Here is a 288,358-nt window from a genome sequence, read left to right on the forward strand (position 1 = left end):
AAACCTGGAGAAGTGCTATTCAACATTCTTTTATATTTGTAAATGTGAATATAAAGAAAAGGTTCTCAGGAGGAGTGTGGGCTGTGGAGCAAGAGAGTCAAGATCCAAATACAGAGTCTACCACTTCTTAACTATAAGAGGAACTCTCTATCCTTCACATTCCCCAACTGGAAATGCAGATGCTAATTGTACCCATTTTCTGTAGTACAGTTCTGTGAGTGTTAAATGAATCAATAAATTTGAAGGGCTTAGGTTAATGCTTTCTCATATTTGTCTCTCTAACTCTCATATTTACTCTCGAATATTTGGCTACTATCATTTTTTTCTCTTTTGGGTATTCTCCCAAACTTCTTCTTTTTTTCTTTTTTTCTTTATTTTTCTCCCAAAGTCTTCTTATAGTGGCCTTTGCTTCTTGATCCTCTCACATTACAGGGCGGGGGGAATAGTGAGGGGTATTAAGACAAAGTTTTTCTCAAATATCTGAGTTGAAAATATATCCTCTATGTGATCAATGAATTAAAATAGATTCATTTCAGTTTGGTCAGAAGCACTGAGATGGAAAATGGATCCAGTCGCTTAACTAAGGGTGAATTTCATTCATGAAGTCAGTGGATTGGAGTTAAGTTTCAATTACTAGCAATTTATGTATCAGGGCTTATGGTTTTCAAGAATAGAGATTGTTGGGCTGGGGATGAAGACATCCGAGTTCAATTTATGGTTTGACAATTAAAGGATATGAATTCTCACTTTATTCCCTGGGCCTTGGTTTCCATATTTGACAAACGAAGGCGTTCCCCTGACCGGGCAGACAGCATGGAAAAGAGTGTGGATCCTGGTGACAGAGAGAGCTGGATCTATATTAGCCCTGCCACTTCGCAATCTGTAATCACCAGCAAGATATTCTACCGCTCCAAGAATCCTTCCCTTAGGTGCAAGCAGAGGATGCTAATAGTACTTGCCTCTAAGGTTGTTGTGAGGATTAGAAAATTCATCTAAGTGCTGATCTCAGAACATGGCACATAATAAGCATCCCAGAATGTTATTGTTAATGATAAATAGCAACTCTCATTTCTTGTTTTATGATGAAGTTCATGGACATCACTGAAGACTGAAATTTGTAGTTGTGCTCACTACCTTTCCTGAGTTCAGCTCTGTTATTTGGCTTCTAACTCCTTCCACTGCTTACCTGATACGTTAATTAACTACAATGATCTCCTTTTGGTAGCTGTATTTGGGTCTCAAATTTTAAGTACATATTCCTGTGAGAAAGTAACACATTGAAAGTACGTGTATGTCTTTCCATGTGCAATTTGCTAGTAAGTAGTCTACCTTCCATTTCCTTTATACTTACACTTTATACTGGTTTCTTTTGGTCCTGAAGATAAGTGGACCATGCTTTATTTTCACAGCGGATGAAGAAATCCGTGTGTTTAGCACTGATTTCAATACATATTTATCAAAATGTATTACGTTTGCTACATGCTTGCCCTGTTAGGTCCTTGGAACATAATGTAAAAAGACATGATCACTGCCTTCAGGAGGCGTACAGTGATATTACCTAGAAATATGAGAAATCTTGGGTCCCCTTGGAAGTTTCAGTATTTGTGTATTTAAATTGATCTTAAAACCTGGCAAAAGCTATGTAATTTCCATTAAGTGGCAAAATCTCAGGAATCCTTAGAAGTACCATTTTATTTTTCTCAATATCTTTTCTGTGGGGTGGTGGGGTTCTGTTGAAGAAAATGGCCTGAACAGCAGTCTAGTACCACTTCAAACTTCTCCAACCTTAGGTGGCTTCTCCATGCTTCCAGGCCATCCTTTAACATTTCCCTCCCTATCTCCCTCTGTGGCCTTAGCAGGACCAAAAGACCTTTCAAACCTTCTCAACTTATCCAAAACCTCTTACCCCCTGCCCTGCCTTTCCTTTTTAGAAGGTAACTTAGTTACATACATCACAGGGAAACTTGGAGTCTAAAAGTGGAATTCCCTCAATTTCCTGCCTCCGCACTGATGTATTTATCGAATTATGACCCAACCTTTTATCAGCTGGTTATCTCTTCCTTCCCTAGACCAAACCATCCACCACTTCCCAGGGTCCCATCCTTGCTCCCCTTTCTCCTCTCAATCCTAACTACCTGCTTTCTACTGGCTTCATCCCACCGGGTTTTAAATAGACTCAGGACACTCTTTAAAAAGTTTAGAAGACACAAGCCCTTTTTCTACCACATATCTCTCAGAGACCGTTCTCTCTTCATAATGAAGTGACTTGAAAGCACATCTGAGCTCACTGTCTGCACCTCCTCAGCCTCTGTTCCACTTTCATCTACTCCAGTTTCATACCAATGGCTCCAGCAAGGTCATCAATGATTTCCTTTTCGTGAAAGCAAATAGATATTTATCACTCCTCATTTTATTTGACCCCCCCTCCTGGTTGACTACTCCTATTCTTCTGGAAATACTTTGGCTCATATTTCAATATTCTGTCCCGATTCTTTAAGACACTGTCTTAAAATGAACTATCCTAAAGCTTGTTTCCAATCCCAGTTGTAATAAACAAATCCCCCAGAAGTGGACATGTCTCTATTCTTGTTCCTATATTCAAAAAAGGGACATGGGAGCAGGCTTGGGGCGTGGGGGAGAGAGAAAGAAAGAGAGCATAAATGTCCCTAATATGCATCAAGAGATGATTCTGGGGCCAAGTTTTAAGAAAAGTGGCTGGTGGAGATCTGTGGTTACATGGAACTTAGGGATGACTCTGGAAGAAGTCTCAGTATTGTATTAAGTCAAAATAGGTACACAATGAGAGATAGAGGATTTAAATAAGTTCACATGTGGGGCTTTGTAATAATAATTGCAGAATCATACCTACCAGTCCTCACTGATTGGCCATAGATGTGGTTTCCATGGTGATTTCACACATAGCTCAGGCTCCCCACCCTGCTCCTCCTACCTTCATTGTAGCTTACATTAAATGAGACAAAGAGCTAATAAGAGTTATTAATAAATATTTCAATGCTATAAATTCTTTTTTTTAAAAGATTTTATTTATTTATTTGAGAGAGAGAGAATGAGAGACAGAGAGCATGAGAGGGAAGAGGGTCAGAGGGAGAAGCAGACTCTCTGCTGAGCAGGGAGCCCGATGCGGGACTCGATCCCGGGACTCCAGGATCATGACCTGAGCCGAAGGCAGTCGCTTAACCAACTGAGCCACCCAGGCGCCCTCAATGTTATAAATTCTGATACAGATCCTAGAAAACCATTATCAAAAATAGATAATTAGGGGCACCTGGGTGGCTCGGTCAGTTGTGTCCAACTCTTGATTTCAGCTCAGGTCATGATCTCAGGGTCATGAGATTGAGCCCTGCCTCAGGCGTGGCACTAGGCATGATTAAGATTCTCTCTCCGTCTCCTAAGGCCCCTCCCCGACTCTCATTCATGCTCTCTCTCCGTCTTTAAAAAAAAGAAAAAAGATAATTAGCCTACCATTTCTTATTTTATATTTATTCAAGGAAATGAGTATCCAGATATTTTCAAAGTTCCAAGTCCATATGGCACAGCTCAGTGTGCTTATTAGAATCTTTGTTTCCTTCTAGCAGAATGGAGAAAGGATGATGTTAAGAGATGATAATATATTATTTGCATTTCAGCAGTGTTTCTAATTTGGATACCACAACCTTTGTGTATTCTCAGCATAATCTCATAGGGAAGAGAAACTTATGATAGCACTTATGTGTATTTCTCTAAAACCATGTGAGTGAAGAAAGATTGTGTTAGGCTTTCCTTAATTCCTGAGACTTTGCTCAATTAGCTATTTCAGGCTGAAAATCATTTTATCTTTTGAATAGTTTTGGTCAAGCAGATTATGTGATAGATTTATAGATAATAGATTATGCTCATAGTTTCAAGAAAGTGTGTAGTATTAATTCAACAAAACTACATTTTGTTTTTACTATGCTATGTGAGAGGGACCATTGCTTTTCCTGAAAACAGATTGAAATTTTCTTTTAGAATTTCTCTTACAGTCATTAGCAAAATATTTGAAGACCCTCAGTGGAGGCCTTGAGGTATTTTAAGTTTTGAATATATTCACTACTCAGTTGGAAGTAAGTATGCATATTGGGCAATGGGTTAAAAAATATGTGGTAATAAAATAGGTAAATAGGTAATAAAATAGGTAATAAACTAAAATGAAGAGAAATTCATTTGGTTACTTACATGGCTCATAATTGGGCTCTGAAATGTACACTTTTCCAACCATTTTTCTTGCACTTTTAAATAAAATTAGGAAAAGCGAACAACTGGAAAACTGTATAGAATTATACTTGTTTCATAAGGTGTTTTTCTTACTTTAGTTTTCTGTAAAAAGTACACTCCTTGACATGAAATATATTTTGTTCTCAGTTTGCTTGTGTGCATGTATGAAGTCACGAAGACAATTGTGTTTCTGTTAAGAGTTCATTTCAGTTTTTATCACCTTAATACTTAAGGAATTATTTCTATATTTGTGTAAAAAGATAGAACTGAAGAAGTCAGTGTGCATAAATTTTGTTTCTATAGAACATCTCAAAATAAACCGTGCAATGCACACTTTTCTCTCAACCCTGTATATGGAATCTGGTTGACCTCATGTAATTCATCTGAGCTTCACTGACCTCCTTTGGATGCCAGAATATTTATTTCAGCTTTTGACTCCCATCCTATCTGTTTCATTAAGGAATAAAGAGTTATCTTCAAGTTCCTGTATTATATCCCAAAGTGCAACATCCATTTTTGCTATCTTCCTGCCATAACAAAGAGCCAATATTCATACTGACCTTCTTCAACCCCACCACTTCTTCTTGTTCTCTGGTGTATCTTAGGTATTTTACACTTTATCTCAAATTATAAAATTACAGACAAATAAAACTTTAGGCTTGTAAATGGTTACAAAGTTTTCCAGTTCAGTCTTTGCAGTTCATAGGTAAGAAAACACATGGAGACCTCAAGACTAAGATATTTGACATATTTGTTCTTTGATGTGACAATGTCTTGAGCATCACTCTAAGCAGTCTGTAGTTTTAGAAAATAAATGATTATGTTTTTTAAAAAATGTGGTAATATATATTGAAATGAAAAAGTCTGCATGAATTTTTGCTTGGTGTCATATTCTCCTGAGTGCAGACATTTACTTGACTCTTTGCAGACACCACTAGTCTTATATTTAAACCATTCAATCATCATCATGTTAGTCTGATGGGTTTCCAGGCACCTCCCCAGCTAGAACATTGCTGTATTATTAGCTCCTCCCATTGCTTCCAGAGTTTTGTAATTCGAGCTGGACCTTAGAGAGAGCACTCCTTTCTTCTTTAGCCCTTGGAGTGATGCCATCCTTCCTTCCAACTGGATTGCTAAAGGCTCCTTGCCTTATTTTCACCTCATATTGGTGGTATTGCATTTTATTTGGCAGTCAGTCATATCATGGGGGTCAGCTTCAAGACTGTCTCCTGTGTTTTCTGATCTACCATTTGTTATTTCCTGGCAAAAAATTCTACTGGTTAAATGCCACACTGTCTATTTCAACTGAACACCTTCTTAAAAGAAAATTACTTCTGATTTTCCTAAATACAGTATATCTTTGCCTTAGCATAGAATTTAAAAAAAAGTGGTAATAATTCTTTTGACCTTTTATCCCCAGTAGATTTCTAGAATTTTGTCTCATTAACAAAATGAAATGCCAAATATATTCCTTATTAAATACTTGTCTAGAAGGAAACATCTTGTTAATATTGATTTTAGACCATAAACTATCAAGAACTTGTTTTCAAGAGTATTTGACCAAAAGACCGAATTTCAGAATCAAGGCACATCAGTTTATTCCATTATAAAGACCTTTTAAGCAGATAAAAATTGTCAGTGTTTAGAAAAACATTTCCTTTTAAAGCAGTTGACTCTTCCAATTGTATTTCATTTTCATGAAATACTAACATCTGAATAGAAAGTCAATTGATGTATTCAGTGAGAATCCAGTGTCAAAAAATACTTTTATCAAGAAATCCTATAATATATTTTTTTAAAGATTTTAATTATTTATTTGACAGAGAGAGAGAGAGACACAGCGAGAGAGGGAACACAAGCAGGGGGAGTGGGAGAGGGAGAAGCAGGCTCCCCGCCGAGCAGGGAGCCCAATGCGGGGCTCGATCCCAGGACCCTGGGATCATGACCTGAGCTGAAGGGAGACGCTTAAAGACTGAGCCACCCAGACGCCCTAAGAAATCTATAATATTTGTATTGTATTGTATTGTATAAATCCTATAATATCGTAGTAAGGTTACGGACCTTAACATGCAGTATAATATAAAAGGTGAAGAAGTTATAAATAAGATGTAAAATGATGATTAAATTCATAAGAATTCTACATTCTCCTGAGAAAACTTAGCATTACATAGTTTAAAAGAAAACGAATGAATTATTCATGAATCCCTTAAAATCGAGAAAAATTTATTAAATTTTCCTTTCCTTTCCTTCCTTCCTTCGTTCCTTCGTTCCTTCCTTCCTTCCTTCCTTCGTTCTTTCCTTCCTTCCTTCTTTCCTTCCTTCCTTTTCTAACTTATGAGTGAAATACCATGTAGTTAGCAATGTGTTTTAATTAAATACAAATATGTTCTTTGGAGAAAAATATATACCTCTTTCTTTCCTTTTTAATTTTCATTTTTATCATTTTTTGAAGATTTACTTATTTACTTGAGAGAGAGAGTGCTGACTGCCAGTGGGGGGCAGGGCACAGAGAGAGGGAGAGAATCTCAAGCTGACAGCGCCCCCACAAGCATGGAGCCCAACATGGGGCTTGACCTCGCCACCCTGAGATCATGACCTGGGCCGAAATCAAGAGTCAGTCACTTATTTGACTGAATCACCCAGGCGCCCCTTTCCTTTTTTATTTTTAAAAGAAAAATTCAATATGTGGTTAAGTGACAGAAAATAGCCATGGAAGATATTTATTGTTGTCAAAATTTTCCTGATATTTTTGGCTCATGAGATTCTAATTATAGGCTCTGGTTATTGGATTAACGTGGGTCTGGGAGGAATTAAATATTTAATTACCTAAGGGGCGCCTGTGTGGCTCAGTAACTTAGGCCTCTGCCTTCGACTCAGGTCATGATCCTGGGGTCCTGGAATCGAGTCTTGTGATGGGCTCCTTGCTCAGCAGGGAGTCTGCTTCTCCCTCTGCCTGCTGCTCCCCCTGCTTGTGCTCTCTCTCTCTCTCTGTCAAATAAATAAATAAATAAATAAATAAATAAATAAATAAATAAAATCTTTAAAAAATTAAAAAAAAATTTAATCACCTGAAATTCTTTTAAAGTTTTTCTACATAGGGGGATGCCTGGGTATCTCAGTCAGTTAAGCGTCTGCTTTCAGCTCAGGTCATGATCTCGGGGTTCTGGGATGTAGCCCCCCATTGGGCTCCTTGCTCAGGGGGGAGTCAGCTTCTCTTTCTGCCCTGCCGCTCTCCCTGCTTGTGCTCTCTCTCTCTCCCTCTCTCTCTGACAAATAATCATTTAAAAAAAGTTTTTCTACATAGGTTTTTCTCTATAGTAAAATATTTCAGTTAAAAATGTTTAATATAGTATTGTACATACACATATACCAGAAAAATGATATGTGGCATTATGATATGAAAATATACATCATAAGAGTCAGATATATGAACTTTCACAAACCAAATCTATCTGTGCAACTAGAACCCAGATCAAAAAAGAGAATTTTACTGGCATCTTAGAAGTCCATTCATCTTTATTCCAATCTCTATTCTCTCTACCCCTAGGGTTAGGCACTATGTTGACTTCTAATGGCATTGAATAGTTTTGCCTGCTCTTGTATATTGCATAGAGATTGAATCATGCAGTATGTATTATTTTGCGGGGTGCCGTAGGGGATCTGGATCTTTCTATAAACAATATTTTTATGAGATCCATTTGTGTTGTTGCATGTCATTGTAAGATTGTATATTCTCATTCTGGTTAGAATTCCATAGTGTACATATAGCACAATTCATTGCTGTATTGTACTATTGATTGGCTTTTGGGTTGTTTCTAGATTTTGACTATTGCAGAAATCGTGCTTCTGTGAACATTCTTGTACATCTCTTTCTCCATATTTATGGATGCATTTCTTGTGGGGATATGCTCAGGAGTTATACAGTATTTATATATGCAGCAGTTTCCAAAGTGATTGTAGTGATTGGTACTCCCACCAGCAGTGTCTGAGAGCTCCAGTTACACCAAGTCCTTGCCACCATTTGGTGTTTTCTTTTCATTTTTTTCTATCTTTAAATTTATTCATTTTACCAGTGTGTGGTAGCATCTCACTGTGTTTTTTATTTGCATTTTCTTCTTGACTAATCATGTTGAGCGCATTTTCCTATGTTGGCTATTTTGATATTTTCCTTTATCAAATATGTTTTTAAGTCTTTTGACTATTTTTCTGTTTGGTCATCTGTCTTTTTCTGATTTGATGGAGGTTTTTCTAATGTGTTCTGGATACAATTTTTTTTTCAGATAAATGTATTACAAATAATTTTCCTCACACTTTCTACTCTCTTAATTGTGTCTTAAAAAGTTCTTAACGTTACCATAATTCTAAGCTGATTCTTACCTACATATATTTAGAAACTAGGCCTTTGTCATACATATGACTTGCAAATAATTTCTTCTACATATTTTATTCTTCTAATAAATAATAAATAATAATAATATCTTTTGATGAACAGAAGTTCCTAATCTTACTACAATCCAGTTTATCGTTTTTGGTTGCCATGTATTCTTCTAAAGAAAGTTTTGTCTACTCCAAGGTCATAAATATGCTATCCTGTTTTCTTTAAAAGTTCAGTTGCTTTATCTTTCACATTTAGATTTGCAATCTATCTGGAATTGATTTTTAGGTATGTTGTAAGGTAGGAAATCACATTTTAATTATTATTACTTAAGGCGTATGTGCTCATTGTAGAAAAACATGGAAAATAGACATTGGCTGTGATCTACCATCCAAGAATAAAATCACTGTTACTGTGGTGCATCTTTTCACACACAGCTTTTGTCATTATTTATTAATTTCATTACTTTATGGTACTATTGTAAAACTTACTATTCATGTTTTTATTCCTCTCAGTTATGTAAACTGAGAATAAGAAGTCTAGTTCTTTTTATTGGAAATTCACTCATCACCCATGACAAAAAAACAAAACAAATCACAGAAGTTTGTCCCTAGGATAGCATGAGTACCTTTTTTATTTTCAGCTTCACATATTATAAGCTAACTTCTCAAGTGGACTTTGAATCTTCCTTCTCCTATGACAAATTTTCCCGCCAAAGTCAGTTAAACACATTATTTTTAGTATAACTAGAAGGCCAATAGGTTTTTTCTAACTCTTTCATTTCTGCCAGTATCTTCATCAGTTCCTTTATTCTGCTTTTTTTAAATCTTTTACCAGTATTTGAATTATTTGCTGAATTAATATTTCATTCCTTTTTTAAAGTGATCTAAAATTTGTTGTATCTCTATCCCGTATGTTCAGATATATAGCTTTTTATTATTGCTGATTTTCTAAACCAATTTTTCAACATATGTTTGCGTTTTCTACTTGACCAAAGACTTTTAAAACTTCCTCTATAACAAACTTTGATTTTTCTGCTTTTGTTATTCTTTAGTTTTATTAAACTGTGATCAGAGAATGTTGTCTGAACTACTTTTATTTTTTGGAATTTATGAATGTTACACACTTATACAAAAAGTATATTTTAAGACAGAACTATTTTATTAATTATATTATATAGGTCTTCCATATTCGCACTTACATTCTTGCCCTTTTACTCTGTTCTGAACTGATAGGTGTGAATTAAAAACTCTTACTACTAAACTGTTCTTTCCTGTCTTCTTATAATACTCAGTTTGTGCTACATGAGGTGGTTACTAAGATACATAGTTATATATTTATAACTGCCATTTATTTTTATCTTTCTTTTTCATTTTACTCTAAATATTTGCATTCCATTATGTTATTCAACATTTATATCAGTCTTAGTTCTAAGTTAAAATTATTCAAAGCTCATTTTCCATCATTTTGCCATAATTCACCCATTCTTTGATTGGCTGCATTTTGGCCACCAGAAAAATATTCTCTGAGTTCTTGCATATTCAAAACTGTTTGTCTATAGTATGTATTTAAAGGACAGCTTGGCTGGATACGCTCCTTTGTCTCACATTTTCTTTCCTTGAGTATGTCTATCAAGAATTTCCTTCCTTTATCTTCTGATGTTGAATGTTGCAGTGGAGAAATATGAATATAACCTATTTATTTTATGCCCATAAATAACATTTATTTTGCCTCACTGGGAAAAAACCAAAAACCAAACCAAAACAAAAACTTCATTTTAAAGCACCATAGCTTTACTATTGATAGATTTACTATATCTTGATGTTGACCATTCTTGGTCAATTCTTTGTACCCATTGTGTCTTTCCAATACACAGATTCAGGTCTTTTATTTCAACAAAGACACTTTTGAATTGTAACTTTAAAACATGTTCTGTTTATTTGTTTGATTTTTTTTTTCTTCAGAGGCTACTCCAAATATGTGTATGTGGATCCCTAATGCATATCTTTTCTACTTTTTTTCTCCCAAATTCCCCCTCTGTCCTTTCCTTCCTTCCTTCCTTCTGTCCTTCCTCCATCCTTCCTTCCTTCTTTCCCTCTTTCCTCTCTTTATTTCCATTTCAATGTCACTTTTCCCATTTTTTTCCCCATATTTTCTCCCCCTACACACACACTTTCTATTCTCTCTAATGCTGTTTTCAATTTGGTTAAGATGCTTTTCCTTCTCTACTTCTTTTTTGAATTCTGCTAAATCATATTTTATTTCTTCCTGTTGTCTTCCTATATCTTCCCTGGGTTCCTATACTTCTGATTTAGGTCTGACTTCAAAAGTAATCTCTTAATTTTTTTAATAATCCATAACAAAATGTTTGGTCACACTTTTTATACGCTCCATAGCAAGATTTTTCTGGTGTGTTTTCTTCACCTGCAAATAAGTTTTGGTGCTCTTTCCCAATTTCTTTCTTATAATACACTGCTTTGATTGTGTGTAATCCTTTTCAGAAAAAAAAACAAAAAAATACACCTCATCCTTGAATTAACTTTATTTTCCTGGACCAGCTATTTGTTGGGCTGAGATGTACAGAGTAGCGTTCTAGCTACTCTCCTTCTCTGCTGTCACAGAGACAGGATGCTTTCTATAGGTCTGGCTCCTCTTTGCTATTATTTGCATAGCCTACTTCCTCTGCTTCTCTGGACCAAACACGGTCCAGGAGGACTTCTGCTAATGGACCTGCTCGTGTACACAATCTTCGATGTTCCACACAAGGACTACAGCTTTCACAAAACAGGGTGACCACTCACCATCAGAAAGTTAGTTTTTTTCTTTTCCTGTGTTACTTGATATGTGTCCCTGCTGAGCTGTCTTGCTCCTTTCTGAATATTTTCTTTACTTCCTTCACGTGGCTTCTACCTTACTTGGTTATCATAATTGGCATATGACCTGGGAGTTATCATTCTCTTTTCTTAAAAAAAATTTCTAGGAGGAGATGGTGAACCATCCTGATGTGTGCAGCAATATTCACCTTTTAAGTTGATTTTCTCACTATACTCAAACGATATCAAATAGTTCAGTCTTGAAATTAGTGCACATACATGGGAAAAAATTCCAGAAGAATAGGGAAAGATCACCCAACAGAATTAGAAGTAATCCTGCCCCTGGCTCTTGCAGGGATGGGAGTAGTGCGCATTCCCACTAACCAGACTGGAAAATCTCTCCAATAATGAGCATTGGGTAAGGTACATAGAATGGCCTTGCTTTGGTAGTGGGGAATGATTATGCTTAGGCTGACCATTGCTTCATTCTTGCTCAATAAGTTTTAAAAGAAAGACCAGGAAAAGATCTATTTCCAGGAAACCTAACTGCATCTCAGCACAAAACTCAAGATTTGTAGGAACACAAATCTATCCAGCACCCACAAAGGTAAAATTAATCCAATCTAAAACTATCGGGGTTTAAAGAAGCAGGAAAGTATGACCAATACTGAGGGGGGAGAATCAATTAATCAAAACTGACCAAGAACTGACCTATATTTTAGAATAGACATCAAAAGAATGATTATAACTGCATTCCATATGTTCAAAAAGTTCAGTAGAGGCATGTAAGATACAAAAAAGGCCCAAACTAAAGTTTTAGAAATAAAAATGACAGTATGTGATATGAAAGATACAGTGAGTACAATTAATTACAAATTAGACATTGTAGTTGAAAAGAACAGTGAATTGGAAGACAGCAATAAAAATTATCCATTTGAGACCAAGAAAGGAGAATTTAAAGCAGTAACAGAGTTTCAGAGAGTTGTGGGACAACTGTGTGCTCTCTCATGTATGGATAACTGGAGCCTTGAAGAAGAGAGGGAACAAAAACTTATATTTGAAAAATAAAAAACATACATATTGGTTACAAAAAATAATGCACTATATGTTAACTAACATATTTAAATAAAATCTGAAAAAAAAGAAAAAATAATGACCCCAAATTTTACAAATTTGATGAGAATAATAAACTCATAGTCTCCCAAAACTCAATGGACTCCAAGCATAAGAAACATTAAAAAAAAATCACATTAATGTATACCATAAATAAATTGAACAAAACTAGTGATAGAAAATCTTAAAAACAGCTACAACAAAAAGATACCTTATGTACAGGAGATGAGGACTGATTTCTTGTTATAAAAAATGCAAAAGACAGTAGATCAACAGCTTTCAAATTATAAAAGTAAAATAATCCTTTCAACCTAGAATTCTATACCTGGAAAAAAATAGTTTTAAAAAATAAACTTGATATATGGAGGTGGGGGGATGGGGTAACTGGGTGATGGACATTAAGGAGGGCATGTGATATAATGAGCACTTGGTATTATATAAAACTGAACTCTACCTCTGAAACTAATACTATATGTTAATTACTTGAATTTAAATTCAAAAAATACAAGACGAAATTAAAAAGAAGCGTGGTCAAAAAAAGAAAAAAGAAAGAAAGAAAGAACCCATCTCCAGTAGAACCTGCACTACAAGAAATGTTTAAGAAAGCCTTTTGGGCAGAACAAAAATGATACCAGATGGAAATAGCTGTTTAAATAACAATAATATCAATGCAAAGTGGGATTTGTAACATATGCAAAAGTTGAATGTATGATGACAACAACAGCACCAAAGTTGGGAGGGATAGAATTGAATTTGCATACTAGAAGGTAGACAGAGATAAGTTAAAGATGAATGTTATAAATCCTAGGGTAACCACCTAAATAATGAAAGAGTTATAGCTAACACAGATTAAGTGGGATGACAGAACACATTTAGTTAATCCAAAAGAAGGCAGAAAAAAGAATAGGACAATAAGAAAACAAATAGTAAGATGATAGACTTGAATTTAAATATGTTAATTATTATATTAAATTTAAATGGTATAAATACCTAATTAAAAGCAGATGGTAAGATTGCCTGGTAATTTGCCTATTCTTTTAGGTTATATAAATTTTAATATTAGCACTTATTTATACAATGAATAATTACTTTTTTTCTATTCCAGGAGGACACAGTGCTGGGGATACTGCCTCAAACAGCCTGTTTGTAATCTCTCCTCACATGACCCTTACAATCTGGTGTAGAATGCAGACAAGTAAATAAAAAATTAGAACAGAGTGTAATAATTGCTTGGGCAAAGGAGCTTGATTCATTTTTGCATACCTGGAAACAACAATGCTTTAAAAATTGACATAATGACCATAGCTTGTACTGTTTTAATTATAATGATGGATAACTTCCCATACCTGCTACAATATATAATGTTTCTACTTAGCAATTGGCCGTTTGTAATTAAGAATGGAGCGGCATCTGTGCGATTTCCTGCCAAACCCACTTCTGTGCATTTATCATTTCCCAATTCTATCCCCCTATTAGGTCAGTGGTTCTCAAGTGGGGCCAGTTTTGCTCCCAGGGGACATCTGACAATGTCTGGAAATATTTGGGGTTGTCACAACAGGGGTGAGAGGCTATTGGCATTGAGTGAGTAGAGGCTAGGGATGCCGCTAAACATTCTCTATTGAATAGGGCAGCTCCCCTCCTCCCATAACAAAGACACACGGGGCCCCAAAACTCAATACTGCCTCAGTTGAAAAACCCTAAACTTGTGTGAACAATTCGTCCCAGTTTGCCCAGGACTTCCCAAGTTTTAGCACTGAAAGACTTGCATCTCAGGAAACTCCCCAGTCTCAGGTACACAGTGAAGATTGATTACCCTACTTCCAACCTACGAATATTAGAAAAGCAGTCTCTCTTCAAAGAGCTGTTCCTTTTGGTATGAACATCAGTCCCATACTATAATGTAATAAAAATCATAATCAGCATGAACATGAGTTGAATACATTTTGTCCAATATTATGCCAAGTGTGTTACCTGTATTATCTCTTTTAATCACCTTAACAATTGCATGAGATTACTATTATTACCTCCATTTTACAATTGGTTTACAGAGTTTAGGTAAATTGTTGAACTTTACACAGCTGGTTGTGGTAGAATTAGTTAAAAAACAAGATTATCTTGCGTATAGTGATCATATTCCTGCTTTGCAAGATTGAAAATATTTTCTCTACACTGTACAAACCTCACAGCATAGCTTGAATTTATAATGATGATTGTCACAATTACAAATCAAACAAAATTACATTTAATATAACTATGGCTTTCATTTTCTGAGTTGTTGCTGGTTACAGCTGCACTACATCAGATTTGAGCTGGTATGAAGAGTATAATTTTCTTATAAAAAGTATGGAATTTGAAACCAAAGACATTTGAGTCTAACTTGATATATGATCTGGGTAAATTACTTAATTTCTGAGTTCTGTGGGGGGAATGTGTAAGTGAAATGAGGCAATCTTTCTAAAGTCCCTTGTATAGGACCTATATGTCAAAGAAATTCCGTAAGCGGTAACTATAATTATCAATGTGAGGAAATTGCTTGATTCAAACGGCATAGATTAGTTTACTCAGGGCATTTTCATTGGGAGAAAGGAAGAGAGACAGACAATATGAATATCATAACAGTTAAGCCTAATATAATGAAAAGACATTGAAGGCAGAAGGGATTTCTGGAAACCCAGCTTATTTACTTAGATACTGTGTGAAAATGTAACATTTATCTTCTATAAAATGAAGGAAATAATGCTCTTGACTGCACATGGTAAAGATTATAATACCATAGAATTCGCATCTCATACAGCTTCCCATTTCTTTAATAAAAGGTAAAAGAGTCCTATTTTTTTAAAGATTTTATTTATTTATTTGACAGAGAGAGACATAGCGAGAGAGGGAACATAAGCAGGGGGAGTGGGAGGGGGAGAGACAGGCTCCTGCTGAGCAGGGAGCCCGATGCAGGGCTCAATCCCAGGACTCTGGGATCATGACCTGAGCCGAAGGCAGATGCTCAACGACTAAGCCACCCAGGCGCCCCTAAAACAGTCCCATTTTTAAAACAGAATTTCCAAAAAACTAGAACAGGCTGAAAATCAAATATTCCATTGCAAAAACTACTTTGATTGACAAATATTCAGTAACAGAAATGAAGTATTTATTTTGCCTTCATTAAGTAGATAGTTCTATTTTCTGTTATTTGTATGAAGGAAAAGTCATGGCTCCTGATGTAAAGATACATTTAGAGCTGCAATGTAATTAAAATGACTCTAAATTACAATGTACTGAAGGTAACCACTAAATAGATAGGTGTGGGTAAAGTCTGTTTTTGTTTTGTTTAGAGTAACAGTATGGTTAACTTAGGGGAAGAAAAATTAGATGTCTGTAATTCTGTGATGGATGAAATGACACTTGTGAGGAAGGGCTACAAAAAAAGAGGACTGATTGTGGAAGAATGACCATCACTGAGCTGGGTAATTTCCTTGATAAAAGTAAAATTAAACACTCCTTCCTCAACAAGATTTGTTCACATCCGTGGTGAACAACAGATGGACCAAGTGTATGATATAAGAGCTGGAGGCATGCCATGAGAGGTCAATTCAAAGCAAACAGAATATTTATTGTTGAGAGTTCAGGGGAGAAAAGGCAGCCAGGAACTAAATTGAGAGTATATTCCTCTGTGTTTGTGAAGATTTATCCATATATTCCTTTACTTTTTTTTTTTTTTCACATTCTTTCTCCCCCTTGGTTGGATTTCAAGACCATCGGACTCCTTCCTCCTCTTTTTTTTTTTCCCCACACAGGCGACAGAGAGAAGCAATATGGAACCTGCAAATCAAACAGGTGGATTTGAGAAATAAGAAAGTCGTTCTGAAATGACACTGCTTTCTGCTGCTACTGAGGTTTATTTAATTTAACAGACACCAGGTGACACAACGGGATCCAGCACTACAATAATTGTTAAGAATGATGAAGATAATTGTGGATATGTGCGGTCATTTGGATATCATAAAGAGTGGACATATTAATACTGTGAAACTACCAGCAGAGAGTCTTGTAAAATGACATGCAGATACAATGGCAGGGGCAGATACAAATTTTGTGGGGCTTGACGTTTCTATAATTTTGGGGGACTCTTTATACAAAATTAAGTACGAAGATGAATATTAAGGGGAAAAAAATCACAAATACTGGAACTGTGGAGACTGAGATCCTTTTCATCTCGAATTTCTTTAGACAACTGCCAGAAATTCACCCCCACAGTGCTTGCTCACTGCAACCTCACATTCCCCTCTGCCCCTATGATGCTCTTAAACTCCCAACAACTCCTAGAATACACAGGGGCCCTCGCTAATGAGACCTGGTCATTAAGCTTCATTGGAGTTATCCCTTGCCTACAGAACCTTCCCGCTGTAGCTTATTTTATCTTGCTCGAGAAGTCTAAAATTACCGTGAAACATAAATAACAGAAACTTTCCCACCGATGCTTTTCATTTCATTGTAAGAACTAAAAACCTCACACACCTATCACCTTTTTGAACCTCGACCTCACACAGCTGGATGATGTCCAGCTGGCCCTCGGACTAGACACACCACGTTGCTCTCCCAGCGCTGGAGCCCGCGGGGACCGCACTCCTCGTGCGGCTGGGAGCTGGGGGCGGGCTGCACGCGGGAGGGCGAGCCCGGGCCGCGCCTCCTGCTGATTGGCCGGGCCCGGCCCCTAGAGGCGGGCTCTCCCCCCGCGATCGCCCGGCCTGGGGTGGCTATATTGGCACCGTTCCTGCTAGGTCGAGTTGCTTCCTCGCGTTGATCTGGACTTAGGGAGAAGGCGTTTGAGGGCAGTGCGGGCGCAGGAAGCGGACCGAGGCTGCCGAGAGCGAGCCAGGAGCTGTGGGGCTGCAGTGCGATGAAGCAGCGGCTCAGGGAGCGGAGGCTGGTGGTGTGGCGAGACGGTCCGGCCCGGGGCCGGGACTGCTGCTCCGGAGGCTGCTGAGACGCCTCGGCGGTCGGCGCAGAGCACGGCGGGCGAGAGGGAGGAGAGGCTGCGGAGCGCGGGGAAGCCGGGCAGGGCGGCCGGCGGCTCGGGTTGGCCTCCCGGGTTGGGATCCCCCGGGTGGAACCATGCGGGTGGCCAAGTGGCTGACGGGGCTGCTCTACCAGCTCTCGCTCTTCATCACCAGGTCTTGGGAAATTCACTTCCACCCCAGGCAAGGTAAGGTCACTGCGGGACGCCTCCACCAGCGAGGTGGGGGCGAGGGGCCCGAGTGGGACAGGCGGACGGTGTGGGGAGGGTGACTCAGCCCCGTTGTGGGGATCCTGGTCCTGCAGGGGCTCGCGGGACTCCGGGATCAGCCAGCCCCAAGCATCCCGAGAGGTTGCGGCTGCGCCGGGTTTCGAGGAATCGCGCGCGCTGGGACCGGTCTCGCTCCTGGGACCACGCGGTGGGGGCGCGTGGGGAGAGAGAGGCGCGTGCGCCAGGACGGCACCAGTTGGCGGCTGGGAAGCAAAGAGGGATGGGTTGTTCGGGGCCATGAGTGTCAGGGTCTTTGCTTGGAGAGGTTGGAGCAAGTCGGGGGTGTGGGAAAGCAGAGCACGTGTGTGTGTGTGCGTGCGCGCGCTCTCGCCAGCTTGTGTGCATTTGTCGTGCCCCCGGGTGTATTGGGACCTGGGGCGTTTGGTTGAAGTTTGGGGTCGTGGAGTTGGAAACGCGTGTGTGTGTGTGTGGGGGGGGCGCTCAGTGGCCATATTTCTGTGGTTGTAGAAGCCCTGGTAAGGACGCTGGTCTCCTACGAAGTGGTGACCCCCGCGCGGGTCAATGAGTTTGGCGAAGTGTTCCCCCAGAGCCACCACTTCAGCCGGAGGAAGCGCAGCTCGGAGGCGCTGGAGCCCACGCCATTCAGGACCCACTACCGAATCAGCGCCTACGGGCAGCTCTTCCAGCTGAACCTGAGCGCGGACGCGGCCTTTTTGGCCGCGGGCTACACCGAGGTGCACCTGGGAGCCGCGGCGCGCAGGGCGGAGGAGCGCAGCGTGGTGCCTCCAGATCTCCGCCACTGCTTCTATCGAGGCCAGGTCAATGCTCGCGAGGATCACACAGCGGTCTTCAGCCTCTGTGGAGGACTGGTAAGTGCCCTCGGGCCCCTCCGGCGTTTTTCTTGGGATCCAGTTAAGGGCTGTGTTAATGGAGTTGGTCAGTTGGGTTTTTCCAAGTTGATGGTTGGTGACCCTAGAGGTCAGAGGAGGTTATCAGAGGGATTAGCACCTAGATGAACTCAGGCCGGAGGCCACTCTTTCTTGCAATGGCGGGGGGTGGGTGAGGGTGGGTTGGATGATGGGTAGTCTCTACCTGCTGCAAAACTGACCCCTCTGTGCAAAGCTGGGGAGACTCCTGAAAATGTCAGATCTTGAGGGAGTGAGTCAGGGAGTGGCCCTGTGGGGCCTGTGCCACACGTGAAATGTCTTTTCATTCGGGAGGGCAGTTGACTTCACTGACACACCAACTCCTGACCACTTAAGCACTCCCCTGAATTAAATCTCCTTGAATTTAGAAGGAAATGAATATATATAAAATGAAAATCTCAAAAGGAAAAGTTGGCTTTCTTGATAGTATGGGGATGTCCATAGAGGCTGAATCTGCCGGTGTTCAAAATGCAGTACATTTGGCAGTATCGATAAAGCCCTAGTGCTAGCAAGTAAGAAATGATCATTAGAGTGACAGGAGTAAAAAATGGAGATTTTGTGTAGAGGAAGAAAAAAACTTTATTGTGGAGAGAGGAAATGAAATAAAATAGTGGGTTCTTTGTGTTTTGTTCTTCTCCCTTGAAGGCAGAGGTTCTAACCTTTTTTTCTCTCCTTAGCCATAAACTTCTTTAGTCCCGGGAAACTTAGGACGTTTTCTCAACGTACTTTAAATGTGTAAAATGTTAATTGGCCTCCATTTTAGTACTAACAGTAATCAAAATGTTACAAATACTACAACTTATGGTTTCATAATACTCTTCATTAATGCATTAAGTGATCTATTGGGGAGGGGTCTATTTACTGTGGTAGTGATAATGAGTATAAACTCTCCAGATAGCTACATCAACTCTGATACAAAGGTATCTTATTGATAACAAAGTTACAATGTCTGTGGCTTTACCTACAATAATAATTAAAGGAAATGTTAAGTATCAGAAGTTAGTGAAAATAGGTCTAACACTTTCCCATCTAAATTTATGAAACCCCAGGTCTTAATAGTTTTGTTAAAATAGATACTTCATTAACTCCCGATTAAAGACCTGTTCAAGAAGAAACAACTAGGAATTTGGTTACTGGATTCTAGCATTCAAATGCAATGCTTCCTCTCAGGTTAATTGATGTAGGATGTCTTCCTGGGCGTGAGTTTTGGTCATTACTAAGTAAATTTCGAGGGTCTCCTTGCTCTTTTTTTCATGCTACTTTGAGCTACAGTTACATGGAATGCCTTGAACAATTTCCTTCTTTTCTGCTGTGTTAAATGTAGAAAGCTTGCAACACCAAAATGGCAGAAACACTATTTACACAGCCGCCTATATATCAAAGGAAAGAAAAATATTCTTTTCTAGAACCTTTCAGAATGGTTAGCTCGTCTGGAAAATTCTAGATTTACTACCACAATTTGTCATGGTTAATGTTTTCTTGATTTAGTATTTCGCGGCATGGAAAAACATTCCAGATGGGAAGCATTATTAGTGATGTTTCTGCTCATGTTGATTCATAATGCTGGTGTAGTTCAAATTATTATTCAGTATCCCCTTTTTGAAATCAAGAAACAGTTGGAAATGTTTTTAGGTCTTGACTGGAGTTCATCCTCACCCATTACTGTGCCAGTTTGGATATAGTTGTCTAAGTTATACATTATTAATCTGACGCATGTATGCACTTTGCTTTTGAAAGATTTATTGCCCTTATCACACTTAACATTTTAAAAACTTATTTTATACCTATGTGTTTTAATTTCTTTGTAAGGCTACATTGAGGACATCAGTCATAGTAGAGATAGAATTAGCTATAGATACATAATAGATATTAGCTATGTATTTATGACTGTGTACCTTCTTTCTACCGAATAAATCATTAACTTCCTTTAGAATAATGGTGTCCTCAAATAGCTGAACCCTTGGTAGGTCCTACAGTCCATTTGTCATTATATGCAATTCTTCTTAGTCTTTAGATTTGGATAAAATTGTTGTACCGACAACCTGGACCAGCTGGATTGTTTGCAGATCAACCTTGATACAATGCCTATGAAGTTACTACTGTTAATCTTCTGGCCCTTCTCCTTCTTGCTTCCAGACTGATATTTGACTTTGTGTATGTGACTGTGATCTAGCTTTGACCTCTGTCAGTGCATTAAACATTAAGATTGAAGTTTACTGAAGGATTGTTAGAGCCAGACTTAAAATTTAGAGTTCTTTTCTAGTTTCTTTTTTTGCTCTAAGTTTGCTTTTAATTATAAATGAATATTGTATTTTCCTGAATATATTGAAATGAGCATGTGATTTCCTTTTTTTTTTTTTTTCCTGTTGTGTATTATCCCCTACATTGCTAGATTCAAGCATACATTGACTACTGATGAACACTGACCCCATAGCAGGCCATATTGTTTGTCCTGAGGTCATTGTTTGGGAGGAAGGTCGAGAGCTGATCCTTCAGTTCCTCTAGCTGAATTCTAGGCCTGAGAACTTGTGGCCTCCTTCACTCAGTGAGGCTCCTGGACGTCCCTTCTGGGCTCTCACTGGTGCTGCCTCTCCCTGCGAGGTCTGGCTGCAGCACTTACCTGATCTGTCTGGCGGCTGCACTGTGCAGCCCTTATCAGTCACTTTGCTTCTGCTGCTGTGCCTTCACCACACAAGGTGGCTTAGTGATGCTGTTGGTAAACTTCCAGAGCCCTCTACGGGTCTGAAACCCTCCATGGCATTTGAAAGTCAAGGGGGACTTAGTTCTTCCCTTTACCAAATTCTGCCACAGCTCTAACTTTGTGGGGGTGTATATGGGGGGGAATCCCTTTCAGAGGGTCCCTTCCCTGAATCCCAGTTAGCATGCTGAAGCATTTCTCTTGGCAGTTTCCTTAAACTAACATGTCTTCTCTCTCTAGGATCTTAATCCTCGGTGGAGAAGTTGGCCCATGTACATCTTGTCATGTTTCTTATGTCTCCCGTCCCCCTTTTCTTCCGGGAATCCATGAAGTTCCCCTTTCGAATCTTGTTTAGCTGGTCAGTTCCCCTCCCATCTTCCTACTTCAGGTAGCATCTACCCTCTCTTTGGTGGCTACTGAGGAATGTATTTTAGAGGAAGGGAATGAAAACCAAAATGCTTTCAAAATATCTATGTGCAACCATTAAAAAAAAATTGACACATGAATTCCATTTAGTGGAATGCTAGTGTTGCTTTAACCCTCAACATGCAGACTTTAATTTCTATATAGTTATTTCTTTTTTCCATTCTTAGAAGTCTTGGTATTTTCATATTTCACTAAATCACCGAACCATGACTAGTACTTTTAAGTATTTTGGGCCAAGAACCAGAAGGGTCTGCCAGAAGTTTTGTTTCATGTGTGTATAACTTCTGCTTTTCTGTTTAATTTCTCGTAAGTATAACATAATTCAAACAAGTCTAAACAGATTTATTCATTTGTAAAATCTATAGTAGATATGAAAATGGAACTGAATCCCAAAGTTACCTGTAAGTCATAATGGCTAATCAAACTCTTTTTAGTCCACTGATAAACTGTCACAGAACATATAGTTATCAGGTCTTAATACCTCTCTATTCAACTTTAAGCTTCGTTTTCATGGTCCTATTCTCGATCTTCTCATAATGTTAGCACTATTGCCAAAGTAGAGGTCAGTATTTTAATGAGCTGAATTTTGGGTGCATATTGTCAGGATGGCATGTATAAATTATACAGAGGCTTTTCCCAACAACCTCTGTGCCTACTAAGCCTCTTCTCATGTTACCCATTGGGTTCCCTTCTTCCAAAGGCCCTCAGGGACTAACCCGACTGCCTAGACTGTTAACTTCACTATTTCTTGGTGGGATTTGAAGCAATGCAGTTTTTTTGGTTGAAAGAAACCATTTCCAGATGTCATAAAACCAGACATTGCATCTGGCTTCTACAGTGTTCTCTCTTCTGCAGTAACTTGCAGTGGCGCTGTGTACTTTTTTGAAGTTTCTCCTAACCATTCTGCAGCATGTCAGGCACTAATGCTCTGATTATTGAGTTGCTTTAGTGACTTCTTGTTCAGTTTCCATAAGGTTATTTCCTATCTGTGTCTTTACTGGTTTTTGTCTATTCTGGGAAAATTTTCTGAACTTCCGATTTGCCCACAACTAACACAGCCCCAGATTATTACATATGCCATTCTGTATTCATAATTTTTTGTGGAAAAAATTCATAAGGACCTCTTAGTTATTCACATACTCCATCAAGTACTCCCATACAAGGGAGAATTTCTTATGCCTCTTAAAATTCTAGTCTTTGTCTAGGTCTCCAAGAAGCAGATGACAAGATGGGATTGTGTGTGCAAGCATTTTATTTAGGAGAAGTGCCCACGTCAGAGAAAATAGAGTGGTGAAATTTGAAACAGGGAGGATGAGACTGTTGGGGAGAGGCATCCACGGCTGCTGGGGAGTCTAAGCAAGGTTCAGCAAAGCTTGCCCTGAGCCAAATTGGGCTGGGAGAAGAATCTCCTGCCTAAGAATGAGTGTACCTTTAGTATTGTCACACTCCATTACTAAATGGGAGTAGCACTTGAGAGAGAGATGGCTGGGCTGCAAACAATGATGGATTTTAAACCCCAATAGCTGGGGCTCCTAGCCAATTATGCTTAGCATTCTCAGGGCCACCATATACTGACACCAGGCACACAAACATTTGTAGTCTGTTTGATGCTGTTGAGAGGAATGTGGAAAGTGCTCTGTGAACTTTGAGGAAGGAGTAAAGGGCATTGAGACCTGTGCTGGAAATAGGACTCTCAACTGGACTTTCGGGGATGACTCCATTTGGATATGGAAAGTCAAGGGTTGCTTATGGCCCTGTGCAGCTGGAAAAGCAGGTGGATTGGGAGGGAAGGGTAAGGCAGACCTCACCTTAAGGCTTGGACTCACTGTGAAAGAGTGAGGCTGGAGCTGGGATTGTGGGTTGGTTTCATGTGGTAGGAGGGGCCTCCCCTAATGCAGTACTGTGAAGGGTATGGGGGAGGCAGAGTCACTGAAAGGACCACTCTTTTAGTGTACCATGGGTAGGGAAGAGGAGCCCCTTGAAATAAAGTGGTTGTAGCAGCGAAGGGGAAGAGTGGTTGCCTATAGAAGGTATGCTACTGTAGACCAGAGGTTCTCAACTGGGGGCAGTTTTGTCCCTTGGGATTCTTGGTGATGATTTGGAGACCATTTGGGCAGTTACAATTGGGGGTGTGTATAGTGGATGCTCCTAGCCTCTACTGGCTAGAGGACAGGGATGTTGCTAAACTTACCCCAATGCATAGAACAGTCTCCTACACAAATAACTCTAAATGTCAGTGCTGGAGTTGAACAGCCTTGCAGAAGACACATTAGAATTTTGGACCCTAAAAGGAGATCAAAATGATTTTTGGCTTGCTTAAATGACTGCATGATCCTGTGACCATTAACCACAAAAGATAATGACAGAACAGGTGGCAAGTAAGAGCTAATTCTAGAAACACGTGTTTGGTTCCAGAATAGGTTTATATATTATTCACGATACTTTGAGTTTATATTTACTTTGTCTAGAATATCCTTTCTCTTAAACTCTTAATCCTTCAGATCAGTTTTAAGCCTTTCCTTTTCCCTGATCTTCTCTAGACAGAACTGACCAGACCTGCCTTTGTTCCACTATTGGACGACTCCTTATACATCATATATTGAACCACAATTCACACTTCTACTTTATTTATAGATTTTAAGTGCGGAGATGATTGTAACACCCAATACAGAACATAAAAATGCTCGATACATACATGGATGGATGAGCTAAAGCAGCTTTTAATGTGCTAAGTAATTAGGCTAGTTCTTTACATCAGTCATGCAATGCAAGAAAATTATTTTAGCAATTTTAGTTGAAATACTTGAAATACTTTAGTTGAAATACATTAAAAAATTGTGCATAGGTTAAGTCTTAGGTATCTAAGTGGTGTCATTCCTATGGGGTTATATCGTACCTTGTTACCTGAGGCTTTATTGTTTTGCTCATACTTCCTGTTTTCTATAAAATATACTTAAGCTGTTCAATTCATACTACTATTCAGGGGAAGAAAGGTTCTTTTTTCAACAAATACTTAGAAAGCATTCATTATATACTAACCACTGTTAGATACTGGTGGTACAATAATGTCATTATAAGAACATTCAAATATTCATGAGCTACATGAATGCTTTATTACCACAGTAATAGCATGAAACCATTTTGGCTCTTGTCTACCTTAGTCCAAAAGTGACACACTACTTCTATTTACATTCTACTGATGCCTGGCTCTACTCAGATGCAAAGGGCTAAAAAATGAGGGGCAAGTAATAGGACCAGGAGCAAGAGAGAGTAGATACTGTTGATCACCACCAGTCTTTACCACAGGCTGTCCTTTTATTCACCCAATGTCCTTTTGTTCTCTTCCTACACATCACAGTCATCTTGTCTACAAGGAGACAACCTCACAGAGGCACTGTCTTTATGCCCAGCCCTATATACAGCATGACTGCAACCCTAATCTTCAACTTCCTCTGGAAAGAAGAGGCACCTATTAGTAACTGATTTATAGCCATCTTGGACTTCTTCTGCAGAGGGGCTGTGGAGATCTATGGCAAGAGAGTTCCTTGATTCCCTTCCTTGATTCCTCTTTCTGGGAAGTCCAGTCACCAAGGCCTCCGTTCTGCTCTCTGCGAGGGTCTCCATGGCTACATCTAAGCTTCTGGGAGGAGGCTGTCAGGCGGTGGGAGTGGGGACAGTTTTCAGGAATGCTGAGGTAATTGAGGGTCTATGGATTATGTTACAACTAAAGCAGTCAAGGCTTCTTTAGTCTAGGCCCATGGTTTCTTTGACAACTTAATACCTCAAAAACTTAGTTGACTTCTGATGGCAGATCAAGTTTTGGTAATTGCTTCAAGTTAGTTTTCTGTGACAGTTGCCAAAGTCTAAAAGGCATTTATGTTAAATCTGAATGTTAACAATATCTCCTACTGAAAAGCAAAGTATCGTATTCTCACCTCACCAATAAGCTCAGTAGAAGTCCAGCTGTGCTCAAGTAGAACAAAACCACTTCATGGTTTTGGTAACTTTAGGGAAACTTTGGTATATGGTAAACTTTAGGGAAAAATACAGTGGGAGATAAGAAAATAAAGAATATTTGCCTAAATAATTGAAAAGTACATATGTTAATTGTAAATCGTAAGAAACTAGAAAAAAGGCTATAAATATGGCATGGTCTGGCAGGTGTATGGCATGTGTCCTTCTAGATTTTACATATTTTCAAGTAAACTTGACAATATTTCAACAATTGATCATGAAGATATTTCCATTATACACCTACAAAACAGTTCTGAATGATTTCTTACAAGTTCTTAATTGTTATAATTTTGGGTTTTATGTATCCAGATATTTCAGTAAGAAGTCAGGAGAGACTGTCCTGAGAACCACTCCCTAGATCCCTAAGAATGTTGACCATTCTTTTCACTTTTAGTGAGTTCCTGTAACTTCAAAAACACCTCTGTGCCTACAAGAAAGAGAAATATTACAGAATTTATTCCTTGTTATTGATGTTGCTGGGACATTACTTGCATCAGACTCCCTTGGCTACCTAAGGCTTAGGTGGATGAGTTCAGAGTCCTTTTCTTGATGCTTATGAGCAAGGATTGGCGAGAGTGTTCTCTTTTTTGGGGGAAGTATATGTAGCGCATTTTTTCTTTATTGCCCCTTCTCACTTTTATGCTGGAGATCTGGAGTTCTCCCATGGAAAGGGGAGTACAGAATGCCGCTAGAGGAAAGAAAGACTCCTCTTCTTGAAAACCTTAGAATTTTCTACTTCAGGCTTGTGGAACCAACTAGATTTTCTTCATGTTGTTGATTCATTCAATGTGTGCTTTTGTATAATACCCTATTTCCTAGGCTTCATCAGTGGTGTTATAATGACCTGTTTGGGAGAAAAAACCTTATGCATCGAACGGAGGATCCCAACGCAAAAATGAATCTGAGTTCATCTTCACGATCTTTCATTACATAAGAGTTGCAGTCTGCCTAGGGGAAAAAGGGTGGCTGTAACATTTGTGTTTTTAGTGGAGAATTTTTCATCCCATTTCAAAATCATTGACGTTTTAACACCTTGCCTTTCTCAGGAAATTAGGTAGATTTATTTCTATTTTGTTCTACAAGTCATGGAATTGAGAGTCCGATATGAAGTGACTTGCCCAAGTTTCTGTAAGTGCAAACACAGGACTCCTATTCAGGCTCCTATTATAAATAGCATTAAACTGATTCTCATTATATGACTTATTAATAACTACCACCACGAAGACTGAAAAACTTAATTGCTGGTGATCCACCCCTGAAATTAAAATCTAATTTTATTAATTGTTGAGAGCAATTTGTTACTAAAATTCTCAGTGGAGGCTCTAATTGCCTTACTCAATCAGACATTATTTTTGAATGTTCTGTAGTTGCCAGTACTAATGTGATAACTGTAAACAATTTGGGAAAAGCGTCCAAATGATTTATATATTCTACTTGTTTTTACTCTTTAATGAAATCTGAGTACATTATTGGTTGTGGCTATAGTACATGTGTTATGAAGTAACATTTTGGAAAAACAATTACATATATGAAAATACTCTAAAAATAAAAATTTTGACCTATGAGAATAAATTGGAACCAGTTGTATATATAATCACTTACTGCCTTTCAGTACAGCTTGGCAAATAGATCATTGCTCCAATAACTGGGAAACCATTGCCCAAGTGAAAACTAGTTTTGCTGCTTTTAATAGTCCTTAAAAGAAAGTGGAATTTGATTGGCATTTCTCATGAATCAAATTGCAGTGGCCCTCTGCAGATAGGCAGGTTGCTAAAAATACGGCATGATCTAAATATAATTCTATGAACCACCTGTTTTAAGTCCTCCAATTTCTTACCAGGTTCCTTTCCAAGTTGAAAAAAAATGCATCCTTAAGAGCCTTTAGGCAAAGCTCTAATACTTTTACTTGAACAGAAAGTCCTCTGCAACAGGGTGGATTATAGAAAAAATGATAGAAGTAACATAAGTTCTTCATGGATAAACACAGAGGAGCCACTTTGAAGACAGATTATTCTTGAAGTATTCTAAAACATAAGGTTCTTGTTGAAGAAAAGCCTTTGGCTTATAAAGGCCATCTTCTAGCACAACGTAAAAGGAGGTTCTGATAGACTCTGGATAGAGCTGTTCTCATGTCCATGTGGGAATTCAAGTTTGACCCCTGTGCAGTCTTATTGGAATGTTAGGATAGAAATATAGAAATTAGATCTTAATCCAAAAAGAGTATAAAAATTTCCAAGGTAGATCTTCAGTATAGCTTGGGAAAAGTAGTTTTGCATTCAAAGTAGTTTTGTAGATGCATTTAGGTATGTAATAAGCCACCTCATGTCTATTGGTATCTTTTACCAAGATACAATCACATTTCCCTTCTTCAGCATGCTTTTTTAAAAAGGCAGAAAGCAATTTTTCCATGGGTTCAAAAATAGTGTCTTTGTTACTTATAAGCATACTTGAAATTATTTTTTTCTGGGAAACTATAGGGAGGTGGAATTTTGTTATATATTGAAAATAAGTGATTTGTAGTTATAGTTGGAAAACAGGAACTGGTAGAATTAGATATGCTAGAGCATAGGCCTCTAGAAGAGTATCCAAGAAATAATGGGAGGTCTTCTTGTACCCTAGATGGAATGTTTATTCTTTGTAACCACAGGATATTCCACTGTATGGCTATACCATTCTTTATGTAAATAGACATGGTCAGTGGTCTTTGAATTGGGTCTGTTTGCAGTTTTAACATTTCTGGAGTCATTTTGATAAATCCTATTTTACCAGAAAATGATCATAAATTCTCCCTCACTGTCTATTTTTTTGCTTTCCTCAGGCATTGGCATCTTGTAATCTTTCTCTTCCAATTGTCATACCATTGCTATCACTATAAATCCAGTTTTGTTACCTCTATTCAAGGTTCCAGCCTTTATCTTAGAACTGCTAGCATTTTTTTTTTTTTTGCCACCATCTATAACATACAATATGTATAGGCAAAAGCTCTACTCTTATGGAACTTGATTTTAGTAGTATCAGACAAAAATGAGGTAGTGATAAGTGCTTTGAAGAATAATGAAACTGGGTAAAAAGGATAGATCTAGGAGGTGGGGTGATGAATGTCGAACAGAAACCAGTGGGGGGAAGTGCTTGAGGCAGAAGTTTAAGCGCAAAGGTCCTGAGGTAAGCATTTTCTTGTCGTATGTGAGGAATATCAGAGGCACCAGGAGCTCTAGAATGAGCTAAGGTGGAAATGGGAGAAGTCACAATTGTTGGTCACCTGTGTGTTTGGAGAGACACTGGGGGAAGGGTGGGCACATCAGGACATTGTAGACTATGATAAGGACTTTGGATTTTACTGAATGACTTACTCATGTTTGTTTGAGTGACATGATCTAGACTTGAGAAATTACTGTGACTCCTCCATAGAGACTAGACTAGGGGTTGTTGGTTTATAGAGGAAACAATGTGAGGTTAGATCATGGATGTGGTAGTAAAAATTGGCAGAAGTGGTTGGATTTCAGTTATGCCTCAAAGGTTGAACCATCAGGATTTGCAGATGAATTGAACATGGGATGTTAGCGTGGGCACAAGAGCCCATCCTTGATTTCTCTAAGAACTTCTGGCCTGAACCATTGGAATAATACTGTTGCCATTTACTGACATAGGGACCATTGAAGAAAGGGCAGGTTTGGGCTGAAAATCAAGAGTTTGGCTTTGGACATGTTCAGGTTGAGAATGCTACTAGTTATGTAAGTGGAGATGTTGAAAGACAAGTTAGATAGTGGATTCTGGAATTCAGAAGGTAGATCTTCGTGAAAACTCTTCAGTGGCTCCGCATTGCTTACAAATTCTAAATTGCTAGCATCACCTTTAAGATCTCTTATCTGACCCCAGACAACCTTAAGTCTTGTCTCTCGCTCACTGCCTTATATAGACCAAGCCAAACAGGCTTTCTTATTATTAGAATGTTTGGTGTTACCTATGCCATTGTTTACACCTGGAATGCCGGTCATCTCAACTCTGCCTTTTAGAACACTGCTCAGTCTTCATGACTCCATACATAAGAGCATGAAGGGAACCACAGAAAGGAAATGTTCTAGTCAGTGGATGACACTTAGTGAACAGACTTCTGGAGGTCCTGCTTCTGTGTGTGCTCACTTTAACCTGTGGCACTGCATGCTTTCCCTTAGCAACCAAGTTAATTATTTTCTTTGTTTTCAGATGGGAACATTTAAAGCGCATGATGGTGAATATTTCTTAGAACCTATAATGAAGGCAGATGGGAGTGAACATGAAGATGATCATAACAAGCCACATCTTATATACAGACAGGAGTTAAAGAGCAACTATTTTCTGCAATCTCACAAGCCTTGTGAAGTTTCAGGTAAACTATGAAGTAAAACTTTTTTGGTAAAATTATACTATTTAAGTATTTCTCTAGGTTATAATTGATATATCTTCCTTAAATATGGAAGTATATTTTAAACAAATTTTCTTGGCCCATAAGGACCCATTAGAAATTAGTGGCTGTGGGCAATTTTGTAAATTAAATTCAGATCCAAAAAAGTATTCGGTATGGGATTTGTAGCAAATAATCATAAACTTCTTACTTCAATCAGTTAGTCACACTAGTATGCTTTTTCTTAGCAAAATTTTAGATAATTGAGCAAGCTAAGTAACAATAACCCGTTGCTCAATTTTGTACCGTTTCAACTTTATATGTAAAAGAAACCCTTTTATAGTTGTCTCACTCTTGCTCAGCATGGTTTTTGAGGTTTATGTTGGTGTGTGTGGAAGTTCATTCTTCATTGCTGTGCAGTATTGAGTACATTACAGTTCATCTATCCATTTTCCTATTGATCAACTTTTGGGTTATTTGCAGTTTGTCATTATTATAGACAATGCTTCTGTGAATTTTCTCGTCCTCATCTGCTGTGTTTGAGATTCTCCCAAGTATACACATAGATAGTAGAGAATTCCACATTGTTATGTAAAATGGTTTTTGAGTTTATACTTCCACGAGCATGACGTATATTTTTGATTTTTTTCCTACAAAATTCAGACTAAAGATTTATAATGGATTAGAAGGTAGGAATCCTAGGTATCTATAAAGTATAAATCTGTTGGTAGTAAAATATTTGTGCATTGAAGTCCTAGTAAGAGTTGTGTCCATATATGTACATGAATCTTCATATCCTTGTCATTCTCTGAAGAATGGAGAAAGGCACCTGCAGTTATCATCAAAGTACAAAATCTAGACAAAGGAGTGGGATTAGAAAGGATTTATTTGAGATTGTAGGTGTCCATAAACTATAGTTCCAAACACTGCAATGCCATCTGTTTTGGGATATAATGATATGTAGGCCTTTGAAGGTTTTCTCTGGGAATGCACTTCTTAACCTTTGCTATTATAAGAGTGCCATTTTGGAGTGGTTCTCACTGTGTGTAAGGCCGTGTTTTAAATCTATTGACATAATAGATGCCTTTCTTATGCTTTTAATATGAGCATAAGGGTTTCATTTTTATGGCTTCAAAGAAAACACAAATGGGTACAGCTTCACAATAGAATTCTACAGAAGGCAGCTTATGCTTGTTCTGATCGACCATTCAGGAGCAGCTTGTTTAATGAATTGTTTAGCTTCTTAAGAAAACCACCAAGTAGACACTCTGAATGCATAAATGTTTCACATAATGATATGCAGGGTTTTGCATTCACACTCAGTGTTCATTATCAGAAAGAGAATGGTACAAGAAAAGCCAGAGTCTTTTGTTTAAAACATTTTTTATACTAAAGATTTATTATAAAAAACACACAAAAATAGAAAGCTATGGAATTGTTTTTTTTAACCACAATGTACTTTTCCACAACATTTAATTACTAAAACATTGAAGGCAGTATCCATTCTTTTCAATTCTTAAAGTACCTCCATTTTAAAGTATAATTAACATACATATCTTTAATCACAAAGCAATCAATTAATGGCCTAAGTAATTAGCTGCTAATCATCATTTTGTTCGTAAAAATGGAGAGTTGTGAATGTAATTAGTAAAATGTTGTCAAAGGCTTTTTCTTCCCCAATTCACACACTATTCAGAAATACTTGCAGGATCTTATATTCTATAGGTGAACATTCATGAGAACCTCTTCAGATAGGTTGGCTTAAAGATTTAGCATATGAACCAAAAAGGTTAAGTGGAAAAGGAAAAGTCATTTTTTCCATATGTCTGTTGATTGTCTTAATTCATTATTGCCCTAAAATGGTGCAATTCATAGCAGTTTCAGCCTTGGTGAATTAGGTTGTTTTCAGCATTAGATTTCACCGTGTGCCTTGAGGCCATACCAATTATATTTGGTAGCCAAACCTAGCTATTGTGGATACCAGGCTCCCAGGTAGACCTCAGACATTGTCTAAGTAAAATTGAGTAGAAATGGCAGAACACACAGAAAATCCACAAGGTGAGCAAACAACCCCTGCACCCCCCACAACACTATCACCATCTACCCTAACAAAACTAAGACCTCAGAATGCGGAAGCTCTGAAAAGGTTGACAGGAATGAAAAATCTTCTGGATTTTAAGTGTAGTTCTATTGCTTGTCCTCCAAGGCGGAGCAGAAAGAAACACAGAGAAACTGTGTTTCTCAGACCCAGTAAGCCCTGCTCCCTTTCTTCCACTGCCACTCTGTCCCTCTCATCTCCGTGTCATGGGGTTAGGAGCTTAAAACATTTGTTCTATTAAATAGGACTTGACATGAGTGAAAATGAAATGTCCTTCAATGGGTTTTAGATGATGTTGGCCAGCTTTAAAGTTTCTGTGCTTTTCCTAGTTTTTTTCTAAATTTATTCTTTCTTAGTCTTTGAGTCCCTAATATGTGCAAAGGATTGTACTGGGTAAGACTTGAGTGATTCTCTTCATTCAGGTTCTCAAAGCCCAGTGGGCGTAAAAGAACACAAGAACAGAAATCACAAAACAACCAAGGCAGCCCTGTGTTAGGAGCAATATTGTATGCAGCTCAAGGGGCTGAGAACAACTGCTCTGGGTTTTTACCAAGGAGGTGATATTTAAACCACTTAATCTCCATCGAGAAGGCTTTCAAAGCATTTTCTAAGCAAAATAAAAAGGGTGGTTTTGGAGGGGGACTTGCATTAAAAGTACCCAGGATTTGTTTTGATCAAGTATGGTAAAGTGACAGACATGGAGATAACTGCCTTTGAAAGCATTTACTTAAAATTTGCAAGCGAAGGGGACATGCCCCATGACAAGCCACGTGAGGAAGCATCTGGGTTGGTCAGGAGGCAGAAAGGAGTGTGGGGAAAGCATTAGGCAAAAGGGTTTTTTACTACAGTGGTGGGAAGTTGTTCAGTGGGGAGGGCCTCCGTTCGGCAGAAAGTAAAACCGATATTGGGGTTTGTAGTTGGAGGATTTTTTAATGATTTTAGTGTGCCTGTGAAGACAAGTGTGCTGGTAGACATAAGCATTGCATGGTCTGGTCCCGTGGTTGAAGGTCAAATCAGAAATTATTTAATCCATAAACATTAGAACAGGTCTATAGAGTAGCGGGGAATAGTATCGGTATGCTCAGAGTCCTGACCTGTGTGGAGAAGAGCACGGGAAGTAGGGGACATGGGGCTCTGAGGGCCCACAGATGCACATCTGGAAGGACTGTAGGATTTTGTAGGCTATCCCATAAGCATCGAGGAGACAGTTTTAAAGCCAAGACATCCTATGATCTTTTAAGGTATCACTCAAATGGCAGCTTTACTTTTTAAAGATAATTTTGGATTTGAACGAGAAGAGACCGAAGGCCAAGGGACTGAATCAAAGCAGCTATGTTGTTGACAAAGGATTCAAATGTCAAGTACAATGCACATAAAAGGGTAAATTGAAGATAATTTCCTTAAAGCTTTTTTCCTCAGCTTTGAGATGGTAAAAGCTTGATTCTGTGTGTAATCTGTATGGATAATATTCCTGTGAACATGTGAGAATTCTTGTAAATTTCATTTACATGCCGATTAAATCTTTAAATGGGAAATAATCTGTATCAGTTTGGGGGAATATGGATGTCTGTAGTGTCAGCAGAGGCCATAGTTGATGTAGGAAGCTGGGAGTCAGGGAAAGAGTTCTTCTGGCTTTGAGACCTTACCTTTATGGGTCTTAACCTAGAGTAGGTAGTAAATGGCTAATTTAATGTTTCAGTAAAGGTCAAGTTTCCAGGTTTCTAACTTCAGTATCTCACAGCTATAGGGACCAAGACCAGGCAGTTATAAGACAAGAATAAAACAAGGTGGCATCAGGACACTGAGGTATCCACCAGGACATAGGGACATGCTTCCAGCAAAAGGTGCACAGGGAATGTGAGACCAGTATTACCAGATCTTTTGTATTTTATAATTTGAAAATCTAAGATCTTTGTGTGGGGGGTGGGGAAGAAACACAAGAGCTGCATTTGGCTGGTTAGCCACCTGTTTACAAAATCTTAACTTTCCAAGGTCTCTGACCATGGCCAATATTTTGAGCTAATACATTTGTTAATGGTGTTTTTAACAGTCAGCTTAAGCTTTTAAATACATAAATAACTACAGAGAACTCTTCTGCCCACCCTTTACTAAAACTACTCTCAAAGATCACTTAATGACCTACTTGCCAAAAGTAATAATCTCACCATTTTTAGGGAATATTTCTCACTATTGATTGACTTTTTTTTTTTTTTTTTAAAGATTTGAGAGAGAACCTGAGTGGGGGGAGGGGCAGAGGGAGAGACTCTCAAAGCAGATTTCCCGCTGATCATGGAGCCTGATGCGGGACTCAGTCTCACAGCCCTGAGATCATGACCTGTGCCGAAATCAAGAGTCGGATGCTCAACTGACTCAGCCATCCAGGCACCCCTGTTGATCGACTCTTAATGTAATTATCCTGCACCTTTGGCTTCTCTGACCTAATTTGCTTCCACCTTGGCTTCTTTCTTAGCATTCTTCCCATTTCTGTCCCTGTTGGTTACTGCTCTCCCATCTTCTAAGTATTTTTTTTAATTTAATTTTATTATGTTATGTTAGTCACCATACATTACATCATTAGTTTTTGATGTAGTGTTCCTGAGTCATTGTTTGCGGATAACACCCAGTGCTCCATTCAACATGTGCCCTCTTTATTTACTTATTTATTTTTAAGGTTTTATTTATTTGACAGGCACAGCGAGAGAGGGAACACAAGCAGGGGGAGTAGGAGAGGGAGAAGCAGGCCTCCCGCGGAGCAGGGAGCCCGATGCGGGGCTCGATCCCAGGACCCTGGGATCATGACCTGAGCCGAAGGCAGACGCTTAACGACTGAGCCAGCCAGGTGCCCCAGCATGTGTCCTCTTTAATAAGTGCTTTTTGTGGCCACTGTTTTAGACCATTTATAATAGTCTGCATGATTTTTTTTTCTATTTCCCTAATTAAAGGATACACCCTTTAAATGTTAACTCCACCTTGTTAAGATTAAATCTCAGGCCTACAGTTGTCTGCTGCTCATGTTTTGTTGGGTGTCTCAGTGGCACTTGGATCCAGTACATCTAAATCTTGAAGCCACCACTCTCCTCCACCTCCTTCTCCATCTGTACCCATCCCCACCAAAGAAGCCTTTTTTTTTTTTTTTTTGGTGGTGGGGAGGTCCAAATTTATCTAAATCCAAACACCTGCCAAAATGGAAACTTAGCAAGTGTTACTTTTTGAAAAAATCCTATTATCTAGAGAAGTGTATTTGGATAACAAATTATCTGCCTCAGGCATTCACATCTCCCTTTTGCTTTGTTAACTTTTGTACACTTCAGAATATTTTCTTAAGTAGTTATTCTTCAGTCTTATTAGTAAGGTTCTCAAGTTAAATTTTGTCCCCAAAGAAAAATCCTAAATTGTGAAATCTGACACATTGAGCTTTTGAGATTGTGAATCCCCTGCAGTACAGCTGCCTAATGTGGATTAGAAAAGTGCTCTTCATGGTCCCCTTACTGATCCTCAAAGTAACTCTGAGCTACGATCGTTGTTACAGATGTGCTCTCTGAGGGGGAAAGCCTAGTAGTGGTGTGACTGTTGTTTCACCCACACAGGGTTCTTACTAGTGGGCTTATTTTGCCAGTTGCCTGCTTTGCCTGTATAATGAAATTTACATGTAGTAGTGTATTCCAAAGAGAAGAATTGATCTGCCATATGTGATACTTATTTTGTGTTAAATCTGTGACAGTGTCCCAGAGATTTAAAGTTCTATTTTGCCCGAAATCTTATATTATCTAGTATTTCTAATGAGGCGGTATTTCCCACATCGGGTGAATTATGTGAAATGGGTAAATGAGGAAGGGAATCAATATGCTTAGGAACCAGAGTCAGGTTCATTTTGAAAACCGAACATGGAAAGTAACTTGAATCCCTTACATTTTAGGTGCAGTAACAACAGTTCTTTCTAGGAAGAACTACCTGTCTGCTCTTAAGAATAAAGTTTTTCTAAATCTTTTCTTTATATAAGGATTATTTATACTATATCGTCAAACTGGAAAAATTGGGTAGAAATTCATTGTCAGTTTTGAAAGCAAGGTTTTTTCTCCTTGGTGATTTCTCTGTGCTAGCTTGAAAATGAATAGGAGAGGATTCTGAATCTTAAGGTATAAGAGAAGCTATCCTAATCATAACCCTTAATTGGAGAGTAAGATCTGCCAGTGTCTTGAATATAATTGTGTCCTAGTACTTTAAATCAATTACAATTTTATTTCCTTCCATGGTTTGTAAAATAAGAGCTTCTCATTTGCTGCTAGTTGTAGGTTTTTGTTTTTTGTTTTTTTTACTCCTGTCACCTTATTCTGGTTCATGTAATTATCAAATCTGCTGAGGAGGGACTGAGACTATGAACCCTTTGAAATATACTGTGCATTTATTCTGTTCTACCTCCATTAAGAATTTTTCCATCTTTGCTTTAAGTTGGTGCGCTTCCTGTTTTTGAAATTCCTAGGTAAGATTTCTAGTCCCTTTGCAATTTGGTAAAGTTCCTGTGAGTTTTCACTTGACAGCAATGTAAGCCTCCACTGCTGGGATTGGATACATTTCCATTTACCCTCCTAGCACTGCTTGTTCTTCAGTGATCTACCACCTTGTATGTCCTTTGGCTTGTTTCATATTTCGTCAGTTAGTCTTTATGCAATATTCCTTAATCTTTTCCTTCCATACCATCTCAAATTTATTAAAAACCAAAACCTTGCTTTACTCTAAATAGGAGTTGATTTAAATACTTAAGATGTTCATTTATACAAATAAAAATATGATTAAAAATGTGATTAGAGTCATTCATTTTTAGGTCTTTCACTAATTGTACATTCTTAGACTCTTGCTTTGTTGAAAATTGCTATTAAATTGTTTTATAATTAGCATCTTAATTATTTTTTTGTGGCTAATGTACCTGCTTACAATTTTGTAAGATTAAGAATGTGGTCTCTGGAATCCCGAGCTATGGAGTAGCTCAATTTAGGGGCTATATTGTTCTGCATGTAATTAACACTGTCTTGCATTGTTCTTAAATTTGTTATATACCTCTGCTGTCCCACCTATTTGAAGATTGTTCCTGAAGGTAAAAGGTGGAATTTTATTCCATTTTTTTTTTACATTCTTCACAGCAACTAATACTGCATTATGTATATAATAACTGCTGCACAAACAGATGATAACTTGTTAGTATCAAAATAACCTTTCTGCTCAGTCAGGTGTGTAAGACAAGGTTCATTCAGAAGATGATTTGGGGCCTCATACGAAGATGTAGATCAGATGGGGAAGTCAGAGAAGGCTAACCTGAAAAAATTACTCCTTACCTGAGGCCCAAAAGCTGAGCAGGAATTGGTCAGAAGAAAGGGAGAGGGCAAAAAGTATTCTAGATGGAAGCAATAGCATTGCAAATGCCTGGAGAGGAGACGGTGCTTGAACCACTTAGAGAACTAAAAGTAGTAAAGTGTGGGATACCAGGGGATGGCAAGATGATGTGATGCTGGAGAGGTAAGGAGGGGCAAGCCAGTGAAGGTATCTGTAAGCCTTGTTAAGGGATTTGGGCTTTAACCAACACTAATCCAGTGAGTATTGGGAGTCCTTTCCCCCAGTAGTTCAAACTAAGGTCCTGGTATAGGGTCTGATTGTTTTGTTTTTTTTTTTTTTTTTCTCCCCTGACCTGACTTGGCCTGGACCATTTGCTGTTATTGGTAGCAGAGCTGTAATCAGCCAGACCCACCCTGCTTGTGGGGTCAAGACAGTGCAACTGGAATCATAGGCTGAGTGGCGGTGCAGGTATCCAAATTGAAACTGGGGACTGTTAGAGGAATAGATGCTGGGTAGAGAAAACGAGAATGTACACCAACAGGTGAAGAATTGTGATTAGTATTGGGAAAATTGAGGTACTTTGAGCACTACAAAAGGAGATGCCCAAAACATGCAAGTACAGAATGAAGGATATTCTTGACATCAATAGATTAATAGCTAAACTTGTGCTGAGAGGTGGAATGGATATAGGACTGAGATATTAGTAACTAACAAACAGGACCAGTAACATTCTTAGTGTGAAACTGTTTCTCGGGTTTTAGGTTGATTCACTTTTCTACTGTATGCAGTAATTCCATATATATTTTAGCAAATTGGGATTATCCACTTGGCTTTTTGGGACACACATTCCTCAATTGGAAGGCCAAGGGTAATATTCAGGTTATGATTTTCAAAATCTTATCTTGCAACAGCAAATAGAAATTTCTGAATTCTCCTTAGTATATCCTCTGCTAGTCCTGGAAGCCTCAATTCATAGCATTCAGCTGGGAAGAAAATTGATGGTGTAGGGTCAATAGTCTGCCCTTTATCTCCCACCTCCTGGTGGGCTGGGAGAAGGAGAAGGAAAGCAGGAGCAGTGCAGTGGTAAGACATGTTCAGGTTTTCCCTGTTCCACGTGTATAAGTGAAGAAAAAGGCTGCTAAGGGGAGATACTTGTTGTTCTGCATTAATAACTCTGGAGGCTGAGGCCTCAACCTTGCCCCAACATGGATTTGTTTATTCATTTGTTCCTTCATTTGTAAAATATTTATTGAGTACCTCCTCCACTGAAGCTACAAAGGTGCTGGGGCTTGTTTAATATGTCCCATAACCAGCCTGTACAAGTATGGGGAGGGAGGGAGGGAGGGTGTAGGAGATGAAGTCACAGTGGTAGTGGGAGGCTAGACTGAGTAGTTAATGGGTGGATCCAGGTTGTGGGACCTGAAGACTAAACAGATGGGGGGGGACTTTAAGAAAAATTATGAATGTAAAATCTCGAGGATTCTTTTCAAGGCCTTGGAAAGGGATTTTGTAAGTGAAAGGCCAGAAGTTTAAACTTGCTTTTGGTTCATGGTGAATCCACCCCAACACATAGGACATTGTAAATCACAGTAAGGATTTTGGCTTTAATATTGGAAGGATTTTGAACAGAAGAGGGACATTGATCAGCCTACATTTCAAAGGGATCACACAAATTGTTAAATGGAGAAAAAGACCAGCAGAACAAGGGAAGAGCAAGGAGGGTTAGGAGGATACTGCAGTAATCATGCCGAGCAAAGATGAGGTCTTGGATTTAGATGTAGCCACATGCAGTATATGTTTTGATGGTCAAGCTGACAACCGAGGTGGGGGGAGAAGGTGAGTGTTGAGACTTAAGAGTGGTCAGATTATTCTAAGTAGTTTTTTAATTTTTGCCTGAGCAAATGGAAGGATAGAGTTTTACTGCGAATGGGGAAGGCTGTGGGAACTACAGGTTCAGAAGGAATATCCGGAGTTTTTTTGTTTTTGTTTTTGTTTTATATTTTGGGTTTGAGCTGCTAGTTAGATGTCCAGAGGGAGACAAGTCAAGTAGGCAACAGAAGATAAGTTGGAAGGTTAGTAAGGGGGTCTGGACTTGAAATAACAGGAATTAGAGTATCCTCCTATATTCTAAGGCTGTATGAATTCGCATAGGGAATAGACTAGAACACAGAAGAGAAAGTCTAAGAACTGAACTGTGGGGCATGCCAATGTTTAGCACTTGGGGAGGTGAGGATTAAACTAGGAAAATTTAAGAGAAGAGGCCAGGAAGATAAGTAAGAAGACAGGAATGTGTGCCCCAAAGCCATGTGAAGACTTCTCAAAAAAGGTAGGACAGATTAATTGGCTAAATGGTAGGAATTCAAAGAATATGAAAATCTGGAACCAATTATTGAATTTTGCAAAGTAGGATGATTGGTGACCTCAAATGTGCTAATTGAAGTGGGTTCAGTATTCTTGGCATGAATTAAACTTAAGTATTGTGAAGAGACTTAGATGAATTATTTTTAGGCTGCCTTTGTTGGGAACTAATCCTGTTGTGAAAACCTTCTTTAAAAAAGTCCTGTGTTTAAACTTTGGGATATAGCAATAGATAAAAAAAACCTATCTGAAAATAAGAGCTCAATCTGTCAATTTTAAATTATTTTTGTCAAAAATCCCGAAATAGTGCACTTTAAAAAGAAAAAAACTATGAAAAGCAATAGTAAATAAAACTTTATTTTGTTAAAGTTAGCAGATACTTCATAGGAACTTTAAAAATGTATCACTTTTATTCAGAAATGTGTCCCTATATGTAGATTTATTTTGGACTTCTGTTGGTCAATGCATTGTGCTACTACCATACTATATTTAAAACAAACTCTAAGGTCTGAAATGTGGTAGAAGAAGCCCTTGACTTGGTCAAGGTTGTCTTGGTTATTTACCCTTTGCATTTACATATAAATTTTAGAATCAGGTTGTTGGTTTCTGCAAAAGGAAAAAATTTTTAGATTTTATTGATCAAGAGATCAGTTTGGTGAAGTGATATCTTTATAGTGTGTCTTGTAACCCATCAATATGGTATATCTTCTATTTCCCACATAATAGTTTATATATCTTTATAAAGGTGTTGTGTATCTTTTTGTTACTGAGTATTGGGTGAGATTTTTTAAGTGGTGTGATTTTTAAAATTTCATTTTTTTCTATATAAAAATGCAGGCAATTTTTGTTTTTAATATTCAAACTTGATCATATATTCTGATAGCTTATCTGTTGATCCTTTTGGATTTGTACATAAACAATCATGTAGGCAGCTGTTTCTTTCCAATCTGTCTACCTTTTATTTCTTTTATTGCACTGGCAAGGATTTCTAGAATGAAGTTGACTAGACATGGCAATAGTGAAAATCCTTGCCTCACCACCAACTTTAGAAGGAAAGCTTTTGACATTTTCTAACCTGTGCAATGTCTGTGGAAGTTCCCCTACATTTCTAGCTTAAAAATTTTTATTATGAATGGGTGTTGAATTTTATCAAAACTATTTTCCTCTGCATATACCTCGATGATCATGTATTTTTCTCCTTTGTTCAGATAATTGATTTTTTAAAAAAGGTTTTTATTTTTTAGATTGTGCATGAGCCAGGGGGAGGGACAGAGGCAGTTGGAGCGGGAGAGAAACTCAAGCAGACTCCATGCTGAGCATGGAGCCCCACATAGGCTCAATCCCATGACCCTGAGATCATGACCTGATCTGAAACTAAGAGTCAGACACTTAACCGACTCAGCCACCCAGGTGCGCCCAGATAATTGATTTTCAAATGGCAAGTCCACTTTGTTTTTACCAGACTAGGTTTGGTAATTTCTTTAGAATTTTTGTATGTGTGGGGCGCCTGGGTGGCTCAGATGGTTAAGCGTCTGCCTTCGGCTCAGGTCATGATCCCAGGGTCCTGGGATCGAGTCCCGCATCGGGCTCCCTGCTCCTTAGGAGCCTGCTTCTCCTCTGCTTCTCTCTCTCTCTCCCTCTCTCATGAATAAATAAATAAAATCTTAAAAAAAAAATTTTTGTGTGTGTGTTCATGAGTCAATTTGGTTTGCAATTTTTCCCTTGCGTTGAAAGCAAGAAGATGGCCTGTTGAAGGGAATGAATAAAATGATGGGTATGTGAGCCGTATAAGGATGTCATCATTTTTGTTTTGCTCGCTTAATATTATAGATCTACTGACTAAACAAGCGAAGATAACTCAATAGACTTGTGGAGAGCAAGAACTGTAAATTTTTCTATCTATAGTTTTAGATTACTAATCAACCATATAGCTCATTTTACAGTTTTCCTTTGGTCTACCAAACACAGTTTAATTGCAAATGCTTAGTAAAGTACATTTTAATCTTTGGCTCTCTACTGCTTACCCATGTGATAATTCCTCATGAAAAGGAAGTAAAGACTTTAATTATTTGCAATCAGAATCTGATTCAGTATTGCTGCCCTATTTAAAGACCTGGAGACGGGAGATTGGGCTGCTCTCGCAATGAGTACAAATCCAGGGGAAACTGCACAACCATGGTCCATGCTCTTGGCTGGTACCGGCCTGTGTTCTACTGTTTGTGAAGATCATTACTGCTGCAGTAAGAGTTGGGCCCATTGCCAGGTCAGGCGACAGATACACTTTCATGTAGAGAATATCCAGACCTTTGGACCTACCCCCAAGAAGGCTGCTTTCTTGGGCTTTTCTTTCTTGGAAGAGAGCCAGAAAACTGAAGGACTAAAACTCCCTCATTGTGACCTGTTAGTCTGCAGTCTACAACTTTCTTTGCATATACATAAATGTACCTAGATGTTAGATTAACATCCTGATGTCAAGATTGACAAAAATATTCTTTTTAAAACGCAGTGATTGATTAAATTCTGAGATGTACCATAAAATACCTATTTGAAAATAAGAATTTAGTATTCTTATACAGTATTCAGTATCAATGACTTCAAAGTTTTTTTTTCCCATGTATCTCAAACCAAAATTAGTGGACTTAATAAAAGCTGAGAAAAGCAATATGAATAAGTCAATTCCATAATACAGATATTAAGTACTATTATGATTTCAGAGTTTTAATTTTTAACATTAGTCAGTGACTGGCTTTCATTAGACCTAAGTTTTTTAATGTTAAAATTACTTTGAAAAATACCATTAGTGTTTTCTTCTTAAAAACTCTTAAGCAAATATCAAAGATTAGAAGAATATTTCACATGAGAATTCTACTTTCAGTCAAAAGTTATTTCAGGAATGACAGGTCTAGGTGGAATAAATTATAATGGCCAGAGTAGCATTTGACAAGAATGAGTTGAGGTAGAAGGTTAGATTATCTTTTTGATTTTTGGGAGTTATAACTTTATTATCCAAAAAAACATTCAAGACAAACTAATAGGAAATACTCATGCTGATATTTTTAACAAGTTAGTGCTAGTGTGGAAAAATAGTATTACACCAACACTTGAATGGTGATAGAGCAAATAGAGGTTTTAATACTTACAAATGCCCACTTTAATCTAACTGCATTTTGGGAGGTATTAGAATAGTTAGTACTTAAAATGACCTCAGTGCATTTTTGGAATGATTCTACAGGCACGAGGCAGACTGTCCAATAATGTGGGAAATCTTGTAGTTCTGGAGCAACTCCTCTAAAGTTTGGACAACAGTTAAAAGGTTATGTGTTAAATCATGAGAAGTGGTGGATTGGCTGGGCAGCTCAGTCCGTTAAGGGTCTGACTCTTAGATTTCAGCTCAGGTCATGATCTCATGGTCATGAGGTTGAGCCCTGCATTGAGCTCCATGTTGAGTGTGGAGCCTGCTTGGGATTCTCTCTCCGCCTCTTCCTCTGCCCCAACCTGTGCACCCTCTCTCCCTTAAAAAAAAAAAAAAAATCATGATAAGTTGATATGGGTTAGAATTGGATTGCCATGAAGGCTCATCTGAAGGTAAGAAGATAAGATTAATAAGGTAGAATTCTGTACTATTGTCAGTTTTATTATGCTATATTCTAACTTTAGCCACACTTGCAAAAAAAAAAAAAACGCACTAGAGATTGGTGTTCAATATGAATTCTGAATAAGTGATTTTTCTTCAAAGAATGAAATGTTACATTTATTTGCATTTTCAGATGCTATTTTCAGATAAATTTAACTCCTGAGACTTTCAAACATCCTTCAAGAAGCCATAGAATAGGAGTTTGGAATATCATAATTGGCATGTATATAGTTGTCCCTTTAAATTCTTACACTTGTGTCAGTTGGCTAATTTATCTTAGTCTCACTTTGCTTAGAATTTCTGATAAGGGACAGGATTTGAAGTTGTGGAAAAAGCACTTCATAAAATACAAAGGATTACACAGTTTTTCTATACCCTTCGAGTGTAAAGGTTGGGATGCCAAAAGCTCAAAAGAGACCACCAGTGTATGTTCCTTTCCAAGAAAGATAATCCTAAAGGTTTTGAATTTATGAATGAATGTGTACCTGTATTCAACTCCTGATCTGTGTAAGGATTCTTGATTCAGCTTGTTAGGAAAACCTGTCTTCTACATCTTTGGAGTGAACTGATGGGGTGGCTTCTTGAGAATGTAGGTGAAGAAAGGGTATTTACTCTAATGCTTGACTTGTGTGCTCTTTGTCATGTCAGCTCACATAGTAGATGGAACTAGAATTTCTTGCTGGGTGTAGGATTAATGGGTGTAATTTGGGGGTTTCCAGTGTTCTTTTTCTCTTTCAGGGCCTCTAGAGTGAAAGGACAGTATTGGATCTGTCCCAAGTCTATGCACAGTAGAGCTGAATGACTTCATATTCAAATCTTGGCTCAGCTCTGATTCTGTAATTCAAGAGGCACTAGACCCCATATATTTATGAATATGACTAGCTAGTTCCTCTTTTAGTTCTGTAGGAGACATCAATTTCCGTTATGACCCTGGTTACTAAATTCTTAACATTCTACACATATTACCACATATGACCTTTAGAAGAGTCATGTGATCTGGAATTCTCATGTAATATTGAGGAAATCTGAATTCATTTCTTTGTTATGCCATTTATTTGGTGGCTACTGAAATTGCGTGTAACCTGTGTCACATGTCTGTTTTAAAATGTGCACTATAATAGAAACTGATTCAGGGATGCAATGAGGACTAGTGATGTAATGATTCTTTTATGTTTCAAGTTCTGACTGGTCATGGGCAAGTCCATATTCTGCACATTTATTGCTAGTGTGTGGGGTTCTAATTAACTGGAGAACCTCTTTGAAATAAAGCTTTATAAAATACTTTATAAGCTATGTGCTATAATTCTATAAGGGTGGTGATTTCTAAAATTGACAAATCATGGAGACTATAGATTTTCATAAGTCTTTGTATTGAATACTAATATTTTAAAAAATGTTCCAGAGTTATTTTATTACCTGTTACCTGGATAGTTGACTTTAACTTTCCTGTTTCCCACTTTCTTCACATATAAAATGAGGACTCTAACAGTACCTACCTTACAAAATTAATAATAAAGGAGATAACTTATATGAAGTATACCAGTATCTGGTACATGGTAAATTACTCCTTAAGTGCTTATTAGGTTTATTATTGTTCATAGTAGTATTAATAATACAACTCCATAGCATGGCATAATAGGACATATAATCCAGAAAAGTTTAAATCCTGAGGAAATAAGTTAGATTTCATAATATCTGATATCACTATTTCAGGGCACACACAGTTCTTTGAACTGAGAGCCCTATTGGCCATTTAACCAGTGGTTTAAATGCTGATGATCCAGAATAAGCTTCATTTGATTTTATGCTCATGTTCAAAATAGTTACATGCTTTTGGAGAAGTATAAAATTTGTTCCTGTGGTCCAATACAGAGCATTAAGTATCAGTTCTAACCTATGTAGAGACCAGAGTATTTTACTTGCTATCAGGAAAATCAAAAGCAATCTCTCCATCTTTGAATTGCTGCTATTGTACATCACAGAAGTATTCATACCCTGAATTTCTGGTCTTACAAACCTTTTGTCCCTCAGTGTGTTCCTTTCTTCCCTTTCTCTCCCAATTTTCTATCCATCCTTTTTCCTAATTTTTTTTTTCTCTCCATGAACATTTGTTGAGCACTTACAAAAGGCATAACCCATTGCCCAACAGTGTTCTTAGTGTTTAAAGAGTTTATAGCTTGTTGGTAGTGCTGGTATGACAACATTATTTAGTGGTGGGCTGTGGGGAAGGACTTGGACTTATCATCAGTGTGGATCAGTGGTAATTTCTCGAGATAAAAGGGATGCTCCTGAAAATGAATTTTGTGGATGTGAATGAAGAATGAAGAGGGGTGGGACGGGGATTGAAGTTGGTGAGGCCATTTTGGAGACTTTGTTTAATTTTGCATTAATTATTCTAATATTCTAAGGTGAGAAGGACCTAAAAGAGCTTAGAGACCTGGACACTGTTGACAATAGGAACAAAATAAGGAAAAAATTTAAAAGCGAAATGGCAAAACATTGTGACCACATACAGAGGGTAAAAGGACAGGAAGAACTCAATGGTAGTGCATGGTTTAGCGTGAGTTATGCTTATTAGGAAGTTACTACTCATAATAATAGAGCAAATCTGGGAATAAGAAAAGAAAATTCAATATTGTATAATTTGAATATGAAGTGCCGGTAGGGCGTTTATGTAGAACTATGGGTTTTTAATTACATTGTTTAACAGCAAATTTTTTAGTAGTTTATATTAGGGATTATTTTCAACAATCTCCTTGCATTCTGTGATACACTGTTCTATTAAAAGTGTTATATTTATAGATGTAATTAAATATTTTATGTTCTGGTGGGCAGATTATCCATTGTATGATCTTGATTTGGTGGGTATGGTTTGCTCTAGATTATTTTTGGGTCCTAACACACTTGCTATTAATAAAAGATGGCATATCATTTAGCATTTGACTTGGAATGTAAATAAAGACAAGTATTTCATAAAGATGACGTAATTGACAAGTGAGCTTTGAATAATGCCCAGTTGGATATTTGGAAAGGTCATTTTATCATTTGTTAACACTGCTTAATTATGAATATCAAAACATAATGAGATTAAATGTTTAGCCTATAAAAGTTATAGATGCTGTTTTTAAAAACATGGGTAACTAAAAAATTACAATAATAAAACAAATTTATTGTAATGGCTTAATGGACACGGAGATGTTAAAGAATTAAATAGTTCTACCCACCTTCTAGTCCCCCTCCAATACCGCAACGTTAAAAGTTTGAGGTGTAGGTTGCCTGGGTGGCTCAGTTGGTTAAGCGACTGCCTTCAGCTCAGGTCATGATCCCGGAGTCCCCGGATCAAGTCCCGCATCGGGCTCCCTGCTCAGCGTGGAGTCTGCTTCTCCTCTGACCCTCTCCTCTCATGCTCTCACTCTCTCTCTCAAATAAACAAAATCTTTAAAAAAAAAAAAAGTTTGAGGTGTATACTTACATACATTTTTGGCTCATTATATAAATTTTTATGGCTAAAAACTTGTGTATTCTTCAGAAGTTTCTACAAAAATAAGATCATACTATACATATTACTGACACTTAAATTTTTACTTAAAAACACATGGACATCCATATTAGACCCACAGACCTAATTCATTTTTTAATAGCTGAATAACATTTCATTATTCAGTTTTTCCTGTGTTGAGGTTGTTTGAAAAGTCATAAATTGAGTCTCTTGGGACTTTAGTTATAAAAGCCATTTATATGCAAAAGAAAAACAATGAAAACTTTCTTCCTAATATTCATACTGTATATTTCATTTTATTGTCTTACTGCTTTAGGTAGCATTACCAGAATAATACTACCTGGTAGTAGTGAGAGATGTCATATTTTAATACCTGTTAGTTTGGTATGTTACTATTTAAGAATTTAATAACAAATATCATGAATATATGAATCAGTATGAAATGCAGGACTTGGAGAGCAACCCATATGCAGCCTCTTGAACAGTCATGCTGTTTAAAAAAAAAAAAAAAAGACTTGGATTTTGATTTTTCTTAGGGCAATCTATGAAAATGAATATTACTAGTAATAGTGATCCTCGTGATACTGCTGCATAATAACACTGTTTAACTTCTTTTTATCCTTGTATTTCACATTGGAAGCAGATGTGTATGAAATTTTTGGCTATTTTATGCAATATTTTTAGTCCCATCTGACTTAATGGCTCTGCATTATATTCTTTTTTTCCCCCCAGAAAGTCAAATAAAGCAGACCACTTTACCCCTTCACAACCATAGCAACATGAATGATCTTAATGTAAAGAAGGAAATGGTTTTAGGATATCCTTCAAAAAATAAATCCTTGGAAGATGAAAGAAGTCAGTTACATTCCAGGAAAAAACGTTTCTTATCCTATCCAAGATACGTGGAAGTCATGGTTACAGCTGACGCTAAAATGGTTCATCATCATGGACAGAATCTGCAGCATTATGTACTAACTCTAATGTCAATTGTAAGTAAACTTGTCCTTTAAACTTTCTAAGATGTTTAATATTTTCTTCACAGTTAACTTAAGAATTACTTGAGCAACTTTTTAACACTTGAAAATCTCTGAAAACACTTATTAAAAATACTTGAGTTAGGGGGCTGGGGGGATGGGTTAGCCTGGTGATGGGTATTAAAGAGGGCACATTCTGCGTGGAGCACTGGGTGTTATACACAAACAATGAATCATGGGACACTACATCAAAAACTAATGATGTGATGTATGGTGATTAACATAATAAAAAATTAAAAAAAATACTTGAATTATTCTTTATCATGTGAATGCTTTCTACCCCTTAGTGAAGGGTAGCACTGATCTTTTGCCCCTTGAATCTGATTTTTAAACCCTCTTATTTCTGAACAGAAGGAAGGGGATACTATTTTGCTGTTGCTACACTTGCCAGATCAGAAATTAGAGCAAATGATACTTTGTTTTTTAAGTTTTTAATTCCAGCATAGTTAACATAGTGTTATATTAGCTTCAGGTGAATAAGTATAGTGATTCAACCATTCTATACATTATTTAGTGCTCATTGTGATAAATGTACTCTTTAATCCCCATCACCTATTTCATCCACCTCCCTCTCTGGTAACTATCAGTTCTCTATTGTTAAGGGCCTATTTCTTGGTTTCTCTCTTTTTTTTTTTTTTCCTTTGCTTGTTTGTTAAATTCCACATGGAAGTGAGACCGTTTGATATTTGTCTTTCTCTGACTTAATTTGCTTAGCATTATACTCTCTAGCTCCATCCATGTTGTTGCAAATGGCAAGGTTTCATTTCTTATGGCTGAGTAATATTCCATTTGTGTGTATGTGTGTACACACACCACCTCTTCTTTATCCATTTATGTATTAGTGGACACGGGCTATTTCCATAATTTGGCTGTTGTAAATAATGCTGCCTTAAACATAGGGGTGTGTGTATCTCTTTGAATTAGTGTTTTTGTATTTTTGGGTAAATACTCAGTGTGATTACTGGATTGTAGGGTATTTCTATTAACTTTTTGAGGAACCTCCACACTGTTTTCTATAGTGGCTACTCCAGTTTGTCTTCCCAGGAATGGTGAAAGAGGGTTCCTTTTTCTCCACATCCTCACCAACATTTGTTGTTTTTTGTGCTTTTGATTTTAGCCATTCTGGCGGGTGTGAGGTGGTATCTCATTGTAGTTTTGATTTGCATTTCCCTGATGATAGTAATGTTGAGCATCTTTTCATGTGTTGACCATTTGGATGTCTTTGGAGAAATGTCTGTTCATGTCTTCTGCCCATTTTTTAATTGGATTATTTGTTTTTAAGGTATTGAGTTGTATCAGATCTTTATATATTTTGGATACTACTCTTTATTGAATATGCCATTTGCAAATGTCTTCTCCCATTCCATAGGTTGCTTTTTAGTTTTGTTGATTGTCCTTTGCTGTGCAGAAGCTTTGTAATTTTTTTTTAGAAGCTTTGGTATTTTGATGTAGTCCCAATAGTTTTATTTCCCTTGCTTTAGGAGACATCTCTAAAAAAAACTGTTAGTATGGCTGATGCCAGAGAAATGCTGCCTGTGTTCTCTTCTAGGATTTTTATGGTTTCAGGTCTCACATTTAGGTCTTTAATCCATTTTGAGTTTATTTTTGTGCATGGTGTGATAAAGAGATCCGGTTTCATTCTTTTGCCTGTAGTTGTCTAGTTTTCCCAGCACCATTTGTTGAAGAGATTGTCTTTTTCCCATTGGATATTCTTTCCTGCTTTGCTGAAGATTAATTGACCATATGGTTGGGGATGTACTTCTGGGTTTTCTGTTCTATTGATCTACATGTCTATTTTTATGCCAGTACTGTATTATTTTAATTACTACAGCTTTGTAATATAACCTGAAGTCTGGAATTGTGATGTCTTCAGTTTTGCTTTTCTTTTTAAGATGCTTTGGTTATTCAGGGTCTTTTGTGGTTCCATACAAACTTTAGGATTGTTTGTTCTAGCTCTGTGAAAAATGCCATTGGTATTTTGATAGGGATTGCATTAAATGTGTAGATTACTTTGGATAGTATAGGAATTTTAACAATATTTGTTCTTCCAGTCCATGAGCATGGAATGCCTTGACGTTTCTTTGGATCTTCTTGATCCAAGGAATCAGTGTTTTATAGTTTTTAGAGTATAGGCCTTTCACCTCTTTGGTTAAGCTTCCTAGATATTTGGTTTTTTAGAACACCTGTAAATGGGATTATTTTCTTTTTCTGCTTCATTATTGGTGTATAAAAATGGAACAAATTTCTGTACATCGATTTTTGTATCCTGTGACTTTACTGAATTCATTTATCAGTTCTAGTAGTATTTCAGAATCTTTAGGGTTTTCTACATAGTATCACCCCCATCTGCAAATAGCGAACGTTTTACTTCTTAACAATTTGGATGCCTATTATTTTGTTTGTTGTCTAATTGCTGTGGCTAGAATTTCCAGTACTATGTTGAATAAAAGTAATAAGAGTAGACACCCTTGTTGTTTTCCTGATTTTAGAGGAAAAGCTCTGTTTTTTCCCCATTGAGTATGATTTTGACTGTGGGTTTTACTTTCCTCTTTCTTTTTTTAAAGATTTTATTTATTTGAGTGAGCACACAAACGGGGGGAGGGGCAGAGGGAGAGAGACAAGCAGACTCCCCACTGAATGGGGAGCCCAAGATGAGGCTCGATCCCAGGACCCTGAGATCATGACCTGAGCTGAAGTCAAATACTTGACCAACTGAGCCACCCAGGTGCCCCAGCCGTGGGTTTTTCATATAAGGCCTTTATTATGTTGAGGTAGGCTTTCTCTAAACCTATTTTGTTAAGGGTTTTTATCATGAATGGATGTTTTACTTTGTCAAATGCTTTTTTCTGCATCTATTCAAATGAGCATATATGGTTTTTATCCTTATTGACGTGATGTATCACATTGATTGATTTGCGAATATTGAACCATCCTTGCATCCCAGGAAAAAATCCTGCTTGATCGTGGTGAATGATTTTTTTTTTTTTTAAATGTATTGTTGGATTCAGTTTGCTAGTATTTTGTTGAGGATTTTTGCATCTATGTTCATCAGAGATACTGGCCTGTAGTTCTATTTTTGTGTGCTATCTCTATCTGGTTTTGGTATCAGGATGCTACTGGCCTCATAAAATGAATTTGGAAATTTTCCTTCTGCTTCTATTTTTTGGAATAGTTTGAGGAGAATAGATATTAACTCTTTAAATATTTGGAATTCACCTGTGAAGCCATCTGGTCCTGGACTTCTGTTTGTTGGGAGTTTTTTGATTACTGATTCAATTTCATTCCCGGTAATCAGTCTGTTCAAAGTTTCTATTCCTGCTTCAGTTTTGATAGGTTATATGTTTTTAAGGAATTCATTTCTTTAAGGTTGTCCAATTTGTTGGCATATAACTTTTTATAATCCCTTAAAACTGTATTTCTGTGGTGTTGGTGTTTCATTTGTGACATTTGTGACTTTATTTGGATCCTCTTTTGTGATGAGTCTGACTAGAGGTTTATCCATTTTGTTCTTTCAAAGAACTAGCTCCTGGTTTTACTGATCTATTTTTTTTTTTTTAATTTCTATATTTGTGCTCTAATCTTTATTTCCTTTCTTCTGCTGGTTTTGGGTTTTTTTCTTTTTCTAGCTCCTTTATGTGTAAGGTTGGGTTGTTCATTTGACAGTTTTCTTCTTACGGTAGGCCTGTATTGCTATAGACTTCCTTATTAGAACCACTTTTGCTGCATCCCAAAGATTTTGGACCATTGTTTTCATTTTCATTGGGAGAAATGACATTTTAAATTGTAAATGTATTTATGGGGATAAAAGGGTAGGTTATTACTGAGAGCTGCTTTAGCAAATTTGGAACATAAGATCACAGTAGCTGTGAGAGCTCTTGATCTGATATTAATATCTCTGTTGAGCAGGGGTGGTGGCAGTATCCCTGGAACAGAATTCTAGTCCTAGTGAAGGACCTGTACAGTATTCTATACATACACCTACTTAAATCTGTTGTCTGGGACATTTCTGGATTTAGGACTGTTTTGGAGTAATTACTAAAAGCCACCCCCCTTTTGTGCTCAGGAGTCTCCTGGTTTAGTTAATGAATTAGTCACTTATTTATATAGAGTTAGGGTATTGGAACTTATCTAATGGCTAGAAGTACCTCTATTCACATTTAGGGAATTCAGGCCCACTTTTTTTTATTTTATTATGTTAGTCACCATACAATACATCATTAGTTTTTGATGTGGTGATCCATGATCCATTGTTTTCGTATAACACCCAGTGCTCCATGCAGTATATGCCCTCCTTAATACCCATCACCACGCTAACCAATCCCCCATTCCCCCCTCCCCTCTAGAACCCTGTTTGTTTCTCAGAGTCCATAGTCTCTCATGGTTCATCTCTACCTCCAATTCCACCCCCCTTCATTTTGCCCTTCCTTCTCCTAATGTCCTCCATACTATTATGTTCCACAAATAAGTGAAAGCACATGATAATTGACTTTCTCTGCTTGACTTATTTCACTTAATATAATTTCTTCCAGTCCCATCCATGTTGATGTAAAAGTTGGGTATTCATCCTTTCTGATGGCTGAGTAATATTCCATTGTATATATGGACCACATCTTCTTTATCCATTCATCTACTGAAGGGCATCTCGGCTCTTTCCAGTTTGGCTATTGCGGACATTGCTGCTATGAACATTGGGGTGCATATGGCCCTTCTTTTCACTGCATCTGTGTCTTTGGGGTAAATACCCAGGAGTGCAATTGCTGGGTCATAGGGTAGCTCTATTTTTAAGTTTTTGAGACACCTCCATACTGTTTTCCAAAGTTGCTGTACCAACTTGCATTCCCGCCAACAGTGTAAGAGGGTTCCCCTATCTCTACAACCTCTCCAACATTTGTTGTTTCTTGCCTTGTCAATTTTTGCCATTCTAACTGATGTAAGGTGGTATCTCAATGTGGTTTCGATTTGAATTTCCCTGATGGCTAATGATGATGAACATTTTTTCATGTGTCTGTTAGCCATTTGTATGTCTTCTTTGGAGAAGTGTCTGTTCATGTCTTCTGCCCATTTTTTGACTTGATTATTTGGTTTTTGGATGTTGAGTTCAAGAAGTTCTTTGTAGATCTTGGAAATCAGCACTTTGTAATGTTCAAATGTTCAAATATCTTCTCCCATTCTGTGGGTTGCCTCTTTGTTTTGTTGACTGTTTCCTTTGCTGTGCAGAAGCTTTTTATCTTGATGAAGTCCCAAAAGTTCATTTTTGCTTTTGTTTCACTAGCTTTTGGAGATGTATCTTGAAAGAAGTTGCTGTGGCCGATGTCAAAGATTGATGCAGAAAAAGCATTTGACAAAATACAACATCCTTTCCTGATTAAAACTCTTCAGAGTATAGGTATAGAGGGAACATTCCTCAAGTTCATAAAATCCATCTATGAAAAACCCACAGCGAATATCATCCTCAATGGGGAAAAGCTGAGAGCCTTTCCCTTAAGATCAGGAACATGTCAAGGATGCCCGCTCTCGCCACTCTTGTTCAACATAGTACTAGAAGTCCTAGCAACAGCAATCAGACAACAAAAAGGAAGAAAATGTATTCAAATTGGCAAAGAAGTCAAACTCTCTCTTTTTGCAGACAACAAGATACTTTATGTGGAAAACCCAAAAGACTTCACCCCCAAATTACTAGAACTCATACAGCGATTCAGTAATGTGGCAGGATACAAAGTGTGCAGAAATCAGTTGCTTCCTTTAACAATGCAACTGTAGAAAGAGAAATTAGAGAAACGATTCCATTTACAATAGCACCAAAAACCATAAGATACCTCAGAATAAACCTAACCAAAGAGGTAAAGGATCTATACTCTAGGAACTACAGAATACTCATGAAAGAAATTGAAGAAGACACAAAAAGAAGGAAAAATATTCATGCTCATCGATAGGAAGAATAAACATTGTTAAAATGTCTATGCTACCCAGAACAATCTATACCTTCAGTGCCATCCCGATCAAAATTCCAATGACAGTTTTCAAAGTGCTAGAACGAACAATCCTAAAATTTGTACGGAATCAGAAAAGACCCCGTATCACCAAGGAAATGTTGAAAAAGAAGAACAAAGCTGGGGGCATCACGTTGCCCAATTTCAAGCTGTGTTACAAAGCTGTGATCACCAAGACAGCCTGGTACTGTCACAAAAACAGACATATAGACCAATGGAACAGAAGAGAGAACCCAGATATGGACCCTCAACTCTGTGGTCAAATAATCTTCAACAAAGCAGGAAAAAACATGCAATGGAAAAAAGACAGTCTCTTCAATAAATGATGCTGGGAAAATTGGATAGCCCCATGCAGGAGAATGAAACTCGACCATTCTCTAACACCATACACAAAGATAAACTCAAAATGGATGAAAGACCTCAATGTGAGACAGGAATCCATCAAAATTCTGGAGGAGAACATAGGCAGTAACCTCTTTGACATCGGCCACAGCAACTTCTTTCAAGATACATCTCCAAAAACTAGGGAATTCAGGCCCCCTTGATTGAACAGACTTGGCCAGGATACATCTATTGGCCATTGTAAATTTTTCTTAGCTAGAAATGCCCAGTTAAGTACGTTTTGACTTGAAGAAACTAAGACCCTGTTATTTTCCTTATATATAACATTTCACCTTAAATTCTTATATGTGCTTAAGAAATACATGGCCCCTGTTGCCTAAGCCCAGTGTCTGGTACAAAGTGGGCATCCAAAAGTTAATGAAAGATAGAATGAATAGTGATTAAAGTAATACTTTTTTTCAGAATGCATGACATCGTAGTAGACCAAAAAAACAGATGATTCAAAATGATTTCTGAAATTGTACAAAATGGACACTTGTGGCCTTGAAATTTAAAATGAAAACAACTATACATAGAAATTTGTCCTGATAACATGCTTTTACCTCTGAATCTGAAGTAATTAGATGTGTAATTATCTAGATGTATAATTATCTACATGTGGGTGTGGCATGCTCATGAGGGGATTCTAATAAGAGCACCGACACAGAGGTTGTTCGTTGATAATATAGGAAATTGAATCAATTGTATGGAACAGTATATGATAAACTTTGTAATTTTAAATGGTTAAAGGAGATATTCATTAAGAAAATTGTGGGGAAGAGGGTAGGGATACCGAAGGAAAATATTAGATTTTGTAAATGCAACAGATTGTGAAGACTGCTTAATGATGGGCAACTTTGATACCTGTGCTCTGGAAACATGGACTAGAAGGAGGAAAGGAGAACAAGAGGAATGTTCATTGAAAAAATTTTGGGATAGCTACACGCAGTTTTGGTGATAATGGCATCCTCAGAAGAGTTTTTGTTACCTGTATTTCACATAAAAATCAATATAATCACTGTTTGGAAGATACTGTGGCATAACCTGGAGATTACTGAAGTTGTCCGTGGGAGTTTTAAAGCCACAATTCATCAAGGGCAAAACAGATCTTTTGACTTCATAGAAGGTAAATGAGTTTCTCAGATTGCTTGAAACAGTAGCCCAATGTATGCACGTATCACTTTCTAGGTTCTTAGTCCCACTAGGACAGCCAGTTTCAGTTGAGGATTAGTTCATAGATCTAGTCAGCTGGTTGTGTTGAGCTCTCATTCACGAGGAGACGGACCGTCGCGGGGTTAGGAAGAGGGAAGCATTCCAAATGTAGATGGAGAGGAGGAAAAATTTAGAGTCTCTCTCTTGAGGTGGTTTGGGTTTTGTATATGTTTTCTTTCTTCTTCAGAGGTCAAATTTCAGGTGATTTATAAGTTATCTGGGTTTAATGCTTTCTCCATTCTTTTTCACTAAAAGAATGTGTGTCATTCAAAAATGAGGGTAGGGATAGAGGCAAACCAGGAAACACTCTTAACTCTAGAGAACAAATGGATGATTACTAGAAGGGAGGTGGGCTGGGGGGATGAGTGAAACTGGTGATGGGGATTACGGAGGACACTTGTGATGGGCATAGTACACTGTGTGTTAACTAACTGGAATTTTAAACAAAAAGTTAAAGAATGTTCAGATAAGGATACAGGAAAGTCAGCAGACTTTCTGCATATATATGTGTGTGTGTGTGTGTGTGTGTGTGTGTGTGTGTATGTGTGAAAAGCCATGATCACAACTATATTTGCTGATATAAACCTGCAGATATAAACCATGCAAAAAGAAACTCTGAGCAAGAGTGACAGACTCTCCTTTTTTTGCCTGGGACTTTCCTAGTTGTGATGTTAAGACTCATGTCCCTGGAAACCCTGTAGTCCTAGGCAAACTGGGACAGTTGGGCACACTTATAGAGCTGGTCAGATTTAGTTCAACTTGTTTTATCTCCACAAATGAATTCCATTTCCAAAATTGCTCTGAAGAGGTAAGAGGAATGCTGTCTCCATGTAAGTGTCCGTGGATGTTACCAACGGAGGAAGGAGCTGTTGAGATTTTGCACATTCTGTCCTCATTTTTAAGAAGGTATTAACTGCATTTATTCAAATGCACACAGGATATCGGTAATGTTCTTGGTGATAGTAATTTAGGAAAAAGACAAGAAAATGTGATTTAGACTTGAAGTATAATTGTGAACCACTTAGAGTTCAAAGTCACAAAGTTTTTGTGTGTTGGCTCCAGATAGGGGAAATAGCTGAATGCTTCAACACTGAGTAAATGGATTATATACACCATTTAGAGAGAGGATTATCTACCCTTAACCATCTTGCACAAAGTAAACATTTGTAGTGTCTTAAACTTTTTCTTTACTTTCAACAATTTAACAAAATTTCTGTATACAATGATAGAGAAATGTGTGATTTAATTCACTAGAGTGCTGTACAAATAGTGTAGTGATCTTTTATTCAAAGTGATTTCAAGGGGCACCTAGGTGACTCAGTCAATTAAGTGTCTGCCTTCAGCTCAGGTCATGATCCCAGGGTCCTGGGATCAAGCCCTGCATCAGGCTCGCTGCTCAGCGTGGAGTCTGCTTCTCCCTCTGCCCCTCCCCCTGCTCATGCTCTCTCTCTCAAATAAATAAAATCTTTTTAAAAAGTGATTTCAACATTAAAATCGGAAAGAATAGAATTGTGTATAGTGTATCTAATGAAATGAGTTTGTGTTAAGTGATCAGAGATGTTCAACTATTTTCTATACCAGAGCTTTTATCTTTAAAGAATTTGGGTCACAGTATTTGACTAAAATGGCATTTACATATAATTAAACTACCAAAGTAATTGTCATCTAGAGGAGTTACTTTCTTCAACAGACTTACTTTGATATTCAGTGACTTATTTAATAAACCTTGAAAATATTTACTAGGTCAGAGGCTTCTATACTCCATTGGGTTCACAAAGGTTTGACTTTATAATAGTCACCTTCTTACAGATTTAATAGTGTAAATTTAAGGAGCACCATGTGATCATCAGGAATTAGCCCTGTTTATTAAAATAGAGGCATTTATCAACTAAAACCCTCAATTGCATTACACTGACTTAATATCATTGCTTTCATTGATATTATAAGTCCTAGTGGTGTAACACACAGCGTGGTGAATAGTTGACATGGTGATTATTTTATGTTTGAAAATTAGAGTAGAACTGAAAAGTTCTCATCACAAGAAAAAATTATAACTGTGGTGATGGATGTTAACTTAATGTGATCATTTCACAATATCTACATATATCATATCATTGTATATCTAAAACTAATACGTCAGTTATCTCAAAAGTAGCAAAAATGATAAAAATGAAGATAGCCTCTAGGCATATCATATATGTACATTTGCTGAAGCTTTATATACAAATTTTTTCAAAATAGTTGGTTAATGGTGACAGTAACTTCATGATTTGCATGAAGTGTATTTTGCCTAGAATTTTCTTAATATTTAAACAATAGAAGGTATATCATTTCTTCTCTACCTTTTTTTTGATAAATGTGAATTACTGTTTTGTGAGACCTGTAAAGAAACATAAACCTGATATGCCAGGGGAACAAACACTTAAAGAATAAAAGATTCAATACATTTTAATTAGATCAATAAAAATTCTAAAACACGGCACTTTCCGGAGCAAGAAGGGGAAAAAAATGTTCAAGCATTTGTGTGAAATAACACCTCTCACTAGATTATGTGTATATATGTTAGCCTATTCAAGACCCTGAAGATTACTTTTTTTACCTAACTTATTTTCTTTAATTTTTTATTGTTATGTTAATCACCATACATTACATCATTAGTTTTTAATGTAGTGTTCCATGATTCATTGTTTGTGCATAATACCCGGTCCTCCATGCAGAACATGCCCTCTTTAATACCCATCACCAGGATAACCCATCCCCCCACCCCCCTCCCCTCTAGAACCCTCAGTTTGTTTTTCAGAGTCCATCATCTCTCATGGTTCATCTCCCCCTCCGATTTCCCCCCTCTTCATTCTTCCCCTCCTGCTATCTTCTTCTTCTTTTTTTTTTTTTATATTATTTTTCATACTTTGTTTCTTTGAAAAGCTCCCTGGATTATACAGTACTTGCAGACAAAGGAGCGCTCCCCATAGCACATACCCTCCCCAATGCTATCACCCAGCCACCCCATCCCTCCCACCCCCCACCACTCCAGCAACCCTCAGTTTGTTTCCTGAGATTAAGAATTCCTCATATCAGTGAGGTCATATGATACAGGTCCTTCTCTGATTGACTTATTTTGCTCAGCATAACACCCTCCAGTTCCATCCATGTCATTGCAAATGGCAAGATCTCATTCCTTTTGATGGCTGCATAATATTCCATTGTGTATATATACCACCTCTTCTTTATCCATTCATCTGTCGATGGACATCTTGGCTCTTTCCACAGTTTGGCTATTGTGGACATTGCTGCTATAAACATCGGGGTGCACGTACCCCTTCGGATCCCTACATTTTTATCTTTGGGGTAAATACCCAGTAGTGCAATTGCTGGATCGTATGGTAGCTCTATTTTCAACTGTTTGAGGAACCTCCATACTGTTTTCCAGAGTGGTTGCACCAGCTTGCATTCCCACCAACAGTAGAGGAGGGTTCCCCTTTCTCAGCATCCCCACCAGCATCTGTCGTTTCCTAACTTGTTAATTTTAGCCATTCTGACTGGTGTGAGGTGGTATCTTATTGAGGTTTTGATTTGGATTTCCCTGATGCCGAGCGATGTTGAGCACTTTTTCATGTGTCTGTTGGCCATTTGGATGTCTTCTTTGGAAAAATGTCTGCTCATGTCTTCTGCCCATTTCTTGATTGGATTATTTGTTCTTTGGGTGTTGAGTTTGATAACTTCTTTATAGATTTTGGATACTAGCCCTTTATCTGATATGTCATTTGCAAATATTTTCTCGCATTCTGTCAGTTGTCTTTTGGTTTTGTGGACTGTTTCTTTTGCTGTGCAAAAACTTTTTATCTTGATGAAGTCCCAATAGTTCATTTTTGCCCTTGCTTCCCTTGCCTTTGGTGATGTTTCTAGGAAGAAGTTGCTGCGGCTGGGGTTGAACAGGTTCCTGCCTGTGTTCTCCTTTAGGATTTTGATGGACTCCTGTCTCACATCTAGGTCTTTCAACCATTTGGAGTCTATTTTTGTGTGTGGTGTAAGGAAATGGTCCAGTTTCATTGTTCTGCATGTGGCTGTCCAATTTTCCCAACTCCATTTGTTGAAGAGACTGTCTTTTTTCCATTGGACGTTCTTTCCTGCTTTGTCGAAGACTAGTTGACTATAGAGTTGAGGGTCCATTTCTGGGCTCTCTATTCTGTTCCATTGATCTATGTGTCTGTTTTTGTGCCAGTACCATACTGTCTTGATGATGACAGCTTTGTCATAGGGCTGGAAGTCCGGAATTTTGATGCCGCCAGCTTTGCTTTTCTTTTTCAACATTCCTCTGGCTATTCGGAACCATTGTGGTTCCATACAAATTTTAGGATTATTTGTTCCATTTCTTTGAAAAAAGTGGATGGTATTTTGATGGGGATTGCATTGAACGTGTAGATTGCTCTAGGTAGCATTGACATCTTCACAATGTTCTTCCAATCCCAGAGCATGGAACGTTTTTCCATTTCTTTGTGTCTTCCTCAATTTCTTTCATGAGTATTTTATAGTTTTCTGAGTACAGATCCTTTGCCTCTTTGGTTAGATTTATTCCTAGGTATCTTATGGTTTTGGGTGCAATTGTAAATGGGATGGACTCCTTAATTTCTCTCTCTTCTGTCTTGTTGTTGGTGTATAGGAATGCCACTGATTTCTGTTTTACCTAACTTTTTTACTCAACATTTCTCTAACTGTGGAATGATTTTGTTCTTTAGAAAAAATGCCCTCTACACTCTTCCCCCAACAGCACCTGGTAAATACTAATTAAATACGCTAGGGCATTGTGACCAAGGGTGCTCGGTGCCTCAATATGGTTGCAGGTATTGAGATAAAAAGTAGATAGACCCATTTCTAGAGTTGAGAAACTTCCTTGTAACTAGTAATAGAGCTAGAACTAAAACCAGGGTCTCCTGACTATATAACAGTTCTCTGAGGCCATGGTCAAGGGACCATAGCAGGGCAACGTCATGAAACATATCAGGGTTCTGAAAGAGATTTTTGTACCAAGAGCTAATTAGAAGGGCTTAGAGTGGAATGCTGAAATTCCCTAAGATAGATACAATAGTTAGAGCTAAAGCCAATAAACTTATGAATGTATTCATGAAGAAGTAGCAAACATGGTACTCTACCATCATGGCAATCTAATATGGGGTGGTAGTTTGGGGATGAGAGAAGCACATTGTACATGCCAATTAGAAAAGCCTCTGAGTAATGAAACGGGCCTTGTCATTCATCTGCCTGCTTCACAATTCCATTTAATTGAATAGTTATACCATAAACCTTTAAATATCCAAATATAGTAGAAGGTATATATATATTGAATATGAGCACATAGATGATGGTCAGTACATACATTAGGAAATGCATACAATTAAATAGGATACCCTTAATTACTTCATGATAACCATTTTAGTGTAAAAGCAAAATATCAATCTGAGTTTGGGGCGGAGAGGTGTGTGTGAAGAATTAAGCTGAGCCCTCTGTTTTTGTATTTTTTACCTCTAAAAGAATAAGGTTTTATTATTTTTAAGTTTTCATTTAAATTCCAGTTAACATACAGTGTAATATTAGTTTCAGGTGTACAATATAGTGATTCAACACTTCTATACAACACCCGGTGCTCATTATAGCAAGAGCGCTCGTTAATCCCCCCACTCACCTCCCCTCTGGTAACCATCAGTTTATTCTCTATAGTTAAGAATTTGTTTCTTGGTTTGCCTCGTCCTACCCACCCCCTACTTTGTTTCTTAAATTTCACATTTGAGTGAAATCATATGGTATTTGTATCTGATTGATTTATTTCACTTAGCATAATCCTCTGTAGCTCCATCCATGTCATTGTAAATGGCAAGATTTCATTCTTTTGTATGGCTGAGTTATATTCTGTTGTAGATATATATGCCACGTCTTATAGAGCTGTTACAGGTGCAGTATCTGGTTCCTTCTGAAACTCAGTATTTTTAAGACTATATATTGTGTAGCTGATACTAAAATATCTGATTGTCATTGTTAGTCAACATCTTTAGGGCAATGAATAGAGAAATTAGCTATGTAGATACTTCATAGTACTTAAGCTTTCTTCTCTGTGGCATAGCTGGGAATGCATGGTTTCCTGTGACATAGAAGTCTTCACAACTGTTCATTTTTAAGGGTGAGAGAAAGAGCCTCTGTGCATACCTTTGAGGTGTATTATTTACTTTGTAATGTGACTTAGAAAAACATCCACTTTTAAACTCACTGGATCAGAGGATAACTCTGTAGTTACAAGTATGGGTATACTTTATTTTCCCTGGGAGATAAGTATTTTTTTTAAGTTACATGGAAAATACCAGTTCAGCTACAAATTTCCACAGCTCCCATTTTCAAGTTTGCAATACTGCAGTGTTAACAGACCTGCTTGAAATTGCCAACCATTTGATTGTCCCTGTTTTAACGTACTCTCAACCCCACAAGATGCCCACTTTTGCCAAAAAGTGCTACTGCCAGAGCTGAAGGCACCACCATCGGTAGACCATTGTAAATATTTGTGGCCGTGCAGCTAAAACAACAGAAAAGGTGCTGGAATGTGTATTGAAGTCCATGCTGACCCTACAGTGTCAGCATTTCCAGAGGTGCCTTGGGCTCTGGTTGTGGTTGTACTCCGTGTAGCAAAACAGCGGCAACCATGTATATTATTCAGTTATATTGAAACCGCCTTGGCTGATGGAATTGAGGTCTTCACTGCTAGTACTTCCAGCAAATTTTAAGCTTCAGAAGGTCAGGGTCCGTGTCTTCCTTCGCTCTCTGGGTTGCTAGCCAACAAAGCAGGGTGTAGATGCTGAACATTTATAGAAAGATGAGACAAGTAGTACCTCCTCAAGCAATTGCTATCTTGGTTTGGGAAGTGGTCCAGGAGATGGTGATTCAGGTTTCAGAAACTTTAAGCTGGGGTATAGTTCACAAAGTGTACCACAGTGATTCGAGTGATTCTACAACTCTACACGTTATGCTATGCTCACTGCAAGCTTAGCTACCATTTGTCACCATGCAATGCTCTTACAGCACTGTTGACTGTATTCCCTATGCAGTACCCTTCATCCCCATGACTTATTCCATAACTGGGAACTTGTATCTCCCACTCTCTTTCACCCATTTTGCCCATCCCCCACCCCCTCCCCTCTGGCAACCACCAGTTTGTCCTCTGTATTTACGAGTCTATTAATGCTTTGTTTTGCCTTTTAGATTCCATGTATAAGTGAAGTCATATGGTATTTGTCTTTTTTGGTCTGACTTATTTCGCTTAGCATTATACTCTGGGTTCCTCCATGTTGCCACAAATGGCAAGATATCGTTCTTAGGGCTGAGTAATATTCTGTTACATATATACCATGTCTTAACCATTCATCTATCAGTGGACACTTAGATTACTTCCATATCTTGGCTAGTGTAAATAATGCTGTTGTAATAAACATAAGGGTGCATATATCTTTTTGAATTAGTGTTTTCTTTGGGTAAATACCCAGTAGTGGAATTACTGGATCATATGGTATTCCTATTTTTATTGTTTGAGGAACCTTTATACTGTTTTCCACAGTGGTTGCAGTCACTTTACATTCCCATCCGTGGTGCACAGAGGTTCCTTTTTCTCCACATCTTCACCAACACTTATTTCTTGTCTTTTTGATACTAACCATTCCTGATAGGTGTAAAGTGTTATCTTGTGGTTTTGGTTTGCATTTCCCTGGTCAGTGATGTTGAACAACTTTTCATGTGTCTGTTGGCAATGTGTATGTCATCTTTGGAAAGATGTCTATTCAGGTCCTCTGCCCTATTTTAATCAGATTGTTTTTAAGTTCTTTATATATTTTTGATACTAATCCCTATTGAATATATCATTTGCAAATGTCTTATTTAGTAGGTTGCCTTTAATTTTGATGATGGTATCCTTGGTCATGCAAAAACTTTTTATTTTGGTGTAGTCCTCGTAGTTTAGTTTTGCTTTTTTCCCCTTGCCTGAGGGAACCTATCAAGAAAGGTGTTACTAAGGTCATTGTCAAAAGAGACTACTGCCTATCTTTGGAAAAAATTTTCATTGCACAGGTGGTCCAGGTCCTGAGGGGATTATGTCTCCGAAGGAGGGCAAGACCCTGAGGCATTGGATGTGGAAGAAACCACTACTGCAGAGGAACCTTTATGATGGCTACAAGTAGAGATGAATCTAGTGAATTAGCACCTTAACGAGGAATCACAAACTGAGCCCATGGAGAGGGCCTCATAGAATTGCTTTTTTCAGTCTTGGAGAATTAAAGACCAGGTTGTGAACTGTGACCTCTTCTAGGATTCCTTATGTGGTTTTTGGATGAATCTGTTTCCATGGATTCCAGTAGTGCTAACCATTAAAAATTATAAGCATACTCAGAATTGGAAATATACAGCCATTGTGGAAAATATTAGGTAAAACTACCAGAAAAATAGGTAAAACTTATATATTTTTATGGAGAATAATGGTTGTGTAAATTATGGATTGTGACACAGAATGAAGTGAAATTCCTGCTGAATCATCTATTTTCCAAGCTCTCAGTGTTCAGGTTACTTGAGAACTTTGTTAAAATGCAGATTGATTCACTAGTCCAGGGTGGGGCCTGCAATTCTGTGTTTCTAATCAGCTCTAGGAGATCTGTATGCTGCTGATCTCAGTAGTAGGTTTAAAGGATACTGGTTCTCAAACTCAGGTTCACGTTGGAATCATTAAAAAATACTGGGGAAATTTAAAAGATACTGATGCCTGCATCTCAACCCTAGAGATTCTGATTTAATTTGTAAGGGATGTGGCCTGGGCGTCTGGATTTGTGAAAGGGTCCATAGGAGATTTCAGCATGCAGCTGAATCAGAGAATTGATGTTCTAGGACTGGTTTCAATTTATGTTTCAGAAGAAATAACTCATTTAGGCATCTAATCCTACACTTTTTAAATAAAACACTTTCAATATAATTTTATTAGCAGTTATTACATCAAAATTTACATTTACAACATCTAAAAGACTGTCTTAGAAGAGCATATGTAATAAGACTTTAAGAAGATAGAACATATTCTCATTATAGCACAGCACAATATTAATTAAGTACAGTTCTATTAAGAACTAGAAGTAAACTCCGGTGCTGCTTAACATTCTACAATGCAGATAATCCTACCTTTTTTTCTTTGCAGGTTGCAGCAATCTACAAGGACTCAAGTATTGGAAATCTTATCAACATAGTAATTGTAAAATTAGTTGTAATTCATAATGAAGAGGTAAGAAACAGGCCTGAAGTTAGTAATCTTAATTGTAGTAGGCTCCTAGTAACAATATATATAGATCACAAAATTGTTATTGGAAATGAGGTATTTCTAAAATTTACATTTAAAAACTTGATTTGAAAAGGAGTGAGATTAACTTTTTATATTGTGACGGAAACAAAAAGAAAGGAAGTAATAAAAACAACACTAAAACTTAAGGCTTAAAAACAATGAGGTATTCCTTTTATAATCCTGTCATTGAAGGATTTAAAATACAGTTTTTTAGAAGTTTTTTGATCCTCAGTATTGGATGGTTACATTGAAAAGTTCTCACTAGATCCGCTTTTGATCATGTCTTATGTATGGCTAAAATATTCCTGAATAAATATGAGGGAGAAATGCCACCTCACTTGCCTCTGAAAATGCTATTTAATAAATTGCAAGGATGCTGACAAGCTTGGAGAGAAAAGGGGCTATGGATGTTTTAATGTAATATTGAATTGCTCATTTTTTTGTGTAGGAAGGACCAGTCATCAGTTACAATGCAGCTACCACATTGCGTAACTTCTGTTTATGGCAACAAACTCAGAATGTTCTTGATGATGCTCACCCTTCTCACCATGACACTGCTGTTCTTATCACTAGGTACAGTTTTAGAGATAACCCTTCCAACTGCAGTTGTTTACCCTTTCTGTCCTGCATGATCACTGATACTTCTTGTTACCTTAATTCTTTATTGATAATACACAGAAGTGTTCTATGAGAACTTGTATTGCAAAAGATACTACTTTCTGAACACATTGTTCTTGCAGACCAGAATGCTAGTTGATTCCTTAGGAAATTAGCAATGTTAGGTTGTTGAGTAATGAAATGGATTGACCGAAACAAAATAATTTCCTTATTTAGGGACAGAATTACGAAAAATAATTGCAAATAAACATAGTTGTGGAACTGAATATAGGTTATATTCATTCCCCACTTGATATTTCAATCGCTTGGAAAGAAGAGCTTTTGAATTTAATTGGTTGTCCACTTTTTGGACTTCTTGTACTTTAAAAAAAAAATCTGTGTTTTGATGTTCAATACATGTCTTAATTACTAGACTGCATTTATGAGGGTCTTTCTCAACCTGCTTAAGGAAAACAACTTCTGCTATTATAAAATGATTGTCCATTTTACAAGCACCACTATATATTGTTAATTCATGCCTTTGCTTCAGCAACACTGATGGCTACCAGGATATTTCAATTTTAGGATTGGCTGGTTGACAAAAGGAAATAATTCTTCCACTTAAGGGTCAGACTCCGAAATCTCTGCTTTCTAGAACTCTGAAATGAAACACTTAGTCCATATGAAATAGTCCATATAAATAGAACTAAAGCAGAATTGACTTAATTTTATACACCATCTTATATCATCAGTCCATGGTTCTTCCCTGGATTGTAATTAGAGGCCAAGCAACAAAGATTGGAGATAATGAATTATAAAATGAGAGGTAGACAAAGGAGGCTAGAAGAGGGAGACCATAAGAAATGACAAGAGAACTGTCAAATTGAATGTGTAGAGACTAAGTAATGCAGAAGAAAAAAGTAAGCAATTTGGTAATATCTGAGGACATTATCTGTGGTGGAGAATAATAGCTGAAGCTCATAATGATGTTGGAACATCTAGAAAAGCATAAACTATATTACAATAGAGCATAAATAAAGGCAGAGGTAAAAATATACTTAGAAAGTTTATCGTTGAACGTGGTTAAAGCTTCAGCTCTTTTCAGCAGTTACTTTTATATAGCACACATTGCTTATTGGTATATACAAATGGTGTATTATCCTAGGTTCAAATTATTGAGAGCTTAATAAGATCTGGATTTGGAAGTGAGTTTGTGGTAATAGTCACATCATAGTTCAAGCTTCTTTATCTTTGTTTTGACTTGTAAAAATATTTTCTGAAAATGCTTCAAACTTTTTTGTTTTAAGGGAAGACATTTGTGGAGCTAGAGAGAAATGTGACACATTGGGTAAGTTACTTTGCAAATTAAATATAACTTATAGAGATGCCTGGGTGGCACAAGTTGGTTAAGCATCTGACTCTTGGTTTTGGCTCAGCTTGTGATCTCAGGGTCATGAGATAGAGCCTTGCAACTAGCTCTGCGGTCAGCATGGAGTCTGCTTAAAACTTTTTCTGCGCCTCCCCCCAGCTTGTGTGTTCTCTCTCTCTCAAATAAAAAAATCTTTAATAAATATATAATTTACTGAATTGTTTAAAATGTTTATTTTCCTTTTACATCGTAATCATTTTGATTGTCTTGATTAATGATTGTCATTAGCTTCTGCCTCAATACATTTTAAAGAATAAGAACTGATATTGTGCCAATTACTATATACACATAAAATATATGCAAATCTAAAGCAAAGTAATAAGAAATAATAAAATGAATAGCCATAAATCCACCACCAGATTTAAGAGCCAAAATTTAATACACTCATATGGCCTTTGCTAAGTCCTTATTCTATCCCAGGAGGTAGCCAATACCATGAATTTTATATGTTCCAGTTCCTTTCATCCTACTGCAATTGTAGTTGTAGTTCATGGATTTTCACTCCTGTATAATAATTCATCCTCAGTTTACATATTTACATACTATTAGTGGATATTTGGACCAATTCCAGGTTTTCATAATGAACTTCACTTTAAGATCTAGGGTACATTCCTACAATTGAAATTGTTATTAAATTTGCTGGTGTTCAACTTTGGTATATCTTAAAGTGGTTGTACCAATTTACATCTCTATCAATAATGTATAAACATTGTTTTTGATTATGTCTTTCTCAACACAATGTACCTTCAGATTTATCATTTTTGCCAATCTAAATGTAATATATTTCATTATAGTAGTAATTTTCAGTTCTATGATTATTGAGTTTGAACATCTTTTCATATCTATTGGCCATTTATATTTCCTTTATCTGAGGAATGAAAGAAATATGACCTATTTTTCCACTGTGGTGGTTGTCATTTTCTTACTGCCCTTTTTTTTTTTTTGAATTAAAAATTTTTTTCCAGGGGTGCCTGGGTGGCTCAGTCACCTGGGCATCTGTCTTTGGCTCAGGTCATGATCCCAGGGTCCTGGTATGGAGCCCCGCATCAGGCTCCCTGCTCAGTGGGAAGCCTGCTTCTCTCTCTCCCACTCCCCCTGCTTGTGTTCCCTCTCTCACTGTGTCTCTCTCTGTCAAATAAATAAATAAAATCTTTTAAAAAAAATAAAATAAATTCAGTTAGCCAACTTATAGTACATCATTAGTTTCAGATGTAGTGCTCAATAATTTATCACCTGCATATACACATCCAGTGCTTATCACATCATGTGCCCTCTCCTTAATGCCCATCACCCAATTACCCCATTCCCCACCCAACTCCCCTCCAGTAACCATTAGTTTGTTTCCTATACTTAAGAGTCTCTCATGGTTTTTTTCCCTCGCTGATGACTTCCCATTAGTTAGGCTTTGTTTGAAAGTCTCATAAGTATTGCTACCCTAGCTTTTCTCCCCCCCACTTCCAATTGCATGGAATATGTTTTTACATCTCTTCACTTGCAGTCTGTATGTGTCTTTAGGTCTGAAGTGTCTTTTGTAGGCAGCAAATAGATAGTTTTTATTTGTTATCCATTCAGTCACCTGATGTCTTTGGAGCACTTAATCTATTTATATTTAAGGTAATTATCGATAGGTATGTACTTATTGCCATTTTGTTAACTTTTTTTAGTTGTTTGGTAGTTCTCTGTCCCTTTCTTGCTCTCTTTACTTGTGATTTGATGACTTTCAGTGTTATGCTTGGATTCCTTTCTCTTTTTTGTATGTATATCTTTTATAGGTTTTTGGTTTGTGGTTATTATTAGTTTTGTATATAACACCCTATGTATATAGCAGTATTTTAAGTTGGTTTCTTAAATTCAAGGACATTCTAAACTCACTACATTTTACTCCCACATACTCCATGTTTATGTGTTTGATGTCATTTTTTTAATCTTTCGTTTTGTGTATCCCTTAACTAAAGATAAAGTTGATTTTACTACTTTTGTCTTTTAATCCTCAGAGCAGCTTTATAAGTGATTGCTCTACTACTTTGTAAGGCCAGTTTAGTGGTGATGAACTTTTTTGTTCTGGGAAACTTTCTCCTTCAATTCTAAATGATAACCTTATTTGGTATAGGGTATTCTTGATTGTAGGTTTTTTTGGTTTTTTTTTTTTCCCCCTTTCAGCACTTTGACTATATCATGCTATTCCTTTCTGGACTACAAAGTTTTTGCTGAAAAGTCAGCTGTTAATTTAATGGATGTCCCCTTGTATGTTAAGTAGTTTTTCTTTTGCTGTTCTTAGGATTCTTTAACTTTACACATTTTAATTATTATGTGTTTGGGTGTAGACTTCTTTGGGTTCATCTTGTTTGAGGCTATATGCTTCATGGACCTGGATATGTTTCCTTCCTCAGGTTAGGGAAGTTTTCTGCTATTTGTTCAAATAAGTTTTCTGCCCTTTCTCTTTCTGGGACCCCAAAATGCATATGTTAGTACACTTGATGTTGTCTTAGAGGCCCCTTAACCTATCCTCAGTTTTTAAGTTCTGTTTTCTTTTGCTGTTCAGCTTGGATGATTTTCACTACTGTGTCTTCCAGATTGCTGATTCATTCTTCATCCTCTAATATGTTGATTCCCTTTACTGTATTATTCATTTCAGTTATTCTTCAGTTTTGACAGGTGCCTTTTTATATTTTTTATCTGTTGAAGTTCTGAGTTCATCTACTCTGAAGTCTGGTGACCATTGCTTTGAACTCTTTGTCTGGTAGGGTGCTTATCTCCATTTCATTTGGTTCTTTTTCTGAGGTTTTGTCTTGTTCTCTTGCTTAGAAAATATTTCTGTCTCTTCGTTTTGTCTGACTTTCTGTGTTTGTGTATTAGGTAGGTCAGCTACATCTGCTGGTGTTAAAGGTATTGTCCTTGTGTAGCAGGCATCCTGTGCATCCCAGAAGTATAGTCCCTCTGGTCACTAGAACTAGGTGCTCTGGTGGTGTCCTTTGTGTGAAGTGCATGCACTCTACTGTTTAGTCTACAACTGCTGTGGGTGCACCAGTGGGTGAGGCTGGCCTGTAGCCTGATGGTCATAATGCCTGGCTCTCTGTGCCATGGGCACACTAGTGGGTGGGCTGGCCCCTGATATGGCTGACTGATAGGACTGGTTGCTGTTGTGTGCTAGTCAGTATGGTTAGAACCCAGTGTGGTTGGTTCTAACTGTTGTAGTTGTGCTGTTGGACAGGGCTGGCATCCTACACTAGGCTGAAGGACAGCTAGGAAATATTGTCCCCCAAAGCTTGTGTTCCTGGAGAAAGTTCCTACAGATTCCTGCCCCTTTGGCACATGCCCTAAAGTTAGTAAAATCTCCTTCATGTATGGCCCAGGTGCTTTTCAAACTGCTGCCTCTGTGTTGGGTCTTAGAGTGAGTGAGATTGTGTGTGGGTCCTTTCAGAGCAGAGTCTCCATTTTCTATTACCCTCTAGCTCTCCTGGAGTCCTGCTGATTTTCAAAGCCAGACAAGGAGGCTCATCTTCCTGGTGCCTATCTTCCAGGTGGGAGGGAGTGCCTGATGTGGTGCTTGAAACCCTACCTCCTCCGGGAGGAACCCCGTACCTGTGATATTCCTCCTGCTTGTGGGTTGCCTTCCTAGGAATTTGGTTCCCAGTAAGCCTGTTATCAGTGCCCCTTCTACTCTTCTGAATGTGGCTTTTTCTTAATATCTTTAGCTTTGGAATTGCTGTTCCAATAGTCTTCAGTTTGTTCTTAGGGAGTTCCTCTGTATGTAGCTGCAGCCTTGATATATCTGTGGGAGGAAATGAGCTCAGGATCTTCAGTTCCCCCTTGCCCAGGCATGTGCTTTCTTTTCTTAAATGGTTTTATTCTTGCAGACATTGATACGAGTATTTACTTAAAATAATAAATTCCTTTTATAGATTTTCTAATGTTATACCAAACTTGATGAGGAATTTTTTTTTTTAACTGTTAGATTCCTTTCCCTGGATGTATTTTCAGGAATGAAGTGACCTTTTATCATATTTGTCTAATTTTGATACCAGGTTTTATTCACCTTTTAGAACTGGTCAGAGTATACCATTTTTTTTATTCTCTGGAAGATTTTATAGAATATTTTAATGATCTATATCTTGAAAGCTTAGGTGATCCCACCTAGTGAACCATCTGTTTCATGGGGGTTTTGTTTTTGTTTTATGGGTTTTTTGGGGAAAATTTTTAACTCTCTAATATCTCCAGTGATAATCAGACTACATTTTTTATCTTCTTGAATCTATTTAAAAAGCACTACTTACTAGATATTTCACTGTTATTAGTAAAATTTATCAGCTTAAATTTTCATAACATTTTTCCTTTATTTTTTACTGAAATATATCTGACACAATGTTACAGTAGTTTCAGGTGTATAACATACTGAATTGACAATTCTATACATTACTCAGTGCTCACCACAGTAAGTGTAGTCACTGTCACCTTAAGATATTACTACAATATTATTGACTATATTCCCTATGCTGTGTACTTACCATCTCTGTGACTTATTTTATAACTAAGAGTTTGTATCTCTTGATCCCCCTTCATCTGTTTCACCCATCCCCTCATCTACCTCCCTTCTGGCAACTTCCAGTTCTCTGTACTGAAGTGTATTTTGTTTTTCAGATTCCACATATTAGTGAAGTCATATTTCTCTTTCTCTGACTTATTTTACTTAGCATAATACATTCTAGGTTCATCCATATTGTTGCAAATGGCAAGATTTTAATTTTTATGGCCAAGTAATATTCCATTGTATATATACACCACAGCTTCTTTATCCATTCACCTTTCAACAGATACGAGTTGCTTCCATATCTTGGCTATTTTGTAAATAATGCTGCAGTAAACATAAGGGTATGTACATCTTTTTGGATTAGTGTTTTTGTTTTCTTTGGGTAAATACCCAGTAATGGAAATCACTAGGTCATGCGGTATTTCTGTTAATTTTTGGAGCACCCTCCATATTATTTTACACAGTGATTGTACCAGTTTACCTTTCCACTAACAGTGCATGAGTGTTCCCTTTTCTTCATATTCTTGCTAACTCCTATTATTTCTTGTATTTTTGATACCAGCCATTTTGACTGAGGTGTGAGGTGATACTTCATTATGGTTTTGATTTTCATTTCTCTGACGATTAGTGATGTTGAGCATATTTTCATGTGTCTGTTGGCCATCTGTACGTTTTCTCTGGAAAAATGTCTATTCAGGTCCTCTGCCCATTTTTTAATTGGATTGGTTTTTGAGTTAAGTTCTTTATATATTTTTGATATTAATCCCTGTTGGGTATATCATTTGCAAATACCTTATTCAGTAGGTTGCCTTTTCATTTTGCTAATGGAGTCCTTTGCTGTGCAAAAGCTTTTTATTTTGGTGTAATCCCAATAGTTACTTTTGCTTTTGTTTCCCTTGCCTCAGGAGACATGTCCATGAACATGTTGCTAAGGCTGATATCTAAGAGATTATTGCCTGTGTTTTCATTTAGGAGTTTTATGGTTTCAAATCTCACATTTAGGTCTTTAATCCATTTTGAATTTATTTTTGTGTATGATGTAAGGATGTGGTCAGTTTCATTCTTTTGCATGTAGCTTTCCAGTTTTTTTTTTTTTTTAAAGATTTTATTTATTCATGAGAGACAAAGAGAGAGAGAGAAGCAGGCTCCCAAGGAGCGGGGAGCCCAATGTGGGACTCGATCCCTGAGCTGAAGGCAGACGCTTAACCATCTGAGCCACCCAGGCACCCTAGCTTTCCAGTTTTCTTAGCACCATTTACTGAAGAGACTATCTTTTCCCCATTTCATATTCTTGCCTCCTTATAGATTGCCCATAAGAGTGTGGGTTTGTTTCTGGGCTCTGTCCTATTCTGTTGATCTATGTGTCTGTGTGCATGTGTGTGCGTGTGTGCGTGTGCGTGTGTGTACGCACCAGTGCCATACTCTTTCGATTACTATAGATTTGTAATATAGCTTGAAATCTGGGATTATGAAACCTCCAGCTTTGTTCTTCCTTCCCTGAAAGCAGTTGTTTTAAAGGAGAGAGAGCGGGGGAGGGACAGAGGGAGAGAGAAAACCTTGGGCAGGCTCCATGCCCAGAGTGGAGCCCAATATGAGGCTTGATTTCACAACCCTGAGATCATGACCTGAGCCAAAATCAAAGTTGGGCTCTTAACCAACTGAGCTACCTAGATGCCCCATATCTCTGGTCTTTGATGACAGTTATTCTAACTGGTGTGGAGTGTGGTTTTGATTTGCATTTCCTTGATGATTAGTGATATTGAGCATTTTTTTCATATATTTGTTGACCATTTGTCTTTTGAGATTTGATCCTTAATAATATTGACATGTCTGTTAATAATATGTAATGCTTATGAATAATTTAACTTTTTGAAGTTGGACGCTTAACTGACTGAGGCACTCAGGCATCCCTGAAATCATTCATTAGGGTAATGATAATAATAGCTGACCTATCTGGAGTGCTTACTGTATATCTTACACGATTGTAAGGTTTTATGTGATTTAACTCATTTAATCTTCACAGCAAACCTATGAAGTAAGAACAACTTTCAGTTTCATAGATAAGACTAAATAATTTGCCTAAGGCTGCACAACTCATATTAACACAAGTATTAGTATTTTATTTTCTCTTCTAAAATAGGTGGAAAAATTACTAGGTATCTTGCTATATGTTATCTTCTGTAGATATCATTGTCCCAGTCTCTGAGCCCTTTTTGCAAAGTATGTTGAAAATGATTTTCATTCTTTAAAGTGGCTAGATTGGGTGATTGTGCAGTTTCTTGAACTTCCAAACACAGGGAACCTGTATCAGATTTGGGCCCATCCTACTTTATTCTATCTCTGACTGACCACTTTTATAGAACCCAATATCAGCTTGAATGAATTTAGGCACAAACCATCAATTAGCTTCCTGGTGCCATGTTATATATTCACTTTGATTTGTTGTTGTTCTTGTCTGTTTATGGGCATATTTGAGTTGGGTCTTTAATCATACACAATACATACTTCCATGGATCTGTTATGTGATTAAAACATTTAGCTTGGAATATAGTCCCTTAAAGCATGAAACATAAAGTTGTTTGGGTGATAATGGAGTCAATAGTGTGTTTGAAATATCTACGTAGTCCTGAAAATGAATAGATGGAAATTGAGCCATTTTTAACAGATTGAAAATACTAAAGGTAGCACGGGAATAGCAAGATATTCAATAAAAATGTGTTTAGTTTTAACTTATAGTAAAGGAGAAATATAAAACTGACTAAAATTGACTAAAGAGCACATACAAGTAGAAAGTCATACTTTAGGAAAACAATAATTCTTTCATTCTTGGGACAGCAGACTGTTAAATAATAATTTTTCCTTGCTCATTTTTGGCCTTGATTCTAAGAAAATGCTTTTTTGGGGGGACCTTTGCCCAAGCCATCCCTTTGGCTGTGGGTTCAGAAAGAGAGCAAATACTTTGTTTTATTAAAATAAAAAAAGTATTGGTGATTGAACTTGTTAGTCTGAACTTTTCCAGCATTTTTAGATCCTCAAGTTCAAAGTTTTTTAAAGCACAACAAAAACATTCTCATTGTTAGGAAATTTACCTTAATGCGAGGAAAATGTCCATGCTTTTAAGTTTTATGAATCAAAGAATACAGAGGAGTATAGAGCTAAAGCACAATAGCTGATACAGGTCTACTCTATATTGAGAAATTTCTAAATGCAAAAACTTTCCAGTAAGCAACTGGCTATATATGAAAAATTCTTTTTAATGAAAGGAATTGTCCTAGGAGAGCAGATAATTTACAAGAAAATACTGAAGGATAATAGTAGCAGAAACAATGCTATTAAGGTAAATAAATGCCACCTGAGTTGATGGACTGTGGATTGTCCTAAGGAACATTTATTTTCAATTTCTTATTCTAGATTATTTTAAAGACTCTACCAGCTGTAATTTTTGTCTTTGCTGTCCAGTCCATTCATACCGTATCTTTCAGCAGCACATTGGCATTGCATGATATTCTTTATATTGAAGAGTGAATAGATCTTAAGAGGATACATTTTCTAAAATATTTTCAAAATTATTGGATGCCTTTAATAAGTGAATCATTTTATTTAACATACATTAGATGCCAGGTGCTATTCTATGCACTTAACATATAATCACTAATTTAATTATAAGTACATAATTGTATACTGCCTCAAAACTTTAAATATTAAAGCAAATTCATTAATCTATAGTGTTCTGTGCTATTTTCTATATTCTGTTACCAATTTAAACATTCATTGCCTTTTCTAGTATCCACACTAATGTTGCCTAAAATTTCATCCTTCCTGTAACAAAAACTTTTTTTCCTCTTCCTTTCTTTAAACAATTATTCACCCCATATTTTGGGTTATTTTCTCCAGTAAAAGAATCCAGGAATTGGTAAAAAGATTTCAACTGCAGATAAATCATTCTGTTCTTTTTTCCTTCACCTTATAAAATATTTGTGATCTTAACAGCCAACTCTGCATCCCTTTCTAAGTAGTAGTAATGGCAATAGTAAATGCTTTAACATTTAGTTCTTTATAGATGTGGTACCTATATACAATGGAATATTACTCAGCCATCAGAGAGGATGAATGCCCACCATTTGCATCGACCTGGATGGAACTGGAGGGGATTATGCTAAGTGAAATAAGTCAAGCAGAGAAAGTCAATTATCATATGGTTTTACTCATATGGGGAACATAAAGAATAGCACAGAAGACCATAGGGAAAGAGAGGGAAAACTGAATGGGAAGAAATCAGAGAGGGAGATAAACCATGAGAGACTATGGGCTCCGGGAAACAAAAGGGGTTTCAGAAGGGAGGGGGGTGGGGGGAACGGGGTAGCCGGGTGATGGGTATTAAGGTGGGTAAGTGTTGTGATGAGCATTGGGTGTTATACACAACTAATGAACTGTTGAACACTACATCAAAGCTAATGATGTACTATATGGTAGCTAACAAATGTAATAAAAAAATAATTAGTTCTTTATGATTTGATGTTTCCCATTTTGAAATACCAACATGAAATTTTTCAGGTTTAGCAGAATTAGGTACCCTGTGTGATCCTTTACGGAGCTGCTCTATTAGTGAAGAAAATGGACTCAGTGCTGCCTTTACCATAGCCCATGAGCTTGGGCATGTGTAAGTACCTTCTGCTAACTCAGTAATGTGCTTTCTATAATCATTGCACAGAATGCCTAAAATTCCATCTTCAATTGAGTAATTAGCAGCTTTATGTCTTTAAAAATATTGTTAGTGTAATTTTCATCCCTGAAATGCTAACTCTGGCTCTTTTGTGATCTATGTTAGGTCAGACAGGCTGCACAGATCAACAGACTAAGCAAAGAACTAGAACTTGGGAATTCTTTTATTTCATTTACTGTATTGGATTACATGACAAGCACTTCTGGCCTCTGTCCCTTGTTATCCCATACATGACCAGGTACTGTCCTCTTCCATCTTATGGGAGGGCCTGCAGGGGCTTCTGGTTCTGGGGAACTCCCGATAATATTTGTAATACCAACTCACTTGTTGCTCTTATAGCTCAGAGCCCCAGCAGAGAACGTGGCATGTGGGAATTTCTTAATCATTAAAAGATTTTTTAAAGTTATTTCTCCAGCTTCATAGTTGTTGTTGTTCTTTGGTTTTTGTTTTTTGTTTTTTGTTTTTTGGGTTTTTTTTGGTAAAAATGAGGGGTTCTATCTGTTCCTGCATTATTAAAAATTCTACTGGGGTTCTATGCTCTAAGAATGGAGGCCATGAGTCCCTGTGATAGCCTCGGAGCTCCCATGGAAAGTCAGAAACCCCTACAAACTCATCCTCTGAAAGGGATTCCATATGTGTACCCCCAGCACTCCTGGGATTTCTTGTTTATATGCTAAAAGGAATTGAGGCTAGAGTTGCCTTTCTTAGTTTGACTACATTTTCTTTTCCTGGTCATGCCTTACAACATTAGAGTATTCAACAGGAATAATTTCAAGTGGAAATCATTTTTATTAAACTAGTGCGTCTTCAGTTCCCTTTTAGCATGATTATGTTTCATGGTTGTCAGCAGGGTGCACACTCAAATTGTTGAAGTGGGGATAGGCTCAGGAGCTTACCTGAGGGCTGTAGCTGCCTAGCAGTGACATCTGGAAAGCACTATTAGCTGGTTTCCAAGGCTACTAACTAATAGAAAACTGTTCTTGCAGAGACTACCATCTTAGCCATTTATTTTCTTCCTGAAAAACTCTTTAGGTGTCTTTAGAATTTGGGTAAGTAGTTTAATTAAAGGACTGATTTTTAAGTACAAATCTCAGCAGGCAAAGAGCTGAGCTAGGTGGTTTCAGTGTTCCTTCTAAATGCAAGTTCATACTTAGGTCCTCAAAAGAATGCATAGGCTCTGTTGCTGGCCAGCTAATTATTTAATATCCTTGCTCTTAGGAAAATTTGATTTAGGAACGTTTTTGTTATTCCAGTTCGATCAGTAATCACTTACTGAGTATAGACCAGAAACAGTACTGAGGCTGTTTCATATGAAACAGATGGATACTATAGAATGATAAGGAATTAGGGATTGAAGAAGTTTTGATACTGTAGTAATAGTCAGTGATCTACAAACTAGTGTGGTATCACCTTTATGTAATCTACCTACACACATCTCTTAGGATATGCATGCTGAAACCTGCAAGTATTTATGTGAATGCTATATCCATATCGTGATGAGGTGAGCCAGAGTCCACATATTTTGATTGTTTGGACTCACCAAGTCAGCAGACTGTGCTACCAATCAAAGTTATAATCTGCTGTTTCTCAGATCATGTGCTTCTAAACATGAAGATAACCTTGGTTTTTTAATGCTTTATGGGAGAGATCAAGAGTATAAATTTTGATGTGATTGGATTTATCTGTATTTTACCTTTTAAGAATAAGAGATCTGTTACTAATGTTGTATTCATATTTTCATATTCTTTTTTTAAGTGTTTGTTTTTCTTTTTAGATTTAATGTTCCACATGATGATAGTTTTAAATGTAAGGAAACTGGAATTAAACATCAATATCATGTAATGGCTCCAACTTTAAATTACCACACAAGTCCTTGGACCTGGTCAAAATGTAGTCAGAAATATATCACTGAATTCCTAGAGTAAGTCTGAAATTATATTACTGTATTTAAATAATGAAACATTTATTAGACTATAGAATTTGAAATTTATATGTTCTTTTAAAGTGGTTCAATTTCTGTTTAGTTTCCTGTTTAAATTTAAGTGTACTTTGTACAAATGTGTTTTTAAAAAAAGAAAAGAGCTGTATATACATATTTCACTCCTAAAATATTTTAGGAGGGGGACAGGTCAGACCTAGCTATCTTTTTTTTTTTTTTTAATAGTTTAGGTGCTTTATTAGGATCACCCCTTTTCAAGGGGAGCCCTACTGAGATTCACAGCTTCCTTATGTATGTTTGCATTTTTTCAGAAGCTACTGGGTAGTATTTTGAGAGGAGTCTGAGTAGCTCATGTTTGAGGTGTCTTTGAAGGACAGACAATAGCTGAAGTCAAACTATGCACATTCCAAATAGCTCTGTACAGCCAGAGAGATGTGGAGTCTATATGTTTACATATTCTTTTGGAGGATTTTCCTAGGTCTGAAGAAAGGAAGCAGATCCAGATTTTTCTTGCCTCGTCTCTCCATCTCCCACCAGGTTTCTTTACTTCCCACTTTTATTCAAATGGCATTTCTATCCTAGTTACTGAAAGTTGCCAAAAGGCAAGGCCAAGCTCTTTCCGGGAATTTTTTTTGTATAAATATGATATTCATTTCTTCTACATATTATAATCCCTGATCTATGCAGTTTCTGTTTACCTCTCTTTATGAGAACTGTGGGAATGAATGAAACCGTGCTTCAGAATATATGTTCATAAATACATCCCTAAATTATCCGTGATTATTTATCCTTGTACGGGGAGTTGATTTAAAAGCATAATACACGGGGCCGCCTGGGTGGCTCAGTCGTTGAGCATCTGCCTTCGGCTCGGGTCATGATCCCAGGGTCCTGGGATCAAGTTCCACATCGGGCTCCCTGCTCGGCGGGAGGCCTGCTTCTCCCTCTCCCACTCCCCCTGCTTGTGTTCCTGCTCTCGCGCGCGCTCTCTCTCTCTCTCTCTGTCAAATAAATAAAAATCTTTAAAAAAGAAAAAAAGCATAATACACGGTTGCTGTCTATACGTGCTTCCATATAGTTTTGTTCAATGGCTGAGTTATTGATTAACAGTACCAGTGGATGTGCTTATTTTTGAAAGGGGTTAATGGGATTCTCTACAATGAGAATTTTAAAAAATATATATTTTTAATTTATACATTCATTTTTAGACAAAATTTAATGTCTTTGTAGCCAGTAAAAATTTCTAAATTTCTCAGTTATGGCAATGGAACAAATTGTTTCTACTTTTTTGAAACAAATTGTTTTTAACCCAATTGGAATGGTTGAACATTTTCAGTTTCCTGGACACTAGATACTGCATTACAAACTAGAAGTAATAAACACACATTTCCCCTGCTATTTACCACTTTTCTAAGTCCTTTATACATATACTCTAATAGAAACTGTCAAGATGAATAGTATCGCTGTTAATACAGATGAGAAAAACTCAGGCTCAGGGAAGTTAATTTGTCCAGAGCCGTGCTTCCTGGGAAGTGGTAGAACCAAAACTCAAACTCTGCCTTTTTAAAGTGGAGACAACATGACATTTACTGAAATTCCTTTGTTTTGTTGTTTAGAACTATTCATGTACTTTCTCAAATGATTTGAAAACTTTTAACATCTTGACAATTTGGGCATTAAATATAAGGCATTACTATTGGGCAACAAAATAGATCAAAAGTGTAGAGTGATTATATGAATAGGTTTCATAAATTATATTCTGATGAATTTGTCCTTGTTCTTTTTAAAAATTGTATCTTCAAAGCAGTTGTGGGGCTCAAATGAGAATAAACACCTTAAAAGTCCTTTGTGAATTGTGAGGTTTTCTTCCTGACTTTGATATGAATTGGTTTTTAAATTATGAAAAAATACTGATACTCTTTGAAAGCATAGAACACAGTAAATGTGATAAAGAATCTTATACATCCATACATAGTCACAATATTTTTGGTCATTGGTACAGTACTGGTCATGGGGAGTGCCTTCTTGACAAACCAAATGGGAGAATATATGATCTGTCTTCACAACTTCCTGGATTAATGTATGATGTAAACAAGCAATGTGAACTTATGTTTGGTCCTGGATCACAAGTATGTCCCTACTTGGTAAGAAAAATTCTGTCCTTTTTTTTTGAAAACTACAAAGTTATAGTTAGAATATATTTCAAAAATGTACATTTATTCTCTTGAACAGAAGGTGAACTAGATGTATCTTAGAAGTTTTTAAGTCTGAGAAATTTGCTGTTTGCCAGAAGGGGGTTAAAAAGGAAACTAAAATTTGAGTACTTATATGCCATGTACTGTGCTAAGTGCTTAAAAATATCTTCATTAACCCTCACAAAATCCTATGTGAAGTATTCCCATTTAAAAATAGACACTGAGAGGTTATTGAAAATTAAAAGCATTCAAATATTTATACTCAAATACTATTTTTTGGGGTAGGGGGAGAAAATTTAAGTGTCTTGATAATGAGTTATATTAAAGGCCCTGGGAACTTAATAGACTACATTTTTATTTACATAGATTTGAATCCATAGAAATGAAATTTAGGGCCTAAACTCTTATTTTACAACTCTGAGGATTTTTCATGGGTCAGATACACTCCTAGGTCATGAGGATCATTGGACTGGGAATGCAGCCTCATTCACTCATTGAAATATGTATCTCCAGTGTTCAGGATATGCCACAAACTAGGTGTCACAAACTAAATGCTCGTTGAATGAATGAATGAATGAAAGTAACAAAACAGTAAGTGCAGAGAAAGGCAAAGCATATTCCGCATAGTAGTATTGTTTTTAAAATCTTAAACTTATAATAAAAAATGTTACTAAGCTTTTAAATAACCACATATGGAGGAGGGAAGATTTAACTTAAATTTTTTTTTTATTAAAGATACGTTTCTTGGGTGCCTGGGTGGCTCAGTTGGTTAAGCGACTGCCTTCAGCTCAGGTCATGATCCTGGAGTCCCAGGATCGAGTCCCACATCGGGCTCCCTGCTCAGCAGGGAGTCTACTTCTCCCTCTAACCCTCTTCCCTCTCGTACTATCTCTCATTCTCTCTCTCTCAAATAAATAAAATCTTTAAAAAAAAAAGATACATTTCTTTTTTACCTGACCTACACACTAAAAAAACTTTGAATTTAAATTCAGAAAAAGAAGAGAATTATCTTGGGTATAGCTCCTGTGAACCTCTGTGGATTTTGTTTTTTGTGAAAACTTGAGAACCCTTTGTTCAAATGTTGAAAGTATGCATTATATTCACAAAGTAGGAAACCAGTACATTATACAGTATTTCTATGCACATTATTCATACATTCTATCATCTTATCAAAAGAGGCTTTTGGAAACTCATTGTGGATAACATTTTAACAACAAAAAGTCCTTTAGAAGAATGTCTTGCCAAGAGAAAAATGTCTCCCATAATTGTGAATATTTCCACTATAATTTCTCTCCAGTTGTTCAATGTATGATGAAAATCTAAAAGGTCTTAGAAAGTAAACATTGCCATTTTGTATGTTTAGAGGTAAATAGATGACTAGAACTTAGATTCTTTTGCTGATTATTTCTAGCTCTGACCATGAAAACACGAAACTGTAAGATCAATGTATAAAAACTAATGCCTTGCACTAAGTCGATCCAGTGGTTGTAGTGTTCTTTTACTCTTGTCTGCTTTTTGTTTCTCTGCAGAAGCAATGCAGACGTCTCTGGTGCACTAGCGCAGAAGGAGTTCACAAGGGCTGTCGCACTCAGCACATGCCCCTGGCAGATGGGACAAACTGTGGTCCTGGGATGGTAGGTTTCCTCAAAGGGTGAGTCTTGTATCAAGAGATTATCCAAGGATGTGATTGTTCTGCATTTCGATGCTCTTCATTCGTCAACTTTTGCTGTGCTAGTGAATCAATGTTGCCATGTTGGTTCGATGTAGTACACAGTCAAGTGAATTGAATTTTTAATTTCACCCTTTTTTTTTTCAAGATCTAGCAGATGAATGTTAAAGTTACAGTTATATAGGTAACTACATGGATAGTTATCTAAGTATATTATAGACTTGTTAAGAGTGGGTATAGACATAAAGGTCCTAATATTTCAGCAATTTCCCTAAATTCAAGGATGTTACCATTGTATACGTTTTCTCCCATAAAATTCAGTTAAGTATAATTGCAAGTTTTAAGTGGCTTCTTCAGATATTTATTGGTTGTAAATGTCTTAAAATATATCCCTAAAATTGCCGAAACATTTTTACTAACATTTTTACCATTTTAACATCAGCATGAACTAATCTAAATCTGCAGACATGATGCTGAGTGATAGGGATTGGTGTGATAAATATGTAAGGATGAAGTCAGGTTGTACTTGGTGCTTCAGGATGAAGGCAACTTCCTTTGGCCTTGGTAGCCAGTGTTGTTTGCACTGAATAAGTTTTAGTCTGTTCCACGCCTTTTCTGAGCTACCTCAGCAAAAATGGAGAACTTGCTTGGTGATGGGTTAGCTACTACTGCCTCTTTTGTTAACTCCACAAGTAGAAACTTGAGATGGATGGGTTCACTAGCTGACCTTGTGCTTTACCAGCTGTTGCTTATTGAAATGTTTGTACTTACTGCCCTTGTCTCTGATGCCTTCCATCAAAAGGCATGTGTTTTCCATGAATCTAGCTTGCATTACAAATGAATTGAATATTTAAGTTGTATTTGGGACTTAAGCAATTTTTGCAGAAGCTGAAGTACTCTGAAATGGTTGAGCACCCAAATTGTTTTAGGACCAAAATTCCAGTGGACTTCTTCAGTTCATAGTTTGGAGCTAGAACTGAATTTTAAAGTTTGATCTTTAATATGTGTATCATTTTAAACTCTCGCAGGCAATGTATGAAATTTCCAGTTGCTCAGTATTTCTTGCCAATTTTTGATATTGTTAATCTTTTAACAGAATAATAGCCATTTTAGGCGCAAAATGGAATATCATTGTGGTTTTAGTTTGTATTCCTGATTATTGTCAGTCTTGAGCATCTTTTCATTTGCTCACTAGCCATTTGAATAATTCCCCCAGTAAGGTGGTTTGAAGGGCTTGGATTTGTTGGAATTCAAGGTAAATGTGCTCAGATACTGGGACTTACTTTAAAGCCTGTGTAGTTTAAAAGCAGAAATGGCATTTGGGGTAAAAGCATCTGGATCATGATAGATATAAACTCCTTATTTTTTATTAATTGAAAATAGCTCCTATGCATTAGCCATTTTTAATACTCAATGGGTCTTTTATTCAAGAGAAATTTTAAATAAATGTCCTATATTTTGCCTTAACACTCTCTTAAATACTTAAAAGTGGTTGTAAATCCATTTGCATGAAAATATGGTGGAACTCACCTGACAATGACTTAATTTAGTACATGGTGAACAATGTAATATTCTATTTTTTTCATTCTTGGATTTATCAGAAATAGTGCTTTAATAATAATAATCCTAATTAGGATTATTTGAAATGTTTCTGCAGATGCCCCCCAAATTTACATGCACATAGTACATTCTATCCTGAGATTTTCTAGTATGGCTTTCTCATTTTGAATGATTTGTTCTAATGGAGGACACAAAGTATTTTTTCTGCTAATAAGCTTGGTTATAGGATTCATTTTTTCAACAAAGATTTATCAAGGGCCCACTATATGTCAGGCACTATTCTAGGTGATTAGGATACACCAGTGAACAAAAGAGGAAAGATCCCTGACCTCATGGAGCTTACATTCTAGGGGGAGACTACAATATTACAAACAATGTAATACTACCATAAAGCTGATAAGTGCCATGAACAAGAAAAAATAGAACAAGAAAAGGACTGGAAGTTTTGTGGTAGGATAGGGCCGATTACAATTTAAAATGTAGTGGTCAAAGATCTTACGGGAAGTTGCCTAATGAGCTGTCTTAAAGAAAGTGAGGGAGTTAGCTATGGAGGATATTATGGGGGAAGTGAGCTCCAGGCAAAGGGACCAGGTAAGCTCCTAAATCCTGGAGTATTGGTGGAATGTTCAAGGAAGAGCAAGGAAAGACATTGTGGCTGGGGTGAAGAGAGATGTATAGGAAGTAACTGGAGGACTATTATGTAGGGCATTGCGAGCCATTGTGAGAACTTTGCATTTATTCAAAGTGAAATAATTGAAGGATTTGAGTAGAGGAGTCACCTAACGTGAGTTAATTTTTGAAATATAAGTTGAAAAGGACCATTCTGATCACTGTTGAAACTAAGTTATAGGGGGCAAGGGTTGGAAACAGGAGATCTACTCAGAGAGGCATGGCAGTGATCGAGATGAGAGAAGATGATGGCTTAGACCAGAGTTGGGATCACTGGGGTGATGATTGAAAGTCAATTTTGTTTGTTTGTTTTTGAATGAATTAGGTCACTTACTAACATATTAAATGTGAACCGTTAGAGGTAGAATGACTGTTTTTAGCTAATCAACTCAAATCAACTCAGAATTTTGAGGGGTCAGCAGTTCAGTTTTGGGTATGATGTCTGAAATTTTTATTAGACATTAAAGTGAAGATGCTTAAGTAGCTGTATACACGAGTCTAGAGCTCAGGAAGGGGATCCGGCCTGGGAGTGATTGTTGATAGGGAAGAATAAAGGACCAAGATCTGAGTCCAGGACATTCCAGCATTAAGTTGAGCCTAGAAACCAAGGGGGGCGGGGAAGAATGATACTGCTAAATCAAGGAAGACAGAACTGGCCCTTGGTGATGTACATATGAGCAGATACATGGAGGGTGGGACCATAAGAGCACAGGCATTGAGCATTAGACAATGAGCACAGCTCATTCAGGGAGAAGCAGGACAGTAGCTAGTGAGAAAAGTGGGATCTAAGAGTATTGTTTTTAAAGAGGGAAAATAGGGGCACTTGGGTGGCTCAGTCCGTTGAGCATATGACTCTTGATTTCGAGTCAGGCCATGATCTCAGGGATAGAGCCCACATCACGCTCTGCACTTACTGGGGAGTCTGCGTGAGGATTTCTCTCCCTTTGCTCCTCACCCTGTTTGTGCGCGCACACACACACACACACTCTCTCTCTAAATAAATGTTTAAAAAATAAAGAGGGGGAATAAATATGTTTGTATATTGAGAATGATCTAGTGGAGTACTTCTCAAATTATCTCTAGTAAAGGACCCGTCTTTTTAAAAATTTCTGGTAATTTAAACTGATACTTTTACAAAATGATAAAAATGACTAGGAAAACAGAAGGAAAAGAGACATTTGAGATGTAAGCCAAATTTTCCTATGGAAAACAATGTGGCAGATCTTCAAATTAAAAATAGAATTATCTGATCCAGCAGCACCACTTCTGGGTCTGTATCCCAAAGAACTGACAACAGAGTCTTGAAGAGGTCTCTGCACACTCCCGTTCATATCAGCATTATTCACAATAGCCAGGAGGCGGAAGTAACCCAAGAGGCCATCCGTGGATGAATGGATAAATGAAACGTGATCTACACATACAGTGGAATATTATTCAGCCTTAAAAGGAAGGGAATCCTGACATGTGCTACAGCATGGATGAACTTTGAGGACAGTATGCTAAGTGAAAAAAGCCAGTCACCAAAAGACAAATGATGCACGATTTTAATTATATGAGATATATAGAGTAGCCAAATACATACAAACAGTAGAATGGTGGTCCCCAGGGGCTGGGGGCAGGGGGAGGGAGAGAATGGGGAGCTAATTGTTTCAAAGGTCTAGTGTTTCAGTTTGGGAAGATGAAGAGTTATGGTGATTGATGGTGGTGATGGTTGCACAACAATGTGAATGCATTTTAATGCCACTGAACTGTACACTTAAAAATGGTTAAGATGGTAAACTTTGTGTATTTTGCCACAATGAAAACAAATCTAAGCCAACGTTTAAATTAACTTTGACAAACATGAAATTGCTGTCAAAATCCTATAAACATTTCTAAATGCTAATAACTTTCGATTTCTGTACTCGCAGGGACTGGCAACAGCGCATGGACTCCTTTTTTTTAGCTTTGATCTAGCGGAGACTGGAACAGTGATGATGTAGGAGAGATGGGAGAATTGTTGCAGTGCTGTTTTGAGCAGTGAGGGGTTGGGATTAAGTACACAGGTAGAGGGATTGACTTTCCATAGGATCCTTGATTTTTCATGTACACTAACAGGTGGGAAGGCTGAGTACTGAGCACAGGTGCCGTTAGGTGGGTAACAGGAGTACTAGGAGATTGTGAGCAGATTCTTCTGTATATTTCTTTTCTTAATGAAAGTAAGAAAGTGATCACTGAGACTTTGGATGAGATGAAGCAAAAAATTAGCTAAAAGAGTGGGAGAGTGATACACATCTTTGCATAGAAAACCAGAATCACAGATCTATATCATTCACTTAAATTTTCATTTTACTACACTTTACCCATACAGCAGGTCTTCCCTCCACCAATGAGACTCAAAATCTCAAAGGCAAGGGAAATTTCCTATTCTTTCTTCATTCCACAGATCTTTTTACAGTTACTTAGCAGATATTAAGAAAATATTTATGACTGTCAAATGGAATCAGATTTCTGAATTAATATTGTGCTTTCAGTTGTATACATTTTCTTTGTTGATATTTATGCTGTTATAATTACTGATATTCTAATTGGGTACATACAAATCATTTTGTGTGTTTGTTTTTATTTTTAAAGCATTGCCACCATGGGCTGTGTGTAAACAAAGAAATGGAAGCACGTCCTGTAGATGGTGAATGGGGACCGTGGGGACCATACAGCTCTTGTTCAAGAACATGTGGAGGTGGCATCAAAAGCACAACGAGACTCTGTAATCGCCCCGAGTATGTCTTTTTTATGTCACTGTAAATTAAGATTATCTCAAGGCACCAGAAGGTAAACACCAGTTTCATTCACTTCTAAACTGGAGGTCAGTCTGTAAGTTTCTGAGATTTAGAAAACTTCTGGAATACATTAAGCCATTTTACCTTATCTTGGTAGATTCAGATCTTGAAAAAAATATTCACCAGCTTAATCTTTAGAATATGAATTAAGATAGGATCATTTTCTTTTTTTTTTTCTGATTGAGTATAACTGAGAAATAGTTGTAAAAATGACAGTACTGTAATGGCATTTTTATATTTACTGTGTTTCCATTGAAATTCCTGGCTCCTTTAAACATGTCTTGGCTCTTCTGCGTAAAATATGTATTTTCATTACCCATTTTTTTACTGTTTTATGTAATTTGACATGTCCTATTTTCTTTCTCTGCTTCTCATGTTATAGATGCGTCAGTGTGTTTAGCTTGAATAAGTCCTGAAGCATATTTTCCCCCTCTTCAAAATATTTCAAAGCATGTAGAGATTCCATAAAGATTTTTAAATGTCCCCCCAGTCCCCTTTTGTTATATAAATTGGTAAGCAATAAAGAATTTTCAATGCAGAGATAGGACACACTCTGAAATAACTTAGTTCATTTGAATTTCAGAATATCTAAATTATGCCAGAACTCTTTATATTTAAAAAATGCTGACAGTTTTTATTTTCCAGCGTAAGTTGAAATAAAGAGATGGATGGATGTAGATTAATACCATGAAACTCTTTGGAGTGATAAGTAGTATATACACAACAGAGATGCCTATATATTTCTTTAACATGGTATCGTCTTTATCATCTATGGTTCACTAGGTCTTTTTTTTTTTTTTACCCCCCCCAAAATGAACAAACCCTATTTTGACGTTTTATTTTATTTTTTTTTTATTTTGACGTTTTAAAACAAATTCCCACGATTAGTTTCCTGTGAGTTAACCAAGTCATGAATGAATTATCATTTCTGCCCTCCAGACCACAGCGTCCACCTGAAGATGAGTATTTTTACAGTTCATTAGCCATTGAATTGCTTAAGAACCATGTAACATACTTCGGTTAAAAAGTGTCAGTGGGGCAGAGGTGGTTTTCCAGATCCTGGGACACAATGGAACAATTTTAGAAGTAAATGGCAGAAAGAATATTGTACTGATGTGCTTTAAAATGTAATGAATTTGACTAGGCCAAGAAACGGAGGAAAGTACTGTGTGGGCCGCAGGATGAAATTTCGATCATGTAATACCGATTCATGTCCAAAAGGCAAGCAAGACTTTCGAGAGAAGCAGTGCTCTGATTTTGATGGTAAACATTTCAACATCAATGGTCTTTCCCCTAATGTGAGGTGGCTTCCAAAATACAGTGGGAGTAAGTAGTTAGAATATTTTTTGATGTAAAAATTTCTTGAGACCGAGGAACATACAGCTGTCTTATGGTATGCCCCAATTTTAACTTTTTCTTACAGTTGCCATAAAAGATCGCTGTAAACTCTATTGTCGGGTTGCTGGAACCACTAACTTCTACCAGTTGAAGGACAGGGTTGCTGATGGTACTCCTTGCGGAACCGAAACCAATGACATCTGTGTTCAAGGCCTCTGTCGGGTAAGTAAACTCAGGTTTAACGCGACTGTCAGAGTATTCTTTTTCTCTCGCCAAGTATTACTTCTGTTACTTCAGAATACATTCCTGTGAATTCCAGTGCAGCTCCCTTTAGTGCTATAACCCTTTCTTTTGCAGTAGGGTCGGGAGACCTTGTTACTAGGCAGCTTTCTGTCATCCTGAGTGACTCATGAAACATTAATCATTTTATCATTCTTAAAAAGATAGAAAATGTTGGAACACAGGGTTGTAAAGTCCTTTGGCTACTTCAAATGCGACCTGCCCTGGTGACCCCTCCCCATTGATTAGTGATGATATCCGCCCCCCTTTTCTTTTCCTTTTTTTTTTTTTAACCATCTATTTATTTGAGAGGAGGGCAGGTAGAGGGAGAGGGAGAGAGAAACCCAAGCAGATGCCATGTGGAACCCGATGTGGGGCTCCATCTCATGACCCTGAGATCATGACCTGAGCTGAAACCAAGAGTCAGGCACTTAACTGTGCCACCCAGGCACCCCTCCTTCCTCTCTCTTTTCATCCTTGTCTTTGGCTTCCTGGGTATATTCAACAGACATTTGCTGACTTACCTACTGAATGTTGGATACTGTTCTAGTCACCTGGATGAAAGACTGCAACAGAGCCATAAACTCCAGGGTGGTCACAGGTTTGTAGGGGAGATAGACACATGAACAACTCAAATGTAGGGCTATGGGGTCATCAGCAAAGTGGCATAGGGATAATGAGGAAGGAGTGTTTTGTGGGGAAGTGTGTAAATGGTTCAGAGAATGCTCATGGAGGGTGTGAGGCTTGAGCTAGTTATTGAGGATGAATAGCTTTTAGAAAGGTGAGGAAGTAAAGGACTGGTGGGACATAGGGGTTAGCTGTTAAATGCACCCTTTTTTCTGAAGTCCTGGAGGTCTCTAGAAGGATTTGGAGTTGAGTGAGAGATGTGATTTGATCTGCATGTTAGAATCTTCAGAATATACTGGGTTAGGAGAGAATTGGAGATAGGTCGGCCACTTCGGATTCTAGGTGAGAAGCAGATGAGACCCAGGATTAAAGCACACACATTGCAGAAGGTATTCTTAAAAATGGTGAGTTTGAGAACTAGGATAATGAATTCTGTCTAAAGAATACAAATGTAATATTATGAACTCATTCCTTGGGTTAAGATACCAATTTTTCTCTTAGCCAAACATCTATTATCAGTTACCCGGTGATAAAATGCTTTGCACTCAAAGGTCTAATGAGATGTTCAAAGTAAAGGAAACAAGAGACTAGAAAAAGGGTACTCAATGGCCTGAGAACTTAACTTTTATCTAAATTAACAGCACAAAGTCCTACACAATGAAAAACAATGATGATCTGAGCTTATGGGTGCACATTACTTTCAGGAAACATCTGGTTGAAATTCATTTTGGAAATATTCACCTTGTGTATAAAAGAATGAGACTTATGAAATTTTCTCTTCTGATCGTGAAACTTTAGAGGAGTATTTTAAAAAAACTAAGAGTTATTGCAGTGTATCTGCATGGAGAACTGCACTTGTTCTTTTAAACCCCTGAACCAAACCATTCACTTTCAACCTTTATCCAGTTATTCATTCTTGACATAAAACACAACTTACTAGGCTGGTTATTAATTTTGAAGAAATAAATTTTCAAATAGACTCAGTTTATTCCCAGAGTTCTAAGATCATGAGTTAAAAAATCATGAAAGACATCTTTTTGAAGTTTTTTTAAATGTGTTACTTACCTAATCATACTTTTTGTCTCTTTGAATTACATTTTCTTAAAGAATGGCTTAAATGGACAGTGGACATAGGAATTATTGTCCATGTTTGTTGCAATGCAGATTCCTATTTTTTTTTTTACCTCCAAGAATTTTTAATTCAGAAAATCTGGGAATCTGCCTTTTAAAATGCCATCCCATGTGGTTTTGATGCAGGGGGTTATGTGGATAACCCTTTGCAAAAACACTTTTTTCAACCATGTGATGAAAAGGTGTGTGAAAATATTGATGTACAACAAAACCAGTAGATATTCTGAAAAATCCTGTTGTACCAAATCTCCCATTAATTGAAAGAATATTTGTGAAAAGTTTGTAAAAGCACCGTACTTAGAATTAGTCACTTTTATAATACTGATTATAATCATTGTTATTTTGAAGCAAGCTGGCTGTGATCACGTGTTAAACTCCAAGGCCAAGAGAGACAAATGTGGAGTGTGTGGGGGGGATAACTCTTCATGCAGGACAATGGCAGGTGTCTTCAACAGTGCTCATTATGGTAAGCTGTGTATTTGTTTTAATTTTCCCTTATATTTGATATAATAATGGAGTATGTAATGAAGGCATAATAATGGTTTATTGTTTTGCCCTCTCTGTACACTTAGTATTTCAAAATGAAATATATTTTATATTCCTTAATATAAAAAATTATACCAGATGTATCCTTGAATCAATGAATTCATCTGCTAAAGGCAAATCTGATTCTTGAAAATACAGTAGGTACATTAATTAGAGTAAATCCGGTGCTATTTGACAATGATTTTTGAATAGTCCCCCAATTAATAGAGTCTTTATTGCTGGTCCTGTAATCTGAAATGTATATACTTATCATTTTTTGAGGAAACTTGCTTTCAATTACTTTTCATTATTTGTACCACTTTTTTCTATAACCTGTCTTAGCTGTTGTGTTTCTTATTGATATATTAAAAATGATTGAAGGTGAAGGATGAAACCATTTCAGTGTTGATTTGGAATTATTTGGTTTTTCAGGAAGTATCTGGATTATATATATAACATATTTGGCCATGAATTCATTTTTCTTTAAAAATGATATGAGAAGGTATCGGATATTTTCTCTTCTGAGACTTTTCTAGGAAAACCTTTTGCTTTGTATGGTAACAAATGTAGTCCTTTAGAACTTTCCTTGCAAAATGAAAAATGTATTTTTTACAGTTTTGTCAGCCTTAGATTATGTTCACATGTGTTTGAACGCAGTTAAGTTAGTATGAATTGCTTTAATTAAAGCAGTATAATTTAAAACACAAAATTTATATTTTTATCTGTATTAAAAGTATACTACATTTATACTCTGGTGACGCTTATGAATCTTAGTTGCTAGCTATGACATTTTTGTAGTTAGAATTCATTATTTCATGGGATCCCTTGTTAAAACCAATGGCACATTTATTGAAGCTTGGGCTCTATTCACTGAAGAACATTTTTTTCTATTTAAAACCACATGTGCCAAATTAGGATCAAATATATAACCTTGCCAAAATTGTATTATGAATTAATCAGTTTGAAAATGGAAAAAGATACTAAACTCATTTGTAGAGTAGCATTTGTCACATTTCTGCCCCCTGGTGGTAGCCTTTGTCTTTCACATTTGTAATGTCTAGGAATTGCTTTCTTCAAAAACCATTATCTGCAAGACATAAATAGAAGGTAGTGGGACTATCTTGTGAAAAAATCATAAAATTCTTGTAGACTGATGACTTACAACCAATATGCATGTAGTGTAATCAGAATTAGCAGACCGTTTATCACTTTATATTTAAAATGTGATGCCTTAAAGGGGTATAAAGCACTCTAAAAACATACAAAGTAATCTCACATCAGGGCTGAAAATTTAACCTTTTTTAAAACTTCCTCTTAATTTCATTACATATTTATCAAAGTTAGTGTACAAGAAAAACTCATACAACTCCTTTTACTCATGTATTAAATAGAAGGAAAAACTAATAAGGAAAAGAAACAACTTAGAATAATCACTAGAGGAAAATTGCTGATTAAAATCAGAGTATTTGGAAAACTATGTAATGAGTGTAGTGTAGGGAAAACATTCTTTTTTGTTTAATATGTAGTATTTCCTCATCTTTCAAGCACTGCCAGTGTTGTTGAATTTGGTCTCATAAAATAGAAATATTATTTTCATTTCCTTCACATAAATGCTTTACTTTTCTCATGACAATTTGTTAGTAGACTTTTGAAAATAATGTAAAATTTGGGGGTAGCTATAGGAATTCCTGCTTACACTAGAAATGAAAAGCTTAAAAAAATGTTATTAACTTTTGTTATTTTGCTGTTCATTGAATCTCTGTGTAAACATAGCACAATGACCAACTATTTTGGTATCTTTTGGATTGGTGAATAACATTTGAAATCCTCTATTTTTTCCCCACTGCGAAGTATAAAATCTAAAAGTATTACTGTTAAATTTAAAAATGAATGTATTCTTAAATATCTCAGGAACTGTAATATTAACTCCATTCTCATTCTATATTTAGAATTTTAGAAGAAAAAATAAGTATACTTAAGGATCCCAAACTGTATATTTCTAGCAACCATTTTTTCCTCAATCCTTAGTAATTGTGTAATGCGTTGATTCAAAAAGAGTAAAAACACTGTATCATTTTTGAAAGATAAAATGAAATTAAGTCTGTGCTATTCAGTGTTTGCAGTCATTCAGCCATAATAGCCTCTGGGCCATCAGCTTATGAAAGTTAACGTGTGTAAAATTATATTGCAGGTTATAATGTTGTTGTCAAGATTCCCACAGGAGCAACAAACATTGATATTCTTCAGCACAGCTATTCTGGAAAACCAGAAGATGACAATTACCTTGGTAAACATTTCTAGTAAACAACCAATATGTGATTCGTGTGCGATTTCATGGAGGTCTGCAGTTCATGTAAATTCTTAGAAGGCAAGAAGAGCCCCTTTAATAAACATGCATTTCAGTTCATACTGAGCTTAAGTCATCTGACTTCCTATACATGTTCTCCTCTTGAGTTATATGCTATATCTTATTTTAAAAACACTGAACAAAATTCTGAAAAATTTGCTTTGCTTTTTCCCCATAAGAGTGTTTTAAATAACTGAAGGTTATATTCAGTTAAAGTTGCATGTATATTTAGAATAAAATTCTTTCTTTTTATCTAAAATTAGTTATGGACTTCTTTGTGGTTAAATGTTCTTTAAAGAATTGAAGTGTTTTTACTCTGTATCAAAAGTACTTATATGATTTCACTCATATATGGAATTAAAAAAACAAAACAGATAAACATAGGGAAAGGGGGGGAAAAGGAAAGCAAACCATAAGAGACTTAACTACAGAGAACAAACTGAGGGTTGCTGGAGGGGAGGGGGATGGGGGCAATAGGGTAACTGGGTGATGGGCATTAAGAAGGGCACTTGTGATGAGCACTGGGTGTTGTATGTAAATAATGAATCATTGAATTCTGAAATCAACATTACACTCTATGTTAACTAATGAGAATTTAAATAAAAACTTAAAATGCTTCTGTTAAAGCAAGACAAAAAGAATTGATTTCAGATTTTTAAATGTTAATGAATGTGCCACAGTATATTGTCCTCTAGCTACTTCTAGGGTATAGGCTTCATTATGTTTATTTTTAGAAATTAGCTTTCAGCCTTAAGTAATTTCACCTAGGGCCAAAGATGAAAAGAATGCTTTACAAACCTTTCCTTCTGTCTGGGAAATTCTGGAAGGCCGTTGTTCAGTGTATGTCAATAGTGATAGAGTGCCTCTATCATGAAAAAGATCCAAACAGTTATATGGAGAATAGTATGGTCATTGCATGGTTCCTTAGGATATTGGCCCCTAGAATTTTATAGCTTTGTACGTTTTTTCCAAGAGAAGCATAAATGGATTATTGCAGCAGTCTGGGTGGTCTTTTCCTCACCATCAATGACCAGGACTGGTTTAGCTGATGTTTCTCCAGCGTCTCTGAGTTCTGTTTTTCTTCTTCCTACATGTCCCTCCTGAAGCTGCAGGCCTCTTGAAAGATGACCTTCTCAGAAAAGTATAGGGTAAATTTAATATCTTTAGCTGATATGCTGTAGCTTCCCTTTGTATGGATTAGATAACACATTATAGTAAAACACAATTTATTTCCTCAAAAATAATTTATATTTACATTAATTTCAGAAATGGATTTGCATTTTAAAAGTTAAAATACTTTTTGTATTGTTGATTGTACTGTTTTATTATTTCATGAGTCCTGTTCTTTTACAGCATTATCTGACACTAAAGGGAATTTTCTTTTGAATGGGAATTTTGTTGTAAGTATGTCAAAAAAAGAAATCAACATACAAGGAGCTATTTTTGAATACAGTGGTTCAAACAGCTCAATTGAAAGAATTAATAGTACTGATCGGCTGGAAGAAGAAGTTGTTTTGCAGGTAAATTCTCAGGAGTCATTAATAAGACTTAGTTTTAACCCTATTAGTAAACTGATGGTTAAGGACTTTGCATTTATTAAATATAAAAATGATGTCTTTCAAGAATATCTTTTTATGAATTAATTATATGCTCCTGTGTATTTCTATTGAGGTTTTGTGTGTGGGTAATTTATACAACCCTGATGTACGATATTCCTTCAATATTCCTGTGGAAGAGAGGAGTGACCTATTCACATGGGATCCATATGGACCATGGCAAGATTGTACCAAGATGTGTCAAGGTACACTGGTATTAAGTAAAAGAGAAGTTTGCCTTGCATGCTGGTATAACTTGGAGTACTTTGGGGCAGTCTGCCTATGGAGTCCCCCAACTGTCTACACATACACATCACCACACCAACATACAAAGTTTTCCTACCCTTTTTCTTCTACTTTTCTCCCCATTCATTGTTTCTGATACTTAACAGCCTCATTAGTCTCTCCCCTTTACAACATTCTCAATTACTGCTTTTTTTCTCATTCTTTCTTGCAGTTGAAAGAAGTTTCTCTAACTTGTAATCCACCCCCTCCCCCACTTGTTGGGGGGGGGGGGATACAATCCAAAACCCTCAGTGGTTGCCTGAAACTGTAGATAGTATTGAACCTCATATGTACTATGTTTTTTCCTATATATAAGTTAGGCACAGTAAGAGATTAACAATAACTGATAATAAAATCAAACCATTGTAACAATATACAGTTGACTCTTGAACAACACAGGGGTTAGGAGTATCAACCCCCCGTGCAGTTAAAAATTTCACATATAGGGATGCCTGAGTGGTTCCGTCAGTTAAGTAGCTGCCTCCAGCTCAGGTCATGTCCCAGATTGAGCCTCACATCTGTCCATCTCCTTGCTTAGCGGGGAGCCTGCTTCTCCCTCTCCCTCTACCCCTCCCCCTGCTCTTGTGCTCTCACTTGCTCACTCTCTCAAATCTTTAAGAAAAAAGTTCACATAAACTTTAGACCTCCCAGGAACTTAACTGCTAATAGCCTAATGTTGACTGGAAACCTTACCAATAACAAGCAGTTAACACATATTTTCTATGTTATATGTATTAAATACTATAGTTTTACAATAAAGCAAGCTAGGGAAAAATACTAAGAAAATCAGAAGACAAAATACATCTATGGCACTGAAGTGTATTTATTGAAAAAACCATGTGTGAGTGGACCTGCACAGTTCAAACTCATGTTGTTAAAGGGTCACTGGTACTTAGTGAAAGTTCTGTGAACGTGGTCTCTCTCAGAATGTATTGTACTTGTGATGATGTGAGGTGATAAAATACCCACGTGAATGAATGAATGAAGTGAGCTGAATTCAGTAGGCTTTTGACAGCATTAGGTTCTATTGACCTTCAGCTGGTACATTAGAAAGTGGATCATCTTCTGGACTGTGGTTGATGCAGGTAACTGAGACCACAGAAAGCAAAACCACAGATGAGGGGGCTACTAATATATGCTGTTTTCCAGTGAAATAAGTGTTCTCTCACCCACTCCTCTCCATACACTTTCCCAGTAACATATCTCCTCCTTTCAGTAGTGGGGTATCTGACATCTTTTCATTCTCTTATTTTTCTTCCATGACCACAAGAAAATATATTTGTACTGTTGGCATGAATAACTGAAAGGAGCATAGTGGGAAATGGAAAAGCAGGGACATTTACAGTAGAGCAAAAAAAATGAAGAGACTGGAGTCTTTGGGAAATCTGTAATTATGGATACTTAATTGAGTAATACTTTTCAAGTCAGTAAGTTTGAGAGACTACTTAAGTTTTGAATTAAGACTCCAATTCTGCATTCAAGTTTTAAATTGTGGTGGATAAAACCAGCATGAGTAGATTTTCTTGGCATAAGGTAGCAAATGCAACGCTACAGGTATACAGGGAGAACCACAGAGAAAATGGAGCCATTTGTTAGGAGATTCAATCTGAAGGTACAGAGAAATTTGGTGCAGTGGACTGGAGAAAAGTTTTGGGAATTAGGGGAGCGGTGGTCCAGAGGAGAGGGTGCTCAGAACCATATGGAAATGAGCTGAAATAAGGTGGGTAGCCAGAGGCAGTGACCATGGATTATGGGAATGTGAGGGACAGACTAACAAACTGACCTCAAGGTGCCAAAGAAATTGTGGTGCCCCATTCGGAAAAAGAAAAACACAGGCTTGGTCCTGTGATGTTGGGATAGTGGTGCTCAGAATGATTGCATGGGAACAGATGTTTTCACTGGGACAGTGTCTCTGGAGGGAGGCTGCCATAGGTGGTCAAGACTGACTGGCATAAACACTGGAAGGAGGAACAAAGCTTTGGTAATGGAGAAATTCATTTGACAGAAGGATCCTAGATATGCCTTACAAAGGGAATGGAGATTTGGGGAGCAGGGAGCAGTGTTCCAGCACTGAATGGGTACACTGGTCTGTGGCAGTGGATATGGGGAGCCAGGAACAAATCCAAACATCAGATGAGTGAAGGAACATGCAAAAAATATGGGGAACACCCAAAGTAAAGAATAGCAAGCTCCAAATAGAAGGTTGGACATGACATGATGAAATGGTTTGGGAGTCTGAACCAGAAAGAGATCTCTTAAACAATTCTGGGCTGGAGGGGAAAAAACTGTTAGTTGAGTCGCCACATAGTATACTATGGTTATATTACCTCTTTGTATGTAACTTTTTAGTGTCTCTAGAAGGAAATTCCCTCAGGGACACCTGGGTGGCTCAGTTGGTTAAGCATACCAATCTTGATTTCAGCGCGGGTCATGATCTCAGGGTCGTGAGATCAAGCCCTGCATCAGGCTCTGCTCTTGGCATGGAGCCTACTTAAGGTTCTCGCTTTCCCTCTGCCCCTCCCCCCACCCTGTGTGCGAGCACGTGCACTTTCTCTCTAAAAAAATTAAAAATTAAAAAATGAAATTCCCTCAGTTTTGTTATTCTGTGTACTGAATGTAATGAGTTCCCAAACTTTGTTAAGATTTTATTTATTTGAGAGAGAGAAAGAGATAGCAACAGAGAGCAAAAACAGGGAGGGAGAGGGAGAAACAGGCTCCCTGCTGAGTAGAGAGCCCATGTGGGTTTCAATCCCAGGACCCTGAGATCATGACCTGAGCTGAAGGCAGATGCTTAACTGGCTGAGCCACCCAGGCACCTTATGAGTTCCCCAACTTTGTGAGAGCTATAAATTTTATCATATTTTCAAGTGCATTGTCTATTGGTTTCAATTTTCCTTTACTTTTTAATCAGTCTACTGTTAATATGGCCCTCTTTTTTCTTGCTCTAATTTGGTTTTGTTGCTTTTAGTCCTTTTACATGGCTGTTATCTTGAACTTTTCCCTTCATTATTGTTCTGGGGATTTCCTTCTGTGTTGGATTCCCTGTTTTCTACATCCCATGAATTCCTCTTTTTACTTCCCCCACTGGTAGAATAGATCCCTCAGGATATTCCTGAGAAAGAGAAGTAGTTTCTTGTGACCTTTCATATCTGAAAATGGCATTATTCTACTCTCACATTTGATCAGTAGTTTGTAATAAATTCTAAGATTATTATACTTTAGAGGGTTGAAAGTCTTGTTTTCTGGTTTCCTGTGTTTCCACATGACACTTTCCTTTGTGGAAGTTTGTGGCTCCTGTCTTTAATTCTAGTGTGAAATTTTAGGACAATTTGCCTTGATATTGGTGTGTCTTTCATCTGTTTTCCCAGGTCATTAGGATGCCATTCACATTTGGAAACAGATTCTTTGACTTGAGAAATTTTACTGTATGATTTCTTTGGTAGTTTCCTCACATTGAATTTTCTCTTACATGTCTCTGAAATTTGTATATTTTAGACATTCAACCTCCTAGACTGATCACTATTCGCTAATTTCTTTTCTGAATTTACAATAATGTTTTTACCCCTAACATCTTGCTTTTGTTTCAGAGATGTGTAGTCTCTGGCAGTATTATTCATAGTCTTTAAATTTTCTTCTGACATAATCTGTTTCATTTTAGTTTTATTTCATTTTTGTTTATTTTGGTCTTGTGTGTGTTAGTGGATTTCCCGAAATGTCTGTTGATCCTTTGCTATTTGTTCATATTTAAGCCTAAAATGCTGATTGAAAGTTCTGGGTTGGTCAGGTAAGTCAAGTAGGACCTCATTATAGAGTAATTGGATCACTCAGTAGCCCTTTCATATGTCATTGGAGGAAAAGCCCCACATGTCATTGTCAGTTGATCTTTTGGGGATTAAGGAGCCTCTCAAGAGAGGAATCTTTTCATCTTCTAATGGTCAGCAGGGAGACTTGGGAAGCATAAAAGCTTGGAGCCAGAGGGAAATGGAAAGAGTCCAGTAGGACTGGTTCTCATCATTTGGTATGGAGACATTTTCTTAATTCCCCTGTTTTTGGAACAGTGCTTCCCCAACTTCCCTGAGCTGTCTGTGCCTTCAAGTTCAGTTTCTCTAGAACTTTGCTGTCAAGTATGGTAGCCACTAGCCAAATGGAGCTAGCCCATTGAAATATGGTATGAGAGTGAAATGCACAATGGATTTTGAGAGCTCAGTGTGAAAGAAAATACCAATTTTTATATTGATGTTAAAATGATATTTTAGATACTTGAGGTTAAACACATTAATATTAATTTTTTCACCCATGTTTACTTTATTAACGTGACTACTAGTAAATGTGAAATTACACATATGGCTCACATTCTATTTTTATTGGATAGTGCTGCTCTTGACTAGAAGGGTAGGAGTCTATTCTTCATAAATGCTTTTCAATACATTATCCATTTTTTTTCAGGCCTACCCTTCACACATTCACCTCTTCAGCAGAACCTGGTGTTTTCAACGCTGGGATTTTCTTGGATTCTTTGGCATGAATGGTTTATTATTCACTTGTTTCCTCCACAGGCTTAAGTTTCAGCTTTCTTGGCTCTGATTTCCATCTACTTTTCATATTCAAAATCTCCTTTTCTTACTCACTGTGTTTCCTTTTTTATTCTTTTTGCTCTTTTAGGTTTATTCCTTTTCAAAATTCCTTATGGTTTTTTCAGATGGTATTTAGGAAGGAGCAAAGATAAACATGCATGTTCATGTTTGGCTAACTGAAAGTATACAGTGGAACTTTGATGAAACAGAAACTTGATCGTGTCACTGACTGCTTAAATTTTTTCCTGTCTCCTCATTGCAGAAAGTGGAAAGTTCTGTCTACTCTGGCCCTTTATAATCACTTTTGCTTATGCTGTGGTTATGCTGCATACAACCAACCAGTAAATCTCAATGGCTTTGAAAGACCAACATTTATTCTTTGTCCTACTATGTTTTAGCTGTTAATTGGCTATGACTGTTCTCAGCTTGGTATCTGCATCCATGTCATTTAAAAAAAATTAAGACTATTTTTTAGAGCAGTTTTGGGCTTATAGAAAAATTGAGAAGGTACAGAAAACACACACATTCTCTTTTTCACCTCCCCCCCCCACATTCCCCTTTTAACATCTTGAATTAATGAGGCACGTTTGTTACACTTGATGCATTATTAACTACAGTCCATAGTTTACATTAGGGTTCACTCTTTCTGTTATACATCCTACGGGTTTTGACAAATATTTAATGGCACATATCTACTATTACAGTATCATGCAGAATACTTTCACTGCCCTAAAATTCCCTCCCTCCATGCCCCCTCGAACCTAACAACCAATGATCTTTTTAATATCTGTGTCTTTTCCATTCACGATTCCAGGCTGAAAGATCAACCCCATCTGGGAAAGGCTGTTTTAGAGACAGGGGAAAGGGAAAGTGAGCTGGGCAGAACTATATAGTAGCTTTTAAAGCTTCTGCTTAGAAGTGGAAAGAGTCACATCCTTTTGCAGTTGGTTGGCATAAGCCCAAAGTCAATGAACAGGGAAGTATATTCCTCTCACAGGAAGTTATAGTAACATTGTAGCAAGTGGAGACATGCAGTTCTCTAATGAGGAAAAGGGAAGCAAATAATAGGGAACCCATAACGTACTACATAGCATCAGTGCTAACCCTGACCACTCAGCTCTCCACTAATCAGTCCAGCCAGCTCTAATGAATCTTTTTCTATTCCATATCTGGCCCACCCTCCTTATGTCTCTTTACTAAGTAAACTCCTCAGTCTTTCAGGATTCAGCTTGGTTACTCCAGAAAGTCATTCCTGACTAAATTAATATGCAATTGGAATCCTGTGTTGGAATTGTTTTGCTTTCTTAGCTGAATCCTTTAGGTTATTAGCAGAACTAAATAATTCTAGAACATCTACTTAAAAGAACTTTCCTTTTAATTTTCATTTGACTTTGGCCAAGGTCTTCACAGAAGAAAAATTACCTGCATTCGGAAGAGTGATCACATGGTAGTGTCTGATCAAAGATGTGACCACTTACCACTTCCATTGTTTGTGACTGAAAGGTGCAATACAGACTGTGAACTAAGGTAAAAAAAAAAAATGTGTAATGTAACCAGTGTATGTATAATGTAACCAGGTTAAAATTAATAAGTGAGATAAGATGTAAAGCATTTAGTACAGAGCCTACTTAGATGGATATGTAATTAATGTCTATCCTGTGTCCCTGCTGGTATAAAATTTCAGGCTCACTAATTTATTGTGAGACTTGGCAACTGATTTGAATGTTTGTTCGTAGTATTTGATGAATACCAGTATATAGGCCTCAAAATTTTGTGTAAGAAATGGAAAGAAATTTTGTAAAATATATGGGTAAACTCTAAACTTAAAATCCATGGTTTAAAGATCTGAAACAAATTTTGTAGAATGATTGTATAATTCCCTTTGAACTTATGAACCAATAAACTTTTAAAAGTTTAAGGATTAAAGAATCAGTAGATTGGTTTCTTGATCTTATCAATATCTTGTCCATTAAACATTAAGAAACATATGATCCTAAATTATGGGGCAGGGAAGTTTCCACTTCTCAATTTCCTCTCTTTTGGTGGGGGTCATGTGGGGGGTCTTAGAGCAAAGCTAAGAACAACCCCACCTAGTGAGTGACCATTAACATCGAGGGATGGCCAGAACCTCTCATTCAGCAAGGAAGATCACTTTTATATATTTATGTTGTTTGAAGGCATAGTGGAAGAGCTGCTTGAGTAAGTCTCATCCAGTTATTGCCGTGGAGTGAAGCACAATGAAATCCTCCAGTTGCTATTGGGAATTGAAACAAATTCTGTGAATTCTATGCTCTGTTATACTGTTGCACTCATATTGTTTGATAGATTGCTAGACTATAATTGGGATAATTTGGCTAAAATTAGCAGATTTTTACTTGCAGAAAAAAAGTTTTCTCTGAAAATATGTCTAAAAATAGATTACAAGAATCAGAAAATGTGATAGGCTCTATAAAAACCTAGTTTTGCCAGCTTTTAAAGGCTTGGTCTTATCAATACAGTCAGATTCCCAGATATTTCCTGATTAGGAAATACTTTAGTGTGGTTGCACAGAGAGATAGCACCTGATTGTGAGTCAGATATATTCAGCCCTAAATCTGCCACTAAGTAACGAGGTAATCTTGATCTAAACCAGCTGTTTTCAAAGGCTTTTGGGAAAGCTTGGGGTTCCTTGGACCTACCTCCGAAGGCACCACCAGATGCCAGAGTGCAGTCACGAGGTAATAGTGCTGCCTCCGTATCTCCAACTTTAACCAGACCACCTCCGTTTTTATATATTTGGAGAGCAAGTTAAATTTTATTTTGTCGGGGAGTCAAGCATTTATATTATGTAAACACATCTCTGAGCATTATTTTCTCATCTATAAAAATGAAAGTCTGGGCTTGTGTCAGAATTTTTCATCTAATATATCAAGTATTTTCAGGTGGCTTGTCAATCTTTTCAAAATTGATTCATATGCATGAATTTCTCTGAATCCATATTTTTAAATTGCATTAATTGGCATCCCTAAGTGTAATAACATCCTTTTTTCTAGGTGGCACATCATTGGCAAAAGTGAATGTTCATCCCATTGTGGTCAAGGATATAGGTCCTTGGATGTCCACTGCATGAAATATTCCATTCATAAAGGGCAAACTGTTCCAGTAGATGACCACTACTGTGGTGACCAACTTAAACCTCCCACACGAGAACTCTGCCATGGTGACTGTGTCTTAACAAAGTGGCATTATTCAGAATGGTCCCAGGTACAAATAACCAGTATTGCTTAAGAAAAGTCGCCCCCCCCCTTTTGTTAAATATTGGTTACTCTATATTTTTGTTAAAATCTTATTTTTTTCATTTGTCACCACTGGTTTTTGTTTTTGTCCTTTTAATCAGTGTTCCAGGAGTTGTGGAGGAGGGGAAAGGTCTCGAGAATCTTACTGTATAAATAACTTTGGCCACCATCTTGCTAACAGAGAATGCCAAGATATTCCCCGAGTGACAACCGAGAATTGCAATGAATTTTCCTGTCCCAGTTGGGCTACTAGTGAGTGGAGTGAGGTAACATTGAACAGATGAGGCTAAGAACTGTTACAATATTTTGTAGGAAAGCTTTGCAATTTAAGGCTGTAAAGAAGTCAAAAGTAATTTGTTCTTACTTTGTAAATAACTATTATCAAGGCAATAACAAATTAATGGTTTGTTCTTAAATTATTTATACTGTCTGGCTAACAATAACATTGATTGGTGTTTAATCACTAACCATTTTCATAAAGTCCCAGTGTCCACAGTAGCCTGAGATATATACTTAAGGTTAGTTTTGTACCTTTGTTTCTAGGACAATTGGATGCTGCACTGGGATTTGGGCAGCAAATTTGGGGTGGCTGATCTTACCTGGTGGAATATCTCTGGAGAACTGGAGGGAAAATGTCCTTAGGAATGGTCTTTCATGTGCATTTTAATGTGTGACTTGATCATTGTGTCATTTTTTTAGGCATTTATATTGACTAATATTAAAAATAATGATCATTTGTGTTCTTTCAGTGTCTTGTTACATGTGGAAAAGGAACAAAACAGCGACAAGTGTGGTGTCAGCTGAATGAAGATCACTTGAGTGATGGTCTCTGTAATCCAAGTACCAAACCTGAATCTCTGAGACCGTGTGAGCTTCATACATGTGCTTCCTGGCAAGTAGGACCGTGGGGTTCTGTGAGTATGAGAATGGTTTTCCTGATTTAATTCATCTTTATAGAATAGCACCAGAATTGTGGTGTGTTCACTCTCTTAATGGAGGCAGCTAAATTTGGCTTGGTTTTTTAGAAAAGTATCTTTGAAATGTAACCTCTCATCTACAATTTTATCAGTGCTGCTAATTTTGCTGTGGTAAATAGTTCAGCTTTGCTTTTGAACTCACTTGTTAACCAAAATGCTGCAAATATATTCTTCAGCTTTGTTTAAACTATAAATATTTTTATGCTCTGTGTCTAAATGAGCTTTACTGCCTTTAGAGTAGGCATTGTTTTAGAAGTTTTGCTAAATAGGCAGCTAAGAATTTGCAGGATGAGCAGTGGTCAGGCTGGATGAAGATGGACAGCCTGTTAACCCATGGAGGTTGCCACTGTGGATGGGAAACCTTATCTCATCTTCCATTTAACTTTATGCTCTTCCTTCTTCATCTCTTTGAAATTTATTTAGCATGTTAAAAGACCAGGTAGATTTTGAAAAGTATTTAGTCCCCCTAAATTACGTTAACTCTGCCCCCAAAATATCAAGGCTCTATTGACATTTTTACATAAATTTTTAAAGCTACGATAACACTTGTCCATTTTAACATCACTATTATCTGTCTACCTTGGAATAAATGTATATTGATTACACTTGCTAATTTTGTATGGGATCCGATGTAAAGGACTAATGAAAAGATCTGAAAGTATGTTAACTGTATTAAGAAAATTAGGCTTATATAATTTTTGAGTAATGGTGTTGGATACGTGCTTATATTCTTCCAGTGCACGGCCACATGTGGACGTGGGTATCAGATACGTGCTGTTAAATGTGTCAATGAGCTGCTCAGTGCAGTGTTAGATGATGGAGTCTGCCACGGAGCCAGCCGCCCAAGTGACAGGCAGGTAAAGGACACCTCTTCTTTATGGATTATAAACAAAAAGATTTGTTACAGGAGGATGAATGTGTTAAACTTACTTCATACGTATTTGTCCTACTAATATCCCTTGCAAACACGTTTGTGCACATGTATGTTGGAGAATTTATCTTTTTTAAAGTGTTTCCAGCTTTATAGCTTTATGAACTTTTGTAGTCTTTATCCTCCATTGAATCACTCATTTAACATAGATGTTTTCATCCTTCACACTGCAGAAGGATAGTATCTATTTTGAATACGGCATGTTGTACTTTCTGGGGGTAGTGTTCTGTGTACACCTCAGGATATTTCAGCTTAGCGGTATATTTGAAGGACTATTGCTCTTTTTCTTTTCAACCACCGGATAGAATGATCCAAACCTTAAGATTCAGATTTGTACTAACCACTTGTAGCCCTCAACAGTACTTTGTACTTCTGAAAAATTTAAACTTTTACATTATTAATTTGTAATTCTGCAGCTATTCTTGAATTAGACATGTGGAAGAAATGAAGTATAGAATTTAATAGAAATCAGAGTGAATTCATTGATGTTTTGAGATGCATTTTTCTTTTGAACAGGACTGTATAGTCATACCTTGCCCAGTTATCCCTAAAATTGGGGCCACTTCATTGTCAGCTGTTCCCATAGGAAAGATAGCCCAATGGCGACATGGTTCTTGGACCCCAGTAAGTGAATTCCTTTAAGAAGTACAGTGTTTGGGGGCACCTGGGTGGCTCAGTTGGTTAGGTGTCTGACTTTGGCTCAGGTCATGATCTCGGGATCCTCGGATAGAGCCCACATTGGGCTCCCCAACTCAATGGGGAGCCTGTTACCCCTCTTCTTCTCCCTCTGCCCACACATCCCCCCCACTAGTGTTCTCTCTCCCAAATAAATACCTTTTTTAAAAAAAGTACAGTTTTTGTATTATGGAGGCTTTTACACATCAACAATGGTTGCTTCAGTTTAGCCAAATTAATGTTATGCATTCATCCTCAGGTAACTTAATGGATTAGAAGTGGTGTAGGGTTCAGAAATAGATAATTTACTGGCTAAATGCTGCTCTATCCTGCTCTACCCCGAGCTCTGTGTCTCTGGGCAAGAAATTGAAGTTTTCTAGGTCTGTTTTCTCATCTACAAAATGGGGATGATAATATTTATCTCACAGGTGGTTATGCAAAGCAGACATGAAATTAGGCTTTTTATCAGTCCTTATTTGGAGTATATGCTTTGCTTTAATCTTATATAGAAGCTATATTAGTAAGCTTCAGGTATTCTCTGAATATTTTAATTATGGGATCATATCGACCCTGTTAGATGTTTAAAGTTATTTAAAATAAGATTGTCTCATAAAATGTTTCTTGAATCTTTATAGCAAATAATAATCAGTATTCCAAGAGGTTGAGTAGTATCTTATTCTCATTGCAAATATAGGATCCGAACTGAGTGGGGTATTCATTGCCCTGTCTTTATTTGACTCAGAAGTGAAACCAAGTGATATCATTTAAAATCTTTTTTCAAGAAACTTCATGTTTTAGAAATTTGAGCAAAAGCTACCTGAGAGAGTTACTGTGTAACACTTTGGTTTAATCCTTTTTTTTTTTTTTTAAGTGCTCTGTGTCTTGTGGACGAGGTAATCAAGCGCGCTATGTAAGTTGTCGTGATGCTTACAATGGAATAGCAGATGAATCCTATTGTGCCCATTTACCCCGACCTGCTGAAGTATCTGTCTGTTTTAACCCTTGTGGAGAGTGGCAAACTGGGAATTGGTCACCTGTAAGTATTTTTATGAGAAAAAATAAATTAAAAAGTTTAAATATACTTGATATTTAGTATAATAATGTAACTTATTACATTATAAATGTTGCCTAAATTTGTGATCAGTGTTCAGCTTCCTGTGGCCATGGGAAAACAACGCGACAAGTTTTATGCATCAACTACCATCAGCCAATTAATGAGAATTACTGTGACCCTGCAGTTCGCCCTTTGATAGAACAAGAATGTAACCTGGCAGCCTGCCCACCCATGAACAGTCACTTTCCAAGTTCCTCTGAGCAGCCGAGCCATTTTCCAGGCAGGAATTTTCCATTAACTCACAAACCAGAAGATCATCAAAATCAGGGGGTCCATCCGTCAATCAGAGGAAACCAATGGAGAACAGGACCATGGGGATCAGTAAGTCATCTTTATTGAGTTATATTAATTCTGTAATTTTGTTATATTATAGCCTTTTAGTAGATATGTATGTAATGACATCAAATACTTTTAATGCTAAATTTATCTGAAGATCAACAGTTTAAATCTTAAAAGGATTAAGTGATTTTTGATGCAGATGGTAAGTCCCCAGAGTTCTTATTGAACTATACACTAATGTGATATTATGATTACAGAAGAATGCACTTAAAAACAATCTGATTAGAGTCCATTATAATAAAAAAAGAATTTTTTAAGAGGTTAAGACTGCAAATGTTTATTAAAAAAAAAAAACCTAGAAATTACTGTAATAGTGCAGTAGGCGGGTGTAAAACCATGAAACTACAAAAGGTACAGTTGTAGCTCTTATTTTACATAAAAGTTGAGACAAAGAAAAACAATATCAAAGTTAAGTGACTTCATCTTTTTTTGCTTCCTTTCTACTTAACACTTAGGACAGGGCTGAATTGACTCTTGCAAACTTTACTATTTCACCTTTCATCGACAAATTCTAATACACTCCTGTTTTTGGCAGATTATTCCAATGAGGGGAATTTCAGCAGGGGGAGTTTGCATCTGAGTCCAAACACTGATTTTTTCCCCACTATGTAATTTCATGATGTGGCATCCACAGTTTGTTTTATCCTCATCAGTGTTCCAGCAGCTGTGCGGGAGGCGTCCAGCACAGGGTTGTGGTCTGCCAGGATGAAAATGGACAGACTGCCAGTTACTGCGATGCAGCCTCCAGGCCCCCAGAGGCCAAGCGCTGTGACTCAGGTCCTTGTCCGCGGTGGAACTACGGAAGCTGGGGAGAAGTAAGTCCTAATGTTTTCTAAACTTGTGGAGCTGATGAATCTCTGAAGACTGAAAGTTAAGTACTTCACACTGTTATTGTGGGATAATCTTACTGCATGATACTACACAGAAAGGTTTTATTTTTAGGAAAATCTTGTTCTTTTAATAGACCATCTTGGTATAAATCACTCCTGTGTGATAGGAAACACTCCAGATTTTTTAACAGAATCTAATATGCTGGCCAGTATGTCTGTGAACCCCTAATGCCTCTCTAAAATTAGTATATTATTGTTTTCTTAGAAAATTTGGTTGATATAAAGATAGAAAATTAGATTAATATATAGCCATGCTGATATCCTATTACTGAGCCATTTATGTGGTGAATTTTCTAAGCAGATAGTTGTCAATTATCAAGCACTTCATGTCCTGGCATTCTTCTAGACACTGGGGATATGAAGATAATTTTTAAAGTAGTTCTCATGAATACTAATTCCACCTATACTGTGCATGAGAAAGAACAAGAAAGATTTATACTGGCTTTGGATGAATAAAATCAACTAATTTAGTCAAATATTTTTGCTTAATGATTTTTAGTATATATTTTCTCATAGAGCATTTGGAAATCCTTGTGTAAAGATACACTTCTGACTAGGTGCTATTAAATACCAAGTCCATTTTAAAAATGTTCTTTTACAATTTCCAAAATGGAAATGACATTTTTACTCCTGAGATTAGGCAAGCTCATTGTAAAAATTGAAATGATACGAAAAATTATGAAGAGATAAGAACTTTTAACATTTGATACATTTCCTTCCAGACTTTGGTCTTGTGTGGATTCCACAAATAGATTCACATTACATAGGCTGCTTTGCCACCCACTGCTTTCATGTAACGCATACTGAACATTTTCTCCTGTTTATCAATTTAGGTCTATCTTACTAGCTTTTGTGAATACCCAGGAAGCTGTTGATAGGTTATCATAAATTAGGGAGTTAATACTTATTACTTAAGTAAATCCGTTTTATTTGACTTGTCTATCTTACAGATCCTTGGTATCTTACTGAAACATGGTACTAATTCTCAAAATTTTGTGTAGTTTTTTTTTTTTTTTTAATAATAGAACTTAAACTTTTTCCCCAGGAAGAAAATTCTAGCATTAATACTTATGTATTAGACATTGAATAAAGCAATATAATACTGTCTTTAAACCACATAGTTTTGAATTTTCTTATTTTTAGTGTACACAAACATGTGGAGGAGGAATAAAGTCAAGATTCGTAATATGTCAATTTCCCAATGGCCAAATGTCACAAGAGCAAAACTGTGAAATCTTAAACAAGCCACCTAGTGTGGTACAATGTCATGTGCATGCTTGCCCTGATGAGGTGACATGGCATCGGGGACCATGGAAATCGGTACGGTAGTAGTAGTATTTTTGCCTGTTTTGTTTTGTTTTACTGTGCCCCCTTTAATCGCTTGTTTGTAAATTGTGGTACACACTATATCTTCCAATTTTTTTATTTTAAGCAGATTACTGGCCATCTTGGTTCGTGGTATTAAATTTGATAGTTTGGAAGAAGAATCCATTCAGTTTCAAGTACTGTACTATAAATAATAGTTTTATATGTATTTATTTTTTATAAGTAATATTGAACCATAGCACTATTCTAATGGATATATTTTTCTCCAGTACATCTTTGGCTTGTCCTCTAATTGTAAATGTTTGACTATACACATTTGTATATAATGTTAACATTGTGCTTGTTACAATGGCAAATTAAGGCTGTGTCTTGTTTAAGTGTATAACTGTATGTGGCTTTTGTCTGTCAATGTCTAGTAACTGATCCAAAAGCAAATAACATTCTATAAAACTTTTTTTATCATTGTTAAACTTAGTATCTTGTTTGGAAATGTGAAAATATTAAAAGAGAAATTTAAAGTGAATTGTTTACAGTTCGTTACATACATCATGGAAAATATTTATATAGTAATTTATATGAATATTTCTTCACTGTGTGGAGTTACTCTGTTTTGGGGATGTTTTAATTTATTTTTTTGGAGCCATAGACAAAATTCATTAAGTATTGTTCATTATTGATTAATTTAGTATATTTCAAATATCCAGGCTTTGAAGAATAATTAATATATAAATATGTTGACATTAGCATGTTGGTCACTTTTGATATTTTAAATCCTAAACAACCAAGTACACTTTTTCCATGAAAAACGGATGTCTATTTATAATTTATAAAGTTATACAGTTCTTTATTTGGAAAACAATTATAACTCTGGCTTTATAACCAAACCTGATGCCTGCACTTGGTTTGCTTTTCCCAAGTCAAAGCTTTACATTGTGATGTAAACCTAAGTTTCAAACTCCTGTTTGATGAGTAAGTCAAGTTCTAGTCAGGCTGAAATGCATCTCTATAGTCAGCATGACTCATAGAAAACAAAAGGAAATTGTAACTTTATGGAAGGATCCTAAATTGCTACATCACTTTGTTGGAACTAACAAAAAACATATTTTGCCATAGAAAACATTCACATATTAATAAAATATTGACCATCTATATCCTAGGCACTGTGCTACAGAAATTAAAAAAAAAAAAAAGACCTATTTCTTACTCCTGTGGAGTTTTATAGCCTAGCTGGAGAGATTTTTGAGTAGGAACTCAACTATAAAAAATACCCTTTTTTGTTAGCCATCTTACACTGAAAATTCACTTTTTCTTTACTAGATCTGTTACATTGTCTTTCATTTTTTTGGCTGTAGTTTGCAAACCTGGTTCTTAATAAGGCTATGGATTGCTTTCTTGGAGTTTTATCCCAATTAGGAAGGCAAACTCCTGACCACTTAGAGGATTACATTGTAATGGCATTTGTTTCTGAGCACAAAAGTTTTATTTTCTTACTCATTCATCAATTCATTAATTCATAAAGCATTAAACATTTGTGCTAGGTATCAAAATACCTAAAATTGTTTCAATCGTATTTTCTATTTCAGGAGTCAGCAGACTATGGCCCATGGACCAAATCTGGCCTATTGCTTATTTTTGTAATAATTTTGTAAGTTTCATGGGAACACATTTTTTTTTTTTTAGGTATTATCTATGGCTGCTTTTGATACTACAGTTATTGCAATAGAGAACTTAAAGCCTGAAATATTTACAATTTGGCCCTTTTGGGAAAAGTTTGCTGACCCCTTATTTAATAAACATGATGCTTTTAAATTTAGCATAAAATTTAACTTAAAATTATATAAATTTAAATAAATAACTTAAAATTATAGACTATTAGAATTACAAATATTCATTTGGGGTCATTTTTAGATGTTTTTGATATTTTAAAACATAAGGTTTATCAACCTTCTCCACATATTCACTAGGGTATTTAGACAATTTTTTTCCAGTTTTGAGATATACTTGGTGTGTAACATTCTGTAAGTTTGAGGTGTATGGTGTCACACAATGTTTATATATGGTGTTGGAAGGTATCTAGTACTATATTCAAATATATTCGTGTCATGCTCTTGATATGTAAATGATATTGTAAGTGAAAAGAACCTGAATGTTCAGTAAAGTTCTGTGTATAGATAACTTTTTCAATCTCACAAAAACCAATAACCAAGAAAATGACCGCAGTTACAAAATAGTAACACAGAAGTACACAAGTCTTCATTGTTTACTACATGCCTGTTCCGAAAGGAGCTCATTGAATAATTCAGTCTTTGCACTAGTGAGGACCTGTAATGTCTTTTTTTTTTTTTTTCACAAATTGAAGGTGAAATTTTAAAAATCACAATGTTTATATCAGAGTTTTTGCAAACTTATTTATTCACTTTTTATAGGTATAAAGTACATATATATTAAAGTGCCTGGATTTTTTTATTATATGAAGAATTTTATTCCTTAAATTAGCCTTTTATATTAAAAGGGTTTAAGGGATCTGAAGTTTTTCTTGTGGTTGTTAAAACTAGATATAACCTTTTACCTCTTTTGTGTTGCTACATATTAGCCAAACTTCAGAATACCTCTTATTAACATATCAGATTAATAGTCTTTCAAGGGTAACTTTAATTTCAGCAGATCCTACTCACTAGGTTAGAAAATTACAAATGTGTGTGTGTATGTATACATATACATATATGAACAACATGAAATCTCAAACATTTCATTTTAAAGCAGAATTATAAAGTGTTAAATCATTAAAATGTAACTAGGAAGAAAGTTGTAAATATACATTTAAATTTTCTCTATCTTGTGGAAAATCTTGTAATAATTTATAAGCATGATTAAGGAAATAAACCTTAACCTATGTCTGTTAACTTAATGACTGTATTTTTGTGATTAGTCAATGTGAAATGACTGTATTTTAACCCTTGTTTATTAATGACATGTGTTGTGGCTTTGTGCTTTGCATAATACATATGTATGTTGTATTTTTACTACTTGGATCAATACCTAAAATGTTTTAAATCCCTGAACAGATCCTGTATTGTAATGAATCCCTCTTTTCTCTTGGTGCTGTTTTTATTAAATTAACAAACTATTAATTTCTTATTAAACATTTAATTGCTGAATAGTGTATGTTTTCATAATTTGAGTATTTAAGCTATTATATTTTAAATCCTTTAGAAACTAACATTCGTGTTTAAAAACATAAGTTCTACTGTTTAGATATCAATTTTAAATACTAGAAAAATTTATATTATATAACAATAAAAATCTATTGGTAAGGTAAAAGTTCATGACCAAGGTAGTCTTTAAAAGGTGAGTAGAGTGCTTGCTTCGGCAGCACATATACTAAAAGGTGAGTAAAAGTTTTATTTTTCTCTTCCTTCTCATATATACTAAGGAACATTACCTAAGTAATCAAACAGTTCTAGCAAATGCTCATTAAGTAAATTTATAATAATTTATTTTCCCATTAAGTCTCATTTAGCTGATTCATTTTCCTAAATGCTTTTATTCTCTACCTAGAATGCAATCATGTTTGGTAAGAAAATGTGTATTCCATTGTGTTCTGGGGTTAATGATGATCCCAGAGAATTAAAGAGCATTTTTTTTTCTGTTAAGAATTGTTTTTCCTCCAAAAATGAGAAAATTCATTTTAAAAAATGAAAGCTTGATACTTGAGTCTTCTGGATTCTAGTGCTTTCCCCAAAGTTGTTTCTTTTTAAAATGTATATACATAGGCACTGTACTAAATCTCAATGGAATGCAACAAACAAACACTTTTAGCAATGAGCATGTGGTAGCAGCATACACCTGGTAAATCTGCAGTTTGTCACCTTCACAGTTTTGTGTAACAAAAGAACATTGAAGGTCTGAACTCGGGTTGGGAGGCTCCTTCCACTGTAGCTCTCACTGAGGATGAAATGCACTTGGGAAGAAACTTGTTACTGCCTCTGTTGCTCATAGGGCCAGGAGCAGCCAGGGAGGACGGTAATGTGTGGGGAAATGGTTTCAAGAAACTGTCAATTCTTTGTGGAGTGTAGAACTCAGTAAAACTATTTATAGTAATAAGTTTTCTTAAGTTTGGAAAAGTTATACATAACCATAGTAAAAAGCTGGAAATCTATTTTATTCCTAATTTATCATAGTTTCACATACCTTATTAGTAAGTATTGAACTAATGTTTCCACTTATTTGTTACTCTTTCTATAAGTACATCCATTGACTCTCCCGAAGTTGAGCGTCCCTTGCATGTTAGGCATTGTGCACTGGATAAATCAGGCACAATCCCAGGGTACAAGAAGTTTGCAGTTAAGTGATGAATGTACTAAGTAGATGGTCAGAATGCAAAATGGGAGTTCTCTCTGATTTCAGTAACCATATGATTTATAATATTGAGGACTCATAATACTGGGACCTTAATAGGTTGTAATTATCCAAGAATTAGTAATGAGGATGGTACTTGACAACACAATAATTCTGCCAGTAGATTTTTCTAGAAAGCCTAAACTAGTAGAATCTATTCCATTTTAACCTGGCAAGAGAGGATTGGTGTCCCGAGTCCCTGTGCTAGAATAGTTTTTTGCATAATTGCAGCATCTTCCTCCTTTATGTAGGTGGATTTCATGTCTCACCAAAAAGAACATGGACCAAGATATATGATGGTATGAAAGTAATTTTGGAGATACAAATGGAACTTGCAGGTTTGAAATGTAAAACCTAGGAAAAATTTAGATAATATACTGATGAGATCATAAGAGACTTATATGTTATATTGAATGAAGTTAGAATGTTAAATCTAAAATAAACTCAGTGTGAAATGGCAATATGCCATGTTTTTCTTTATGCATCTATATTAAAATGGACATGTTTCTATGGTAATTCTCTTTTCCCAGACAATGCTTGAGAATTTTTAAGAATCTCTGGAAATAGATTTTTAGATGTTTTATAACCACATATTCTCAGTATTCTACAATATTTCTGGACTCAGTGATGATCCTATTTCTGTAGGATATATAGGCATTGTTAATATTCATTTAGATACCCTAATTTTTCTGTCACCTTTCAGTAGTTTGAGAAAACCATTTTAGTTCCTATATAATCACAGGAACAACAAAGACTTTGGCATTAATCTTGTGAAGTCTGACATTTTCTAGATAGTTGATTTCTAATCTTTTGATCATAGATAACATTTCTCAATAACATGTTTTGAACATGTCCCCTTTTTATATTTAGACATTACAAGCTAATATATAAATGATTTATGAAACAAACATGAATTAGAATATTTTTTAATGAATAATTTCTTACTGAACTGTGATAGTCTCATTTTTTAAAAGTGGTAGGATAATGGGGACTAAGGAGTGTACTTGCTGTGATGAACGCTGGGTGAGGTGTGGAAGTGTTGAATCACTAGAGTGTACACCTGAAACTAATAGAACAGTTAACTAGGGGCGCCTGGGTGGCTCAGTCGTTAAGCGTCTGCCTTCGGCTCAGGTCATGAACCCAGAATCCTGGGATCGAGCCCCGCATCGGGCTCCCTGCTCAGCGGGAAGCCTGCCTCTCCCTCTCCCACTCCCCCTGCTTGTGTTCCCTCTCTTACTGTGTCTCTCTCTGTCAAATAAATCTTTTAAAAAAAACAGTTAACTATACTGGAATTAAAATTTTTTTAAAAAAGGTAGGATGGCGTTTCATTAGCTTTGAAAATCTTGGTTCAACACTGTCCTAGCTGTTTAAAAATCTCATTTATCCCAATTTGTCATTTAAGTAGCTTCCATAGCTGAAAAAATTACCACACGAAAATACCTCCATATAGAAAAGTTTATCACTGGGTGTTCCTGTTGTAGATTAGTAACATTTTTAAATCCAATTACCAATTACACAAAAAAAATCATTGAAACTTGTGTGACAAATTTCCATTTTCCACGATGTCATTCAGTTACTGAAAATTACTAGAAAGATATATTTTCAGGTTTGTAATTTTTCTTGCTGTATAGTTGACACACAATGTTACATTAATTTCAGGTGTATGGCATAGTGATTCTACAGCTCTATACACTATGCTATGCTCCCCGCAAGTGTAGCTACCATCTGTCACCATACAATGCTATTATACCATTGACTTTATATCCCTGTGCTATACCTTTCATCCCCCATGACTTATTCATTCCCTAACTGGAAGCCTATACCCACTTCCCTTCACCCATTTTGCCCCTCCCTCCACAGGCAACCACCAGTTTATCCTCTATATTTATAGGTCTGTTTCTGTTAGTTTTCCTATTAAGATTCCACGTATAAGTGAAATCATATTTGTCCTTATTTCACTTGGAGGGACCCAGAGGGTATCATGCTATGTTGTCACAAATGGCAAGATCTCATCCTTTTTATGATTAATATTCCATGTGTATATATACCACCTCTTTCTCCATTCATCTATCAATGGACACTTAAGTTGCTTTTATATATTGGTTATTGTAAATAATTCTGCAACAAAGTTTGGGTGCATATAGCCTTTCAAATTAGTGTTTTCATTTTGGGGGGTATAAATATCTGTAGTGGAATAACCAGATCATATGGTAGTTCTCGCTTTAATTTCTTAAGGACCCTCTATGCTGTTTTCCACAGTGGCTGCATCAGTTTACGTTCCCACCAGCAGTGCACAAGAGTTCCTTTTACTCCATATCCTTAGCAACACTTCTTGTCTTTTTGATGCTAGTCATTTTGATAAGTATAAGGTGAAATCTTATTGTGGTTTTGATTTGCATTTCCCTGATGATTAGTGATAGCGAACATCTTTTCGTATGCTTGTTGGTCATCTTTGGAAAAATGTCTATTCAGGTCCTCTGCCCATTTTTAATCAGATTATTTTTTTTGGTGTGTAACTTTATATATTTATATTTTAACAGATAGTGTTAAAACTCAATGAAACTTTGAAAGATTTGGAAGCCATTTAAATAGTTTTGTTTCAAAGCTTTAAAAATACACATGTGAAAGTTTTGATAGTTGATACATTGTTTATGGTAACAAAATCACATAATACTAGAAACACTTCCAAGTGTTTAAAAATGTTCTAAGAAGTAGTTTCCAGTTTGTTTCCCGGAGTCCATAGTCTCTCATGGTTCATCTCTCCCTCTGATTCCGCCCCCCTTCATTTTTCCGTTCCTTCTAATGTCCTCCATGCTATTCCTTATTTCCACAAATAAGTGAAACCATATGATAATTGTCTTTCTCTGTTTGACTTATTTCACTTAGAACAATCTCCTCCAGTTCCATCCATGTTGATGCAAAAAAAAAAAAAAAAAACTTTCCCAAACCATTGCTGTCTCATCTACTCGTAAGGGTCTCCTTTAAAGGAGATGTTATGGGTCTATTTTTTAAAGTATTAGGTATTACACTCATTATAGAAAAAAAAATGGAACAAGCCTCTTTTTGTAATGGAAAAATTAGCAATTCATCTTTATGAGCCCATTTGATAATTTGAACATAACCAGCAAAACTCTGAGCCTGAAACGAAAAAAGTTGTGTCACTCATTAGAGTATTGAGTCTATACATTTAATCCATTTATCTTCCTAAGTGGACATACATTAATTGATTGCAGTTGGTACACAAAGTGGAATGGCAGAGTAATGATCTCGATCAGGATACCTAAAGTATGTGTCAGGTTAGCGTAAAAACCCAAATGGTAAAACTTATTTTAGATAAACATAAATATAAAATTCTTTTAAGAAATTCTGTTGGTACTACATTGAATCACCTTGCCACCTCTGAGAGAGACTTTTGAAAAACTGATTTAGAACCTCATAGACTTCTATGAGGCATAAATTTTAGTATCCTCTCTAAAACCTCAAGCTACAGTTAAGATTGGAATTATCTAATTTATTTTCATAGATACCATCTGCTTCCTGGTTGTCAAGAGAACAAAGTTGAGAAAAGATTGTTCTTAAATTCCTGCACCAATTTATCTCAATCCTAAATCCAGCAGGATATGTTTAAGGATAAGGTACTTTATCACATCATATTGTAATATGACCTTTGCATTAAGTCTCATATCATGATACACATATATTTGTGAGAATTAGCTGAAATATTGCAAAGTTTTTGGTAAGCCACATAAATTCATTACCAGTTAACTGGGTTCTGAAGTGATCCTCTAAGACCATTCTGAACGACTTTTATTTTCCTGGACTTCTGATATTTTGCAGTTGTGACCCAGAGAAACTCAGACTTTGGAAGTAACTATGAAGGCAATGGTAGTCACTGAACTGCCAAAAAAAAAAAAAATCTACCGATCTACTTGAGATCATTAAGAACCTTCCTATATCAGGCACTGGGCTAGGATTTGTAGAAAACTAAAGAATGACATATTCTCCTCAAAGTACTCACAGTTCAGGGGAAATTAAATATACACACAAATAACAAGGCAGAAACATGTCATGGAAGTCAGAGAAAGTATGCCTTCAGTTGCAGGAACTTGAAAGGATTTATGGAGGAGAATGCATTGGCCATGATGGATAGAACTTGAGTTGGGGTGGAAGACCATTCCCTAGCAAAACCAGAGACCAAAAAAGTGGTTCATCTTGATTAATACAAATTGGTTTGTGAGAGACATGGGGTGAGCATAAGTTTAGAAATATGACTTGGGCAGTCAGAGAAAGACAAATACCATATGATTTCACTCACATGTGGAATTTAAGAAAACAAATGTACATGGGCGGTGCGGGGTAGGAAGAGGAAAACCAAGAAACAGACTCTTAACTATGGGAAAACTGATGGTTACCAAAAGGGAGGTGGGTGGGGGTGGATTAAATAGGTGATGGGGATTAAGGAGAGGTGTTGATGATGAGCACTGGGTGTTGTAAGTGTTGAATCACTAAATTCTACACCTGAAATTAATATTACACTGTAGGTTAACTGCAATTTAAATAACTTGAAGAAAAAGTTATGACTTGGGGTCATATCAAGGAGGATTAATAAGGATCATGCTTAAGAGATTTTTAAAAATTTAAAAATTCTGAATATATATTAACCATTAAAATTTTGGAGTGGGTGTTAAAGCTGAGTTTTAGGAAGATTATTAGGCAATTCTCATAAGATATAAGCACATTGAAAATGACAGCCTGGAGATGGGGAGTCCAAGAGGGGTCTCTTCTTAAAGTTAAGGGTGATGATTTAGGGACCATTCAGTTATTCACATATTTATAGTTATAACACTTAAATTGTGGAGTAGAAGCAGCCAGGAGGGGTATTGGTGGGACTATTTTTGGTCAAGAGGTGAGGTGGCATTTGGAGATGGAAGGAAAAGATATACAAGAGAACATCCTGTCAAGAGCTTTATTGTCAAGAGAATAAAGTTGAGAAAAGTCATGATGGAAGCTTTTGAGATCAATTAAGTTTGGACAATGAGTCAAGGTTAATCTGGAGTACTAGCATTACAAACTGCAGTTTGATGGTGCATAAACTGGTTTTTCGTTAGTCTTACATAAGGGAATGTAATCTTGATTTTACCAAGAGAAATGTAAACTTCTGTTTACCAGAAGAATTTGGAGAGAGATCATTATTCTTAAGCCTGCTGCAATATACATACTAAGTTTATCCTAGATCTTGTGGTTAGGAGTAAGCATTGTGGTAGTAGAATGCCTAGGTTTGAGTTCATGGAAGGAACTTTGGCAAATTAATATTTCTAAGATTTTGTTTTCTTGGAATAAAAACAATGACTACCTAAAGAGAACATTTTTTCGGGTTAAATGGAACAGTAGTTAAGGTGGTTAGCATTACGGCCTATTACATAGAGGCTCGGTGTATTTTGCTTATTATCACTTATCCAAGAATTCTCTTTCTTCAAGGAGCTGAAAACCCAAGTAGCATATTAGGCTGATAACACACTGAACTATCTGAAACAAGATCTACTGAAGAAAGTTATACTCTAGTATAAAGAGAAATCAATTTGGACTGGAGATTTTTTTTTAAGTAAACTTTTATGGAAATATTATATCCAGCAAAATTTCAAATCAAAGTTACAGTTCAGTGAATTTTCCAAAGTGAACACACTTGTGTAGTCAGCACCCAAACCAAGAATATCAGCACCCTAGAAATTCCCCCATGTACCCCATTGTAGTCACGATCCCCCCACAAGGGTAACCCCTCCTATTCAGCCATCAAATATCATAGATACATTTGCCTGCCTTTGAACTTTATATAAATAGAACTTAGATAATTTGAGAGTCAAAATATTACATCTGTGAAATTCATGTAATTATAGTTTGTCATTGCAATCTAGTAGGAATATACTTTGTATGACTTATAAATAAGCAAATATGTTACATGATTATTCAGTTGAAAAGCGTTTAGGATTGTTTTAACTTTGAGACTTACAAATAATGCTGTTAAGAACATGTCTCACATTTGTTTTTTGGCAAGTATGTGTATGCAGATCTTTTGCATATGTAGACAGGAGTTGAATCTTAGTGTATGCATAGGTTTGGGTTTAGTAAATACCCATTTTCTGGGGGTGGTTGATTGAGAATTCCAGTTGTTTCACATCCTTGTCAACACTTGATATTATCAAACTTTTAAATTTTTAATCTCCCTGACTTTCTATTAAACTTACTCAGTAGATATTTACATAGCAGTTACTGTGTGTTAGTGATATTTACAAAGCACTTGGTATGGGGGAGAACAATAGGAATGGATCAGGAGATAAGAGGCATTAGTTATTACATATCGCAGCTAGTAGAGAATAAAAAATACATTTTTGTTGTTTATAGCAGCTTTATTTACAATTGCCAAAAATTGGAAGCATCAAAAATGTCCTTTAGTGATGAATGGATAAATTGTGGTACATCCTGGCAATGGACTTTTATTCAGCACTAAAAAGAAGTGAGTTATCAGACTATAGACGATATGGAGGAAACTTACATGCATATTACATATGAGGCAATAGCCCAAGAGCCGATAACCTTCCCTTGAATATTCCACCAAGCCTCTTTGTACTTCCGCTCTAGTAGCTGGACATGCCTAGCATCCTGCCAGCTCTGACCTGTTAATAATACCATGGTTAGTTATTTTTTCTGATCCTTTTTTGACTTCTTCCTCATCTCCTCCCACAGTTGTGTAAGGACCAATTCATATAATACAACTCATATTTCATAATATTCATAGTGGTTTTCCTTTCCAGTTTGAAACCTTACAGATACAACATAATTTTAAAACTATGTAGAAAAGGAAGGATATAATTAATAAAAATTAGGGGTTGCAGTAGTCCCTGAAAAAGGAGGGAAGGGTGCTATTGTGAAGGACATGGAAATTTTGGACATAATATCTCTGTCTTGACTTGGAAGGTAGATATTTTGTTTCATTTTTGTTTTATTGTTTTTATTTATTTATTTTTAAAGATTTTATTAGAGAAGACAGAGAAAGAACACCAGCAGGGGCAGGGGTAGAGGGAGAGAGAAACAGACTTCCCGCGGAGCAAGGAGCCCAATGTGGGACTTGATCCTAGGACACTGGGATCATGACATGAACCAAAGGCAGATGCTTAACCGACTGAGCCACCCAGGTGCTTGGTTTTATTGTTTTTAAAGCATACATTTTATATATCTTACAACTTGCTGTTCAATACACTGACAGATTGCTGTTGCTTACTATCTGGAAAAGATTTTAGTGACTGAATATGAAAGAACCGAGTATAAGGAAAAGCAATGAAAAAACTAATATTGAAGCAAGTTGGAATGATTATTTTAAGACAAAGATTGATTTTTTTAAAGATTTTATTTATTTATTTGACAGAGAGAGAGAGAGTGAGAGAGGGAACACAAGCAGGGGGAGTGGGAGAGGGAGAAGCAGGCTTCCCACTGAGTAGGGAGCCCGATGCGGGGCTGGATCCCAGGATCCCGGGATCATGACCTGAACCAAAGGCAGACACTTAACCAACTGAGCCACCCAGGCGCCCCAGGACAATTAGTGATTTTAATTGGCTCTTAATATGAAGATTTGAAATATAAATGCATTATATTAATAATTAGTAATTATGTAAACTAAATATGAAACAAAAAGGCCTTTGAGAATTATAAATTAAAAACATTTTATCAGATAAAAATCTTTGAGTCACATATAAGAATTTTACAGAAGGCTAAAAAAGTTGGCCATATATAAATGCCTTTCGTTTTTTTAGCTATAAATGTTTTTATTTTTCCTTTCCAAATTTTTATTTAAATTCCAGTTAATATACAATGTAATATTAGTTTCAGGTGTAGAATTTAGTGATTCATCACTTATAACACCCAGTACTCATCACAAGAAGTAGAGATGATTGTCATAATTTATTTTTGAGACAAATGTTCATCTTAATGGATCTTATTTAGTAGCAAATACTATAAATTGGTTCCAAAATATAAATAATTGAAATATTGTATCAAGCAGTTAGATTTCTGTGGAACATAACTTTGGTGCAGTCATTAAAATTGTCAGGAGAACTGAGAGCCTGGGTGGCTCAGTGGTTAAGCGTCTGTCTTCAGCTCAGCTCATGATCCCAGGGTCCTGGGATCGAGTCCTTCATCGGGCTCCCTGCTCGGCGGGAAGCCTGCTTCTCCCTCTCCCACTCCCCCTGCTTGTGTTCCTTCTCTCACTGTCTCTCTCTCTGTCAAATAAATAAATAAAATCTTTAAAAAAAAATTGTCAGAAGAAGACCTGCCGAAAGCAGAATCATTTCCGTTACTAGCTTGTAATATTTTTCAAGGTATAAACATATATTTATGGAAGTTTTTTTTCCATTATAGATTTTATCTATCATAAACCCAAATATAATATTCGATAGGTAGAACCAGAGAGCGTTTTCTATGTTTAATATTCTGTTTGGGATACCATTAAATATAGTGTAAGAATTAAAATGCAAATTATGCTCTCTAAATGGTAATGTACTATATTTTTAGGAGAATGAAAGAATAAAAGTCAATTTGTACGGCCACGTTAAAAAAAATGACTCCCTATTCTGCCAGCAGAGAGAGTCCCCATTCTTCCACCTAAGGGAAAGTTCTTTAGTGTTGATTCCTGGGCTTTTGGAGGACTTTCACATCTAGTAGTATGGAAGTTAATCAGGCATGGCTCCTTCCTCACTCCTGAGCATTTCTTCAGTATTAGGGACCAGGCTCAAAAACAGTAGCTCATATGGGCTACTGTCTCCATGCCAGCATTTCTTTGCTGAAATTGGCAAGATTTCAATTTTAGATGAAACTGGGAGGATGCCCTTATCTATGTTGACCCACGGGATACCCCATAGTATCAGAGCAACAACAAAAATTTTGAAGAAAGAGCTCTATTACATGAAGCTTTCCTTTCTGTGTTATTTTTGTAAAACAAAATTCAACTATCTCATTCATATAAAACAGATTGCATATTTAAAAGATCTTTGTATATATTTTCTCATTTTTTTTTCTACATGGCATATACTTGTTCAGTAAACATAGATGTGGTTTCTGTTCTTAGGTTTAGAATTCTCATAATTCTTCAACATCTTTAATGTGTGGGTATATTTTGGTAGAAAGTCTAGCTTCTTTTGCCGCCACACAATTTATACATGAAAATCATCCTAATATCCAATTTTGTTATGTTAAGGTATTCCCTTTATTTAGATATGTTAGAGTAAGTCACTTAAGATTATGGTTTATATTGAGAGCTTTGGATATTTTTTTGCATTTTATGAAGTTCAATATAGTCTTCAAATTTGTCATTCGAGCTATGAGAATATTTTATAGTTTGTAAGTCAAAACATAGAGAAAACTTATGAGTAAATATCACTTATACATATGGAAATGTTTTTTTAATATATTTAATATATTTAATATATTTTTTAATATAGGAAACTTAGGAAAACTCTACAGAACTTTTTAAAAGAGAAATTAGTTGAAAAAATTTTAGCTTGTGGTTAAGATAATAAAAAGATTCTTTCTGGAAGCCTCTTTTCTCAGAAACTAAATTTTTATTCGATAATTCTTAAGAACTAAGGAATGACCTATTTTCCTTCTACCAAAGATGCCCCCATAATCCAGGTATGCAGAAATTTGCAGTTTCTTGGGATGCATGGTGCCTCAGTTGAGCGTCTGACTCTTGATTTTGACTCAGGTCATGACCTCAGTGTTGTGAGATTAAGCCCCACATCAGGCTCCATGCTGAGCATGGAACCTGCTTAAGATTCTCTCTCTCTCTCCCTCTGCCCTTCTCCCCACCCCCAAGCTCGCTCGCTCTTAAAAAAAAAAAAAATTACATTTTCTCATTTGAGCAAACAATAGAATTTTTCTAAGTCAACCCATTAAATACATATCTAAAGAGTTAAATTGTGATTCTTAAAATACTTGAAAAACACTGGTGTTTCTTTTTTTTTTTTCTTTTGGTATCCCATCTTTAAAATTGGGAGAGAATTTCAATTTTCATATTCTACACAAAGCATAAATTCAATTTTCTCAACTGAAGTATACACAGTTTCCATGTCTAACGAATCTTTCTAAAATTGGAGACCATACCACAATACAATATAGCCTACTTCTTTTCAGGAAAACCATATGATTGTTCTTCATTTTGAGCTGAAACCATTATGTATGAAAGATTCACCTGTAATTCTCATTCTGCACACTGAAGTAAGACTGTATTAAATTCCTCCTCCACAGGACAAATATTTGAAGAGAGCTGTTCTTCTGTGTTCCTGGTTAAATATATCTGTTTTAACTCTTTAACTATCCCAAAATCCTTTGTTATTACTCTCAAAATGTGACATTTAGCATTTCATTTATTAGCAAAATGGTCTAGCTGTAAAGAATATTGCAATCCTTGGTGTGAATGCTGCACCCAATATATAAAATATTGCATCAAATTTGTTTTTAGTAGTCACCCAGTTTTTCTTATACTGATCTTACATCAGTATAAACCTATATGTGATACTGTCATTAATCATTTTATTTATCCTTAGCAGTAGATAATATTTTTAAGTCAGGGTGTAGAAGTTTGATTTCTATTCTATTTCTTTTCATTGTAGCCTCAATTCATTTACTTTTTAATTCTCATGCCTGACTTTTTTTTGTTAGTTTCAAGTTTTTATTTAAAATCTCATATGTGACTTTTAAATAAGTTCTCTCAACTTCATGTCACAAGTAAATCAGGAAGCATACTTTGTCTTCATAAAATAGCTAATAACTTCCTCCATGACAGGGTGGGCCTAGGGCTCTAGAACATACCTCTAGAGACAACTCTCCAGTTTGACCTTAATCTTCATTAATGAACAAAATATTATTGATTATAATTTTTGAATAGTCTTATTGATGTGACACATGTACATAGTTAAGAGATGGTACTAAAATGTTGATAAAGAAAAAGCTATCTCAGGTTGCAGTCTTTCCTACCCCAGAAATAATCTTTAAATCCTTCTGTTTTCTGGTATTTGCTTCCATATTTCAAATTAATAGGCTTTTCCTGCTGTTTCTTGTTGCATCGAAAAACATTACCTATTGGTTTCATTTAATAGAGGTTGAGATTTTGATTCTCTTATATAGGCCACTAATCCTATCTTCCAAATAAATTTCAGTTAATAGTGCTCCTATGCCAGTGTCTATACTGTTGGGCTCTGTTCCTTCCTTATACAACTCTTTAATTTTCCTGGAGTTGATAATACCTTTGTTTAAAAAATTGCTTAGTTTTTTTAAATGTCCAACCACTAGTGTTCCTTTCAAGTGCCTGAACAGGTATGTAAAATCTCCATGAACATTTTTTCTTAAATACCCAGATATTTCTTTTTTCCTAGATGCCTTGCAGACAGACACCCTCCTCCAAGATAAAATCTTCCTTCTCTGATCTGGCCTGGATGAACTTAACCTTGTTGTCCCATTCTCTCAAAAAGTGAAAGTGGTTTTACTCATCTTCAATTTTGATGACATTTTCTTGCATCAGATATTTCTTTTAAAATTTCCTCTCTCAAACACATTTACACATCTTCCTAAAAAAAGAAAAACAGGAGATAACATTTTTCCATCTTGCAAACCTGAAAAGGTCTTAATCAATCCTCGTATTTGATTAATAATTTGAATGGTTATAGAATTCTAGTTTGAGAATAATTTCCCTCAATTTTTTTCTATAATTTTTATTGAAGTATAATTAGCATATAGTGTTATATTAGTTTCCAGTGTGCAATATAATTCAATAATTCCATACATTACTCAGTGCTCATAACAATAAGTGTACTCTTAATTCTTTTTATCTATTTCACTCATCTCCCCACCCACTGCCCCTCTGGCAACCACGAAGTTTCTGTATTTGAGTGTTTTTTTGTCTGCTTTTTCTTTGTTCATAAATTCCACATATGAGTGAAATCATATGGTATTTGTCTTTCTGTCTGACTTATTGCACTTAGCATTACATCCATGTTGCTGCAAATGCAAGATCTCATTCATTTTTATAGCCAAGTAAGATTCCATTGTATATATACACAACATCTTTATCCATTCATCTATGGATAGACACTTGGGTTGCTTCCATATCTTGGCAATTGTAAATAATGCAATAAACATAGGGGTGCATACATCTAGTGTGCTATACTTCTCTGTGACTTATTTATTTTGTAATTGGAAGTTCATACCGCTTAACCCCCCTTGTCTCTTTCACCCATCTCCCACTCACTTCCCCTCTGGCGACCACCATTTTGGTTGTATATTTAAAAGTCTGGTGTGGGTTTTTTTTTCTTTGCTTTTTTCTCTTTATCTTTTTTCTTTGTTTTGTTTCTTAAATTCCACATGAGTGAAATAAAAAAAAATTTCCCTTGGAATTTTTTAGACATTATCTTCCAGCATTCTGACCTATTTATTGAGAACTCTGATGATTCTGAATTCTGATCTGTTCTATGTACCATTATCTCTCTATGCTGCTGAAGCTTTTGGTATCTTCATCCCTGTCATTCTAATATTTCATGATGAGGCAACTTTGTGTGTTTAAAATTCAGTTTGCTAGTCATTTTTTAGGCCCCCTTTCATTAAGGAGACATGTTCAGAATTTTTTTTTTAATAATTTCTATGCAATGGTTTTCTTTATTGAATTCATTCTAGTTGGATATTAGAATTCTTGGATTGATCCTTTCTCATTATATTCTCCTATCTTTGTCATTTGGTTTTACTCAGTGGGAAACTGTCAATATCTAAACCATCTCCTGAGTTATTTTAGTTATGTTTTTAATTACCAGGAGGCTTTTCTTGCATTCTGATTATTTTGGGGTCATAGTAACCTATTCTTATTTCATCATACAGTATTTGCTCTCTTACATTAATTATAGTTTTTGGAGGGGTGATTCTTGATTATCTCTTTAACCTTCATAAGGTGATGGTGTGAATGGTTTTCTGCTTTTCCTACCAAAGATTTTCTTCAAAAGTTGGTGATTTTCTGCAGCTCATTATTATTTAAAAATAAGGCACTAGAGAATTGATTGGAAACTCTACATTTGCATAGAGTTTAGTAACTGATTTTCCCTATAAGTCAATACTTGAAGGTCTGTTCTTTTGGAGACCCAGTTTCTCAGGGAAGGACCCTCTAATACCCTGTCTGCAAGCAAGAATAATATGGGCAGGGAGAGTAAATAAGGGTCAAGAGTTCGATGTGTGGAATTCCACTATTTTTCCTTCAGCGTTCCCAATGCAAAAGCTCCCCCACGCACACATTTAACTTCTGCAGAGAAGAAGCCGCTGATCTGGCTAATGAGGAGTGGAAGAGTAGCAGCACCCCTCCTTGCATCCATTGCTGAGCCTCTTGTCTCTGCAGGTGCAAGTTTGTCTTCCTTCATATTGGTCTTCTTCATTCCTTTTATCCTCTTTAGATCTTCCACAGTTATTGAAATCTATTTGATTCACTCTGACTTTGTGGGATGAAAAAAAACTGATGAAGGGGAGATGAATACATATGGTCACTCCGCCAATTTTACCTGAAACTGGTTAACTTCTTTAACCAGATGTCTATTTGCATTCCCTTCCAGTTTCTCTTCCTTATGCTGACTGTGACTATAATTTAACGTGCATCTGATGTGCTTTTCAGTATCTAGGTAAGCAGAGTTTTTTCCGGGAAAGCAAGATAGACTCTTCCTGGAATTCCATTGGGGTGGTTACCATTGAATGAAATCTGAATGTATGAGCCTTGAACAATCCTGTGTTCCATTCAAGTGTTTCATAGAGAAATCCATGTCATTGATTGTATTTTCACCACTTTATATCTCCTCAGGATTAGGAAAGGAAGAAAAAGAAAGGGGAATGGAAGATTAATATTCATTTAGAGAATTGTGTCAAGCACTGTTTTAGGTTATTCATATGTTACCCTTTAATCTCACAACTACCCTAAGGTAGGTATTATTATTGCCACACTCTGAGGAGATAACTGAAGATCAGCAAGGTTAAGCATCTAGCCCAAGGTTGCTCAACTACTGACAATGGAGATTCAAATGTAGGTGTCCGATTCCAAATCCCATGCCCTTTTATTCTTTCCTCTGCTTCCAATAGTAAAAGCCAGGAAACCCCACCTGAAACTTGACATAAAGAATTCATTTTTAATCTAATTAAGATAATTTTGAAATTCGCTTAAATTCATTGAAATTAATCCCTAAAATATTCTTGCATCACAACTATTATTACATATGATAAATAGACATAAATATGTCCAATGGATATTGTTCTTTTAATTTCAACTCTGACTTTGTCATATCAAAGCATTCATAGATCTCATTTTTTACTTCTCATCTGAGAATTCTCTGTACATATTCCTTTTCAGACCTTTATAACCCTACTTGAAAGCAAACTTCTTGGCTTTATTTCTGTTAACTCCCACAACTAGCACAAAAACATTTGTAGAAACTTGAAATGGTAAATCCTGCTAGTCTGCTGGCACTTGATTTTAAGCATTTTGTAAATATTACCATAGTAATGCCTTAAAAGTCAATATTTTTTAAAGGTATGCTTTAGTTGTTTTTCTGATCTTTATCTTTTTATGGTCTACCCACACGGAATAGTTTTCTACTTTGTTCCACCCAGGGAGGCAGATTCTCATGATTCTGGATGTAGGCTCCCAGGGGACAAGAGTGGTGTTTTCATCACAGAATGTGCCGTATGGTCTTACAAAAGTAACGTCCCAGTTGTTGTGATTTGTATAAAGACATTAAGAAAAAGTAAACTTACAATAATGGCCCCAAAAGAATTGTTGAAATTAGTCAAGATTTATATTATTCTCATATTGACAATAACATTTTTTCCCGTTACCATATGATTGCAAAGATTTCTGTTACTCAATGAGTCAAAAACTCTGTTTCGGAACTCTTTAGATGAGTTCCACTTGCTAAACAGATTTTATAGAAGAGTCTGAAGTGTTCATTACCCCTTTATAGTACATACAAACTATACTATTAGAAAGCTAAAAGAATAAATTACACGACTTAAACTAATGAGAGTTCTTCCTATTTCTTTTGCTACAGATAGTGTTTACATTTTGAATTAGAATTACTATTTCATACAGCAAAATAAACTCTGGCCATGTTTGTAGTGATTGTTCATTAAATCTTATTACTGAAGAAAACTAACCCAATGACTGAGTATTTTAGTTATCTTTCACTGAGGTGATTTTTCATTCTGATTTTCTAATATTTTATGTGTAGAAAATAATATTATATGATAAGTGAAAATTTCTGTAGCTTACTAGCATTAATTATTGCAACTTTACTTCAGGGTTTAAATTTGAAAGTGAAAATAATCACAGATATTTTCCAAAGCCATAATTTAGAAAATATTAACAATTATCTTATAATAAATTATCTTTAAATAGTACTTCCAATTGAATTAGCCAAATTAATTACACATGAGATAATCATATTAGCTTAGAACTGTAAATTCATTGTGTACATTAAATATATACGTATGTACAATATACATATATATTTAGAAGTAACATTTTAGAACATGAAATAGAAATTAAAATGTTATAATTAGCACAATGATGTGAATGCAAAAAAAGTTTTCTGGATATGTTTGTTAATAATATATTTCTATGTCCTTTAAGTTGGGACTCAAAACATTTTTGCACATGAATCTGACTTTAAAAAATGTTAAACATCTGGGGTGCCTGGGTGGTTCAGTTGGTTAAGCGACTGCCTTCGGCTCAGGTCATGATCCTGGAGTCCCGGGATCGAGCCCCGCATCGGGCTCCCTGCTCAGCAGGGGGTCTGCTTCTCCCTCTGACCCTCTTCCCTCTCGTGCTCTCTCTCTACCATTCTCGCTCTCTCTCAATAAATAAATAAAAATCTTTATAAAAAATGTTAAACGTCTGAAGTTGCAAATTTTAAATTAGAGGCAATGCAATAGAACATGAACTATTTAGGTAGTGATTATTTTTAGGACCAAACGCTATCTTGGTTTATTAAAGCTGCGTAGTCAAGAATGTCTGTAACAGGTTAAAAAGAATTTTCAAACTCCATTTAACTTCAAAACTCTAAATATAATCTTTCAGGAAATACTATGAATAGGGTCTCTGTTGATAGATTTGGTGTCTTACTTTTTAGTGCACATATGCATTGAATTAAAGGAACAGTAGCAGTACTATTTTACAGAGTTGACATCCTGCTCTTAATATTCATATTTTGTCATTTTTTTGTTTAAACACAGGAATACCCTATTCTAGTATATTCTGGCTATTTCTTCTAACCATGTTAATGTTTTACTTCTTTAATAACTGAGGAGAGCTCAATTTAAAATAGTGTTCAACCAATGTGGGGAACACCCCTAATTACTGAGTAATTGTATAAAACTCATACCTAAGGTTTTACTGTAATTGGGCTCTTCTCTTAGATATGGAGGTGTTACTAGCTTGCTGAAGATTTCAAAAACCATGCTGTTCCTGGGGTTCAGATGCAGCCTCTTTATTTTATTCAGAGAATGTTACAGGCTTCTTAGAAGTAAAAAAAAAATAGATAAAACATACATGCATGAATGCATACATACCAGTATTTTATCCCACAAAATATCTAATTTATGATCTGTCTTGATCTGAAACTATCTTTTCCTTATTATATCATTTCATAGATAAATCTTGTTTTGTAATAGTGTTATAAAGACATTTAACATATAATCACCAAAACATTAAAAAAATTCTCTTGCAAAATAGCTATGGTGAAAATTTTCCATTAAAAAGTTTTAACTTTTTAACTTTACTACAGAAGCATGGGAGCTAAAATGGGAGCTAAATAAACTTCATTGTTCTATTTTGTTTAACAATTTAAGTGTTTAGAATCAACATCTTTCACAAACTGTCAATTCACTCTTCTGTAATATTCTTAACAAACAAAATTATAATCCACACCTCAAATATCAAAAGTAATCTTATTCTGGAATTATGTGCAACTTTAAAAACAAAAATAGACTTGTTCCAGAGTTAATCATATTAGAATGTTTAATTCCAAAACTCCAACTTGGAATTGAAAGTGCCATCCAACCTGCACAATTCTGGAGATTCTACTGCATTTTTAGGGCTTGCAAATTCTACATTTGTTTCAAATATTTTCTTTTCCTTACAGACACATCTGTCTTTACCTAATTTACAGGAATAGTTCAGGTTACTTGTATTTAATGTTACTACTTTTTTTTTTAACATTTTCTTTTCTTTTTTTTTAAAGATTTTATTTATTTATTTGACAGAGAGAGAGAGAACGAGAGAGGGAACACAAGCAGGGGGAGTGGGAGAGGGAGAAGCAGGCTTCCTGCGGAGCAGGGAGCCCAATTAGATTCAGGCTCCATCCCAGGACCCCGGGATCATGACCTGAGCTGAAGGCAGACGCTTAACGACTGAGCCACCCAGGCGCCCCATAATGTTGCTACTGCTGAAGTAGATTGTATCCTATAGCTACCATTCCATGGTACTCATGAAAATATATCTCAGAATTTAAGACTATGTCAACTAAGGACAATAGGGGTTATTTTTAAGAGCTCTTTTGACAAGAATCCTGGAAAATATACAGTGTTAATAAAATCTCAAGGGAGTAGGATGGTATCAGGAATATAAAATAGAGAAAACAAAAAAACAAAACAAAACAAAACAAATTGCTGGGGTGCCAGAGAAAAGAATTGTCATGTTTGAATATCCCATCAAGTGAGCTCTTTTGTGGTATCTTTACAACTCCGAATGTATTGTGGTTTGAGAGAAAGATGGTAGCATTTCACTAGTTACTTACTTTATGACTACCTCATTCCAACTAAAACATTATTCTTTGTAAAACATGTTCTCTTTCACTTAAATCCTCACACGGAATTCATCAGACATGATAAAATTATGTATTTACTCCTCTTCAAAACTTGAGGAAATAAAGCTCTACTTTAAAAGTGTGACCAAGCATAATTTATTTTGCAATTCTTTTATTTTGTACTTTTTGTCTATCTTTCCTAGGGAAACTTTGTGTTTATAAACCAATAAATATATTTCAAGGAATTGAAAATGTTTTAATAAATTACTTTAGAGTTTAACAAAAACAAATAAGAATTGCTTACGCCAAGGATCAACATCAATTAATCAGCCAATATTTATTATACCTGCCATTTTGTGGGTGATGTGGGTAACCTCTAAAAGGTCCTTGACCTCCAGAAGTCTGGGTAGATAAAGTACGTGACAAAAGTAGAAAATGATGAAGTGCTAAAAAACAGAGTGAGACTCAGAATTCAGAGAAGTGAAAGATTGATATGTATTTACCCTAGACATGGGACTGACTTAGAACTTAAAGGATAAGTCACATTTAGAAAGCACCAGGGGAAGTGACTAGTTGAGGTAAAAGGAAGTAACATGAATTGGGCACTCTTGTTGAGTGAATATAATATGCCCAAGTAGAGCAACTCTACATGTTGAAAAGTAACAGACTATAAGGTCAGAAAGGTATGTTGACTGAAATTTAGTGGATCAAGAAAACAAAGAAGAATATAAGTTTTGATTTACTATGAAAGATAATAGCCATTGTCAGTTTTTGAGCAAAAAAATGTTTAAAATTATGTTTAATAATAGTCTTGGTTAAAGATTAGAATAATGAAGAAGAGAAAGATGATCTTGAGTTAGAGTAGGAGACACTCTTCAGTCTTGTGAAGAATAATCTTTGATAGTGTACTACAGTGTGTGAGTTTACATTCCATTCTTAGATATTGCTCATTGACGAAATACATTGCTCAATTCTAAAGGAGAATCTTCAGTATTCCCTCTTATAGTACATAGTTTTGTAAATGAATTGATCATTCTTATCAGAAATATCAATAATGTACTGCATACTTACTGTGTGATTCTTGGATTCTTGGCACTATTAGAACTCTGAGAATTTTACAAAACCAGACATGTGGGCAATGTCCAGATAAGGATATTAAACAAATATATGGCCATCCATCTTTTCCATCAGCAAGCCTACTTCTTCAAAACTGAGTTTAAATACCACCTTCTCCTTGAGTACTTACCAAACATCCCAGAAAGGAATGGCTACTTTTCAGAATTCCTTAAATCCATAATTTTTATTGTATTGTTTTAATGTGTTTTTTCCTGGTCTTTATTGGGTTTAATATTATCTAAGATCTATTTTGGTATTATTCATCTAATCGATGATATGTGTCATTTAGATTCTAAGCACTTTCAAACAATGAATCATGGTACACTACATCAAAAACTAACGATGTAATGTATGGTGATTAACATAACAATAACAAATTTAAGGAAAAAATAAAATAAAATAGATTCTGAGCACTTTAAGAATAAATCAAGGGCAAAAGCAAGAGATGTTTAATGAATCTGTGTCTGCAACTCTTGGTATATGGTAGAAACTCAATATTCACAGAATGAATAAGATACTATATTTTTACATCTTCCATAGAACAACTTGTTGTTCTTAAATATTCACAGTAATGCTTACTTTTTAAAAGAGGCTAACAGGAAGAGTAATGAACGTTCTTCTGTTCTAAAGATCCCAAAGGTTAGAAAAAACAATATATACCTAAGGAGAAAAACATTTTTTCCATGTGTGAACATGTACATATACTTCTTGATGATATATGCTTGATACTCAATAATATGTGATATTTTTGGGGTAAATCATCCCATACTCTTTGAAAAATAGTGAAGACAAAACTGAGAAGAACCCAAGTCAGGAAGAGTAGAGCATATAAGTAGATCCAAAAGAGAAAGTCAATAGGAAGAATGCATGCTTAATACAGGTTATGAACATCCCTTAGAGATTTTCACAGAATTAAGTATGTTCTAAGTGACATGTAAGGCTGTGTTAAAGAGAACATTTTGGATATGGTAATAAGTCTTAAAAATCAAGGCACTATATTAAATTAATTGCCTACAAAAATGAGATATAGTATTGCAGATAATATAAAAAGATAAATTATACCCTCACTATTTTTTATTTAAAATGTTTTAAGCATCTAATATCTGTATTAGATAGTCTGTCTTTGAACTGATAGATAAAATGTATAATATATTATCTAATGTTCTCTGAACTCAGTATATGTTTCTAAATGAAACCATATGTGAACAGCTGTCTCAGAGGTATGAGAGGAGTTGTCTGGAATCCATGTCTTTACTTAACTTTTCCCTGGTACATATATCACGCTGAAAATTGCCAACATCCTGAGACTATGTAAAGGACAGTAGTAGAAGAGGAAGCTAATATTTACTGAGGATGCACCACGTGTAATAGGATTGGATTAGATCTTTCGTATTCTTGATCTCATCTGCATAATAAAGCTGTAATATTGTGGTTATTATCTCCATTTTATAAATGAGGAAATGGAGTCTTGGACAGGTGATGAAATGTGTCTGGGGTCACGCAAGGAGTAAGAGGCAAACCTGGTATTCAATACCGGAGCCCAAGCTCTTCTCACTACATTGTCCTGGCCTCATTCTTTAAATGGCAACTTGCTGAAAAATGAAGTCAAATTATTATTTCACTTACATCTTTACAGAGATTTTAGTTATTTTTTTAACTGAATATATTGGAAAGTTAATGGTACAGAGAGATATTTTCTGAGATTGATGCAAAAAACAAAGTTGAACTGAATTTCAGCACTTAAAAAAATGACTTTTCTCTTTTCTCCATCCCTGCATTGAAAAATCATTGCACTTTTTTAACATCCAAAGTATACTTTGCAGTGTGGGAAACATGGGGTTACAAATAGAATAGGTGGTGACCATACAAAATTAAAATTTAATCATCATGTATGATAACAAGAGTTAGCTTCAGATAGTCTTTACCCTTAAAAGATCTAAAACATTTACATCCCAGAAGAATGCTTGGTATACTGTAGACAATCAGTACTTTTTATGGAATTAATGAATACCTTATGGTATCAATATCCATTGATGGTCCAGGGCAGATGGACAGATTATAAATTCTTTCTAATTAAAAATATCAAAGTATATCTTAATGAAAACATCAAAGCAATGATGTTTTGATTCTTCATTTTATACATTTTGAAGATAAATTAGTCAAGATAAAATTAAATGTATTCATGTTTATTTTCTAGTGCTCAGCTTCTTGTGGTAAAGGTTTAAAGTACCGTGAGGTGCTTTGCATTGACCAATTCCAAGGGAAATTAGAAGAAAAATATTGTAGTCATCTACAGAAACCTCGAACTCACAAAGCTTGTAGATCGGTCAGATGCCCTTCATGGAAAGCCAACAGATGGAAGGAGGTATGTGATGTATTTTATAATTATAAATGTATTTTTGCTTTTAAAAAGAAAATCTCAAGTCTATTTTGATAATCTTGAAGTTTTTACTCCACTAAAATGTGTTTTATTCTTTATACATTTATTTGCACTATGCTCTGAATTAATGTACAGTGTTAACACTTTTGCTAAGTCTATAGTTAAATAACAAATTAGTCAGTTGATTTTTTTTGTGACTGTAAACTTTACAAGAAATTCTGTTACTGAATACCAGGGGCGGGGGGCTACTGATAATCACCTTATTATTCCAGGTAGTCTACTCCAGGAAACTAACTGCAGATTACAGGAGGGAGGGGGTGAGGGGATGGGGTGACCGGGTGATGGGTATTAAGGGTGGCACATGTTAGGATGAGCACTGGGTGTTCTACGCAACTAATAAATCACTGAACATTGCAATAAACAAAAAAAAAAAAAAAAGAGAGAGAGAGAGAGAGAGAGAGAGAAAAGAAAAAAAAGGAAAGTATAGATGATGATATATTTAGTGACTGCCTTGTTTCCACACCAAAGTCTTGGATTTGAGCTAAGCTTACATTTTGGAGAAAGGACTGGTATGTTCTAAACAGGATGATAATTGGAGTTGTTTAAAAGTTAGGGACATGTCAGAACTAGGGAGCCTGGGCTAGCCTAAGGCTAGAGTGGACACACTTGGAAAGACTTAGCCAAAATGAAGCTGATATATACATGAGATCCAGACTGAGAACTCAGTTAATAAAAGAAGGGTGACTGATAGCTGCCCTGGCATACTCAGGGAAGTAAGCCCAAAATCTAAATTGGGGGTGGCATGCGTTTGATTGTGGTTGTCAAACAAAGACCAGCTTGGGAAGTAGTGAAGAGGTAAAAGCCATGAATGAAGTTGGAAATTTTCACTAGAATAATTTCTGGGGGCCCGATCTCAATGGGGATAGGCTTTCAGCACAGCTGTCTGGCTGCTCTCAGCAGAACCTCAGGGGGCTTAGCCATTTCTTAAAGGTCATAGTCCTGAGAAGGGAAGAAAAACCTCTTTTCAGCTGATGCAGCTTCCTTGCTCCTGTGTGGTGTTGGAATGATGTCTATTAAAGATAGGAGTTCAGAGAGGAGCTAGAAGAAGTGGGGTTCCTCTGGGTTCCTAAGTCATCACAGTTTACTCTGTGAGGTTAGAGCCTCACTACAGGGCACCAGCTTTTGCGGGGTGCTGTGTCAGCCCGTCATTTTTACTGAAAAAAAGCTCCCAAATTGAGCATCTCAGGTTTCTTTGTAGAAGAGATAGCCTCTGTCAAGTGCTCACAGGCTGAGAATAATGCTTAATACTTGAGTGAAAACTGGGAGCAAACATGTTTGTTTCTCATCCCACACACAAAAAAACCCATATATTTTAAGCATTTGCTTCGACATTGAATTTTGGTAAAGTAATAAAATTATTTTTCATGCTTTAACAAAGGCTATGATTTAAAAGATTTCCCATTAACCTGTTTTATTTTATAAATGCCACTACTACCTACTAAGCTGTTTAAGAAAGAAACACTGGATCATTCTGTCTCTTTCTCCCTTGACCTTGTAGTCAGTCACTCAACAGGTTCTTCCAATTCTCCTTCAAAGTAACTCTTGAATCTCCTTGCGAACACTCCAGTCTAATTCATCACCTGTTCCCAAGTGTGCAATGGCCTCCCTGTATGTATTTTTGCCATTATTTACTTGCATATAGTGTGAGCTCTAGAATAACTCAAATATCCTTGTATTTCTTCCTGTCTTCTGTGATTGGCCATCATCTTTACATGGTCAGTCTACAACCTAACCCATACTTACTTCTTCAGCATTGTCTCAGGCCACTGAATCTCAGGGACAAAGGATAACTTGTTCACAAAGCACTTAACTTAGTATCTAGCCGAATACTTCTTATCTTGAATATTGTGATTTAGTTGCAAAAAACACTTTCCAACTCTTAATTTATATATTTGTCATATTGTGGCGTTTTGCTTAAGGTTGGGGTTTACCTTATTTTATCTGGACCAGGATGTGCCAGAATTATGGCAAAGTGGCTTTCTCCCAAAGGGTGAAACACTGTAAAGTCACTGAACCCAGCATGTGGCAGGGGCTTCCTAATTCTGACATCAGCCGGGAACTATGGGGCGGTGGGGGGTGGGGGAGATGGGTGTGGAAGTGGGAGAGGCTTTTTGCTTCTTGGCCACCAGCATGCCTGTTGATTCCTCAGAATTCCCTTGCCGCTCTGCAGCTGCTCCAGCTGCTGTGGTCGGTATTCACGGGGGACACTTTCTGACCCTTGACCTCCAGCCCCACAACAGCAAATCAATCATTGGTGCTAACAAATTGGCCTTGGCTTACCACCAAGTATGAAATTATATAAGACTCACTTACATGAACATGTTTATGGGGTTTCTAAGATACAGATATGAATATTCAAAGACTATTAAAAAAAACACAGATGCTTTTGTACAGAGTCTGCTTTCTTCTCTTTGAATTGGTTTTCCTTGTCGTAGAAATTGGCTTCATACACCCACACAGTCCTCAAATCTCTGCCAGAAACAAATGACCATTTGTGAAGTCGTTGTCTTTTGATTTATTCTATAAAAAGTACCCACATGAAGTTAACAATTGCAGGCTGTCCCTGCACTACATATAATAATATATTCAACAGAAGTGTAATTTCAGAGGTAGTTACAAGATAATCACTGGTTGCTACTTTGTTCTGACTGTATAAATTGTAACATTGCTTTAGTAGAATCACTCACTATAAAACAATTTCATTTTATTACTATTTTACATTCTACCTCAAATGGGAAGACTCATTTAGCAAATTGTGACTGCAGAGGTGCTCAAATGAGTTTTGAAGTAACACTCTTCATTTGGTATTTGATACTGTTTTTCAATGAAAGGATTTAGTAATGCAGTTTAGTGACTGGTGCTAAAGAGAAACAAACATTGGTATAGAGGGCCATTTGTCCTCTGCTTCCAGATGTATACCTTCAGAGAATAATTTAAAAGAAAAAATAACTCCCTCCACTTTCTGAAACCAGAAAGGCGTTTTTGTTTTGTTTTGTTTTTAAACTTAATTTTACCTATTTGGGAATACTAGCTTCGTTTGTATATTCAAGTTTTTAAGGCTAGCATGGTGCTAGAGTCCTCATTGTCTCATGCTCTACCTACTTAGTTCTACCATCCAAATGTAGTTTTCATACTCAGGGAAAAAAAAAAAAGTCCAAAATTCTTGCCTCCCCTTGATCATGACAAATCTGCTGGACAACTTAGGAAGATGACCTCAAGAATCTCACTCAACCCTGTTGAATCTAGAGTCACCTGATATTAACCACTTGCCTGGTTCCCCTTCTGTGAGACCCATCATTTTCTTTCTACTAGTTTAAGATCAGAGCTGGAACCAAAGTGATAGAAGTTCCCAAATCTCACCAACCTATTAGCTAGTGCCCCCTTCTCCCAACGCCCCTGAAAAAAGAAAATTTTTGAAACTATATGCTAAATGTTAGCATTTTAGGTGATTTTGTACTTCTATAATTCCATATTTTCTATATTTTCAAAAGACATAAATCTGTATTTACATATTTTCAGAAATTTCTGATGTATACACATATATCTCTTAGAACCTAAAAAGATAGTAAATCTTAATTGAGTCCCCATAGCCACTGGCCAAGAACCCAGAGCCTCTTCTCTCTTCCCAAGCTATGTTCCTACCATTGACGATAGGCTGGAGCCCCAAGATGGGGAAGATGTCCTTTTTGGCTCTGGGGCTGAGCAAACTATGCATCTCACTGTCTTCTGGCTGGTGCAGCCACTCTGTTCTAACCTTTCTGTGTGCCTGTTCTCTCTCTCCCTTTCTTTTCTTTCCTGATACTTAAGATGGCCTTTCTTTGAGTGGGCTGAGATGACTCACTCTCTGGTTTAAGGCATGTATCTAGAAATTTTCAAGGCAGAAATAACTTTATCTCTGCAAGAAAAGGGAAGAAATGGGAATAGGAAGGGAGCAACAAGGGACAGTCACTTCCTGACATTGCTTGGAGAGGAGAAAACAGCTAAAGATGCTACATAGCTTGTACAGGTCACAGACCAAAAGTGTGTGTGTGCGCGCGTGCGTGTGTGCGTGTGTGTGCGTGTGTGTGTGTGGTGGGGAAGCACTTGAACACAGGTCTATTTGAGCTTTCCTTACTATAGTTGCTGTCATAATCATTTCATTATTATCATTATACATCAGCTCATCCTTATATTTCCTTAGCAACATACTGTCACTCTTACGAGGGCACCTAAAGTCAACAATTGTAGATTGCCATTGCATCACACATAGTAATGCATTCGATAGAGATGTAAATTCTATGTTTTACTGAATTCATTGCAAGCTGTTTATATTTTTAAAACGTATGTTGCATAAATATAAGATATATATGGATTTTGCAGCTTATGGAATATAACGGTTTAGTTGATCATATATTAAATATGATGTAGTTGCTGAAATTACTAGCAACATATTAAGCTACATTTATGATGGATAGCATTCAAATCTTTGGCACAGATCCTGCTTACATTTTTGGAGCAGTGTCTATTCCAGAGGACCCACACTTTAAGAAAAGCAATGACAAATATACCAAATCCCCAGACAAGTACAATCAAAAGGTTACAAGTATTTTGTCGGTTCCATTGTGTTCTATTGCAAGTTGGAAAAGCCCTGATGATTATTGGCTTAAACTCAAAGACATTTCCTCTTTACCTAACAAAACTAGATCACTGGTTTTGGGTTTGATTTGGCCACTTTATAATGGCAGAGTGCTGGACTGGCATTTCTGCGATTTTATTGGTCAACTCCTATTGGTCAGAAAATAGCTCTCACTCTTTTAAAGCCTTCATACCTACCTTCATACTTTCTCCCATGAAAGTGAATATGGATTTGTTCTGTGTTGGGAAGGAAGGCAGATTCCGGAACATGGTAAACATTTAAAGAAGACTATTCCAGCACAGAATAGCTGAGTCTTCGCTAACCTTAGAGTCAACCGAAAATGGAATGATTGCTTTCAGGATGTAGTGAATGTACCCGGGTTGAGGGTAGGAAAGTATGGGTAGGTTTGATGGCCCTTCGTTTACTAGTGCTGTAAAAGGAATTTCAAAATTGAAGAGAAATTGAAGTTACATATTCCTAGAGTCTCTCCTAACTCCAAATGCTCTACTATTGCTAATATTACTGCCTCACTATTGATTCACTTGAAATAAGGCACAGTTACAAATAACTATGAGGAAATCAAGACCTAGATCTTAATAAGAAATAAGAAATAATGCACCCAGAGAGAACATTGCATATTTGCATTTTAAATGATTTATGAAATAGCAATTTGATGAACCTATTTTGACAATGCACATTCTAACATTTCTTTAAGCCTGCTCACCAGTAGCTAAAATGTCTATAGTACCTGTGTGTTGGCTAGAATTCACCTTCTCCAATTCCACTGTCCAGTCTTTCAAGTGCCAGTCTGTGCAGTGTTCTAGTATATTACATGTAAATAGGATATTTGGCTGATTTTTCCCGTCTGAATTAAATTATGCAGTGTTGGTGAGTTAGTGTATTCAATCATTTATTTGTGTTGTAATTATAGTCTCACATTGCCTTCACATTAGATATCTGGATTTTTATAAAAGATAATATGGAACATGCTTATAAGTATGTAGTTCTGTGAAGCTGTTAAATAAGGGTGCATATTTTAGAGTTAGAGGTGTACCTTGAGAATTCATGCTAGTAAGTCACTCGACTAAAGAGTGAGTAATCATATGTTCACAGCATCCACCACTGTAGGGGGACCTGGCTGGGCAAAGGTTCTGCTTTGGAAATATTGAATTTGAGGTACCTTTGACATATCTATGGAGAAAACACATGAAATTTCTGTAAATACATAGAACATTCTTGTAAACACATGCAAATGTAAATGTCAAAGTCAGAATTAGGATCAAGACTGGAGAAAACAGATTTAGAAAATTGGTGCATAGAAGAAACTGCTCAGAGTGCTCACAGGGTATAAAGAGAAGCAGGTTATAAACAGAATCCCAGGATATGCTAACATTTAAGGCTTAGCTGAGAAAATGGTCAGTTAAGGACTCTGAGAAGGAGCAATGTAAGAAGAGTAGAGTACCCAGAACCTGAGGAGATTTCAATCACAGAAGCCAGAATGGCTCCACATAAAGTGGTCAATGCTGCTGAATGTGTCCATGAAATTAAGAAAAGATTTGAAACGTTTTTGTTGGACCTGGCAGTTATGGTTATTGATGACATTGGGTTAAGAATTATTTCATTTAAGCCATATATTCTCTTTTCTGTTCAAATCTAAAATTGCATCAGTTTACTTTTTTGTACTCTTTTAAAAAAACTGAAAAACAAAAAGTTACTTGTTTTCTTCCAAGCAGTAGACCATTTTTTTTCCTTTTATGGAAGAGATCCACAATAGTAGTTACCCATGGTCACAGTAGATTTTTATAAACATGTGCTATGACCAAAAACTATGGGGATTTTTGAATTTTACAAAATTATATTTGTCTGCTAGAACTTCTTGCTAAGCTGTGTTTTGTGAATTATGTTTTTCCAGGAAAATTTTTTTTTCAGGTTTAGAGGCAGGAAGTTTTCCAAATGTAGCTTATATTTCTGAAATTATCCCTGGAAAATGTTTGCAGGAGCCTTATTTTATAGGCTAAACATTTTCACAAGAGGTTCAGATAAGCTAAACTACCTCCAGACATTTTAGTCTACTTAACATTGTGCCCTGCATAAAACACATACTAAGTTATTTTTGTCTCCATACAATGGAGCTCTTTTTTGTGAAAACACTCAGTGGGGACAAAATTCAACTGCCTAAGCATAAAATGAAGGTAAGTGTAAGCTATGTAGATAATACTGTTCTTCATAGGTTAAAAAATATATATATAAATTCTCTTTCAAGTCAGTGATTACTGCTTATACCCATTGCTTATACCCACTGCTTATACTGCTTGTAATTCTAAATTTTCAAGTGCATTTAGAGTAAAATGCTACAACAGTTTGCATGAGGAATTCAAGTCTACAAGGTGAACCAAGATCTTAGTTATTGCGGGATCTAAATATTTTTTCATTCATGGTAAATCCATATTCTGTCGATATACATTTATTGTTGTGGAAAAAGAAATTCGTCGCTCTGAGACTCCTGCAGAAATATAGAAGTTGGTGAAGGACCTGATTTTTTTTTTAAAGACTTATTCATTTATTTTCAAGAGAGACAGAGAGGGGAAGAACAAATGAGGGGGGGCAGAGAGAAGAGACTCTTCAAGCAGACTCGCCGCTCAGTGCAGAGCTGACTTGGGGCTCCATCTCACCACCCTGAGATAATGACTGGAGTGGGAGTCAAGAGTCAGATGCTTAACTGACTGAACCACCCAGGTGCCCCAAAGGACCTGATTTTTTACCCTCACAGTATCACGGGGAAAAATGACGAGACCACAGATATTCCTCAGTAGGAGGAATCCAATCCCTTCTGGAATCACAAGGGGTATAGAAAACCAAACTTGCAAATTAAATAAATAGCCCTGGGTGTTCTCCACACTTTATTAATGTTAGCACCACAGCTTTTGGTTGTAGCCAAGCTCTGTTGTAATATGACCTGGCATTCTAGAGCTGCAAAGGCCCTGAGAGTTTACCAACTCCTTCCCCATCCCCCTCAGCACAATGACCGCTGGGTGTCTGGAATCAGAAAGAACTCAGCTTCATCTTGCTAACCAGAAGCAGGAGCTCAGGCAAGCGACTTACCATCTCTGAGCCTCAGGTCCTCAGCACTGCTTGTCAGAGGCAGAGCGGTTATCAGGAATAAATGTATGGAAGTATTCTATGAACTTTGAGAAATAATACAGAATCTTCTTTGTGCACATAAGAAAAATGAGACCTGGAGAGGCTAAGACAAGATGGTCTAAGTTTACAGTTTATACAACCAGCTTCCCCAAGCACTGTCCATTGACAGATAATCATGAATCAACAGATTAGCAAATATTCGGATCCCCAAACTGTAGTAGGTGCTGCAAGTATAAAGATGAGTATAACACAATCTTGGAAATTATTGTTCCTTCGAGGGAGATTATGCATATAGCCTAAGGATTTAAATGATGTTTTAAAGCAATGTAGCAGAATACTTTCATTGTGCAGCAAGTTGGAAAGATATTAAGAACATTTCAGTCAGAATGGAGAGTTATCGGTTGGGATGGAGGGACTGAGACAACTTGTCATATAACTTGTCATAGTTTCCATAAGGGTTAAGTAGGTATTGCAAAATAAAAAAAAAATATTTGCACATCTGTATAGAGGCTTCACACTAGACAGTCTTAAAAATTCGAATTGCATAATATTTTCTATCTAGTACCTGATGTAATGTTAGGTTATGTTTAAAAGAAACAAGAAAATAGGCCATGGCACTATTTTGCCATCTTTACGTAATTTGATATTTGTTAGCTAATTGTTCAAACCCTTTGGGCTTCTCTGTAGTGCTCTGTGACCTGCGGCGTGGGAGTTCAGCAAAGGGATGTGTACTGTAGACTCAGAGGCGTTGGTCGGGTGGCTGACGAAGTGTGTGATCCATCCACCCGGCCTTATTTTCAGCAGCAATGTTGGCGTCAGGACTGCAAACAGTACCAGTGGGTAGCAGGAGAGTGGCTGAACGTGAGTACTGACAAGCAAACTTTCAAAGACACTGCCTGAAAGAATGTGTTACTCATTTTGTCGTTGCACTTCTAGTGTTCAACATCATGTGCCAAAACAGAGACACATCGGCAAGTGAAGTGCACCGATGCACAAAATGTCCAAGTGAACGAGAGTTTCTGTGATCCTTCAACCAGACCTCTTTCAATCAAAAAGTGCAGGAACCCTTCCTGCAGGTATATTGTGCTAACAGGAGACTCATCACAGGTAAGGCAGAGAAAGTTAAGACATTTTGCTCCTGGAAAAAAAAAAACTGAGTCTCAAATTTGATGCAGTTGAAACTGGGTCTAAATTTACACCCGGGGGTTGGCCGGGGGTGCGGGGGGTGGGGCGGGGGATGCCTGGCTGGCTTAGTCGGTTAAGCGTCTGCCTTCAACTCAGTTCATGATCCCGGGAACCTGGGATCAGCCCCACATGGAGGTCCCTGCTTAGCGGGGAGTCTGCTTCTCCCTCTGCCCCTCCCCACTGCTCACATGTGCTCTCTCTCTCTCTCAAATAAATAAGTAAAATCTTAAAAAAATAAATTTGAATACAGGGGCAGATAATGGTATGTATATCAATCTAGGGAATGGAACCACTGACAGTTGGATGGTGCAGAGAGAGTAATAGCAACATGTATGTTAAACTCTAGTTCAGTTCTGTTCTAGTTCAGTTCTGAAGTGTTAGTTGGGACCAACTGTGAAATCAACTACCAGGAACAGTTTGGCAAATTGGCCCTGAGGAGTTGCCTGCTTTTTAAAAACAGCTTTTTTGACATATAATTTACAAACAGTAAACCACACATATTCAAAATGTATAACTTGCTAAGTTTTGATGGGTGTGTACACCCATAAAACCATTTCTATATTCAAAATAAAGAGCATTTCCATCACCCCCAAAAGTTTCCTTGTGCTACTTTATACTTCCTTCCCCTCTCCCCTCTCCCTCCCAACTATAGGTAACCTAATCTGTTTTTTTATGTTAGGGATCCCTCATTACATTATTTTGTATTTTCTAGAGTTTTGCATAAATGGAATCACACAGTATGTACTATTTTTGGTCATTTTTTAAAAGATTTTAGTTATTTGAGAAAGAGAAAGAGAGCATGAGCAGGGTGAGGGGTGGAGGGATAAGCAGACTCCCTGCTGAGCAGGGCACCCAATGCAGGACTCAATCCCAGGCCTCTCAGATCATGACCTCAGCTGAAGAGAGACGCTTAACCGACTGAGCCACCCAGGCACCCCTGTCTAATTATTTTGATGACTTTACGTATTTTGAGATTGAGTCAGGTTGTAGTATGTATCAGTAGCTTATTCCTTGTGATTATTAAATAATATTCCAGTATATGGATAGCTTCCAGGGCACTAATCTTCTGTGATGTCTGATTTGCCATTAATTCCCATCTTCTCTATTTTTCTTAATCTCAGACAGTGTAATATTTATCTTTAGAAGTTTGATTTCAGCTTTTGTAGTTCTTTCATGTCTCTACTTTTTGAATATGCTACAATTAGTAATAACTTTTTAATGTCTTTCTCTGCTAATTCTAACATCTATGTATGTGCATTTACAATTGAGAGAATTTTAGTATACTCTCAAGTTTGTGCAACCATCACCGTGATCTAATGCTAGAACATTTTATCACCCCAAGAAGAAACTCCATATATATTAGTAGTAACTCCTCATTTCCTTCTTCCCCTGAGCCGCAGAAAACCACCTACCTATATTCTGCAGCTATGGATATTCCTGCTCTTGGCATCTCATATGAATTGAATCATACAATATGTGGTCTTTTGTATATGGCTTCTTTCACTTAGCATGGTATTTTTAAGGTTCATCCGTGATGTAGTATATAGCCATCATTCATTCCTTTTTAAGGATGAATAATATTCCATTTTAGGGATATGCTATATTTGTTTACTCATCAGTTGATGGATATTTGGGTTGATTCACTTTTTGACTATTCTGAATAATGTTGCTAAGAACATTTGTGTACGAGTTTTTTTATGAATGTTTTCAGTTTTCTTGGGCAAATACATAGAAGCAAAATTTCTGAGTATTATGGTAACTTTAATTTTTTGAGGAAATTCGAAACTGTTTTCCACAGTCACTGCACCATTTTGCAATCCTACCTATTTTACACTCTTGGAATAAATCTCACTTGGTCATGGTGCATAATCCTTTTTATTTGTTTCCGGAATTGCTTGCTAGTGTTTTGTTGACGATTTTTGTATCTACATTCATAAGAGATATGGGTCTGTAGTTTTCTTGTGGTATCTTTACCTGGTTTTCGTATGAGGGCTATAATGGCCTTGTATGATGAATTAGGAAGTATCCCTTACTCTTCTTTCTTTTGCAAGAGTTTTGGAAAGGTTAATGCTAATTCTTCTTCAAACATTTGATGGAATTTACCAGCAAAGATTCTGGTCCTGGGCTTTCCTCTGTGTAAAGTTTTTTGGTTATTAATTCAATCTCTTTGTTATAGTTCTGCTCTTTCTCTCTCCATCCTAGAGTGTATTGTTGCTCTTTGCTTGGTTAGTGACTTTTTTTTAACTCATGGTAAAGTTTGTATCCTTTGTCACATGTAGTCACTGAAGTTTTTGCTTGATTAATTTAATTGTGAGCTAATAATTGGATAGTGATTTCCTTACATACCTAGAACCAATCTCTAGCCTCTGCTAAGAAGCTCTGTATGTGTAGGCACATTTAACACTCAGTCAGGGAGTTTACAGCTCTTCCTTAAGCTTAATGTCCTGTCTTTGTGCATAGCTTGGATGTCAGTCAGAGATGAGAGTGTAGGCCCTTCCCAGGTGCTTCCTGGGCACGTGTGGAGTCCTGGACAGGCGCACAACCTTATGCATGTCCACATGTTTCTAGATTCCTATGAATATATTGGAGCTTTTCAAAGCTGTTACAGACATTTCATTTCCCAGATTTTCCTTTTAAGCCTTTTTGACTAGCCTACTTTTTGCTCCATCTGTTATCCCTGCTCTGGAAGCTGCAAAATTAAACAGTGGCCTTTAATTGGGTTCAACAAATGCCCCTAGGGAAACGCTTTTAGCACTGGGCAAACTCTGAGTCGAGTCAAATAAAGATAGTCTTGCAAGCAGGATTTTCTAGAAAACCATCAAACAGTTCAAATTATGACAATTCTATGGAAAAGAGACTTTGAAGGATGTTCAACCCAGTTCCACTGCTCTTGTGGCTGCCAGGCTGCTGGTTTTTGCCATGTTTGCAGGACTGTTGAACCATGAGAGATGATGGACTCTGAAAAACAAACTGAGGGTTTTAGAGGGGCGGGGGGAGGGGGGATGGGTTAGCCTGGTGATGGGTATTAAGGAGGGCACGTTCTGCATGGAGCACTGGGTGTTGTATGCAAACAATGAATCATGGAACACTACATCAAAAACTAATGATGTGATGTATGTTGATTAACATAACATAATAAAAAAAAAAGGACTATTGATTTTGAAGGCTACTATGGAGCTAGAGAGGGAAGCATGGGTATAGGGTGAGTCAAAACACCATAAAGCTCCCTCTTCATTCGGAGACAACCTTGTTTTTTTTTTTTTTTTTTTTTAAGATTTTATTTATTTATTTGACAGAGAGAGATGCAGCAAGAGAGGGAACACAAGCAGGGGGAGTGAGAGAGGGAGAAGCAGGCTTCCCACTGAGCAGGAAGCCCGATGTGAGACTCGATCCCAGGACCCTGGGATCATGCCCTCAGCGGAAGGCAGACACTTAACGACTGAGCCACCCAGGTGCCAGACAGCCTTGTTTCTTAAATAAATACCTCCTGGATTGCTGCAAACCTTTGGTTAATTTTCAATGTTCTGGGAAAGTTAATTCTGACAAATTTTGCCAGTTTCTTCATTGCTTTTATGGAGGAAAGAATTTTCAGAGGTCCTTACTTAGTTATTTTCACTCACCTTCTTGGACTGTTTTGAGAGATGGATTTTTCTCCTCATTATGGGTTATATTTTCCTGCTTCTTAGCATGCCAGCTAATTTTTTTTTTTTGCCAGCTAATTTTTTGATTGCATGTTAGACATGAACTTTATCTTTTTGGCTATAGGATATTTTTTATTCCTATGCATATATTATGAGCTTCATTCTGGAATGAAGTTATTCTTTCTGGAACAGTTTGATCCTTTCTCGCCTTGCTCTTAAGATTTGTTAGGTCAAACCAGTGCATTATTTGGTCTAAGGTTAATTATTCCCCTCTCCTGTGGCAAGACCCCTTTGAGTACTCTACCTATTATCCCATGTATATAAAGTTTTCCAGTCTGGCTGGAGGTAATTGGCACTCTATTTGGTCCCATGTGAGTACCAGATACAGTAATTTCTGTCTTTTGATTGGTTCATTCTTTGACCTCACTTGGTGTCCTCACATGTGTGTATGCACCGGTCAGAACTCTATTGTCCCTTTGTGTTTCCTTTTCTTGTTCCAAGACCTGGAAGCTCTCTCAAGGTAGCAGACTGGAGCAGTTATAGGATCACTTGTTTTATTTCCATCTCCCAGGTATCACTTTATTGCCTAGTGTCCAGTGTCTGAAAAGCCATTGTTTGATATATTTTTTCCAGATGCGTTTATTGCTTCAGGTTAGAAGACAACTTATTTCTTGTCACTCCATTATTGCTGGAAGCAAAAATCTGTTTGCCTATTTTTTGATCTTTAATTTATTTCTACATCACTTGCCTATTTTAGTCAAATGGTATTATACATCACATTATATGTTTTAAGATAAATGTATGCTAACTTATATATAGTTACTAGTAAGTTAAGGCTAATAACTATTCTTTATTTCAGGTAAGAACTCCTAATATGTTCCATTTCTCTGAAGTTGTGTCTACCAGGAGATAAAGCTTCATCCAATTAAACTATTCTTAGCAGTGTAATGGAAAACAAAACCAAAAAACATAGGCACTAAAAATAGACAGTCTAGCATGAATCTGCATCCTTTCCATTTATTGACTCAACTCTGGAAATGTTACCTAATGTCTCTGAATATTTGTTTACTCATCTGTAAATTGCGCCAATAAATGAGATTATTGTGGGGATGATATAGCCTAGTGTATAGGCAAATAGTAGGCTCTAGTTAAGTTTAAGGGCATCTCTTTCTCCCCTTATAATTGTGTATTTTTCAGTGTGCAGGTAACTGTGGATTTAGTGGCCGACAAAGGATTACATATTGCATTGCAATCTGGCCTACTGAGAAATATAAGCTTCATCAACTTTGGCCTATAGACTATCGAGAATGCCCTGTGCTGCCTTCCCCTCAGGTTTACAAATGCAATTTTAGGAGCTGTTTGCATGCGGCCACTTGGAAAGTGGGGAAATGGAGCAAGGTCAGTATACAATTATGAATCGAAAGCCTTTTGAATGAGATTCTCTGGGTGTAGAATGCCTGGTAATCTGCATGTCTAACTAGATCCCAGGGTTTTCTCCTATCCCTTCTGTCTATAAAGACCACTATCAGTTACTTGTATAAATATTTCTTTTTCTATGCTTCTTATAATCTGCTTATAAGCAGGGACCATAATTCATAACTTATTTCTGTTCCTCTGAGAGTCTTTCACGGTGGTTTGCATTTTGAGTAGATGCTTAAGAAATATTTATTGGTTAAGTAAAGAAGTAAATAGATCTAACGTATGAGTAATGAAAGTCATCGGCACTATATTCCATTTCCGATCGATAGAAAGCAAGTGAGTATTGCTTTGCAATCCTAGCATATAACAATGAGAAAAACTCTGTAGTCTTAATAATCATCATTAATTAATGCATATCAAGGGATGCCTGGATGACTCAGTGGGTTAAACTTCTGCCTTTGGCTCAGGTCATGATCCCAGCGTCCTTTTAACCATTATATACTTCACCGCCAAACTGTATCCTTTTCACAGTGCTCAGTGACTTGTGGAACTGGGACAATGGAGAGAAGAGTAGAATGCATGGCTGAAAGTGGTTGGTCCAGTAACTTATGTTTAAAGCGTTTAAAACCAGATGCTCAAAAGAAATGTTACATCAATGACTGTAAGTAACAGACTTTAAAAATCTACCTAGTACCTAAGTGTTCCTAGGAAGTTTTAATTAAAATTTGAAGGTGATTATTTGTAGCAGTCATATGCTCCATAAAACAAGATGTTTGTTTTTTCAGAGTAGATTAATATTTGTGTGATTGAGCTAAATTCACGCTCTGCTTGTAATTTGTTCATTGTCCATAAGTTGTATTCACTTGTCCTTGAAGGTAAAACATTTACCAGCTGCAAAGAAATCCAAGTAAAAAACAACATTACCAAGGATGGTGACTATTACCTTAACATTAATGGAAGAATAATAAAGGTATTTTGAAAACAGTTTGCATTTGATTTTAACATTGGCTGTTGACTGGAAAAAGCTTTTCTAAATGTTTGCATTTTCCCTTTAGATCTATTGCGCAGACATGCACTTGGAGAACCCCAAGGAATATATATCATTGGTCAAAGGTGAAGAAGACAACTTTTCTGAAGTGTATGGTGTTAGGTATGGGATTTTTGGCTTATCTGTGGATTTTTATGGTCCATCAAGAGAATTAGAAGTTCCAGCTTTCAGAGTGACACTTGGGTATCTCACAAGTGGGACAAGTAATTTAGGAGCATGTGGACATATTAGGACCTAAACCAGATGTTGTCCATGGCTGTTGAATACAAAAGACTTGAGTATTAACATGTGTTCACAGAGAGATTGACTAAGAAGAATACTGAGGGTGAGCTGTGAAACAAGAGAAGAGTTTAAGAGCTAGGTGTATTTTAATAGAAATGAAGTTAATACCAGTAATAAAATCTAGGAGAACTATAGCTGAATTATTTTCCATAAACCATTCTTGAACTTCCCATTGAGAATTATATGTTAATCTTGAGTGATTTTTACTTCTTTCTCATTTAACTTACTGACACTATCACACTGAAGAGTGTATCTTCTCACTTCCAAAGTTTACCATTTATCTACATGATGGGGGAATTACTACATCTAATACTAAGAATATTCTAATGTTGTTTCAGACTACAAAATCCATATGAATGTCCTTTTAATGGAAGTAGGAGGCAAGACTGTGCATGTAAAAATGACTACCTGGCTGCTGGGCACACTGTTTTCAGCAAAATAAGAATTGATCTCAATTCCATGCAAATTAAAAGTAAGTGCTGCACCTCTAAAATAGAACGTTTCTATTTGCTAATGAAATTCTAACAATAAGCTGGCATTAGGTGGTAGCCAGGGTATGGAGAAGGGCCTAGCATTGTACATTAATTACTTAATTTTTTTAAAAAGAACTTATTGGGTACATAATTCTTTTGCAATAACGGGGACCCTTAGTAAAAATGTAGTGGTAACAACAGTGATAAGATGCTGCCCTTCTAAGATATAAGCCTCTACCTTAAAATCCCCAATTACATTAAGGACAAGGAAGTTAATATCCTCAACATAGTTGTTAAGTCTTTTGCAGGGTTTAAAGTAATAATTAACAGTAGTTTCAGTTCACAATTTGTCAAGTATTTTCCCATAAATTGTCTCATTTGATCTTTTTTATAACTCTGTACTAGTTAAGGCAGAATTGCATCACATTGTTGCCAGTGATGAAATTAAGATGTACTTATAAAATTAAGTGACTTTTCCCAATTCATACAGTTAGTAATTGGCATTGAGAGTTAAGTCCCACCCACAGATCCCTGCTTCTGTACCTGGTGCCTTTCTAGAAAGTAATTCAGAGGGTACCTGGGTGGCTCAGTTGGTTGAGCGACTGCCTTCGGCTCAGGTCATGATCCTGGAGTCCCAGGATCGAGTCCCAGGATCGAGTCCCGCATCGGGCTCCCTGCTGAGCAGGGAGTCTTTTTCTCCTTCTGACCCTCCCCCCTCTCATGCTCTATCTCATTCTCTCTCTCAAATAAATGAATAAGATTTTTTTTTAAAAAAAGAAAGTAATTCAGAGTATAATAAAATCAAAACATATTTATGGAACCTAATATACACTGAACATGATGCAGCCTTCCATCCTGGAACTTGCATACCTACAAGAAAAGGCAATAAAGTTCATTTCAGAAGCAGAAACTCTATATTGCAATTGAATCACCAGTACCTAGTATGGTCCATAAACTATAGAAAGAAACAAAAAATTATTGAGACAGGGAATGCATGAGTACATAATCTCTATATCACAGTCACATGATGATGAACTGTTATTGTTAGTAATAATAGCTACCATTTACTGAACACCCACTGTTACTGCATCGGGGAAGCATTATACTGTTGTGTTTATGACTCTGGAGTTAGACCGTCTGGGAGTAAATTCTTTGCATCCATTTACCAGTTATGTGAGCTGGGAAATACCTCTTTAAGCCTAAATTCCCCAATCTGTAAAGTGAGAAGCTGCCTCTCAGGTGTTTTTTCTTTCTTCTTTCTTTCCTTTTTTTTTTTTTTCCTTTCTGTTGAGGATTAAAATATAATACTTGTAACATACCTAATAAGTGCCTTGCATATAGTAAATGCTCGATAAATGCTGGTTGTTATTTACTAATGTATGTTGTAGCATTGCTAAGTACATAAGGGGAACTTGGTAACTTATTTGCTGTTTATTAAACGATTATATTTTGTTATTTTATCAAACAACTCTGCTATTTGCCAGACATTAGGCTGGGCCCTGAGAATACAATGTATACATTTTCAACTCTCTGGTCTCTCTTTTCTTTCCTCCAGTTTGGGTGGCAAAAACGCAGTCTTGATTAAACATTTCCCCTGTGCTGCACTTGCAACATGAAACATGAGTGTAGTCCCTTATACACTGCCCTTCTGACTGATCTCCCCTTAAATGCATGACTACTAAGCTACATGCTGCTGGGGTAATCCTGTTGCCCTTCCCTAGTTCATTTCCAACCCCACACCCCTAAATGCCTAACTAACATCCTCTAGCTTCAAATTTCTAAAATTTCCAACACTTCCACTTTATCTACTCATTGCTGATGATCTTGCTTCTTGTCTCACTAAGAAAATAAAAACTACCAGAAGAGCTTTTCCACAACCTACCACCATCCCGTCTACAAGCTACCCAAATCTTCACCTACAGACTTTTCCTTCTCTCCTGCTTACTGTGGGTGAACTATTCCCACTCCCACCTAAGGCAACCCTCTCTTGTTCTTTAGTCTCATCACTTTGTACCTATTCGAGAACATTTGCTCAGCAAACTGAACACCCACTGTTACTGCATTGGGGAAGTTTTGAGAACATTTGCTCAGCAAACTTTCCCTTCCCTCTTAAATGACCAATTCTACCTCCATTTCGCCAAATCCAGTGACAAGTTCATGGTTTTCATCTTACTTGATTCCTGTCCTGGCCACTTTTTCCTGTCTTTTTCACAGTTTCTCAGCTTGACTGGTTACTCTTCATCTTCTACAACACTGAATGTTGAAGAGGTTTAGGACACAGTCATTCCTTTGGGAATCTCGTTGTACTTATAGATTTCAAGGGATGGTCCCAAATGTATATCTTCAGTTTGGACTGTTACTCTAAACTCTAATATTCAGCTCGTGACTCAGCAAATCCACATGAATGTCTAATAGGCATATCAAACTCAATGTATCCAAAACTATACTTTCAGTATTTCTTCTCACATCCACTCTTTCCATCTCAAATTTTTATCATTTCAGGAAATGGCACGTATAATCTCCTAGATACTCCAGCTAAAAATCTAGCAACATCTGGGCACCTGGGTGGCTCAGTTGGTTAAGCGACTGCCTTTGGCTCAGGTCATGATCCTGGAGTCCTGGGATCGAGTCCCACATTGGGCCCCCAGCTCAGCAGGGAGCCTGCTTCTCCCTCTGACCCTATCCCCTCTCATGCTGTTTCCCTCTCTCTCTCTCTCTCTCTCAAATAAATAAATAAATAAAATCTTTAAAAAAAAATAAAAAAAAATCTAACAACATCTTAGCTCCTCCCTTTCTCTCACACCTACATGCAATCCATCATCAAATTCTGTCAGGTGAATCTCTAACATACATGCTACTATGGACTGAATCATGTCTCTCAACATTCATATGATAAAGCCCTAATCCCCAATGTGATGATATTTGGTTATGGGGAGATAATTAGGTTTAGATAAGGTCATGAAGGTGGGGCCCTCCTCATGGGATTAATGCCCTTATCAAAAGGGGAAAAGACACCAGAGCTCTCTCTGCCATAAGAGAAGACAGCAAGAAGGATGACCACCTGCAAGCCAGGAAGAGGGCCCTCACCAGAAGGTGACCATACTGGCCCACTGATCTCCTCTTTCCAGCCTCCAGATCTTAGAGAAATATATTTATGTTGATTAAGCCACAGTTCACGGTGGTTTGTTACGGCAGCCTGAGCTAAGACACATATCAAATATCACTTTCTCACTACCTCATTGCTACCACCTTCATCTGAGTCCACACCATTTCCCCTTGGATTATTAAGCCAACTAAAATTGTAGTATTCCTGTTTCAGTATTGTACCACTTTCCTACCTCCTGACCTACATTCTCAACAGAGAAGCCTGAGTAATCCTATAAAACATAACCACATCATACTTTATACATTTCCACATTTCATCTTTTTAACAACCCTGAATGCTGATCAAAACTCTCCAAACATTTACCATCTCACTCAGAGTAAAATAAAAAATCCTTTCAGTGGTCAACAAAACTCAACATGACCTCCCCACCTCCATCACTTCTCTGCTCCCTCCTTGCACACTCTGCTCCAGACATACTTGTCCCTTTGCTGTTCCTTGAACACATCAAGCTTGTTCTCACCTTAAGGCCTTTTCACTTTGTTCTATTGGCCTGGAACAATTGTGCTACAGTTACCTGTATGGTTTACTCCTTCATTTTTGGGGGGTTTCTGCTTAGTTTCACCTTCTCAATCAGGCCATCTTGGACCACTCTGCACTCTTAAAATCCCTTTCTCTCCTTTTAACTGATTTATTTTTTTCTATAGCAATTATCACCCCTAATATAATGTAATATTTACTTTATTACCTGTCTGACTCTGGTAGGACTCAGGTTCCATGTCTCTTTCCGCCACTGATATGTTCTTAGAGTACTTAAAATAATATCCAATTCACAATAGGTTTTATTTATTTTTTTAATTTTTATTGTTATGTTAATCACCATACATTACATCATTTGTTTTTGATGTAGTGTTCCATGATTCATTGTTTGTGCATAACACCCAGTGCTCCACGCAGAACGTGCCCTCTTTAATACCCATCACCAGGCTAACCCATCCCCCCACCCCCCTCCCCTCTAGAACCCTCAGTTTGTTTTTCAGAGTCCATCGTCTCTCATGGTTCGTCTCCCCCTCCGATTCCCCCCCCTCATTCTTCCCCTCCTGCTATCTTCTTCTTTTTTATTTTCTTAACATATATTGCATTATTTGTTTCAGAGGTACGGATCTGTGATTCAACAGTCTTGCACAATTCACAGCGCTCACCATAGCACATACCCTCCCCAATGTCTATCACCCAGCCACCCCATCCCTCCCACCCATCCCCCACTCCAGCAACCCTCGGTTGGTTTCCTGAGATTAAGAATTCCTCATATCAGTGAGGTCATATGATACATGTCTTTCTCTGATTGACTTATTTTGCTCAGCATAACACCCTCCAGTTCCATCCACGTCGTTGCAAATGGCAAGATCTCATTCCTTTTGATGGCTGCATAATATTCCATTGTGTATATATACGTCGTCTTTATCCATTCATCTGTCGATGGATATCTTGGCTCTTTCCACAGTTTGGCTATTGTGGACATTGCTGCTATAAACATTGGGGTGCATGTACCCCTTTGGATCCCTACATTTGTATCTTTGGGGTAAATACCCAGTAGTGCAATTGCTGGATCATATGCTAGCTCTATTTTCAACTGTTTGAGGAACCTCCATACTGTTTTCCCAGAGTCGCTGCACCAGTTTGCATTCCCACCAACAGTGTAGGAGGATTCCCCTTTCTCCTCAACCCTGCCAATTATCTGTCATTTCCTGACTTGTTAATTTTAGCCATTTTGACTGGTGTGTGGTGGTATCTCATTGAGGTTTTGATTTGGATTTCCCTGATGCCGGGCGATGTTGAGCACTTTTTCATGTGTCTGTTGGCCCTTTGGATGTCTTCTTTGGAAAAATGTCTGCTCATGTCTTCTGCCCATTTCTTGATTGGGTTATTTGTTCTTTGGGTGTTGAGTTTGATAAGTTCTTTATAGATTTTGGATACTAGCCCTTTATCTGATATGTCATTTGCAAATATCTTCTCCCATTCTGTCGGTTGTCTTTTGGTTTTGTTGACTGTTTCTTTTGCTGTGCAAAACCTTTTATCTTGATGAAGTCCCAATAGTTCATTTTTGCCCTTGCTTCCCTTGCCTTTGGTGATGTTTCTAGGAAGAAGTTGCTGCGGCTGAGGTCGAAGAGGTTGCTACCTGTGTTCTCCTTTAGGATTTTGATGGATTCCTGTCTCACATTTAGGTCTTTCAACCATTTGGAGTCTATTTTTGTGTGTGGTGTAAGGAAATGGTCCAGTTTCATTCTTCTGCATGTGGCTGTCCAATTTTCCCAACACCATTTGTTGAAGAGAACAAAAAACACTATTTGTTTTTTCCACTGGACATTCTTTCCTGCTTTGTCGAAGACTAGTTGACCATAGAGTTGAGGGTCCATTTCTGGGCTCTCTATTCTGTTCCATTGATCTATGTGTCTGTTTTTGTGCCAGTATCATATTGTCTTGATGATGACAGCTTTGTCATAGGGCTGGAAGTCCGGAATTGTGATTCCACCAGCTTTGCTTTTCTTTTTCAACATTCCTCTGGTTATTCGGGGTCTTTTCTGGTTCCATACAAATTTTAGGATTATTTGTTCCATTTCTTTGAAAACAGTGGATGGTATTTTGATGGGGATTGCATTGAACGTGTAGATTGCTCTAGGTAGCATTGACATCTTCACAATATTTGTTCTTCCAATCCCAGAGCATGGAATGTTTTTCCATTTCTCTGTGTCTTCCTCAATTTCTTTCATGAGTATTTTATAGTTTTCTGAGTACAGATCCTTTGCCTCTTTGGTTAGATTTATTCCTAGGTATCTTATGGTTTTGGGTGCAATTGTAAATGGGATTGAGTCCTTAATTTGTCTCTCTTCTGTCTTGTTGTTGGTGTATAGGAATGCCACTGATTTCTGTGCATTGATTTGATATCCTGCCACATTCCTGAATTCCTGTAGGAGTTCTAGCAGTCTTGGGGTGGAGTCTTTTGGGTTTTCCACATAAAGTATCATATCATCTGCAAAGAGTGAGAGTTTGACTTCCTCCTTGCCGATTTGGATGCCTTTGATTTCTTTTTGTTGTCTGATTGCTGTGGCTAGGACTTCTAATACTATGTTGAATAGCAGTGGTGAGAGTGGACATCCCTGCCGCGTTCCTGACCTTAGGGGAAAAGCTCTCAGCTTTTCCCCATTGAGAATGATATTCGCTATGGGTTTTTCATAGATGGCTTTTATGATATTGAGGTATGTACCCTCTATCCCTACACTCTGAAGAGTTTTGACCAAGAAAGGATGCTGTACTTTGTCAAATGCTTTTTCTGCATCTATTGAGAGGATCATATGATTCTTGTTCTTTCTTTTGTTAATGTATTGTATCACGTTGATTCATTTGCGGATGTTGAGCCCACCTTGCAGCCCAGGGATAAATCCCACTTGGTCGTGGTGAATAATCCTTTTAATGTACTGTTGGATCCTACTGGCTAGTATTTTGGTGAGAATTTTTGCATCCATGTTCATCAAGGATATTGGTCTGTAATTCTCCTTTTTGATGGGGTCTTTGTCTAGTTTTGGGATCAAGGTAATGGTGGCCTCATAAAACGAGTTTGGAAATTTTCCTTCCATTTCTATTTTTTGGAACAGTTTCAGAAGAATAGGTATTAATTCTTCTTTAAATGTTTGGTAGAACTCCCCTGGGAAGCCATCTGGGCTTTTGTTTGTTGGGAGATTTTTGATGACTGCTTCAATTTCCTTAGTGGTTATAGTCTGTTCAGGTTTTCTATTTCTTCCTGGTTCAGTTTTGGTAGTTGATACATCTCTAGGAATGCATCCATTTCTTCCAGGTTATCTGATTTGCTGGCGTATAGGTGCTCATAATATGTTCTTATAACTGTTTGTATTTCTTTGGTGTTGGTTGTGATCTCTCCTCTTTCATTCATGATTTTGTTGATTTGGGTCATTTCTCTTTTCTTTTTGATAAGTCTGGCCAGGGGTTTATCAATCTTGTTAATTCTTTCAAAGAACCAGCTCCTAGTTTCATTGATCTGTCTACTGTTCTTTTGGTTTCTATTTCATTGATTTCTGCTCTGATCCTTACTATTTCTCTTCTCCTGCTGGGTTTAGGCTTTCTTTGCTGTTCTTTCTCCAGCTCCTTTAGGTGTAGGGTTAGATTGTGTATCTGAGACCTTTCTTGTTTCTTGAGAAAGGTTTTTATTGCTATATAATTTCCTCTTAGGACCGCCTTTGCTGTATCCCAAAGATTTTGAACAGTTGTGTTTTCATTTTCATTGGTTTCCATGAATTTTTTTAATTCTTCTTTAATTTCCTGGTTGACCCATTCATTCTTTAGTAGGATGCTCTGTAGCCTCCATGTATTTGAGTTCTTTTCCAATTGTGATTGTGTTCTAGTTTCAAAGCATTGTGGTCTGAAAATAGGCAGGGAATAATCCCAATCTTTTGGTACCGGTTGAGACCTGATTTGTGACCTAGGATGTGATCTATTCTGGAGAATGTTCCATGGGCACTAGAAAAGAATGTGTATTCCATTGCTTTGGGATGGAATGTTCTGAATATGTCTGTGAAGTCCATTTGGTCCAGTGTGTCATTTAAAGTCTTTATTTCCTTGTTGATCTTTTGCTTAGATGATCTGTCCATTTCAGTGAGGGGAGTATTAAGGTCCCCCACTATTATTGTATTGTTGTCAATGTGTTTCTTTGCTTTTGTTATTAATTGCCTTATATAAGTGGCTGCTCGCATGTTAGGGGCATAGATATTTACAATTGTTAGATCTTCTTGTTGGATAGACACTTTAAGTAGGATACAGTGTCCTTCCTCATCTCTTATTATAGTCTTTGGTTTAAAATCTAATTTGTCTGATATAAGGATTGCCACCCCAGCTTTCTTTTGGTGTCCATTAGCATGGTAAATGGTTTTCCACCCCCTCACTTTCAATCTGGGGGTGTCTTTGGGTCTAAAATGAGTCTCTTACAGACAGCATATCAATGGGTCTTGTTTTTTAATCCAATCTGATAGCCTGTGATTTTGATTGGGGCATTTAGCCCATTTACATTCAGGGTAACTATTGAAAGATATGAATTTAGTGCCATTGTATTGCCTTTAAGTTGACTCTTACTGTATATTGTCTGTGTTCCTTTCTGGTCTATGTTGCTTTTAGGCTCTCTCTTTGCTTAGAGGACCCCTTTCAATATTTCTTGTAGGGCTGGTTTTGTGTTTGCAAATTCCTTTAGTTTTTGTTTATCCTGGAAGCTTTTTATCTCTCCTTCTCTTTTCAATGACAGCCTAGCTGAATATAGTATTCTTGGCTGCATATTTTTCTCATTATTGCTCTGAATATACCATGCCAGTCCTTTCTGGCCTGCCAGGTCTCTGTGGATAGATCTGTTGCCAATCTAATGTTTCTACCGTTGTAGGTTACAGATCTCTTCTCCCGAGCTGCTTTCAGGATTTTCTCTTTGTGTCTGAGATTCGTAAGTTTTACTATTAGATGTCAGGGTGTTGACCTATTTTTATTGATTTTGAGAGGGGTACTCTGTGCCTCCTGGATTTTGATGCCTGTTTCCTTACTCAAATTAGGGAAGTTCCTTGCTATAATTTGCTCCAATATACCTTCTGCCTCTCTCTCTCTTTCTTCTTCTTCTGGGATCCCAATTATTCTAACATTGTTTCATCTTATGGTATCGCTTATCTCTCGAATTCTGCCCTCGTGATCCAGTAGTTGTTTATCTCTCTTTTTCTCAGCCTCTTTATTTTCCATCATTTGGTCTTCTATATCACTGATTCTCTCTTCTGCCTCATTTATCCTAGCAGTTAGTGCCCTCATTTTTTATTGCACCTCATCAATAGCCTTTTTGATTTCGACTTGGTTAGATTTTAGTTCTTTTATTTCTCCAGAAAGTGTTTCTCTAATAACTTCCATGCTTTTTTTCAAGCCCAGCTGGTATCTTTAAAATCATGATTCTGAACTCTAGGTCTGACATCGTACTAACGTCCGTATTGAGTAGGTCCCTGGCAGTCGGTACTACCTCTTGTTCTTTTTGTTGAGGTGGTTTTTTCCATCTTGTCATTTTGTCCAGAGGAGAATAGATGAATGAGAGAACAAAATCCTAACAGGGTAACAATGTTCCCAGAAAATATACACTAAACAAATCAGAAAAGACCTGAAACCGGGGGAAAAGTAAGGGAAAGAAAGAAAAAAGAAAAAGAAAAAGATAAAAACAAACAAAAACAGAACAAAACAAAACAAAAAAACCTGGAATATGACCAAATGTGGTCAGGCTGGTGCATAGTTCAGTGCCACACACTAGTATTTGGGTGTATTTTGGTCTGTTAGAAGAAAGTGCCTCCCAAAATTTTAAAGAAAGAAAAACTTATATATGTACAAAAATAAGGGTTGATACAATGAAGGAATGGAATATGACTGTAAAGGTGAAAATTATAAAAAATTTTATAAAAGGAATTGATAAGATAAGAAGTTGTTTGCAAAAAGAAAGAAGAGGATTAAAAAAAAAGGGAGAAAATGTGATCAGGCAGGAGACTAAAACAAAGCCATACACTAGAGATTTAGGGTATATTTTGATCTGTTAGAAGAAACTGTATCTCAAAATTCTAAAGAGAGAACAAAAATTAGGGTAACTACTATGAAGGGATAGAATATGACTCTAAAAATGAAAAATAAAAATGTTTTTTAAAAAAGGGATTGATAAGATGTTGGTTGAAAAAGGGAAAAAGAACAATTCCCAAAAAAAAAAAGACAGTTAAAAAAGTTAACTTTGAAAGACTAAAGACTCATGTTAAAATAGTCATGGATTCTATGTGCAGTATTCCCCTAGCTCTGGCGTTCTGCTGTTCTCATTGATGGGTAAACTTGGTCTTGGCTGGCTGTTCTTACTGATCTTCTGGGGGAGGGGCCTGTTGCTGTGGTTCCTAAATGTCTTTGCCGGAGGCGGAATTGCCCTGCCCTTGCCTGGTCTGGGCTATCTGCTAGGGTTTGCTCTCGGGAGCTTTTGTTCCCTGCAAGCTCTCCGTACAGCTTTGGAGGACAAGAGTGAAAATGGCGGCCTCCCAATCTCTGCCCTGGAGGAGCCAAGAACTCGGGGCCCTGATCCCCAGCGTGCCCCCAGAGAAAAGCAGTCACTCCCGTCTCCCCGGTCTCTAGCCACACTCCGTGCTCACCCGGCCTGTGACCGAGTGTTTCTATCTCTGGCACATGACCTGGTGTGGAGTCTCCAAACCCAGCAGATCCCTGTGGTGTGCTCCCACGCTGTTCCTCCCGGGGGAGGAAGGGGAGTCTCTACGGATCGGCCGCTTGTTGGGTCCCTGCTGGAGGAGCAGTGGCCCGACTGGGCCGCGGATCACAGTTTATGGCAACCCCGAGCTGAGAGCCCATGCCTCGGCTCCGTCTCTGCAGCCAGCTTCCCCGCTCCGATACCTGGGAGCTCTGCTGCACTCAGGCACCCCTGGTCTTTCTGTGACCCCGAGGGTCCTGAGACCACAATGTCCTATGAGGGTCTCACCCACTGCTTAGCCACTGGAGCAACGTCCCTCAGTGGAGCCAACTTCTAAAAGTTCCGATTTTGTGCTCTGTGGCTCTATCACTTGCCAGTAGTAGCTGAGGGAGGCCCCCTCCCCCGCCGTCTATCCTCCCAAATATCGCCACCGATTCACTTCTCCGCACGTCCTACCTTCCAGAAAGTGGTCGCTTTTCTGTTCAGAGAGTTATTGCTATTCTTTTCTTCAATCTCCTGTTGAGTTCGTAGGTGTTCAGAATGGTTTGATTCCAATCCACCTGAATTCCTGGGACTAGACGAAATCCAGGTCTCCTACTCCTCTGCCATCTTGCTCCGCACCCCCTCACAATAGGTTTTAAATAAATATTTGTTGAGTAAAAAGTCTTTAACTTTCCTCAAGAAGCTATCTTGAGGAAATCTTGAAGACAAATTTGAGTTAACTGATGTGGAGAAAAGGAGTTTCAGGAGGAGGGAACAGCATGAACAAAAGCCTGGAAAGGTGAATCATCTTGGTTCCGTTAAAAAATGAAAAGTCCATTTTTCTGTAAACATAAATTAAATGGATATTGAGGGGTTGCCGAGAAGTTCCCAGAGAGCAGATCATAAAGAATAATGTGTACTAACTACACAATCGAATTTTGTAAGTTATGAGAACCACTGGGGGAAAGTTTTAGCAGAAGAGGAACCAGACTTGGAAGGAGAACAAATTGTATCCATGAAAATAGTTAAGAATCTAATATAATAATCCAGATGGAAATGATACGGGTTTAAAATAGGGGCATGGTTCAGAATAGGGAGCCCTTGAGAAATATTAAAGAGGTACACTCTGTAGGATTTTCAGACAGAAGGAATATAGGGATTAGCAACAAAGAATATCTAGAAAGATTTCCAAAATAACAGGGTGGTTGGTGACATAGTTCAGTGAGATGAGAAATATAGCAGAGGAAATAAGTCTGGAGAAAAAGATAATATATTTAGTTTGGGCGTGTTGAGTTAGAGCTATCTGTGAGTTATCCAGGTAATGATGAGGGAGATAGTAGCAAAGGATGCTTGATTTGAAAGTTGTGTCTGCTGTGCCTCAGCCTAACCCGTAAGTGCCAGCATAAGCAGTGATGTGTGGATAAATGTTTAACAACCAGCATTTAACAACCAGGAAACAAAGTCTGATTTATAGCATTTGCCAATGTCCATGGTTATATATATTCCCACCATGCTAACTTTAAGCTACCAACACAAGCTCATTGTACATGATGTTGGGAAGAGACACACCCAGCTGGTTCTCATGATTTGGCACAAGCTGACTCTGGCACATAACTGAAAGCCTCCTAGCCTTGGAAACTGCCCTTGGTGATACGATATCTCTAGGAATGCTACTTTTGGGAATTGCCTGTAGGGAACTGGTGTCATCATGGGGGCATGCAGTGATCTTTCAGTCTTGTTGAAAAGTGAAGTGATTTGAAACAACGTTAGTGGAGGTGAGAGCCACTGACTGGAATACTGTTGGTTAGAATATTATTTGATTCAAGCATGAATAACTTATTGGACCAGTGGACTTTTAGGGTTCCTTCCAACCTGCCTTTAATCCTATAACTCTATTTTTGATACTTCATATAGACTCTCCAGCATTATTGCCAATTAGGAAATTTTGCTAACGATGTTAGCAAAAGTAAGATTCAAAAGAAAATAGTAATATAATGCAGTAATATTAGAAATCAAAATAACAAATATTTTAGCTGGATGTTTTTGTTTTTGAGTTGCCTAAATGAATTGATATATATACATCATATATATATATACATACATATATATATATATATGGTCTATAAGCACCTATGTGTGGCTTTGTCATGATGTATTAACCTTTAATGTTTTTTTCTTCTATAATTTGCTCCTGAACCCACTTTATTTTAGATATTCACTATAATGTAAAATATAACAAGGTATTTAGTTTTTTAAAACTTCTGGATTAATTTACAAATGTGCCTGCCATTTTTAGGGCGATTTTTGAGATAAACATTTTTGTATTAAACATTATTTATTGAAAACCTGACATAGGTACTGTAATTGCATGGCATATTTGCTTAAAATTTTGAATTAATTATATAAATATATTTAAGAATATAATATAAAGACTGTATGTTTTGCAATGAAGATTGGAAAATATGCAGTGCCTCAGTGCTAAAAAGTTTCATTTATTTTTTTTAGCCACAGACCTTGTTTTTGCCCAGACAGTATTTGGAAAAGCAGTGCCATTTGCCACAGCGGGAGATTGCTATAGTGCTGCCAGATGCCCACAGGTATTTCATATTTGTTTATTCTTCCCTCACCATGAAAAAAAAAAACGGGTACTGTTTCTCTGAATTTTCTTGACCAGAATATTTCAAGAAATGTAAGTAAATAGAAAAATGCAAATTTTCTATATGAATTTTATTTCAAAGGTTATAGATAAATTTTGGAGGAAAAATATCTCCCTGCCAATTTTAGGTTTGTTTGAAAGGTGCAATAACAAGGATTTCAAATTGTTCAGAGCCTATTTCTCCTTCCGTCATGCATTTTCATTTTTACTCTTTCCACCCAGTCTATGGAAATGAATGGATATACATAACAAAGTAAAGGAATGGATCATAGCCATGTGGCCTCTCCATACACTGCTGCTAAAATTGGTTATATTAGCTGTCTGGGTCTGTACCAATCCCAGAGTAACTTTTATTTGTGAAATAGTGTATTTCCATGTCTTTATTCTTGTTTTATTTTTTTTCCAGCGTTCTCTTCACACATCCTTTATGCCATCTATGTGATTTCCAGTATAGAGTATGGTTTCTAGAAGAAATTTACTATCTCATCTTTAACAAGAGATTTTATAAAGTCTATGTGAACAGCAGTGTTATGATAAGATGGAGAAATGTAAGCTAGATTAATGTGGCATGGTTAGGCAGATTCATCACTAAGTGAAAAAATCATGTGCAAGAAGTAATAACTATAATATGGATATTTTCAAGAGAAGTAGCTAATGGTTTGCCAGAGCCCTCTCTTCTTGGGATTTCCCATTCATTAGTTTCATCATATGACAGAGAAGGTATGCTTATGTCGAAAACAGAGGGCGTTTCTATACTATACAAAGACCCTTTATACTATACAAACACATTAGAACTATGGGTTCAAACGAATAAGAAAAAAATTATCTGGAATAAATTTATGAATTTTAGGTCCAGAAATGCAAGTAGAACCTGGTGATGTCATATGAAAAAGACCTAAGTGTTTTATTCAACCATCATGAGTTCAATATGACTCATGTAGATTATGGAGTAATTTCTAAACCACCCCATACAATCATAAAGTACCCAAACACAATATTGACACCAAAAGATTTTAAATTTGTTTGAAAAAGGTAAGTTTTTAATCTATCTAGGAATAGGAAGCAACAACCAGGAAAGAAAAAAAAAAGAGGAAAGGAGAAAAAAAAAAGGAGCATTTAAATCATGTCACATAAGGAAAATGAAGGTAGCTAGGAAAATAATGGGAGGTTATGGTAACTATCTTTAAATATTTAAAGAGATCCATGAAAGAGGAATGAGGTCAGTGTGTTATTCCAGGAGGCGTTAATAGAGCAGAAGATTCCAGCTCAAGATAAAGAAGGTTTCTGACAAGGGAGAGTTGTCCAGTAAAAAGACCCCCCAGATGTGGGACCCAAATAATTCACTAATTTTTACCTGTGGTTTTTAATAAATTGGTCTTGTATCCTGCAACCCTGCTTAACTCATTTATTAGTTACAATAGTTTTTAATTGGATTCTTTGGGATTTTCTATATACACAGTGATGCCATCTACACATAAACATAGTTTTGCTCCTTCCTTGGCAACATGGATGCTGTTTATTTCTTTATGTTGCCTCATTACCCCTCCAAAACTTCTAGAGCATCACTAAATAAAAGTGATGGGAGTAAAAAAAAAAAGTTATGAGAGTAGATATACTTGTCTTATTCCTGATTTTAGGGGAAAGGCATTCAGTCCATCATTAAGTGTGTTAGCTGTGAATGTGTTGTAGATGCCTTCAGTCAAGTTGAGGAAGTGCCCTTCTATTCCTAATTTAAGTGGTTTTATCATGAAAGGGTATTGGTTTTTGAAATGCTTCTACGTGTACTGAGGTGATCCTGTGGCTCTTGTCCATTACTGTACCAGATATACCAGTATAGCATACTGGTTGACTCTGGTATGTTGAAACAACCTTGCATTCCTAGGAGAAATCCCATTTGTCCATGTAATATCATTATTTTTATATGTTGCTAGATTTGATTTGATTTGTTGGGAATTTCTCAACTATTTTCATAAGAGATACTGACCTAGTCATTTTCTTGTGAGGTCCTTATCCAGTTTTGATATCAGGGAAATACTGGCCTTCTAAAGTGAATTGGGAAGTATTCCCTCCTCTTCTACTTTTTTGGAAGAGTTTGTAAATAATTAATTCTTTCTTTTCCTTTTTATTAAATTTTAATTCCAATATAGTTAACATACAGTGTTATATTTCAGTGATTCAACAATTCTATACAACTCAATGCTCATCATGATAAATGTTTTCTTAATCCCCATCACCTATTTCACCCATTCTCCCCACCCACCTCCCCTCTCGTAACCATCAGTTTGTTCTCTATAGTTAAAAACCTTTTTTTCTGTTTGTCTCTTTTTTCCTTTGTTTCTTAAATTCACATATGAGTGAAATCATATATTCATATGATTGTCTTTGTCTTTCTGACTTATTTCACTCAGCATTATACTTTCTGGGTCTATCCCTGTTATTGCAAATGACAAGATTTCATTCTTTTTTATGGCTGGGTAATATTCCATTGTGTATATATTTATATACACGACCTCCTTTATTTTATTTTATTTTATTATGTTTTGTTAGTCACCATACAATACATCTCCAGTTTTCAATGCAGTGATCCATGATTCATTGTTTGCGTACAACCCCCAGTGCTCCATGCAGTATGTGCCCTCCTTAATACCCATCACCGGGCTAACACAGCCCCCTTCCCCCTCCCCTCTAGAACCCTGTTTGTTTCTCAGAGTCCATAGTCTCTCACGGTTCATCTCTCCTTCCAATTCCCCCCCACTTCATTTTTCCCCTCCTTCTCCTAATGTCCTCCAGGCAATTCCTTATGTTCCACAAATAAGTGAAGCCATATGATAATTGACTTTCTCTGCTTGACTTATTTCACTTAACATAATCTCCTCCGGTCCCATCCATGTTGATGTAAAAGTTGGGTATTCATCCTTTCTGATGGCTGAGTAATATTCCATTGTATATAGGGACCACATCTTCTTTATCCATTCATCTGTTGAAGGGCATCTTGGCTCTTTCCACAGATTGGCTATTGTGGATATTGCTGCTATGAACATTGGGGTGCATATGGCCCTTCTTTTCACTACATCTGTGTCTTTGGGGTGAATACCCAGGAGTGCAATTGCTGGGTCAGAGGGTAGCTCTATTTTTAATTTTTTGAGGCACCTCCACACTGTGTTCCAAAGTGGCTGTACCAACTTGCTTTCCGACCAACAGTGTAAGAGGGTTCCCCTTTCTCCACAACCTCTCCAACATTTGTTTCTTGCCTTGTCAATTTTTGCCATTCTAACTGGTGTAAGGTTGTATCTCAGTGTGGTTTCGATTTGAATTTCCCTGATGGCTAATGATGATGAACATTTTTTCATTTGTCTGTTAGCCATTTGTATGTCTTCTTTGGAGAAGTGTCTGTTCATGTCTTCTGCCCATTTTTTGATTTGATTATTTGGTTTTTGGGTGTTGAGTTTGAGAAGTTCTTTATAAATCTTGGATACTAGCCCTTTATCTGTAGTGTCATTTGCAAGTAACTTCTCCCATTCTGTGGGTTGCCTCTTTGTTTTGTTGACTGTTTCCTTTGCTGTGCAGAAGCTTTTTATCTTGATGAAGTTCCAAAAGTCCATTTTTGCTTTTGTTTCGCTAGACTTTGGAGATGTATCTTAAAAGAAGTTACTGTGGCCGATGTCAAAGAGGTTACTGCCTATGTTCTCCTCTAGGATTTTGATGGATTCCTGTCTCAGATTGAGGTCTTTCATCCATTTTGAGTTTATCTTTGTGTATGGTGTTAGAGAATGGTCGAGTTTCATTCTTCTGTATATAGCTGACACGATCTCCTCTTTATCCATTCATCTGTTGATGAACACTTGGGCTGCTTCCATAATTTGGCTATTGTAAATAATTTTGCAATAAACATAAGAGTGCATGTATCCCTTTGAATTAGTGTTTTGGTATTTTAGGGATATATACCCTAGGTTGATTACTGGATAATATGGTAGTTCTATTTTTAATTTTTTGAGGAACCTTCATATTGTTTTCCACAGTGGTTGCACCAGTTTGCCTTTTCACCAAAAGTGCACGAGGGTTCCTTTTTCTCCACATCCTCACCAACACCTGTTGTTTCTTGTGTTGTTGATCTTTGCCATTCTGATAGGTATGAGGTGATATGTCATTGTAGTTTTGATTTGCATTTCCCTGATGATGAGTGATGATGAGCATCTTTTCATGTATCTGTTGGCTATCTATATGTCTTCTTTGGAGAAATATTTGTTCATGTCTTCTGCCCATTTTGTAGTTGGATTATTTGGGGTTTTTTGGTGTTGTGTTATGTAAGTTCTTTTTTTTTTTAAGAATTTATTTATTTGAAAGAGAGAGAGAGAGAATGAGCAGGGGGGAGAACCAGAAGGGGATAGAGAAGCAGACTTCCTGCTGAGCAGGGAGCTCAATGCAGGACTTGATCCCAGGACCCTGGGATCATGACCTGAGCCAAAGGCAGGCACTTAACTGACTGAGCCACCCAGGTGCCCTAGACAAGTTCTTTATATATTTTGGATACTAAACCTTTATTGGATATGTCATTTGCAATTATCTTCTCCAATTCAGTAGGTGCCTTTTAGTTTTCTTGATTGTTTCCTATGCTAGCAGAAGCTTTTTATTTTGATGTAGTCCCAATAGTTTATTTTTGCTTTTTCTCCCTCTTGCCTTAGAAGACATATCTAGAAAAATGTTGCTATGGCCAGTGTCGAAGAAACTACTACCTAGGCTCTCTTCAAGGATTTTTATGGTTTCAGGCCTCACATTTAGGTAATTAATCCATTTTTAGTTTATGTTTGTGTATGATGCAAGAAAGTGGCCCAGCTTCACTCTTTTGCATGTAGCTGTCCTGTTTCCCCAACACCATTTGTTGAAGAGACCATCTTTTTCCCATTGAATATTCATTCCTCCTCTGTCAAAGATTAATTGAACATATATTCTTGGGTTTATTTCTGGGTTTTCTGTTTTATTCCAGTGATCTATGAATTTTTGTGTCAGTACCATACTGTTTTGACTGCTACAGCTTTGTAATACAACTTGAAGTCTGGAATTGTGATACCTCCAGTTTTGTTCCTCTTTTTCAAGATCACTTTGGCTATTTGAAATCTCTTGTGGTTCCATACAAATTTTGGGATTGTTTGTTCTAGTTCTGTGAAAAATACTGTTGGTATTTTGATAGGGATTGCATTAGATCTGTAGATTGCTTTGGGTAGTATAAACATTTAACAATATTTCTTTTCCCAACACTTGAGCGTGGAATGTCTTTCCATTTTTTGTATTGTCTTCAATTTCTTTCATCCATGTTTTATAGTTTTCAGAGTATAGGTCTTTTACCTCTTTGTTTAAGTTCATTCCTAGATATTTTATTGTTTTCTGGTATACTTATAATTGGGATTGTTTTCTTAATTTCACTTTTTGCTGCTTCATTATTAGTATATGCGAATGCAACAGGTTTCTGTACATTGATTTTGTATCCTATGACTTTACTGAACTCATTTATCAGTTCTAGTATTTTTTTGGAAGAGTATTTAGGCTTTTCTATAGTCTCATGTCATCTGCAAATAGAGTTTTGCTTCTTCCTTACCAATTTGGATGCATTTTACTTCTTTTTGTTGTCTGACTGTTGTGGCTAGGACTTCCAGTATTATGTTGAATAAAAATGGCAAGAGTGGACATCCTTGTCTTATTCCTGGTCTTAGGGGAAAAGTTCTGTTTTTCACTGTTAAATAAAATGTTGGTTGTGGATTTTTCACATAAGGTCTTTATTATGTTGAAGTATGTTCCCTCTAGACTTACTTTGTAGAGGTGTTTTATTTATTTTTTTTATCAGGAATGGATGTTGTACTTTGTCAAATGCTTTTTCTGCATCTATTGAAATAATCGTATGGTTTTTATCCTTTCTCTTGTTGATGTGATGTATCACATTGATTGTTTTATGAATATTGAACTACCACTGCATCCCAAGAACAAATCCCACTTGATTGTGGTGAATAATTTTTTTAATGTATTGTTGGATTCAGTTTGCTAGTATTTTGTTGAGGATTTTTGCATCTGTGTTCATCAGAGATATTGGCCTTTAGTTCTCTCTTTTTTTTTTGGTGGTGTCTCTCTGGTTTTTGGTATCAGGGTGATACCAGTTTCATAGAATGAACTTAGAAGTTTTCCTTCCTCTTGTATTTTTTGGAACAGTTTGAGAATTGGTATTAACTCTTTAAATATTTGGTAGAATTCACCTCTGAAGCCATCTGGTCCTGGGCTTTTGTTTTGGGGGAGTTTTTGATTATTGATTCCATTTTATTGCTGGTAATTGGTCTGTTCAAATATTCTATTCTTCCTGCTTTAACTTTGCTAGGTTATATGTAGGAACAAAGAGACCAGCACTCGATTTTGTTTATTTTCTCTATTTTTTAATTTATTTAATCAATTTTCAGACCATTCTTTATCATTGCTTTATTTCTTCTTGCTTTAGATTTAATTTGCTCTTTTTCCAGTATCTTAAGGTGGAAGGTTAGGTTATTGATATATCTTTTTTTTTCTCTTTTAATATAAGCATTTCCCGATTTAGATTTCTCCTTATGTATTTATTTTGCTGCATCCTCAGAGTTTTGGTGTGTGGTGTGTTCATTTCCATTCATCGTAAAGTATTTTCCATGATCACCTGTGAGGTCTTCTTTGAATTATTGGTTCTTTAAGAGGATAGTGTTTGATTCCCACATATTTGTGAATTTCCCAAATTTCCTTCTGTTATTGAGTTCTTCCCATTGTGATTGGAAAATACACTTTGTAGTCTTTATACGTGCTCTTAAGTGCATTGAGTCTTGTTTTATGGCATAGCATATGGCTATTCTGGAAAATGTTCAATATGTGCTTGGAAAGAATGTGTATTCTGTTGTTGGTGAAATATTCTATAGATGTTTGTCAGGCCTAGTTGGTTTGAAGTATTGTTCAACTTTTCCATTTCCTTGTTGATCTTCTGCCTAACTGTTCTATTCTGAACAGTTGCAATAACTGAAACATTGCAATTATTATTGAAGTGTCTATTTCTCACTTTAATCTTATTGTTTCATTTACTTTGTATTTTATTCACTTACTTTGGGATTTTTTTGTATATGATTATAATTGTCATAATTTCCTGACATATCGACACTTTTATCATTATAAAATGTTCTTCTTAAAAAAGATCTTTAAAAGAAATAAAAAAATGTTCTTCTTTATCTGAAGTAGCATTTTTTGTTTGTTTGTTTTAAAAATCTAATTTATCTGACATTAGAATGGCCACTCAGTGCACAGATAGTACATGATATATAATTTTATCCCATTTACTTTTAGCCTATTTACATCTTTGGATCTTAAGAGTATCTTCTATAGAGGGCACTTTTGGATCTCTGCCTTTGAATTGTTTAATAATATTGATATTATGTCTTGATTTATATTTGCCATTTTACTTTGTTTTCTATATGTCTCATGTTGTTTTTTTTCCTCCATTTCTTCTTTACTGCTTTCTTTTTTTATCAATTGAATGTTTTTGAGTATAGCATTTTAATTTCCTTAATAACTTTTTCACTGTATTTTTAATTGCTTTCTTAATTGCTGCTTAAGAGTTTACAAAATACATCTTAACTTATCAGAATCGACTTCAGATTTATACTACCTAATTCCAGTGAAATATAGAAATATTACTCCTTTGTGTGCTCTATTTCCTCTTCCTTTTGTGGTGTTATGTTTGTTATACAATCTACATATGTAACAAACCCACAATACATTTTTATAATAACTTTATATGATTTTATGTTTCTTAGAGAATATGGGAGAAGTAATGAGAGAAATTACATATTCATAGAGATTTTTATTTGAACTGTTATAGTTAGCATTTCTAGGTTTCTTCTTTTCTTCCTGTGGATTTGAGTTATAAGCTGGTATCATTTCCTTATTCCCAAACAGCTTTGCTTCCACCTGCCTCATTTTTGTCATTATCATCAAATATATTACATTTCTATACATTATAGATCACTAATATAATCGTATACTTATTGGCTTATACAATTGTTTTAAAGTAAGTTAAGGGTAGAAAGGAAAAGAAATGTGCAATTACAGCATCTTTTATAATTACCTACAAAATTACCTTTATCAGTACTCTTTGGTTGTTTTGTATTAATGTGTGGTATTACTTGATTTCAACCTGAAGAACTTCCTTTAGCATATCTTGTAAAACAGGTCTACTAATAAATCTCTGTTTGGTTTATCTGGAAATGTCTTTATTTGGCCTTCATTCTTTTTTTTTTTTTTAAGATTTTACTTATTTATTTGACAGAGAGAGAGAGACAGCGAGAGAGGGAACACAAGCAAGGGAACACAAGCAAGGGAACACAAGCTCCCTCTGAGCAGGGAGCCTGATTTGGGGCTCAATCCCAGGACCCTGGGATCATGACCTGAGCTGAAGGCAGAAGCTTAACAGCTGAGCCACCCAGGTGCCTGGCCTTCATTCTCGAAAGATTGATTTGCTTGTTATAAAATTCTCAACTTACAGTTTTTATTTTCCAGCACTTTAAGTATGTCACCCCACTGTCTTCTGGCTTCTAGATAAAAACATGGAAGTCAGCTATTTATTTTATTGGGGTTCTTATATATGTGGTCATTTATCTCTTGATGCTTTCAGATTTTCTTTGTCTTTGACTTTCATCATCTTTAGTATCACATATTTGTATGTGGATCTCTGTGTATCTGCCAAACTTGGAATCTATTGAGTTTCTTGAATGTATAGATTAATGAATTTCACCAAAATTTGGAAATTTTTCAGGCATTATTTATTCAAACATATTCTCTGCTCCTTTCTCCTTTCCTTCTGGTACTCCCATTATGCATATGTTGGTGCATTTAATGGTGTACCCTTGTTTCTTTGAGGCTCTGTTCATTTTTCTTAATTCTTTTTCTCACTGTTCTTCAGATTATATCTTCACTATTGATATATGTTCAATTCTTTCTCTTGCCTGCTCCAATCTACTGTTTGAGCCCCTCTAGTGAAGTTTTTCTTTTTGGTTATTGTACATTTCAACTCCAGAATTGTCCTTTTCCTCTTTTTCTAAATGTAACTGCTATCCCTGTATTGATATTCTCTATTTGATGAGACGTTATTATCATACCTTTCTTTAAAACATGGTTTTCTTTAGCTCTTTGAACATATTTATAATAGCTGTTTGAAGTCTTTATCTGCTCAGCCAGACATCTGAAACCTCTCAAAGGCAGTTTCTAATGCCTTTTCCCCCTGAATATGAGTCATCCTTTCCAGCTTCTTTGCATATCTCAATTTTTTGTTGAAAACTGGGCATTTTAGATCATATATTTTAGTAACTGTGGACACTAAATCTCCCCCTCCCCTCTAGGACTTGTTGCTTGCTTGCTTATTTATTTGCTTAGTTCCTTGGCAGGACTATTTCAGTGACATCTGTCTTCCCTGTGCAGTCTTTGATGTCACTCCTTGGAAGGCACAGCCTTGGACATGTACACGGTCACTCAGATCTCCTGGAATGATAGTGCTTTTAGCTGGGATATCTGTCTCTTTCCCAACTCCCCATTAAGTTTTTAAGCTGGTCTGAATCTACTGATACCATACTCAGCTCTTAGTCTCCCCTAATTGCTAGATGATTGCTCTATTCTTCAATAACATCCTGGAGGAGTAAATTACTCCATGGTCTGATTCAACTAAATTTAAGCCCTTTGGCCAGGGTAGTATTACAGGTCAGTCTTTGAGGTCAGGTAAGACCTCAAAAGGAGCCCTTCTTAGCTGTCTCTTTCCTTGGTTCTCTCTGTTAAACTCCAATTTGATCTACCATTTTGCTTGTTGCTCTCATTGAACTATCACCCCATTCCTCTTAGCTACACACCATTAAAATCTTGTTTTCAATAGCATCTTTAGGCTTGAAATTCTCCCATGTCCTCTCTCAGATAAGCTCATATCCCTTAGAAAAAGCTATGGAACTTTTTGTCCTTACATCTTGACTCTCTCATAAGGAAGAAACGTTGTACCAATTCTGTGGATCTAGGGATAGGGCCTTTTCAGAGTAACAATCCCACTTTTTAAGCAGAATGCTGAGTCACAGCAGTAGCCCCTGGTCTTCTTGGCTTGCCCTTCTCAGCATAGAACCTCTGCCCTACCAGTGATTTTGAACAGGGATGATTTGAGTCTTGTGTTCTTAGCCTACCATGCCTTGGGTAGGTCTTCTGTTCTATGAGTAGGGACTGAGTGGCAGAGCCTCATCTACTCTTGCCTGTAATAGAGCTTCTGTGAACTGGGTGAGATGAGAATTGCTGGTGGTTTGTCCCACCCAGGGAGAAAACCTAACCCTAAGAGGGAGCTGGGGAAATAGAGTCTTGTGTTCCCATCAAGAGTAAAACTGTCATCTTGCTGAGGTAGGAGGAGAGGGCAGGTCATGATTCAAATGTCACAGACACTCACTGTTTTTACCTAGATATAATTTTTTTGAATTAGTGTTTTCCCTTTGTTGTAGAACCTTAGGATAGTTTTCAGAGACCTAATTCGTTGTTATATTTTATAATTTTCACCAGTTATGGTTGTTTTGCTGGAGAGTGAGGCCACAGGGCTCCTCAAGGTGCCATTCCAGAAATGTTTCCTCTCTTGGCTATATTTTTAAAGGTAAATAACTTGGCAGGGGAGGCTCATGTTATTTGCTCTTTGAAGCTGGTTAGCTCTATCCATGTCCATTCTTCCCCTTTCCCACTTCGTTCATATTGGTCTGTCAGATGATAGGTCTACTTCCCAGAATATGACTCTCTGACCCACATCTTCTATTCAGTTCTCTTCCCAAGACTGTCCTTACCTTGATGAACTCTGAAGTCTTATACTGTGTCTTTTCAGACACCTCTTCTAAAGTCAAGGATGTGTAATCTAAACTTTTTAGCATTCTCAGCAAATTTTTAAAAGATTTATTTATGTATCTTAGATATAGAGAGTGCACAAGAGGAGGGAGGGGGAGACAGGGAGAGAAGCAGACTCCCTGCTAAGTCGAGAGCCAAACCTGGGGCTTGATCTTACAACCCAAGATCATGACTTGAGCCGAAATCAGGATAACTGACTGAGCCACCCAGGTGCCCCCCAGAAAAATTTTTACTCATGTTTGGATTTTTTTAATAACATTTCCATTTAAGTAGAGATTTAATAGAGATTAAGTAGAGATTATTCATTCTCCAATGATCAACCCATGTCAAGACTGATCAACTTTGTCCAGCAACCCATGCTTCTTGTAAGCTGTGCCTTCTCATCAAATACTTGATGTGATTAAGGAGAAGTAAATTGAGAATGCCACATAGAGTTGTAGAAAGTCTGATACAAGGGCTCAAAGATGCCATCACTTTGGAAAGTTTGCCATTTCTGGGAATCCAGTCCTTTTTATTACATGTTGAATTGAGTAACGTCTGGTCACTGAGACATCAACAAAATTCACAAGAGAGCTGATTTTCAAGTAAATCATATACCTGTCAAGTGGAATCAGAACTCTTATCTCGTTTAACTTTCCTAATGGGAAATAACAGAAAAGTTAATTATTATAAATCGAATATTTCTTGATGAGCATGGAATCTGAATAAGAGGTGTTAGCACAATCAGGTTTTTAAATGGTAAGATAGCTATTTCCATTAATTTCTAACTCCTTTTCTCCAATTTCAATGTAATCCCTTTTTCTTCCCTATAATATCTTGAGAAAGATGTACACTGGGTAATCCCAACTTATACTTAGGAGAAAAAGACATTCCATGTTAATAACCTATCCAAGATCCTTGAGAAAGACAGAGGCAGAACCAGTATGGTAATAGAATATTCCTCTCTACCCATCAAGGTGAGATGCCTCCCTCACATAGCTCTCCAGATATTTCTAGAATGCAAAGTTTTATTTCCCATGTTAGACGTTATTGGGCATAGATAGGTATGTGCTGTCAGTAGGAATTTTGCCCATCTATATTCATTCTCTATTCAACTGACTGAGGTTTCTGTTACCAAAAATACAAAATGTCTAATATTCTGGGAAGCCTGGGTGGCTCAGTCAGTGAAGCATCTGCCTTCGGCTCAGGTCATGATCCCAGGGTCCTGAGATCCAGTCCCGCATGGGGCTCTATGCTCTGCAGGGAGCCTGCTTCTCCCTCTGCCTCTGCTGCTCCCCCTGCTCGTGCTCTTTCTCTCCCTCTCTCTGACAAATAAATAAAATCTTTAAAAAAATATCTAGTATTCTTAGAGATGTTCTGTCAAATATATAAACCAGATTCTGTGTTAAGTTATACAACATTTGCATGAATACTCTCCAGATGTTTGATGTCACAGAAAGGACTTATTTTGTTTGGGATTCATCAAAACCACATCCTCTGTGTTTGCATATGACAGGGCACTCTGGGACATGAATGCTAAAAAGAGAATGGATACATATGGCACTCTTTAGGGAAAATAAACTTTGCCACATTGCAATATAAGATGAAGTTAAGGAGTGTGATGTGACTTTAGAATACATATATCAAAAGTGAAGTAAAGTAAAATGTTTGGTACTTTTCAAAGAGCCACAAAACTTTGACAATAAAACCTAATGTGTATTTCTTCAGCTCTTTTGTAATTAATGCTGATCACATAAGAGCAAGAGATATAACCACATTCAGCCAATGTCAGTAGATCATGGCCAGCATCTATTTTGAATATTCAGAGCCAGTTAAATATTTTGAACATGTGTTTTTTTTACTATAAGAAAATAGAGTTTGATATATATCTGCAAGGTCTACCTTTTTTATTACATTGTTTAGATTATCTCTCTCCTTATCTTTGCCTGCTTGATCTGTCTTGTTACTAAAAGCGGTATATTAAAATTTCCTATTGGGGGTTTCTATCTATCTATGTATACTTGCATCTCCTGTAGTTTTGCTTCATAAAAGTTGCTGTGTTATTCAATTCATAATATTTAGTGTTATTTCTTCATTGTAGATTATGGTTTCTTTCATGTTTTCCTGATTTGAGGCTGGAATTCTACTTTGTCCCTTAGGATTGCTGCCCCTCTTTGTTTACGTTCATTTTCCTTGTACATTTTCTGCTTATCCTTTTAATTTTAGCCTTTATGAATCACTTTAAGTGTGTCTCTTACATATAACATGTTGTTGGGTTTTATTTGCAAGCGAATTGAAAAATTTATTCTTTAAATAAAATGTTACACCCATTCACATCTTAAAAAAATTTTGTAACATACAGAAAAATTATCCGTTTTAGTATACAGTTTTAACATATGTACAGATTCATTTTACCATCATCATAATTAGCATATAGGACAATCCCCTCGCACTCCCTTCATGGAGTCAACTTCTCCCTTGGACCTAACTCCTGGTAAACACTGATCTCTTCTCTGTTGCTACAGTTTTGCCTTTTCTGGAATGTCATAAAAATGTCATATAAACGGAATCCTACAGTATTTGACCTTTTAAGATTGGCTTTCTTCACTCAACATAATGCCTTTGAGATCCATCTGTGTTATTGCAGGTGTCAGTAATTTGTTCCTTTTTTATAGCTGAGAAAATTATTCTATCACACAGATGTTGTACCATTGTCCTATAGTTTGTCCATTCATTCACTGGAAGAATATGGGTTGATTCCAGTTTGGGGAGATTATGAATAGAGCTGATATGCATATTTGTGTACAGGTATTTGTGTGAACATACATTTTCATTTCTCTGGGATAAGTACCCTATGAGTGGGATTGTAGGGTCATATGGTACATGTGTGTTTAACTTAGAAGAAACTACCAAACTGTTTTATAGAGTAGCTTTACTATTTTGTGTTCCCACTGGTGAATATTTAAATTGTAGTTGCTTTGCTTCCCTGTCAGCACTTAGTATTGTCAAGTTTTCTGTCCTTCTGCCCCCCTGATATTCTGTGGAATTTCATTGTGGTTTTAATTTGCATTTCACCCTAATGGTTAAAGATGTTAACTATCTTTCATGTGCTTATTGGTCATCTGCATATCTACTTTGGTAAAATGTGTGTTAGAGTCTTTTGCTCATTTTAAAAATTGGATTGTTCATTCCCTGCTGTTTAATTTTGAGAGTTCTTTACATATTCTGGATACAAGTCTTTTGTTACATTTGCAAATATTTTTTCCTGGTCTTTCTTTTAAGTGTCTTTCACACAGTAAAAATCTTAAATTTTAATGAAATCAAATTTATTATTTTTTTCCTATATGGGTTGTACAAGTAGTTTCATATTGAAGAACTCTTTGACTAACTCCAAGTTACAAAGATTTTCTCCTGTTTCCTTCAAAAATTTGTATAGTTTTATAGTTTTACACTTAGACCTATGATTGATTTTGAATTAATTTTGTGTGAAGTCTGATGGTTTTTACATGTAGACATCCAAGTGTCCGAAAACCATTTGTTGAAAAGACCTTTCCACCTTTGTCAAAAACCAAGTGGACATATTTATGTGGGTCTATTTCTGGACTGTTCTGTTCCATTGATCTACCTACCTCTTACAACAGTGTCTTGGTTATGATAGCTTTTTGATAAGCATTAAAATAAGGTAGTATGGGTCCTTCAAGTTTATTCTTTTAAAAAATTGTTTTAACTATTTTAATTTCTTTGTCTTTTCATATAAATTTTAAGAATCAGTTCTCTAGAGCTACAGAAATTCCCAATGAAAATTTTTTTTCGAAGATTTTATTTATTTGACAGAGAGAGAGAGACAGTGAGAGAGGGAACACAAGCAGGGGGAATGGGAGGAGGAGAAGCAGACTTCCCGCTGAGCAGGGAGCCCAACGCGGGGCTCAATCACGACCTGAGCTGAAGGCAGACGCTTAACAACTGAGCCACCTGGGCGTCCCCCCAATGGAATTTTTATTATAATTGCATTAGAGTATAGATCCCATTCATAATAAAATACGTACAACACATTTTAAAATTATAGAAGTATGATGGTGTAATGAGCACCCATGAACCAACCAGTCAATAAGAGAAGTAGAACATTAAAACTTGTATCTACCTCTATGGTTCTTCTCTTATACCCATAAGTACTTTTTTCTTTGATGCAGTTAATAACTCAAGGACAGATATTCCAATTTGTTGAATTATTGGATCTTTGGATCATCTTTCACTCATGATTTTGCTATTAGAATTTTACTCCTTATGGTTGCCTAATCTAAAAAAATGTTGAGAGTAGAAGAGGTAGTAAACCTCATACTACTTTTTAAAAAACAAATTTTTAGTAGCTACATTGAACTAATATTAAGTTAAAGATTAGGTTTAAGGAAGTTTGCATTTTAATCTTAAGTGAAATATGGAACTGAAATAATTAATTTATTCAATCATTTATTACTTCTGAAGTTCCATAGGAACATACCAGTACCTTTTTTATGTTATATGGAAATAAGTAAATATGTCCTATAATTCTCTACAGTTCATTACATTTATTTATACACATATGCTATTTTACTTATTTATTTTTCCCCAGTTTTAGTGAAATCAATTGTCATATAACATTGCATTAGTGTAAAGTGTACAAGATAATGATTTGATTATGTATATATTGCAAAATGATCACCATAGGAAGTTTAATTAACTTCCATCCCCTCACATAGTTACAAAATCTTCTTCTTGGGATTCTACTTCTATTCTTCTACTCTCTTAGCAACTTTCAAATATACAGTGCAGTATGTTAACTATAATCACCAGGCTGCACATTACATTCCCAGAATTTATCTTGTAACTGGAAGTTTGTATCTTTTGACCGTGGGTGAGGACTTATTCACCGTGAACCTCCCTGGCAACTACCAATCCGTTCTTCATTTAAAAGATTTAGAGTGAGATATGTCTTTGTACTGCCACAGTACTCGACACCATGTCTGTCACTCAGGTAATTTTGAATGAGTAAGTGAAATGTATTTTTAGGTCTATCAATACTATCTCAAATTTCAGATGAATTGTTTTACCATTTCTTTGAGATTATATTATGTTGCTTTTTAATGAGGACTAAGGACATAAGTAAAGCTCATGAAAATTAGTCTGGAGAAATGGAGCAATAGATATTTCTAGTCCAACCAATTGTGTTAACACCACCTAAGTCTCTCAATAGTCAGTCGGGATTTTTCCCTTTCACTTCCAGTGTATGTACATTTGAATGCTTCCAAGCAACCTTGGGCAGGGCGGGGCGGGGCGGGGGGTGGGCTGGTAAAGGATTAGTGAAAGTGTAGAATGTTAGGTTGTGAAAACACTCTATGGCCCCAGTGGGGTATTCAATAGGTGCCTGGTCATAGGAAACCTACATTACAGAATATATTTCTATTTTAAGGGAACTTTATTTGGTGAGAAACCTACTCATGAGTTAATGTAGGATGAAGATATTCAATGCAAAACTTGTATCAGGTTGGCTATCAAGTATTAGAGTAGTTAGAATTAGTTCTTTTTTTAAGTATTTACCAGTATAAAATACCAATGTGTCTAGTGTTAATGTCATTCATTATCATGGCATATGAAAGGTTTAGATGTGTAATTGTGTATTTATGTGTAATACTAAAATTTAATATTTATAATGTACTTAATTCATTCAAAAACACTGAGTACCCAAGCCCTATTCTGGACTCTGAGAATACAGCAATGAAATATCTAGGTCATGTTCTAAATTTATAATTAAATGATGTATGTAATAAATTTTTGTCTGGAATTTATCTAAACATTATTTCTCTTATAGGGAAAATTCTCCATTTATTAAAATTGTATTATAAATGTATTGAATTTATTTTGGTTTTAATTAAGAAATAACTTAGATTTCTTAGCAATAAACTAAATTGATATATAATTGTTTTAGCAATAGTAATAATTTACAATATATATATTTGAAATCTATTTTGCTTTCATGACAAGATAAAATTTTCATTCATATAATATAATGTAACCCCTAATATTTTATCACAGTTTTGCTCAAGATTCATGAGGCTTAGGATGTGGGACATAGTGATGTGATCCAAGATTATCACTCTGAATCTATGTGTATTTCAACTGTGGCAATAGGCTTAATTAGCATTAATTAATTCTATTTTTCAATGTGTAATTCTGTACTGCAAGATCATATAAATGTGCCAGAATTTTACCCATTTTAGTCACACATTTCCTCAATTAACAGACATTTAAGGTTTAATTTTTAACAGAGATAGTCTGAAGAATTTTGACATGAAAATGGGTTCTTGTGTCTTGAAGAGAATTAGATCATAAAGCCACTAGGGGGCTCACACACTGTGTGTAAATCATGTGGCATTGCACATCCCATATACACTTCTGGGTACTTTAAAAAGAACATAATAGCTGGGACAATAATAATACATTCCGTAGTTTTGTGTGTGGAGTTAAGAAGTAATATTTTTATGGCAACAGAGAAGGGCACGTTGACAGGAGATTCTAGAAAATACATTAAACAGGGGAATTATTATCAGGGAAGTTAGCAAGAAGGGGTCAAAAATAGAAATTGGAGAAATGTTAAGTCTGGTATTAGTCCCTACGAACATCCCTTCTGTTAAGATTTGCCTATTGCTCCAAGAACACTAACTCTAGCTGTCAAGTCTTAGAGTCCTAGGGTTGGACAGAGTTACTTTTGCACAAATCACATTATATGGTATTGATTCAGATACCTCATATGGAGAAGACATTATTTGTAATCAATTTTTTTTATTTGTAATCAATTAAAAAAATGTTAGCTGGTCCATTTCCTGTAGAGTGAAGCTGTATCCGTATTCTTTCATTTTGAGCACCTGAGTGGCTCAGTCACCTAAGCATCCAACTCTTGATTTTGGCACAGGTCCTGATCTCAGGGTCAGGAGATTGAGCCCTTCCTCTCTCTCTGCACTGGGCGTGGAGCCTGCTTAAGATTCTCTCACCCTCTCCCTCTGCCCCTCCTCTGTGCCCACTCTCTTTCCCTCTCTCAAAAAAAATATTTTTTCATTTTTTTAAAGGAAGACCCTTGAAAAGCAATTTGAGGCCTTTCTTATGTAATTCAAATTCAGATGTTTCTTTCAAGCATTTTTAAATATTTTATGAATTTCATCTATTTTGTTTTGTTTACAATCTAGGGACAGTTCAGCATTAACTTGGCAGGAACTGGAATGAAGATATCCAGCACAGCAAAGTGGCTGGCTCAGGGGAGTTATGCCTCTGTCATCATACACAGGTCACAAGTAAGTCCTGCTGGACCAAAATGCTTGTTTGAAATACTTCTGTGCTGTGAACTAGAATTAAAGGTCCTTTACCTTAACTTTAGAGTTATAAAGTTAATGACTAATGAGTTATTGCATAGATGAGGCATATTACATATAATGGGGCATAATATTAATCTATGATATAATGAAACTGGGGTAATTTTTATAATATACATAGGTGGTCTTATATGCATATAAATTCATGTATACACTACCGATATCTGAACCTGAAATATCAAATGCCAGGGCATATAGATTCTATCTAGCACAAGTTTGGGGCTAATGACTTGAAATTCATGTACTTCAAAAGGAGATAGTACCGTTAGCTATATTTTAATTATTAAAAAGTTGTTGGTTTTAATATTTCAAAGTGAGGAGTAGGTGTTTGGTTTATTTACCTCACTGCTTGGATTTAGTGATGGGGTGGCCATTTTTCATTTAGCATATATTCTTTATAGTTTCTGTAAGAATTAGGACTATTTTTATGGTTGTGTGCATATTTTCTTCTGCCTTTATGCAGATAACATGGTACTTGGCTTTTACAGGTAGGACACCTCTAATTTTGCATAGTGTCCTGGCACATACACTTGACGAGGTGGCTCCTGTTACTGACAGTGACCGTGTCTCGGATAGCTTGACTCCCTCTAGTGTAAATCAGGATCTATTTTCTAAGTGTTCTCTCACCTATGTTGCTCCTCAGTCAGCACCATCAACAGCCCCTGCCCATTCTGTTTTATGGTTTTTCTTTCTTTGGATAAAAGTGACTTTTTTTACACTTGTATCAATATTATTTGTAATGAAATTCAATTTTCTAATATTCATAGACTAAAACATTCTATTTCTGAAGACTACAAAACTGAGTTTTAATTAACGAAGAATTTAAATTTTGTATTATTTCTGTCGTTTGGGTAAGAAGTCAGCTTTTAGGACAAACAGCTATTTTTAAATTTTTATTTGGCATATTTAGGTCTAATCCCTTTTGGTAGAAGAATGGGAATAAATTAACTAAAGTATATTCTGAGCAGGTCTCAGTATAAAAGAGCTCAATGAAATATTTTGACCTTACTTATCCAGCTTTTAGATATCTTTTCGTTAATTATAAAGAGGTCACCAGTAGATATGAATATTCAGTATAATCATTCCTTTTTCTTCTATTTAAGTTCCATTCTAAAGATTAATTAATTTTTCAATCTACTGAGAATCTCTAGCTTGATCCAAAAATATTGCACGTGAAAATATTTCCTGAAACCTGTGGCCTGGTATGAAGCGGAGACTGGTGGAGCCCACGTTTACATATGGAAATGCAAACTTCTTTTCATTTCCCAGGACATTTAATCAAGATTAGGTTTTTACTTAAACAATCTGGGAATAGATTGTACATAAATGGGAATTTTTACTGCCATTCCTTTCTTCTCTGTTTACTTAGATTCTTGAGAGCTAAGAAAAATTTTGAAAGGAAAGGCAACTTCAAAAGCCCCTGATCTCAGAACAGTCTTTGTCCCAAAATGTTCTAGGAACTCAGTTTCCTTGTCTGCCCTCCCTCTTTAGATCAAAAACAAAACAAACCCCCAAAACAAACAAACAAAAAAAAAACCTCACTTTCTCCAGAAATGCATGTAGGAGCTCAAACTGTTTTTGCCTCATCCTCTCAAACTGTCCTCAGTCCTTTGACTTTTGGACCAAGGATGGAAAGAAGACTGGAGAGAACATCTGTGCACCCCTCTCACCGGCCTCTGTCAGCCTATTCCTCAGTGAACAGTTCTGATTTTCTTAAACAAACAAACAAAAATCTCCCTTCTTAGTTCTTTTTTTTTATTTAAAAAAGTTTTTTTAATTATGTTATGTTAATCACCACACATTACATCATTAGTTTTTGATGTCGTGTTCCACGATTCATTGTTTGCGTATAACACCCAGTGCTCCATGCAGTACGTGCCCTCTTTAATACTTGACCTTAACTGTATACAAGTCACATTCTCCCCCATTAACCTCAAACATCTCATGCAAGCCTTAGAAACACAGCTTGAAGTATAGAATTTGTGATAAAATGGGGGGAGAAAACTGGGCTGAAAGCAGTAATTGTATTATAAATTTGTATATTTCTTATTTAGCCTGTGAGAATCTTATATAACATCATGTAAATATAGGACAGCAAATTGGGAGAGGTTTTAACAACCTCACTGAAGCAAATAGACACCTTGATGAAAAATATGTGGATTGAGATGAATTGTCTAAATTATAATGTGGTTTATAATCATCAAGTAGCTAATCTGAATCTCAGATTATGTGATTCCCATGACCACCAATTTCAACTAATCCTGAAACGGTATGATCTTTAACCTCAAAGGTAATTGTTATAGAAAACTTTGGCTAATTTCAGCTGCATGATTTAAAGCATTTGCTTTTTCTGCCTATGTACGGTGATACCAGCTTGTTCCCGATTCTCCTATATTTCTGCCTCTTCCTATTTTCAGGATGGAATCAAAGTCTACGGCAGATGTGGAGGGTTCTGTGGAAAGTGTGTTCCTCACAAGACTACTGGTCTCCCAATTCAAGTAGTATGAACATTCAGAAGTGGGAAGGATGAGGAGATATTCTCTGGAATATCTGCAGATAATCGGTGCTCGTTTCTTTACTCTTCCCTTCCTGAAATTTCCATGTCCAAAATGTCTGTGCTTTTTTTTCTTTCAGGGTGCTCATCAGGGAATCAAATCACTGCTTAATATTTCCAAAGCCTTCAAAATAAACAACAGATAATGTGACTCTAATTAGGAACTTTTTAAAAGGACAGAATAATTATGGTATAATATACAGAGATATTTGAATGAATTATACCAAGATAATGTTGCTGTTAACAAACGGCTTGGACTGGATCACAGTTATATTATGCCTATAAACACACATATAAATCTCTACTCAGTATTGTACTGTACAATGAATGTTTATTCTACTTGTTAAAATGGAGCAAGTAAAAATTAGGAAGATGAATTTATTTAAAATACCTATAAACATTATTGAATCTGTCAGATAAATAGCAAATCCATAGTCACATCAAAAAAGTACATAGCCATTATACTTTCTACTGATACAGCTTAGATACCTTGTTTTATATTTCCTTAAATTTTAAATTGTGGGTTATGGTGCTTCAAATAAAAAAAATCATCCTAAAAATGCAGTACACTTTTATATTAAAAATATATGCTTGGGTTAAATACTAAATATGAAAATTTGTGGATATAAAACAGAAGAAGATATGATATAATAGACTTTTCCTTAAAAGACCTACCTCTAATTTGTACTTATAAGAGCAATACATTGTTTTTATAATGTTTATATTCTGTCTCTATAACTCATGTATGTATATATTTACTCTTAAAAAATCTATTTGCTCAAAGTTATGTACTGTATTTTATTAATCAAGTAAAGAAATTAGAATTATTGAAATTCTGGAAATCTTATTTTGGTAGACAAAATTATGTTTACATAAGCAAAATTTTTATTAGAGATGTTCAAGTTATTTTATATCTGAGGTTTCTCAAAGCCAAAACATAAAAGATAGTATAAAAATTAACTATCCATGGGCAAATTCTCAGGTTGTAAGAGAATTTTTTCAGGTGAATAATTTGTGTATTATATAACAATATGATTTTTTTAAAAGAATCATAGACAATTTTTTTCTAAGGCAACTTACTTTGTAAACCAAAAAATGAATCTACTAATAGATTTTTGCCGGTAAATAGTAGTATACTAGTTTTATCCACAAAGTTTCTTTCTGATTTATTATTATTTATTTTTCCCCAAACATTTTTTCCCCAAACATATATTGTTGCCATATAAGGTACTAAAGTAATTTTGTGCCAATGTGGTTAGATAAACATTTAGGGATCTCTGTATCAGAAATGAAGTATTTTGCACTATGTGCCTTAAACCAGTTACAACCATTAATACAAAATGTGTAACATTTTCTAGAAACGTTTTCATTCGTAAAGTCTTATAGCTTATAAACATTTAAATAATAAACATATTTGTGTGATACATTAGCATTTTGTTTTCATTTTCCTTACATGTAAAAACAAAGAATCCTTTACCAAAAAATTCTATAACTCTAAAACCACTCCAAAAATTCAAATAACTTTTTATTCAAATTGTTGCAGTTGGAATGGAAATGGCTCGTGTCTTCTGTACACCCTTCTCATGGCAGAGGGAATATGGGCAGGAGGCTGACAAAAACTTGCAATGCTTTTAAAAGCTTCTGTTTATATAAGGGATACTCATGTCATTGAATATATACTCATATTCAATTGGCCAAATGAAATCATATAACCAAATCCTAGTCAGTGGGTCAGGGAACTATATTCTTCCTACAGGGAAGGATTGCCAGGCCTGGGGAACTGGGTGAGGACTTAGAATTCTCTCCTAAGGGGAGGGAGCATATTCTTGTAAACAATAATATGTTTTACCCATCCATCTTCAACTTCCCTAGAAATTGTCAAAGTACTATCCAAAGCAGTTAAATCAATTTAAATTACTGCTGGTAAGGTGTAAAAATTTTAGAGTATCCAAATCCTCAATGGTACATGAGTTTTTTAAAAATCTGCTGCTGGGGTATAGCATAGTATTGCATTATTTGAATATTTATATTTATCTGATTACTAGATTGGATGAGGATTCTTATATATATATATTTTGCTATTAGGTTTCTTTTTCTGAGAATTGCTTGATCATTTTTTATTCTCTTTGCCTCTCTGCTCCCCCATCTTTCCCATACCCCCTTTCTTATACCCCCATCCCACTCCTCACTTTATTAAAAAAAAAAAAAGAAACAAACATGAGGGAGTAAGGCATTTTATGTGAATGTGATTTGAAACATTTGAGAATCTCTTATCAAAAAGCATACTTTTGATTCTACCTTAAATTAATTGCAAATATTAATATGCAGTACATAGTAATTTTCTATATCTGTTTATCATTTAAGATGAAGCCTTGTCTACATGTATTTTATCTACTTTTCCCACTCTTTAAGGAGCAGGATTTCTCTGCTCATGTTGAAGTCCAGTCCCCCAACCTCTGCTCTTGATTTCTTCTCACCCTCAATTCTCCAGAACCTTTCCCCAGAGATTATTCTCTCTCCCTCCCTTTCCTTTCTCTCCCCACTGGCTCCTTCTCTTCATCCAAAGCACAACATGTTCAGTTCTCTCCATTTTATTTTATTTTTTACTATTTTTAAAAAATTTTATTGAAGTACAGTTGACTTACAATGTTTATTAGTTTTAGGTACACACCATAGGGAACCCACAATTCCAAACATTACACAGTGCTAGCCATGATGAATGTAGTCACCACCTGTCACCATATAATCTTATTACAGTATTATTGACTGTATTTCCTAAACTATACTTTTCACCCTGTGACTTGTTTATTTTATAACTAGGAGTTGTAAAGTATATTTCACTCATTCCCCCATCTCCCTCCCCTCTGTGGGCCACTAGTTTGTTCTCTATATTTATGAGTCTGTTTCTGTTTGTTTGCTTATTCTGTTTCTTAGATTCCACATATAAGTGAAATCATATACTATTTGTCTTTCTCTGTCTGAATTATGTCACTTAGCATGATACACTAGGTCCTCTTCTATTTTAAAACAAAAATATGTCTCCCCCCTCACCCATCACTACTCACTGTTCTTCCTCTTATTTTCTGAGAGAAACTGCTGCTCGCATGGTCTCTTCATCTTCACCTTTCATTCAAGCATTGGTCCATTATAACATGACTTCCAACCCTCAATATTTTATTGATACTGCTTTCACTAAAATCACAATGAACTCCTAATTGCCAAGCACAATTACATATTCTTTTTTTAAAGATTTTATTTATTTATTTGACAGAGAGAGACACAGCGAGAGAGGGAACACAAGCAGGGGGAGTGGGAGAGGGAGAAGCAGGCTTCCCGCTGAGCAGGGAGCCCGATGCGGGGCTCGATCCCGACACCTTGGGATCACGACCTGAGCGGAAGGCAGACGCTTAGCTGACTGAGGCTCCCAGGTGTCCCCAATTACATATTCTGAGTTGTTGTTGGGTTTTTCCCTTTGAACTTCTGAATAGCATTTGGCAAGGGAGAGGGAGAGTTCCATGAAATGCTGTGATTTGTTTAATGGTCTAGTGTATGATCTAGCTCGGTGCATGTTCCATGTGCACTTGAAAATAATGCATATTCTGTAGTAATTTTGGGTAGATTTATGTAAGCAAATAATGTCGTTAGTTTATTCTATTGTTCAAATCTTTTCTATATTTTTATTATTTTTCTAATTGCAGTATCAATTATGGAGAGATACAATTTTTAACATTGTAGTGTCAATTATAGTATTGAGTTTTTTCTAATTGTAATATTGATTACTTTTCTAACTACAATACTGATAAATTATTCTATTAATATAATGCTAATATTGATGTTCTATTATACTAATGTTAAATTCTTCAACTATAACTGTGGATTTGTCTTTCTCCCTTTAGTTCTGCCAAATTTTGTCATGGATTTAGAAGCTCTGTTATTAGGTATCTATATGCTTATGAGTGTTATTTCTTTTTGATGAATTGACACACTTCTTTTTTTTAATTGATTAATTTTTTTATGTAGTGTTCCATCATTCATTGTTTGTGTATACTTTGACACTCTTCTCCTTATGAAATGTTCCTATATATCTCTAGTAATACTCCTTCCCTTAGAGTTTACATTGGTAGTGAAATAACTACATCAGCTTTCTTTTAATTAGCATTTGCATGATATATCTCTTGCCATCCTTCAATATTAACCAATATATATCTTTATATATTTAAAATGTCTTTTGTAAATGGCTTATAATTGTTCTGTGCTTTTTAAATTTTTTTCTTTAATTTTTTATTGTTATGTTAATCATCATTACATCATTAGTTTTTGATGTAGTGTTCCATGATTCATTGTTTGTGCATAACACCCAGTGCTCTACGCAGAACGTGCCCTCTTTAATACCCATCACCAGCTAACCCATCCCCCCACCCCCCTCCCCTCTAGAACCCTCAGTTTGTCTTTCAGAGTCCATCGTCTCTCATGGTTCGTCTCCCCCTCCGATTTACCCCCCTTCATTCTTCCCCTCCTGCTATCTTCTTCTCTTTTTTTTTTTCTTAACATATATTGCATTATTTGTTTCAGAGGCACAAATCTGTGATTCAACAGTCTTGCACAATTCACAGCGCTCACCATAGCACATACCCTCCCCAGTGTCTATCACCCAGCCACCCCATCCCTCCCACCCCCCACCACTCCAGCAACCCTCAGTTTGTTTCCTGAGATTAGGAATTCCTCATATCAGTGAGGTCATATGATACATGTCTTTCTCTGACTGACTTATTTCACTCAGCATATTTACCACAAAGATACAAATGTAGGGATCCGAAGGGGTATGTGCACCCCAATGTTTATAGCAGCAATGTCCACAATAGCCAAACTGTGGAAAGAGCCAAGATGTCCATCGACAGATGAATGGATAAAGAAGATGTGGTATATATACACAATGGAATATTACACAGCCATCAAAAGGAATGAGATCTTGCCATTTGCAACAACGTGGATGGAACTGGAAGGTGTTATGTTTTTTAAATTTTTGAATCCAGTTTGAAAATTTGTTTTTTTCTTGAAGAATATAAGGCCATTTACATTTAATACAACTATTAATATAGTTGGACTTAAGTCTACCATTTTGTTATTTGTATTCCATTTGTCTCATACATTCTTCTATTATTCGTCCTTTTCTGCCTTCTTTTGAATTAATTGATTATTTTTGTACTCAATTTTATATTTTCTTTTTATGTATCCCCCTTTTGCTTTTTTTTAGTGTTTGCTTTAGGGATTCCAACATATATCCTTAACCTATCACAATCTATTTCGAATGTTATAAATCCAAAATACATTTTATATAAAATTTTTGTCTTAGCCAAGTGTCTTTTAAAATAAATATTATAAAATTATTCTTTATATATATCCACATATTTATTATTTCCTGATCCTTATTCTTTCCTATAGATGTGAGTTTCTTTCTATTATAATTTCTCTCCAGCTTGAAGAACTTTGTCCATAATTTCTTACAGTTTGAGTCTGCTGGCACAAATTTAGCTTTCATTTACCTGAATGTCTTTAATTCACCTTCATAGTTTTATTTTTTTATTTTATTTTTTAATTTTTTTTAAAGATTTTATTTATTTATTTGAGAGAGAGAGAATGAGAGATAGAGAGCACGAGAGGGAAGAGGGTCAGAGGGAGAAGCAGACTCCCCGCTGAGCAGGGAGCCCGATGTGGGACTCGATCCCAGGACTCCAGGATCATAACCTGAGCCAAAGGCAGTCGCTTAACCAACTGAGCCACCCAGGCGCCCCACCTTCATAGTTTTAAACTTCATCTATAAATGTTGACATAATTTAAAACTTACAAATACTTCCCAGAATAGCACAAATAGTTCCCATATGTCCTTTGGCTGGATTCACTAATTTTTAACATTTTGCCACATTTGCTCCATCATTCTTCCTCTTTTAATATATACACACCAACATATATATACACATATTATTTATTCTTAATAAGTTGAGAGTAGAGTGAGTACCTCATTACTTTTTATTACATAATACTTTAGTGGGTATTTGTTAAGGAAACAGGTAATCTCTAAAATAACCATAATATAGTTATGAAATTCAGAAATTTCACCACTTAATTTCTAAACAGACTTTAAAATACACTATTTTGGATCTGCTAGTAGGAATGATGATTGGGTTGAGTGCCATGCTTCATTGGTTGTTCTCTCATATTCTACTCTTTATCTTAAATTAAATTATCTTGCATTATTTTGCACTTTAAATGCTTGATTTTCTCTCAAGTATGAGCTCAATGTGACCTCATTCATAAAAGTTCCTGGACTGTTCTGTCTGGAATATTTTATTTTATTTTGTTAATATTTATTTATTTATTTATTTTGGGAGAGAGAGAGTGAGACAGTGGTGGGGGAAGGGCAGAGGGAGAGGGAGTCTTAAGCAAACTCCCCGCTGAGCACAGAGCCCAACTTAGGGCTCAGCCTCATGGTCCTGAGATCACAACCTGAACTAAAACTAAGAGTCGGACACTTAACTGAATGTACCACCCAGGTGTCCCTGGAATATTTTAATTTTAATTTTGCATATATTCTATCCCTTATCTCCCTTATTATTTGCTACTCTGTATATGTTTAGGGTTTTGACCACTCATCCTACCTGCTCTCCAACACTGTTATTTGAGCAAAAATTAGCACTTATTTATCTACTATTTTGTGCCAGGTATTGAGAGGCACTTTATATCCTTATCTAATTCAGTCTTTATAACAATGGTATGCAACATCACCATTTTACAAATCATTTTGTGTGATGACAGAAGCTTTAGCAAAGTGCAGATCTGTTTAAACACAAAGGCTTTCTTTCACTCCACCTTATTATTTGCTTAAGGACAGAACCTATGTTTGTTCTATTTTGAATCCCTCATAGCAACTATTAGAGTGTTGACTCTACAGCATAGATTTGATATTTCATTGTGAATGAATTAAAATACTCAAGAATTCAATTCCATATGAAAATATATGAGAAAATCTATATGAACTCTAATTAACAGATATTTGGTGGGATTGATATTCAAAAAAATGATGAAGAGGCATCCCAAGAATATGTTCAGGAAAATACAGGTATTCCTAGAGAGTTTAACCAGGCGCTACCGTGAAATTTGTGAGATCATCCTAGAAGTGAACAAGAGCCACCATGAATATTTTTTCCTCAAGGAATAAGCTATGTAGGTCTGCCTTAATTTATATGTTTTAAATTATTTTAAAAAGACTTAATACGTACAAACATTGATGGAAATAGAAGATAGTAACATAATAAATTTGCAGTAACAATTCATTTTCAATTGAGTATAGGTTTGATAAATACAAAACTGTTTTACAATGCAAAATAACAACAGAAGTCCTTTTTTTCTTTTTTTTAATTTTATGCTTCTTTGTTGTCACTCATCAGGATACAGTATATCTTCGCTATCAGATACAGCCATCATTTAACATTGGTCATCCCATCAACTTCTAATTTTTAAGCATGAACATTTTTTTAAACAAAGAAGACTGTTTTCTTTTATTTTTTATAATAATTTAGTTCATGTCTTTTAGTTGCCAAGTGTCTAACTAAAGGTAAACAAAAAGATCCAATTATGCATTACTTTTGTCACTTGTTTTTTTAAGATAAATGATCATTTTTGTTACTTAACCTATTTCTTTTTTTCTGTAATGACTCATCTCCTTTATTTGAAATGTAGAAAATTATTTACAACTGACAACAGTGGCATCTGCTGGCCACTTTTAGCTATTTCTCAGTGGAATAAAGAAAAATGTCAAATGGATTTTCCTCTGCCATTTTCTGAAGAGATTGAGGAGCAACTGCTTGCTATGCACTGGCCAAACTGTCTTTGAGTTTTTCTTTTTTTTTTTTGTTTGTTTGTTTGTTTTTAAGATTTTATTTATTCATTTGTGAGAGAGACAGAGAGAGCACAAGCAGGGGGAGAGGCAGGGGGAGAGGGAGAAGCAGACTCCCCGCTGAGCAAGGAGCTTGATGCGGGACTCGATCCCAGGATCCTGGGATCATGACCTGAGCCGAAGGCAGATGCTCAACCGTCTGAGCCACCCAGGCGCCCGAGTTTTTCTTTTTTTTTTAAATTTTATTATGTTATGTTAATCACCATACATTACATCATTAGTTTTTGATGTAGTGTTCCATGATTCATTGTTTGCGTATAACACCCAGTGCTCCATGCAGAACATGCCCTCTTTAATACCCATCACCAGGCTAACCCATCCCCCCACCCCCTTCCCCTCAAGAACCCTCAGTTTGTTTCTCAGAGTCCATAGTCTCTCATGATTCGTCTCCTGCTCAGATTTCCCCCCACCTTCATTTTACCCTTCCTACTATCTTCTTCTTTTTTTAACATATAGTGTATTATTTGTTTCAGAGGTACAGGTCTGTGATTCAACAGTCTTACACAATTCACAGCATTCACCATAGCACATACCCTCCCCAATGTCTTTGAGTTATTAACACAATTTAACAATGATACCTCTATCCATATCATATCTCTATCTATATCCTTGTCCTATAAATGTGCATGTATTCTTTACACTACTTCAATCTGACATTCTTAACAACATAAAATCTTCCTTGGCTTCCAAGAGCAAATAAAGAAATTGTTTTTGAATGCAATAATTTTTGGGGGGAGAATCTTTATGATATAAACAGAGGAAACTTGAAATGGGATCAAGGGTTGGGGGATACCCCAGCTTTCTAGACCATACTCTAATATTAATAAATAGTGTAACATTAAACTTTAGGTGTGTTTGGTCAGCTATAAAATAAGGGGTTTGAAATAAATAACTTCTAAGGTGCTTTTCAGCTCTAAAAGTTTATATATATAATTTGCGTCTGATATATTCGTTGGCAGTTACTCTTTGTTGTATAGATAAAGCTATTTAGTATTTAATGTGAGTAAAAAACACAGTTCTGTGTGAGGGTAATCACCTCTCTACTCTTCCACTTTCATTATACAGAAAGTGTTCAAATTAGCAAACAAAGCAAAGATAAGCTCCTTTCACAGTTTAACACCCAGTGTTTCATGGTTAAGACCTGAGTTTTTGACATGCTCTGCTCGTTTCTAGTGGTGGGGTTTCATAACAAAGCCCAAAATCTGAACCTCAATATTGTGAAATGTAAAATGGATAGAAAAAAATTGCTTTGCTTATATTCCTAACATAAAGATTATGAGGTCAAATGAGCTGTTGTTTGTGAAAATGTTTTGAATAGTAGAAAGTACTAAGTTAGCTTCACCGCCTCATTTTAAATAGAGAAGATAGCTCTGAAAGTACTGTAGTGACTAGAAGGCAGGCTCTGAGGGGGGTCTAAACTCCAGCTCTGGTTATGTATGCTCTGTGACATTGGAAAAAATCACCCAATCTTTCCAAATTTCATGGTAGCAGCTATAAATTTGAGATATTAATAGTATCTTTCTCATTTTGTTGCTGAAAATATTAATCTGTAAAATATTGGTACTAGGGCATGCACTTAAGTTGGGTTTTTTTTTTCCTTTAGATTCTTGTTTGGTAAAATACACATAATATTTACCACCTTAACCATTTTTTTAAAAATATACGGTTTAGTGGTATTCAGTATATTCATATTTGTGCAACCATTGTTACCATCCATCTTCAGAACTCTCCATCTGGTAAAACAGAAACACTATCCGTTAAATAATAATGCCCTAATCAAGTTTCATCCATGTTGTAGCATATGTCAGAATATCCTTCCCTTTTTTAAGGCTAATAATATTTCATTTCATGAATATACCACATTGTGCTTATCCATTCATTTCTCGATGGACACTTAGGTTACTTCCATGTTTTAGCTGTTGTGAGTAATGCTGCTATGGACATAGGTGTACAAATATTTCTTTGAGACCCAGCTTTCATTTCTTTTGAGAGTATACCCAGAAATGGAATTGATGGATCATATGGTAGTTCTGTGTTTAATTTTTTGAGGAACCACCATACTCTTTTCCATAGTGGTTGCACCATTTCATAATCCCACCAACAGTGCAAAAGGGATCCAATTTCTCTTCACCAACATTTATTTATTTTTGATAGTAGCCATAGTAATGAATATAAGGTGGTTTCTCATTGTGGTTTTGATTTGCATTTCCCTAATGATTAGTAATTTTGAGTATTTTTTATGTGGTTTTTGGTCATTTGTATATCTTCTTTGGAGAAATGTCTGTTCAAGTACTTTGCCCATATTTTAATTAGGTTGTTTGCTTTTTGTTTTTGTTGAATTGTAGGAATTCTCTATATATTCTGGTTATTAGTCCCTTATCAAATATATGATTTGCAAATATTTTCTCCCACTGCATAGACTGCATCAGTGTTCATAAGGTTATTGGTCTGTAGTTTTCTTATAGCATTGTTGTTTGGCTTTATTATCAGAGCAGTGTTGGCTTCAAAGGAGGAATTAGGAGTCAGGAAGTGCTTTCTCTTCCTCAATTTTTTGGGGAAAGTTTAAGAAGGATTGGTGTTAGTTCTTTAAATGTTTGGTGGAATCCACAAAAGAAGTCTTCAGGTCCAGGACTTTTCCTTGTTGAGTTGTGTTTGATTACTGATTCAGTCTATTTACTAGTTGTAAGTCTAATCAGGTTTCCTTTTTAATTAATTAATTATTTTGTTATTTTATTTTATTTTTTTATGTCAGTCACCATACATTACATCATTAGTTTTTGATGTAGTGTTCCATGATTTGTTGTTTTTATATAATACCCAGTGCTCCATGCAATACGTACCCTCCTTAATACCCATCACAAGGCTAACCCATCACCCCACCCCCAAAACTCTGTTTTTCAGAGTCCATAGTCTCTCATGGTTTGTCTCCTCTTCTGACTCCCCCCCCTTCTTTTTCCCTTCCTACTTTTTTTTTAACATATAATGTATTATTTGTTTCAGAGGTACAGATCTTTGATTCATCAGTCTAACACAATTCACAGTGCTCACCATAGCACATACCCTCCCCAACGTCCATCACCAGCCACCCCTACCCTCACAGCCCCCACCCCTCCAGCAACTCTCAGTTTGTTTCCTGAGGTTAAGAGTCTCTTATGGTTATCTCCCTCTCTAGTTTCATCTTGTTTCATTTTTAACTCCCTTTCCCTATGTTCCTCTGTCTTGTTTCTTAAATTCCTCATATCAGTGAGATCATATGATGCTTGTCTTTCTCTGAAGTCTAATCATGTTTTCTATGTCTTTGCGACTCCATCTTGGTAAGGTTTTGTGTTTCTAGGAATTCACTTCATCTAGGTTATCCAAGTTGTTGGCACACAGTTGTTCAGATTTTTCTCTTATAATCCTTTTTATTTCTATAGAATTGGTAGTAATGTCTCCATTTTCATTTCTGATTTTAGTAATTTGAGTCTTTTCTCTTTTTTTCCCTTAATGTAGCTAAAGGTTTTCAATTTCATTGATATTTTTGAAGAACCAACTTTTGGCTTTATTGATTTTTCCCTGTTTTTCTATTGCCTATTTCATGTATTGCTGCTTTGATCTTTATTTCATTCCTCCCATTACCTTTGATTTTAGTTTGTACTTTTTCTAGTTTTGTAAGTTGTAAAGTTAGATTGTTGATCTTTTTTAATGTAAGTGTTTTAGCTGTAAATTTCCCTCTTAGCACTACTTTTGCTACATCCCATAAATTTTGGCATGTTCTATTTTCATTTTCATTTATCTCAAATTATTTTCTAATTTCTCTTGTGATTTCTTCTTTGCTCCATTGGTTGTTTAAGAGTATATTTAATTTCCACAAATTTGTGTGCTTTCCAGTTTTATTTCTGTTATTGATTTCTAACTCCATCCCATTGTAGTCAGAGAAGATACTCTGTATGGTATCTGTCTTCTAAAACCTATGAAGACTTAGTTTGTGGCCTAACACATTGTCCTTGCTGGAAAACGTCCCATGTGCACTTGAGAAGAATGTATATTCTGTAGTTAGGTAGCGTGTTCCATATATGTCTGTTATATCTAATTGGTTTATTGTGTTAAGTCCTCAAATATCTTTTGCCTGGTTTTTCTATCCATTATTAAGAGTGGAGTATTAAAATCTCCAGGTATTATTGTAGAAATGTTTATTTCTCCTTTCAGGTTTGCCAATATATGCTTTATGTATATTAATGGTCAATTATTAGGTGCATAAATGTTTCTAAATATTATATCTTGCTGTTGAAGTTCTTATTAATGTATAATGTCATTCTTTGTCTCATACACTTTTTTGATTTAAAATTCATTTTGTCTGATATTAGTATAGTCTCTCCTGTTCTTTTTTGATTACTCTTTTCATGAAATATCTTTTTCCATTATTTCACTTTCAACCTATTGGTGTCTTCGGAGCTAAAGTGAGTCTCCTGTAGATACAGCAGGACAACGTATTTCTTTAATCTATTCTTCCAATCTCAGTCTTTTGACTGGAGAGTTTAATCCACTTACATTTAGGGTAATTACTGATAAGGACTTCTTCTATTTGCTATTTTTTCTATATACCTCATAGCTTTTTTTGTACCTCATTTCCTGTATTACTGTTGTCTTTTGTATTCAGTTGATTTTTTTCTTTTTTGTAGTGGATATTTTAATTTTCTTCTCATTTTCTTTTGCGGTATTTTATAACTATTTTCTTTGAAGTTACTGTGAAGATTACGTTTAACATCCTAAAGTTATAACACTCTAATTTGAACTTATATCAGCTTAACGTCAAATAACATACAAAAACCTGTTCTTTTACAGCTCCTTCCCACTACTTTCAGTTACTGATGTCAGAAAATTATATCCATACATTGTGTGTCTTGAAACATAACCTGATAATTAGTTTTTATAATGTAGTAGGCTCTTGAATCATGTAGAAAATAAGTGGAATTACAAACCATTGTGACAATAATACTAGCTCTCATAATGTATCATTTATTTACCTTTACTGAAATTTTTATCTCTTCTTATGGCTTTGAATTACTAGCTAGTGTTCTTTATTTCGACCTTCAGGAGTCCTTTTAGCATTTTTTTAAAAATTTTATTTATTTATTTATTTGCAGGGCACGTCTAATGGTAACAGACTCCCTCAGCTTTCATTTATCTGGGAATGTCTTAATCTCCCTCACTTTAGAAGGATAATTTTGGCCAGATGTAAGATTCTTGGCTGACAGTTTTTGTTTTTTGTTTTCTTTTAGCACTTTGAATACATCAGCCCATTGCCTCTGACTTCCAAAGCTTCTGATGAGAAATCTGCTCATAATCTTATTGAGGATTATTGTACACTATGAATTGCTTCTCTCTTCTACTTTTGATGTTTCTTTTGATTTTGGCTTTGAAAAGTTTGATTATAATGCATGTCAGTGTGGATCTCTTTTAATTCATCTGGGAGTTTATTGAGCTTCTTGGATGTTTTTGTTAATGTCTTTCATCAAATTTGGGAATTTCTCTGGCCCTTATTTCTCTGCCACTTTCTCTTCTCCTTCTAGGATTCGACAATCTATATGTTGGTCCACTTGATGGCATCCCACAGGTCACTTAGGCTCTATTAATATTTTTTATTCTTTTTTTCTTTGTTTTTCAGACTTAATAAATTTTATTTATTTTTTCTTTTATCTTTTTTGTTATTATGTTATGTTACTCACCATACATTACATCATTAGTTTTTGATGTAGTGTTCCATGATTCATTGTTTGCGTATAACACCCAGTGCTCCATGCAGAACGTGCCCTCCTTAATACCCAACACCAGGCTAACCCATCCCCACACATCCCTCCCCTCTAGAGCCCTCAGTTTGTTTTTCAGAGTCCATAGTCTTTCATGGTTCGTCTCCCCACCCCTGATTTCCCCCCTTCATTCTTCCCCTCCTGCTATCTTCTTCTTCTTTTTTTTTTTTTAAGATATAATGTATTATTTGCTTCAGAGGTACAGGTCTGTGATTCAACAGTCTTACACAATTCACAGCTCTCATCCTAGCACATACCCTCCTCAATGTCTATCACCCAGCCACCCCATCCCTCCCACCCCCCACCACTCCAGCAACCCTCAGTTTGTTTCCTGAGATTAAGAATTCCTCATATCAGTGAGGTCATATGATACATGTCTTTCTCTGATTGATTTATTTCTCTCAGCATAATACCCTCCAGTTCCATCCACGTCGTTGCAAATGGCAAGATTTCATTCCTTTTGATGGCTGCATAATATTCCATTGTATATATATATACCACAATCTACACATTCAATGCAATCCCTATCAAAAAACCATCAAGTTTTTTCAAAGAAATGTTCTTTTCAAAGAACAAATAATCCTAAAATTTGTATGGAACCAGAAAAGACCCCCGAATAACCAGAGGAATGTTGAAAAAGAAAAACAAAGTTGGCAGCATCAAAATTCTGGACTTCAAGCTCTATTACAAAGCTGTCATCATCAAGACAGTATGGTACTGGCACAAAAACAGACACATAGATCAATGGAACAGAATAGAGAGCCCAGAAATGGACCCTCAACTCTATGGTCAACTAGTCTTCGACAAAGCAGGGAAGAATGTCCAATGGAAAAAAGACAGTCTCTTCAACAAATGGTGTTGGGAAAATTGGACAGCCACATGCAGAAGAATGAAACTGGACCATTTCCTTACACCACACACAAAAATAGACTCCAAATGGTTAAACGACCTAAATGTGAGACAGGAGTCCATCAAAATCCTAAAGGAGAACACAGGCAGCAACCTCTTCGACCTCAGCCGCAGCAACTTCTTCCCAGAAGCATCGCCAAAGGCAAGGGAAGCAAGGGCAGACTTCATAATTTTAATTGTCCTATCTTCAAGTTCATAGATTCTTCTGCCTAGACAAATCTGCCATTGAATCCCTCCAGTGAATTTTGTATTTCATAAATTATATTTTTAAGTTCTAGAATTTCCTTTTTTCTTTTCAGATTTTTCTCTTTAATGACATTTCCACTTTGTTTATACATTGTTTTCTTGACTTTATGTCATCTTTTAGTTCTTGGACCATTTTTTTTTTCTGAAGATTTTATTACTTGACAGAGAAAGAGAGAGGACAAGCAGGGCGTAGTGGCAGAGGGTGAAGGAAAAGCAGGCTCCCTGCTGAGCAGGGACATGGGGCTAGATCCCAGGACCCCAGGATCATGACCTGAGCCAAAGGCAGATGTTTAACCCACTGAGCCACCCAGGTACCCCTCTTTGAACATTTTTAAGACAACTGTTCTAAAGTCTTTATCTAGTAGGTCTACCATCTGGTCTTTTTCAGGGGCAGTTTCTTGGGTTTATTTTTTTCCTTTGAATGGTCCATACCATCCTATGTTTTTTGTATGTCTTTTTGTATGTCTTATGATTTTTTTGCTGAAAACTGGGCGTTTGAATTATGTGATAATTCTGGTAATCAGATTCTTCTCTTTACCCAGGGTTTGTTATTTATTTTTTTCTGTTTTGATCTTGATTGACATAGGCTGTCTCTGTGCCAAGGATCAGCCTGGGTGTAAATTTAAAGTCCTCTCTGGTCTTTTCTGAGTCTGTGCCTTTCCCTGATCATGCACGCTAGCTTTGTAAATTCAAAAGCGGGTGTTTGTTGTTGTTGTTGTGTTTTGTTTTTGTTTTTGTTTTTGTTTTTTTTACTGTCCTGCTTTTTAATATCTAGTTCCCAAAAGGAGAAAGGAACTGGCTTTTTAAATCTCCTGGAAATTGCTTTGCCTGAGGAGGAAGGAGGGCTTGAAACAATGGGTGTGTATGTAAGGGTGTGGGCAACAATGGCTGGCTGCCTCTCTCTCTGTACCTCTGTAATCAGAAGCAGCTCATATACAAACATGTGTAGGGAGGTGGTGGGTATGCTTCTTTGGTAACCTCAAGCCTTAGAGTAGTGGAAGGCTTTTTGCTTTTTCATATGTTGTTTCCAGTTAGATCTCCATGGGCAATTTGACCTAAATCTGATGCTTTCATCTACTCAACACCACTACTTATATTCCTGATCTGTTCTAAATTAGGTACCACCCCTCACTTTGGAAATAATTGCCACAGTCCAGTTTGTAGATTAGATTTCTCAATATTGGTCTCACTTAGCACTTGCCATTTCTGTCCCTTCTAACTCTACACTTTCTCCTATTCATCTGCTCTTTTCCCTTGCCTGATTTCTCTTCCTTTTCAACATACCATAGAATGAATGCAACAGTGTGACCTATTATAACACCATCTTAGAAGGTAATGCTGAGTGATTTCTCAGCAGCTTCATCAAACCTGGATGACAGAAAAAGATGATCTCAGTATGATGTCTTTTAAAGTGCCAGCCAAGCCAGAAGATAGTCAACTTCTTTTACACTAGCATAAAGACTACCTTTAGAGGGAGACACTTATCTATCCCATAAGTTAGTATTCATTTTTCCTTTTGGTTCTGTCTTTACATCATTTTATAAAAGGAGTCTTTTGAAGAAACCCTATTTTGCTTTGAACTAATAAAATATAAAATAATAATAATAATCTCTCTATATCTATGCCAGAGATGGCAGATACCAGGAAATGTGCCAACACTCTTCCATTTGGTACACCCAGTAAGCATTAATCGTTCAAGACTTTTCTACTAATCAGTCCAGATGTATCCTCAAAATTCTCCTTGGTATAGTTCCATGGGTAACCACTACCAATTTATCACATTTGCCACATAATGGGATACCTCTCTGTTCTCTCTAAATAAAATGTAGCTAGCCAGGAGGAACTGAATTTTCCAGAGCCTAGCTTTGTGGTTTAATTAGGCAGAGAAAAATTTCCCGAAGCCATTATGCATATATTTATAGAAACCAGCTCTGGCCCAGACACTAGGCTAAGAATGGTTGTGTAAATAGACCCAGTCCCTGCCATCACACAGTATGTAATTTGGTACATAGATTTTTCAGAACCTTCTAATAACGTAAGTAGTAGAGATATTTTTGCGTGTGTGTTTTCTTCTGCTTCCCTTTTGTTTTAGTTAGGACTGGCCATAAAAAAATATGAATCATTGTGTCTTTGGAGTATAAGGAGGGCAAATCCTAGACTTGGGGTTTTGGGTGAGATATGAGAGGAAGAAACTGAAAAGGAAATTTGCACAGAATCTAGAGCAAGGATAGTTTACCTTAAAATCTTTCCAGAGACAGACTCTGGAGGACAGTCATCATTTATTTTGGTGCACAGCCTCTAAACTAACTTTTCTATGTTCCATGAATGCCCCATTTTACCAGGTGGACCGTGTTTCCCTGTGTAGAGACTGAAAATATTTGCTTTCCTGACCATTCTTGCAGCTAAGACTCAGTCATATGACTCTTACTCTATCAATCAGAAGCACCATCTCTGATTTCAGTGAGAAGTTAGTGACTCCAGGAAGTAGAGGCAGTGCAGAATCCAGATCAGTAACAAGTGGTGATATTGGTGATGGCTACCATCAAGGCCCAGGGGCAGCAGTGGGAGCTCTTTTGGGAGCATCCTATACCCGTAGAGCAAGCTGAGGAGACCAGTGCATTGCTGTTATGTCAGTGAATCTTCAATACACCAACTATGGGAGTGATTTTGGCCATTTTTCCTGACTTCAACCAGATACACTTTCTTTTGTCTTGAATAAATCAGAATCAGTTTCTGAAGCAAGGAGGAACAAAACACAAAATGATTACTATGCAGGCCGATTTAGTATCAGTCTGTTGCTAGAGATAGTTCTCTGAATAGTGTAGAGAGAGAGAGAAAGAGAGAGAGAGAGCTCTGTTTCTAATTCTAAGCTTATGTCAAATCATAATCCACCAAAATAGTTAAATTTATTTTCTTGGGCATCATGGTTTTCTTGAGTCTTTTAGATTTTTTCTTAAATAAAATTTGAGGATAGAGATAAGAGTTTCACAATTAGGCAAGATAAAAGACCCGAGTCTCTGAAAGATTTTTAAAGTTAAAAATACACAAGTCTCATTTAAAAATAAAAACATGATATCCAATTGAAGAGTTTTAGTGGGACATATCTGCTGCCAATCTTGTCTGTTCCAAGGATAGCTTTTCTACAGCTACATTTGAGGATGAGTATCAAATGTAAACACAATATAAATGTTCCTCATGAAGTGCTACAATGTTAGTTATACTGTTACTACAGTTATCAAGAAGGTTATAAATAGTTTCTCTTTATTGAGTTAAACATATATCTGACAATGGCAGAACTCTATTTTATTGAGATTCTATTCTACACACCTTAATAAGAAAGTCTGGGAAATGTCTAAACTATAATTAAATTTCAGAAGTAGACTGAAAACATGTCATTTATTCAACTATTCTCTCTTTCAAGAAATATTGCTTACATACTTATTATGCTGTAGGTGCTATGTGAGTTTACTTTGGCCCTTACACTAGGTTATGTGACAGTCTGACATCTCTGAATGGATCCCAGAGCAGAGAGAGCTGGGAAAGTAACCCTGCCACTTGGGCCATGTGATCCAACAGACTCTATAGTGTTGGAGGTATCATTGGTGGAGGAAAATATGTGAATTTTGTAACAAGACTTAGTGAAAGAATCACAGTGCAAGGCCCTGAGGTTCTGGAGCAAGACTATGCCATCTGGAGAGAACAATTATTTGCTTTTCAAAATCATTGGTATGCTGAAAACAATTATATTTCACTGTTCAAAAGCACTCTTCTTTTCAGATAGTTTGTTGTTAGTGTATAGCAATACAACCAAATTTTCTATGTTGATTTTTGTATCCTGCAACTTTCCTGAATTCATTTATTAGTTCTAGTAGTTTCTTGGTGAGGTCTTTAGGGTTTTCTATATATAAAATGTCATCTTCAAACAGATAATTTTACTTCTTCCTTTCCAGTTTGGATATCTTTTATTTTCTTGACAATTGCTAAGACCTCTAGTACTATGCTGAATAGAAGTGATGAAAGTGGGCATCCTTGCCTTGTTCCAGATCTTAGAAGAAAAGTTTTCAGTGTTTACCTTTGAGTATGATGTTATTTGTGGGTTTGTCATATGCGGATTTTATTGTGTGGATAGAAGTTCCTTCTATACCTAATATATTAAGAGTTTGTATCATGAAAGTGTGTTGGGTTTTGCCAGATGCTTTTTCTGCATCTATTGAAATGATCAAGTGATTTTTATCCCTTCTGTTAATGTGGTGTATCAGACTGATTTGTGCACATTGAACTATTCTTGCATCTCAGGAATCAATCCCACTTGATCATGGCATTTTTTTAATGGGTGGTTAAATTTGATTAGCTAATATTTTCTTAAGGAATTTTGCATCCATATTCATTAAGGATATTAACCTGTAGTTTTTTTGTGGTGTCTTTTTCTGGGTTTGCTATCAGGGTGATACTGGCTTCATAAAATGAGTTTAGAAGTGTTTCCTCTTGTTTTTTTGGAAGAATGTAGGAAGGATCAGCATTAATTCTTTAAATGTTTAGTAGAAGTCACCAGTGAAGCCATATGGTTCATTGAAACATTATTCCTAGTAGTTAAGATATAGAAGCAACCTCAATGTACATTGACAGATAAATGGAAAAAGAAAATGTGGTATATAATACAGTGGAATATTATTCAGTCTTGAAAAAGAAGGAAATCTTGCCATTTGCAATAATATGGATAAACCTGGAGGGCATTATGTTAAGTGATATAAGCCAGACACAAGACAAATACTACATGATGCCCTTATATGAGGAATCTAAAATAGTCATAGAAGCAGAAAGTAAACTGGCAATTACCAAAGGCTGGGGGAGGAGGAAGTGGGAGGCAATAGTCAAAGGGTACAAAGTTTTAGGTATGCAAAATGAATAAATCTTAGAGATCTACTGTACAGCATTGAGCCCATAGTTAACAATATTGTATTGTGCACTTAAAAATTTGCTAGCAGGGCAGATATTAAGTATTCCTATCAATAATAACAATAATAATAATAGGACAGAAGGAAACTTTTGAATGTGATGGGTATGTTTATGGCATAGACTGGTGATGGTTTCTTGGACGTATACTTATCTCCAAACTAATCAAGTTGTATACATTGAATACATACAGCTTTCATATGTTAGTCATACCTCAGTAAAGTGGTTTAAAAGATTAAATGCCAACATTTCATTTTCAAATACCCCATAAAATAAGAAAATAAAATCTACTAATAAACGCACTAAAGAAGGAATGATCCAAGCTACACTCAAATAGTAAAGTGAGTTAGTGCCCCTTGTTGACACTTTGAGCCACTGTCAGTAGAGGATGCTGTTGCATCTTTTATAAAGAGTTCTTTCAAAGAAAGCTTCCCAGGGCTGTGACCCTCTAGGAAGGGCAGGAAGGAAAAATGAAAGTGAGTTGCAGGGATGGGGACTGCCTGGTGAAAATGATTCATGCAATTTGACTTCCTGCTGAGCAAAACAGCAAGGACTGAAAAAGCCATGAAAACGCTAGGGAAATTATAAGCAGATGGAGGCTTTGGTGCCAAAACTGTCCTGAGAATAATACTGTAAGGTGATTTTAAAGACAAGGAAATTGTATAATTGAGGTACTTGCACACTGCTATCTCCTTCAATATATGATTTAGTCATCATAAGAATTGACCATTCCTGGTTTTCTGAAAGCTTGAACTTAATTAAACAAAGCTGTTTGAAAGTGGGTTAGGACAACTTTTGATTTACTCCACTGCTTTTTGACTTTTGGGGAAGGTCAATGTGTGTACTGTAGTTTGCAGCATTTTGCCTAGAGGCCCAGATTATATATTTCTTTCACTTATGCAGGGAGATGTGCCTTGGAATATGTTTGCAAAAAAAGAAAAGTCATCATTGATGCAGATATCTGAATAGGGCTGGTGGAAGCCCCTCAAGGTGGCACAGTTAGGATTATAAGGCGTGTAGGAGCAGGCACCTACTAGCTGGGACTGAATACCAGTCCTGCCCTTCTCCAGCGTGTTATGTGAATTTGAACAAGTTGTTTCGCCTCTCAGAACCTCTATTTGTTTGTAAATTATTCACCATTATGGTTCACATGGAGTAAACCCTCAATACATGTCAGCTATTATTTATAAATGGTTTCCGTGGTCTCACTGATTTTCCTAACAGTTATAAAGTGGATGGAGAAAGTATTTTTGTCCCCACTTTAAAAGATGAAGAAAAGGAGGTTTGGAACACTTGAATTGCATGCTGATATTCCCCCACCTAGTAAGGAAGGCTGAGATTACAATTCAGCTTTGTGTGAAGTCAAAAGCCGTTCTCTTTCTTTTAAATCTACCCAAGTACTTCTGGTGTAATCACTGACGAGCATGAAAATCATCTGTGGATCCTGGTGAAATGCAGCTTCCAATTTAGTGGGACTGCAGTGGGGTCTGAGGTTCTGCATTTCAAGCCCTTTCTGTCGTGGCCAATAAGCCAGCAGCATCTCCTAGGAGCTAATTAGAAATAATCTTGAGCCCAGATCCACTGAATCTGACTCTGTATTTTTTTAAAGATTTATTTTTTGGGGGGGGTGGGGTGGGGAGGAGACACGGGCACATGTGAGTGGGGGGAGGGGCAGAAGGAGAGAATCTTCAAGCAGACTCCCTGCTGAACTAAGCTCAGAGCCTGACCAGCTGGGGCTCTGTCTCACAACCCTGAGATCAAGACCTGAGTGGAAGCCAAGAGTTAGTCTGGTGCTTAATCTACTGAGCCACCCAGGAGCCCCTCAAATCTGCATTTTAACAAGATCCCTGGAAGATTAATTTGTTGAAGTTTAAAAAGCACTGATCTAGAACAGGAGTCGGTAAACTTCTGTCGATAGTCAATAGTAAATATTTTAGGTTTTGCAGTCTCTGGTGATTCCCTTTCACATGCAAATCTTACACGGTCAGGTTTAATCCACACTTCCCTGCTCCATGAGGGCAGAGTGGTGTTTGATGAACTAAGGTCTCAGCACAGGTACTTCGTTTTTCCCTGAACAAGCCCTGTAAACTTCAAGGTTCTCAATTTTTGCCTGACAAGTTACCTACTAGTGACAAAACACCTAAGTCTGTGGCAACTGAGATTCTGAGTGGAAATGTCTGATATCATATGAGTTTTAATGACCATTTTGTGATGCCGCTTTGTAAACTTAAGTACACCACAAATATACGAAAATGAGCATCTTAAGCAGCAGTGTTCATAAGAACAATATGGAACTCTTGATAGAACACAGAGGGGATCTACCACAAGAGATGGGTGGGAGGCCTGGGGCAGACCCAAGATTCCTCTTCTGAAACCGGCTTCCCAGGTGATCCTGAAGGTCCAGTCCAGGGATATCTTGGGGATCCTTGCCCTAACCAATCTAGTTAAAACTGGATTTGGCACCCCTGATAGAAGAGTTTGAGTGAAGTCTCAGGAAAACTTGACTGTGGAATTCCGAATGATGTCCTTTTATTTTGGTGATTGAATCCAATTCCGATTGTCCCACAATTGCTGGATGTATCCACTAGGGGTCAGGATTGAGTCTATAGCAAAGCCAAATTACTATTAGAGTAACAGTTCTCATGCTTTTCGGGTTGATTTCTTTAAACTCTTAAAAATTAGGGAAGACTCCAAACAGCATTGGTTTAGGTGGGTTTATATATACTGAGGTTTATATATATATATATATAGATATAGATAGATAGATAGATATAGATATAGATATAGATAAATAATTAGGAGTAAAAGTGACAACTTAAAATATATTTATTGTCAACTATAATAAACCATTACATGTTAATATAAATAATGTTCTTATGAAAAATAACTATATTCTCCAAAAATGTGGTTATTGAGAAGTATGGTACATGTTCATCTTTTTATAAATCTCCTTAATGTCTGGCTTAAGAAAAGACACCTAGATTCTTATATCTGCTTCTGCATTCAATCTTTTGTGAGGCCACACATTGTGGAAAACCTCACAGTAAACTTGTGAGACAATGGGAGTGACAGAGGGCTACTAAAGTCTTAGTATTATAATGAAAATAAATTTGAAATGTTGATTCTCTGGAAGCCTCATGGAGGCCCCCAGTGTTCCCTAGACCACACCCTGAGAACCACTACATAGAACAAAGATGATGCCAGGATTTCACAGGCTGGGGAACAAAAGTCCAGCCTGTGTACTGCAGCATTCTCAGACTTTCACAATCTGGTTGCAACCATCCTGATACTTATCTCCCGTTTCTCTACCACCTGAACTGTGTAGACTAACTGCTATTAACCTTCCTATTTGCCTACTCTTGAGTCTCTGCTCTTGTGTTCTTTTGTCTCTTATTTTAGTTCCTCCCACTGAATTACCCTTTGTCAAATCTATATCCTTACTTTATTAAATATAAGATTTTCAAATTTGTACTTTCTCTGTATAGAATAAATTGCATTTTCAGAAATATCTTTCTTGCTTTGCTCCCACTGCTCTTGGGTTACATGATGTCCTTAAATACTGATTTCTATTATAGTCACTTCAGCATAAATTCTATTTCCCTTTGCTAAATTGAAAGTTCTTTAAGGATGCCTTTGTACACCAACCACACTTAGTGCAGGTTCTTTTCTTTCTGCATGTGACTGCTAGCCTATTTTAATGCGTGAATAGAAGAAACACATTGATTTTTTCATATGAAGATGCTGATACTTAAGTATTTTAAATGAAGTTCCAAAAGAACAGTCAAATCGCTTACATAATTTCTTTAAAATGTCAGAAGTTCAAAAATCAGAATGAATTGTAAGATATGAATGAGTTTATAATACTTATATAGAATCAAAGCTAGTGATTTATTTAAAATGTTATTTAATTCTCAAGATCACATTCATATGGCAAAAGGTGATGGGCTAAAAAGCAGAACTAAATTCAACTGTGATTTAGCAGAAATGTGGGAACCTTTTTTACAGAAATATTTTATACAGGAATAATTTAGGTGAATATTTCATACCCTACAAAGTATCATTTGGAAGTAGGTTCACATAGGCGAACCAAATAGTCCATGGTGGTTTTCTTTTTATTCAAACCATATAAGCAACATGTTTGTAGCCAATTCCATGTTTATGTATATTTCACCACATGCTGAAGGAAGACATCCATAAAGTGTTTTTATCTGTTTTGTACTATCATCCATTAGTCAGTCTGAAAATTACCAGCCTAAACATATTTGAAACAACAAAATATTCCTTTAGCAGCTAATAGAAAGCAAGATGGAAGTTTCCATCTTCCATAACGTTACTATCCCTCCCTATTGTACCCTATTCTAAGGTTTTCAATTGCAAACTTTCAAATATGAATTTTCTGTGAACAGAATATTTCTAACTAAAACATTTGAATCATTTGAGCTCTTTTCCCAGGGTTAAGCTACAAGGAAAGAACGGGATCTTCACTAAGCTGTTTATTCATTCCAGCTGAACTTCCTTTAAAAAGTCCATACTAGGGCGCCTGGGTGGCTCAGTTGGTTAAGCGACTGCCTTCGGCTCAGGTCATGATCCTAGAGTCCCGGGATCGAGTCCCGCATCGGGCTTCCTGCTCAGCAGGGAGTCTGCTTCTCCCTCTGACCCTCTTCCCTCTCATGCTCTCTATCTCTCATTCTCTCTCTCTCAAATAAATAAATAAAATCTTTAAAAAAAAAAAGTCCATACTAATTTTCTTTTAGACTGGAGAAAACTTTGGCATTTAACAGATCAGGATTTAAAGCTCAACTTCAAATCTTTGACAAGGTAGTACACATTTCTGAGACTGTTTCCTCATTAGTTTCAAGGGGGAGAAAAGGAATATTTACCTTGTAAAATTTTGATCACTTATTCAAATGATACTAGTTATGATTTGTGGGGCATTTTATATGCATTATCTTATTTAATCTATACAACAAACATATGTAATAACTGCTGTGATTTTTCCCTTCCTACAGGAGTGCTGTGTTCTAACTTTTTTCTTTTTTATTGAGATAAAATTTATGTAAGGTAAAATCTACAGATCTTAAGTGTTCAGTTAAATGGGTTTTAATAAATGTGAACACCCAGTAACCAACATCCCAGTCAAGGCAAGCAGTACATAGGAACCTTGATTCTAATTAACTTGCTGAAGGCTACATAGCTAATCGTTGACCTGGGAATTTGAACCCAGGCAGTCCTGTTTCGGCGTCCACACTCCTGACCTTCTGCTCACCCTCAGCTGCTTTTCAATTTAATCCTGAAATTTGGAGATAAGGGTACTTGGTTTAAAATTATGCAAATTACGGAACATATATCTTGTTTTATTTACAGGATTTACATTATTAAATATAGGCTGCATAGCTTCTATTATCTATTAATTTGTCTGTTTTTAAACCAAGTTACTGAATTAAGTAGTTTTATTTTTTCTTATGTAGACACAACCAAAATAGCTTATACCAGAATATGCAGTGATAGGAAAGAACTCTCCTTTTGTAATCTCTCTCAACTATGTTATTAATCATTTCAAACTTGAGACGCTTGTGCTTATTTCCCCCAAGTCCAAGTCCACATAGGCTGATGACAGGCAATGATAAGTGCTTGTTGGCAACTCATAACTCACGGTTTTAGAGAACATGACAGTTGATACTCTGCAGGCGATAGACAAAAGGAGTTTAGCTGATGCACAAGTAAATGTTTCTCTGCTTCATTTATAAAGTTTCTCATCGATGTTCCTTTGTTCCTAGTGGAGTTTAACGGATCATTTTACCCAGTTTCATCATTTATTTATTTTTACTTTAAAACTAAGGATCTTCACTTTGAATAGTTTTATATAGGGTGGGAATATTTCTGGGAAGGATTTGTAGAAATGTGAAGTATCCAACTTCATGAGTAATAGGCATGACCTCATAAACTGGGAAGCTGAAGATAACAACATAATGGTGCTTTGTATTTGGATTATGTTACTCCTCTGAGGTGCTGAAAGCACTTTGCGGACAAATACTGAATTTTTAAACTTTGACTTTTAAATTAAGACAAACATATTATGCTGCTTAGAGCAATATTTTGTACTTGTTCCAAAGCATGCTTCTAACAATGGCCTGAAGGTGATCAAGCTAAAAAGAAAAGTCAAGCAAGTTTACCTTGGTCCAAGCACCCACTGCAGATAATCTGAATACGTCCCACACCCAATATCCCAGAGATATGGTGGAAAAAAAAAAAAAAACAAAGTAAAAAAGGGGGAGAATGGGCTCCCACATCAGAAAAATCTCTCTATACAATTAGACACGAGCTTATTTTTGATCACCCATGTGACTCTCTTGTTCCTTCACAAATGCTGATTATTCTATACACTGTTATACAATTCTATAAAATTATACAATTTTTATAAATTATCCATATATAAATTAAATTTATTAAAATTATACAATTTTATAGAATTCTATACAAATGCTGATTATTCTATACAATATACAATGCATATACTATACAATTAGACATCAGCTTATTTTTGATCACCCATGTGACTCTCTTTTTCCTTGACAAATGCTAGTTATTCTTCGTTGCACAAAATGTGTTTAATTAATGTGTATTTTATACAACATAGTACAAATACATCCCTGACCTTGAAATTTTACATTTTAGTAGTGGAGATACACAAATATAAGGTAAGACAGATTTAGTAAGCACCAGAAGACAAGTTAAAAGTACATTAAAGGAAGATTTAAAGGAAGGCAAAATCAGGAGAACTTGTTGGCGCATAAATGAAGATTTCATGGGTGAGGCAGCATTTAAACAGTGGCTTGAATCATGGGGAGGATTTCTATAAGCAGATGTTTAGAGGGAAAATGATTAAATATAACTTGTTGAGTAGAGAGAGTAACATGGACAGAGGGCAAAGAGTGGCAGTTTGTGGAGCGTGGTAATGGAACCCTAACTAGTCTGGTTTGAGTGAAGCATGAGCAATAGGAATCATAAGAAAAGAGAGATCTTGGGGCAAAATTCTAGCTGGAAGTCAAAATCATTAGATCTATGTTTAACAATGCTTAGTCTACAGAAGAATCTAGGGAGGCATGCAGGAGAAACTGGTGTCATTGGTAATCATCTGCGAATGACCAAACTAAAGTGGTGGCCACAGAAAGAAAAAGACAGGACAAGATTCAAGCCACCTTGGGGAAACTGAATCAATGGGACTTGGCAGTGGAATGGATCAAGAAGGAAAATAATGATATTAAGATTTATCAGTAACTGGGACTTCCACTTTGAGTAAGATGTAGGAGGTAACAGCAAACCGATACTCCTGCTGTAACAACTAGAGAAGCTGGATAATTTTTAAAAATCATATTTTTAAAGTCATCAGACAGCTGTGTAAGTACAGATTATTAGAACAACTGAAATTCCAAAGAGAAAGAACCTTCTTGAGGTGAGCTGATGATCCTCGCTGTTTTCTTTTTTACCTGCTTGGAGATTTTGCTGATTCTGAGTGTGGGCATAGGCCAACTTTGAGCTTACCTAAGCAGAAAGAATCTCTGCTCAGGGAATAGATGATCAGCAAAGTTTGTACTGGTTTAGGGGTCTGGTGTGATGACACAAATTCACTGTGTTCCCCCCGCCCCCCGCCACAGATTTGCAGAATCCTGCTATGTGCAGGAAGCCAAGAGTTAGGCCTGCAGGCTTTATAGGCAGAATAACTGTATTGTAGTACTTAGGAAACACAGACCCATCTCAAAGCATTCCACAGGCCCCCTTTCAAGAAATTTGACAGATTTGAGCTCCTTTGCACGGAGGTTAGAAACTCTGAAGAACAGAGCTGGATCTCCAACAGACAGGATTGAGGTGACAGAGATCGGTCAAGTTTCCATAACAGGCCATGGCTTAGGAACAGGGGAGACTCAGAGGTAGGTGCATAGGGCAAGAGGAGGGGATGACTGAAATTCAGGCCCAACAAATTCTCTGCCAACTGGCAGGGGGCTCTGGAGCAGGTATAGCCAACAGAGTTGTCTAGTGTTGGATTGAAATGGCCAGGGCCTTTAGAACTTGCTCAATCACCAGATGCATGAAAGAGCAGACACTAGAAAGAGCAGAAGGACTTGGGTGAAGTGCTTCTCTCCAGCTGAGGCTGACACTGAAGGAGCTAACAGCAGGAGGCTATCTGCTGATAATGCTCCCTGTAGCCGGGCAACAAGACCTTTCCTGAAGATCTATGTATCCACCAGCAAAGGGACAAATAGTTTGAGTAAAAGAATAAGATTGCCATGGGGTGACTGGTTGGCTCAGTTGGTAGAGCATGAGACACTTGATCTCGGGGTCATGAGTTCAAGCCCCACAATGGGTGTAGAGATTACTTAAAAAAAAAGAAAGAAAGAATAAGACTGTCAGACTGGGTAAAGAACCAAAAGATAATTACAGGCAACTTACAAGAGACCTCTTAAATATAAGTAACCAAAAAGCTCAAGAAGAAAATGATGGGAAAAAACAATATCATACAAATTATAACCAAAAGAAAGCAGGTGTGTCTATACTTACAGAGAAAATGTAGACTTTAAGGCACAAAGCATTATTAGAGATTAAGAGGAACATTTCATATTGATAGCTTCCAGCAGGAAGATATCACAATCATAAATCTGTATGAATCCAATAGCATAGTTTCAAAATATGAATAACACAAACTTGCAATCTTATGGGAGATTTAATTCACCTTTCTCAGTTGATTATAGAAAGTACAGAAGATCTAATTAGCACACGTATAAAACATAATCACATTGTTTTTCAAGTATACATGGTACATTTATCAAAATAAAATCAAATGGAAATGCTAGGAGTAACAGGGATGGTAACAGAAAGGGAGAATGCTTTGTTGGGCCCATTTGTACACTCAACAAGCTAAGGAAAGCATTAGTGAACTTGAAGACAGGTTAAACGCTATTGCCCAAACTGAAACACAAAGACAGAAAAGATTGAAACGAGGAGAACAGAGCATTCAAAAGCTGTGGGACAACATCAGTCAGCTTAATAAAGCTAGAATTGTTATGCCAGGAGAAGAGAGAAAAAATTGAACTAATGTTATATTCCTTAACCACTCTTGGTCATAATATCTTAATTTTTTCGGTTACTAATCAGATTTTTTAAACCAATATTGTATTTATAAATTGTGCTGTGAATTAAAAAATGAGATTGACCTATAGTTTTTTCTCTCTCCCCCTTTTCTCTCTCTCTCTCTGTCCTTCCCTCCCTCCCCCCTTCTCTGTTCCCTCTGTCTCTCTCTCTCTCTCTCTGTCCTTCCCTCCCTCCCCCCTTCTCTGTCCCTCTCTCTCTCTCTCTCTGCCTCTTTCTTTTTCCTGCTTTCTTTGTTGCTATAGCAGTTTTTGGTATTAAGGTGTCTGGTTTGATAAAATGAACTAAGAAGCTTTACATTTTCTGCTATGGTCTAGGAAAGATCCAATTTATCCTGAAATTATCTGTATGTAAGATTAGGGAAAATCAACTGTGAAACCTTGTATTTGTGCCCTTTATGATGAAAGAAATTTAATAGCATTGGTATGTGTTCCCTTTTACTCAGTCATGCTTGCCTAGCACACCAACCCTACACTTAGAAATTTAAACAACAGTGTTTTATTCTCAGAGTTCTGCATGTCATCTGAGGCAGCTCTGCTTATCTCAGGATAAGAGATCTTGCTTATTCATCTACACATGTGCTGGGGATCACTGGTTTCTGCTGGGCTTGGCTAGCACCTCTGTCTCATATGTCCCTCACATCCTCCCTAGAGACATGGCTAGCGAGGCCATATCCTTTGTGGTGTGTGTCAGAGGCAAAGAGAGAAAGCAGAAACAGCTGAAGCCTCTGAAGGGCTAGGCTCAGGGCGCCACATTTTCCCTTCACCCACATATTCATGGTTAAAGAAAGTCTCACTGCCAAGCCTAAAGTCAAGAGGTGAAAAAATGCACAATGCCTAGGGTGTGGATGTAGGTTCTGTGAAGAATCTACCACGTGTTGTAAATCCTTTCTCTTGTAATCAGTTTATATAAGCATTCTACTCCTTCTTGGGTTAATTTTTACATTTTGCAAAGAAATCAGTTTCCTCTGGGTCTTGAAAATGCTTATCATAATTTGTAGATGGCATTCTTTTATAATTCTTATATTATCAACTGCATATCTTCTCCTCACTTCTAAACTTGTTATCATTTTTCTTTCTGTATTTTTCCCTTAATCAGTCTTGCTAGGAATTGTTTCCTTGTTGGCCTTTTCAAATAATGCAATTTGGGTATATCTATACTCTCTTAAATATTTTGTTTTCTATTTCTGCTTTTCCAACTTTTGTTATTAACTTTGCTTATGTATTTTCATTTGGTTAATTTTGGTGGTCTTTTTCTAATTTTACACTGTGCAACTTCTTTAAATTTGAACATATTCCCACTTTAGCTCTACCCTATATTTTGGTATAATGTTATCTCTTTTTACACTATATAGCTTTGAAATTTTAGTTTTTAGCTTGTGATTTAAAGTTTCTTTAGAAAGATAATTCTTAATTTCCAGATAGTTCTATGTAATTAAGTTCCCCATTACCTTTTCATATCTTATTGATTTATGATCAGTACATTTATGATTTATGATCTGTAAAATCTCTACTATTTTGATTTCATCTAGGCTTCCTTTGTAGCAAAATAATTGATTTTTCATTTATATCAGTACAATTTAAAAACTGTAAGGAGAGAAATTAATCTCGATCACTTTTAGTTTTTCAGTTGAAGGGGTACAGTATGAGACACCCAGAATGTGCCACTTTGGCATAATGATTATTTTGAGTTAAAAGTAATAAAAACCCAGCAAATGCAGGAAAAGCTCTCTGCCTCTTCCTCAAGACCTAAATTTACATGGAAAAGAAGAGCCTGTACCAGGAAGAGTCTCCAATCTAAGGGACTTATCTGCATAATAGGATAATAGGATAGCCTTTGTTCTTCCAAAGGCCTCCTTTCAGCTTCCTGCTAACGGCCTTTCTCCCCTTTGAATCCGCAGGCCCTGCCCCTCTCCATAGCCCTTATAAACTTCATGTTGCCTCATTGTCTTTGGAATCTCATGTCTGTGTGGATTCCCTGAATATTTGCCTATTAAATTTCATTTTCTCCTGTTTATCTCTTTCATGTCAATTTGATTCTAAGTCCAGCTCGAAAGACCCTGGGGGCAGGGGAAGGTCTTCCTCCCCAACATAATGTATATGATTTTATTTTTGCCCTCTTTATATTGCTGTATATTTTTTGCTACTTAAACATTTTATTCCGCTTGCTAATTTAGAATTTAATTCTGGCATCCACTCCACGTGTCATTAAACTTTATCATGTTTGTTACAATGAGGTGATGGTGTTATTGATGGAGAGATGCCAACAGAAGAAGATGCAAAACGTTTTTAATGACAAAGGATACGGAATGTGAATATGGCTAACAAGGAATGAGGATTCTACTGGACAGAGAAGCTCCTTTTGTAATTCTCATGGAAGGCTTTATTTCTTGAGCTCCCTCACACCTGGCTGTTGGAAGACTGGCCGGCTCATGAGAAGCAAGTGGCTGATGTAAACAATTCTAGCACATTCCAGAATGTTTACTGAGATATTGGGTGAAACAAAGATCAATTTCCCAAAAAACCCAGAGCATTCCTCAGCAGATTCAGGCTTCAGTTTTTCTGCAGTCGGCTGCTGTTACCCATTCCAGTCCCTAAAATTCCATCTGTATCAACTCAACAGACCTCATCTTCTCTTCTTCTTCTTCTTCTTCTTCTTTCTTTCTTTTTTGGGTTGTTTCCTTAATGTTTTTCACATCACAGCCAGAGTATAAGGAGGAGGATGTAATTTATCACTTAAACATATCAAAGTTCAGTTGACCCTTGAACAACATTGGTTTGAACTGCGCAGGTCCACTTATTTACGGATTTTTTTTCAATAATACAGTACAGTACTATAAATGTAGTTTTTCTTCCTTATGATTTTCTTAACATTTTTTTCTCTAGCTTACTTTATTGTAAGGATAAGTACATGATACATGTAACAACAAACTATGTGTGAATCACCTCTGTTATTGGTAAGGCTTCTAGTCAATAGTAGGCTATTAGTAGTTAAGATTTTGGGGAGCCAAAAGTTATATCCAGATTTTTGGCTGTGTTGGGAGTTGGTGCTCCAACTCCCACATTGTGTTCAAGGGTTAAGTATATTTCATCATTGTCATTAATGGAATGATTTATCTTCTCCGAACCTGCTCCATTTTTAGTAGAAATCAATCACTGACCACTTGACTCTCATCAGTAGGTATGACTTTTTTCTAGCATACTTTATATTTTTTGTCTTTTTCAAGCATTCTAATGTACATGTAGCCTATGGCAGGCTCAATTGATTTCAATTAGCCCCCTTTTCCCAGAAGGTCATAAATCATATTACTATTTCTGATTCAAGTAACTTTCTTTTTTCACTCTGTTTTAATATAAGAGTTTATTAATACACTTCTTTCTCTTTTCACTAGATTTGGTATACCATGCTAGAATAAACATATCAAACAGTGTGTTCAAATTAGTATTTTCCCTATTTTTGAATTGTCCATCTCCCTCCTCAATAATCCTGGAGTTGGATCTAAGTGCGCTGTTTCCATTAAGTATACTAATTCTGTACAAAAAGTAAAAAGGAAATTCCAACTCTTCAAGGGCACTCTAAATACTACACAAGCATAGAATGCATGATAGCTCAGCATCCTGTTCAATGGATAAGGGAAATTTAATGGACATTAGAGACAAACACAGTTCTTTGGATTTTACCTCAAATTCTCTTCTAACTATTCATGTTCATTAGCATTAAAGTCATATTTAAATTTTTATCTCAAGCAGTTTTAGTAGTGTGCTCTAGTTTCTTGAAGACTTTTGGAAATTCATAGATCTAATTAAGACTACTGTAGTCATCAGTATGTCTCAGTCCAGTCAAAACCAATTAAGAAAGAATGCTAGAAAATACAATCAAATTGACATCAAGAAATGTCAGCAATGTTTACAACTTTGCCTAGAGTTCAAAGTGGGGCAGTTTCTTTAGGTCACAATTTTTTTTACATTGTTGTGTTCCACCAGAGGCAGCTCATAAAAGACACTAGCATATTTAGATTATATACAGCTGTGGATGATACCACCCACAGAGCGAGGCTCTGACCAGGTGTGAGAAATTCCTTTTTGCCATTTCCAACGGGCTTTGCAAAGGGTGGGGTCCTGAACACCCACCACCCTTCCTGACCTGTCTGTTCTCCAGACTCTAGCTACATGCCTGCAGTGAAGGTCAGTTCCTCAGAAACACCCTTCCTTTTTTGATGCTTGTAATCAAACACATATTTCTCCCCTTTTCTGCAAAAATAAGATACTAACCCAGTGCCTACCGCACTAAGGCATTCTTGTTCCCAGCTGTGTGTCTCCTCACTAAGCTAAAACCTGAGCAGTTTTACTTCCCCGTGCCTCCTCGTTGACAGGGGAGACCTTTAAGAATAATTCACTTCTGCCATCTAACTCAGCCACATCTTACTCTCAGATCGTACTAAAATGCCTGTTTTTAATTCCGAACTACTATCTGATTTTTCCTTTGAATATCTATTTCAAGTATCCTGATTTAATATTTGATTGAACCATTTGAAATTGTTGATATGCAGACATTTCAAGATATAAAAACGGCAATTTCATATGGTGCAATCTGATACTTACATTACCTGTTTCCATTCACTTTATTACTATTCATTTACATTTAACTATATATTCCAAGATTTTTTGAGTAACTTATTTTATCTTGGCATCTCTATTTCATTTATTGTTGGATTTGAGTCCTTTCTTGGCGAGTGCTCTTCTCTATTAAGATAGAAATGACGCAAACTAAGGTAGCACAATGTTGTGTAGTGTATGAGGACACAGTCTCTAATACCAGGATTCAAACCCCAGCTCTGCCAAATCTAGGTGTATGATATTATACAAGTTTTTGAACTTTAACAGAATGAGGATAATAATAGAATCCACCACTTTTGGGCTAATACTGGTAAAGTGCTTCAATAGTGTCTCACATGGAATATGACTGCAGGACTATTTTCAATTCATATAGAACTGCAAGTTATCTTTCTTTTAACCCACAGGTAAAAAAAAAACAAACCCAAAAACATTTAAAAACATAATTATTGACAGGTTATTTGTCTTCTCTGACCTCTCTGATTAGATATCTAGACCTATGGGATTTTGGACACCCCTTGATGATGGCCCTGGCAGTGACCTACTTTATTCCAAAGCTTTTGGGAAATGTAGAGTATGTCTAAGGGTATACTTCATTTGCTACTCATACTCAAGGGAAAAATGACTTTTCTGATGAGGTTTAGCCAAGAATTCAAGACATCATTAATGTAAAGGAAATGGAAAATGCAAATAAGGGCCCTGAGAAATTCAGTGTTGTTTATGAGTGGAAATAAGACAGATATAAAATTTTAATTAAATAAAGATTCCCTTTAATCATTAAGTTGTAGAATGTAGAAAATTCCCTGTTACATGTCCCTGCTGGTTTTTTTTTTTTAGCACTGATGTCTCCCTGAGCGGGGTATTAGGATAAAATCCTAAGCAAATATTTACACTATTTCAAGAACTACTCTAAGTTAGTTGGGAGAAAATGGATGATGTCAAGAAGGAAAGAAATTTAGGCTTTCATAACCTGTCTCTGCCACAAACCTATAGAGATTTGAGAATGAAAGAAGAATACAAGGACTGCTCAATTGAAAAGCTTTATCATGGGTAGGCTACAAGCTTGGTGGGTGGTCCATTAAAAGTGAAGTAAACATGGAAAATAGAGATAAATAGCAGAGAAAAAATACAATTGGGAAGATGTAAAAGTTGAGAAAATAAATATGCAATGAGTAATTTGGTGAATTCCACCAAATAAAGAGAGAGAGATTAAAATTAATTTTAAGTAGAAACTTGGGAGAGCAGGCTGTACACCTAAAACAGGGACAAGAATGAAGGGTAATGTGGGAAAACAGGTCCTGTGGAATTTCTTAAATCTCACTACAGTCAAAACTGGCCAATTTCTCTCCTATTTGTTTTTATTGAAAGCAACGACCAGGAGTTTATTACTTCCAACTTTATTATTTGATGTTGTAGGTCAATGGCCATAGTAAAAAGGAAAGACTATGGTGTAATGGAAACATAAAGAATTCTTGGAATCTAGATGTTCATGAATGACCAACACTGAATAATTGAGAGTGTCTAGTCATGTTGGGCTTACCAGTAATTAAAGGAGTTTTTTTCTACTGGAGTAAAGACAGTATTTCAAATAAGTCCAAGTTGAAGTCATAGATTCAATAATATCTTCATAGTTTGAGAGACCAGTTTTTAGGTAGGGAGTTCTATTTCTTGAAATGATGGACTAAAACTCTACCAGAAAAAAAAAATCTATAGAAAGTAATTACAACATCTGGAAGTAATGCATAAAATAATTACCCAAAGGTACTGGGCAGTGAACAGAAGACAGACCTGGTGGGGAATCCTCCTTAAAGGAGGGAACACAGGGAGCTCTCTTTAAAATAGCTCTTATCCAGGACTAAGTGCCATCCAGGGGATACAGAGAGAGGGGTGGGGATCCACATGGAAAGACCTAGACCTGGCCAGCTGAATTAGAAGCATGTATCCACAAAACCTGATCCACACAGGTAAGAGCCAAAATTGGGATCCCCAAATTCTGTCTGTCCAAATTTCTGCCTCCCTGAACCATGCTTGCGTGAAGTAGACTCAAAGCAGCCCAGCTAAAGGCAGAAGTTCTAAACTGGACTAGAGGGGCCATTCAAGAAATCCAGAAGAGTATGAAGTTCAAGCCCAATGGAGAAAATTACTTGCTAAAACAGAAGAAGAAATGCTCATCAGAGAAAACAGAATCCAGAACCTCCAGAAATTAAAATTCATAATATCCAGATACAATCCAAGATTACCTAAAATATGCAAAACCGAGAAAAAGAAACACATTCTCAAAAGGAAAAAAAATTACTCTGAGTGAAGATGAACTACATGTTAGAACTACCAGACAAGGTTTTTTAAAGTGATATAACAGTCCTCAATAAAGTAAACAACAACAACTACAACAACAAACAGACCAAGAAAGAAAGAAAGAAAGAAAGAAAGAAAGAAAGAAAGAAAGAAAGAAAGAAGGAAATATGTTTTCAATGGATGAAAGTCTTGATGGAAAAATGGAAATTCTGTTAAAAAAAAAAAAAGGAGGGGCACCTGGGTGGCTCAGTCAGGTAAGCGTCTGCCTTCGGCTCAGGTCATGGTCCCAGGGTCCTGGGATTGAGCCCCGCATTGGGCTCCCTGCTCAGCGGGGAGCCTGCTTCTCCCTCTCCCTCTGCCTACCTGTCTTCCTACTTGTGATCTCTCTCTCTCTCTGTCAAATAAATAAATTTAAAAAAAATCTTAAAAAAAAAGGAAACCATAAAAAGAACCAAATGGAAATGATAGACGGAAAAATAAACTTTATAAAATAAAGATGACCTAAATAAATGGAGGGATTATTTCATGAATTGCAAGGCCATTTTTATGAAATGGAAGATTCAATTTGTTAACTTGGCAATCTTCCTTAAAGTAATCTGTAGATTCAATGCAATCCTATTTAAAGTCCTAACAGGCATTTTTGAGGAAATTGATAAACCTATTACAAAAAACTCAGGTGGAAAGGAAAAGGATCCAGAATTCACGAGGTAGGTGGGATTACACATGCTCTCTACTATTTTCTTCACCTTTTTTTTAAGATTTTATTTATTTGAGAGAGAGAGAGAGAGAGCAAGAGAGAAAGCATGAGCAGGGGGAGAAGGAGAAGCAGGCTCCCTGCTCCCCGCAAAGCAGGGAGCCTGCCGTGGGGCTTGATCCCAGGGCTCTGAGATCATGATCTGAGCTGAAGGCAGATGCCCAACGGACTGAGCCACCCAGACTCCCCTTTCTTCACCTTTCTAAACTTCAACTTCCCAATCCATAAAATGAAGCAGCAACTACAACAGCAACAACAAAAAACAAACAAAATGAAAAACCAAACCAAAAAATCCCACAAAAACCTTCCTTACTGAATTATTGAGAAAATTATGCAATATTTATTATATAATGTTATCTTTCTACATATAATACACTATGTGTATACTATGTACACTATACATAGTGTCTGGAATATATTAAAAGTTCAACAAGAGGGAATTTTATTGTTATTGCCAGTGCTAATAATATATTACAAGTCAAAGGGAACTTCTAAGCCTAGTTAACAAAAACCGTTGGTTGAAAATCGACAACATACAAGCTTTCAGACAATGTGTTAATGGAACATATAAAACAGCTGATTCAATATTCTATCTTCTGTCCACTATTTCCTTCTTATGTTTGGTTCTTTACTATCATTGCATCACTAATTTAAGAACAAAAATGTGAATCCATGGATTTTTCATTCAAGGCTCTTCCTTGTGGTTATGTTTTACAACTGATTTAGGAAATATAAGCAGTGTACTCTTTATTTGTAAAAAACAATAATAATACTAGACATACTCTTTCACATAAATTGAGGAAAGATAATTATATTTTTTGAGTACCAAATAACATTTCAATAAATTAAAATTAATATTGTCAATGTATTTCACTCCAAATAGTAATAGTATAGATATACGTGCATATATTTATTTTCTCTTATTCCTGTTTGCTTAAAAAATATTTTTGTTGAATAAAACCCTTTTTGCTAAATTATTCTGATGAATATTGGCAGTTATCCAGAATCTTGGTATCTTACAAGTAAGGAATGAGGGGTACCTGCACGGCTCAGTTGGTTAAGCCTCTGCCTTCAGCTCAGGTCATGGGATCTCAGGGTCATGGGATCGAGCTCCCTATAGGGCTCCCTGCTCAGTGGGGAGTCTGCTTCACCCTTTCCTTCCGTTCCTCCCCCCAGCTCGCGCTCTCTCTCTCTCTCTCTCAAATAAAATAAAAAAAAAAACACCAAGTAAGGAATGAGTATGCCATTAAGTGTCATATGTCAACTTGCTTGTTCATTCTTGGGGAAATTTCCTACAAAATAATCTCTTGTCTACTAGCAAAACGGACAAACATGAAGTTTAATTTGGCAGTTTTGCAACAAGACATACTTTTGAAGTTACATGCAATATTTTGGAAAAAGATTTTAGTTATTTACAATGAATGTATTCCTTCCAGAATGCATAAACATTAAAAAGAGCACATTTTAGGTTCTAAATTATTTATATACTTCTGAGGACAAACAGCGATAACTCAAAATCAACATCTATAAATCACAAACATATCATGTTGAAAGAAAAGTTGTAGAATTCAATGTAAAATATGAAACCTATATATTTGTATAAAACAAGGAAGTCAGTACTACACAATGTTTATAGATGCATTCAGTTCTAGTAAATGTACAAAGTCATGCAAAGGAATAATACACACCAAATTTGCATTAGTGTTGACCTTCATATATGTCATGGGTGGGGGTTTCAGATGGGTTCTAGGTGGGTGGCATGATGAGCTTAACCATATCTATTCTATGTTTTAAAAAGGAAAGAGAGGGTGCCTGGGTGGCTCAGTTGTTAAGGGTCTGCCTTCAGCTCAGGTCATGATCCCAGGGTCCTGGGATCGAGTCCCACATTGGGCTCTCTGTTCAGTGGGAAGCCTGCTTCTCCCTCTCCCACTCCCCCTGTTTGTGTCCCCTCTCTCACTCTCTCTCTCTCTCTCTCTCTCTCTGTCAAATAAATAAATAAATAAAATCTTTTAAAAAAATAAAAAATAAACAGGAAAGAGATCTGAAGAAAAGATGGCAAAATATTGAGATTTCATAGGACTGGTGGTGATTACACACAGATATTCATTACATCATAATTTACTGTATGTTTGGGATAGTTCTTTTAAAATGAGGTGGACACAACTCTCAGTCACTCTTTTCTACCACACTCACATCTCATCGGCCAGGAGCTGGGTAGGCAAGCCACTGATGGGTCATGGCAGGGAAGTAGCCACTTGACAAAACTCTAGAGTCAAATGCACCAATGGGTGGGCTTCAGAGACTGCTCAGGCCCAGTGGGGAGAAATCAGATCCTAATCCAGTTATTCTGCTGGGTGACTGAGGAATCTTAGAGTAAATGGTGTGTGTGTGTGTGCGCGTGTGCGTGCGCGTGTGTGTCTGTGTCGGCACGGGGTCATAGGGAGAGGGACCAAAGAGGAGGGTCTATTTATGACGCATGTCTGTGGAAGCAGGAAGGAGTGATGATGCTCCAGTGATATAAAGGAGGCTCCACATGGACCTCTTGGGAGTGGGGACACCAGCAGATGGAATGTGACACCTTTCTCTTATTTTCCGTGTTGGGAGAAGTGGCGCTTTTATCTGAAAACTAACATTGTCCAAGTGTGTGGAAGAAAAGAATGACTTAAGATATGGTCTTGTCTTCCTTCGTGGAGCTCACAGTACATAGGAAGTGGGTAAGGACAGACAAGCAAATAAGCCATTGTTATCAGGTGTTGTCGGTGTTATGCTGGTGGGCGTGGCACTAAGCAGGTGTCAGAAAAATCCTTTGCATTACCATAGATTGCATGATTTTTCCTTTGACTTGAAAGAGTGTTTTACCTTGTAAATTTGCAAATTTTCTTTCTCTGCTAGCAGCTTTCAGTCTTTATTGTTGACACAATACTCTGAGTGACAATAGATTGAGAGTAAAATAATCAAATCAGAAAATGAACACACACAAATTATACAAAATATAATTTAAAAGCTTCCTCTTGAAAATATTTAAGTCTTTAGGGTAATCTTCCCCCCCTCCAAATTATGATGCTACCATTTATCTATGGCAATAAAAAGAACATCTTATTTTATAGTATAAAATTCTTTCTAACATTACTTCATGTATTAATTTCAAGTTTATGGGGGGGAAAAAGGACTTTTCATTGCTCCATAATTTTCTTCCCTTTTCAAGTTGTTCTCCTGTTATATTTTTCTGTATATGTAATGACATAAAATATGTACTTCTAAAAATTATGTTACACAAGTGATATAGATATGTATCAAAGAGATTTTATAATTTTTGAAGGCCTATAAAAGTTTAGCAAGTATCCACTTTTAGACACAGTGTGGAATACCTTAATTATCCAGGCAAAGATTGCAACAGCAAATTCTAGTTTTTAGTCCTCTGTTTTCATCATATGACTTAAACTAATAATGGCCAAGTTACCAGAGTGAGGTTAAAAGGACAGACTAAGTTGTCTTCTTTGGGTCTTGAACATTGTAAGTCACCCATGATTTTCAATATGATTTATTGGGTTGACAAGAAAACAAAACAAAACACTTCTTCAAAGTCCAAACTTATGTAAATAAAGTGTAGCATTTCAGTCTTATGGATATCTCTGTGTCGGATTCTTTTAAACAAACCCTTTAAAGGAATTGTTTTAGGATTTTCATCAAAACAAGACTACCTTCTAAACAAAGTGTGCAGTTACTTTGAAGGCCTGCTCTGAAGTTTTAATGGGATTTTCCTGGAGGGAAAACCTGGGGAGAGGGAAAGGAGGGTTTGAGATGTGAAAATCTTGGCTGATATAGTGTGAAAATTAGCATTATTAGTTAGACCATCCATTAGGAAAATTCATTTGAATGAATTTTGCTTTACAAATAAATTATTTTACCCAGCATGTAATGTGAATGATTGTTCTTAATTAGATTAGGCCAAGGAGTTAGAATTTAAATAAATAAAGCAATTAGCAAAATTCCCTGTTAGTCTTTTTTTTTTTTTTTTTTTTTCTGAGGCACTCCTCAAATTTCTGGGTCATCATAGCTGTAAAACAAATTCTCAGACTCTAAAAATCTCTGTGACCTTAGGTCTCAGATTTGTCATTTTTATTCTGTGCTTTTTGTATCATGCAGAGAAAAACATCTTTCTGGGAATTATTTTGCATTGGACTATACCATAGAAGCAGCAGTTTTGTTTCAAAATAAACTTTTTTTTATAGAAAAGAAAAAGGTTACTAGTCTATCTTAGGAAAGGAAGCTTACTGGCAAAAACAGCAATGGTCCTCTTTCATGAAGCGTTCTTTTCTAGAGTTATTAGCTTTAAACATAATGGCAATGCTGATACTGACAGACAAGCCAGAAAACTCTAGCTCTACTCTTTAATTTCATAGAAGACAGTCCTATCTGACTTTAATATCTGACAATATTTTTATGAATAAATAAGGTGGTTTTCTTTTGTACAATGAAGTTTATTTTACAAGACCATAGCTTGATAGGCCCATATTGGTTTTGTTTATCCTGGCTCTGGGGAAAGGGCCTGTGCTCTGTTTCTGATAAATTTCCCCTTGTTTTCAGTTATGACAGATATTCCTTTGAATATGGTGTATGAAAATATTCTAGCATCAAACCAAGGATATCTAACCTTATTTATGTCTGTATTCTGTCCTTAAACACAAACAGCTGTGCACACATACATCTGTCTCGCGTCTGACCAAGTACTGCTGTCCAGGACTTCATATACACAAATAAATGTTCCCCCTTTTATGGGAAATCGTGGCTGGCGCAGCAGGAGTTTTAAAACCCACATGCATTTTTCAAATCTTACTTGCACAAACAAAAAGAGGAAAAATACAGACAAACCAGGTTTGGAATTGCTGACTTTTAGAGTCAGTACCAAATGGCTGAAGAATCCCTATTTTGATCGAGAGAGAGAGAAAGAGAGAATGTTTAAAAAAATTATAATTTGTCCAATCTTTTAGAGCCTAACTTATGCCTTTGAAAAAGAAAAGTGATTCTAAAGTCTTCATTAGGGCAGCTTTCTGTATGATTATGAGAAAGTAACTTATTGACTGATCATTAGTAAGACTCGATGAGCAAAATATCTGAACCATTTCTTGGCATCATTATTAAACACGTTGAGAAGTCACCGGTCAAGCAGAGATTCAAGAAATTCTTCATTCTAATGATAGAATTAGGAGATATTTTTGTTTTTATTTCATTCATTATGCTTGTATGTGTTCCCCCAATTTTCTCTAATGAACATGAACTACTCTTATAATCAGTAAAAAAAGTTACTAAAAATAATTTCCTATACTTTGCCTTGAGGTTGATAGATCGAACTAGCTATGTTAAAGGCTGTGGACAGATTTTTAAAAATATACATTGCTACCTTAGTATATTTTTAGAAAAATGTTTTATTCTTTGTTTCACCTTTTCTGGAAAAAGGGAACTCACACCACCCTTTAAAATTAATTCCAAAATAAAATGAGCAAATGAAATCAAGGGGCAGAACGTATTAGAAGCAAGTGGGAAGTCACGAAAATCTCCTGCAAAATATTACGTAGTTTGCAAACTTTGGCATACTTCTAGTTATGTTATAGTAGACAGCTCTATTTTGTTTAGGGTATTCATTTATAAATTAATTTTTCTATACTTGTAAAAGTCAAATGACTCATCTAAGGAAATTTGAAATCTTTCTCAAGGATTTATAAGTTGATCGCCAGTTCAAGATGGCAGATGGAGCACATGTGTTTAATTTACCATGCCCCTCAACCTCATTGAAGTACAGTAAAGATGCACTAAAGAAAATAAGTCTATAACAGCACAGGGATATCAGTGGCCCAGAGATGATGAGGAATCCCAACGGAAAGATAGGCATGAGATTTTAAACTTTCTGAAGCACAAACCAGTGGGAACTCATTCTTCCTGATAGAACCTCCACTATTTCTGTTTGGGACAGTGATGGGAGGGGAAAAAAAAGGCTATAAATTGATTAAGGGACTGTATGCTTGAAAACAAGATATTATTTATTTTCCTTTTTTAAATTTAAATTGAATTAGCCAACTTATAGTACATCGTTAGTTTCAGATGTAGTGTTCAATAAATTATCAGTAGCATATAACACCAGGTGCTCATCACATCATGTGCCCTCCTTAACACCCATCACCCAGTTATCCCATACCCCCACCCACCTCCCCTCCAGCCACCCTCAGTTTGTTTCTTACAGTTAAGAGTCTTTCATGTATTTTCTCCCTCTCTGATGACTTCCCATTCTGTTTTCCTTCCCTTCCCCTATGATCCTCTGCCCTGTTTTTTATATTCCTCATATGAGTAAAACCATATGATAATTGTCTTTCTCTGATTGACTTATTTCACTCAGCATAATACCCTCCAGTTCCATCCATATCAATGTAAATGGTAAGTATCCATCCTTTCTGATGGTTGAGTAATATTTCATTGTCTGTGTGTGTGTGTATGTGTGTGTGTGTGTGTGTATTACATCTTTTACCTATTCATCTGTCGATGGACATCTCGGCCCTTTCCACAGTTTGGCTATTGTGGACATTACTGTTATGAACATTGGGGTGCAGGTGCCCCTTCAGATCACTACATTTCTATCGTTGGGATAAATACCTAGTAGTGCAATTGCTGCATCATAGGGTAGCTTTATTTTTAACTTCTTGAGGAACCTCAAGATACCGTTTTCCAGAGTGGCTGCACCAGCTTGCATTCCCACCAACAGTGTAAGAGGTTTCTCCTTTCTCCACATCCTCGCTAACATTTGTTGGAAAACAAGATATTAAATACAAACTAAATCTACAAACTTCAACCCCAACTCTTAATGCATACAAAAACCTTAAGAGCAGGCTAAATAAATATCCTCTAAAAGAGATGAAAAACTATGCAGGGGAGGGCAAGTTAGGGGGGTTAGTGGTGGTTAATCCTGATTTCACCTGCCAGCTGCCAGCCCATGCAATGCAAAAGGAAGCTTATCAGTTGAACACTTGAAAACATCTGCTCTGGAGGAAACAGGTAATTCAGAGAAGAGAAGAAAAGGTAATGTATATCTGTGCATGTGTATGTGTGATACTGTTTAATATAGAGATTCTGAAAGAGGGAGGATCCTTCTTCCTTTAGGATTTTAAGCCATAACTGTGCAGGCTTGGAGAGGCCAGCTCCACAGTTTCCAGGAATGAAGCAAGATCTATCCCCTGAATACCCCCTTATGTAATTAATAAATTACCTTTATAAAAGTAATATGATTAGAAATACATTTTAAAGTATAGAATCAGCAATGTCTATATAAAATAAGTTACAAACACAGACTTTAAATTTTCTCCTTTCCCCAATCCAAACTGCCTGGGTTCACATCCTGTTCTAACCATGCAGTAGCTGGGTTACCTTGGTCAAGCTGCTTCAATTCTCTGTGACTTAGTTCCCTCCTCTATAAAAAGAGCACATACACCATGGTATTTTTGTGAGGATTAGATGAGCTAATATACTTACAGTATATATAGAACAGACCCTGGCCCATAGTACTCACTATATTAGTATTAAGGTTGTTATTATGGAATTATTATATAAAGGAAGAAGTTGTTGCAAATACCAGGGAAAACTTTGAAAAGCATGAAAGAAAAAATAAGAAAATCTTCACCTGCATGAAAATTTAAGTATCTCTGTTTGATAAAATACAGGTGGGATGCAATAAAAATGAAGCAATTAAGACCAAACTTGGAACTCTTCTTTCTGAGGAACAGCAAAAACAAAAAGAAGTAAATTGAGAAGGCATCTGTAGAACCCCAATAATCTGCCCAAATCAGAAGAGTTGAGAACTGGACATGCAGGGGACCAAGGCAAATAAAGTTCAGACCATTTGACTTCATATTTTGGCTCTATTCTAATATTAATTTATTCTTCCACGAATTTATCCATTTATTCAACAAATATATATTGAGTCTCTACTGTGTGTCGGGCACTGTGCAAAACAGAGTCTACCATGCAGAACTTAATGTCTAATGAGGGAGTTAAACGTTACACATAAACATTTAATTACAAATTATAGGTGTTTTGAAGGAAAGGAATAGGGCACAATGATGATGAAAACAGTGTAAATTAATGTATATTAGGAGAAGACAGGATAGAATCAAGAACCAGATTCACACATCTTTAGAAACTTAATAAATGCCAGGTAAAGGGATGGAGAAAGGAAAGACTATCCAATATATTTTATCGGAATAGTTTGTCATTCAGGGCACCTAGATGGCTCAGTTGGTTAATCATCTGACTCTTGATATCAGCTCCGCTCTTGATCTCAGGGTCATGAGTTCAGGCCCCGCATTGGGCTCCATGCTGGGTGTGGAGCCTACTTAAAAAAAGAAAAGAAAAGAATAGTTTGTTATTCAGATTGGGAAAAATGAAATCATATTATTATCTTTCACCATACACAAATATAAATTGCAGGAGATTAATGGTGAAACTGTAAAAAAAGCAAAACTTCAGTATTAGAAGAAAAATAGAATATATTTCTGACCTTTATATAAGAAAGAATTTCTTGGGTCACAAGGATCGTATACCATTAAAAAGATCTATAAGGATGACTAAATAAAAATATACATATTCAGTATAATAAATGAAGGTTTTACCTCTAGAAAATATAAAGGACTATAAATATATAACAAAATGAAAAAATAAGGCAAGAGAAAAATGGTCAAAGGGCATAAACAGACAATTCAGAAAAAAATCAAAACAAAACAAAAGTAGACCCTAGAGAGCTTTGGCCTCTCTGATTACCTTGGAGACAAAATCAACTTGCACCTCTGATGGTTATTCTGATCAGTGTAAGTGTGAAAAGATGTTCAGCCTCATTAGTGTTCATGCTCTCCAGCCTCAGGCCACCAGGAACATACCCAAGGTTGAACAATTTGGGTTTCTTACTTGTTGCACGAAGGACGATGCTCACTTTGGAGAACCGGGAGGTGCTCAAGTAAGAGGGGCTAGAAAGACCTTGTGGATTTAGCCTTGTGTTAGGTGGTTTGGGAGAGGGCTTAAAGAAGGGTGGCTTCACTCTGAGTTGTATAGGAGTGGGACAAATGAATGATCACGTATTTTATTAAGTCTTCTTTAGAAGGAGAGAAGTCTAGAATGAGTCTAAAGATATAATTGATAAAGAAGAAGCTGTCAGTCATATTAGCTGGAGAGGGATGTTTGGTCATTTTTGTTGACCAGTGTTCATGTTTTTGTCTATATTCAGGCATGAATTACTTAACTGTGTAGTAAGCACTGCTAGTTGTGGTCTGATCCATCACCACCATGGAATGGCTGTGTTTGATGTTGACATTCTGTGAAATTGTTTGCGTTCAACTTGAAAGCATCAAAGTCAAATTATTATAATAGGAAAAAGTTGGGAACTACCTAAATCAAATTATTATAATGGGAAAAAGTTGGAAACTCCCTAAATGTCTATCAGCAGGGGAAAATGGGTATAAAACAATATGGATCATTAAAAACATACCAACCGAAATTATATATATGGCATATAATTTTAAGTATACAAAGATTATATATGCAGAATAGAATTTTTTAAGACATACAAAAGATACAACATATTGTTAATGAATGTATCATTTGTGATGAAATTATAAAATATTTATGGGCATAATTGGCTACAAATTTAAGATAGTGGTTACAACTGGGAAGGAAAGAAAGTAAACTGGGGAAAGGGCTGTAAGCTTCAACAATCTGAAATACATTATTTAAAAAAAGATTTTAAAAAATTAAGGCAAAAATGCCAACATTTGATAAATTTCAGTTGTGGGTACATGAGTGGCTATTTATTATTTATATTTGATGCTTGATTTTTTTCATAATTATAGAAAATCAAATCATAGTTTCAGGAACTTACACAACAAAATCTTTTGGAATCTTTCTTCATCCTCTGGAGAAAGTCTACTCACAGCTCCCTATAGTAAAAGTTGGAATCACCCGTAAAATAATATCCTTGCAAGAGGGGTCTGTCAACCTCATGCCAGCTTTAAAAGTAGGCTTTCGGTAGAGTTTATATGGAATGAGTCTGCTCCTATCCTTGAAGTTCTTGAAGAAAAAGAAGAGGAGGAGAAGATCCTGAAGTCTAAAAACAGTTTGGTAAATTAACTGCCAGAGGCCCTAGCTGAGTTATGCAAGCCTCTTAGAATTACAACCAACACATCCTGTTTATCTCATTAGTAGTTAGAAATGCCCCCCAGGTAGTAATTTTAATGTGGCTTAGGACCCTTGTATGAGTGATCTGAACAATCAGATTAAGGAGATTCAGGCAGGAAAGTGGAATGATAACAATTCCACTGGTCTTCTCCATTCTCTGGGTTTGGTCCATCGGGTTATAACCTACCAACATGTATTTTCAGAAAGTAAGAAGAAAACATGAAAATCTATTCTAGTGAAAGGAAATATTATTTTTTGGTATGATTATAATAAGTCTCACTTTCTGGATTGAAATACAGTTTTCAAAACAACATCTTTATTATGTGAAAATTTCTTAATTTAAAACTACTTTAAGAACAATGTCATGTTGAAGAAAAATGGCATAAGTTTACAAGCTGATCGGAGCCCTAATATTTCTTTTCCAAATTAAAGATGCTCAGCTCTTTTACTTGACTTTGAGTTTACTTACAGACCAATTTTTTTTTTTACACTGTTGAGTATTACTTCTTTATCAAAGAAAACTGACAATCATTATGGGTTTATTTGCAAGCTTAATTATGGGTCTTGACAGATTTCAGACCATTATTTATAAAATATTCCAAGCAGCTTTACGAGATAAAATTCTACTGAGTCCGTATTTTTAAAAATCAATTTCTTTTGGTTCTATGAACATTTGGAAAGGTAATGGTATGAAGTTTAAAATTCTGCAGGAACACATGGCACAGCTGTCACAATTAATCAAAAATTCACAAAAAGTGGTTGATTCCAAAGGATATTTTTAATGAAACAGAAGAAAAGCATTAAAAAGTGTTAACGAAAAATTTTTCATGATACTTGCTAAAGATGGTAGGAAATATTTTTGTCAGGGAGTTTTGCATTAGGGCAGAGAGATTGGGTTTATCTCTAAATAGGACAAGGATAAGTAGAGATTTATAACCAAAGTACAGGATGGGGGACACTGGATGGAAAATTACTAAGAGGGAATACCAAAGCTAACGGGGTTTTGGGTCACCTGACAGGACAGTATTCTTGGGGAAGGTAAGCCAGAGTGATTAGATATCATTAAACTGACCCAGTAGGATTCTTGCTAAGACTGGCCTAAGTTGGCCAAGGATGGAGCTTAGGGTTGGGACCTACTCAAAAAGTGTCTCTGAGGAATCTGATGCAAATTTGGCCAAGGGGAGAGAGACTTTATCAAATGTTAGTATAAATGTGTGGCTAGCCCTTGGGAAGAAACCATGTTAGAGTGTCAAGCATTTGGAATAAAATGATATAAAATATAAATTCTAAACTCTTCAGCATGGCCTGCAAAGCTCTTTAGTATCTGGCCATGATTCTAGGCTTTAACTCTCTAGTCAACAGCTCCAATAACCAAAAAGAAATAAAAACATTACCAATCATGGACGGAATTGCCCAGTAGTCCATAGCTACCTGTCTCTCAGGGAAACCTTTTTCAGTCGGGTTGATGACAGTCCAGTGAGAAGCTCCAATGGTAACACATTGGTGGGAGGCGAAGTAGTATGTGACCCTACACAGCAGCATCTACAGTGGTAAAGGAACAACAAACAACAGCCGTTGTTTCCTTTACTCTGGGGCCTTAGTCAACACAAGTTATAATAAAAGACCCAAGGTCACACAGTCATGGATAAGATGCTTCTATCTGTTCTGCTGCCTTATAATAATAACTGGAGAGTAATGGCTCCTATACTGCTCAGTGTAGGCTGCTGAATGGACTGAGCCACCTAGGCGCTCCCAGAGAGGGATTTTTAAATTTGTGGGCCAAGAACAAGCAGAAACAGTCCTAAACAAATAAAATTACTTATTTGCACATCTATTTCATCTCTAGTCTATAAATGTGTGTGTACATGGAGTGGTCAAAGTGAGGACCCTGGATTCAGATTGAAGTCAAAATTAGAATCTAGCTCCTTCACATATTAGCTGTGTGATTTTGGATAAGTTATTTCACTGTGCCTCAGTTTCCTCATTATAGAATGAGGTAATAGGATCATCATAATATAATTATAATGTTATGAGGATCAAATGAAATAAATAAATTTTTAGTGCTCAGCATAGAAAGAAGTAAAAATAGTTAACTATTACTATTATTATTATTATTATTGTTTGTTCTTGTATCTCCACACCCTACCACCTCACTTTGTGTATAATTTATATTTAACAGATATTTGTTGAATTAATTCCAAAGTCAAAATAATAATTGTCTGTTAAGTTTTAGCTAAATCTGGATAGAGATCAGTGAGTGAGATGTCCAGGCTCCCTTTTTGTAACTCTTGGCACCGCTGCTCATAAAATCATAGCTGGGACATAAAGAAAGCTGACAATGGTGGCTATTTAATCTCTCCCAGGAAGCCGCTGACTGGTTTAGAATGATATAGGACAGTGGCATCTGCATAAATCTCCAGTCTACAATTCAACTAAGCTTAAATAGCCGAAGGAGGGCTAAGTTGTATGTTGCAAATGCCTGGCACAGAATTGTCACTTTTCAGAGCCTAAGGATGAGTTCAGTCATTTTGAGAAATTGTTATAAAATCATTTGGAATGTTCCTAAACATAAATACTCATGCCCATGGGGAAAAATGTGTCTATAAGACACTCCAACATATTGTATATTGGTTTATGGAACTGTCAATATTCAATTGATTCTAGGTCTCCGGATTGTTTTATCTCAGCTGCAGAACAGAGAGAAGCAGATCCTAAGTGTGTTCTGAGAGATAAGTCACATTAGACATGTGAAGTAAAGTCATTTTTCTGATATGAGAGGAAGATCCAAGAGCCGAATAGAACAAATATAATAGTGTGACATATGAATAAGAGCCAAGGCCAAGAACAACCAAAAAGTAGCACATCATCACAGAATGGGAATTTGGGAAGGACATACAGATGGCCCAACATGCTTCCAGCAAGGCAGTAATTTACTGAGATTTGGCTCTTTTCAAAGGGTGGAGGATAGCCTTGAATGCCTAAGCAGCATCTTTGGCTTTTCAATTTAAGAATCTCTTAATCTGCATGCTGGAAGGATTCAGTGATGACTAAAAATGGCTATTACTCACTGAGAAGATGGACAGTGAGATGGTTGATGTCGTGATCTTCTGAGCCAGCAGTGTGGGTTTAAGTCCTGGCTCTGCAGGGGGCTCGCTGTGTGTGAGGACAGCTACTTACATTCCCTGTGCCTCTGTTTGTTCAGTTCTATACATGGGGGGATAACGTTAACATGCCTCCATTATAGAGCTGTCACGAGGATTAAATGAATTATCGCCACTCTCTCAGGATGTCTTTTTTGACATATTGTAATAGTATTATCATCCAAGAAAATCAAAAATTTTCCCAATACTCTAGGTAGATAGCACTGCAATTTTTAAAAAGTCAAAGTTTACCTAGAAGGTCTTAAAAGCAGTATTGGAAGCTGATGTGACCTACATTTGTTTCTCAGTGCAATTGCATATGTAACTGGCTTCTGTCCCAATTCATTGGACATTTATAGATGTATTTGTTTCTCTAAAAATGTAGTCAAATGTCTAAACAAGATACCGTCAAACTACTCATATATAGTCTTGGTGGACTAGAATAACTGGGTCCGATTATTGTGGACCCTGTGTTTTGGGGAACTTCTGATGTTCTAAGACTTTCAAGTTTATAATTGTTAGAAATTTAACATTATCCTAGGTCTTATATTGGATATATTAGGTATGGAAGAGTGTCCAGCGCAAAACATCCTTTTTAGAACTTCGGACCTTTCACAAGTCTTCAATGTGAGCTCTGTTGATAAAAGATGACATTTATGGGGAATTAATATTGTTTTAACAGAAGGTTTCAGTTCTTGCCTTATTCCTCTTTCCCTGCCCCCAGTTCCTGTTGGATCAACTAATGGGCTCTTTAGCAGGTTTTGGCCTGTTCTAGTTCTTGAGCCAAGTCTGACTGGGGCAGGAAGTAATGTCAGCCAAGTCTTCTGAGGGGCTTTCAAATTGAGTCATGCTGGAGGCCAGCCTGGTTTACTGGACCAAAGTGGGAGTCTACATAGCTGCATCCCCTCTGGGCCTTTCCCTCCTCCCTCCCACCCTCTCTCATGTTAGATCAGACTTCTACCTCTTATTCCACTATTCAGAACACTTTGTGAAAGCAACAGAGACTTAGAAGTTTTTATAGTTCCTGTCACTATACTCACGTTAATGAATGTATTGATGTAAGATGCTCTATTAGATGATTAACTCTCAGGTTGTGTGTGTGTGTATGTGTATGTTGGGGCAAGGGCATTGCAGGAAAAATAGGAAACAGAAGTGCCTAGAAAAACTTTGAGTCTTTGGTTTGATTTAGAGTAAGCTCATCAGGGCCTATACCTAACTTCTCGTGAGTGGGATGATATAATAGCCCAAATAGTCACATGACAAAATTTGCTTTCATGTGAATTTACTATTCTCTCTGGGATAACTGACAATTTGGTACGATATAAGATTTCCTGAAATCTCTCTGAGCATTCACTGTTAATGCCACACTCAAAACATTTGTTATTCACGCAACTTTATTTACATATCTGCTGAGCATGTCCTCTGTGCTAGGCATTCGGGAAATACAAGTGAGTGAGGGTAAAAGCATCCACGTTGTGGAGACCAGAGTGATGGAGAAAGTGCTATTGAAGTACAGGATAGGAGTTCCTCACTTTTCCCAGGACAGGGACTGCCAGGGACATTTCCCACACTAAGGCCTGGGGGAATGAATGAACACTGTCCAGTCATTCAGTGGATATTTACTCAATGGATAGAGTCATGAAGTACAACATCTGAAGCCCTTGACTTAATGGCACTTACATTCTAGTGATGGGAACAACAACACAAATAATAAATAACATAGGTGTTTTCAGTGGTGATAAAGGCAGCAGGGAAAAAGGAATGGGAGTTTATGGAGTAGATAGAACAGAGCTAGGCTGGCCAGGAAGGGGTTAACTGAAGGGACTTCAAGGAGAAGGTGTGAGCCTCCTTCCTATCTAAAGAAAGAGCCATCCAGGCACAGGGACACTGGAAGCTGGCCTGCCATTTTGGAGGAGCAGTGGCGGGGCCAGACTGGCTGGAGCAGAGCACAGGTAAAGAAATAGGAGATGAGGGCAGTGGTGGGATGTGGTGCCCTTTGGGCCATTTGTAGTCAGTTTGGCTTTTACTTGGCGTGAACTGGAAAGACAATAGGTTCAACAAGATCTAATTTGTATCCTTACAAGATCACTTTGCCTACTGTGCTGAGAAGAAACCTAAGGGGAAGAAAGCTTGCAGAAATGTACTGTTTTGATGTCTATTGCATGTCAGGGGCTGGGATGGTAACCCCGCCTTCAGGAACTAACCTTCTTGTCATGAGAGAGAAACTTGAACTGATTCTGTAAATAGTATGAATGTCTAATGATAGACATTGATTGTTGACTCGTCTGGCAGTCACCCCTGATTTTCGTTTAGGGATCCAACTCTTTCCCCCTCTCTGACTAGGTGGTTTGATGGACCCCATTGACCAGTTAAGGGAGGGATTGTAACCTAGGCCTAAACCACTCAACAAAGGCCACCCTTCTAGCACAAATTCGGGGATGAGTTTGTGACTCAAACCCATCCATTAAGCTCCAATCCAAATGGATCTGGGGACTTTGTACATTGACGTCACTCTTCTGCGATGAAGATGAAGGATCTGGATATGCTGTAGCCATCTTGTGCCTACATAAGGGCTGACAATGAAACCACATTAGCTTGTAGTTTGCATGTTTTGTTTGCTTAAGTTTGGGGAGAATATAGCTAGTACTTTTATTTTTATGTCAAATTTTTGTTATTTTTCTATAGTGTTCAACAAAGTAACAAGCTTTAAAAAAATAGTTTCTCAGGCTCAGGTGGTGCTTATCACCAAAGAGTATTGTGTTGAGTAGCAGTAAAACCAAGAAAAGACAAGAAAGACTTCAAGAAGTCCTCCCTTATTGGGACAAAATCATGAATCATTTCAACACTGACCATAGTTCAAAGGGCCAAAAATCAAGAAGAGGAATTCAAAAGAATCAAAAGGAACATCCAGAACACACAGATATGAAAATTACTTTTTAAATTATAAAGTATTCTGCTTGACTAACTCAGAACCCGAAAGGAGGAGTTTGTGCCTTTTCTATAATGTGGAGCTTTTGAAGATACCTTAAAGAAATCATTGGGATGTCCGACCTTTGAAAACAGCTTCTCGTCTAGGACTGTACTTTGCTTCTGAAAAAATTTAAGCTAAAATAACGGGATTTATTTAACTATCTTCTTCATTCAAATACACATCAACATTGCAGAGGTACAAGTTCACTTTCCCTGCTGTATTTTGGCTTTGCAAGAGCTCTTTTAAAAATTGTAGAGTAAAATTTAAACATAATACGCTATATACATGCATGGTATATGTTGCAGAATTGAGACTTGCTTAATAGTAATCACAATTACTATTTATTAAGTCCCTCCTAAATGCCAGAAATTTTTTATGTTTCCTAACTCTTAAAACAAACCCTTAAAATTTGTATTGTATTTCCTATTTTTACATGAGAATTGAAATTGAGACAGTATGTAAAGTATGTGAATTGCCCACCTTCAAATAGCTGGCAGATGGGAGGTCTGGGGGAGGGTTGGAGAGTGTTCGGCCAGGCACTGTATTCAGCACTTTACATGTGTTCCTTCTTTTTAATTTTTACAGCAGTCCTTTAAAGATGAGGAGACCTAAGAAGAGTTTCAATAAAGAGAGAGGCAAGACTTATCCAAGGATGGTCTGACTCCAGAACCCACGATCGTACCAGTGTGTAGTTTGTCTTTCTAAATGACTTCTGAATTTTCCACTTGAAAGCATGTCTGAAGCTCAAAATATGTTGTATTTGATTTCTCATTTGTTATTTTTCACCCAAGAGTTCAAAATTGGACCTAAAGAAATGAGCATTGCTTACGTCTCTCCTGAAGAACTTTGGCTTCAAAAATTGATGTGTGCCAAAATTCTGAGTTATTAGTTTGTTAAGGCCTGACAGTCTTCAGATCCTTTCCTTTCCCACAGAACACTGTTTGGATAGTCGGACATTTGGACACATGTGGAGTACTTAGTACTGCAGCATTGGGTTGAGATGGCCTTGGGATGACTCTTAGCTTCAGAAATTACTAGTTATGTGACTTTGGTCAATTAGACAACCTCTCAGGTCTAAAAGGAATTCTTACCACCATAAAGGATAATATAGTTAAAATCAATTCCCATTTGTCAGGTTTATGGGTCCTCAACACAGTAAATGTGAGAAAATTTAGTTGTTAATTCAACACATGGAATGATTTCACTGATAATATCAATAAAGGGGAGAAAATAGCTCTAACCAGATCTAACTTTATCTCTTAAAAATCATTGAAAATATTTATGGGGTTTGTTTTGGCCTTATACTTTTTTGTGTTAAGTCCTCAAAAGTACCAACAGAAATTAAAGAACCATGGCAAAGAATGGGTTTTTATGTTTAGGAAGAACTAGGCTTATTAGTATTTGTATCTAACAGTTCTCAGATGGCTAGCCTGGACAATGATGTATAAACAAGTTCTAAATTGCCAGTCAGTTGAAGGACAATCTAGGTGAAGTAATCAAAAATATATTTTTATCAAAGAAGATTTTCCTTTTGTAAAATGCACAATTATTTACAGTAATTTGATTCATTCCAGAGACAATCCAGACCAAAAGATGAATGGCAATTCAATTATTTTCTGATTTGTAATTTATTTTACCCATTTGCTGAATATTTGGAACCCAAATTTAGAATCTCGTGTTCTAATATAGCTTCTTAAATGGGTCTCTATTATTCGTATTTGTTGTTGTTTGTGATTTTCTCTCTCTTATTCTATCAAAATCTGTTATCCTTATGGGACCAATAAACAAATTCATGAGTTCGAGTCAAAAATCATAGCAGTCTACCGTTAGGATTCATATTACTTGGGGATTGGAAGGCATAAAGCTAACGAGAGAAATAATCATTGTGCAGTTTTAGGAATTATACACTCTTCCTACAAATATTTATTGAAACCCTAGTAAATGCTAAGAATGAACAGAATGGCTAAGAGTGCAGACTCTGGAGCCAGACTGTCTGTGTGAAAATCCAGGCCCTACCACTCACTCTCTGTGCATGACCTGGGGCAAGTTTCTTCATTTTCTTGCTCCTATTTCCTCACCTGTACAATGGGGATGGTAATAATAATAACATCTCATGCATATTGAGGGTAATTGAGATCAAACAAATCAACGTAAGTGAAAGATTAAGAACAGTGCCTGCCACATTATGAAGCTTGCATGAAGTAGTTAGAGTATGATTGTCATTATAATTATGGCAAGGAACCAGATCTGGGCAATTGCTTTCACAGCGCTGAGAGGCATTGTATTTAGACTGTAGAACTGATATTCATCAAAGACTTTTTATGTTCCAGGTACAATAGAATTATGATATGAATTATGTTATCTAACTCTTATAACAACTGTTTCAAGGAAAGTTTTATGCTTTTTAGTTTAGAGGTGAGAAAATGGAAGTCTACAGTGATGCAATAGTGTTGCTAATGGTTCAACCAGTAAGCGATGAGACCAGAGTTCTGTGCATTTCACCATACAGAGCTGGTCCTTTAGAGAAAATGACTTTACTTACTAGGAAGACAGTAGAGCCCAGTGGTTAAAAGCACAGACTTGGAAGACACGTCATGAGAATTTTAATTCTGTCTTTTCTCCCTCCAGGGTACTGGTCCTTGGGCAATTTCATCAACTCTTCTGTGCTTCAGTTTTCCCACCTATAAAATGATCATAATGATATCTCAAAACAGAGATGATAGAAGGATTAAATGCGATAAAATATAGCTAGTTCTTGCTTTGTACTAAGCACTTATTTTTATTTGATTCTTGGAAATTGGACAGTGTAAGTAGTTGCCTATTTTGCCTTCTCCTTTCATGTTCATGAGTGTCAAAGCCAAGTTTCTAGAAATTATTATGCAGGCTCTAGATGATTACTTGGCTAATTTAAGAAAATTAGACTTTCACCATGGAGTTACCTATGAAGACCCGAGCCTGCTGGGCAGTGCTGCTATTCAGCTGGTAAGCACCTCTACAAACATCCTGGCCACACGAGTAGTGAAATACAGGGCTTCCGTACCAGATGGTAAATGATGTAGGATACTGAGCCCCGGTGTTCAGTGCCTGCAGGTGAGGGCAACTCTCAGCAGCTGCAGAGTGGACTGAGATGGCCAATGACAGAAACATCCACGTCACTCATCTGCTGCTCTGGAGTGGCCCAGAGTTGATGAGGGTGGCAAGGCACATAACCGAGCAGACAGTAGTGAGTGACGCTGGTTGGGTCAGGTGTCTGGATGTAGACTCAGAGTGCCCAGCCCCTCACCAGCAGCAACACAGTACCAGCAGGAACCGAATACTACCAATTTAATGGGGAGAAATCAGGCTCCCTCTGTCCAATTGTAGTTTGGATAGCGGCATCTTTGAACTAGTAACAAAGACATCAAACAAAAGAGCCCACCAATAATCTAAAATTCAACAAATGATTTGAATTATTAGAATGCTTTGATGATCTATGGGCACAATGACTCATATCACTTAGTAAGGAATTCTATATTATCTGTACCTTGGTTTATTCCAAAAATAAGAAAGATTTCAAATGTTTTTGATTTAGCAATTGCTTCTATATTACATTTTTATTTCCAGTTGTTAAATATGTTTAATTACAAGCAAGGATAGACATTAGAGAGACCATGGTACAAGAGTAGCAATGTCCCACATAGGTTCTTAAAATATATTTCTACAAAGAAGGATGGAATAATCTCTCCCAAATAACCCAAAATGTTGTTTTCTAGGCAATCTGTAGTTGCAGTGCCCAAAAAGGAATAAAGGAAGGTGGGGAAATCTGCTAGCCTTGTCAGATATTCTAAAAATGACAGTGTAAGAGCTGACAGTTTATAAAGATTTTTCACATTAGGGGCGCCTCGGTGGCTCAGTCAGTTAAATGTCTGCCTTTAGCTCAGGTCATGATCCCGGGGTCTGGGAACGAGCCCCGGGTCAGGCTCTCTGCTCAGCGGGAGTCTGCTTCTCCCTCTGCCCCTCCCACCTGCTTGTGCTCTCTCTCTCTCTCTCTCTCTCAAAAACAAATAAATAAAATCTTAAAAAGAAAAGATTTTTCACATTACTCTTTTTTGTTTAATAATATCATTCCCTCCTTCTTCAATTCATTTTTCTTAGCTGTTTGTTTCCTCTTCTGTTTCTAAGGAACATCTGCAGTTCTGAAGTGGTTTAATGCCCCATTCAGGGCAGATGCGTTTGTACTCACTTGATAGTGTTGTCAGAAAATGGATCATCACCCAAAGACATGAGAATCAGCATTGGAGGGATCCAGTTTTCAGAATCTAAATTTTTTTTAAGATTTTTATTTATTTATTGAGAGAGAGAGAATGGTAGAGAGAGAGCATGAGAGGGAGAAAGTCAGAGGGAGAAGCAGACTCCCTGCTGAGCAGGAAGGCCAATGCGGGACTCGATCCTGGGACTCCAGGATCATGACCTGAGCTGAAGGCAGTCGCCCAACCAACTGAGCCACCCAGGCACCCCCAGAATCTAAATTTTAATACTTGGTCAGATCATGCTTTCTCAGTTCATAACATACCTACTTAGGTCTAGCCCATGCTGTGCACATGGGATGCAAATGGGGCAATAATGCCACAGTCTTCAGGGAATTTTATGGTGACATCTGATCTGGAGGCCAGGTTGCAAAACAGTAACACACCCATAACAATCGCTTGCTACAATGGTAGTGAGAGGGAAGGCAATCCTCTACCCTTTGGGAGAAGGGAATCTGATTTGAGGATACTCTCAGTCCGATGTCAGAAGAAAAGCATTTCCTTAGCAGGCAAGTGCTGGGATTGTGGGAAGGGCATTCTGGGCCAACACAGGCATGCAATCAGGAACTACTGAGAGAACGTAATCTACAACACAACCTTCTCCAGGTACATGCACCTTCAAAAAAAAATTCATTTGGAAGCTTTGGGATTTGATCTGTCTTGATGTCGTGTTGTGTTTTATCAACGTGCCTTAGTTCTCCAAGTAGGGGATGACTTCAGCAATGCAGTTTACTGGGACAACTGATAGCTTCAGATGAGGAAGGGAAGTGACTTTGTCCTTTCGCTTGTTAACGTAAATGCCATCTTTGCTTCTTTTGTGGGACCAAACTTCTTTAATGTATCTTGGGTTAGATACTGAGGATTTTCTCAGTAGGCTACCTTTGGAAATAGGCTTGGGGCTGAATCACAGCAATTACAAGCCTGAGATGAAAGGAGCCACATGTATACCGAGGCCTCTTAAAGACTCAGCCAGGCTTCATTTCCTCTCACAATGGGAGGCTTTGGGCCTCTACTGACTAGGATGTAACCACAACAAAACAGTATCTCTCTGTGTGGGTTTTAAAAATAAACTGAAGTGATTTGTATGTACAAATGGCAACTTAGAAGAAGGAGTGTAGAAAAGCCAAGTTAAAAAAGAAAACAAACAAAGCTTGAAATCCTTCCCTCTCTTTTCCTACAGGTCTTCTTCCTCAGAACTGTTGTCTGGAAAACTCATCTACTATCGCGTTGCATGTTGAGCAGCTCACTCACCCAGGTTTTGCTTTGGGATTCTAATGCAATTATTATAAATACTATTCTAGATGATCTATAGTATGGGCTCTTCGCAAGGATAACTGAAAGCCTTCAGGCTTTTAAAAGGAAACACACAGAATATGCTTTATTGTCTTGGCTACATTATTGACAACATAAATGATTCTTTGGAAGCTTGAAAGGTGGGGTCAGCGCTGTCAGTTTGCCTTTTAGGACAGTTTAATCAACTGATTAATGACACAAAAGAATATATCCACTCACCTGATGTTTCATTTGCATTGTCAGTAGGAGATTTTTCTGGTAATTTGCATACCCTACTGTTTTCACAATTATAATAATGAGAAATCATCAAACTCTATAAACGATGACTACCAGCTAAATCTAAGTATAGAAGGGAAATTAGAATTTATCTAGACTACTATCATTAGCAAATATATATTTTTAATTTTTATAATTACTAGCCAGCAGAAATTGACCAAGTCATACAGGCTTTAAATTATTTAGATTTTATAATTATCTTTAAATAGAATCAGTATTCCTAATAACTTAGGGAGATTGAATCATGAGGCCAAGAAACTAGTTAAGATATATTTTATATTCAAATTAAGTTTGTATCTGAATGTCTTTTTACTTGCAGAATCCCCAAGTCCATGAAAAGTTACAATGAGAAGGCATTGATATTAAAAAATGATATAATTAGAGAGGATAGTATTGCATAAATCTAAAATATTTAATTAAAAAATAAACACTTCAGGGGTGCCTGGGTGGCTCAGTTGGGTAAGTGTCTGTCTTCCTTTGGCTCAGGTCTTGATGTCAGGTTCCTGGGCTCCCTGTTCAGTGGGGAGGCTGCCGCTCTCCTGCCCCCACTTGTGTGCTCTCAAATAAATAAATAAAATCTTAAAAAAAAGTAAAAACATAAAAAAATAAAAACTGCAGCCAACTGTCATTTGTTCTGTCTATAAAAATATCAGAACGCTGACAAACAAATGAATATCTCTCCAAATATGTAGATAATTAAGTTTACAATTATCAAATAATATCTTTGGAATAGTTTTAAAGGAATAAGTAATGACTTGAGAAGTCAATCTACCTTTAAAATCCTGCTATCATTTCTGATGTTCTGAAGTAGTTTTAAATATAGGAAAGAAAAGGAGCTTTGATAAAACTCAACAAAACTTCAAGAAAATCAGATCCCAAGGCTTTCTTCTATTTTTTTCTTTTTAATCTTTATTTTGTTAATATGGTGATTACTTTGATTTTTTTTTTCCATGATTCATTGTTTGCCCAAGGCTTTCAAATGATTTTTTTTCTTTTAAGGTACATATTTTAAGGTTAAATTATGTGTCAGAGTGTGCTTCCCCCAAAATTCTAGCTTTTGTGTTTGTGTTGGCCCAGGATGTCTTTCCCACAACCCCAATAATTTGCTGCTAAGGAAACCCTGTCTTCCGAGACTGGGTTAAGAGGTTTGATTCCTTTACCCACAAAGGATGGATGAGTCTCTTTCTTGCCACCTGTGTTGTAATTAGCGCATTTGTAATAATGTAGCTATGATATTGTGTCTTCCAGAACTGACTTTATAAGTCATTGTATTTTTAAATGAAAAATTTTTCCAATTCGTAATCTTCTTCGAGTTTAAGGAATATAGGTGCGTGTAAAAAAGGCATTTTCCTATGAACTTTTATGTATCTTTTTGAGTGGATCCAACAAAAAACTGAATTTTGATTGGACACAAACTTTCTTTTAAAAACACATTCACGGGGGCGCCTGGGTGGTTCAGTCGGTAAAGTGTCCAACTCTCGATTTTGGCTCAGGTCATGATGTCAGGGTCCTGAGATTGAGCCCGGTGTCAAGTTCCCTGCTCAGTAGGGAGTCTACTTGCGATTCTTTTCCTCCTGCTCTCCCTCCCCACCCGACTGCCCCTTGCCACTTGCACAAGTGCACACACACGCTCTCTCTCAAATAAATAAATAAATAAATCTTAAAAAAAAACACAAACATGTTCAGGAATACTACCGAGTAGTTAAAAAACACTCTAGAGAGTCTGAAAAAGTGAAGATGACATTTCCAAAGATTTCTGTTTTCCCATATTAAAATTGGTAAAATAGAGCTAATCTTTTAATTGACTTATAACTGACATGTAACAATTTATTAGTTTCAGGTATACAACAGAATGATTTGATATTTATATATATATTGTGAAAGGTCACCACAATAAGTCTAGTTAACATCTGTCACTTTACATAGGTGTAAATTCTTTTTCCCGTGATAAAGACTTCTAAAATTTACCTTCTTAGCAAATTTTATTTTTTATTTTTTAAAAAGATTTTATTTATTTATTTGTCAGAGAGGAAGAAAGACAGAGAGAGAGGGAGAGGGGCAGGCAGAGGGAGAAGCAGGCTGCCAGCTGAGCAGGGAGCCCGACATGGGGCTCGATCCCAAGACCCTGGGATCATGACCTGAGCCGAAAGCAGACGCTTAACTGACTGAGCCACCCAGGCGTCTCTCTTGGCAACTTTAAATATGCAATACAGTATTATTAACTATAGACATAGTGGTAGACATTACATCCCAATGACTGATTTATTTATTACTGGAAGTTTGTACCTTTTGGCCAACTTCAAAATCAAGCTAATTATAAAAGAGTAATTATAAACATTTCCTTTATTTTTTTGTTTGTTTCAAATGGAAATATCTGACAGATTCACTAAATGTATAAAATCTTCATATAAAATCACCAGAGTGAAGATTTTTTTTCGGTCTACCTGGTAAAAGTAAGCGTTACTGTAATGTCTTCTGGAAACTAAATAGAACTCGTTTTTCCCTCACACCATTTACTTCCTCCAAGTTTTCCAGTCTCCGTGAATGGCCAATGTCGTACCCAGTTGCTGAAACCAAACTCCGTGCAGCATCTTTGCTTCCTCCCCTCCCCTACTGTCCATGCAGGAGGACGCTCCCTTTGCTTGGAATACTCTCCTTGGCACATCAAGATCCTCGGAGATCTTGATGCTTCTTTGTTGCCATTCAGCTCTTAGCTCAAAGGCCATCTCCCCCGTGAGCAATTCCTGACCATTCCGTCTGAATTAGCCCTCCTGCCCCTCAGAGTCACTCCCGGGCCTCAGATCACATCATTCTGTTCTACTTTCTTCACATCTTTCAGCACAACCTGGAATTATATTGTTCATTGCTGTGCTGTTTTTTTTGCTTTTTTTCCCTCTTTTCTCTACCAGAATATAAGCCCTCAAAGGCAAGGACCTTTTCTTTCTTGTTCTTCCCAGTATTCTCATACTTAGCGCAATGCTTGCACATAATACACACTCAAAAATATATTTCAGATGAATATTTGAGAACAGATTTTTACAAACATGTCTCATTCAATAAATACCGCATTGTGCTAGGCAAAGGTAAGGAACATATATTGAAAGACAGCCATTTTATCACTTTCCACTAACTTGAAGAAATGAGGTAACTCGGCATTCTTCCCCCCCCCCCCCCCCCCCCCCCTTTTCTTCTTCCCCCCCCCCCCCCGCCCACAGGAAGAGAGGCTGGTGAAATGGAAGACCGCAGAGTTAGACAGGAGGTGATGGATTTGTGACTTCCAAATGTGTGATCTTACACGAGTTGTGTTGGCTCATGGATGTTGTGTTTCTTCACCTGAAAAACTGGGATAATTGTTCCTATTTTATGGGTTGTTGTAAAAACTGAATATAATGATGAATGTGTGTAATAAATATCTTAGCACATTATTGGCTTTCAATAAATGGAAGCTTTTATTGCTACTATCTCATGAAATGATCTGAGGTCAGTCATGCACCAAGCCAATTTACTGCTGAATTGTGCTTGCATAAGACCAATTTCTGAGAAGATAATTGGCAACTAGCAAGCATACGAAAATACAATATGTATCATATTTTTAATGGTCTGACTCCTTTCCTTTCTGTAAGAATAAAGCAAGAGATAATTGTGACTGATTCCTGTTGCTTCTTGATGTGGCTGCCAGATTGCATGGCAAGCCTGGAGGCAGTAGTCTGTCAGTCATGGCCTGAGTGAGTAATAAGGTGCAGTAATGTCAGAAGCACGATGCATCATCTTATAGTTGGTGGGGACGGGGTTGTAAGGTCAAGTGGCTGGCTGAGAAGATAGCGTTTGGTAGAGAAAGACAAATAGTTCTTTCCATCCAAGAGGCAATATGAAGTATATCTGACTGTATGTTATTCTAAAAAGTAGTCTGGAGCTAGAGAATATGTCTCTGAAGCCAAAAGACAGATCAAATATGGGAGCTTAAGTCAGCAGTGAAGTAGTAAATTTTATCATAAATGATTAAGTATCTGGAAAGACTAATTTTATTTATTGCTTGATAGATAGCCTCTTTTTAACCTAAAACAAGCTCAGATACTAAGTAGGTGCTTTGGCAAAAGGATCTAAAGCATTTTCAGTTCCATTTCTGTCTAGGCTTAAACCACTCCTTTACTTGAGCTCCTGATTAGAATTCTCAGCGAAAAACCCATGTCTGGCATATGTCACCCGCTCTGATAGAGACACCAACACACAAAGGCAAGTGTGTGTATGTGCCTGCCTGTGAGCATATATGTGCCTGTGTTTCCATTTTTGTGCATGTGGGTGATGTTTCCTACAATTACTGCTCTGACCTTGGGGAAGACTTGACTCCTCTTCCCTTTTATGTCACTGAGATACCAGAGGTTAATCAGCCTTTTCATCTCACCTCTAACTGGGACTAAAGCAGAGCTTGGGACCCACCATATCTGACGGGTTGCAGGGTAACCTGGGACTCTGCTCTTGCTTGAAATGACCCAATGCTGAATTATTTCTAGATTGAATAACCCAGTAGAATACTTTGGTATAAGAACTCATCCAGGTCTATTTGGGGTTGAATCTAATTGGAGTCTATACTGGAGTTGGTTTCTTAGAGCTACTTTATATCTTCCTTGGAGCCACCCCAGAAATATAAGTCTTCTGTAAATTGGAGGGGTTCTCAATATAACTACAACAGAAACAAATTCCCTAGGCTTCCTAGACTGATTCATACCAAAATCTCTCCAAAGGCAATGGTAGAGAAGACAAGTTTCAGAATCCTCTCAGCCCCATGGGAATTCTATGCTGGCAAATATGGTAGCTACCAACCCTCTATCACTATTAGAATTAAATTTTAAATTAATTAAAATTAGATAAAATAAAAAATTCAGTCCTTCAGTTACATGGAATTCAATAGTCACATGTCTATTTTTTAACACAGATATAGAACATTTCCAGAAAAGCAAGATAAACATTTTCAGTAAACTTTAAAGTTAGTGCTTCCTGTGGCCTTCCAATAATCCTGTGTTGAATAGTTGAGTAAATCCTCTCTTCTCTATACCTACCTGCTCAAGCACCTGCTGCCCCTTCTGTAATGCTCATCAGGCTTCTGAATATTTATGCAATCTCCATCATCTCCATTAAATTGTGAGTTCGGTGAAGGAAAACACTCTGTCTCATTTATCATTGTATCCCCAGCATCCAGCATGACACCTAGAACATGGTTATATTGCACAATAAATATTTGTTGAATGAATGGTTGGATGGATGGATGGATGAATCCTAACTTTTCTATATATCACTCATGGATTGAAAAAGCGAATTCCTTGGGGTGAGTGTGAGAGCTAAATGGCATAGCATAAATAAAGTACCTGGCACGTGCCCAATACATAATAGGTGTTCAAATACTACTTTCCTCTCTCACTCTCTGCTTAATAGAAACCTTCAGTCACTTGGATCCACAAGTCACAGAGACTTCTGGTCAAGCCAACAATTTCCCTGGGTCTCAGCTGTTGTGCTTCCTTCCCTTTGATCACAAGCTTGGCTTAAGTTATTAACTACAAGGGAAAAAGATCAGAGTTCAGCTCTGCTATTTGGCACCAAGGGAACAAAGTACTAACTCAGAGCAGTTAGCTTCATAATTCATTCTAGAAATCTCTTCCAGACTAAAATTCTGGCCTTTTACCAACCATCCGGTTCATTCAGCCTTCTCCTCTGCTATCAGAATTTTGAATACAAAACGGTGCCAGCAATTAAGTGTCAACACCATTCCTAGAGCTTCCTAGACATAAATTAGCACTGCATGGGCAATTGGAAGGAGAAATTTGGAACGAATAGTACTTTAGGATGAGCATTTGAAGTCTTTTTCTTTGTCCTTGCCCTCTGTTTTCAACTCTCCACCTAAAATGCTACCTTTGTGGGGTTTTTTAGAAGTAGAGACGGATAGCAAATTTTTGTTTAGCTTAGAGGCAGTTATTGGAAAAGCCAATCTAAGATGTACAGAACTAAAAAGGGAAAGGAAAAGACCCTGAGTGTTTTCCAGGGTGGTTCTAAGTATTATGGAGCATGTTTGGAAAAATTTCTTAGCCATCTGCTAACGGATATTAGTAAAAGTGGAGACTGTGCTAAATAATAAAGTGTTGGGTTGTCCTTTGCAGAAAGTTAATAAAAAGAAGGAAGTGAAAGACTGCTCATTATTTTTAATGACTGTGCTTTCCAGCAGAGTGCCCATGTCTCCCTGCCTTTACTTTCTGCCTTCCTTCAGTTCATTATAACACACTAAACTACTCCTTAGAATGATAGCTTTGTTCTAAAGCTCAGAGTTCATTAAGAGGCTCACAGACCCAGGCTGACCGGTTGTTAATCACAGGTCCAGTGCCAAGGTGATGATAAAAAGATGAGCCCAGGACATTGTCCATGGAACCGTCACCAGCCATGACAGCCCTGGATTTCCTTCGGAGCAGATCCTCATCGGTTCAGGGATTCGGCTCCCAAATGCTGCATTGTACTTGATGGGTGACGTAAGTTTCAGCCATCCATAAAAGCAGTTGTTACCAAAATAGTTCCTCTTATTTTGGTAAACCAGGAGAGACAATGGTGTGGTTAGAAGTAGTCTTGGTTTTTGAAAATTCGGCATAGATGTAATATTGATATCGCACTTGCCATTCGAGTTTTATTAGCTCCCCATACACCATTTGGATGCATAAACTTCATGCTGTACACTTAGAGTAAGTAGCTTACTGTGCTAATATCTTCGGCTATCAACCACCTGAGATCCCCCAGATAAATTATGGAAATGTGGAGAATAAATTCAGTAATAGATAGAAAAAAATAAAAGTAACCCTTTATTTTACCATGATGCTAAAAGAAGGTAAACTCTTTAATCTAGGCACACATATGTTTCATGAAGCTGTAAAATAATGTAAGCCAACAAGGAATACAAATAAAGATACACACACAGAGACGGGATGAAACTTCTAGCTCTAAGCTCTATGTTAGGCATACCTGCTGTCTTTGTTAGATTTTTTTTTTTTTTTTAACCGTGTTTCATTTTCCAGTAAGAGCTAAATGGCTCCGCTTTGGAAAGCCCTTTGAACTTTGTATTCACAAATTCTTGTGTTTTGAAAAAGAGCTAGGCGCTCCAGAGAGTGCCTGAGACGGGTAAATGACACCAGGCTCTTGAGCGGTGGGAATGGTGCGGAAGTGCCACAGCAGTGTTTTCTCTGAACAGAACGGGACTTAGTCCCCGACATTCTTCAGGCAAAATCATCAGACATTGACTTACTTCTAGACTCAAGAATTGGAGTGATACTCTCTGCCTGGTTTACTTGCGTTTCCATGTGAGCATATGTGTTTTTTAAACAAAATAAATGGGTCTTTTTGCCAAAAAGTATTCAGGCACCGTATCCTTAAAAAAGACTTGCTAGAAATAAAGTATATGTTTATTCATTAGCTGTCAAGCACTTTTGGGCTCAGTACCCACACACACATGCTGTTTAATGTGGAGTTTAATAACATTTACATAGAACCGAGCTGAGGACTATCTTGGTGGAGAAAAATCCATACTGACAAAGCATGCTGTTTTGTTTGTCTTTGTTCAGAAGGGGAGAAGTTTGACTAGGGTTGCCCTGCTTTATCTAAGCACCACCATGCTGTTGATTTAAAAAAAAAAAAAAATATATATATACACATATATATATATATATATATATATATATATAATGCACTTTACTGTCATGCTAGAAACAAAGAATGAAGCCAGCCAGTCAATTTGAAAGAAAAATGAGCATATTTTAGTTTTCTCCAAAGCCCAGCAGAGATTTAGTTAGAACTATTTTACCTTTTCCCCAAACGATTTAACTTTTTTGTCTCTTGACAACAATCTCACGTTGTTTGATCTATGCCATTTTAAAAGAGACAACGTTGATAAGCCGCTGAGCACAAAGCAAATTAGGAAAGAAAGAGCTCATTGGGTTGCTGGAGAAATACCAAAATGAACAAAGAAAAGAAAGCAAATGTTCTGTTCTGTCATTGACGGGGCTTATACTGTGTGGAGGGAGTTACCAGTCATTTCCCCAAGGCCAGGCCTGCTCGACCTGACTTTTTATTAGAATCCGTAGGAAAATCATCCAGCCTGGCTGGGACAACACACTCGAAGAACAGGTGATGTGAGAGGGGTAGGGATGGCTCCCATGCAACGCGAGCGACAAGGGGACAAGGCCTAACGTGAGGGGGTGAAGAAGTACCATTGGGGGCAGTTAACTGTTAATCACATTGAGAGTCAACTGCTTTATTAGGGGTTACAAACTGAGATGCTTAACTGCATTTCCATTTCAGGATGGTAGGCTTTCCTGAGCCTTGTGGGTATAGGTCTACAATTTTCTAAGCGTGTGCACGCACACAAGTGTGTCTTTGCGTGCGTCTGGGAGAGCAACTGAGGAGAGGGAAGAATGGAGAAGAGAACTCTTTCTATTGCATAAATCTCTGCTTGGAATTGTAGCATTTAAACAGATAAAAACTATTAATAATAGATTGGAATGCACTGTCCTCTTAAACACTCAGTGTGCTCACTTATAAGAGGCGGTATTAACTGACTCATGGCTTAGTTATGAGCATTGAATGAGAGGATGTATGTAAAGCGTACTTTAATATCTATACAGGAACAAATAAATATTTCTTTTTCACCTCTCCACCCTGAGACCTTTCCTGATAGCCATCCCCTTTTGCAACCTATCCAGGACAAAACAAACAAGAAAATAATCCACAGTAAACTACTGAATGGGAGAACTAAATGCTTACCCTTCCTGTAATAAAGAAAGAAATATAGAAAGAGGATTGGGTGAGGTAAAATAATGGAGGTATTTAGCAGATTATTGGTTCTCAACTTAGTTTCCTATCCATTCCACTCTGATTATTTTGGATGCCTCAGGGTAGCAAAATAGAGACACATTGCTACAGTAATAAACCCAGAGTTGGACTAAAAATAACTTTTAAACAGTTCTACCTCTTTCATCTTTTTTCTTATCAAGACTATTGAGCTCATTAGCTTAGAGTACCAGCATGAATAAGAATTCCTAAAAACAGATAATGTTATTGGAAGCCTTGGGGAAATACTCTCCTCTAATTTGCTTTCCAGATAATTTTTTTAAAAATGGGTACCCAAGAATTATTGCTCAATTATAATAAAATTCTTATGAAATTGCATGCTCTATGTTAATCAGTGTGAGCTCATTTTGGCCCACCTGTTATTGCAGTGAACACCCCAGTGTTTCCGTGAAGGGCCAGACATGACAGAAACAGAGGGTGTAGGTAACCAGGAAGCCAAAACCCAGAGCGGAGAAACTAAAGACAACAGTGGGTCTCCACTGAGAAAAAGGACTGAGGCTGGGGGGTTGTGCAATAAAACTTCTTTGTACGTTAAAGTTTCACTTCCTGAAAATGTTGCAATACCATCACCATCTCCAAAAGAGTAAAGTTCTAGGCTTGGTAAGGAAGGAGTAAATGGAAATTGCAGAAAGATCATTTTCTTCCCAGAACAATATAAAAAATTTGGCTGCCTTTTCTGGCAGAGAAATGTTGAATTATATTTCTTTTTCATATAATATATGGCTTCTCTATGAGATAAGTCTTTAGGGAAATGAACCAACATCCTTTCCCACCCTTACAAATTGTCAGATTATTTTGTTTTGCAAATTTGAATTTGCTAGAATTTATCCATTGAGATGGGCCAAGCAGAAGAAATCAACATGTGTACCACACACAGTCATAACCAAGTCAACATAACCAATTTCTCATGGACCTCAGACTGTCATTTTCCAAATCTCATCCATCAGCAGTCAAAACAACTTGAGACTACTCGGTTTAATTTTATCTGATAAACAGGATTGGGTCTGGACAGCACCTTAAAGAAGAGTTCTTTTGGGGGGGGAGCTTCACCCAGAAAGGAATAATGTTAAATTCCCAGTCAAATTGAACCCATAGAGGAGGATATTTGATCTACTGGATGAATGAAACAGAACTGGATCCTGGTTCATTTTTTCTTAAGAGCTCCAGGTCTCCGCATGCTTTCTGCCAGTTTTTTACAATGTCATCTGAAGCTCATTTCCAAGTGGTTATCCATATCTTAACATCAGAAAATTCTATATTATTTGCACGGTTGTTCCATTGCTATTGTATAAATGATTTGTTTCCTTTTTCTGTCTATATCGCCTCTAAATTTTATACTAAAATTAAAACTAAAACGACGCTCCTTACATACAATGGACAATCTCTCAGTTGCTCTGTCAAGAATGATATAAATTCAATCAGCAAACTACTTTTCTATTAATAACTAACCATTAGTTAAAAAGGTGCATTAATGGAAGACCTGTGTGACTCAAAATCTTGGAACAGTTAATCCATTAGTTATATCATAAAAGCTCATCTGCAGTTTGACCTATCACTGTAACCCCCTAGAAAGAGGTCTGCCATATCATTGGATCTTAATAAATATTAGTAGAATGAATGAATAGACCGATGAGAGCTTATCAGTCCGATAACTTTATTTAAAATGCTGTTTGGTGAAATACCTACCCGATTTGTAAGTGTCTTTTCCTACAAAAATGAATTACATGTGGGTACTGCCCTGACGACCTTACAATGTGGGTGGCAAGCAAAGACATAAATGGATAAACAATAAAACCACCAGACGCCAGCTGGCTTTAGAGGAAGACCATGGATAGTGTTAAAGAGAGTTCCAAAGAGAGAGATGATGCTCAGCTAAGAGAATCGCGAAAGCTTCTGAGAGGATGTGGTGTTCGGGCAGAGCCCTAAAGAGTAGCTCAGTGGGGTGCGAAGAGCTAAGGTATGACATAGACACTGGAGCTAGACCGCTGAGGTCAAACTCTAGCTCCATCCAGTGGAGTTCGCCATGTGCACCGGTGAAGTTACTTAACTACCCTGGGTAAAATGGCGATAATTAGTTCTGCTTTCCAGGGTAGTTGTGAAGATAACTCTAGTCACTGTGTGGATTTTCCTGATAACGGCACAATAGCAGGCTCACCTCTCCTACTGGTGATCTCACTTTTACCATAGTTGGCAGGCTTTTTTTATGAAGTGGAATATTGAAATGACTCAGGTAACACCACTAGCAGCATATTCTAGAAGGAAATGAACGTCCCATCATTTTGAGCATGTAATCATGGACTCTGCCAATGGCTACTACAGCCAGCTACTGAGGGACTCTCTTCTTCAATGCAGTGTGGGGAAATCTAATCCTCAGCAGGATTTTCTATAACCTGATGGAAGTCATCACAACATTCGCAGTGATAGTAGCACTATGATACCTCATTTGGCACCTGGCATACTTGACAGGAGTGTAAAACTATGGAGTGGGGGGGATGAGAGCTGAGAGGGGTCTAGATTCCTAGATTTAGAAACCTGCGCTGCTCTTTCGAAAAAACCTCTCCGTTAAATACAACTTCCCTTCATGCCTTCAGGAAATGTGTTTCATAGGATGTGAAGAATTTATGATGAAAGTTATTTCATCTGAGGCCCTAGGAGGCAACTAAGCAGGGCCCAATGTTCTTTTTACTTACTCAAAACGTTCAAGGAACTGCCGTTGAAATGGCTTGATTCTTGAAACTGCCGCAGAACATTCCTCATTACCCTCACTGACTGTAGAATGAATATTAGTCCTGGTCATTGAATTTCTTCTGATCTAAGATCCTTTTATCCTGAAATCTCTACCCCAGGTCGGCCTTCCATACCAGGCACAAAGACCTATGTACATTTTGTCCACTTCACTAACTTCTTGGGAAGACTGTAGGGCTATAGAAATGGGAAGTAAATTTTAAAAGTAATAGCACCATAGCATGTCCTTTTGTGCAGCTTCGTTACTGAGCAGCAATATAAAAAATAACTGGCTCCAAACAACTGGCTTATTTGTTGCTTTTCCTTCAGTTGTTAAAAAAAAAAGTGAAAATCAGAATATGACTGTTTATAGGTTTAACATTCTGGGAAATTAGAACTTGCTTACAGTGCAATCGTTTCAGTCAAAATGAAAACTAAACTCATTTTAAAAGCCAGGTTAACTTGAATTCAGAATACCCTGAGACTGAAGAAAGAAAAATGAAAACTGGTACCAGTGTTGTTTAATAGAGGCTAGCATTTTAACTTCTCATAAAAAAATGTTGTGTTTGCTTTAAAATTCATTTTCTTCCAATAAGTTTCACTCTTCTTCATGGAATATGTCGTGCATTTATAGATCAGGTTTTCAAAGAAGGAAGACAAATAACTTAGCTTATATTAGAGGGGGCTGATTTTGTTTCCTGCCACTACAGAGAGAAAGTTCTCTGATTACTAAAACTGTTTTACTTTGAAGTGGACAAGAGAGGGCACTCATGTATTTCATATATAATTGTGCATAATTTTTTTCAGCTGTTAAAGGATTGACTAAACATCCCTATTGCATTTTTAAAAATACATTTTAAAAAGGCTTGGAAAAAATGAAAAATTAATATATGACAGTGATACAAACATACTATTTTTTATAAATAAAAGTGAGCAGGAAAGGAGAATTTTTGGAAGATTACTGTATATGTCACTTTAAAGGGATTTTGACAAACAAATTCAAAGAAGAACAAACATTTTTTGCTACTAAACTTGATTTTAATTCGATCTGAAATGAGCATGCCTTAAAAAAAAATACTACTTGAAAAGAATGAGAAAGACTTCTGTTTCATCAAAATTTGGCAGAAGCTAGATTTGGACTTGAAAGGAACGATGGCCTCTGACTGATAACATGGGATCAAAATCGCCAAAATTTGTAACTGAAAAGAATGAGGTCATCTCAACTCAGTTGCAAAGAGAGGACCTTACCCTTTCCAAAGGGCAGCCTAATGCTGCCTTTGAATCAGCCCACTGAGGGGCATCTGGAACCTCCCGGCCCAGGCCAGGAGGGAGGTGAGGGGCAGAGCCGGCGCTGAGCCCTTGCTGTAAATGTCATTTCTCGCCCCCGGTGCCGCTCGAGTCCATGTCCAGGCCATCTCTCCGCAGAGGATCACAGAGCTTGCATGTGAGCAGAGGCTTACACTTCTCCTGAAATCATTTACCCGCCAAGTGTTAAATATAAAATCCCAGTAAAAGCCTTCAGACAGACATTCCTGGTGGACCTCAGAAGGAGAGGAGCCCGGAGGACAGCATCCTTATCCAAAGATCAAAATGTGAGGCAAACAGCCAGAACTCATCAGAGGCTTCAAAGAAGAGAAAGAAATCAGACATTTTTCCCCCTAAAGATAAGGGATTATTCATTATAATCTTTTCCACAAGTATTTGGTTCAGAGTTGGAGAACAAGTCATAACTTTTGCTACCTTTAAATATTCTAATGTTTTTACGTTCTTAGTCTTGCCTCTTACAATGTAAGACGCTCAAAACCACAGGGAAACAGCACTGACTCCCCAGTTAATTTCAGCTTTTATCAAGAAAGAGATATGGATGCATTTGTGAATTTGATCTTGTTTATTGATTCTTACATGATTCTCTTAAATTGTCCTAATAGCGGTTATTACTTCTGACGCATTATCAATGGGAAATGAGGATTCAGGACAAATAGAGGCTGGTAGTGATGTGAAAGCAAGATCCATTTATTCATTCAGGCTTACAACAATGGGCAGTTAGACACAAGGAGTGAGTGAATGGAAGAGAAGTGACTCAACATTTATTGATGGGCTTACTGAATGTGCATCAATCACACAGGGTCAAGAAGAGAAGAGATCTCAGACATGAAACAGAATCCCTGTGACACTCTCTGTGGCCCTCATTCTCAAATTTTAGTCTCAGAATCTCTACTCTTAAAAATTATGGGGATCCTAAAGAGCTTATGTGGGTTACATCTACCTATATTAACTAGATTAGAAATTAAAACTGAAAAAAATTGAATATTTAATTTACTTAAAAAATAATAACAGTAACAAACATTTTCTTATGCAAAACAACTACATCCCTTCCCCCTACACAAAAAAATTACTTGTAAGAGTAGAATTGTTTTATACTTTGAACCTCTTTTAAAGGTCTGGTTTAACAAAATTAGCTAGATTGTCATATCTGCTTCTTCATTCAATCTGTTATGATCTGTTATTTTGGTTGAAGTATATGAGGAAAATCTGGTCTCACACAAAAAGAGTTGGAAAAGGAAGGAGTATTTTAATAGCCATTTTAGATAATTATGACTATCCTTTCAAAATTCAAAGAGTGGGAGTTTCTTAAAGGTCAATTGTCACTAGAATCTGAAGCCATATTTGTAATTTTTTGGGTAGTCTGTTACATTGGCCTATCTTGCACCTTGAATATATTTTTTTTTATCCATGTCTGGTTTTTTTAACATCATGACTTGTTATTTGGAACATATTGGTTCATTCTTTTATGTATATCTGCCAAATGTACAGTAGAAAATTCCACAATACACTCATAAGAAAATGAGCTTTTATAGGCAAATAATGTACTAGTATTATTATAAAAATTACTTGACTTCACAGAATCTCTGAAAGTGTGTCAGGGAGTCCCAAAGGCCCATGCTCGTGGACCACAGCAGCCTTATGCCTTTTATTTCCTCTTCAGAGTTTAAACTCATTCATTACGCCTTCTACTCTCACAGGTTCCTTACTATCACCACTTTGAACTTCCTTCAACTATATCACACTTTTTTCTCATTTCAGAATCTTTGCTAACTCCTACTTGGCCTTCAATAAAATTTTAGTTTAGATGCTACTTTCTCTAAGCATTCTACTCTGACTTTCCTTAACCTGAATGAGGTGCCCTGTCCTGTGGGTATTGCTCAAAACAGGACTTTTCTACTTTCCCAAAATTTCTAAATAGATTAAAACCCCTAACAGGCAAGAATCGTGACTGTCTGGATCATTATGTAACTTATATTTTTAATAAGGCTGGGATTTTTTTCCCATTTTGAAGAATAAAAACCAAGAAATAATGGTATGGGATAGAGGTAGAGAGATGTTTTTTTATGCTACATTATATTCTACTTCCTTTGGTCTAGTATTAGATTCTTGAACTAATAAAATCTAGTATTACATTCTTCAGATAGAGCCCAAGTATGTTGTATGGAATTTTCTCTTTGTAGGCAAAGATAATCTCTCCCCCAAATCTTGCCATTCTGCGAGGCACAGGTCGGCTTACAGGGCCTCTTGAAAAAAAAAAAAAAAAAAAAAGGCGTGATCCTGACCGCCTCCATCCTGGCTATTGCTCATTCCTTTGAACATACGTAGCTCTAAAATATTTTCATACTGCTTATTTGGCAACATACCATGTATTCATTACCTTACAGCACTGGTTATTTTGGGTCCATATTTTTCCCACAAGCAGTGAGCTTTTTTTTTCTTTTAAAGATTTTATTTATTTGACACAGAGAGAGAGGGAAAGGGCACAAGCAGGGGGAGCAGCAGGCAGAGGGAGAGGGAGAAGCAGGCTCCCCGCTGAGCGGGAAGCCTGACATGGGGCTCCATCCCAGAACCCTGGGAATCATGACCCGAGTGGAAGGCAGACGTCCAACGAACTGAGCCACCCAGGTGCCCCAGTGAGAATAGTGGTCATGTCCTCTTCATCTTTAGAGCCTTCCTGTACAATTCATACTCCTTGATACATAGCAGATGATTAGTAATTGAATTTAACTTGCTGATTTGTCACTGGGATCTCAGGTCTTCTTTTCTAAAGGATCATTCCAAAATAATATATCACTGGTTTTGAACTTGCCCTACAGTCTTATATTACACTTTCATATGGAGCACCTGCAAACTGCAAGGCAATAGTTGTCCATATAAGAAAAGCACACTCTAGTTCACACTCTTCTTGAGTTCATTCACTGAGTACCTTCCATTAAATTGAATAGGCCTGTGCCCCCAAAATTGTGTACTTTTCTGTAACAGTTGCAAATGGCAGAAAAGCAATTCAGAACATCTTAAGTAAAAGGGAAATTTACTGGCTCGTACAATTGTTAAGTCCATGGGTGGGGATGTTTGCATTTAAGCCTGATTAAATCCAGAAGCTCAAACAATAATAGCAGCTTATCCATCTCTTGGATCTTTCCAAACATCTATTTGTTTTTTCATCTCTCTTCCTGTTGGCCTCATTCTCTCAAGCCTGAGACAGGACATCAAGGAAGGTCTGGTCTCCGTGCTTACAGCCTACAGTCCTCAAGGAATTAAACACACTCTCCAGCATCTACATTCGGAGTCTCCGTGGAAGCACTCTGATTGGCTCAGCTTCTGTCACGTGACCATTCCTTAGCCCAATCACTACTGATAAAATATTGGAGTCCCGTGGTTAGATAAACCCCAGGCCCATGCCCGCTACCGTCATTCCCCCGCCAGCCATAACCGGGCAGGATAAGGGTGGGGTAAAGCCTAACGGAAATTGAGATGCTAGACAGAAAAAAGATTATAAATATCGACTGTGTCAAGGTTCACAGATTTCTCTGCAATATTTGGTCAAGGCAAGAAGTATTTAAAATTGGATACAAAGGAAAACATTATGCTTGGTTTATCAGATAGGAAAAATATTGGTTTCTTGGGGAGAAAACAGTCTTCCTCTTTAAAAAAAATAACGATTCAAATTTGGAAGAGAAGAAATATGTACTTATCAACACATTAGCTGTGGATTATAGGCAAATTCTTCATCCTTTCTGGGTTTCAGTTTCCTTTCAGGAAAATGGAAGAATTTTTATTTTTCTTTTACGCTTTTAAGGAGAAAATTAGATAATGTATTTGAAGTACTAAAATGGACCTGCCACGTAACAGCTAATACATGTTAAATCCATTATTCTCTATTATCTTCCTTCTCTATTGTCCCTCCTGTCTACTGCAAAAGATAAGGCATAAACTGGCCAGCTTTAGGGTGTTAAAGGTCCAAATACACTTGTCTCCACCTGTCCTGTTCACACTTGGTCTAAATTAGTGGTTTTTAACTTAGATTATACATTAAAGTCACCTGGAGAGCTCTTAAAACTCCTGAGGCCCAGCTGCACCCAAGACAAATTAAGTCAGAACCGGGATAGAGATTTGAGTAGTACTTTTACAATTCTCTGTGATTCCAATGTATCGCCAAGGTTGAGAACTCTCTACATTCCTCCATTCTTTTGGTATTTGATACATGTATTAGTGGTAAACTGTGTTGTTAATCCAAGTTTTGGGTTGTTTCTGTATTCACCATGTCTTTTATTTTCTGTATTCTGGTGCTTTGACATCTGGGGCTTTGCTGACCCCGGAGAGACCACCTCCTTAGGTTTAGTCAATTCCTAGAAGTGGTAAACAACTCCGCCTGCAAGAGGGTTTTTCAAATACAAACTAACAAATTCAGAGTCCACCCCCCCCCCAACCACTTCCTTCGCTGGGCTTTTACACTCTGACTGCACTATCTACTGAGCCGGGTATCAGACAACTAGGGAGAGAGAGCGCCTATGTCTTAAATATGCTAAAATGCTTCAAGCTAGCCAATCGGACAGCGGCTTGCCCAGCCTCGCCTGTTTCTTCCCTTAGGAACTGCACCAAAGCTTCTTGCCCCACAGTCCTTCGATCTCCCTGCCTCCCCACAGATGCTTCCCGGAGTGCGCCTTCGTGCTGTGTGTGTGTCCTCCTCCGCTTGGGAACTGTGACTGACAAACTCTCTTTTCAATGGCAATGGTCTCCTGATCGGGCGGTCTTACTGTGCTGCAAGGTTTCTATTAATACCCTTTTAAAGCAGTTTCTGTCAAGTGGAATGTAAGCACCTTGAGGGAAGGGACTACGTTTCAAATTTTCTTTGTATCCTCATAGTACTTAATTTAGTGTGGTCAGTGTTGGTTTTTCCAATAAATACTTGCTACTTGGTTCAATTTAGGACCTGTGGATTTAGAACATTGTGCGAAATTGAAAACTATTCACCAGAGAAGCCCAATATTTACTTAATGTGAACTGCTATCTACATTAGTTCTTTAGGAAAATGGGTGCAAGGCAATGTGAATGATTAATATTAGGGGTTTGAGATGAACTCTTTCTAGGTGTTTCCTTTATATCTCTCATCCATGTTCCCTTAAAAAAATAAACTAAGCTCATGATTTGATGTTTTAATAGCTTTTTAAAAGCAGGTTCTCACCTGCTTTGAAAACCAACATATACATGAGGCCAAGAACAGGTTAAAACCTGGTCACCTCATTAATACCTCTAGTGGGGGCCAAAATCAGGTTAGGACTTGGTCACCTCATTATTGCCTTATTTAGGCACCTCCAAGTTAGTAGCCAAGCAAGGTATTAATGAGGTGGCTGAGTTCTAATCCACTTTTGGCTCTAGGAAAGGCACAGTGTGTAAGGCAGGTTAGGGCATGTGATGAAAAAACCCCGTTAGACATCAGTAATGCAACCTATTAAAAATAGTATGGTGGCAAAACTGTTAAAAATAGTATTAATGCCTTCTTACCAAAGCATTTTGCTTCATTCCATACACAGAACAAATCTGTATGGGAGATTCTATTATCGTTTGGCAAGTGAGGAAATTGAAACTCAGAGAGCTTAAGTAACTTATCCAAGGTCACACAGCAAATCATTGGGAGAAACTGTCTGCCTTCTTTTAGTTCAGTCACTCCCCACTCTCCCCTCCCCAGCCCTGGCTTCTTGTTTTGAGAACACTCCCCAGGTGATTTTGATGCACAGCTGGACACGAAAAGTAATGAACTTTGGCAGTATTTTATAAACTGTGGGTCATGATGTATTTGTAGTGAAGTCAATTTGGTGGTCTGCAAAAACCATATAAAAATTAAACAATATAATAAAATGGAAACTATCAGAGTGCATCACATGCAGTAAAGGTAAATATTTTTCATGAAGTTCTCACTACAGTTTTATATGTATACTGGATCTGGATGAACATGGGTTTCTTGCTGTGCTTATAGGTTCAAAAGCATTTGAACACTAGTCTAGGGGTTATGAATTAGCAGTAGAGGCCAAAGAGCAGACTGCACTTCTCTCGGAGGAGAGCCCTGTATTACTGAAAGCAACTACCTACCCAATTTCTTGTTGGAGAACTTTTGAAGAGAGGTAAGGGGGCAATTAAGGGCTGCTGGAATGGGACGGGACAGGCTTCTGGGGTAGAAACTGCTCTGTTAAGAAGAAAATGCCTCCCTCGCTCATTTGTCCTTTAAATGTAGAAAGCCTCATGGTTTTTGTGGTTACGTTCCTCTGCTTATTAGGCTGGAAGGTTTTCAGCTAACATGGCTCATGCAGAGACATGTGACTTTGATTCTTACATGATAAACCCAAGATCGGCTGCATAAAGCTGGCTTGCTGGGAGTTACACCCTAATCCTCTCGGGGTGGCAGACGAGATGTTTCCTTATTTTTGCAGCTGCTGCTGACTCTGGTTTGAACCAAACCACTATCAGTTGCGGAACTGACACAACCGTAATTTTGGATACTAATAAAGCAAGTACGGTTCAAGAAGATGGGAGAAATAAGTTTTACCAAATGTTGCAGGTTTATTATTTATTTATTTATTTATTTATTTTTGGAATAATTTTTCCCGGTACTTTGGGAAGTTGCTTTCACTTTGAGCTTTACTTCAGGGAGTTTCTTTGAATTCCTCCCACTTACAAGTCGACAAAGCTGAACTAGTATAACCTGACCTATAAGCGCACACTGTCAAACTTGAGGTTTAACAAGGTAGCTGTTACTTTAAAACCAAACAAAACAAATGCCAAATGCCTTGTCTTTACCTCTTCTTAGGAGAAAGAACATTAAAAGAATTAAAAGTAGTGTTGAACAAATATTGCTGTAGGTGCTCTCCTGGAGGCTCTGTTGCGAATTCTGTAAACATGTTGCCCAACACTTGCTCATCTTGCCAACATCTTGCCAAAACCTATCCTCCAACAAGGTGCATACACATGCCCCCAAGACTGCCTACACACGTCCGTTCTGACCTAATCGTTTTATTAGTGCTTGTGACTGGAGCACTGCTCGTCTCCCCAGCAATGTTCCGGCTTGCAAAAGAGGTACCCATCTAATTGAAGTTTTCAAGTGGAATCACAATAGGCGAAATACGGCATCATATTCTCATATTTTGAAAATCGTTGTTAAACGCAGACATTGGGTTAAGCATGACCGAGGTAAATATTAGCCTGATCTCTTTCCAAACCCTTCCCTGACCCCACCCCAGATGACATCATGCAATTGCTGAAATCATTAAGGTATTTATTCCATTCAAAATTATTCACAGTTTGCTAAATGAACATGTAGTCATTGAAGTTTTATGTAATGACCTGTTTATGGAGTGTTTCAGACCTACTCACACACAGTCGCACACAAGTAAAATGGGGCTAAACCACTTTCATGGTATTTCTGGTTTTGCTCAGCATCTGATGAAGTTCCCAGAAGTACTTAATAAACAGGCCAGTCATTTTTGGTTACAAAAAATAGATTAAGAATCCTTATATACTGGGGTGCCTGGGTAGTTCAGTCAGTTGAGTGTCAGACTCTTGGTTTTGGCTCTGGTCATGATCTCGGGGTCCTGGATCCAGCCCCAAGTCAGGCTCCACGCATAGCGTGGGATTCTCTCTCACCCTCTCCCTCTGCCCTTCCCCCAACTCCCACCTGCTCTCTCGCTCTCGCGTGCTCTCTCTCTTTCTCTCTCAAATAAATCTTCAAAATCCTTATACTCTAATAAATTATGAAGTGTTTTTCTCTTTCTCTCTTCTCCCCTTTTCATGTAAATATTCGTAATAAAAACAAAATAGAATAAAACATTTAAAAACAATAATTCCTTTATCACTAAAAAAAAACCACACCAAGATTTCTAATTTTTATCAAAATTTTGTGTCAAAATAGAGCAATAGTAATGAAACTTTGTTAAATAACTTGCATGTCCGTGTGTGCAGGGGTTTGACATCATTTGGATCTTTTGCTATGATTGCCACTGTCAGTGTGTATATAGAATTATGGATGCCAATACGAAAAAGAGTAGAATAAGCTTACTTCTTGGTGCTTGTTATTACAAAGACACTGTATCTTTTAAGTGGTGGTCAGCTCATGTTTTGACAAATGATCTTATTGAATGTAACAAATGGATTGTGCCAGAAGTTTTAGTTAAATTGAGTACAGTTGGATCACAAACCTCTACAGACAATATACAGGTCCCCTATACCATCACTACCCAAAATGCAATGTGTCCATTCATTCAAGCCTTATAAAATATATACTTATTTAGATTATACTGTATGCTTTAACCAGAAATAAAGATGCAAGCACTAAACTAGAATCTGTATGCTGTTAGAAATAAAACTTAACAATAACAAAAAACCAACACACACAAAACAATTCTCTGTATTCAGGAACCCAAGATGGAAGTGACATATTCATGGCCTAATTATGGAGTAAAATCTGCCAATAACAACATGATTCTACTGAATTTGCTCCTTCATTGTAAAATTTATCCTTGCATGTTGTTCCAAGTATTTATATTCCATGCATAACTCTGAAACAGTACTTATCAGACAGGATCAAAATTGCTTATCTGATTTCCTACATTTCTTTAGAGATTGTTCCTTACAATCTTTGTATCGCTGGTATGTAATAGGTACTCAATTAGCAGGTATTTCTTTAGTCAATTAATGAGCTCAAATCAACACACAGACATTTAAATACATATGCATATGTAAGTGTATGTATATGTATATACATATGTATATAATATCATTCCGTTCACAAATGAGAAGATATGCCATTGAAGGCATTGTCCTACCAGAAATATGTGTGTTTCTTTCTTAACAAGAAAAATTGCCAGCAATATCAAGGTGCAGAGAACAGGAAATCGCTTTGGGATTGCTGAAGACAGTGTCCCTTTGAAGGGGAGTTCTAATAGTTCTGGGTATGAGGAATGGTCCCAGTGGAATGCATGTGGTTGCCAGACAGAAATGGAGGATGAGGATTCTAGGCTTATGTGGTGGGAGCTGCTGGGAAATTTGAACTAAAAGAGATGAGTGACTAAAGCTGCGCCTATAGGAGCTCATGCATGCATAGGGCACCCTTTACCGAATTACCAAGGAAATGGAATCATCCTTCACAGTAGTGGACAAGTATTATCTGTCAGGATATTTGGGAAAATAAAACAAGTACATGCTAGTAAGAAAAGATAAGATGTAGTGAGCCCTTTCAATAGCCCCTAGAGTTTTTAGACAAGAAATGCATAGGAAATTAGACTTTCTGCTAATATAGCATGTAAGGATCAAGGAAATTTAAAAAATAAAAGATCTGTGATTATGTTTGTAACTAAAAGTATGAAGCTATTCATATGGGGGATAAGGGTGTGTGTATTTAGCTACCAATAGTGAGAAATATACAGATAAACTCTATTGTATGATTCATAATTTTACTTGAAGAGAAGGATAGTTAGTTCTGAAACTCTATGATATTTGTAAAGAAGATGGAAAACATTATGTGGCTAAAATATGGATTTTTAAAACATTGGAGTCTTACTTTGAGAATTACTAACTCATCACTCCACTACTTGTTAATTTTTTGCCAAAGCAGAGAGCATACTAGGGAGGAAGTCTGCAGTCTGCTGGGAATCTTAATTCCCTGAGACAGAAGAGTTAAAGAGCTTGTGCTCCTCAATACGTTTGACATTCCAAGAAATTTTATAACAAAAGAGGAAGCAATTAATCTATGAAAGCTTTTTCATAAAAGGAAAAACACTAATACTTCGAAGAGAAAAAAAAAGTTGTCATGCTCAACAGTAAACGCTCTGTAGATAAAATACACCTGCGCAGGAAGTAGGAGCAAGTGGAGAGAATTAGGAGCATTGGTCCCAGGGGAGCACTCAGGTCACTCCCAGAGCCCAGGAGCCTGGAGGGAGAAGTCTGAGGCAGTGCAGTGGCAGCCAATGGCCACAATGCTCACCCCAAGGGAGGGAACTGGTTGATACTGTCAACAAAACAACATTATCACAATGGCAAGGCAAACTGAGATGTTTACATCCCAGAGTAAGACAGTCATGTGACTGGTTCCCATTTTCACTCTCCTATTCTGTCCTCCTGAAGGAGAGGTAAGGGTGATGTGTTCAATAATGAGTTCCAAGTAATTTCAGGGAAGATGAAATAGTTACAAAAACTGAGTGCTTACTGGGGCATATCCCTCTTAGCAGCAGTGACAGTCCTAGGCACAGGCCATAGACTCCGTCAAGAGCATTTGAACTGAATCAACAGATCACTATGTATTGGGTTACCTAATAAAATGAGGAATGGGCTAAGGTCACTCTGTCCACTATACCTATGGTGCACTTCCAAAATATTTTCAACATTTGCCTTCATGGTAAAGCAATTACTTGTTTATGGGTCCATCTTTCAACTAAAATTTGAGGCACAGGAAATCAATGCTATGATTAATTATTGTATCTCCATTATCTTGTACAACGTTATATATACATAATAGCTACTCAGTAAATACTTGAATATATTAAGATATTAATAAATGCATTAGTTTATTCTCATCTCTCATCTCATCTGCCTTCATTGCTGTGGGATAATGTAAAGTGACTCAAATTTGATGTATTTAGAGTAATAGTGACTTGCAGGATTTTTTTTTTTTTTTGGTCTGTAATGTCTTTATTTTAGAAGACTTCTTTCTTCTTAAAAAAAATCAACTTCATTGAGCTGTAACTTACATACAATAAAATCCAAATCTACATTTTAGTACATTTTGACAAATATATACAGATATGTTACCGTGCCACAATTATGCTATGAAGCATTTCTAGCACTGCAAAATTCCCTTATGCCCCTTTATAGTTAATTCCTCCCCCCCAGTTCTGGCCTCTGGAAACTACTTACCTACTGTTGTCACTAGATTGTGCATAAGTAAGATCATACAGCATGTACTTTCATTTAGCACAATCCTTTTGAGATTTGTTCTTGTTGCTTGTATCAGTAGTTCTTTTTTATTGCTGAGTATATCATTTTATGGATATGCCATGATTTGTTTATTCCACAGTTGATAGACAATTTGTTAGTTTGTCTCTTCTGAATAAGCTGTTATGAACATTGGAATATATCTTTGTGCAAGCATAGGTTTCTATTTCTCTTTGACTAATACCTAAGAGATGGATTACTAGGTCATCTTATAAGTAAATATTCAATGCTATAAGAAACTGCCAATCTGTTTTCCAAAGTGACTATACCATTTTGCATCTCCATCAGCAATGTATGAGGGTTCCAGGTGCTCCTCATCCTTGTCAGCGTTTGGTAGTGTCGGTCTTTTTCATTTCAGCCATTCTAGTGAACATGAAATGGTATCTCACATTGTGTTTAATTTGCATTTTCCTAATAACTAAGGATATTAAGCATCATTTCGTATGTTAATTTGCCATTCATATCTCTTTGGAAAAGTGTTCCAACCCAGTTTTCAAATTGAGTTGTTTGTCTTATTACTGAGTTTTGAGATTCTGTAAACATTCTGGAATAGGTCTTTTATCATATATTTTGAAAACATTTTTGTTCAATTGGTGGATTGTCTTTCATTAAGTACCATTTGAAGAACAAAAGTTTTTAATTTCGATGCAGTTCAATCTATTCATTCTCTTGTTTATGGTTTGTACTTTTTATGAGCTAGCTAAGAAATCTTTGTGTACTCTAAAGTTAAAAGCCTTCCTCCTGATTTCTTCTAGAAAGTTAATAGTTTTAGCTTTTACATTTAAATTTATGATCCATTTTGGTTAACTTTTAGGTATGTTGTTAGGTAAAGATTAGAGTTTCCTCCTCCCCTTGTCTCTGTCTCTTTCTCTCTACCTATCTTCCTTTCTCCACGTTGATATCTATTGTCTCAGCATCATTTGATGAAAGGACTATCCTTGGGCGCCTGGGTGGCTCAGATGGTTAAGCATCTGCCTTCGGCTCAGGTCATGATCCCAGGGTCCTGGGATCGAGTCCCGCATCAGGCTCCCTGCTCGGAAAGGGGTCTGTTTCTTCCTCTCCTTCTGCTGTGCTCTTTCGCTCTCTCTGTCAAATAAATAAATAAAATCTTTAAAAAAAAAAAAGAAAGGACTATCCTTTCCTCATTACCTTAGAACATGTGTTGAAAATCCTTTTGTCAAATACTTGTGGATCTACTTGTGATATCTCTGTTCCATTCATAAGTCTATTCTTAGGCCAATCACATATTGTCCCAATTACCAAATTTACAGTAACTATTGAACTCAGGAAGGGTACATTCTCCAACTTTGTTTTTCTTTTTAAAAATTCTTTGGACTATTCTATATTCTTCACATTTCCCCATGTATTTTAGATGCAACTTTCAAGTTCTAAAATGTAGCTTTCTGGTTGGAATTGCATTGAATCTATAGATATAAAGAGAGATAATTGACATCATAACAATATTGAGTCTTCCAATCAATATACGTGATGGAACTCTCCACTTATTTAGATCTTTAATTTGTCTCAGTGATATTTTCTAGAGTATCATAAATAGGTCTTCCATGTATTTTGTCAGATTATTCCTACATATTTCATATTATTGGTACTGCTATAAATCGTATTTAAAATTTTTAATTTCTCATTTTTGCTGGTACCTAGAAATGAAAAACGTATTGATATTATATTCTGTGAACTTGCTAGACTCTCATTTCTAGTTTTTTTGTGAATTCTTTAGGATTTTATACATAGATGATTATATTGCCTCTGAATAAAAATTGTTTTACTTCTACCTTCCCAATTCATCTAGGGATGAGCGCCAACTTCCTTGTTTTATAGTAGAAAACCATTAAATATGTTGCTGTAGGTTTATGTTAGATGGCCTTTATCAGGTTGAGGAAGTTCCAGTGTATTAGTAGTTTACTATTTTTATCATGAATGAGTGTTAAATTTTTCCAAATGGTTTTTCTGTATCTACTGACAAAATATAGTTTTCCCCTCTTGTTTGTTAATATGGTAAACTTCTTTGATTTATTATCAAATGATACAACTACCTTGTATCTCTGAAATGAATCCTACTTAGTGATGCTATATTATCTGCTAAAACTTATGTCTGGATTCCATTTGCTAAATTTCCTTAAATGCAAAATTCTTAAGTTTATGAAGTATATTGGTCTGTAGCTTTCTTTTCTTGTAATTTCTTTGAGTGGTTTTGATATCTGAGTATTTCTGGCCTCACAGAATGAGTAGGGAAGTGTTCCCTCCTCTTATAGTTCCTTTGAAGAAAATAAATTCTATTAATACTATAGGTTTAGAAATTAAAGCTACAAAGTGAGATTCGAGTTCTGTGTCTCATAATGCATTACAATATACACACTATGATGTTTCATATAAAAGATCTGTCATAATGTAAAATTACAGATAAGCATCAAAGCTCAATAAAATATGTTATGTAGATACTTCTGTTATACATTCTACAGAAATGAATTATAAATCAAAACAACATGAAAGGGAAGATTTCTTGTACAAACAATTTAATAACAACATTTTGAAACCACACCCTATATTACATCAACAAATAATAGTAAATGGGCAGGGTGTAGAGAGGGAAATAAAAATATGTTGAATTTCTCATCTTCTATAGGATAAAGTTAAGCTAAACTTTTTCATTCCTGAATTTCAAATTTACAGAAACGGGGTTAAGGAATGTTTTACAGTACTTAAATTTTATTACTAATAGAACTAAGAGCAGTTTATATAACTACCAAATTTCTGCAGAGTTTAAAAGAAAATAAAAATGGTCCATATGTTTATACATATACATATGTGTATGTGTATCCATCTACGTGGAGTATTAGTGAATGAAAAATATAAAACTCAAGATAAAAACTATAATTTTAAACAGAATTTATGAAAGAAACAATAATCAGTTTTACTCAATATAATCACATTTATTTAAAAAAATACTTTTTTAAGCAGAAAATCTAAAGACAAAATGTCAGAGAAATTAAACAACAACCAGAACAACAAAAGGATACTCAAGAATTATCCAGCAAAAACCAAAAGAAAAAATAGGTGTGGAAGTTAAAACACAAGGCAAAAAATTAAGTGGGACTAGAAACCTGTCAATAAAATATTGTATACACATAAATGAAGAAAGAACAATGACCTATTTCATTAGAATAACCTAATTTCAGGATAAAGCAATAAACAAACAAAAAACACCTTGGAAAAAAATTTAACCAAGCACAATATTTTGAGTGACATTACACACCTATTTCGGCTTTAACAACTCAAATTGGCATAGAAATAAATGAGTATAGAAATTAAGTTATAATTAGTGAGGTTAAAGGTGTTGATAAATGTATATGTAACATACCACAAATCATAGACTGTAACTTAAAGTATTTTAAACCTTTCATTAAAAAATAGTGTGTGAACCTCCATGTACCCATTATTCATCTTCAATTGTCCTCTTCATTTCATCCCACTCTGGAATATTTTAAAGCAAATCCGAGCCCTCCTACCATTCCAACTGTTAAAATTTACTTTTTATCTTTAAAACATAATTTTAATAACATTATTACATTTAAAGCAACAATTATTACAAAATGTGATCAAATATCTTTTCAGTGATTATGAACCAAAAACTTCTTTGTTCAAATCAGGATGATTGTAGCTGTTATTTTCATTTAGATTTGCAATCAGAAAACCAACTATATACTCAATCTCCTAGGAAAAATTCTAGAAGGAAATACATCAAAATGCTAAAATATTTATTTCCATGTGACAAAATAAAAGCTTTTAAAATTGTCTCTTTATGCCATCTAAAAATTTTCTAAATTTTCTAATAGCCAAGGGACCACTGCAGTCATTCATGATCATAAATAATGATGCATCTGTTCAATGAAATCTGTTTGGTCAGTTTTCAAATTATGGTAACCAATTATTTACTGTTGCTGTCTGTTTTTCCTACTACATTAATTTGTGAAGAATTTGTCTACATGTAACATACAAATAAAAACAGAAGGGATTATCAATAAAAAACCATTATTTTTCACTATCTTGTCTCTAAGTAGAATTTTAAAGCATGGTTCCATTAGCCATAATGTTCATTAAGGTTCAAAAAGCAATTCTCCTTAACCAAGTGCATTGCATTTTCAGATTCTTTACAAAGCAGAGTCCAGAAACTGTAAAGTTGGGTTAGTAAGAAGTATGTGTATTTGTATTACTATGCTATTTATATCCAAGAAGCTCATTTCAGGAAAAAGTCTAGATACTCAGTGGTATGTTTGAACCACAGGTCTCTTTCATGTCTCGTCCCTGCTGAGTTGATGTTCCTGCATGAAACTAAATGCGCTTACACTCCTATATTTATTTTTCTGTCCCTGAGCCCTGTCTGAGGCTTCTTAAGATATTGTTACAAGGATCTTCTTTGTGGACTATCTAGAGGTGTCTCTTATTTCTGTGATATTAAAAGGCAAAGTGATTTGGCTTAGCATATAGCTGAAATTCAAATGTGTAGGCTCTAACATACCTCCTCTTCCTCTTTGTATATGTCTTCACACCCCTCCCCACCCTGCCACACCTCTGTCTTCTTTGTTCTCTGAAGATCTCTGATGAATCCAAGGATCTAAGGACATTTCATTTTCTACTGGGCTCAAAGTTTAGGCTGAGGAGAAATACTTCAGAGAGGAAAACAGATATCTATCCCACATATCCCAAACCCTTTTCTAGATACCTAATTTCCTCACAATACTACTCTGTTGTTAGCAGTCTAATTTGTTATTTTTCCCAGGTGTTTACACATTTAAAATTTGAATTTGAATTTTCATTGCAAAGAAGGTATGTTTAGTGAAATTTCATTTCTAGAATTTGAGGTTCAGTCACAAGTTGGGAAAGGAGATTAAGGTGGTGTTGATATATTTGGGGCCAGCAGGAGGGGAAATTTCCATAGTTTTCCTGAAACCATGCAACATCATTAGTAGCCAATGTTTTGGACTTGGGCAGGGAAATATTTTGCTAGAGGACCCTCTGGAACACTACTCTATATATCACAACACTACTCAAGGGCACATATCTGGTATATGGCAAGGGTTTTGATCAAAGAAGGGGTGTTGTAAGGAGAAGCCCTCCTCAACACAGAAAACATGAGCCCTGCCCACTCTTTCTTGAAAGAACGGTGCCTACTTAATTAATTCAGTGTTTTGCTAGGCTTGTTCTGGTAAATTCCATTCGATGTTGTGTTTATCTCCAAAATAAGTCTAAAGTTTGGTCAGGTTGTTCCAGTTCCATTCTCTTGCCACCTTCCTTTTCATTTCTCTGTAGGTTCCCATAACATAGTTTATTTTTATGTTCAGGTGATTTTAACCCTCAGAAAATAGTTTGAACATGGAACTAAGTAAAGGTCTTTGGTTGTACAGACTTTAAATATTTCCAATAAAAAAAATGAGATGCTTTCATGTTTTGAGTTCAAGTTAGATGTAAGCTGTCTAATAAAATATAACTTGGACGTATAACATCCTTGCTTATACAGTTGTGCTCTAAAGTTTGATGTTTACAGAAACACAGATCTTAGCTGAGCAAAGCCTTTATGTTGGCTTGTTTCTGGGATTCCCTTCAATCTGTGTACCCTGGGGGCCTGAACCTGACTCTGAAACTCTGAAGAGAAAAATATGGTAAGAGAAGGAAGTTAGCTCCACTGGAACCATTATCTCAACTATTTATCTTTGATTCCGACTTAACACATGCTCACCAAAGATTTAAACCTGCTACAGGCCTTTGAAACAGCAAGGAGGATTGTTAGCTTAATATGGAAAATCTAAAATGTTCGTTCCTAACTCCAACTGTCAACCTCTTTCCCTTGAATTCCAGTTAAAATGTCCATGGATGTATACATTAAAGACCAAAACTGGCATCAATCCCAAGAAGTAAAGAAAAAACAATGTGTCAAAAATCCAGGTGAAATTGACACTAATTGTATCCTTTTTGCAGTCCATGAATATGCCCAACCTTCATGATCCTGAATAGGAAAGACAGCCCCAGAAAGGCAGTATTACTCTTTGACATATCCATTGACTGTGCCTGGTAGATCCCAAGTCCCACAGACTTCAATTTGGGTCATTTTATGGATTTTGATCTTTATCTAAAATGCTGTGAGAATCTATTGAAGGGTTTTAAGCAAGAGAGGGATTTGCACTTTTAAATAATCACAAGGACTGCAGTGGAGACAGTGGCTTGTAAAACAGCAAGAATATGTTCAAGACCAATAATAGATGGGGGAGGACAATAGTATTGGGTACCGGGACAAATGGAGAGGTTTAGGAGATAATCTAGGGAGTAAAATGGGGAACCCATGTAGATTGACTAACTCTAAGTGGTGGCAAAAAATGGGGAATTAAAAGAAGAAAATAATAAATATATGCTTATCTAAAAGCTGTAATAAAATTATTTAATCCAACATCTCTTATTTAAAAACAACAAAATAGATAAAATTTATAAAGCTAGGAATAGAAGGACTCTTCCTCCTAGGGATAGTAATAATCTTAAAAAAATAGCCAACCTCATAATATAGTTTCACAAAACATAGCTGGATATAACATAATATAGTTTCATAAAACATAGTTGGATATAACATAATATAGTTTTATAAAACATAGTTGGATACAAGTTGGTACAATACAATACAACAATATAGCGTCCATTTTAAAATGCCTATTTCAGGATTTAATGTTTCTGAAGTCAGGTGTGTCCTGAAAGTACTGGAAGACTTCAATAACTTGCCATCAATCAGAAGACTGTCATGTGCTATCTTAACTGTGTAGAACAAGTCTGTCTTTCAAGAGAATTTCTCACTCCCTCTTATTTATTTTCTTTCCAGTTTAGAGATAAAATCCCCTGTCTAAATTAAATGCTCCTCTGATAGTCTCCTATGACTATCGTCTTCTCATTGTTTTTTTTTTTTTAGATTTTATTTATTTGAGAGAGAGAGAGCGTGCGCGCATGAGAGGGGGGAGGGTCAGAGGGAGAAGCAGACTCCCCGCCGAGCAGGGAGCCTGATGCGGGACTCGATCCCGGGACTCCAGGATCATGACCTGAGCCGAAGGCAGTCGCTTAACCAACTGAGCCACCCAGGCGCCCTTCTCATTGTATTTTAATTCTTCTGTTTAATAAGGTCAGGTAGACTAAAGATACAAATGTAGTGATCCAAAGGGCCATGTGCACCCCAATGGTTATAGCAGCAATAGCCAAACTATGGAAAGAGCCTAGATGTCCATCAACAGATGAATGGATAAAGAAGATGTGTGTATAGATAGATAGATAGATAGATAGATAGATAGATAGATAGATATACACACACACATACATATACACAATGGAATATTATGTAGCCATCAAAAATGAAATCTTGCCATTTGCAACGACGTGGATGAACTAGAGGGTATTATGCTAAGCAAAATAAGTCAGTCAGAGAAAAATAATTATCATATGATCTCACTGATATGTGGAATTTGAGAAACAAGGTAGAGGATCATAGGGGAAGGGAGGGAAAAATGAAACAAGATGAAACCAGAGAGGGAGACAAACCATAAGGTTCCTGTTTCACAGGAAACAAACTGAGGTTTGCTGGAGTGGAGGGGGGTGGGAGGGATGGGGTGGCTGGTGATGGACATTGGGGAGGGTATGCACTATGGTGAGCACTGTGAACTGTGTAAGACTGATGAATCACAGACCTGTACCCCTAAAACAAATAATGTTATATGTTGATAAAAAAAATAAGGTCAGGTAGACATAGATTCAAATTCCACATTTCCTTTTTATTAACATCACCTTGATCAGATAATTTAAACTATCAGATGTTTAGTTCCATAATCTTAAAATGAGGATGTGTGAACATTAATATTCTGGAGTTTTTTTTGGTGTTTAGAAGGGATGCATTTGTAAAACATCTTACATTATAACTGATGAACTATAGCTGCTCAATAATGGTAGTTATTATTTCACCAAGATGCCCCTCTATCATAATATGCTACAAAGGAGGGAATGATGTTAAGTCATATGAAAACCAACTTAATCTATACCAAACTCTACTCATCATATCACTACCTCAACATTTTTTCCATGGCCACTTCATTTCCTGGTTGCTTTATTCCATTTACCACTGTAGACTTTCCATCATTCTTCAATTTCTCCCAACCCACTAGAATTCCAGCATCCGCTCTGTTGCTAAGTCTTACTGCCGCCATCTCCAAAGTATTGCTTGTATTTGTCTCTGCATTTCCATTTTCATTTATTTTTATTCAAGTTACCAAGTCTTTAACCATCATCAACTTTAAATCATTGCAGTATCCACTTAATGAGTTACCCACTTTTACTCTTTCCTTATCCCTTCCCAGCATCTATCCTACCTGTGGCCATGTTCCTGTATACTGTCTTAGAAATTTTAGAGATAGTCAATATAGTCACAATAAATAGTCACATCCATCCCTTAAGCTCTTCCATGTCCTATTTATATCCAACTCTTATGATTTTATTTCCCATTATTCTCCTACAAAGCCTTCATATCTCAACATTAGACTACCAGCTGCTTCAAAAACACTCTGAATTTTCTTCTGAGTCTTAGCTCATATTTTCTTTCTGCTTAGACATCTTTTCTCATGATTGAAGTACTATTTCTTTCTGAAGATTTAGCTAAAGTGTCTATTCTTCTTTGATATTTTTTCCTTAATTCAGCCCATTTGACCAATTGAATAAAAAGTCTACTTTCCTCTGAAACTTCATAACACTTTAAGCCTCAGATGTACCCCTTAGCCCATAGGGGTTTGCATGAGGACTTTACAATTCATATAATATCTCTCTGACTCAGGGTTATCATAAAACATGTAAGTGTCCTGCGAAGCTAATCATTTTGTATTTGTTCAAAAAGATACTCTTCAGGTAAGTTTTCATTTATTTGGACAACAGCATGAGTGTTGCATGGAGAATGGACAGAAGTAAACCACCATCATTCAAACTGGTTTCTTTAAAAATTTAGCCATGGATCCCTCGAATCATATCTTACTCCATAAACAAAGCTGATACACTTACCATAAAAATCACTTTCACAGGAAACTATTATTTAAGTGTGCTCCTCGAGAGTGTTCCTCATCCTATACCCAAAGCACCCTATCAGGAATCCCTGCTACCACCTATACTTCTCTGTATAAGGATTCTGGTATACACATTTTCTTTATTTTATTACATGTATGACTCCCCAGTGACATTTTAGTACTCTGGGTAGGCTTGTGTTCTAAGCAAGTACCTGACTATCTTATTTATACTATATTTTGATCTCTGGGGATCTTTGACATAATTGCAAAAAAGATCCCCAGCTCTTTGAGGCAAAAGAAATTATGTCATAAGTAATTGCATGTTTTTAGTTTATACTGACTCAGTATCTATTTTGGGGGAAAATATGAGTTCAGTGAACCTCTCAATAAGCTATCCAATGATAAAGAATGCTGGAAGGGAAAACCAATTTAACTCTGAGTACCAAATTACTGCCTCTCTTAACGAAGTAAAGACCAACCTTCACACATCTTCCTTTTCTCACTGGTGCCTACCATTTTAGTTGTATTTTATTGTGATATCTAAGTTTCTGGACATGAACTACTACTAATAATACATATAAATGATATTCTATTCTGAAGGATTTTTAACATGCACACATGCAAAATTTTTTTAATTGGTGCACTGCAATATTTGTAGTGCAATACAAGGATGAAAACAGTTTAAATTAATGACTCATCTCCCATTTTGATGGCCCCTTTTCAAAGCACTAATATTTCCCACTTAGAAAGTGGATTGATGCCAATGCTCAGAGCACTACTTCTTCCTTCAGCACACCAGATGGTACTAAAAATTCAAAATATTTCCTACAACAACTGTATCTCTGACAACAAAATTAATACCAGCTGAAATACCACTGCTACGTGAAAGGCATAACGATCAGGCTCTTTAGTCTAATGCAACTAGCCATATTGTAGGGGACAGAAAGAAACAACAAAAACACCAAAACTTGATCTGATCAACTCTTGCTAGCTGTTGATCAGGTGTTTGGCATCTCAAAAATCAGAAGCATAACCCCCAGTACATTTATCATGGAACAGCTGCTCTTCTCAGAATGTGAATTACACCTTCCCCTGGAGCAACGATTAATCCATTAACACATTTTTACCACTAAACGTTCTGAAAGAGCATCGTATTTTTAAGCTCTGTCTTTATTTGTTTGAGGAAATAAATCTTTTAAGAAGGATTTGACTAGAAGTTAATCTTGAAAATTCCTTAGGTTGATATAGTATCATCTTTTTTATTATAAGACTTAACAGATCTTATGAAGAAATGAGGACTTAAAGCCTGGTTTAAAATAGAGTTTGAAATATATAACTTGTATCCAACAGTTTGATGAAACTATATATCTGATTTGTGCATATCTAGAAAAATATTAAACAGGTTATTAGCTTGAAAGTCAGCATCTGAAGGTAGGGATGAAGAGTATTAGTTTAAGTGCAAGGGTAATTAACTTATAGTGTTAATAAACACCTTAGATGAAGATGGAAGAATAGTAACAACAATGTAATTCTTTTCCTTCACTTAGATGAGTAAAATAACACACTAGGTAGGGGTTCTTTATGGCTAGAAGAAAATACAGAATACAAAATTCTAAGTGTTAAAAGTAGTAAGTGAATACTATTAACTTTTCAAGGGAAGTTTTGCTTCAACAAAAGGCTAATTGTTAAGTTAGTTAGCCATCTGCCCCTATGAGTTTAAAATACATTTGTCTCACCTGAAGTCAAGCATATTGTTGTAGTGGAACAGATTATGTTTAAACTAACTCCTATCCAATAGAATCTAAAGACAGGAAATTTTGCTGAGGGACTTACATAAAGTATAGTTTAAGAAAGTGTCTTCATTTGCCCTTTTGTCATTGAGTCAGATAAATCAGATTTCCTCAGATATATTTTGAATGATATTTAAAAAGCAATCAGTAAAATATTCTTGATAAGGGGAGTGAGGATAGCCAATTGCAATCTTAGTATCAAGGTCTCTCACTCAGCAGTGTTGATTTGGGACTGGATAAATGTTTGTTGTTGGGGAGAGTATAATGACCCTGTGCATTTTTGGATATTTAGCAGCATCTCTGGTTTCTTCCCACTAGATGCTATTAGCATCCTCCAATTGGGACAACCAAAAATAGCTTCAGGCTTTAGCAAATATCTCCTAGTATACAAAATCTTCCTCAGTTAAAAACCACAGCTTTAGACCAATGGATTTCAGTCCTTAGGTGTGGATTTTATTTGAGTGGATTAAATAATGATGATACCACCAAACTACAGACTTCTTGAGCGTGTGGACTTTTTATCATGACTTCCTAGTACAGCTCTTGTCAAAAAGAGGCAATTAATAAAGGAGGAAAATGACAAATCAAGCTGAAAAAGAACAGCAAAGAATGCTAATTTGTATCAGTAAATATATGGAGCATATTTGTGAAAATGAATTAAAAGGGTGCCAGACAAATGAGAGCAAAGCATTACTTATTAGAAATTCCATGTACTATTTTAAACATGTAAAAGTAGTTCTAATTCACTTAGTTGGTTGACTAAAACCTGAATTCAAAACTGTTACAAGATGAAGATGACAATAGGAAGTACCAGGAATTGGTCCCCCCACCTAGACAAAAATCTCACTGGCAGAATCTGTCTGATGTAAGTACTTTGGAACTTTGCAGTCTATTGAAGGCTTGCAACTTCCAAAGGAAGACTTGGATGGTAAGTTGTAGTTAATTTTGGTCAATTTTAGCTCTTAGCACAGTAGCAGCTACCCATCAGCTGCTTGGCAGGCAGCTGTGCACATGTCCTAGAGTAGCTAGCACATAGCATTTGGGATCCAAGAAGGGTAAAAAGGACCCTATCCTCCAAATAGCAGGAATCTGTGCTCTGACTGCTATTTGCTGCTTCTGGTCACAGAGGTATAGACAAAGAAGCATCCATTGTTGTTATACAACATCCCCCCCACCCTCCTTGTAAGTCCCTTCCTTCTTCCCCCTCCAACTCTCCAACTGAAGTGACTTCCAGGGAATTTAAAGGGCCAGCACCTTTTCCCTCCCTTTAGTTTTCACATTTTTTTCCCTTTCAAGAGCCAGACATTAAAGATTAGAACATTCAAAAATAACTGCACATATAAGGAAAATTTGAAAGTGACCCTATATGCTCAGGAGAAGGCTCAGAAAAGACTTGAAAAGACCTTATGTTTATACTTCAGGCTGATCCTTGGCATGCAGACACCCTGCAGGAACAATAAAAACAAACAAAAACAATAACCAGCAAACTCTAGGGGAAGGGGAGAATCTGATTTCCAGGGTTATCACGTTATTACATTCAAATGTCCAGTGGTCAACAAAAAATCACAAGGCATACAAAAAAGAGGAACAAAGCTCATTCAAAAGAAAAAAAATCAAGAGAAACTGTCCCTGAAGAAGACCTAATGGCAGATATACTAGAAAAAGACTATTAAAAATTTTTTTAAAGCTGTTCAAAGAACTAAAGAAAGATGTAGAGAAAATCAAAACAATGTGTGAACAAAATAAAAATATCAAAGAGGCAGAAAACCTAAAAAAAATTCTGAAAAGCTGAAAAGTACAATAACTGAAATAAAAAATTCACTAAAGAGACTCAAAGATAAATTTGAGCAGGCAAAAGAATCCATCAACTTGAAAATAGAACAATGGAAATTATCAAGCCTGAGAAACAGAAAAAAATTGAGAAAAGTCAACAGAGCCTAAGGGACCTGTGAGACACCATCAAATAGTCCAACATATCCATTGTGGGAGTCCCAGAAGGACAAGAGAAAAAGAAAGGCAGAGAGAATATTTGAAAAAATAACGGATGAAAACTCCCCAAATCTGATGAAAGATATGAATATAAACATCAAAGAAGTTCAATGAACTCCAAGTAAGATGAGCTAAGAGACCCATACCAAGACACATAATCACATTTTCAAAAAGCCAAGTACAAAGAACCTTAAAAGCATCAGGATATGTGAATCATCACATACAAACTAGCTCCAATAATATCAGCAGATTTCTCATCAGAAACTTTGGAGAACAACTGATAGTGGGGCAATATATTCAAAATGCTAAAAACAAAACAAAACAAAACAGGTTGTCAGTCAAGAATTCAAATCTAGTAAAACTGTCCTTCAAAAGTGAAAGTGAAATTAAAACATTCCCAGGTAAACAAAAGCTGAGGGAGTTCAAGATCCCTAGACCTGCCCTGCAAGAAATACTGAAGGGAGTCCTGTACAGTGAAATGAAAGGACATGAGACAGTGACTCAAAGCTGTATGGAAAAATAAAGATCTTAATAAAGGTAAATACATTGGTGAATATAAAAGCTAGCATTATTGTAACTTGGGTTTGCATCTCCAAAGCTTGTTTTCTTCATTAGTTTAAGAGCCCAATATATTTTTAAAAATTATTAGTTTATGTAATGGGGCACACAGTGTATAAAGATGTAATTTTGTGATATCAACAACCAAAGAGGTAGGGGTGGAGCTAGAGAAGCAGACTTCTTGTATGTTATTGAAGTTAAGCTGGTATAAATTCAAATTAGAGTGTCCTACCTTTAGGAAGTTCAATGAAGTCCCCATGGTAACCACAAAGAATATAGCTTTAGAATACACACAAAAGGAAATGAGAAAAGAATTTAAACATTTACTATAAAAAAAAATCAACTGAACATAAAAAACAATGTGAGAAATGAAGGACAAAACTATAAAGCATATAAAAAACACAGTAACAGGCGTAAGTCTTTCCATACCCATAATTAATTTAAATGTAAATGGATTAACCTCTCCAATCAAAACACGGAGATTGGCAGAATGGATAAAAACACATGAACCAACTATATGCTGTCTACAAGAGATTCACTAGAGAGCCAAGTGTTATGTAGGTACCAGTGGCTCACAGTACTAGCCTTTCAAGCAGTTCTCACAGGATACTAAAAAAAAAAAAGAAAAAGAAAAAAAAGGGGCATGGTAGATTTGACCTGTAGGTTCTAATTGGCCAATCCCTAATTTATATGACTAGAGCATGTAAAGATGTCCCCTTTAAAGTTAAGAGGCTGCTCCTAAGAAAGAAATAGAAATCAGTGGGTTTCTTTGCATTTTGGAAGCAAGGTATATCGCACTGAGGTATAAATATAACATTTTTACCTTCGGCCCAAAAGGCCAGTTTTGATTGGGCCCATGGAAAAAGTGCTCCAGTTGGTTCAGGCAACAATGAATGGAGTTCTGCCACTCACCTGACATAGTAATTTCAGTGGTTCTCAGGGTGTTTCTAGCAGATTAAAAGACCATGTAAAGCATATGGCATGAACTAGTAGCAAAATTGTAGTGGAGGGCCCTAGGATTTCAGAGAACAGCCTTAAATTCTGTGACAACTATTTACTTTTGAACAGTGTCGATCCGGTAAGCATTTAACAACTAAGCGACCATGCAACCTAATGTTCCTACCATGAACGGAATGCTCTATAATCTACATAGACATAAACTCAGACATTCTAAGCAGTACTTCATCAACAAGTAGAAGTGGGGAAAAAAGGGGACTGGATCTGACTTGGTACGGTGGAAACAAATAACTTGTGTAAAACAGCTGCTTATATTTCTCGCCTTCCCACATCTACTGCTTTGCCAGTCCTTATTCCACTTGTGGTTTCATGGAGGTATTCCCCATGATGAGATGACTGAGAAGGAATAATTAATTTAACTTATTTTATGAGTATATTTTTATGATATTCTGACACCAGCTGGAAATGGCCTGAGGATGGCCAGTAAAGTGTGACAATAATAGATGATGAAGAAGGGATATTCGGCCAGTGTAAGAAAAATTAAGTAAAATATTTCATTTTTCTCTTTCTTTTTTTAAAGTTTTTTTTTAAATCCAGTTAATATGCAGTGTAATATTAGTTTCAGGTGTACAATTTAGTGATTCAACACTTCCATACAGCACCCAGTGCTCATCACAAGTGTACTCCTTAATCCCCATCATCTATTTATTTTATTTATTTATTTTTATTAACATATAATGTATTATTTGTTTCAGGGTACAGGTCTGTGATTCATCAGTCTTAGACAATGCACAGCGCTCGCCATAGTACATACCCTCCCCAATGTCCATCACCAGCCACCCCATCCCTCCCACCCCCCACCACTCCAGCAACCCTCAGTTTGTTTCCTGAGATTAGGAGTCTCTTATGGTTTGTCTCCCTCTCTGGTTTCATCTTGTTTCATTTTTCCCTCCCTTCCCCTATGATCCTCTGTCTTGTTTCTCAAATTCTACATATCAGTGAGATCATATGATACCTGTCTTTCTCTGATTGACTTATTTTGCTTAGCATAATACCCTCTGGTTCCATCCACATCATTGCAAATGGCAAGATTTCATTTTTTTGATGGCTGAATAATATTCCATTGTGTGTGTGTATGTGTGTGTGTGTGTGTGTGTGTACACCATATGTGTATGTGTGTGTGTGTATATATATATACACACACACACATACACACATACCACATCTTCTTTATCCATTCATCTGTTGATGGACATCTCAGCTCTTACCACAGTTTGGCTATTTTGGATATTGCCGCTATAAACATTGGGGTGCATATGCCCCTTCGGATCACTACATTTGTATCTTTGGGGTAAATACCCAGTAGTGCAATTGCTGGGTCATAGGGTAGCTCTAATTTCAACTGTTTGAGGAACCTCCATACTGTTTTCCAGAGTGGCTGCACCAGCTTGCATTCCCAACAACAGTGTAGGAGGGTTCCCCTCCCTATCATCTATTTAACTCATTCCCCCACCCACCCTACCTCTGGTAACCATCATTTTTCCTTTTCAGCGGATGGAGAGGTGATGGTCTAAATCAAGCATACATACAAATCTTAAGTTTGTGACTTGTGAATTTTTAGGAAGAGATATGGAGATAAAATTCCTGCAATGATTGTAGAATGTGTCCCATATGAGTGCCCACCAAAAAGTCCACACTTGTTGACAAGTTCTGTAGATGTCCTTTAGCCTCGTTTCTCAATCATTGCCAGTGGGTTCATGGCAGGGTAGCAGAAGTGCTGAGTCTAATAACTTCATGCATTGCACTCTGGACTAAGTAGAACTCCTTCTCTTGCTCTGGACCTAGTCAAAAGTGATAGCCTTTCAGGTCAAAGATAAAGTATTATATTTATACCTCTGTGTAACAGCCATTGACTCGAAATGTAAAGAAACTCCTCTATCATTGCCTCATAGTAGAAGAGGGCCTTAATGGAAAGGGTCATATTCTCAGGGATAAATGATTTGCACAGACTACACAAAATGACTTGCTTTCACTAAGGCTGACTCAGCCATCAGTGATTTCTTACTTTACAAGTGATAGCCAACTACCAGGAGTTTTCATAGTCTCAGGGCAACTAGTTAGTTACCTGATGGCTGATTGATTATAATGGAATGCTTTCCACATGGGTGGAAGCACTTATTCGAATCTGTCCTTCTTGGAAGATAGTTATTGTAAATATGAGTTTGCTTCCAGCACCATTATCAGTGGACTTACTAATGCTTTATATGCCATTATCATATTTCATACCACATGTATTCTCCTCATTTTACAATTAAAGATTCAAAGCCTAGAGCTGAACCCATAAATTCACCGTTCATACTTAAGAAGACTCCATTTCCTATCAGCAGCTGGCCTTATGAAATGGCTGAGTGCTTTGTAAAAGACTCATGTATTCCACCATCTGGGAACAATGCTTTGTGAGGTTGGGATGCTGTCCTGCGGGCAAGGGTATAGGTTCTGAACCAGTGGCCAATATAATTTTACTATTTCTTCTGTAGACATGATATAGGAGTCAGAGAATAAATAGGTGGACATGGGAAATTTCCCATATCAAATAACCCACTCACAAAATTTTTTTTGTATTCCCAAGATTCTTGGCTCTGTTGTTTTATATTTAACCAAGTGTCTCTATTGGAAGATAAAACTGCCAGCTACCATTTGGGAATTTTTCACACCATTGGCTGAATAGGTAAAAGCAGATTTAAGATGTTGGTTGGGTAATTGATCCTTACTATCAGGGAGAAATGGAATAGCTACTGGGTGGTGAGGATGAAGGGGCCTATGGGTGGAACACAGGTAATCTCTGGGGGTACTTCCTTTTATTGCCATGTCTGGTACAAAATGTTGAAGAATACTACAAGAGGATTAGATCTCAACGAACTGAAATGTACATCAGAGTTAAAGGAACTTGGAATATAAAGTAAAAAAAGGAACTCACATATACAGCTAAGACCTACAACAAACTGTAGAAATAAGAATTATAGTTACTTCTTAAGTGTTTATATATACGTGTGTGTGTATGTTTACATGCCTTCATATACACGCAGATGTATCTATATATTATGTGCTTGTGTGAGCACTTAAGTTTATACACAACATGTATGTGTGTGTGCATACATATACCGTCATAATTTTTCCTATGTCATTGTTTATAGTGTACCTATTGGGATAGTTATCAACTTTAGAATTTTGTCCATAGCTGGTAAGATATTGAATCAGTATCTTGATGGAACTAGAAGAGGAATAGATCTCACCCTCAAAATTCTGAACATGGAATTGAGCTCCCCCTAATGAGAAACTGAGGTGTTTCATTTGTGGAGAGGGCAAGAGTGCTTGGATTTGTATGAACAATGGTTGCACTTTGTTATGAAGTTGTCATTCTTAAGGTTTAAAGTAGGAAGAAACCAATGATCTTAATATTGTGCCAAGATGAATTGAAGTGGCTATTTGTTGGTTTTCTATGGGGAAAGAACGGTTCAATGTCTCCTACCGTAGACTCAAAAACCAAACCAAACCCCACCACTCCACACTTAACTTTCTCAGGCCCCTGTATGGAGACAATGGCAAATTCCTTTGGGGGCAGTGGTGTTGGCAGCAGTGTTCAGTTTCTAGGAGTGAAGTGACAGGAGTGTGAGTTGCAGGAGTGATGTCCAGGGCTCAGCATCAGTTGTGCTAGTGAAGCAAGTTGAGCCTCCAGTACTCAGTGGTGCAGATTCGTAACCCTGCTGGCATAGTGGTGTGGCCTTATTTGCCTTGAGTTCTAGCCACCCAGCCTCCCTTTGATTTGAGGGCTCCATTCTCTAACCTTCCACAGAATTCTGAGTATCTTTCAAAGTCTACTACGTAAATTGTTTTTACTGCTTTAACAGGCCTAAATCAATTTTTGATAGTTGTCTTAGGACCCTAATAAGCATAACAACTCTTTATTCAAAAGATCCTTTCGTACATGTTATATCCTAAAAATTAAATCACAAAAGAATGTATTTGAGTTGTTTTCCAGTTTTCTAGCAGAAGCATTTACTTTCTGCCTCGCTGTACTGATGTACTTACCAGTAAAAATTCTTCAGAGAGGGAGGGATTTATATAGTTCAACTTGTCTTTTCTGTGTCACAAACAAGGGATGTAAATTTTGGAGTCAAATAATCTACTTAGTATATCTGATAAGACATAAATCCACTCAAAGTAAAATTATTAAATTATATTTCACAAATATTATATCATCAGTCATTTTTTCTGGTTTCTGGAAGTCTTGGAGTCCTCATTAAAAAAGAAACAAAAAATAAGAATAAATTCTACAATTTGCAATTAAAATGCATTCAATGTTTTAGTAGGTGGTCTGAGATTAAGCAAAACAAGCTACTCATTTCTGAAAATTCCTGGCAGTTTTTCTTTGACTACCACTTAGATAGAAATAAATAGTAGCTCTTCCTGTCATCTTCTTTAATGCTCTTGTTTTCAGGGTCACTTTGTTGTTTTCACTGAGGCCCGAACTAGTTTGTTGTCACTGCAAGGGAGGAAGTAGTCAACATAAACCTATCGTTGATATTAATGACTATCAACTTTGTGAGGACCTCAAAGCTGATAGCATACCAATTTTGAGATCCAGGCTATTGTCATCATTCCAGACCTAATTTCTTGGCTTAAATCATTTTCCATGAACATACAGGACCCCCAGCCTCAGATTTTATGGGTTTGCACCAGTGACACAAGAACAGATTGAGCACTTTTCAGCGGGAGAATAAAGTGCCTATGAGAATAACACTTGCACACCTGCTCTCCATCCATCTAGACAACGGGCACTCTTTATAGGCTCTTTGGGGATTCAAGACAGAGTCCCAAAGGCTAAGGCAGAGATGAAGACATTGTTTTTCATAGTGAATGGTGTTTGATAGTGGAGTTTGATAGTTTCAAGGGAAAGATGAAACACATACACACACATCCCCTCTTAAAACAGCTCAGCAATGAAGGAATGTTATCTATATACTAATTATTTTTAGCCTTACTCATTTAATAGATTATGCCTCTCTTAACAAAAACAAAAAGGAAAGTTCTGTTGGTCCCATAAGAATGTGACTCCCAAGTGAGCAGATGGTGACGAGAACTCCATATGTGGCACCACTAGAAATAATTTGCTTTACTTCAACAAAAAGCGGAAGAATGTTTACATTACAAATTTCCTTTTCAAATATTTTACTGTATTCTTTCTTGTTTTTAATCAGGTTGCAAATCAGTTGTCTTGACTACTTTAGTATCTTAGGTAAGTGATTGCATAGTATTTTGACCAATATGTCAGAGGACCAGTCCCCCAAATAAAATGTTCATGTCACTGCTTAGTTCCTCATTTATTGGCTCATCTGTAACTGCATAAGAATGTCTTTACTGTGAAACAAAACGTTTATGGGATTTTGTTTTCTGTTCCTGAGATACATATATAATCAGATGAAGATTGAAAGTAGATATTTTATAGACTTGATGCTTTAACGGACCAGACTAATTTGATATTTTTAGGTCTGAGTTGACAATCACTTTAAAGACAACAGAGGTGATTCTACATCACCCTTTCAGTTGGAATAAGTAGGCAACTATGTATAACTTTCTCTGGGCCATTTTTAAGTTCAAGTCTGACGACAACCCTAGGAGTGAGGTTTTATTAGCTCTGTCAGAAGCAGACTTATAAAAGGTTAAGTAATTTATTCAAAGTTACAGAGCTAAGAAGTGGCAGAGTCAATATTCAAACCTAGATGTATTTGACTTCCATCTTTTGTTATTTATACTCTACCATTTTATCAACTCTCAAAAAAGTATTTTTGCTCCATCTTTAATGGACTTAATCATTGTTAAAAGAAGCAGTAAATAGTCAACATAAAGGATAAGGTAAAAGAGGAAATTGATGTGTTTTGAATGGCAAGGTTATTCACATTGGTTTTGACCTATTGTTGCCTGTCTAATCGTCACAAAAATCTTACGGATACCCTTACCTTATTTTATAGATGAAGAAGCAGGTTCAGAATTAGTTACTTTCACAATATTATACAGCTAATATGTTAGAGACTAATAACTTGACCTAGAAGAAAAATTTGTGCAGGAACTGATACAGAACCACTGTGTAGAGAACTGAAGTAAGTTGCTTGCAAAGTCGTCTTCAAGATGTTAAGGAAAGATGTATAGGATTTTAGGAAAGGACCAAAACAAGCTCATAGGGTATGTGGTAGATTTTATCCATGTGTCTAGAATAGTTTTGTTCCAATGTGATAGGTAGTATAAGAATG

At 36.6% G+C, this 288,358-nt stretch overlaps 1 protein-coding gene and 1 long non-coding RNA gene across 3 annotated transcripts; both read left to right on the top strand.

The window, feature by feature from the left end:
* Nucleotides 1-17,394: 17,394 nt before the first annotated feature.
* Nucleotides 17,395-186,335, top strand: ADAMTS20 (ADAM metallopeptidase with thrombospondin type 1 motif 20). Of its 2 annotated transcripts, XM_073882102.1 has the most exons (40): nucleotides 17,395-17,752; nucleotides 18,302-18,663; nucleotides 30,062-30,224; nucleotides 47,889-48,145; nucleotides 64,982-65,065; nucleotides 65,571-65,695; nucleotides 67,027-67,067; nucleotides 76,231-76,336; nucleotides 78,174-78,320; nucleotides 80,338-80,479; nucleotides 82,060-82,164; nucleotides 87,042-87,187; nucleotides 88,392-88,510; nucleotides 88,671-88,807; nucleotides 90,971-91,088; nucleotides 93,339-93,434; nucleotides 94,848-95,014; nucleotides 95,166-95,295; nucleotides 101,349-101,475; nucleotides 102,981-103,191; nucleotides 103,325-103,489; nucleotides 103,973-104,137; nucleotides 104,938-105,057; nucleotides 105,648-105,755; nucleotides 106,678-106,842; nucleotides 106,951-107,241; nucleotides 107,913-108,074; nucleotides 109,293-109,469; nucleotides 114,125-114,172; nucleotides 135,054-135,221; nucleotides 143,740-143,913; nucleotides 143,989-144,159; nucleotides 149,076-149,276; nucleotides 149,829-149,958; nucleotides 150,173-150,267; nucleotides 150,353-150,447; nucleotides 150,966-151,099; nucleotides 163,946-164,037; nucleotides 182,195-182,299; nucleotides 184,795-186,335. In XM_073882102.1, the coding sequence occupies exons 1-40, from the start codon at nucleotides 17,662-17,664 to the stop codon at nucleotides 184,882-184,884; spliced, it is 5,730 nt and encodes a 1,909-aa protein (XP_073738203.1). In that variant the 5' UTR covers nucleotides 17,395-17,661; the 3' UTR covers nucleotides 184,885-186,335. The 2 variants fall into 2 exon arrangements, with proteins under 2 accessions (XP_073738203.1, XP_025739180.1); XM_025883395.2 differs by lacking the exon at nucleotides 114,125-114,172 and having other exon boundaries at nucleotides 88,392-88,573.
* A 37,809-nt stretch (nucleotides 186,336-224,144) lies between these two features.
* LOC141370753 (uncharacterized) lies at nucleotides 224,145-229,447 on the top strand. The gene is made up of 3 exons (XR_012375061.1): nucleotides 224,145-224,302; nucleotides 228,561-228,656; nucleotides 229,295-229,447. It is a non-coding gene; the product is annotated as an uncharacterized lncRNA (long non-coding RNA).
* The last annotated feature ends 58,911 nt before the right edge of the window (nucleotides 229,448-288,358 follow it).

This window comes from Callorhinus ursinus, unplaced genomic scaffold (genome assembly GCF_003265705.2).
Source record: "Callorhinus ursinus isolate GAN/ISIS: 27379988/994484 unplaced genomic scaffold, GSC_fseal_2.0 scaffold44, whole genome shotgun sequence".
NCBI classification, from domain to species: domain Eukaryota; kingdom Metazoa; phylum Chordata; class Mammalia; order Carnivora; family Otariidae; genus Callorhinus; species Callorhinus ursinus.

Excerpts from the sequence above, each read along its gene's own strand:
- ADAMTS20 (XM_025883395.2), top strand. The coding sequence starts at position 17,662 with ATGCGGGTGGCCAAGTGGCTGACGGGGCTGCTCTACCAGCTCTCGCTC. Across the intron at positions 65,066-65,570 it reads TTGTAATTCATAATGAAGAG|GAAGGACCAGTCATCAGTTA; the intron begins GTAAGAAACAGG and ends TTTTTTGTGTAG. Across the intron at positions 103,192-103,324 it reads ATTATTCAGAATGGTCCCAG|TGTTCCAGGAGTTGTGGAGG; the intron begins GTACAAATAACC and ends CCTTTTAATCAG.